A 288358-nucleotide genomic window follows, 5' to 3' on the forward strand; every position below is an offset into this window, starting at 1 on the left:
ACAGTGAGGGTCACAGAGGTGGAGCAAGTGACAAAAACCCTGTCCAGGGACACGGCCACATTGATAAATAAAGTCGGGCATCTGAAGTCGGAAAACAAAATACTGGCGGCGAAGCTGGATGACAAGTAGGGGCGCTCTCGCCGGAAATAATTGTCCGACTCACGGGCATTCTGGAAAGTGAAGGGGACCCGGCCATGGATCTCTACGTCGAAGAACTCATAAGGACCAGACTCCAACCAAGGGGGCTCTCCACCTTTTTCTCAGTGGAAAGAGCGCTCAGAGTACCGGGGGGTAAGCCCAAGCCCGGGGCGCCTCCCAGACCTGCCCTGGCCCGAATTTTTCATTTCCGCGACAGAGATGCGATACTTCAAACTGCAAGAGTGGCCCCACCGATTCGCATTCACAACTTTTTCCCGGACTACATGGCGGTGGTTTCCAAGCGCCGCAGGAGCTTCTTTGAGGTTAAGAAAGAACTACGTTGCAGAGAACTTGCTTACTCCATGCTGATTCCTGCAAAGTTACGAGTAGTGGCGGAAGGAAAAACCTAGTTCTTCGACACGCCCGAGGAGGCCCACGACTGGCTCGAGTGGAGGGGTCCAGACGATCAGAGAGACACCAGCAACCGCGGAAGATGGAGGAGGACCCCATGGACCATAGACAGGAGCAGGAAGATGACAGCACGAAAAAGTCGGAACCTGAAGAATGACGATGGAGACGTGGCACAGAAAGACCTCGCTGTCCTTACAGAGACTGTGCAGGATCTGCCAGCAACAGAACAAGGGACACGCCACCGGAGGGTGACTGAGTAATGTGACAGCCTTCCGTGGATGGGGGCAGGCCCAGGTACGCGGATAAAATGGCTGGCCATGCTACTGCAGGGAGACTCAATTGTACATTCATCTTCAAGAAGGGGGTGGACTACAACATTTCCCGGACTTCTCACCCCCGAAACGCAAGTACTGTTATGGGAAGGGATATTGAGCGCTCTTCACTGTTGCAGTGGTGGGTAGTTCTGAATCCGTCTAGCAGGGAGTCAGGGAGGGGGGGGTGGAGGGTAGGGGTATGTTGCTTTGATTATGTTTTTTCCGGTTAATATGCACCACACAGGCACACGTATATGACACCTTTCTAGACATGAATAGGCGAGGGCAATGCTCATCGGAATCCGCCACACCAGTTACTTACACTCACAATGATGACGCCGCCAAACTCACAGTCATCTGAGCGAGGGCAGTCCCCAAATAGACTGATGGCTTCCCTAACATTGGTTACATGGAATGTACCCAGTCTCAGGGACAAAATTAAAAGAAGTCTGGTCCTACAGTGCCTTAAAAGAAGATCCCCAGCAGTGGTCCTGCTGCAAGAGACGCACCTCAATGGTACCTCCTGTAAGGCATTGGACAGATGGGGGTTTACAATGGTAGCCCACTCAGAGTTCTCCTCATGGTTCTAGAGGGGTGGGAATCCTAGTTTCGGAAACAAACGCCACTCATTATACATACGACAAAGACGGACACAGGTGGCTGCTTTGCGGCACTTATCGGGCAGTGGGAAGGACACCCTATCAATATAGTGACAGTTTATATTCCTCCAGCATTACATGCGATCACCCTCCCAGCCCTCAGTGACTTTCTCCTTGATCTCCCGGAAGGGGAATTGCTGATTGGAGGGGACTTTAATGCAACGATGGATGGGACCTTGGATAGGCACCACGCGAGGGAGCGGGCATTGGGGGCATCACATCTGGGGGCTTTCTGGGTGCGCTTTGGCTTACAGACGAATGGAGGCATCGCCATCCCACGGCGCTCCAATTTACTTTTCATTCGGGGGTACATAACAGTTTATTCCAGAATAGACTACTTTATTGCATCTCCGGATAGTTTGAAGCACGTGGACAAGATTGAGATCAGACCTAGAGGCATTTCCGACCACTCTCCGATACTGTTAACATACACATATTATCATAGGGGGCGGCAGCGTATATTTCCCATATTCTCTGGATACCTGAAGGTTTCCAAGATTAAGAAAGTTATAGTCTCCACAACACAACACTATTTCCAAGAAAAGTTTTGTCGGTCCACTCTCACCACGACTATCTTATGGGAGGCCTATAAGACTGTTCTAAGGGGACAGGCCATCGCATCTATTACAGGTCATAGGTGGGACCAGCAGCAGGAGCTCACTACCATAGAGACATAGTTACAGGTGGCCGATGCCCAACACTCTCGCAATCCAACGCGGGCCACGGCCCAGTGCTTGCGCCTTAAACAACAATTGCATAGGGACTACCTTAGGGAAAGGACCAAACTCAAAATACCAGCTACGCGACATAAGATATATGAGACCGGCGATAAAGCCAGAAAACTACTGGCATGGCTAGATAAAAAGGAACGAGACCACAAGTGGATAGCGCAGCTACGGACGGGTGATGCTTCAGTAGCAACTGACCCGAGCGCGATAGTACATATGTTAGCGCAACACTTCCAACAAGTCTACACATCTCTAACAGAGATGACTGTTGAAGAAGCGCTGACCTATATAAAAGATATCGCAATGCCTAAACTTACACCGGAGGTGGCCCTTGAACTGGAGGCGGACCTCACCACCGACGAGCTGGTGGTGGTGATTGGCTCATTACAATCTGGGATGGAAGTAGGGCCTCACGGCATTCCCGTAGAACTTTATAAAAAGACGGCGGGTATAGTGGCCCCGCATATGCTAAATACGGACCCCAACAGTCTACAGACAGGTGAGCTCCCATTGGATCAGCTTCTGGCCACAGTGGTGGCGATCCCGAAGCCGGGGAAGCCACCAGAGGACTGTACCTCTTATCGCCCCACATCCTTAATAACGCTGAGGCCAAAATTCTAGCGAAACTCCTTGCAATCAGACTGACCCCACACCTCACAATACTGATTCACCCGGACCAGTCCGTGTTCAATCCCAATAGAAATACAGCATTAAACTTGAGACGTTTACATGGAGTGATGACCCGCAAGCCCTATCTCCAGGAGCCGACTGTTCTCCTGTCCTTGGATGCTCGTATGGCGTACGATATGGTGGAATGGCCCTTCTCGCTCCCTGTGCTGCAGCACTTGGGCTTCGGCCCAAAGTTCTGCGCTTGGGTGCGTCTCCTGTACACAAAAACACTGGCACACGTGACAGCTAAGGGTCATATGTCCCACGACTTCCCTTTGACCTGGGGCACGTGTCAGGGCTGCCCGCTGTCACCGCTGCTTTTCGCTCTAGTGTTGGAACCGCTGGCGGCATGGATCAGATGGGAGCCAATGATCCGAGGTATTAAGTGGAAGGAAGAATGGGAAGACCGCATCTCACTATATGCGGATGACGTTTTACTCTACCTGGCCTCCCCTAAGCGGTCCATTCTGGTACTCCTGAATATATGTGGTTCAGGGTACACAATCAACTGGTCAAAATCGTTACTTTTTGTTCTCCATGGTCCACTGCCGCAGCTCCCAAAGAACTGCCCGCTGCAGGTCTCTGGAGAGGCCTTTAAATATCTAAGTATCTATATCACAGCGAACCTGGGCGAGTTTATAAAAAGGAATCTAACGCCCCCCTGGAACATTTAAAAAGGGATGCAGCTCATTGTGGGACGCTTCTGCTGACATTGTTGTGAAAGGTGGCGCTTTTTAAAATGATGGCGCTACCTCATTTCCTCTAAGTGTTAGAAAATACCCCGTACCCAGTGCCAGCGGACTATTTTAAAAAAATAGTAGCTCAGGTTTCCGGGCTGTTATGGGGGAATAGACCTGCACGCAGAGTTCAGCGTAATTGACTAGAGGGTGGTACGATGGCGGCATTGCACTCTCCGACATACAGCTATATTATTGGGCGGCCCAACTGAAGGTATTCAACCAGTTGATACATGCCCCACGGTAGATCCGGATTTTAAGGCAGATAGGAGCGGGCTGGTGATTGAAGGCATGATGACGGCACTTTATAACAGGAAACACACGCCAGCGGTAGTTGGTCCCACAAGGCAGACAGTCCACATATGGCATGAAGCACACGCTAAATTAGGCTGGAAGGCAATAATAACCCAGCTTACCCCTCTATGGGACACACAACCCTTGGGCGTCCTTCGAAATTACAAAGGATTTGATAAATGGGATGCAATCGGTATATCCACTATGGGTGACATGGGTACAAAGGGGAGGTAAAGACATTTGAACGTCTACAAACACAGCATGAGCTAGCGCCTTCTGAAATCTTTAAGTATATGCAGATAAAACATGCTTTACAGGCGGTCTTACCATCCAACTCTGAGGTTCCAGAGGACAACTGGAGGACAGACTGCTGACAGAGTACATGCAGAAGCGGGCGACTTCCCTCACCTACCGTAAATTAGTAAACAATTAGCCTGACCCAAACGTGTCACTTAGAGAAAAGTGGTCTCAATACGTGGGGGACTTCGAAGACTCCGAATGGCAGGAGGCGACGGCCTCCTCGCAGGAGGTGGGCATACCCTCAAGACTCAAACTAGTACAGCTCAAAATTTTACATAGAACTTATTATATGAGACACACCCTACATAAAATAGGGACAGTGTTGCATCCATACTGCCTAAGACAATGTGGGGATGAGGGTACGTTCTTCCACACTGTGTGGGAGTGTCAGAAGATCATGGAGTATTGGGTGAAAGTAATGAGGACCATATCACAGACGGTGGAGGTATCGTTAACGCCGGAGCCCAGAATATGCTTACTAACTGTGTGGGAACCGAACGATCTTACACGCCTGGCGCAGACGTGGGCCACACTGGGAATAATGGTGGCGAAGCGCTATATAGCACAAAAGTGGGGTGCGGGAGAGTCGCCAACACTCAAAGCATGGTGTGGGGATCTAGATACAGCCATGGTGGCCGAGAAAGCAGCATTTATTAATTGAGGCTGTCCTCAGAAGTGGAGCAGGGTATGGGGGCCTGGAACAAATTCAGGGGGTACATTTGTGAGCCACCAAGGACACAGGAGGAAGAGGAGTCTGAGGATGACAATGAGGGGGGGACGTGAAGTTCTTGGAGGGAATACTGTACTCTGCTACACTGTGTGTACCATTACTACGACCACTGCCAAAATGCTGATGTTGTCAGAATCGATTGTATGTGTGTACTATTTGACCAACATGTGACTGGCTTATAATCACAATGAAAAGGTTTTTAAAAAAAATTGCAGTAAAGGAAGAGAAGCATAATCCTCGCCTTCGTGTCCTTAATAGAATTGAAAATTCTTGTTGCAAAAGATAGCAGACTTTTTATTTCTATCAACCTACTCCTGCTCTGCTGTAAGCTCCGACTAACAACATTTTAAAGTGTACGGATCTGCCTCGCGTGCATTATGGCTCTTAAGCTACTTTCAACATGCCTCATGCACACAGATATCTATTACCACCAAACGTGCCAATTAAAATGACCTTTTGTATATGTGGTAATGTACTTGGGGTATATCTTTTATGTTTATGTTGGAATGTTTAATCAGGATGTAGAGTAGAATGTTGGTGCAGGAATTCTAGGAGCAGGTACAGGAGAATGGTAAACGGAGGTAGAGAGACATTTTGTGTAAAGTGTCTGAGGCTGTTAAAAATATCTTGGAAATGGGGGGGGCGTGGCCTGCAGCCAAGGAAGATGGCCGCAAACTAGGAGAGCTACGCTAGCAGTCTGCAGCTACACACCCACAATCTGGCATCATCTGTGTCCGGAGAGACACCCACCGTCTTAAGAAACTGTAGGGAGCCGGCGGAGTGTAATGGAGGCATAACGGAGCCGCAGAGAAGTGTTTTACCACCGGAAATCAGCAGCTCGGGCCGCCCGATCCCCAGCGACAAAATTACGCCCGCCGCTGCCGTGAGCGGCTTCTAAATGAGTGCGGCGGGCAGTGAGGCCTGGGTTCTCTCAGCGGACAAAGGAGACGAGGGATTGAGACGCTGCTGGCCCGATACAGGCAGGAGTTCTGCAGCTTGCTCTGGGTGAGACCCGTGATCCTGGGCTTGGCGGTGCCCTGTTGGTCGTGACTGGTGGCGCGGCCTGGTGCGCTCCTAGCGGTCCTTGGCAGCGGAGGGCATAGCAGTCCCCGGTGCGGCACGGCACAGGTGGGAAAGCTGCAATCCGCCCGTGTTTGGCCTTGTGATCCTGGCGCTTGCGGTGTCCGCTTGGCGCCGCAGAGAGAAGAAGGCCGTCTAACATCGGTGAGGAGCAGTGCGTGGGGGCAGAACTGGTGCAGTGCACATGAGGGGCACAGGACAGAAGGCCGGCTGAGGTGAGGAGCGGCGGGCGGCTCGGGTCTTGTCCTGAGGCCACCGGGACCCTCATGGACAGTGGCCCTCTCTCCCCAGTGTGCACAGTGTGATTTGGCGCTCTGACCTGAGGTGCCTTGCAGGATACAAGCCCGGTTTGAATAGGCGCGACGACTGGCCCCGGGGGTGTGCGTGAGGCCTGGGGAGTATGCGACGGAGCGGGGTGGTTGCGGCATACTGAGAGGTCCCGCATGTAACAGATGATGTATAGCTGGCGTTCACTCCCAGTGTGATCGGGCCCTAAATTGCACGCCAGATCAAGCAAGAGGGACACAGAGTTCTTTAGGCCTACCTAACGTGCATCAGAAGCTGTCCAGCCATTGTCAAAGCACGGGCCTGGCGCTTGGTGGTTGGACTCAGCCTCATGGGGGCCCTGCAGCAAGAGCGGGCGGCGAGATGGCACGCTAATAACCACCAGACCTAATAGTACTGAGCCACAGGTGGCCTTGACACACCAAATACTCTGCCAGCCTACAAAAGGCCCCAATAGGCCTTAACAAAGGATTCCCCATACAAACCAGAACGTCGGCATGAACTTCATGGTCATGGGTCGAAATAGACCGCCAGCACAAGGCCAATCAAATCACATAGACAAATACACAGTGGATTTGGGTAAAGAGGAAGGTCACCAAGGGGGAAGCCAGCAGTACGAAGCAGCGGAAGACGGTCCTAACCCATCATTCAGAGATATCATCTTGGCTATTAAGGAGGTGCGCGGAACCATGGAACCTAAGCTGGATTCAGTAACGGAGGATTCCAATCTGCTCCGTGCAGATTTCAGTAAAATGTCCGACAAGGTAGCGGAGGCAGAGAGTGGTATTGGCAACCTCCAATCCAGAACAAAGAGACTTGAAGAGCAAGTAGCCGCCCTTATGAAAAATCAGTCTGACATATTCACCCGCCTGGACGATAAGGAAGGACGTGCGCGGCGCAATTACATTCGCATTGTTGGGGCCCCGGAGGGCATGGAGGGACCATCCACGGACTGGTTCGTGGTGGACCTGATACTCAAGCACCTCAAACCGAAGCGCCTCTCGGATTTCTTCTCGGTGGAAAGGGCTCATCGCGCGCTGGGGGGCGAAGCCCAAGCCTGGGGCCCCTCCACGCACCATCATAGCCTGGATCCTGAACTACAGGCATCGCGGGTCTTGGGGGAACTATAACTGGAGAACACCACGATTTGTTTCTTTCCGGACTTTACATTACACGTTCAGCGCCAGCGGAGGTCCTTTGAAGGAGTCAAGAGAGCCCTCAGAGAACAGGGAGTGAAGTACCCGGTGCGACTCAAAATTCTGGATGGAGAAAAAGCGTACTTTTTTGACTCACCGGCAGGGACCAACGATTGGCTGGAGGGGTGGCGGACAGTGGGCAGACAGTGTGGCCCGCACAGATCGGCCCACGGCCAGCCTGGTCAAGTCTCATCCAACAAAGACAGATTGTCATGGGAGAGCAAGGATTGTGAGCAGACTATGTTAAAGTGACTACGGAGGTGGTAATTGATAGAGGTGACCTCTGTCCCTAAGAATGGGGGACGGGGCGGTATGGTTCATGGGGCCTTGTGTCTCAATGGGAACTTTGTAAGATGCTACTGGACAGAGGCCTATCTCGATGTTGTAAGTTACGGGGTTAACTGTTAATAGTGGTATTCCTATGATGGCTGTTGCATTGACCAACAGGGTTGAAGGGGAGTGGATCAGGGGAGGGGGGTGAGGTACTTCTGAATGATCCATTTACTGGGTGAGAACTCCGTTTGAATAGTAGGATTCTTTCTGCGGACTGCAGGCGCAAGTTCCCTCTTCCAGTTGATGTGGGGTTTGATGGGGCGACAGGCACTCTGCAAGTTTGGAAGGTGGGAGGTTGGGGACCCACTGACCAGGAAGGCAGGGAGGGGGGTGCAGGTTGGGGGGTGGAGGATTGGTTTTATGGGAAGTTTACGTTTGGCTCATCATGACTCTAACTCACATGCATGGTTATCTGGTACTAATGAAACACAGTGGGACATGACTGATCCGAGGAAGTGTAGGGCCCCTTCCAAGAATGGTTGAACAGGCACAAATTAGGATATGGACGTGGAACATCAATGGATTGGGTAACAAAATTAAGCAGACTCTAGGGCTACAACAGTTGAAGCGGCACTTCCCCGACATAGTTCTCTCCCAGGAGACTAATTTGCGTGGAAATAGATGCAAGGCTCTAGACCGCTTTGGCTATAGGATGGTGACACATTCAGGATTCACATCTGGTTCTAGGGGAGTGGGGATCTTAGTACGGAATACCCTACCTCTGGGGCTCTCGGGCACATGGACAGAGGGCTCTGGGTGTATGACCGCAGTGGCGGCCAGATGGGAGGAGCGAACAATTGTTATGGGTTTGTGCTACATTCCACCCGGCCTGCATGCCACGACCTATGCACAACTGGGATCCTTCCTAGCGGACCATCCCCGGGGTATTCTCTTGTTGGGGGGACACTAATGCGGTCATAGACGCTGACCTGGACCATTCAAGTGAGGGGCAAGGCTACAGGGGGAATGTGCAACAAATAAGCTCTCGCAACTACATGTGTGCATATCAAAACAAGGTTCAATGACCAACAGTAAAAGGAAACGCAGACGCAGGTTCTTTGGTGTGATATTTCTTGTTACAGCAAGATGTTAACTTTACTCCAGACTTAAGAATGATATCAATCGCCGACACGTGTTTCGTCGTGTGCGGGTAAGTCAAACACGACTCTTCAGGGCTGATAATACAAAACAATGTAGGCAAATTTTAGTCTAGACATGTACAGTTTGATACTGCATATGGTGACAAAAGTGCAGCCGACATGCAGTCTGACGTGCGTTTGTGTCGCACATGATAGGTGAAAATTGGTGACGGTACTTGCATACTCAGGCAAGTGATCGGTCTATGGTGCTAATGTGCACGTAGTGAGTGAGAGAAAATTAAAGACCTTGGTGTGGTCATGAATCACTCGTACACAGTGGTCCTAAAAATAAGAGGGTGTCCGTCGTGATGGTGAATAAAAACGTGAGATGTACTACATCTATTACTTCTAATACATAAGTGAAGAGGTGTTTGTGTGACCTCATAGCGTGGTAGTGACAAAGTGCCTATATGGGGTAAAGATCCAGAGAGCACAAATTCATGCAATGTCTGATGGTCTAAGGATAATAGTTATTACCTTATACTCCCAATCCACAGTGTGGTTGGAGTAAGTCTGGGTCTTTACAAGCTCAGTTTCAGGCTATATAGTGTGAGGAAAGGAAAAGGAAGAAAAGAAAAAGGACTCATGAGGAGGCTTCTAAAGGAAGAAATGGTGTAACTATTTAAATAAAGTTTCGGGCAGCACAACAAACTATTCCTTACCAATGGGTATTCTGTGTGTTCATACACAGACGAGGCTGGTTACTAAGGTAATCAATGGTAGTATAGGAATGGAGTTATCAAATCCCATTGGCAATCTTGTAGAGATAATGTAGCGCTATATGTAGAAAAGAAGAGAGATATGGAAATCATGTGTTACTGTTGTATAGCGCTAAAGGTTGTTTGATACAACGTTTGCTGGCTGTAGATATATTGCACAGTGCCTGCCCAGCTGTTCTAGACGGATAATGATTTAAGGATGAAAAAAGGGGGGGGGCGGTTTTGGGGGTTTTTTTTTACCTGTATCCCGCTATGTCGTCAGGCGGTGAGCCGGGAGGGGATTCTTAAATCGTGCCGAAGTGAGGAAATGAGTATGTATCCTCTGAGGCGGTGTGCTGTCAAGTAAAAACAAGATATGGTGAGAAAAGCTGTCCATAGGGACCCGCGTTAGGAGCAAGTGCGCTCGATGCGTATTGAGCAAAAACGGGTTATTGGTGAGTAACACAGCGGTGTTGAATTCGCTCTTACCCGCTTCAGGCAATCCCTCCTCTGTTTGTTCCCGGCGGTCGTCTCTCGTGTACGAACACGTGACCCCGGGAGAGGAGGGATTAAATGGAATTGAGTGGACATAGAAGACGTCTTAACGGCGATGCAACTATCAGCGCCATTGTTAAGAGGTGAACTCTAAGGGAAAAGGAGGGCATCTATGTGTTTGTCCAAAGTCCGCAATGGAGGAGCAATGGCAATACACTAGCGTGTTTAGTTAGTCAAAAAGTCCCGATATTTCCAGAAAAGGTAAATAACTTATTATTCCTGTTCCGGAATAAAATTGTTAAAACGATACTGGCTATTTCCAGAAATAGTCAATAACTTTTTATTCCTGTTTCGGAATAAGATTGTTAGAACGACACTGGCAACGTGTGTCAGTTCCATAAGTCCATTGTCATCTGCTTACAATTAGAGAAAAACGTAGAAAAGAAAAAGTATGGCGTCAAGCATGCAGAATCACCCCAAATGTGGCCGGATCATTCATACATAGGGTGCATGTTCGAGAGAAAGTGTATAGATTCGTGTGAAATGTGACAAAACAAGGGGGACACGTCATACCCCCGTACATTTGAAAGTATACATATATGTTTGTACAAAGTCTTTCAACACAAATGCGTGGAATCTGCAAAAAAGGCGTAACAAATGGTTTGTAAGTCATAGACATATGTCTGTAGTGAAGGACTTCGTCTCAAAAAACATATAGCCCTATGAATTAATACAAAATACAAAGTTGTCTCAATACATTAAAACACAGTAATGGAAAACATATCACTCCTAGAGAGAGGAAACTCTCATATTTTCTTCTGTTACTATCCTCTTGGAATTCAGAATTGTTGTGTAGGAAAATGATGTTTTTACCAAAACTGTATACAGTGTGCACCAAGGATCCCCCCGGTGAGATTCTAATCCCCCAGGAAATATTGCAGCTCAGAATCGTACTTAAGCCCATGTTCTACGCTGCGTAAGCGCATGATCCATGTCGCCTCTCTACGTCTGAGCATCAATTCACGGTTGCCCCCTCTGATATTGAGGGGAATTAGATCGATTCCAAAAACACGTACTTTGATGTCGTCCTCATTAGGTTGACACTCTGCAATATGAAGGGCTACCGGGTATCTAGCGTCCCTCCTTTGTATAGCTCTCATATGTTCAGCTATCCTCTCCTTGAGGGCCCTGATGGTGCTCCCTACATATATCTTGCCACACTTGCATTCAATAATGTACACTACAAACTTACTGAGGCAAGTAATGTTGTGTTTAATCTGGTAGACCATTCCATCATGACTAGCAAAGTTTTTTGTGCCGTGTTTACCCCATATACACATAGAACAGAATCCACATCTGTGGAAGCCAAGGCCTCGTGTAGATAGCCAGTTCTGTGCTGTGGTGTTAGGGGGAACGGTGGGACTCAGTTTATTTCTCAAGGTGAAACCTTTCCTGTAAGTGATGGAGGGTCTGTCCGATATAAATTCCTTCAGTGTGGCGTCCTCTGATAGAAGTTTCCAATGTCTGTTCAGACTCTTTCTAGTGTGTTGGTTCAATGCATTAAATTCAGTTATGAATCTGACGTGTTGGTCAGAGGATTTCACTTCAGTACGTGTTTTTAGACAATCAGGTCTTGTGATGGCTTTTGTTTTCGTCTCAGCTTTTCTGAGGGTAGTTTTAGAATAGCCTCTGTTTAGAAATCTGTTATTCATGTTTGTGATGCAGTTGTCCAATTCACAGGCTTCACTACAGTTTCGTTTGGCCCTGAGAAATTCCCCGTAAGGGATTGATCGTATCTGATGTTCAGGATGAAAACTGGAAGCATGTAGTACAGAATTACATGCTGTGGGTTTTCTGAAAAGTTTCGAGTGCAGATCATTGCCCTTGACATAGAATTCCAGATCTAAAAACTCAATATTGGTTTTGCTGTGATGCATTGTGAAACTGATTTCCCAAGTGTTGGTGTTGAGATGTTCAAGAAAGGAATGAAGAAGTTCCTCAGTTCCGGACCAAAGGAGAAAGCAGTCATCTATGTATCGGCCCCAGAAGACTATGGAGTCAGTGTATTGTCTCCCTTTGGTGCCCCAAATAAGGTCAGCCTCCAATGCTCCCATAAAGAGATTTGCAAAAGAGGGTGAAAATTTGGAGCCCATTGCTACTCCTTTCTTCTGTCTGTACCATTTTCGATCAAACATGAAGAAGTTGTTCTCCAAGATGATCTTCATCATTTGAATCAACATGTTAGTGTGTGCCCATAGTGAAGCCGGTCTATTAGAAAGAACCTTGGTAATGGCTGCAATTCCTAGGTCTAAGTTGATGCTGGCGTAAAGAGACACCACGTCCATGGTGACTAGTATAGTGTCTTTCTGCCAGTCAATATCCGCCATGATGTTAAGTATATGCTTTGAATCCTGTATGTATGAAGGAAGGTTTTTCACTAGTGGTCCCAAAAAGAGATCTACGTATTCTGCGACTCTTTCAGTGGGACCCCCAATCCCCGACACAATTGGTCTGCCAGGTGGGAATGGTTTATCCTTGTGTATTTTGGGCAAAGTGTAGAGCCATGGATGTGTGGGTTTAAGAACCTTGAGATACAGATATTCATTGTCATCTAAAAGACCTGATTGTTTCCATTGTAGCAGTTGTTCATTTATTAGCTTGGTGAGTGGACCTGTGGGGTTGTAGTTGAGTGACTCATAGCAAAGACAATCACTTAACTGGCCAAGGATCTCATTGTTGTAGTCAACAAGATCCATGACCACTACATTACCCCCTTTGTCAGCCTCCCTAATGATGATACTGGGGTTCTTGCTGAGAGTTGAAAGTGCCGATCGTTCACCTCTGGTTAGATTATCCTTGTACTTGAATTTGGTGTTTAGGTTTCTGGTATTTGTTCTGTCCAGGTCATCCAAAACACGTTTGTGAAAGTTATCAATGTTGTTGCCCCCTGATAACGTAGGTATCCACCTGGATTTGCTCTTCAGACCACTCGTTATGCTATAGTCTGTCTCCACATCAAGTTCTTCCAGTAACTGTTCCATTTCTAATGGACTATCTTCCCTGTCAGTTAGAGAAAGAAGCAGGTGTGTTGCTTGTACATCTTTAATAGTTAACGGTACATCATCAAATACATTGGGAACAAGGGTAGGTTGTCTTTGTAACTGTTGTGATCCCACAAAATGTTTCTTTAGTTTCAGATTTCGTGTGAACTTAAAAAGATCAATTTTAGTTTGACACAAGTCACCTGTAGCATATGGATTGAAATTGAGGCCTTTGCTTAGTAAGGAAATCATGTCTGGTGTCAATGATATCGAGGAGAGATTAATGACTTGGACACCATCAGCAGGTGTAGCTAGTTTCTCTGTGTCCCCGATCTTAACTTCCTGCGATATTCTTCGCTTGTTGCCGCGTTTGCCCCTATGGGGTTTGGGTCTACTGCGGCCTTTGGAGGTTGGGTTCTGTTGCCCTTCCTCACTCGCTCCACTTCTAAAAAAAAGGTTGAATTGATCGGTTGTGCATTGGCAAGAATCTCGTTCTCAATGTCACTGAGTCCGGTAGAACTCAGAGAGGTGGTGCTAGAGTGAGCGGAATTGGAAGTGTCAGGTCTACCAGGTTGGGAACTATTTTTTGGTCTGGGGATCAGTGAGTCGTATTTGCGGTCAAAGGTATAAACCCTCACATTTTTGTAGTCCGCCTCATCCCTCTTGATTTGGCGTGCCTTTCTATTTTTTATTTCTGTCTGGTGTTTGAGCAGAATTTCATCCAGTAGGGTGTAATTCTTCACGGTGGCCTCGGGTTTGTTTAGATCTTTAATCTCTTGTTCTATGTTAGAGATTTCTGTCTGTAGCTTAGCGGTTTTCCGGTCAGCACTTTCAATAAGGATGTCCATGAGTGTGGTAGAGTTCTGATTTAGTGAATCCTCCCACTTGACCATGAGATCTCGGTCGAGATCATCATAGGTGGGGAAGATGTGGGACCGTAGACCCCTCGGAACTATCTTGAGTCTCAAATAGTGCTTAAGAGTGGCCCCATCCCACCATCTGGAATTTTCTTGTTTTTTTAGTTTCTCTAGTTTCAGAAATTTGTCTCTAAGACCCTCAACTCGTGCAGGACCCGCTGCGGCCGATGCCTGGTGTGTGGGCATGCCTTTGGCTAGGTTTTCAAAGAGATCTGCTGCTGCTTTATCTCTGTCCATTCTGTACTGGACAAAAAAACTGCTATGTGTGAGTTGCTAAAGTGAGATCGGTAACGTGGAGGCACCCAGTCCTAAAGCCAATCAGAAAAACTGAGCATGGGGTTTTTTAGAATGTGGTTTGCCTTTGTCATGGCTATGGGGCTTAGTGATCTGTGGCACACCCATCATCCCTCTCACAGGCAATACACATTCTATTTGGTTAGACATGGGTCTTTCTCACGGTTTGACCATCTTTTCACACTTGCAGACTAGCTGGGTGGCTTCGCTGAACCCCGCATTATGGCCCGGGGAATTTCCGATCACTCCTCGGTCAGCGTTCTCCTTAAGGGTGCAGTGACCAACAGGGCATCCTTCCCTAGGATGGACCCATGGCGCCTTAAAGATGACTCCATAAGTGATAAGTTAAGGGAGGGTTCCCAACTATATTGTGCCGAAAATCGGGGCTCAGTTGATTCTCAGCAAATTTTGGGGAAAGCCTATAAGACGGTCCTGAGAGGTCAGGCCCAAGCACTGATTGGCACTCAGAAAAAGGAACAGTCCATGCAGATCAAGCAGTTAGAAAAAGAAATTGAGACCGCGGGGCGCTGACGGGACGTTCTTGCTGGACCGCAGCCACGAGTTGGCCCTCAAGCAAAAGGAACTCCGAACACTAGCGGAGGGTGAGGATCGTGCCTACTCCCTTGCCACGCAACATAGGGTTTATGATGCGGGGGACAAATGCATGAAATTATTGGCGTGGCTTGAACGCTGAGATAGGGAGTGATCCTGGGTGGCTGAGGTGTGGGATGGGGCGGGATCGCTGGCGTCCACTGGAACTGATATAGCAGAGGCTTTTGCATCATATTACGAGAAGGTGTACACCCCGGTATGCACCAGGACGGAGCAGAATTTCGTAGAGTTCCTACGGGACTTTGCATTGCCCACATTGTCCCAGGAGCAACATGACCGCCTACAGGCTGAGCTCGAGGGATTGGAACTTGGGGGAGTCCTTAGCTCTCTCCAGGCCAGCAAGGCGCAGGGGCCGAATGGGCTCCCAATAGAAATCTACAAGAGGTAGGCGAACATCATTGTTGACCCTCTCGGGTAGATGATTCTCGACGCGCGAGAGGTGGGGAGGCTTCCGCCTGATCAGCGAGAGGCCACGATTGTGGTAATCCACCAGGCGGGAAAACCGGCTGACCAATGCTCTTCCTATCGCCCCATCTCGCTTCTGAATGTGGAGGCCAAGGTCTTGGAAAAGGCCTTGGCGATGAGGCTGCTCTCCGTGCTGCCAGACCTAATACATGTTGACCAGTCAGGGTTCATGCCGCGCAAGAGCACTCAACACAATTTACGACGGCTCTACGGGGTTCTATACATGACTGAAGATGTGGGCAGCACACAAACAGCAATGATGGCGCTGGACGCCTCAATGGCCTTTGATAGCATAGAATGGCCTTATTTGTTTATGGTTCTTCAGCGCTTGGGCTTTGGGCCGATATTTTGCAGCTGGGTGCGCCTGTTGTATGAGCAGCCGGTAGCGAGGGTGAGAGTTAACAGAGCAATGTCTTGTGTATTTCCCCTGCGCTGGAGTACCAGGCAGGGGTGCCCCCTGTCCCCTCTCCTCTTTGCCCTGGTCCTAGAGCCCCTAGCTCACTGGATCCAAAGAGACAGGTCTTTTTGGGGCCTGGCACTTAATGACGAGTGGGAGGAGCGTATATCTTTATACGTGGACAACATTGTGCTTTTTATGGCCAGTCCCTACCACTCGATAGCGCAGGCACTCCACCTCTTTGAATGTTCAGTAGTTATTCAGGCTATACGATCAACTGGGCCAAGTCATTGTTCTACCCTCTCTCGGCCCCCCCTCCCCCCACGGATCCCGACAAGGTGCCCAGCCTCTGCCGCGGTCAATGGGTTCAAATACTTGGGGATCTTTATAACCAGGGACAGGGCAGAGTTCTTTTCCAGAAATCTAGAGCCCCACTTGGTGCAGCTGGGAGCCGACGTGAGTCACTGGAGATCTTTGCCTCTCTCCCTCATGGGACGTGAGGCATTGTTCAAGATGCTGGCACTGCCTAGACTACTATATATCCTACAGAATACACCTTACCCGGTTCCTAGCAGAGTGTTCAGGCGCATAGCCCAGGCGCTGCGGACGCTGCTCTGGGATGGTGGCACCCCGAGGATATTGTTGCGCAAGCTCACAAGGGGAGTGTATAATGGGGGGCTGGCCCTTTCAGACATACAACTGTACTACTGGGCGTCCCAGCTGCAGGTGGCCAATGACTGGGTGTACGCAGCGGGTTCGGAACCTGCTTACAGACTAGATAGATATGTTATGCCGGGGGTAACTGCGAACCACTTCTATACTCCCGCAAACCGAGCAGGGACCTACCATCACACACAGGGGTCGTAATTCAGTGCTGGAGAGAGGCCAATAGATTCCTAGGGTAGGCGGGCTCCCTGACGGGTAGAACCCTGTTGTGGCTTGGAGATCAGCTAACTGAAGTGACGAGACCGACCGGCTTCAAGGGATGGAAACCTTAAGTGGTATTGAGTACTTGGGGGACGTATGGAAAGGGGATGCCCCTAGATCCTTTGATTATCCTAAAAAAGAATACGAACTCCACGACTCCCAATACTTCCACTACATACACCTTACCCATGCCCTGCGTTCCCACATAAGTACCGGTACCTCAATCCCAGTGTATTCCCCTGTGGAGGATAGGCTCTTCCTGGATCCCAATTTGGAGAAACCCACTTCCACTGTCTACCATTAGCTGATAAACAATATGCCTGGTCCACTGGTGTCCCTGCGAGAGGGATGGGAAGGGGACATAGGTGTCCTGGAAGTCAAGGATTGGCAAGATGCCCTGCAGAGCCCCGGCGAAATCGCGATTCGATCTAGGTTCCGCCTTGTGCAATTAAAAATCTTGCACCGAGTGTATTATCCTCAAACTCACCTATTCGCCTGGGGACGGAGTCTATCCCCCCTCTGTGCGAGGGGTTGCCAGAGGGAAGGTACATTTTACCATATCCTATGGGACTGCCCAGAGATTGTGCCCTTCTGGACCAAGGTAGCAAACACGATGGCAGCAGTAGTGGGTTCACCGGAGATATGGTTAGCACTGGCAGCCGGGGTGGCGAAACGCAATATCGCCAGTGGATGGAGGGCGCAGGCGCCCCCGCAGTGGGACCAGTGGCTGCGTGATCTTGATTGGCGTCAGAGGGTGGAGGAAACCATACACAAGTCCAGGGGCTGCACAAAGAAATGGAAGAATGCATGGGGGCCTTGGCACAAATATCGTGCCACAAGGGGTGGATCTGGGCATGGCATATAAGTGTACCCAGTTCAGTGTATGTATATTGTAGCTTCCTACTGTATGACGAATTACTGTTCCATGTCATATGAACGCTATTGTCAAATGCATGAGATCATGAGAAAAGTTAATAAAAAGATTAAAAAACAAAATATCTTGGAAATGATTTGAAGACTTGTAAAGTGGCGACGAAGAGAAAAGGACAGATTATCAGCCACTGCACCATTATCACATGCACTTTTACTACATGGATCAGCAGTGTGGAAAAGCACAGAGAAAAATTACTAAACTGCACCAGCCACAGCACGCCACGGAAAGGTTTATGCGCAGAAAGCAGTGTGTGCCGTGTTTCTTTTGTTATGTACATTTCTTGTTGAAATGGTACGTTTCTCTGTTTCAGTTAATAAACATAGAGATGGCTACCCTATATGTTGCTCTGTCTGCCTACGCATGTGAATTATTTTGATATGTATATGGACTTCACAAAAGTAAAACCCATTGGCTGTGTACATTGAGACAGTACGTGTGCCAGGGAGGCGCAGCTGAACCGATTAGGGGCCTGCGACAAACCCCTAATGGAGGGAGGAACCAGGAGTGGACAGCTGCTGAGCGTGGAAAAACTCTGGATGCAGATTGGTTAGTTTGGTTTGAAGCAACCGATTGGCGGTGGCCCCTGGGTGCGCCACAGGGTTATAATGGCGTGGAGGCCCACTTAGAGGACTTTGATTCCTTAAATCGCCGTTGCCGTGGATGTACCCGCACTGTTGTGTTTCGTGGCAGTGGGAGAAGAGTCGCTGTGTCATCATTTATAAGGGACTGCAAATTGGAGCATGGGCAGCGGTGTGAGGAGAGCTTGCTACCCGGTACAAGATAACAGTGAATTGGCAGTAAGCCGGGCAGCAGCATGGTGAGGAGGGCACTGCCCTTGAAGATTAGGAGGTTTGGCATGGGGCAGCACCGTGCGGGGAGCGCGCTGCCTTTGCGCCGCAGAAGTGGTGGCCTGTGGTAGATTGCGGACATCGGCGGGAGCGCACTGCCCGGGAATAAAGTCCTAGTAGGCATTGGCTTGCAGGAAGAGCGCTGCTTGGGTCTGGTGAATAGTCGGACAGAGGCGTGGCTAAAGACACGATTCTTGTGGAGAGAAGGATTGCCCAAGTTGGTGTTGCGGCCCATGTGGCACAGAACAGGGTCAGCGGCGTTGTAAGAACACGCTGCCCTGGGAGTGCTGGTGACCGGAGAGGTGAGCAGTGGCATTGGGTTCAGCGCACTGCCCGTGAAGGGCTACCCCCTACGTAAGGCTTACTGGGAGCACAGGAGCCTGCTCTTTCTTTAGAAGCCAGCAGGAGACTGGTTTGGCCACGCCCCTAGCAAAAAAAGTTCAGCCCTCTAAAAGGGCCAGCAATCCAGTGGAGTAGGCAGGACATAAAGCAGCCGATTCATAGCTGCTAGGAGAACTGTGTTCTGGGAGCTGGTCATTGCTGGAGCAAAGTCATTTGAGGGATTTAAGGTGCCCGATACGAGGAGTAGGGGCCACAACAGGAGTACATGTGAGGGGCGGCCCAAAAGCCAAGGAAACTTCCCACCCACCAGAAGGTACCATGCCTGGAACTCACAGTGTTGGTGCCCATGTTTGGGGCTTCGGGAGGGAACGAAAGATGGTCGCATCCACGTAGAGCTCCGCCGGTCGGGCATTTCCAGCAGCCCTTTCCTGGCATGGAACGAGCGAAGCCGCATGGATCACTCTCCCCCTGGCGAACGCTGACCCCGGCCGTGGGTACATGTCCAGCTGAGACGCCGACGGCACCTCTGGAAACGGCGATCAGGCCGCATGGTGTCGGGCCTACACTGCGGAAGCTGCAGACGCTGAACTGAAGCAATCGGAGACCGGGTAAGCCGGCGCCGCCGTTCTGCCCGCCCGCGAACCTCCCACTAGCATCCGTCACTCTGGGGATTGTCCCCACTCGCTGTCTCCCGTTTGGCCCCCCACCCGCTGGGCGCACGCGTCCGGTGCGGCGATTTCAGCCTTAGGGCCTGCGGCGCATTTGTGAGGCCGGGCCTGCGGTGGGTTTGGGGGCCGGCTGGGGGTACTAGTGGTGCCGGTCGACTCCCTGAGGGGGCGGGGTGCCTGCGGGCAGGTGGGGCACTGGTGACTGCGCTTTTTCCCTCATTTGGAGCCGGGGGAGCTCTTGGACCGGGGGGGGTGGGGCTTGTTGCCTCACTATCCCGCCCTCCTCCTATCCTTGGCCCTCCCTTGGTGGACCTTGGGCGCTTGTATCGCCCGGCGGCAACATTTCCACCCTCCCGCTGGCCCACCCACAAACCTGGTCAAGACCCCCGGGGACTCGATTTAAAAAAAAAAAATAATGCGGCACATATTTTCGCCAGACCACGGCCGGCCACAAGAGACATAAATCCGCCATCCCAGTGAAGACTCTCACCAGTACATCGACTCCCTTTGACACTGGGCAGCACCTGACGGCCTCCTTGCCCTGGCAGCCCCCTGGCTGGGCCTGATACACTTAGAGCCCTAGGGTAATAACAGCTCCACACAACCACCTTGAATTCCCGTCTACGACCTCTCTGAGGCACGGGGTTTCACCATAGCCCCCACTACCTGGCTAATCTCCACTCCTGCACGCCACAAACTGTATTGCTCTGTCTGAGGACCTATCGCGACTCACAATGGTCAAGAAAGACCAAGGATATCCTAAAGACAGCCTAAACTACAATTTGAAAAGCCCCCAGATGTCTCGGCGGACCCCTCTGCGGACCCCACCGCTGCAGCAGCTGGGCCTGTGGAGGCGGCTGACTTGAACTCACTGGCTGCCGCCATGATAGCCGAAATGAGATCTGGCTTCAAGGCCCTGGACACCCATTTCAACGACCTGGATGAAAAATTAGCCACCATGAACGCAAAAATCCAGGGCCACGACCGCAGGCTCGACGTGGTGGAGTCCAGGGTTTCTGACCTCGAAGATGGCGCCTCTTCCTCCCTGAAACGACTAGAGAGGGTTGAGAAGATCCTCAAAGACGTGGCAATGAAGAACTTGGATTTGAAGGCAAGGGGATGCCGCAACAACATACACCTACTTGGCGTTCCGGAAACAACACCCACTGGTCCTCTAGGCACATTTGCGGAACAGCTCCTGTCGGATCTTTTCGGCAGGGAAGCCTTCACCCAGGGCTTTGTGGTGGAACGTGCGCATCGGTCCCTGGGCCCTCGTCCTAAGTCGGGCCTACCACCTAGACCGATCATCGCACCGCTGATGAACTTCCGCGACCGTGACTCGGCCCTCCGTGCGGCCCGTGAGAAGGGCGACGTCCAATGGCAGGGCAACAAACTGTCCTTCTTTCCAGACTTTACGTTCATGGTGCAGGAGGCTAGACGGAAATACCAGAGCGTCAAGGTCATATTGAGGAATCTAGGACTCCGTTATGGCATGCTCTACCCGGCCCGACTTAGGGTGGGCATTGATGGCAAGGCGAAAATCTTTGATACACCACAAGCCGCTCAGGATTTCTTCCGCAACTTCAAACATTCCAAAGGTGGTGCGCCCGGTGGCTCTCGGCCACATTCCCCTCCTCAGCAGTCCTCGCAATCCAGTGTGGACCTTTTTTCCCAGACCGGGAATGGCTGAATAACTGTTACTGCTCTATTCCATTGTTCAGGAGATGTCTAGTGGTTGTTGCTCATTCGACTGCATATTACCATTCTAATGTTTTACTTTTCAGAATGCTGGTTGCCCGACTGGCGTGGTGTTGCCATGCCCCATGGTGAATACCTCCATGGTTTATTTTTGTGGGAACTGTACTTGGGTATGCCTCTTTCAAGTTAGGGAGAGGGTGGGTGGTGGGCGGGAGGGCTTTTCCTTTGGGTTTTGTGTTTCCTTTTTTATTGCTTATTGCAGTTTGCAAAATGTATTGATATTATTAGGCAGTACGACTGACCGATACTTTGAATCCGCTTCTAAGACATTGCTAATATGGCTACGCTAGGTAATGTGTCTGGTCCCTCCGGACTTTCACTGATGACCTGGAATGTGCGGGGCCTGAACGATAATAGGAAGCGGAGGCGAGTCCTGGCTTTTGTGGCGCCTCAATGGGTGGACGTCCTGTTTACGCAGGAAACTCATTTAGCTGTCACTGCAGCTGGTGGCCTGGCATCAGGGTGGGGCCCACATAGATACTTCTCCAGTTGGATCACTGACAGAATATCGACATCAGAAATATCGACCTACAAGAATATCGAGTCAACAATATCGAGGGCAAAAATATCGACATCCTATCTACAACATGGAAAGTACAAAAATATCGAGAAAAAAAATATAGATGTAAAAAATATTGATGCTAAAAATATCGATTTTTTTTATATATATAAATGTAAAAGTAAGTATATAACATTAATAAATAAAATATACATATTTAAAAGTATCTAATAATGTTTAAAATTAATAAATAATACATATATATTAATAATACATTAATTAAATATGTACAGTAAATATATAATATATATGTACTGAACAATAAGTATTAATAATTAATTTACTAATTTATAAATTAATGAAATATATTCTAATTTACTAATACATTTACAAACATAAAACAATAACATAAATAAAATGTAAGTAATATAAAAAATAAAATAAACATTTGATATTTTAACAATTAATGATATAAAACGTTGGATACCGTAAGGGTAATAATTACTATTCCTACTCCAGAGAGTGGAACAGTAGGGAAAGCGTTTGATAGCGTAGGGATAAAATTACTATTCCCACTCCAGAGAGTGCAACAGTAGGGAAAACTGACCCTGAACCCAAAAAACACCCCTTTACCCAAGAACTGAAAACTGACCCTGAACCCTAAAAATACCCCTTTACCCAAAAACTAAAAACTGACCCTGAACCCTAAAAATACCCCTTTACCCAAGAACTGAAAACTGACCCTGAACCCTAAAAATACCCCTTTACCCAAAAACTGAAAACTGACCCTGAACCCTAAAAATACCCCTTTACCCAAGAACTGAAAACTGACCCTGAACCCAAAAGATACCCCTTTACCCAAAAACTGAAAACTGACCCTAAACCCTAAAAATACCCCTTTACCCAAAAACTGAAAACTGACCCTGAACCCTAAAAATACCCCTTTACCCAAGAACTGAAAACTGACCCTGAACCCTAAAAATACCCCTTTTTTTTTTTTTTTTTTAGTTCAACAAGATTTTATTAAGAGAAATAAGGATCCAAATAATAGCAGTCAAAATACAAAGAGGTGATACATTCCAATATGAGTAGGACGTGAAAAAACAAACATGGATATCATTTGATCAGCAAATCAATTATATGTAAATAAAATTAGAAAGAAGGGAATCAATGTGGATTTACCAATATAAGTCAATAATGGGTATATCGTGTAGCACATGGAACATATCAGCCACTGAGATGAGGGTAGGGGCAGGGGAAGAAACAAGAGCAAAAGGAGGAAGGAAGGAAAGAAAGGAATAAATAGCAGTAGAAAGAAAGAACGGGACGAGAGGACAGGAAAGAGGGAGAAAGAGAGAAGGAGTCCCACAGGAATAGCCCAATGCAACGTAACTAGCAGACCAAACATTAAGTAGACAAACCAACAGGAAAACGAGGGACTACACCTTGCGAGGAGAGTTCCATGTATTTATCCAGGGATTCCCAAACCCCACTCGAAATGGAGGGCGATAGGTGTGCTAGATCAACTGAGGTGTGAGCACTGCGTAAGAAGGAAACCCATGCCCACCACGTATGGTAAGAGACTGACGAGAAAGATTTCCAATCCATAAGGATAACCTTGACCGCAATAGATAAAAGAAGATCTAACAACTGTAATTGCAACAAATCAAGGGGAAGGGGCGTAGGAGCAGCCCAGGGACCTAATAGAACTAGAGGAAAAGAGAGCTGGAGCTGAATGTCAAAAATAAGAGATAAATGTTGCTGAATAAGGTCCCAGAAAGGTTTAAGTAAGGAACAATGATAGAACATATGAGGGAAATCCCCCGCCTCCATGCCACAACTCCAACAGAGATCATCTTCTTTAAGGTTGAGAGAATGAAGACGTACAGGTGTCCAGTGGAGTAAGTTAATCGAGAAAAACTTGGACTGAATTAGGGAAGGAGCTATTTTGTTACGAAGCGCAAATTTGCTGATGGATTGCCAAGCTTCAGATGATAAATGATCCGTGATATTGTGATCGAAATGACGCATCCATTTTTGTTGTGCAACCGTCTGGTCAGGAAGCGAAGTAGAAGATAGAAACTTATATATGTGGGAGGCAACATGACCAGCTTTGAGCCAAATACAAAATAGCGAAATGGTAGGGGAGGAGGGGTGAAGACGAGTTTTTGAGATGGCAACCTTGATTTTAAGAAAGGTATAGAAGTCTAGATTAGTTAGAGAGTGTTTGAGCGCTAGGGTAGAAAAAGGTAAGGGCTCCCCAGAGTCACTATACAGATGTTGTACAAGAGAGACACCTTTCGTAGCCCAATATGACATGAGGGTGGGAGTGATATTAATTTTAATTTTGGAATTACGCCAAATGGAAGACCATCTAGTTTTGTGCAGAGGAAATGCCAGCTTCCTGTCCACTTTCTTAATTGCGGTAATCGTATCAATAATTATAGAGCGGGAAAACAGAATGTGCAAAGTGGAAGTAGTACAGAGAGAGGCAATTGGTAGTGGTGCAGCTAAGTCCTGTTCTATGAGTAGCCATAAAGGAATATGATGGGATGGGGGAGAAAACCATAAGGCCCCTTGAGAGGCCAAGAAAGCCGTCTGGTATTTTTCCCAGTCCGGGAAATTACAACCCCCCATATCACAGGGTCTACGTAAATATTTATATGCTAATCGGGCACGTTTACCATTCCAAAGAAATTTGGCGGTGATACCATCGATTTCCCGAAAAAAAGAGTCGGATAATTTCATCGGAATCATAGATGAGACAAAATTAATAATCGGCGTGATCATCATTTTTAGGGTTTGTAGGCGACCCCACCACGAAATATGTTTCGGAGACCATGTATCCAGAAGACGACGAACCTTAGTAAGAGTTTGAGATTCATTGTAGGCAACCGTGGTATGTAGCGTGGAACAGAAATAGATGCCTAGATATTTGAGATGGGTAGATTGCCACTTAAAGCCAGCCGAACCCATATGAGCAGGAAAACAGTAGGCATTTAAAGGGAACATTTCTGTCTTATCTCTGTTTAGAGTGTATCCGGATACTTTAGAGAACAAAGAAATGGTGTCAGAGATAGCAGGGATGGCCAACGCTATATCATCAGAGAAAATGAGAACATCGTCAGCGTAGGCAGCGGTTTTAAGACAATGAGGGCCAAAAGAAAATCCTTTGATATCAGGATGTAAATCAATCAGCCGAAGAAGAGGATCAATAGATAACAAAAACAAGAGAGGGGATAAGGGACATCCTTGCCTCGTACCCTGGCAGAGATTAAAAGAAGAGGACGTAGCACCATTAACCCTAATATTAGCTTTAGGTTGGGAGTATAAAGACATTACCATGTTAATAAAAGAGTCTCCGAGGTTATGTGCACATAAGACAGCTCGAAGGAAAGGCCAAGAGACCTTATCGAAGGCCTTTTCCGCATCGAGGGCTAAGGCCGCGGCAGGTAGTTGGGATCGCTTAGCCGCTCCAATAATATGACAGAAAGTGCGGATATTGTCTCTTGCCAATCTACCCTTAACAAATCCAGTTTGGGAGGGATGGACTAGATTAGGAATAAAAGATTCTAGACGTTTAGCCAAGATTTTAGCAAAAATCTTCGCTTCCATATTAAGAAGCGAAATAGGGCGGAAATTCTTAGGATCTGAATGATCCTTACCTTCTTTCGGGATCACAACTATCGTGGCATCAGCAGCGGAACCAGAAACAGAACCATTCCGAACAAAAGTGTCAAAGACAGCTTGTAGCTTAGGAACAAGTAGCGGAAGAAAGGTTTTATAAAATAAGATCGGGTATCCGTCTGGACCAGGAGCTTTCCCCGAGCGGGTGGCCTTGATAGCAGCCGCTATTTCCTCCGGTGAGATAGGAGCATTCAGAGTAGATCGATCTCCTTCTGAGACTGATTGAATCGGAATTGATTTTAAAAAGTCTTGGCACTTGTCAAAAGAAGCCTGGTTAGAGGGGGTGTATAATTTGTTATAGAAATCACGAAAGACTTCGAGAATTTCCTCAGTTTGGAATTTGGTAGAGCCAGTGTGATCTTTAATAGAAGAGATCTGGGAGGACTTATAGGAAGAATCTTGGAATTTTAATGTGGCAGCCAAGAGTTTCCCAGCGCGATTCTTTAAAAGTAACTTCTTGGACTTTTGCGCCTGGAAACCAATATGAGCTCTTTTAGTGACAATAGTATTATATTTGTATTTTAGGAGCTTAATTTGTTGTAGGATAGTCGGATCTTTGGTATGTCTAAAGGAGGTCTCCAGAGTTTTGATGGTAGAAGATAAGTCAGTAAGTTCCCCCTTAATCGCCAAGTTACGTTTGGACATGCACGCTATAACTTGGCCCCGAAAAGTACACTTAAAAGAGTCCCATAAAGTTATTGGAGAAGATACAGAGTCCTCATTTTCACGGAAAAAAGTGTTTATTTCCGTGGAGAATTTATCCACCTGGGCAGAGTCATGTAACACTTCCGTATTAAGTCTCCAGGAACGACCACGCGGTTTCGGCGCAAAGGACGTAAGCGTAAAAGTGACCGCAGCATGATCAGAAATGACAATGGGATGAATCAGCGGAGAGGCAGAAGCTGAGACAAGAGAGGAGTGAACCAGGAGATAATCAATACGAGAGAATGAGGAATGAGGGGAAGAAAAGAAAGAAAAGTCACTGCCAGTGGGATTATGGAGACGCCAAATATCATGCAATTGAGCAGTGGAACACATGTTAATCATCTGTTTATGTGCTTTAGGCGGACGAAACTGGAATGCAGAGTTCCTATCTAATAAAGGATCCATTGGTAAGTTAAAATCTCCACCAACAATGAGATTGCCAGCATGAGGGGTGTCATGCAATTTTTTGGAAATGGATTTCCAAAAGGCTGGATCATCAACATTCGGGGCATATATATTCATAACAAACAAGTCATGTTGACCATCCGACAATTTAGATAGAAGCCAGCGACCCTCAGAATCATGCTCAGAAGAAATGATTGATAATCCTGAATTCCTCGAAACTAACATAAGCACACCATTGCGTTTACCAGAAGCATCAGAACAAGACACATCCGACACCCATTCTTTCTTTAAAAATAAGGCTTCTCTACTGGTAATTTTAGATTCTTGAAAGAGGACTAAGTCTGCCGAGAGCGACTTACAGTAATCCAGGATTTTAGATCGTTTCACTGGATGATTTAATCCCTTAACATTAAGGGATAATACATTTAAACCTGGCATGGAACAAAGGGGGATACAAACGGAGACAGCATTGAAGACAGAGAAAAAACAGAGTACACACAAACAGTGGACCAGCTATTAAGCAAAATCGATGTTACGGGAGCAACCATGTGGGAAAACCAGGAAAAAAGAAAGGGCAGAAGAGAAGAAAGACAAGAAGATAAAAAGAGAAGAGGCAGAGGGGGAGGTCTAAAAGAGACCCATATCATGCAAGGGAGAACGTGGAAAGGGCGAGTAGGGGACCCGTATTAAGAGCAAAAATTGGTAAGGAGAAACAGCCCAATATTAGAAAAGAAAAAATCTCATTAAAATAAATAATACCATATGAGAAATAGCCGAACTCAGTACACATACCATTTGAAAATGAGGAGGTGAGACGCTATAAGAGGAATAATACACTTCAGGGTAGATTAGCAATATCATAACATGAACAAGATCATAAAATGAAGAGCAATTGAATAAAAAATGCAAGAAGAAACTTAATTATGCAATAAAGAACCTAAACAATATGTAACATTTCTAAATATAGTAACGAATATGCAGCGAAATCACATATTAATAATAACAACAATTGCATAACTAGACTATAAAGTGGAATCGTAGAAGGAAAAAAAAGATAAGTGCCAGAGAGGAGCATGTAGAGACAAGGAAGAGACAGAGATGGAAGAGGAAAAGGAGCAGAAACCGTAAGGAGAATTCTACACCGCCATACTAGAACGATAACAAGCATAAGGTAAAGATGAGAAAAAGAAAAGTGCCAGTGAAAAAAGAAATAGTATATTAATTACAACCAAGAAATCTGTACCCAAGAACTATAACAAGGCAAGTACCATGTAAAGGATAGACCAGAAAAAGAGGCTGAGAGGACGGAATTGAGAAGGAAGAAGAGAATCAAGAGTAGTATGAAGAAGAGAAAGAAAAGAAAGAAAATACAACAGCAGAGGAGTAAATTAGCGTGTAAACACTACTAGCAAGAAAGGAGAGGAATTCATCCTGAAAAACAGCACAACCACAAGTAGAGAGATAAACAAATCAGGTCCCTGAGGTCCCAGGAGCCTGTGTCGTCGCTCTTTGAATCTCCATCTCTATCTCCTCCTGGTTGTCTAAGAACGTTGTCAAGTCTGCCGGTTCATCGAAGATCCTGGGACGTCCTTTATAAGTGATGCGAAACTTGGATGGACCTGAAAAGGAAAAAGGAATGCCCAAATCGGTGAGACGTTTCCGAAGGTTCAAGAAGCCTTTCCGTCTTATGACTGTGTCTCTGGCAAAGTCTTGAGAAATGGAAATGCGATGACCCTCCCAGTTGAGTTGTTTAATCTTGCGCATATGAGACAGAATCAGTTCAGTGTGTTGATGTCGTAAGGGCTTAAAAATGATTGCTCTTGGCTGGGTGGCTGCCTTGGAACGAAACGTTGGAACACGGTGTGCTCTTTCAATCTCAAAATCTCTGTGAAAAGATAGCTGGAGTGTATCCGGAATCCAATGAGATAGGAACTCAACCATAGAGGAGGAAGATTTCTCTGAGTCCTCCGGCAGGCCAAAAATACGAAGATTGGATCTCCTATTACGGTCTTCCTGCTCCGTGAGGTCTCTGCGCAACGCCACCATAGAACGCTCCAGTTGAGAGAGGGACCTGGATTGTTTTTGCATCCCATCCTCTGCAGAACTTATTCGTGTTTCTGTCACTGACACACGAAGAGAAAGGGCTTTAAAGTCATTTCGGATAGCAGATACTTCAACTTGCAGTAAGTCAGTGTTAGTTTTTGTTGACTGCGCAATTTCATGAACTTCATTTAGGCGCGCCAAAATGGTGTCCAATGTGGAAGCATTGTCTGCCTGAGGAGATTCAGGCGTAGGAGAGACTGACTTAAGTCTTTTTAAAGATGCGCCCAGGTCCTTAGAGTCTTTGCTGTTCAATGAGCGACTCATACTGACAAGTGACGTAGTAGGAGCCTGAGAGAAAACACTGGAATAGGCTGGAACACCACAGGTGCGCAAAATATGTAGACTCAGTGTCAAACAGTGGCAGTTTACGCTCAAAACACGCAAAGGAAGAGTAGCTGTTGAAGTATGAGCAAAGTTGCGTAGGAAATCTCCTCAATAAAACAAAACGGACACCTCCATGAAGAATACGAGAGAAAAAATAAAAGCGAGCAGCTCAAAAAACCAGCCAAGAAGAAAGAAAGTAACATTGAAGAAAAAGCATAAATGTTACCATTTCAGCCGTCGCGTGTAGAAACCCTCAGCCGAGCGCTGAATACCGCAAGTTTGTATCCGCGGCGGCGCCTCAGAAGTCCGATGACAGGAACGTCATGCGCGACAAAATGGCGGTCGCTCTTCAGGAATGCGAGCGCCTGTGAGGGAGAATTCAGGAAACATATCCTCGGCGGCTGCGAACGCGGCAAAAACAGCGTCGTGAAGGTCACTGCATGTTCCGCCGCTGGTGAGTGAAGTTACAGGTCAAAAGGGCACGAAGAAGCGGAAAGAAATGCTCTACGGGACCAACTCTCCCCGGAGCTCAAGCGCGACACGCCATGCTACAGCGGCGCGCAAGCCACGCCCCCCCCTAAAAATACCCCTTTACCCAAAAACTGAAAACTGACCCTGAACCCTGATGTAAATAATTAATTTACTCTCTTAATTTCTATGCAGGTAAGTACTTAATCAATAATAACTCAATCGAAATGAAGGAAAACAGAGTCCGTGGTGCAAGAGTTTCTAAGGGTTTTATTCCTCATAAAGGAATCAGGATATCATGTTCTGACCACCACACAGGATGTCAGAAGGGATAGATGAGCGCGCTATCGTTTATTGACAATACATAGCTTATATACTTGATTAACATCATAATGTTCAATGTAAGAGGCGTAACAGCTGAGAGAAGACAAGATAACAGTATACACGTGGTGTTAATACATCATCAAGAGGCGTAAACTAGGCGTGAACTAGGGCGTGTGCTAGAAACGTCACTGATAGGTGACGCAAGTGGGTGGCACCAAGGGGTGGTGCTAACAGAATGTTGCAATGTCAGCAGAAATCGGAGGCTTGGATGCGCGCGCAGCTGCATGACGTGTGATAGACGGGGTGCAGGGGACTTGACATTTACACTGACGGAAAGAGACAGAAGTCTGGCATGTCAGATCAACTTGTGCTTCTATCATATCTGATATCTGATGTTTAGGAACTAAGTTATCTGGGCAGAAAGGTCTCTAGAGCAGAAGCTATTCTATACTTGCTGTGAGTGCGTGTATAAGCGCCTGAGTGTCTGTATGAGAAGCGTGGGGGCATGGGGCCTTCCATGGAAGCATGGCAACAGAGGCTATGAATTACTAGCATAAAGACAGGTTGGCCCTTTAGCCCTGTAGCTGAGGAAGGATGTTTACTGAAGCTAGCAGGCTGGAATGTATCTTCGGGGAGGAAAACAGATAACTCGAAGGTTATAGTCAATCTTGGCAGGCAGCAGGCTGAGCTGAGCACGGAGGGCCGCGCTAGAAGTAAGTCAGAGTTCACGGGTACGGGGGCTGCTTGGGCAGAGGCCCTCGCAGTCAGAAGCCAGAGAAGAGGCTCGGTGGCAGAGATTCAGGGCCTACTTTCAGCCAGGCTGAAAAACGTAGGAGTACACTTCAAAAAGACGTTGGCATAGCATACTTAGGAACGGACCATCAAACCCATTCATGGTGGGTCTGAAAGAGGACAAGTTAACGTTGGACGCAAATGTATTTGCGTCTTCATAGCTGGTACAGGAGGGAAGTTACATGCACTTTTAACTCGTACATGGAGTCGGTGGGGTACTCGCTAGGGAACACAACATGACCATAAAATTTATATTACCTCATTCCCTCCTTGTTCCCTACGGACCCTTCATGATATATCGATCCTCATAAATCGATCGGTTTGTTTTTGTAACATTATATGTTCGTCTTTCTTTCTTTGACTGTTTGAGAGGCAACTGGAATGCTCAATGCAGGATGTGGCACACAGTCCACATATCGCTGGCCCACACTGCAGGCATAGGCAACAACTGAATACTATAACAAGACCAATGCCTAGGAAGGATAAGATCTTCCATCCCCAAGCTGTTAACGTAGTCCAGAACCAGCCGGACCAAGTCCAGGTGCCTGGATTCTGATGTATCTGATTTGCAATTTTATGTAAACGGGTAATAGCTTGATAGACAGATGGTGCATTTTGTGGAATGAAAACACAGCAGCTTGACCCGATGACCTTACAGGCTCCACCTCTATCTGCCAAGATGACGTCAATCACAAGACGATTTTGAAGGACAACAGTCCGTATAGCAGACTGCTCCTCTGTTAAGTTACCTAGAGCGGAGGCAGTTTCGTTCACTACTGCTTCAAGTGTTCTCGTTAATCTGCGTATTAATTTACTGTTTTGGACAGGTCCTAGGAAGAAAAAGAATCCTTTATTGAAATCAGTGTACTGTTCCCATGCCGTTTCTGTGTAGTCGACAAGGGGGGTATCTCTTTTGGGTCTATTCGGTGCTAGATTCGTATTTCTATGGTAATCAGGGGGAGCTAGAAAAACAGGTGGCAGAAGGAAAGCAATGTAACAGGTACCATCCCAATCTGGAGGCAAACGTATGTATGCGGTATGACCACAAACAAAATAGGAATGACTGGTAGCTTTAAAAGACGATTTACCATGGTCACTGAACTCGACCACAGTAGTACATTTACTATGACCTACGTGTACTGAACCTTTCTTGCTAACACATAATTCACCTGTGACTGGTAATACTAACATATGGGGCAGAACTGGAGCAGTTTCAGATTCAACAGTGAGGATCATAAGGCTAATTGTGTAATTACCTAATCCATATACTTCATTTTCTAGATCAGTTCCTATTCGAGTGGGAAGTCCCTCTTTATCAGGATAACAGACGTTGAGCAGGACTAAGTTCAAGTTTCCCCAAACCCAGCCCCCTTCGGAGACAGCGATATCAGGATCTAAGGAATTAATTATTTTAAACCATGCTCCACAGGAGCCATTGTGAGTGAATGGATACGGAAAGAGAGGCAGAGCTCCCTTGTAATTCTGGTAGGGAGGGAGTCGGCCACATATCCAGCAGTCTGTAGCATTACTTGTCTGATGGGAATGGTGTAACATACTAATGAATGTATTGTTGCGCAGCGCAAGTCTGTAAGAGAGTTCATGTGCGGGAAGTTCACTAAAAGTGTGTTCAGCAGAGACATTGTAAGCAGATTGTTCACGCCTGAAAATAGGCCAGTACATAGGAAGCAGAATGCTGGCAATAATAATTAGAATACTCAGAATAAACATGATTATTAGTGTCACTATGCAGTGACTACGAAGTGATTTGCAATATGATCTTCTCTTTTCCTCTCTCTCTCTAACTCGATCTAGGGGATACATGTCAGAAACTATTTAACCGATTCACCTAGGGGAGGACTTAAACAATTAAACTGTCTGACTTGCTAGATCGAAGCTTCATACGGAAAAGTTCTTGAGGAGTCTTTTCTCTTTTAGGCACAGTAACGTCTTGTGCTTCGACACAGTCTTTGGTGGGGGTGGACGAGTCAGAGTCCTGTTTCAGTCCGTTTTTTAGTTCATTGCATAGCTTGATGTGACTCGTGTGGACCCACCCCTTTCTCCCCTCGATTTTCACGGCGGTCCTGGTGGTAAGCAGAACGGTCTTTGGAGACTTCCAGCGGGGCTCCAGCGGACTTTTCCGGTCGAAATTCCGGACGACTACCAGGTCCCCTGGACGGACCTCATGAGCCTTTACATCGGTGTTGTCAGGGAAGGCTGCGGCAACCTGTGAACGACATGATTGGAGTGCAGACATCAAGGAGGCAAGGTAATCTGTCAACATGTTACAATCAACATCAGTGATCTTTTTCGGAACGGGCGTCCCCCACATATTCGGTGGTCTGCCAAAGACCACTTCGTACGGGGATAGCCCTGATCTTGAGTGGGCAACCATTCTCATATAGAATAGTGCCACGGGCAGGGCGACTATCCAGTCGACCCCTTTTTCCTGACAGATCTTGGCAAGACGGATTTTTAGTGTCTGATTATGCCTTTCTACAAGGCCAGCTGCTTCGGGATGTCGGACACAGTGGAACCTCCACTGATATCCTAGCAAGAGGGAAACTTGTTTCATCAGCTCGGACGAGAACGGCTGTCCGTTATCTGAATACACGACACGGGGCAAACCGTACCGTGGGAAGAATTCACGAACCAACTGTCTGGCAGTAGTCGGAGCAGTGTAGTCTGGGACTGGGTATGCTTCGGTCCAGCGGGACAGAGCACAAACAATTACAAGGACATACTTAAATCCTCTACAGCTATTCATCTGGATATAATCCATCTGGAGGACTTCAAAAGGGTGATCGGGAGGATGGAATCCACCTTGCTCAACAGGGACACTTTTACCTGGATTGAACTGACAACAGATCATGCAAGTACGCACTTTCTGTTTTGCTGCTGCTCGTAAGTGTTTGTTGTACCAGAGATTCTGTAAACTGTCTAACATGGCTTTCTCTCCAAGATGGGCAGGACTATGTGCTGTATTTATCATGACTTGAACCATTGAGTCGGGGAGAAACCATATAGATTTTCCCTTCGTCACCCAACCTTGATCTGTCTGAATCCCTCCTAGTTCAGTCCATTTCTTTATCTCCTCTGGAGTAGCATGTGTCTGGATATCAATTACATCTAGGGCGGGATCTCTAACTGCCATACACTGGGTCTGTACTATTGTCTTTGTCACATCAGTAGTCTGGGTGTGAGTCAGTGCTGTATGTTTTGCTGTCTGGTCTGCCAGGTCGTTACCCTGGGAAACAGAATCTGTGACTTTAGTATGTGCCTTACACTTCATGACTGATATGCCCGAGGGCAAATGTATTGCTTCTAACAGTGCTTGAATAAGGGGGCCATGTTGTATCTTGGCCCCATGGGAAGTCAGAAAACCTCGTTCTTGCCAGAGGACTCCGAAGTCGTGTACAACTCCGAAGGCATAGCGGGAATCTGTGTATATGTTAACATTTCTGTTCTTGGCTAGAATACAAGCTCGAGTCAGAGCGATGAGCTCTGCTGCTTGAGCAGACAGTGTGTCAATACGATGTGTTTCTTTAATTTCTGTTTCAGTGGTCACGGCGTACGCGGCCACTAATTCTCCTGTACTTGTTCTCATGCATGAACCATCCACATAAAGTGTCAGGTCTGGATTTGTCAATGGGACATCTGTTAAGTCTCGTCTAGGCTTAGTTACTGCATTAATTATTTCTATACAATCATGCGGAGCTGGATCTATCATAACTGTAGGTAACAGTGTTGCTGGGTTCAGGATGCTGCAACGTCTGATTTCTATGTGTGGCTGGAATAGTGTTAATTCATAACCTGTCAGTCGTGCTATAGTTAAGTGTTGAGTCTGGGTTCTGTTTAACAAAACCTCTACAGAATGTGGTACTTGAACTGTTAACTGATGACCTAAAACAATTGAATCACTTTGTCTTATTGCTAACGCTGTTGCTGCTACTGACTTTAAGCACGCAGGGAGTGCTTGAGCTACTGAATCCAATGTACTAGAAAAATAAGCACAAGGCTTATGTGAACCTGCTTGGTCTTGAGTGAGGACAGACAACGCTGTGCCATCACGTTCTGTAACAAAAAGTGTAAACGGTTTGCTGTAACATGGTGTCGCTAAAACTGGTGCTTGGCATAAAACTTTCTTTAATTCTTCAAAAGCTTGTGTGTGTTCCTGAGTCCAAGGGAGGACAGTCGAAGTCGCTGCCTCCTGTGTCGTTAACTGGATGAGTGGTTTGGCTAGAAATGCATACTGGGGAATCCATTGTCTGCAGTACGAGGTGAGGCCTATGAAGGCCCGCACTTCCTTTTGTGTCTTGGGTTGCGGCATGTTCACAATTAACTGAATGCGATCGGGAGTGAGCTGTCTCCCCACTTTGGACAGTAAGTGACCCAAGTACACAACTTGCTGAACACAGAATTGTAGCTTCGAAGGAGACACCTTGTGTCCCTTGTCGGCCAGGAAATGTAAAACTGTCAGTGATGCTTTTTCACATTCGGGCTCACTTCGTGCGGTGATCAGTAGATCATCGACGTATTGTAGTAAAGCGGTGTTAACTGGCATTTGAATACAATCTAGTTGTCTTTTCAGTGCTTGACTATAGATGCTGGGGCTTTCTGTGAATCCTTGAGGTGCGCGCGAAAATTTGAAACTGCGTCCATTTAAACAGAATCCGAAGAGATATTGGCTCTCGGGATCAATAGGCACGCTGAAGAAGGCGTTCTTGAGATCAATTACAGTAAAGAACGTTGCTTCTGAATCAATAGCCGTCAATAGAGATGATATATCGGGGACCACAGGATACTGTGGGATAATGCATTTATTCAATTCTCGGAGATCAATCACCAGCCGATATACTGGCGGTGCATTGGGATCAGTACGTTTAAGAATCGGAATGATGGGTGAATTACAGATATTGGAGTCGGTTTCGACGACCACTCCTTGGGCAATGAGCTCTTCAATGATTTTCAGTAAAGCCGCTACAGCATCGGGTGGTAACTTATATTGTCTGATTCTGGGTAATACAACACCTGCCTTGAGGGTAACACGGTATGGTGTAATGTGCATACATCCTACATCAGTTGGGCCTTTTGCCCACAGGTAATCAGGTACATTTTTCAATCTGACGTCAAACTCACGAAGGACGTAATGACCCTTGAAATCCCGCAGAAAGAGTCTAACCCCCTCCGGGGAGCAGCATATTATAGCTCCTAGAGCCTTCAGTGTTTTAATTCCTAACAGATTTTCCGGACATGATTTCGTTAGTAACAGGTCTGTAACGCGTGATAATGGACCCACAGCCAGGGGAACTGGTTCTGATACTTCATTTACAATAGGCTGTCCTGAAAACCCAAGGGAAACATTTTGTGAGCCTGAGAGGGGTGCCCCTGGAACTTCGTCATGACTTATTGTAGTGCGACTTGCCCCTGTGTCAATTAAAAACTTTCTATCTTTCCCCAATACTTGACTGTGTACATAAGGACCTTCTTGATCTACAGGAATCTCGATAAGAGGCAAGCCACCTTCCCTCTCCAGGCTGTTTCATGTATATCGGGAATATTCGGGGTAAGCAGACTGGGCATATTGGTACATCTGTTGTGAGACTTGCTGAGTTGCAGCAATGGGCTGTGGCTGTGGTACTGCTACGGTCTGTGCTGTCTGTGCAGATGCATGCATGGGCTGTGTATTCTGTATAGACTGATGCTGGTTATGGTCTTGTCTAGGCGGATGCGGTCTCTCTTTAGTTTTACCTGTCGCTATGTTATGTTTCAGAACTGCACATTCGTGTACGTAGTGACCTGGCTGCTTGCAATAATTGCATGTCCCTTTAACAGGAGCTGCAGCGTGACTTGTCTGGGTCGTACCTTTCCTGTGACTGTCGGATGGGACTGTCTGGGCTACTAACATTTTCATTTTCGTGTCTTTCATACGCTTCTGTTCCTGATCTTGTTCTTCCCTAATTCTATTCTGGTGATATTGTAACATTTGTAACATCTGGGATGGCGTATTTGCTTGCCATGTACTCTCGACTTTATACACTCTATTTTTAACTAACGGTAGGGAATTCTCGACTAACTTTGATACAAAAAGATGTGGGTACGACTCGCTACTTGGCTGGAGGCCACTATTGATAATAAAACATTTCTCAAATCTTGAATAAAAGTCGCTAGTATCTTCATCATGTTTCTGTTTACAGGACGAGATTGCATCCCAATCCTCCTTTCTAGTTGTCAATAATCTGGGCAGGACCTGTACTATCAAACCTGGTAATGCTTTAGTTTTGTCCCCAAGGCCTAACCCTGGAACCCGTTTTTTCTCTTCGTCTTCTATTTCTGCCCAGGCAATCTTTGCGTCTCCCACCTCCCAGTCCTTTTCCTTTAATTTCTCGAATATACCCGTAGGCAATAATACTTTCAACATTTTCATGATATCATCATATGTGTAGTCCCCCATCAGTAACATGTCTTTAAGCTCTCTATGGAAACCTGCAGGGTCTTTATCATGGCATGGTACTAATTTCTTCATTTCTAACAGTTCTAATTTAGTCAGAGGCGTGTGTACATACACGCGTTTCAAAGTTTTATCCTCACCCATAACAGGGTGCACTTCTCGCAAGGGGTTCTGACTTTCAATACCACTCCTGCACTGCATATGGTACATTTTCCTTTCTGGGGGTGGGGCGGGAACATATTCAGGACTTACAAAGGTATCATATCTGCGTCGTTGTTCTATAATTATTTGAACTAATTTAGTGCTTAGGCCTCTCCATCTATCCATCAGTAGTGCTTCTAGTGTCTCATGTAAGGGACCAGGATCGGAATAATGTTTTCTGTACTTAATGAGAAGGTGCTGAATCATATATACCCCTGCTAATTTCTGTTCGTCGGGGGAGAGGTTCAGAAATGTCTGTGCTACGGTGTCATCATTATATATGTCTGCATTTTCGGCCCATGATACCGCTGATCGGGCTAATTCTTGTTCATCCATAGAATTGAGTACATGGTACCCAACTCGATCTCGAAGCCGTTTATCAGTTTCCTGGAACTGATGCTCAGCAGAATTCGGATTCGTTAAGGCAGAGAGGAAAACTCTCTTGCTTTCCGGACGGACACCTTTCCTAAGGTAGTTTCCCCTACCTACATATGCTATAGTACTTGTAGTTGGTTCTGGTTCTTCAGATTCTTCTTCCTCCTCGGAGGGAGCCTTTTCTTTTTCTTTCTCGTGTACTGCTATCACTGCTTTCTTAATCTTTTTATACATGGCCTCTATGCAATTTTGTCTGTCATGTTTTCCGTCGGCTATATTTTGACCCCACTTGTTCAATGCATCTAATTCACTCTGCTCTGTTCCGGGCCTGTCTCGTTCTCTTATTAGACAATTTATGAAAAATCGTAGTATCAGTCCTTGCATGTTAACTTTCTGTTTCTCCAGGGCATCCTTAATACTGTCGGGGTCCTTTCCCGTTTGAACGAACTCATATATTCTATCTAGGCGCTCCTTCATTCCTGCATAACACAACAAACTATCAGTAGCAGATCTTAACCGTAAAGATGCTAATACCATTAAGTCGTCCTGTCCAGGTTCTGGATCGTATCTACAAACTGACATATTTTCTTTTAGTGCATCAAGACGGGATGAATTAGAAGAACGGGGGGATCTGTACGTAAGAGGACTCTGCATGCCTCTGAGATTTAATCTGTGAGTCGGTGGCGGGGTCTGGAGACCCGCGGTCGCACCTCCTGAAGCGGAAGCTTGGGCATTATCTCTGTGTGTAGTCAGTATCTGAATTTGTCTTTTAGTAGGATCTGATTGAAGTGGTTTCGGTAACTCAGTTTTAGGTGAGGGAAGTGGCGGAGCTGGCGGAACGGAACTAGTCTTTTTCGGTGTTGGCTGAGAGTGATCTTGGGGGGCAGTACCACCCCCGGCCCTGTCAGTAGGCAGGGCACGAACAGGCAGATTGGTGTAAGCTGGCGCTACATCTTCGAGATATGAATTTAGGAATATGTCTTTAGTAGTCTTATGCATTACTTTAGTTGGAACTAATGGTGACGGCAAATTTTTCGGTATTTCTGAAATGGCGTCAGGGGTACCATCGGCCAAAAGATACATGTTGTTCACTTTGCCATTTTGGATACGATCTATTTGTTCTACTTTTACTCGAATTCCCTCAGTAACTAGTTCGTTTTCTTGGGCTTTTTCTGATTCTTTAAGCCTGTCTTCTCTACGGAGTGCTCTATCAGCACGCTTACGTGATTCCTTACGCCAAAATTCTATGGCGTCTTTCTGAGATTGTCTAGCTTTCTTTTTCCGTAATATTTCTTCTACCTTTATGATGCACTCGGCATCCCATGTTCCGTTAACTGGCCATCGGTATCTTTCCTCTAAGTGCTTGGTGTAATCGGTCCATAACTCTAGATACAGGATGGCGTCTATGCCATGCTTATTATACATGAAATTACCTGGAGTGTCCCTAGGGGGGATTGGAATCTCTTCCTCTAACATCCCTTTCCTAGTTCCTATCTGCTTTAATTTGTTGAAAAACGGCATTGTGCCTACTTGATACTGGAATGCTTGATCCTTGATACTTAATGTCAACTGTAACTATTTATACAATAATACAATAATGCACAAAAAACAATCACATTCATACCACGACATTAATCACATGAAACATTTAAAGACATAGCTAACTTCCCCCTACTCTGAATGTACCGCTCAACGATACAGATACACTGCTGTAACAGTGCAGAAATTCGGAATACTGTATATACTGCTAAACAGTACAGATACACTGCCTAAAAACAGTGCAGACCGGACTTGCGTACCCAAACCCGTCTAGATACGACCCAGCAATGGTACTCACCGGGAAGCACGGAAAACAGAAGGCCTCGGAAACTCGACTGGACTCGACTCGGAACTTCGGAAAACTTCGGAAAACTTCGGAAAACTTCGGAAAACTTCGGAAAACTGGCGGGTCTCTTCACACCTCGGACCTTGCTTCCTTCGGCTGGGCTCTGGTCGGGATCCTCCGCACTCCTCACCGCCTCGTCTGGGCACTGATCGCAGTCTTCGTCACCTCCGTGTGTCAGAGGGGGATGCAGGAAATCCTGCCAGTACACGTGTTGTCCGTCTAACTGATGGCAGGGGACACGGATTGCAACGCACCTTCCGGCGCGTGAGGTGGGGGAGGGGTCCCTATTCGGGCGCCAAAATGATGTAAATAATTAATTTACTCTCTTAATTTCTATGCAGGTAAGTACTTAATCAATAATAACTCAATCGAAATGAAGGAAAACAGAGTCCGTGGTGCAAGAGTTTCTAAGGGTTTTATTCCTCATAAAGGAATCAGGATATCATGTTCTGACCACCACACAGGATGTCAGAAGGGATAGATGAGCGCGCTATCGTTTATTGACAATACATAGCTTATATACTTGATTAACATCATAATGTTCAATGTAAGAGGCGTAACAGCTGAGAGAAGACAAGATAACAGTATACACGTGGTGTTAATACATCATCAAGAGGCGTAAACTAGGCGTGAACTAGGGCGTGTGCTAGAAACGTCACTGATAGGTGACGCAAGTGGGTGGCACCAAGGGGTGGTGCTAACAGAATGTTGCAATGTCAGCAGAAATCGGAGGCTTGGATGCGCGCGCAGCTGCATGACGTGTGATAGACGGGGTGCAGGGGACTTGACATTTACACTGACGGAAAGAGACAGAAGTCTGGCATGTCAGATCAACTTGTGCTTCTATCATATCTGATATCTGATGTTTAGGAACTAAGTTATCTGGGCAGAAAGGTCTCTAGAGCAGAAGCTATTCTATACTTGCTGTGAGTGCGTGTATAAGCGCCTGAGTGTCTGTATGAGAAGCGTGGGGGCATGGGGCCTTCCATGGAAGCATGGCAACAGAGGCTATGAATTACTAGCATAAAGACAGGTTGGCCCTTTAGCCCTGTAGCTGAGGAAGGATGTTTACTGAAGCTAGCAGGCTGGAATGTATCTTCGGGGAGGAAAACAGATAACTCGAAGGTTATAGTCAATCTTGGCAGGCAGCAGGCTGAGCTGAGCACGGAGGGCCGCGCTAGAAGTAAGTCAGAGTTCACGGGTACGGGGGCTGCTTGGGCAGAGGCCCTCGCAGTCAGAAGCCAGAGAAGAGGCTCGGTGGCAGAGATTCAGGGCCTACTTTCAGCCAGGCTGAAAAACGTAGGAGTACACTTCAAAAAGACGTTGGCATAGCATACTTAGGAACGGACCATCAAACCCATTCATGGTGGGTCTGAAAGAGGACAAGTTAACGTTGGACGCAAATGTATTTGCGTCTTCATAGCTGGTACAGGAGGGAAGTTACATGCACTTTTAACTCGTACATGGAGTCGGTGGGGTACTCGCTAGGGAACACAACATGACCATAAAATTTATATTACCTCAACCCTAAAAATACCCCTTTACCCAAGAACTGAAAACTGACCCTGAACCCTAAAAATACCCCTTTACCCAAAAACTGAAAACTGACCCTAAACCCTAAAAATACCTCTTTACCCAAGAACTGAAAACTGACCCTGAACACTAAAAATACCCCTTTACCCAAAAACTGAAAACTGACCCTAAACCCTAAAAATACCCCTTTACCCAAGAACTGAAAACTGACCCTGAACCCTAAAAAAAACCCTTTACCCAAAACCCCAAAACTGACCCTGAACACTAAAAATACCCCTTTACCCAAAAACCCAAAACTGACCCTGAACCCTAAAAATACTCCTTAACCCAAAGTTAATTAATATTAAATTAGCAATTAATAATTAATTAACAATAACAATAAAGTAAATATATTAGCACATTAGCTGTAATTAATATAATTTAATAATTAATATCATTTCCCCCCAATTAATTAATTAACAGTAACTAAAAATGATATATATATAAATAAATTACTCTAATTAATGTAATTAACTAATGAATATTATTTAATTACCAATTAATTACAAATTTAAAATATGTACAAAATTATATTAATTAATTAACTAATTAATATGAATTATTTGCCAATTAATTAGTTATAAATATTTAAAAACATATATTAATTAATTAATTATTATTAAATTACTCCCCACCCTATTCCCCTATAAACCCACATCCCGCTACAGAAAATATATATCAATTAATCAATTAATTTTTTCCCAATTAATCAATATTAATTAGCAAATATTTATAATTAATTAATTAATCCTACTAATTATTAATCAACTTACCATAATTAAATTACTTCCCACCCTATTCCCCTATAAACCCACAACCCGCTCCGGTACTAAAACATAAAATTTCCTTATAAATTTATATATTATTATAGAAAATGTATACACATATAATAGTAATTATTTTAAATACTTAAATTAAACATATAACACATACATAATAAAAAACTATAAAATAATACAAATATCGATATTAGTGTCATCGAAATTAGTAACATCGATATATATGCTATCGATATTACTAACTTCGATATTACTTACATCGATATTAAGTATTTCGATATTACTTACCTTGGGTCGATATTCTGTCCTACGATATTCTTGTCTTCGATATTATGCACCTTCGCTATTTCAGACTCGATATAATGGTAGGTCGATATTTCCAACTCGATATTTTGACTGTGTACCCTCCAGTTATAGTTCGTACTCCAGAAGGGTGGCCATCCTTGTACACAAGCGCGTCCAGTTCGCACACTTTGCCACAATCGGCGACCCTGAAGGCCGTTTTCTGATCGTCACTGGGCAGATGATGGGACATAGGATATCCTTGGTCTGTGTCTTCGGCCCGAATACTGACATTCCCTCTTTTTTCCAATCCCTTTCCACTCACCTCCTTGTGATAGACACCGGGCTGTTGATTCTTGGCGGGGACTTTAACCTACTTCTGGACCATGATAGGGACAGCACAGCCTCCACTCCTGACTCCAAACCCCACTCCCGCCTGGCCCTCCGTGATATATGCACACACTATTACCTTGTGGACGTTGAGGCACACTTACACACTAACAACCCTGCCTTCACTCACTACTCCGGGTTCCATAACACATGGACCAGACTAGATTACTGGCTGGTCTCCCCTATGATCGCTGGTTGGTTGGGAGCGATTCACACTCTCCCTCGCAATCTCTCCGATCATAGTCCAGTCACACTTCAACTGTTCGTCTCAAGGGAAGGGGGTTATGAGAGACGTTGGCGTTTCCCAGGACGGGCACTACTTGACCCCGTCTATACGGAAGAGATACGACAAGCGATCAAAGATTACTTCGATTTTGAACACTGGCTCCGTTGACACATGGGCAGTCCTGTGGGAGGCTTTAAGGCATTTATTAGAGGGGTGTGCATTTCGAAACACGCAGGGATCCTCCGAGACCTGCACATTAGACAAGCTTGAGGAGGAAATTGTAGCCGTGGACCTCAAACTACTGATTGGCCCCTCAGAGGCCCTGTCCACCAGTCGTTTAGCGCTGTACATGAAATTCCGAGGCACGGCGGATAACTTTCCTTTCTTAACAAACACTGTGCTGCACGGCGATACGGAGAGGCAGACCGCCCATGTCGCCTACTGGCAAACACACTCCGGCCGCCTAGGGGCCCTAATTGTATTATTTCCATGACAGGTCCAGATGGCTCCCCAGTACAATCCACACCTGCGGTCTGTGAACTCTTCCTCTCGTATTACAAATCCCTGTACACCTCACGCCTGTCCGAGAGTCTGGTCGACCAAGAAAAGTATTTGTCAGAGGTGGCCCTTGTGTATCTGGAGCGATACATGCAGGATTTCCTGCTGGTGCCCATTACTACAGACAGCATCATAGAGGCCATCGACGCCTTGCGAGGCTCCTCGGCCCCTGGTTTGGACGGTTTCTCCGCCGACTTTTATAAAGCCTATAAAGACATACTAACGTCTCGCCTGGTCGAGGTATATGCGGAGGCCTTGGAAGTGGGCACCCTCCCCCCAACCTTTCGTGAAGCAGTGATAATTCTGCTGCCCAAACCCGGGAAAGACCCCATGCTTTGCATTTCTTATAGGTCGCTGTCACTCCTGAACACGGACTACAACATCCTAGCCAAAGTGATAGCAATCAGACTGTCACTCCTGATGGAATTTATCATCTCTCCCGTGCTATCGGGTTTTGTTCCACATAGATCTACATCCCTTAACCTCCGCACTTTATTTACAGTCTTACACCTCATTGACCCGCTACCCCGGCCGCTGCGATTTTATTAGATGCAGAGAAAGCCTTCGATTCCCTGGAGTGGCCCTTCTTTCTCTCAGTCATGCGCCGCATGGGCATGCCGGAATGCTTTATTGCAATCATAGCCCTCTTGTATACCGGGCCCTCTGCAAGACTGCGATCCAACGGAATGCTATTGGATCCCTTCCCTCTTTCGCGGGGTACGAGACAGGGTTGTCCCCTCTCCCCCCTGCTGTTTATTTTAGCTCTCGATCCCCTGGCGCGACAGTTCCAGGAGAATCACCTCCAGCGCGGGTTACAGCTTCGTACAGGCCCTTTACTATTGTCCATGTACGCAGACGACATGACACTTTACGTCAGGCAACCCCACTGCAATCTATCCCCACTAATACGGGAAATTATTCGCTTCGGAGCGTTCTCAGGCTTAAATATTAATTGGCATAAATCTGTCATCTTCTCGCTCACCACCAGCACCATTCCCTGGTCTTTTGAATTTCCACTCCGTTAAATACTTAGGAATACATATCCATCTAGATACGGCATCCCTGATACGCCTCAATTATGGAGCGGCAGTCTCCATGTTGGAAACACAGATCGACCTCTGGATCAGTTTACCCCTCTCCATGGCCGGGAGAGTTGCGATTATTAAAATGGTGGTGCTTCCACGCTTTTTATATTTTTTCAATAACATACAGGTGCCCCTGACCAACTCCTTCTTTAACCAATTACGCTCACTTCTACTCCGCTTGGTCTGTGGGGACCGCACACCCCATGTCAGCTGGAAAGTCCTGACCCTGCCGCCGGATAGGGGCGGGCTGGGTGTTCCAGACTTCCATCTGTATTATTTACTGGCCCAATGTTCCTATGCCTACGCATGGTTCCATCCGGATGCACGAATTCCATACTTGCGCCCAGAGTCAGACTTGGTTCTCCCTAGGCAGCTTCTTACGCTCCTCCCCATCGGCTTCCCTCGGGACCCGCGTGACATACAGACAGTGTCCAACACATGCTGGGCGTGGGTTAAACTACGTAAAATTTAGGATTCGATACGCTGTATTCTCCGCTACTGTCCCTTCCGAATGCCTCCCTTCTCCCCATTACAGAGGAAAGATTAGTACCTCACACTTTGCAGAACTTTTCCATCGGAACCCTTGGAGATTTTTTTCCCCGAAGGCCACGTATTCTCGGTAACGCAGGACTCCCGTTTCTCTGACCGCTCTTTCATGGACTCATTTATCCTCACCCGGCTGCGCTCAGCGCTAAGGGCACGCTTCCCCTCATTTCCTCTGGCCCCTGATGAAGTCCCCCCTCTGACGTTGCTAATACAAAGTCCATCCAGCGCACATCTAATTTCCAAGTTATATAAACTATGCGCTGCCCTTAAACCTCTCGATGACTCCAAACTCAGAACCATAAGGGAGACAGACCTGGGTGGCCCTATCTCAGATGAGCAATGGACGTACTGCTGTGCGGCCACAACAAATGTCTCCATGAACAGGCGGCACAAATTGTTGCAGTTTAAATTCCTCCGGTGGATATATTTTACCCCAGCGCATGCGCATAGAATAGATGACTCCCGACCCCACAATTGCGCGAATTGCCATTCCCCTTTTGCAGACTTTGCACACTTAACATGGACATGCCCTAAGATACATCAATACTGGTCAGACGTCCAATCTGTAATGGGGGATATACTCTCTATACCATTCCTACCCGCCCCAGAGATTGCGCTGCTGGGATATGTTGCAAACTTCCCCCGAAACGTTAGAAAATTAGCAGCGCTTGGCTTCATGCTGGCCAAAAGGGAAATAGCATTGCTCTGGGGTAGCGGGAAGGCCCCTACTCTCCGATCATGGACACGGGGTAGATATATGTTTTCTGCAGGAAACACACCTGACAAATGCTACAGCGGGGATATTAAGGAATAATCGTTGGGAGGTGGTGGTGGTGAAAACCAGCTATTCCAATTATTCTAGAGGAGTAGCGATCCTTCTGCGCAAGGGCCTGAAGTGGCGAACTCATAACACTACAGTAGATCGGGAGGGACGATACCTGATATTGCAAGAAGAACTATGTCACACGCCGATAGCACTAATCAATGTCTATGGCCCAAACACGGACAGTCCGGAATTATTTCAGGACCTCTGACATAGGGTGCGGACACTAGGACACAGGGCGATCATGTGGGGGGCGACTTTAATGTAGTCCTGACACTAATGATGGACCGGCAAGGTTCCCCTCGAGCACATCCCACGAGAGCAGCTGACGCACTGCACGATATCATTGAGGATCTCCACCTGGTAGATTTCTGGAGAGCCCTGCACCCAGGACAAGAGAAGGCACATTCATCACACACCACCGTAGCGCATGGTCACTCCTAGATTATTGGTTAGTATCAAAAGACCTACACACCTGGTTAACTGATGCCACACACCATTCCCGCACATTATGCGATCACTCCCCAGCTCAGATTAGTTTGCGCCTACCCCTGCATATGCCCAGCCATTTGCCTGGAAATTCCCATCTAAGGCATTGTCGGACTTGGTCTTCCGAGAGGACTTACGCAGCAAAATTACAGAATATTTCACATTGAATGACGGCACAGTTGACTCACCTGGAGTGCTCTTGGAGGCCTTTAAAGTGGTTACAAGGGGGAACTGCATAGCGCTGCACTCCGGTGTACTGGGGGACATCCGCAACACACTTAGCAGACTGGAGAGGGAGTTAGGGGAGCTAGAACGATTTCAAATGCAGGATCCGTCGCCAGTCACGTGGCGACCATTAGGACCAAGTTGACGGAGTTCCAAGAGGAGGCTGAGGGGGAGACGGCATACCTCTATAAACATGCTCAGGCGCGACGGTATGGGGAAAGTGATAGACCAGGCAAAACACTAGCTAGCTTATTGCGCACGCCTAGAAGCTCGGCCTATATCACGGAACTACGCACAGATACCGGAGAGGTGGCTTGCACGCCGCCTGAAGTTCTGAGCGAGATGTCCAAGTACTTTTCAAAACTGTACTGTTCAAAACTGTACTGTTCTCAAACAAACCCGATACAAACAGATATAGCTGATTACTTGGATGATATAGGACTGGCCTGGTTCAATGACGGAGCTCGGAAATATATGGAGCTTCCAATTACTTTAGAGGATGTCACACAAGTCATAAGCAGAATGCCAAATGACAAGGCCCCAGGGGCAGATGGCCTCACGGCAGCATTCTATAAAGAGTATGCGGATATCCTAGCCCCCAGGCTGTTACAAGTGTACCAAGAGGCCATCGAGACCGGAATACTTCCCGCGACGATGCGAGAGGCCACTATCATAACTATTCTAAAACCGGACAAAGACCCGACCTTGCCGGATTCATATTGTCCGCTGTCCCTTATAAATTTAGACGCTAAAATATACGCTAAGCTACTAGCCAAAAGGCTACAGCCTCTGTTGCGGCAAATAGCTCTACCGGATCAGTCTGGTTTCATACCAGGACGTTCCACTGCTCACAACCTACGGACACTCTTTGGGGTGCTTCATTATCTAGACCCCCAGGTAAAGGCCGCAGCTGCGCTGTTGGACGCCACAAAAGCTTTTGATTCTCTCGAATGGAAATTCCTCATTGCTGTACTAGTGAGACTGGGATTTAGTTCATTGTTCATAAAGCAAATTCAGATCCTGTATGCAAGCCCGACAGGCATGTTAAAGGTAAATGGACAGATATCTGAACCCTTTAACTTCACAAGGGGAACACGACAGGGGTGCCCATTGTCGCCACCGTTGTTTGCCATAGCAATGGAATCCCTAGCGGCCAAGCTTCAGCAATTCCACACGCAGAAGAGCATTGGCTTTAAGACCAGAGGTATTTTGATATCAATATATGCAGATGATATGACCGTATATCTAACAAACCCCAGCGCTACCTTTGATGTATTAATGAGGGAGTTCATACAAATGTTGACATTTGACAGTTCATACGAAAAGGCGGGCTGGCGGGAGTACAAATAAACTGGAAAAAATCTGTAATATTACCATTGACTGACACTACTGATCCCTTTATGTCGGAGTTCCCGATTCAGTGGGCGGAGGGGGAGACGAAATAACTGGGTATCCATATAAGAAGGTCTGTGCAGGAGATATGGGCTGCAAACTGTGGTAGGGCGATAGACTGGCTGGAAAGTAAACTGCCAAGTTGGAAGAAGTTACCTCTGTTCTTAACAAGACGCATAGCCATTGCTAAGATGGTGATCCTGCCTAAATTCCTATACCTCTTTGTGAATATCCCTATGCCATTGAATGTCCATTTCTTTAGGAGACTTTGCACTAGTGTGCTGTCGTTAGTGTGGGCGGGAAGGCAACCCCGCAATTCATGAAAAGTTCTCACGCTGCCCTTTACACAAGGTGGGTTGGGAGCCCCGGACTTCGAGCTATATGCCTATAGTGCGCAGGCGCTATTCATATATTTCTGGCATCACCCCACACACTTTCAGCCACATATGGCGATAGAAATAGACAGGATAGCGCCACTCCCCCTCAACACGGCTGTGTTCCACCCTTATAAGCGTCCACAGCAGGAAACTGATACAGTGGAAGCGGTAAGATGGGCCTGGAGTGGTATAGCAAAAAGAGCGAAGCAGGAAGTGCTATATGCGCCGTGTATGCCATTAGATGCCAACCCCTTAATTGGGCCCCTATTAGATAAGGCAACTGGACAGCGGGCAAAAACACACAACCTGGTGAAAGGCAACGACGTATTCCCTGAAGGCGAGTTCTTAACACTATCACATATGTGTAACTCACGAACGCCAACGGCATCTGATACACTGCTGTACTATCAGATTAGGGCGGCGTACGGGTCCAAATATAAAGAATTCCCGAATGAGCCGCCCACTCTACCTGCGCTGGAAAACATTTTATTAAATCCATCGCCTCAAAAACTCATTACGCGCATCTATAGCATTACACAAAGAGAATCCCCACTCACACACACTACGTCCAAGACAGAATGGGAAGAAGAAACAGGGTTGGTTATCAATGATAAGCAGTGGCAGTTCTGCTGTACACAGCTGGAATACCTCTCGCCGAACTATAGACTTAGGCTAATACATTTTAATTTCCTGCATAGGTTATATCGCACGCTGTCACAACTGTCGCGCATGGGCTTGCTTCCAGATGCAAGATGCTGGAGATGTGGGCCCGAAGCGCCACATTTAACCATTTAGCCTGGGATTGTGGACACATAGCACGAGATTGGGCGGAAGTTTTTAGACACATAGAGTGCATAACCAACACTATATTACAGCTCACACCTCTAGTAGCATTATTAGAATATGTTCAGGACGTACATAGCGAACACCGCAAACTTACAGCTATGCTGCTGCTAATGGCGAAAATACAAGTAGCTATTCATTGGAAGTAGCCAAATCCACCCACAGTGGCTGCATGGGTTAGGGCAGTGACGTATTGCAAAGACCAACTGTCTGTTTTTTGGGAACTGATGCAGAGCAGATCTAGACCGTCTGATATTTGGGAACAATTTGCTGCTTGGCTGCGATCTGATGGGGCTGACTACCAGAGGGAATGATTGGCTATGTGATAGCTGGAAATCATATAGTGGGCGCCGTGAGACATCACGATCAAAGCAGAGTATAAGAGAGACATAGCGCGTTGTCTTAGCGGAAAGGATAGAAATATTTATGTGTCAGGATGATGAAATGGTCAAGATGATAGAGACCACACTAAGTACTTAATAAAGTTGGTTTTCTGACGTTAAAGGATGGGTGGATGGGAGGGACTTGTAAGAGTATTCGGGATTATGTTGGGATCTTTGCTTTCTTCCTTGTTTTGTAGACTGTGTGAAAAGTAATTACACACAATGCATACCTCGCTGCCTGCCCCTCGGGATGTTGGCTAATTAAGCTGTGTATTGTTATCCGGATACTACGCCGCCGGCAAAAGGCAGTGTACACTGTAAAATCTGCAATAAAAAAATAAAAATAAAAAACAGAGTGGCACCCTTTGAGTGAGTCGGCATTGAGATAACTGGGTCAGGGAATGGTCTGCTAGGATGGTTTTAAGGGCAAAAAGAAGGAGTCAGGTCCTAATCGGGACTGAGGGGGGCTGGACCATACTATATTGAAGAGAAAATATGAAGTGCCCACACCTCATGAAATGAACGATTATTCAAGGAAACACGTGTAACTAAATGACACATGTGAAGGTACATTTATTTCTACCAACGACTCATGTTATTTTGAATTTTTCAACAAAATATTTTAGAAAGCAGAAAAAAGGGGGGTAAACCCACACAATCAATACATTGATTACATACAAATACATACACTTATTCACAATGATACTCAACAACAAGTAATGAAAAACGTAGAAACACAGAGCAAAAAATATATTGACACATTTGGTAATTCATGGTTACATATGAATGCCTATTTTATAACCACCAAAGCAAAGTGAAAGAGAGGGGGGGGGCAAGAGCTTATACAATGTTCATTAGCACAAATACATTTAATGAATTACTCCGCTCTTGCACAATGCCCAATGCCGACGCGTTTCAGGTTCGAGCAGAGCGTAATCGAACCTCATCAGGGCTTTGTAAATTGTCTGTGTAAAGAAAAAGATGAAAAAAATGAAAAGAGGCCTCTATGTGCACCGTCCGGCGCCGGACGGTGCACATAGAGGTAGGCTTTCATTTGCGACTTTCTCAACCATTTGTGGCATAAATGAGATTGTAATCACACTAAACGTCCCAAAAACTTATGCTCTATTCATTTTTTAGAATTAAAACCTTTGAGGTACCGCCCCCTGTCAATCGATCAATTCTCAGGAGCCTGAATACCACAGGTACCCTTTTATTCATATTCTCATGAATCTAAACGATTCGTGTGAGCTTTGGCTTTCAATACACATTCTTTTCATCTTTTTCTTTACACAGACAATTTACAAAGCCCTGATGAGGGTTCGATTACGCTCTGCTCGAACCTGAAACGCGTCGGCATTGGGCATTGTGCAAGAGCGGAGTAATTCATTAAATGTATTTGTGCTAATGAACATTGTATAAGCTCTTGCCCCCCCCCTCTCTTTCACTTTGCTTTGGTGGTTATAAAATAGGCATTCATATGTAACCATGAATTACCAAATGTGTCAATATATTTTTTGCTCTGTGTTTCTACGTTTTTCATTACTTGTTGTTGAGTATCATTGTGAATAAGTGTATGTATTTGTATGTAATCAATGTATTGATTGTGTGGGTTTACCCCCCTTTTTTCTGCTTTCTAAAATATTTTGTTGAAAAATTCAAAATAACATGAGTCGTTGGTAGAAATAAATGTACCTTCACATGTGTCATTTAGTTACACGTGTTTCCTTGAATAATCGTTCATTTCATGAGGTGTGGGCACTTCATATTTTCTCTTCAGGATGGTTTTAAGGGCATTAACCTACTTGTCCAGGGGGTTATCCCACTGTAGATTGAAATCACCCAGGTATATGTTTTTGGAGTGAGGGGAAAAGTTTGAAGTAATAATTTCCATAAGCTGTTCAGTGAATTCAGCATTCAACCCAGGAGGATGGTAAAGAATGTGTAGTTTGTAAGAGTGGGTACTTGAAGAATTAACAGAAATCCACAGATATTCACAGGAGACAAGGGGTTCCGAATGAAATTTCGAGATGGAGATGTCGGACCGATGTATGCAGGCTAAGCCTCCGCCTGTCTTGTGTGTTCTGTCTAATCTAATGATGTTGTAGTCGGGTGGGACAAGAAGATCTAGGCAAGGGGAGGATGACTCATTAAGCCAAGTTTCTGTGAGGATGATTATATCAATTTTCCTGTTGAGGGCAAGGTCGGCAATGCCCTTTCCTGTCGAGTCTTTGGGGGCGTGGTCATGGAGGATGACAGGCTGCATGAAGTGTGGTGGGCACTTCTTTCAGTGAGCATGAGGGTTTGGCCGGCCAATCCGTCATCCGCACTAAAGCTGTCTCCAGCCCAAATCTGAAAATATGTGGTCACCTTTGTTAAAACCGTGTAGACCAGATCAGTGCAAGGGGGAAAGGGTCCATGCTGGCTAAGGCTAACAACGAATAGGCATTCTGCTTGCTGCCTATGCACCCAGAAAGCTATCGCCTACTTGGTTTCAGACTGGGGGAAGAATACTACCACAATAGGGGCCTGCCGATGGGTTGTGTGATCTCCTCTGCTTACTTCAATGCCTTTAGCAGCTTTCTGGAATGGGCCCTGGGGGAATATCTCCCAGCTAGGGGACGGATTTATTACCTGGATGACTTTTTGTTTATCTGCAAACAGGGCTCTGCTGAGTGTGTGGATCTGTTAGGGCAGTTTGTAGCTTTGGCAGAAGAGATGGAGATGCCCCTGGCTCGGGAAAAGACGGACGGCCCCACAACATGACTGTCCTTCCTGGGCATTAAGCTAGACACCACCTAGGGCCAATGCAGTCTACCAGAAAAAAAGGTGGAGGACCTGTAGAACACGATAAAGTTTGTGCTGGGGAAGAAGAAAGCTACGCTGAATGGTTGTATGATGGAATAACGCATACATTTAGCTTCATGCCTTTACAATGTGGTCACTACCACGTATGATGTGGAGAAGTGTGGCTCAATGGTGGGAGAAGTGTGGCACAATGGTTAGAGCGGCAGACCCTGATGCAGAGGTCTAGCTCGGGACCAGGTTTCAATTCCCCGCCTCGGCGGGTCTTGGGCTCAAAATTCCACGGACCTAATCATTCTCGCCTCGGTGCCTATTCCAATCATGGAGTCCCACTCTGCAACTCTAGGCAATAGCTTGCTTAATCTCCACAACGGCCCCCACAACGCGAAGGATGCCTGGCCTCCACCTTGGGGGTGCCCAGGAGTGGACGCCTCACAGATAAAGCCAGGATGGGTTCCACAGCGGTATTCATACAAGCGCCTCGAGACCCTTGCGGGTGAGTAGTGCGCTATACAAGTATCAATTTATGATGTAAACTAGGAACTGGGAGTGTGGGTACCCATGGCCATTTCTAAAGGGTGGAGAGGCCCGTTCACCTATAGGAAAGGAGACGGGGATAGGTCCTCCCAAACTAACTATACAATACTAACAGGTATCCCACCTAGTGTCACAACACATGACGTGATGAGGGAGTTCTTGCCCCAACTAGACTCTGCATCAATAAGCGCAGGAAAGCACGAGCTCGTCTTACTGAATTCAGGAGGTGAGATTGTACAAACAAGCCTATTATGCATTGTCACCTCTTATGTTTATTTGGGCCCAAGTTAGACTATTGCCATAAACCTCATTCACACTATGTACTGGATATCATACACAAATTGAGGCATCACACAATCATTCTTGAATTTAATATACATGTTGCATGAACTCACCCAATTTCTGGGACTTTTTAACTCCACTGGGGTGGGAGGTCCATTCTCATAAGAGCTTCCTGGCACATGGTTGAGATCACCCTGACCTGTAGGAGTCATGTTGAACCCGATGATGAAGCATGAAACTACTAGAGTGTGTGAGGGTAATTTGAAGAAAAGGAATTTTTTCCTTTCTCGGAGTTTAGTTGGGGTGAGCATTCCCTCATCACGTCACGTGTTGTGACACTAGGTAGGTTACCTGTGAGTATTGTACACTACCACGTATGACCCAGTACCACAAATGTCTTTAGCATGCATGTCAGTACAACACATTTTTACAAGGATACATTGTAAGTGCCTTAAGAACGCATAGTTACCACGCATAGAAATACAACTCAACCCTTTACTACAACTATCTTGTATATATATTCCGTATTATGTTACCCTTGTAGTTAATATTACTGGTAATGCAATGCTGTCTAAAGTAATACGTCAACACAGCGCATTAGTGTATTCTGATTTTAAAATAAACCAAGCAGCCACTACTTAATGACACAAAATTTTAAAATATACACACTAAGTAAATACACATTGCAACGACTGGGTTCCTCATAACCTGGACTTTGGGAAGCTGCAGAGAAGTGGGAACAGACACAATCTTTCTACGATTGGGTGTTTTGTGGATTCACTCTCTCTATGTGTCTCTAATAACTGCGTTGTTCTGTTTCGTGGAGGTTGGTTCCTGGTGTGTACTGTTGGACAACCATTGGTTACTGTTTTGGGCAAATCAGCGATTGTAGTGTATGGTATCCTGTTACCTGGTTTGCCCCTGATATTCTCTGCTGGACGACTATTGGGTACCACATTGTTTTCTTCCATTGGTCTTCACAACGGGTGGTTTCTGTACTGTTGGCACATGGTAACTATGTGTTTTTATCGGTAATATCTTTGTTCTGACAGGATTATTACTAAAGGATGCAAGGTATGACATCTGAGGTAAAGGATTGTGTGGGTATGACATTCGTTGTAAATGTACATTTGTGTCAATATCATGTGTGGTAAAGACTTTTGCATGGTAAAGGATTAGCTGTAAATGTAATGCATGGTTCTGGCTGCGTTGTAATGGATGTTTCCCTGGTGGGTGAAATTAAACAGCTTTTTGGCAAGCTTCACTTCGCCAACCAGGTAGTACCAGCAGGGAGACAGTTCACCAGATGACTGGCGTGGTTAACAAGAGGGCTGACAAAGAAGCAGCACATGGTGAGACTGACACAAGGGATAAAAGAGGATCTGCAGCAATGGCCAGCATTCCTAAACATCTTCAATGGGACCTTGATCTGGCGGGAACCCTGGGTGGCAGAAAAATAGCTGTAACTGTTTACGTATGCAGCTGGGCGAAATGGCTTTGGGGCCATCTTAGGCTCAGCTTGGGTGTCGGCATGCTTGTTGGCAAATTGGTACTAGGAAAGGGATCACCAAGAAGTATGCGGTTCTAGAACTCTTCCAAATCATAGTCACCTTCACTATATGGGTAGAACGCCTTGCCAACAAGCAGATTATATTATAGGTAGACAACCATGCGATGGCCCAAGGTTTGAGTTTGGGGACGGTGTGTTGCCCACTAGTGTTCCGCTTGCTGGGCATTTGGTAGGCTGACAGCTTAGGGCTAATATTACGTTCAGGGCCAGGCATGTTCCTGGCTTTGAAACTGCAGTGGCTGATGCGGTGTCTCATTTTTAGTGACAGAGATTCAGGGAGTTGGTGCTGCATGCAGACCTCGAGGGGACAGCAATACCGCTAGAAATCTGGAACCTGGTAGACCTGACCTGAGCATGCTGGTGAACAGTGCACTAGCCCCAAGTCAGCGACCATGTACCATAAGTGCTGGGAGACATTAAAGGTTAAAACTGGCACCCTGGGAATAGATGAAGTCTCCAGTAGGGACGTAGAGGAATATATATAGTGGGCCTTTTCTAGAAAAAAATAGATCTTGGTCGCAAAACCATATTAGCCCACTTTCTTACTACGCGAAATTAGAGGGCATCAGTGACCCAGGCGGTACTTTTTACTGCAGGGCATCCATGAATGGATGGGGGCGCCTCCAGACGACAGGACAGGAGAGGCCCCCTATGAGTGTTTGAAGTTTCCGCGCTCCGTCCTTCATCTCCTTGTGTTTGCTTTGTTCACCCTGAGTTGGCAGGGTATCCCCAGACGTGGGTCCTTTGCTCCCTTTGTCACTAAATTCAAGCTAGCCTTTCTGATGAGGTTTGTTAGCCCTGAACCGGTTCCAGGATGCTTGTTTCCCGTGCAGGGAAAACATGGCTTGGCAGTTCGGGCTGGACTGTTTCCATGAGGCACAGGGTAAATACTGATTTGCATATAGCTGTGTCTGAACTGGGGCGGCGAAGTGGGCTAAAGAACGATGATGTATGCAACCCAGATCTGTGACTGGGGGTGAGTGTCTGAAAAGTTTCAGCGCTCCGTCCATCATCTTCTTGTGTTTGCTTTGTTCACCATAAGTTGGCAGGATATGCCAAGACGTGGGTCCCTTGCCCACTTTGCCACTGGATTCAAGCTAGCCTGGCTGATGAGGGTTGTTAGCCCAACACCGGTCCCAGGATGCGTGTTTCCGGTCCGGGGAAAACATGGCTTGGCAGTTCGGGCTGGACTGTTCCCCTGAGGCAGAGGGTCAAGAATGATTTGCAGATAGCTGTGTCTGAACTGGGGTGGCGAAGTGAGCAAAAGAACGATGATGGATTCAACCCAGATCTGTGACTGGGGTTGAGTGTAAGAAAAGTTTCAGCGCTCCGTCCATCATCTCCTTGTGTTTGCTTTGTTCGCCCTAAGTTGGTAGGGTATACCAAGATGTGGGCCCCTTGCTCACTTTGCTGCTGGATTGAAGCTAGCCTGGCTGATGGGGGTCATTAGCCCGAAACCGGTCCCTTGCTCACTTTGCCACTGGATTCAAGCTAGCGTGGCTGATAAGGGTCATTACCCCGAAACCGGTCCCAGGATGCTTGTTTCCGGTCAAGGGAAGACATGGCTTGGCAGTTCAGGCTGGACTTTTCCCATGAGGCAGAGGGTTAAGACTGATTTGCATATAGCTGTGTCTGAACTGGGGTGGCGAAGTGAGCTAAAGAACGATGATGGATTCAACCCAGATCTGTGACTGGGGTGAGTCTCTGAAAAGTTTCAGCGCTCCGTCCATCATCTCCTTGTGTTTGCTTTATTCGCCATATGTTTCAGCACATTGCAAATGGTGTTAAAGGAGCTTCAAAACATCTGCACACTGAGGTATGACCTACGGCTTTTTTGAGCAGCTTTATCCATGGCAATCTTTAGAGAATATAGGGTCAGCAAACTGATGGACCCGGGCAGATTCCCGAGCACACACGCTTGCATTGCCTAAAGGACAGCAAATGCTGCCTTTCTTTGCTGCATGCGCAAGTACTTACATCACCTGGACTAGGGTGAGCAGATGTTTTTCTGCCATGAGGACTGCTCAACCTTCGGCGCTTTCAATGTAATGCTGTCCTTGGATTGGCCATTAGCGCAACAGGGTTCCCACTAAAAGAATGTGTGCCACATTCCTTTGACATTGGCGCCACCACAATGGCTGCAGTCAGCAACCTGGAGGCAGAGTGCATCAAATAGGCCGGTGGGCATCGAGGGCCTTTTGGGGCTATATCCAACCTAACTTAAACTATGTTTTCTATCTTAATAGGTCTCCTCGGTCAGGTGAGCAGGGTGTGGAACCTGGGACACTCATTTGTCATCAAGGTACAGCGATAGGTTGCAACGCAAAGGAATAACAAAGTAATGTGGCTGTGCAATACAAAGTTCTCATGAATGAGGGAGCTGTGGATGCAAAGGTATCACCTGCTCCCTACCGTTCAAGTTGCAATAAAGCGCAGAGGGAAACCTGGCGCAGTAGTGGTGAATCTGGGAGGGAATGACTTAGCTTACCTTGGGTGTACGGATTTCATCGCGGCCATGATATCGGGACTGACAGTTGTTGCCAGACTCATCAGAGACAGTCTGGTCTGAGATCATATAATGAGTAGTATGGAGGGGGACTTTGAATGACACGGCAGTAGAAAGGTCAAAAGAAGAAATTGAACATCACCATGTCCAGCGTGTGCAAGGATAACGGGTGGGGTTTCGTGAGGCATGGCCTGATTACCTTAGAATGCAATACCAAGAACCAGACGGTGTACACTTGTCAGAAGTGGGTATGGGCCTGTTCCTCCTCAACATGGGAGGGGGGGACTCTCGAGTTGCTAGGCTTCAGCTAGGGAGCGTCTGGAGGCGAGCAGGTGGGGAGCTGCCTGAGGTCGTTAACCACAGGCAGTGTGGTGGGAATAGCACAAAGGAACAGTAGAAGGAGCGCAATAGCCAAAGTTGCAGCCTCTCAAACGCGGTATTGCACCGTTACGTCGCAACTTTTACTACGGACTTCTATTACAACGCAACTTTTACAACGCTGGATCCATTACATCGCATGCCTTTACAATGCATGACATTACATAGCAGATGCTATTACAACGCATGCCATTACAATGTAAGTATAGGTAAGTATATATTTTTATTTTTTATTTTATTTAATATTATTTAATTAATTTAATTAATATTAATTATAAATAAATATATTTATTTATGTTTTTTTATATTATAAATTAAATATATTAATTTTAGTAATTTAAAAAATAAGTGAGTATAGGGGTATATGTTTTGGGGTACTGAGGTATATGTTTTGGGGTGTTTGGGTATTTTTAGGTTTCAGGGCTGGGTTTGGGTTTTGGGGTACAGTGGTATTTTTAGGTTTTAGGGCTGGGTTTGGGTTTTGGGGTACGGGGGTATTTTTAGGTTTCAGGGTTGGGTTTGGGTTTTGGGGTACAGGGGTATTTTTAGGTTTTAGGGCTTGGTTTGGGTTTTGGGGTACAGGGGTATTTTTAGGTTTTAGGGCTGGGTTTGGGTTTTGGGGTACAGGGGTATGTTTAGGTTTCAGGGCTGGGTTTGGGTTTTGGGGTATTTTTAGGTTTCAGGGCTGGGTTTGGGTTACAGGGGTATTTTTAGGTTTCAGGGCTGGGTTTGGGTTTTGGGGTACAGGGGTATTTTTAGGGTTCAGGGCTAGGTTTGGGGTACAGGGGTATTTAGGTTTCAGGGCTGGGTTTGGGTTTTGGGGTACAGGGGTATTTTTAGGTTTCAGGGCTGGGTTTGGGTTTTGGGGTACAGGGGTATTTTTAGGGTTGAGGGCTAGGTTTGGGTTATGGGGTACAGGGGTATTTTTAGGGTTCAGGGCTAGGTTTGGGTTTTGGGGTACAGGGGTATTTTTAGGTTTCATGGCTGGGTTTGGGTTTTGGGGTACATGGGGTATTTTTAGGTTTTAGGGCTGGGTTTGGGTTTTGGGATACAGGTGTATTTTTAGGTATCAGGGTTGGGTTTGGGTTTTGGGGTACAGGGGTATTTTTAGGTTTTAGGGCTGGGTTTGGGTTTTGGGGTACAGGGGTATTTTTAGGGTTCAGTTTTTTTAAAAAAACGACTTTAAAATAATTAAATTAATTAAATTAAATTATATTATTTACAATGTATAAATTAATTAAAATAAATAATTAAATTAAATTAATTACAATTTTAAAATTAATTAAATTAAATGAATTACAATTTTTAATTAAATTAAATTAATTAAAATAAATTAATTACAATTTTTAAATTAATTAAATTAAATTAATAAAATAAAATTAATTAAATTAAATTAATTACAATTTTAAAATTAATTAAATTAAATTAATTAAATTAACTTAATTACATTTTTTTTTAAAGATATACTTACCTATACTTACGTTGTAATGGCATGCGTTGTAATAGCATCTGCTATGTAATGGCATGCGTTGTAAAGGCATGCATTGTAATGGATCCTGCGTTGTAAAAATTGCGATGTAACGGTCTGCGTTTTAAAATTACGCGTTGTAACGTCATATATCCCTCAAGCACATGCCCTAGGGATGCCTTACAGCAGTGGCACAGGGACTAGGCTATGGGTCAGTATGGGGTCAGCAGAGGGCGGACCCGGCACGTGTAGCCCGAGTCAGGCACGGGAACCATCCACAGCTCTTGGCAGCAAGGTGTAGCCTAGAGGCCACAGGAGATGTGCTAGACTCTAGCTGAGAAGGGGCATTTGCTCAGAACGCTGTTACAGAATACTGTATGTACTAAGAACTAGACTTAAGCTACAGCCACTTAGGGCAATGATGACGTGATGCTTGGTTAAACTTGCACTGTGTGTTTTGTTCATTTAAAATGCGCATAAAGTGAAACTGCAGCTGCTGTGCACCATCAGAGACTTGTTTAATCTTTTATCGCAGGGGAATGTGGACTGCATGATTCGGCAGGGCAGCTCGAGGCCACTCGCCCAACTGGGAGGGGTTAGCGCGTGGGCCGGGCAGGCAGAACTGGACCAATTAGAGGCCTGCGACAAACCCCTACCAGAACCAAGAGCGGGAAGCAGCTGTACCAGGAAAAAACCTGGGTGCAGAATGGTCAGTTTGGTTTGAAGTGACCAATCAGTGGTGGGCCACAGGATTATAAAGGTGTGAGGGGGCCACCTAAGAGGACATGTGCCTTCGCCGATGGTCCACCCACAACTATAATGCAGATGAGCGCAGGCAGGGGAGAACAGCCCATAGACAGTAGAAGGAGCGCAATAGCCACAAGTGCACGAAACCTGGGCGTCATCCTGGACTCCTCCCTCTCCATGACCAGGCAGGTCAACAACGTCTCCTCGGCGTGCTTCAACATCCTACGCATGCTAAGGAAGATCTTCTGGTGGATCCCCACCGAGACCAGAAAGACCGTCACCCAGGCCCTCGTCACCAGCAGACTGGACTACGGCAACGCCCTCTACGCCGGTACCACCGCCAAGCTCCAGAAGAGACTCCAGCGGATCCAGAACGCCTCAGCCAGACTCATCCTCGATATCCCACGAACCAGTCACATCTCCGAACATCTGAGAGACCTTCACTGGCTCCCCGTCAACAAAAGAATCACCTTCCGCCTCCTCACCCACGCACACAAAGCCCTACACGACCAAGGCCCGAGCTACCTCAACAACCGAATCAACTTCTACGCTCCCAAACGCCACCTCCGATCAGCCAACCACGCCCTCGCCGCCGTCCCCCGCATCCGAAGAGCGACTACAGGAGGAAGGTCCTTCTCCTACCTGGCCGCCAAGACCTGGAACTCCCTCCCGACCGACCTGCGCCTGACCCAAGACCACCTCTCCTTCAGGAAGAAGCTGAAGACCTGGCTGTTCGAGCAGTAGCGGCCCCCCCCCCCCCCCCCAGCGCCTTGAGACCCTACGGGTATGTAGCGCGCTTTATAAGTGTCAATGATTGATTGATTGATTGAAGTGGAGCCGTTCCTTGGAATGCTTAATGGCAGGGGCATGGGGAGCAGGCTATGGGTCAGCCTGGGTCAGTAGAGGGTGCACACAGCACATGCAGCCCGGGTCAGTTAGCCCACAACACTTGGCAGCAAAGCCTATAGGCCGCAAGAGAGGTGCTACACCCTAGTTGAGAAGGGGAGCTCGGAGTGCTGTCACAGGGTGCTGTACGGACTAAGGACTGGACTTCAGCAACACATAATTTGGGCAATGAGGACATTGTGTTCGGTTAAATTTGAACTGTGAGTTTCGTTATGTCGAAATGCGAATAAAGTGAAGCTGCGGCCATTTTGCGCCATTAGCAGGTTGTTTAATCTGTGGAAGGTGGGGTACAGGAATGCGCTCACTAACCAGTCTGGATGGAATTCCAAATGTAGTCCGCACCTGTCAACTCATAGCAGTTCCCGACGCACGGCCAACGGGTGAGGAAAGGATAGCACAGGTGTCAGCGAAAACGAGTTGAAAATCAGTGTAAAATAGTGGTTTCCCAGCTTTTCTGAGGCTCTGAACTACAGACATGACATCGGCTCTAACATCAGCAAGCTTTTTTGGGGGTAGGGTAGGGAGGGGTACGAAAGTGCCTCTTAAGTACTTCTAAGAAGGTGAAGAGGTGCGCTCCGATCATGGCTTTCAGACATGCAGCTGTTACTCTTGTTTAAATTAAACAACACAAGTGTGTCTGTTAATGCCAGACTGAACCGCGCAGGCGTTCTGATTTTCTGCTTCGGATAAAATGGCGGCTTTTCCGGTGTCGGAAATAGTCATCCCTTGGTAAATGCCCAAAACAAACAGGGTCAGCTGACACTTCTACTTCTGGGTCATAATCGCATGCCCACAAGAAAGATGGCGTCCTTGGTCAGAGCGATGGGGGTGGGATTATTGGAAGTCACTTCCTGTTACTGGCCCTGCCAAAGTTAAAGATGGCGGCCGTGGGGGTGCTGGAAACGGTAGAGAAGCTGCAGGCAAGACTGACCGGTGACGGCGAGCCTAAGAAGGTAAACACCGGGGCGACAAGAAGGAGAAACATAATCGGGGGAGGGAAGGAGAAGGATCGGCGCCGAGATCAAGGCGGACGGGGCAAACTGAGGAGCGGGTGGTTTACGAACATAAGAAGGAAGGTATTAGGAGTGAAGAGAAGAGCAGTTAAGGTAGTAATGGGAGCAGTAGGAGGAAGAGATTCGATGGAAGGTTGCAGCGGAAAGACTGTAGAAGAGTGCATAATAGTGAAGAGGGCAACGAAAGGAGGTTAGTGGGATCATGAGGGAGATCTCTGGGTTTTTTGTGGGAAGGGGTTTCCTGAGAAACCAGTGAAAGAAGGTTAGGGACATGAATGGACTTAGTAAGGGCTAAGTATGCAGCATAGTTAAAATGGAGAGAGATCGGTGGAGGCAGAGAGTAAGGGCAATGACGCTGGCAAGTGAAACGGAAATTAGTTCGTGCAGTGAGTTGATGTGGGGGCACTGCAGTGAGGATAAAAGCTGGTGGCAGTGATGTGGATCTGTAGGGGTGGGTACTGGGTCGGACGAGCAGTTGGGTGATCATGGCGGATCCCTGGATTAGGCAGAATGTTGATCATCTGCACTCCGATTATCCCTGAGGTGATCAGGGCACTACTTTTGAAACATTCGTGTTTTTGCTACTAGAAACCGCTTCTGTGTTTTGTTTCTCTGCACGGTCAGTTAAATGAATCGTATATCTACGTTTCTTGGAGCGCGTGAAGTGTTAAAAATGCGGAGCTTGGAAAGTTTTCATCCGATGACCTGCAACCATTTTATCACGCTGCTCGTGCCTTCCCACTCATTGATCATTCCATACATGTTCTTGGAGTATTTACCAGTATTTTTATGCTTCAACCGGGTGAGGGTGATCGATTTTAGCGTATAGGCTATATTTCTCGTCAAATTAATAGGTGTTGGATGTTATAAGGAAATGTTGAGGCAAAGTACTATATCACATCAATAAATGTGTTGACCAGTTGGCTTGCTTGTCTTCGTGGTGTTTTCAGAGCAGGTATTCGGGTGGCTGTCTTTGGATCTCGCACACTCACTTGTTTTATGTTCAGTTGCCCTCTGATGGATTGGTAGTGCCAGATCAATAATTGTCACAAGTTCTCTAAGTAAGGTCACACGCTGGATCCTCCTTCTGTGTTTACTTAGCCCTTTTGTGCAAGTGTGTACTGAAGCCTGTTCTTCTTAATCGTACTCCTCTGAAACTTTAAAATAGTAAATGAGAGATGAAACTCTTCATAATTCTAGCAGATCACTCTATGAGAATAGTAGTGTGAAGCAACCATTGGAAGGTAACTAGAAAAGCTTTTTGAATTCACAGGGGGTTATTTAGCCAGCAAATTGTATTTTTCTGTTATAGTATCTTGCAGCAAGGGACACATTTACTGATTGGTTGTGCCTTAGGGAGATAAAGGAGACTCAGCTGCGCTGGTTTTACTCAACCTCAGCGCAGCGTTTGATACCATTTCCCATAGTATTCTGTTAAAATCCCTCTCTGCCATTGGTGTGAGGGGCAAGGCCTTAGATTGGATCACCTCATTTTTAACTCAAAGATCCTTTCAGATCAATTCAAATACTCGGTAATCAAGTATCCATCTGTCCCCGTATGGGGTCCTCCAGGGCACGGTGCTCAGCCCTTTGCTGTTCCATTTGTATGTGGCCCCACTTGCGCTGATCGCTGAAGATGGTCTGACCATGTTCACCTATGCGGACGATTCTCAGAAAATTTTCTCTCTCTCAAACACAGACCAAAACTCCCCATCTCCCTTGCAGGCAGGTCTTTCTAAAATTGCAACTTGGATGAAGATAAATCTGTTGAATCTTAACGGTGACAAAACGGAGGTTTTAATCCTCGGCCCAAATCCGGATTTGTGGAATATTAGGCATTGGCACTCAGAAATGGGTCCTCTTCCCACACCATCTGACCACATGCAAAACTTGGGCTTTATAATTGACAACGGTCTTACCATGCAACCTCAAGTTAGCAAACTCACTGCCACGTGTTTCACCATCCTGAGATGGCTTAGAAAAATTCTATGGATGTTACCTGAAGACACACAAAAGTCTGTAGTCAATGCCCTCATTACCTCGAGGCTTGACTACGGAAACGTTTTCTACTTGGGGTTATCACAAGTTGTTATGAGACGTCTCCAACGAGTGCAAAATGCTGCAGCTCGACTGCTGTGTAAATGTCATAGGAGAGAACGCATGTCTGAGCACCTGAAGACCTTGCACTGGCTCAGAGTCGAAAATAGAGCTAAGTTTAAGACTCTGAGTTTCATGCACAAAATTAAATTTTGCTCTGCCCCAAAATATCTCAAATTGCGGTGCATGATAACCTCCCTGCACGCTGTTTAAGATCCTCATCGCAGGGTCTTTTCAGCGTGCCAAAAATCCGTCTATCTAGGACGAGGGGCAGGCCTGTCTCACTTTTGGGACCTAAATTGTGGAACTCTCTTCCCCTAAATTTGCGCACAGAAACAAATTTTGTCCAATTCCGCAAAGCCATAAAGACCTGGCTGTTCAATCAGTAATTTTGTTCTGCCTAGCCTATGAATACTACATCTTTTCAACAGTTATATATCTGCCAGCGCCGGGAAACCCTTTTTGGGTAGCTGTCGCGCTATACAAACTAAACAAATAAATAAATAAATTAGGAAGATGTAATGCCATGAATGTTTATATTATTTTTTGTCTATCAAGGCTAAATTTACAGGTACTTTCATGCCTATTCCAGCCACACTTCTAGATTCTGTACAGCATAATTGTCTGTTGCAGAGATCTTACCCTGCACAGCTTTGTTGGCTCTTTGCGTCTTACAAGTGGTACCACATCGGGTTATAATTGGATTGGCAAAGGACTTTAATGTCTCTCATTTTCTTAAAATTGAAAGAATGGCTTGCCTCTTCACTCTGGTGTGAGAAGTTCTCATCGTTACTTGTTCCAGAAAGCATCATGATTAGGGCTCCCGGTTTTATGGTATTTATTTTTTTGCCATTTCCGTCTGTATTTATCCATATTTCTTTTTTGGGCATTTTTTCTGAATTTATCCACTTTTATTTTTGCCACAAGCAAAAGACGACTCTACAGCTAGTATTTTCTACATTTATTTAAATTGACAATGCACACGTGCTCGGTTGTTATTGGTCAACACTATGCATTCATCTGTAGACTTTGCCATTTGCATAATGTTATCACAAGCCATTTGTCTCAGAGCCTTGCAGTTTCTGTCATCTGCAGAGTGCTACATCCTCTCCCCCACTGAGCACCATACTGCCCCACTGGGAGAAACTCACACTGCCTTCAGCTGCAACCCAATTGTGCCCCTCTATAAACACCTGGAAGCAATTAAATTCAAATTATGCACTATTCTACAGTAATATGCTGCCTGAAAAAAAGTAGTAACATACTGGAAAAAAGCAAACACACAGGGAATACAACGTAACGCTTTTATACTCATTATTCAGAAATCAATGAGCGTTTTTGCTTGAAAAGCTAACGTGAAAAGAAAAGTAGCGCCTCACTGGCAAACTCTAAGGTGGCGCTAATGTGTTTGAGTGAAAATATAACCAATCTGGCCATTTTGCGACTACTCTGTCTTGCTTTACTTAGTTATGTATTCATTGTTTGTATTTTAAAACCTGTAATAGGCGAGTAAAGCTACTGTTCCTACCCACAGTGGGGAGGGCACAGACCAAGGCACAGGCAGGTGTTATGATAATACTTTTACTCAGACACACTCACTGACGGTCCATAGCCTGTGGCGAGCTGCTGCCCTCCTCCTCCTCAGTTATGCAATCTCCAATGGCACAGTAGGGACCGTTCCCTGCTTGTCTCTGGCACCAGCGACCTTTCCACCCTCATCTGTTGTGCTACTGCTACCTGCACAGCAAACTTGCTCTTCAGATAACAGAGGCTGTAAGTGCCCCCTCAGTGCCAGACCGTGTTTAATGTAATAGGCATTGCCGCCCTACGGGGTGCTGGCATTCAATTCCTGCTTTTGCCGCCCCCAAAACTGCATACGCCAGTGACTCCAGCCCCCCACTCCCTTCCCCGAGGGCACCTATTTTTGTTTTGAAATAGGTGCATATGCTGCAATTAGGCAGGTCTGGGGTCAGACCGTCAGCCTCTTGGGCACTCTGTGCAGCTTCTTTCTAATACTGGAGGGGTGAAAGAACAACAAATCCTCATTAACAAGTAAATGGTCTTTCAAAGACCTGTGAAGTACTCTGGTACTGCTGTGTGTGTGCCCCTGAAGATGTTTTTACCCGGGCTGACACCTGAGAGTATTTTTTACCAGCACCATCAGTATTTTGATGTCCTGCCCTGTACGGAAATATGTAAAATTACTAAAAGTCTGTAGTTTTATCCTTTATCTGTACACACTCCAGGAAATAGAAATTATTTTAAATGTGTTCTACAGCTGTGTTAATGAACCATGACTAATAACGAAAGTAAACAAGCATTTGCAATGCAATAGGTCTCGCATTAGGAAAGTTTGAGCTATTGGTATTGTAAATGACATATTTTTTATTTATGTTTTGTGTTTGAAAATATAGAAATTAATAGCTTTGTCATTTACAATGCCAATAGTTATAACTTTCGCAAATGTGACACCTATAGCATTTGTAATGCAATATGTGTTGTATTTACGTGACTTGCATATATTGATATTACAAATAACAATGGCTTTTAATTTTTTCCCTATGATAATACTTAAATAAAAGTTATTGTAATTTATAATGGCAATAGCTTAAAGTTTTGTAAATAGCTTTTGTGAAGATTATGTTCAGTGTATTTTATTGTGACAAAAATCCAAGAACAGAAGTGAAATATTAACATCTTCTTGTTACATTTGTAATAAAGCTTGAAACATTGAGAGAACATATTTGAACAAGGTGTTGTTGAATGGTTGCACAGATTGATGTTGTGGTGGCTCTGAGTGATGTTGTGGTGGCGCTGAGTGATGTTGTGATGGCGAACAAGTGATGCAGTGGCGTTCAGTGATGCTGTGGTAGTGCATAGTGATGTTGTGGTGCCCCTGAGTGATGCTGTGGTGGTGCAGAGTGATGCTGTATGCTATGCAATGTTTTGTTTTGCTATCCTATGTTTTGTTTTGTTATGCTATGTTTTGCTATACTATGCTTTGAATTGTTATGCTCTGCTGTGTTTTGGTATGCTTTGCTATGTTTTGGTATGCTATTCTATGTTTTGCTATGCTATGTTTTGCTATGCTATGTTTTATGCTATGTTTTGTTCTGTTTTATTATGCTATGCTCTGTTTTGCTATGCCATGTTTTGTTATGCTATGTTTTGTTGTGTTTGGTATGCTCTGTTTTGCTATGCTATGTTTTGTTTTTCTATGCTATGTTTTGTTTTTCTATGCTATGTTTTGTTGTGTTTTGCTATGTTTTGTTATGCTATTTGTTGTTGTGTTTAGTTATGCTATGTTTTGTTACGTTATGCTATTTTATGTTTTGCTATGTTTTGCTATCCTATGCTTTGTTTTGTTATGCTATGCTTCATTGTGTTTTGTTTTGTTATACTATGTTTTGTTATGCTATGCTATGTTTTGCTATGCTTTGTTATACTATGCTATCCTATGCTTTTTTTATGCTATGCTGTGTTTTGTTATGCTATGCTATGTATTGCTATCATATGCTTTTTTTGTTATGTTATGCTATGCTGTGTTTTGTTATGCTCTGCTATGTTTTGTTATACTATGCTTTGTTATACTATGCTATGCTTTATGTTATGCTATGCTTTTTTTGTTATGCTATACTGTTTTGTTGTGTTTTGTTACGCTATGCTTTGTTGTGTGTTGCTATGCTATGTTTTATTTTGTTATGCTATGTTTTATTTTGTTATGCTATGTTTTGTTTTGCTATCCTATGCTTTGTGTTATGCTATGCTGTTTTTTGGTGAGCTATGCTATCCTATGCTTTGTTTGTTATGCTATGCTGGTGAGAGTGTGTACGTGTGAGTGAGGGGGTGTGAGGGCGAGGTTGTAAGGGTGAGGGTGTGAGGATGAGGGGGTGTGAGGGCGAGGTTGTGTGGGTGAGGGGGTATGAGGGTGAGGGGCTGTGAGGGTGAGGTTGTGTGGGTGAGGGGCTGTGAGGGTGAGGGGGTGTGAGGGTGAGGTTGTGAGGATGAGTGAGGGGGTGTGAGGGTGAGGGTGTGTGGGTGAGGGGCGGATTAGGGTGAGGGGGGTGAGAGGGTGAGGGGGTGTTAGACGGGAAACCTGAGGGTCGGCCGAGCAAGGGGGAGAGGCCTCCTGACGAGGGTCCTCTCCTCAGATCGTACGGACGAGCGACCACCCCCACCACAGATGGACACCACACAAAGATAGGTTCGTAACACTTTTATCGGTATTCTTAGGCAGGTTATCGTCACAATACAGAAGGAACAGGATACTGGGATCCCTTCAATTCTAGTCTCTGTGGGAAGGGGGTAGCGGGACAGTCTCAGTACCAGCCGGGTACAAGGATATCTGGCGCACAGCTCTCAATCCTCGAGCTAGTGGTCTCTCTGGTAGGGGCCGCGGCAGCGCCAGCAGGCCTTCGAAGATGGTTCAAGAAGATGAGCCGCGGCAGCGCCAGCAGGACTCCAAGGATGGTTCACAAAGATGGGCCGCAGCAGCAGGACCCCAAGGATGGTTCACGAAGATGAGCCGCGGCAGCGCCAGCAGGACTCCAAAGATGGTTCACGAAGATGAGCCGCGGCAGCGCCAGCAGGACTCCAAAGATTGTTCTAGAAGATGAGCCGCGGCAGTGCCAGCAGGACTCCAAGGTGGTTGCAAGAAGATGAGTTCGTCTCGGTGCCTCTCGACTCCAGGATACAACTGGCTTCCTGCTCTGGAGCTGCCCCAGTTATAGGTCTGGTGCCCTTTGATGTCCGGACCCTCGCACTTGGAGGTCGGGGGGTCCGGGATGAGTGAGTCCAGACACCCATCAGGGGGGTGGAGCCAGCGCCCAGGGAGCCCGGGGGCGATCGAAACCAGGCGGATGGGGGCCATCGAAACTCCTTCTCCCATTGACTCGCCAAGTGGTCTCTTTATCCCCTGGGTGGATGGTGGTGCCTCGATGTCGGGCTTGGCTGGGCCTGGGGCTGAGGTCGACCCGAGGCCACGAGGCCTGGTCGTGGAGTGTCCAAGATGGCGGCCGGGCCGGAGACGGGGGTTCGGGAAAGGCCCCGGGCCTGCCGAGAAGGTGGTGGCTCTGAGGTTGAGTTTCGTCGGGGAAGAGCTGGGGGCGGCCCGGAGGGGCGGAAGGTGCGGCTCTTGGTCGGGGAACAGAGGTAGAGGTAGTCCGGGACCCGCCATGCGGGAGGGGTCGGACCACGCCACGAGGCCGGTTCCAACAGGGTGTGAGGGTGAGGGGGTGTGAGGGTGAGGGTGTGTGAGGGTGAGGGTGTGTGAAGGTGAGGGGGTGAGGGGTGCGAGGGGGTTGGGGGGTGAGGGGGTGTAGGGGTGTGTGCGGTTGTGGGGGTGAGTGTGAGGATTGGGGGATGAGGGTGTGAGGGTGAGGGGGTGGGTGAAGGTGAGGGAGGGTGACCGGGTGAGAGGGTGTGTGAGGGTGGGTGAGGGTGTTTGTGGTGTGAGGGTGAGGGGGTGTGAGAGGAGTGTGTGAGGGTGTGAGAGGGTAAGTGAGTGTGTGAGGGTAAGGGTGTGTGAGGGTGAGGGGGTGTAAGGGGTGTGAGTGTGAAGATGAGGGGTGTGAGGGTGAGGATGAGGGGGTGTGAGAGTGGGGAGATGTGTGAGGGTGAGGGGGGTGTGAGATCCCTGGTAGTGAATGTGCTGAACCAAGACTGGGTAAGAATGGCAGCATTGCTGGTTATATAAAGTCTATTCCCTGCCACCTTCAACGCTCCTGACCTTGTCTTCTCCTTGCTACTGCACCTGATCTTAATATGAATCAAAAAATATATTCTACGTACATAGTGTGATGCAAAGAACGTGTCACTAAGTTTCAATGTGGACTACAGTTTTTGGTTCCTAAAATACCGATTTATTGACCCACAACACATCATTGGTATTCCACGTACCGCGCAGTGAATAGCTGGTGGTTGGTGAATGTTACCCACTATTACAATATAAAGGATGGTTTTTCCATGTTACACAGAACTTTACCTACAAGACCTCTTAACATATTTTTTAGACGTTATGCTGAGGTATTGACCAGGAATGGAGGCTTTTAAAGGTCTTTTGCAGATGTTCGAAATTACCTAACTTGCATTTGCACAAATGTAGCCTCTTTTCCAGGTTTGAGCAGTTATTAACATGTTCCACCGTGTGTATTCTTAAACGTGCTTTTAGTACACCTCTGAATTTCCTCAGCTGTAAAAGTACGCATACTAATGTTTTGTGCTTTGCACATTTATCATGGTCCAGATGAGAAAAAGCCCTATGGGGAACAATATCTTGACTGACTGCACTGAATTGACCACTGTGATGCGTCATATATGCAAAAACCCCAATAAAATCTGTTTGGAAAAAAATGGTGCGTGTCGGCACTGTTCAGACATCTACCCGCAAGCAAGTTGCAAGCACGTATACCTCAGTGTATCAGGCTGCTCCAACTTTTAATAGTGAAGCAATTATGCGTTCCTAGTAAAATAATTTCTAACTTCAAAATACGTTCATCATTTTACAGCCAATCAGCTAATGCGCTGAACTTGCAACTAACATCACACACATGAATCTTGGCTGTGGGTGCATAAACGTGCCATTGTCCCCCTGTCACAGCACTCCTCATACCTCATTTTTAAGCATATCACTCATAACCAGCCCATGCTTAACCCTTAAAAATATTCAGGATACTAACACGAAATTTTCTATACCATCATCTGACATTATTTCCCGTTAAAAATTGTGGTAATACCCCCCCATTGGAATGCGCGGAACACATCTGGCACCCTCATGCCCACTACAACTCCCATTCTCTAACTTTACAATGCTACTAACAACGTTGCACAGTTTCGTGTTGCGCTTTATCATGTTTGGGGAAAAAGGTCATGACGCTGGTAACTTTTCACTGTTACAATGTCATGCAAGCCCCACGTATGTATACAGAGTAGTGGACAAAATGCGAAAGCGCCTTTTTTAGGTTTCGCCTAGCGGAAGCTGCGCTCTGCGCAGCTTTTCCGCGCAGGCGAAATCCTGTTGAGAAGAGTAGTGTGGCTTTTGTTCGGCCCTCGTCCTTGATTGGCTGGCTCCGTAAACGGAGCCTTGCCATTGGACGAGGGGCCTGTCCGTCAATGCCGGACCAGACACGGGGGCGTTCCCGACATTCTTTGGCTTTTGCCGACGTCACGGGACGCCGGGAACGCCCCCGTGTCTGGTCCGGCATTGCCGGCACCTCCCTTGCTGCTCGGGACGGGTGAGTGACCTTCCCTCCCTTTCTCCCCCTCCCTCCCTCCTTCCCACTGTTGCAGCGGTCTATACTGCAACCTATTCCAGTGCTTAGAGCGGGGCACGGTTACCGGTCACCCCCTCGGCAGATAAAGGCGTCCTGGGACTTCCCTTTGAGCGCATCTCTTTCTTTCATGCCAAGCTGGAGTTGCAGACACCTATTAAAGAGATGGAGTGCCCTGAGAGGGCCGAGGCATGGCCGGAGTTCCCCGGGCTGCCCGGAAGACGGATGCTCTGTGTGCTTTAAGGGCCTTCTGTTTGCACGAGGGTTTGGATGATGGGCGAGCGGCAGACTGGGCCTGTCTGGTTTTCTAGGGCCGCTGGTTGAAGATGTATGCCTCAAACAGAGGCCAGGCTGCAGCGGGAGAGTGGTGGGTGTGTGAGTGCCTGTTTGTGCGTGTCTCTGATGACAAGAAACTACAAACACACCACTAAGACTCAGCTCTTCAAGTAGAGACGCTAACAAAGGGCATCATTCTTCGCCCAGGTAATGCCTTCTCTCCGGCTAATAGCGTGGCACTCATCAAGGAAACGGATGGGCACGAAGGCGACGTACGTGCGCGCCAACCTCAGCGCTGTGTGCTGGGGTCTCGGGCTGATTGCATCAGCCGCTGCCTGACAAATGGTCCCTAAACTTTCACGCCGTGCAAAAATGGAGTTACCGGGGCCTCCGCCGACTGATGGCTGATTGTCTCGGACAGATAAAGGGTTCCCTACTACAAAATGGCCGCCGCGGTCACGGGAGGCGCTGTGATTGCGTTTGGCTCCTGAGCTCATTCGGTTACGTGGCCAGTCTCTAATTCTGCCGAGTTTTGTGTCTGATAAACAGTTAGCGCCAAACCCGTGCCCCCGGCGCCGCCCCGTCCGGACTACCGACAGCCGCTCCCGGGGGGCCCCCGCGAGCCCGCCGTCGTCACCCCCGCCCCGCAGCCGGACATCGTCAGCGCCTACAAGCTGCAGAAGGAGCGGGACTTTGAGGACCCTTACAGCAGCGCTCCGGGGGGGCGCGCCGACCCGTCCGCCCCCGGGGGGGCCCCGGACGGCAGGTTCCTGTCCCCCAACCGCCGGCTCATTAAAGTGGAGGCGGAGAAGGCGGCACCCCCGGTGTCCCCTGGGGCCCCATCACCTGGCCCCGCAGCAGCCAACAAGACGACCCCGACGTCGCCCCCTCCGGAGCCGGCCAAGCAGGACAAGGTGAGCCGGGGCAGGTAGAGATCCGAGGGCGGGAGGGGGCAGTGAGTGGTGAGAGATCTACACCGTGTGAGTGACACTTCATAACAACTACACACATACTTCGGAGCGCCAGGTAACCCCTACGGAGGGGGCAGTAATACTACCTGTGGGGCAGGGATGGCGAGGAGGCCACCCCTACAGCGGTCTTCGGGGCAAGCCAGCCATATAGTTTGAAGAGGGGTAACGACTCGGATCCGCACTGAGGGTGGGAACAACAGCCCGATCGAGGGGGACCGGCTTAGGAGCCCCAGACCAAGGGAGCGGCACATTGATGCCAGCTGGAACATGTTGAAGGGATAAACTTCGTGCCCTGGGGCATTACTCCCAGCCATAAGCTAAGGACTGAAATGTTTTCGACTGGTCCTACAGTAGGAGCAGTGCCCCCTGCCTTGTGCCGCCGGTGAGGTACCACCATACTGACGCAGAGCTGGGCATTAGTAATGCCTGGATGGTGGCCGAATGCCATCAGCTTCCGTGTGTGCCTTTAGTGTAGGTGATCGCTGCATAGTGAGTAGTGGCATTGTACCCGACTTTGTGTACTGTGACCCCAGTCCCACAAACCCTTCTTACCGTACTGCCCATGACTCGAGACTGGCTTCCCTTCCTGGAAGGTGGCACGTTCTAAAGGTCAGGGATGCAGTTTAAATTCCCCACTCACAGCTTCATCCGGACATACAGCATTTACCGGCAGCGGCGTGTGAGCACCCCCCTTCCGCGCACGCACACTTCGCTGTTCCTCCAAGAATGTGTCTGTGTACACTGCTTTACCTGCTCGTGTATGTGTGTAGTCCCTGGGTCAAACCGTCAAGAGATGCCTGTCCGTAGCGCAGTGCAAATGGGCACCCATTATGCGGCGACAACTCACGTTTCTAAGTGGCTGTGGTACATGCCTACAATACTAGTGCCTTGATGTGATTTGTTATGTAGCCGAAGCATGAGGCACTACAACCTCGGTAAGTTACGTGAGTCTGATTTCATATGAGACGTAGACCGTATCAGTCCCTCCATACAGTGAGTGCCTAGACATGACTGGGTGTGTAAACCATGCAGGAGACACTACAATATCTGTATGTTATATGTGTAGGATGCACCTTCAAATATTTATCTCTATAGTTGGAGGTTGGGGGGCGGGGGGTTGTATCACCCAACCAGTATTTTGGTTTTTGCTGTGCTTTCTGTTCTTGCATCCAGCTATATAAACCAACAGCTGACATGTGGGCCCCTGTTGCCTGCTTGTGCCTCCGTGTGCCCCTGTTGCCTGCTTGTGCCTCCGTGTGCCCCTGTCGCCTGCTTGTGCCTCAGTTTTCGTGCCCCTGTTGCCTGCTTGTGCGCCCCTGTTGCCTGCTTGTGCCTCCGTGTGCCCCTGTTGCCTGCTTGTGCCTCCGTGTGCCCTTGTTGCCTGCTTGTGCCCCTGTTGCCTGCTGTTGCCTGCTTGTGCCCCTGTTGCCTGCTTGTGCCTCCGTGTGCCCCTGTTGCCTGCTTGTGCCTCCGTGTGCCCCTGTTGCCTGCTTGTGCCTCAGTGTGCCCCTGTTGCCTGCTTGTGCGTCCGTGTGCCCCTGTTGCCTGCTTGTGCCTCAGTGTGCCCCTGTTGCCTGCTTGTGCCATGTGGGTGTGTGTGGAGGGCTCTGTGTGGCTGTGTGTGTGGGGAGCTTTGTGTGGCTGTGTGTGTGGGGAGCTTTGTGTGGCTGTGTGTGTGGGGAGCTTTGTGCGGCTGTGTGTGTGGGGAGCTTTGTGCGGCTGTGTGTGTGGGGAGCTTTGTGTGGCTGTGTGTGTCCTTTGAAGCTAATATTCTGAGCTGTAGGCGAGTTCTGCCCCTTTTCTGCTAGCAGTCTTTTGAGGTAGCTTTCTAGCCTCTGGAAGTTAGTTTTCTCCCTGAGGTTGATTCATTGTCACTATGTGGGTTTCAGTGCCTTCATTGCAGGCCATCTTTAGAGATGACCTCCAGCTGTATGGGTGGAATATCCTCCTCCTACTCTGGCTGCAGTCTCTGGAGGTGAACTAAGCTACGGGTACCACGGCACCACCTTCTTCTAACAGTCTCTAATCATGACTCCTGCGGGCTAGGTGGTTGTGATTCTTCTGCAGCTGGGCTCGAGATTACCTTCTGATTTGTTTGTTTCAATTCCTATGCTGCACGCAGAGTCTGTAGGTGACCTCTAAGCTCTCTGTAGTTCATCTCTATATGCCATCTCCCTGGGTGGCCTGCTAAGCTCGTAGTTCATGTTGTCATTTACCCGCACTTTCTGAAGATGCCCCTTTGCAGTCAGTGTGTTCAGGCTTTCCTGTATCTGCAGCTCAAAGTTTTAAGTGGCATGAAAAAAAAGTTGGAGGTTGGGGGGCGGGGGGTTGTATCACCCAACCAGTATTTTGGTTTTTGCTGTGCTTTCTGTTCTTGCATCCAGCTATATAAACCAACAGCTGACATGTGGGCCCCTGTTGCCTGCTTGTGCCTCCGTGTGCCCCTGTTGCCTGCTTGTGCCTCCGTGTGCCCCTGTCGCCTGCTTGTGCCTCAGTTTTCGTGCCCCTGTTGCCTGCTTGTGCGCCCCTGTTGCCTGCTTGTGCCTCCGTGTGCCCCTGTTGCCTGCTTGTGCCTCCGTGTGCCCTTGTTGCCTGCTTGTGCCCCTGTTGCCTGCTTGTGCCTCCGTGTGCCCCTGTTGCCTGCTTGTGCCTCCGTGTGCCCCTGTTGCCTGCTTGTGCCTCAGTGTGCCCCTGTTGCCTGCTTGTGCGTCCGTGTGCCCCTGTTGCCTGCTTGTGCCTCAGTGTGCCCCTGTTGCCTGCTTGTGCCATGTGGGTGTGTGTGGAGGGCTCTGTGTGGCTGTGTGTGTGGGGAGCTTTGTGTGGCTGTGTGTGTGGGGAGCTTTGTGCGGCTGTGTGTGTGGGGAGCTTTGTGCGGCTGTGTGTGTGGGGAGCTTTGTGTGGCTGTGTGTGTGGGGGGGGCTCTGTGTGTGTCATTTGCGAGAGATAAAGCTAGTGGCATTGTAAATGACAATGCCATTTATTTATGTTAAAAAATACATAAATAAAAATAATGTCAAGAGCAATGCCAATAGCTCTAACTTTAACAAAGGCGAAACCATTGCATTGTAAATGCTTGTTTTCTCTTAGTTTCACGCAATTCCCCTTCAACTTAAAAAAAAATCTTTCCACAGAAATCGATCGACAGAGGCTGCTCTCTTCACTCACTGAAGAAGTTGCTGACTTGCTCCCGGCTCAGAACAGCATCTTCTCCGGCACACCCCCAGGACGACGTCAGCATTGTTAGCACCCACCATGCCAGGCTCGCATCCCGCAGCATTGCACCAGCGTCAGGCGACGAACCAGACGCCCAAAAATGTTAGCTTTATTGAAGCGATGCCTTCGCCACTTTGGAACTATTTTCAGTGTGTGCTCTCAGTCCAAACGAGCCCCTGTGAGCGCTGAGAGGGCGGTGCCAAGAGCATGGAGGGGCGGAGGGGGGACAGGAGAGTCCGCCCAGATTTGTGGATTGAGGGTAGTAGACATCTCGCAGCCTTCCCCAAGGACACAGATACTATTATAAACAAGTACGTAAATGAAATAAATAAAACTGTGGAGCACGCAGTTGAGGTTCTGTTTTTCCTGTATTTGGCGCACGTCGGCCTGGAGCGCAGAAGAGACGCGAGAGGGCAGAAGCGTGACGCCGTGAGCGTGCACATTGGCGTTCCCTGCGGCTCGTGACTGTGGCGGCGCCTGCAGTCTTTGCCCACTGTACTTGAGGAGTGCTGTGAGACGGGGAAGGGTATAGCAGACCCGGTGAGGGGGGCCTCGGGGCACATTGACGGTGCCGCCCCCCCCCCAGTGATGGAAGCCCTGTGTGTGCCCGGTGAGCGGGGTTGGGAGTGTGTGTGCACGTTTGTGTGTGTATGTAAGCGGGGGAAGCGGGCGGCGGCGCCCTGTGTGTGTGCCTGCCTGTGTGTACGTGTGCCTGTGTGCAGGGGTGTGGGGGCTGGCTGTGTGCGCACGGGAATGTAAGGCACGAGAGGGGCACGGCGACGTGCGCGTTCACGAGGTCAAATCTGCGCTCGTGCACCCTCTCGTGTCCACATTCCCAAATACGGGTAACATTAGGTCTGAAGCAGACACCATCAATGCTCACGCATTGAGGGTAGGTCTGCTCGACCTAAAAAGCAGGCAAGTGATTGTTTCAAATGGATACATATGTTTTTTAGTTGTTTTTAGTATCATGTTCCATCCTTTGCAGGCTATTGAAACATTAAATGACATTATGTTCCTAGGTGGAGTCTGACTTTGAGTGCAAAGCTAGGTCTCTCCCCTTCATTTTTGTGTTTTTTCCTGCGAGAATTCACAAACAACGCACATTTTTAAAAAAGCTTCCGACAGAACCCTCGCGCTAGGGGTTAAGTGTTGGAGTGCGGGAAGGTGTTGCCACAGCTATTGGCGGGGTTCACAGGAGGGAATAGGGGCGCCACAGTTTTGGGAGGAGGAAGTTCATGCGAAGTACGGGGGAGTTATCCTGTCTTCCATTGTTGGTGTCTGGGTGCCCCTCCCTTTCTTCACTATTCACTGGTGTTCCAGTGACGGCCTCTTCCTTGGGGGAGGTGAGTGAACTGCGAAGAGGGTCATTTTGAAAGAGGTGTGGAAGGATGGGGGGGGGGCTGGGTTTTGAGCAAAGGCATTCCACTCTCGCTCCATAATGGACCACTCACTGACCCCGAGGACATGCTCTGACCCGGTATCAGGCCGGAATACACAGCTCTGCTGGGGCACCTCAGTCCTCAAACATACATCACCCCCATACCGTTCCATTATTTAGCCTCGCACGTACAGCTCTCCAATGTCTGCAGGCCTAACCTGCAGACTCCGGATATTGCAGTAATGGGGCCAGTGCACTGCATTCCTGACCCACAGAAGCTGGTATTTCTGGACTGTGACAGTTAATAACTATTATAACATGACCTCGATGGCTGTAGGAGGCAGAGGGGACGGGGTTATATAAATGTATTTTATTGGTCAAAGGTTTGTACTAGTATTTTCCTGTTTTTATATATAAATACAGATAAAGGAAAACTTGTTTTCCGTCTGTTTTTATATGTAAAAATCCGTTTAAATGGAAAACCGGGAGCCCTAATCATGATTGAATAGTGAACACTCTTTCAAACTCTTCTTTTGCCTGTGACCGACAACAGCCCCCTTTGGACGAGGATCATTTTGTGAGATCACCTAGTGAAAGCCAGCAAAAGTTTTTAAGACCCTTTTATTGGGAAAGAGAGGAGTGCAGTTGGTGCTCTCTCTCAAGCAAGCAAGCAAACAACTGTCCTTTTCTCAGAGAACTCTGCAGAGTCATAACACCTCACAATACTAGAGCACTTACACTTAAACATTTTATCACTGTTTAACAGATCACAAGTGAGTGCAACTATATCTGCATAAGTTATTGATGGAAGCAGAGGAAGACAAATAAAATTAGCCTCAATCTTGGGTATTATTCAAGATATATCAGGCCATGGTGTAAGGGGCTAACCGTTGCCAATTAAGCAAGCATAACATTGAAGCAGGTTAGAAAACTTGACTTTGGTACCAATTATTTGGCTTGATCAGGGCCGCTGCAGAAGGAGAGGGCCATATTATGTGGCACGGTTGAGTAAATTATGTCCTACCCCGTGGATTGTTGACTTTGTCGATGAGTGATCACAATTGCATTATTATGAGACTGCTTGTTTGGGGGAACAAAACTGTTGAGCAACGCATTGTTATTAATAACATTGCCCCGTGCCGTCCAAATGGCACTTGAATTAGATGGAAGGGCACCAACTTTGGTGAAATAACAAAAAATATTGTACAGGTCTGTGGTAACGAGATTGAAGATAGCTTATTGGTTGACACCGAATCAGATAAGATCTTGACTAATTTTAGTATAATCAACAATTCAATCTCGAAATTATTTACCGCACCACCTTCTAGGAAGCAAATACAGACCAGGGGTTGGTTCAACCATTCATATACCGTAGCCTTGAATCAGCTGAAACAAGCTTTCTCTAATAAACCCAGGGATAATGCATTAGTCTATGATTTAAGATTGGAGTATAACTCTAATCTTAAACATAGAAAGATGGAACTTTAACAGGAGGCGTGGGATTACCATGCCCTAGTGGTAGACACATCTAACAATAAACTGTTCTGGGATACGGTGAACTCTAAATTCCTTAAAAATGAGTCCTTCCCAGAACGTTTGTCACGTCAGCTGTGAGGAATGGGTGGCTTATTTTAAACTCAAGTCATCGATCTATTAAGGACCCAACCAACTTGCAGAAATGGCCCATTATCCCGCTAGACTTTACCATTGATGAGCTCATGATAGGCATAGGAAGCAGCAAAGGGGGGAAAGCACCAGGTTCGGATGGTGTTCATATCGATGTATATAAAACTGTACCACAATTATGGGGCCCCATATTAACAAGAGTTTTTAATGCTGAAGTAACTGAGGTTGCCCGTCTACTTGGGGGGAATCTGTTATTATTCCTATTTACAAAAAGGGAGACAAATCTGAAGCCAAAAAGTATCGGCCCATTTCCCTACTCGACTCCTCAGTGAAAATTATGAGTAGGGTCCTGTTAGACGGGGAACCTGAGGGTCGGCCGAGCAAGGGGGAGAGGCCTCCTGGCGAGGGCCCTCTCCTTAGATCGTACGGACAAGCAACTACCCCCCCACAGAGGGACGCCACACAAAGATAGGTTCTGCACACTTTTATCGGTATTCTTAGACAGGTTATACTTAACGATACAGCAGGAACAGGGTACTGTGATCCCTTCAATTCTAGTCTCTGGGGGAAGGGGGTAGCGGGACAGTCTCGGTACCGGTCTGGTACAGGGGTATTTGGCGTACAGCTCTCAATCCTCGAGCTGTAGGGTTCTCTGGTAGGGGCCGCGGCAGCGCCAGCAGGCCTTCAAGGATGGTTCACGAAGATGAGCCGCGGCAGCGCCAGCAGGCTTTCAAGATGGTTCACGAAGATGAGCCGCGGCAGCGCCAGCAGGCCTTCAAGGATGGTTCACGAAGATGAGCCGTGGCAGCGCCAGCAGGCCTTCAGGATGGTTCACGAAGATGAGCCGCGGCAGCGCCAGCAGGCCTTCAAGATGGTTGACGAAGATGAGCCGCGGCAGCGCCAGCAGGCCTTCAGGATGGTTCACGAAGATGAGCCGCGGCAGCGCCAGCAGGCCTTCAAAGATGATTCACGAAGAGGAGCCGCAGCAGCGCCAGCAGGCCTCCAAGGATGAGTTCGTCTCGGTGTCTCTCGACTCCAGGATACAACTGCCTTCCTGCTCTGGAGCTGCCCCAGTTATAGGTCTGGCGCCCTTTGATGTCCGGACACTCGCACTTGGAGGTCGGGGGGTCCGGGATGAGTGAGTCCAGACACCCAGCAGGGGGTGGAGCCAGCGCCCCGGGAGACCGGGGGCGATCGAAACCAGGCTGATGGGGGACCATCGAAACTCTTTCTCCCATTGACTCGCCAAGTGGTCTCTTCATCCCCTGGGTGGAGGGTGGTGCCTCGATGTCGGGGCTTGGCTGGGCCTGAGGCGGAGGTCGACCCGAGGCCACGAGGCCTGGTCGTGGAGGGTCCAAGATGGCGGCTGGGCCGGGGACGCGGGTTCGGGAAAGGGCCCGGGCCAGCCGAGAAGGTTGCGGATGCGAGTCTGAGTTCCGTCGGGGAAGAGCTGGGGGTGACCTGGAGGGCTGAAGGTGCGACTCTTGTCCGGGGAACAGGGGCAGCGGTAGTCCGGGACCCGCCATGCGGGAGGCGTCGGACCACGCCACGAGGCCGGTCCAACATGCGTACCCCCAGCTGAAGGCAGGGAGAGTCACCCATCCTCTTGGGTAATCTCCTCGCCGAGGCGGAAGAAGCGGGACAGGCCGTCTGCGTTGGCGTGGCCTGGGCGATGCTCCACAGTGAAGTCCATCCCTTGCAGAGAGATGGACCAACGCAACAGCTTCGGATTCTCTCCCCGCATCTGCATCAGCCATTGCAGAGGTCGGTGGTCTGTTTGCACCCGGAAGTGGGTACTGAAGAGATGGGGTCGGAGCTTCTTGAGGGCCCACACCACGGCGAAGGCCTCTCGCTCTATGGTGCTCCAGCGCTGTTCTCGGGCCAGCAGGCGTCGGCTGATGAAGGCTACTGGCTGGTCAACTCCCTCTTCATTGATTTGGTAGAGAACGGCCCCCACGCCGTGATCGGAGGCATCGGTCTGTACTATGAATTCCCGGCTGTAGTCGGGGGCTTGGAGCACTGGGGCGGTGCACATTGCTGTCTTGAGGGTCTCAAAGGCGGCCTGACACTCAGGGGTCCAGTGTACCTTCTGTGGGTGCTTCTTTGACGTGAGTTCTGTGAGGGGCCCCACAATGCTGCCATAGTCCTTCACGAAGCGCCGGTAGTATCCGGTGAGCCCCAGGAAGGCTCGGACCTCTGTTTGGGTGACCAGAGGCTCCCAGGCCCGGATGGCGGCGATCTTGGGTTGGAGAGGGGCCTCCTGGCCACTTCCCACCTGGTGTCCCAGGTAGGTCACGGACCCTTGGCCGATTTGGCACTTGCTGACCTTGATTGTTAGTCCTGCCCGCCGGAGGGCGGTCAAGACCTCCCGGAGGTGTTGGAGGTGTTCCGCCCAGTGAAGACTGTACACGGCAATATCGTCCAGATAGGCGGTGCTGAACTCCTTGAGCCCCGCCAACACCTTGTTCACCGGACGGGGTGCCCATACAAGAGCTCGAAGGGGCTGAATCCCAGGGACTTCTGTGGGACCTCCAGGTTGGCAAACAGGAGGCAGGGTAGCAGCACGTCCCATTGGCGTCGTAGGGGCTCTTCCAGGCCCATGATCATACCCTTATTTCCTTGCGGGTGGTAGGGGGTCGTGAATTTGTAGGTGACCCCACACTGTGGCCATAGGGACTTCATATATCGGGAGATGAAGTTCGTGCCCCGTTCACTGACGACTTCTCGGGGGAAGCCCACCCGCGAGAAGATCCCCATCAGGGCTCGGCCCACCACGGGAGCGGTCACGGTCCGGAGAGGTATGGCTTCGGGATAGCGGGTGGCATGGTCCACCAGGACGAGTATGAACCGGTGACCTTGCGCTGTCCCGGGCTCCAGGGGCCCCACAATGTCGATCCCCACCCGCTCAAAGGGAGTGGTGACGATTGGAAAGGGTTGCAGGGGGACTTTGAGTTTTCGGCCGCTCTTCCCGCTGGCCTGGCAGGTGGGGCAGGCCCGGCAGTGGTTTATCACATCGTTCCTCATTTTGGGCCAGTAGAAATGGGTCACCAGGCGGCTGTAAGTTTTGTCCTGCCCCAGGTGCCCGGCGAGAGGCACATCGTGAGCCAGGTTCAGGAGGAAGTCTCTGAATCGGAGGGGGACTACCAGCACCCGGCTGGCCCCCAGTTCGGCAATCTTCTGCTCACTGTAGAGGAGCTCATTGTCCCAATAGATCCAGTGGGCCCCCGAGGCATCCCCTGCGCTCTGGGCTGCGGCTTGCTGTCGGAGCCCCTCGAGGGAGGGACACGTTTTTTGTTCTTGGCGGAACTGTTCCTGAGTGGGGCCACCTTCTTGGCGCCACTGGGCCAGCTCCGGGAGGTCGCTGAGGGGGTCAGGTTCTTCGTTGTTGGGCCCCGGTGGACCGGGTTCAGGGGTTGTGTCTTCAGTGACGACAGGCGGTGGAGATTCGGGCCACTCGGGTTCTTCAGTAGAGGGGATGGCGCGGGCGGCCATGGATCGAGTCGTCGCACAGACCCATTCAGGAAGGCCAAGCATCCCCAGGTGCTCTCTTCGTTCAACGGCTGCCCAGGGGGAGCTCTCGAGATCGTTCCCCAAGAGGCAGTCCACGGGGGCATCGTCTCGGACGGTCACTTTCAGCATGCCCGACACTAACCCCCCCCCCCCACTCGAAGGGGACGCGGGCCATCTGGCACATGCTTTCGGAGTTCTCCACAGACCGTACTGGACATAGTACGTTGGGCAAGATTTGATCGGGGGTCACCAGATGGCAACGGACGGAGGTCACACTGGCTCCCGTGTCGCGGAGGGCTTCGGCCCGGTGTTCATTAATGATGACCCACTGGCTGTACTTCTGCGTGTTGGCTGGGATGGGGGCCCGCGGGACCATGTCCCTTTCCCCATGGCATACCAGGGACATGGCTGCGGGTTCCCATTCTGTCTGGTATTGTTCGCCCTCTTCGGCTTGAACCATTGCTGGATGTCGTCGTTCCGGTAGTACTCTCGGACGACGTCTTTGGGAATGTGGACCTTGGTGTCCGTAGGGGGAGCGGAGCTCTGGTTCTCGGGGACGCCGAGGTCCTTGTTTTGTTTTCGAATCTCTAGTTCTTTTAAACTGCGCTCGTGTTCGTACGCGAGCTTCTTCTCCTCCAGCTCCCTCTGGCTTTTCTTCTCTTCCCGTTCTCCCTGTAGCCGTAAGTGTTCGAGGGCTATCTTTTTTCCGCTAGTTTCAGTTCCCCATCTAAGCGGAGTCTAGCCAGTTCCAACTCGTGGAGCCGGCTCCTCTCCCGTTCTCGGGCCTCCTCGGGAGAGAGGCCCGCTCTTCTTTCTTCTTCGGGGGTTGCAATTGTTTCTGTGGTCTTGATGTTTTCGTTTTGGGGTGGGGACGCTCCCGTCTCCACCCAAGACTCCAAGGCGTGCTTGAGATCGTCTTTGGTGCTCAGTCCCGTGGTAGCGATACCCAAGTCTATGCAGAATTGCTTCAATTCCTTGTGACTGTATTCTTCCAGCCGTTCCATCTGGAATTTTGCAGTTGTTCCGGTTTCTTTCGTCGACATGGTTGCTGTGTGTAGTGGGGTGAGTTACTTTCCGTACGATTTGCGTCGGCTCGAATCGCGCCGCTGGCCACCAATGTTAGACGGGGAACCTGAGGGTCGGACGAGCAAGGGGGAGAGGCCTCCTGGCGAGGGCTCTCTCAGATCGTACGGACAAGCAACTACCCCCCCACAGAGGGACGCCACACAAAGATAGGTTCTGCGCACTTTTATTGGTATTCTTAGGCAGGTTATACTTAACGATACAGCAGGAACAGGGTACTGTGATCCCTTCAATTCTAGTCTCTGGCGGGAAGGGGGTAGCGGGACAGTCTCGGTACCGGTCTGGTACAGGGGTATTTGGCGTACAGCTCTCAATCCTCGAGCTGGAGGGTTCTCTGGTAGGGGCCGCGGCAGCAGGCCTTCAAGGATGGTTCACGAAGATGAGCCGCGCCAGCAGGCCTTCAAGATGGTTCACGAAGATGAGCCGCGGCAGCTCCAGCAGGCCTTCAAGGATGGTTCACGAAGATGAGCCGCGGCAGCAGGCCTTCAAGATGGTTCACGAAGATGATCCGCGGCAGCGCCAGCAGGCCTTCAGGATGGTTCACGAAGATGAGCCGCGGCAGCGCCAGCAGGCCTTCAAAGATTCACGAAGAGGAGCTGCGGCAGCGCCAGCAGGCCTCCAAGGATGAGTTTGTCTCGGTGTCTCTCGACTCCAGGATACAACTGCCTTCCTGCTCTGGAGCTGCCCCAGTTATAGGTCTGGCGCCCTTTGATGTCCGGACCCTCGCACTTGGAGGTCGGGGGGTCCGGGATGAGTGAGTCCAGACACCTAGCAGGGGGGTTGTGCCAGCGCCCAGGGAGACCGGGGGCGATCGAAACCAGGCTGATGGGGGACCATCGAAACTCTTTCTCCCATTGACTCGCCAAGTGGTCTCTTCATCCCCTGGGTGGAGGGTGGTGCCTCGATGTCGGGGCTTGGCCTGAGGCGGAGGTCGACCCGAGGCCACGAGGCCTGGTCGTGGAGGGTCCAAGATGGTGGCTGGGCCGGGGACGCTGGTTCGGGAAAGGGCCCGGGCCAGCCGAGAAGGTTGCGGATGCGAGTCTGAGTTCCGTCGGGGAAGAGCTGGGGGTGACCTGGAGGGCTGAAGGTGCGGCTCTTGTCCGGGGAACAGGGGCAGCGGTTGTAGGAAGGTACATCCTGACTATGGTTGCCCCCAACTTTTTGCCCTGTGTTTTAGCTGGTTTTGGACATAGTCGACCTGGAACCCTGCCAATCAGGACCCCAGGCCTACTGCTCTCTCTTTAAAATGGATTCCATGTACCCTAGGTACATTTCCAGTTGGTACTGGGCCACCCTATCAGACCCTGTAACTCAGGGCATGGGTGTACCCAGGGCTGCCAGGGGCTGCAGCATGTATTATGCCACCCCTGGCTGGCCTCCTAAATTTGACACAACTGGCTGCATGACAGCTGGGGCAAAGTCGTGTAATCACCCTTTGCTGTAGGTGTAGTATACCTATACCTAACCCTAAAATGGACACACAGATTCCTATCAGTCACTCCTATGGCAGGCCTTGACAATCCTGAAGGCAGAGTGCTTGGAATCGTGTGAGATGGTGCTCTGGCATGAGCTGAGCCCGTCTGCAGCTTGCGGAACCAAGTCCTAATAGCTGTTCCATGATATCGCATACCATATACTCTTAAGACTCTTAAGTGCATTATAATCCTCGCGGTTAAATGCTATCTTTGGTATTGCTTTATCAAAACATGTCGAGTAAGGTGTCATACGAATTGGAATACTAACCCCTCGCCAATTCTGGCGACGGGGTTAGCATTCCACCCTTCTAGAGGGACACGACATGTATGTAACTGTGAACCCCGGTTAAAGTTAAGCAAAGCCTCAGCTCCACAAAATGGATGCTGCCACCACAGACACGAGTCTGACCCCCTGCAGCTGGGAGTCCTCCCAGCAAGGGGAGCCTGGACAAAGGGTTTCCTGTCCGGGGCGGTGCTAGCACCGTCCCAGACATGGTTTTGTGTATCCTGGGTAGGCAGGGCTTTTCAGGAAGGTGACTGCTGAGTGGCACCCCGGTGCTCACTACGCATAGGCCAGTCAGAACCAGTTCCAGGGGCACACCAGCCCCTGGCCTGGGGAAGTCCGGCAGGGGAGAGGGGTGTAACCACCCCCGTCCTGGTCCCACCCATAGGCAGGACCTAGTCACCGGGTCAGCCCCTTTTTTTAGTATAAAGATAGGAGCGGGCCCCCTGTTCAAATTAGATCATCTTTGGAATCAAGATACCACTTTCTTCGAAAGGACTTCACGATTTCTTCTTCAAGATTCTCCCTTGTGGCTAAGGAGTAGTCACCCTGCATCAAGCGGGCACCATCCTAAAGAACACTGCGGTCTGCTGCAAGTCCTTCATCACGAATCCGACGACCCAGCTCGACGAGACCCGGCTTCCCTGGCACCTCTGACCTCTACTCACCTCTACAGCCAAGCTGAGAACCGTGAGTGCGACGAGACCTCGAGGGACCGACGATCGCCAAGACTGCACGACATCTTTACTGCAAGCCCACCGTGTCCTCCACTGGTGAGTGCTTTGGGGTCCGAGAAGCCCCGACCCTGCGCAGCTCCAGCACCCAAGGTCAGCCTCCCTGCATCTCCACGATCTGCGTGGGGCCCTTCTGCTGTTTGCTGTGCACCGCGTTGTTTGACTACTAGCCGGCTGGCTTGTGGCCTTCTGAACGAAGCCCGACGACATCACTGCTGCTGGTCTGGTTGCTCCAGACTGGCCCTTGCTTCCTTCTTGAAGAGAGGCACCCCGGACCCTCCTGGTCCACTCCAGACGCCATTTTGAGTCCACCGCGTGGGCTTGAATTTGCCAAGGCTTTGTTGCCCAATCCTGGGTCCAGCGACGCCGACAGCTTCTATCTTCGTGGGACAGCTCGATCCTCCATCCTGGTCGCCGACAACGCCTCCTGGTCCGTGAGATCTACGAGCTCAAGCGTCACCCACTCACCTTGTCGAGGTGGCTACCATCCGGTGCCCTCCTGGTGCCCACTGACTACTGGCTAGTAGTCTCGAACTTGGTCCCCTCTGCTTTCAGGTGTCATCTATCTTCGAGATCCAGGCTTGGATCCAACTGAACTTTCTTCACTGGTCACCGGCCAGCATCTTTTCTTCCGGCTCCTGGTCCGTCTACGAGGATTCCCGACGTCTTTTCAGACCTATGCAGCTGCAGCCCCTGGGCTAGGTAACTTCGGCATTTCGGTGCCCCAGCATAGCCTCACTATCCAAGGGTCAGAATCTACTTTCGTTTTCTCCCTACCAGGTCGGGTTCGCCCGAGAACACTAACTTTTCAATTCCTAGCTACCATAGACTTTTGTCCGCATCTCGCGTGAGAGTGCACACACTGCACCCGAGTCCCCTAGGCCTCCTAGAAGTAATCTAACGATTCCCTAGTCAAGTCCTAGCGATTCAAAAAGCTATTAGTACTGTACTTACCTGCTAGGAATTTCACATTCCACTTTCAGAGTATATGGTTTTCCGTGCCCCTCGGGCATTTGTATATACTGTGCTAACTTAAGTATTTTTGTAAGAGTTTTGGTTTGTGCTTAGTACCCTGTCCTCATAAAGAGTACAGGGCTGTTGTGATCTTTAATAAATAACTGTTTATTTTCATAACACTTGTGTGGTGTCCTTTCACTTGGTGTTCAAGGGGTATATGTGTGGTAAACAGCTGGCTTAACACGCCCTCTCGAGTTTTTAGCCTTAGACTGCTCGTATCCATGCTACTAGGATAGCTGGTCTATAAGGTTGACTTACAACCAATCATCAATAAGGGTTGCTGGACTGATACATAGTGTTCACTAGAATAGTGAGCACTGCATATCAGGCCACCTTCTCACAGCGGTAGTCCGGGACCCGCCATGCGGGAGGGGTCGGACCACGCCACAAGGCCGGTCCAACAGGTCCTATTGTTAAGATTAGAGGAGTGGATTGTGGACCACAATATTTTAGCTCAGGCACAATATGGTTTTAGAAAGGGGTTAGGCACGTTGGAACAGTGTATCAACTTGGAGCTCTTAGTCGAAAAATACACACATAATAAACAGGGATGGCTTTTTTATGCTTTATTGATTTGAGCAGTGCTTTTGATTCAGTGGATCACATTATTTTATGGCCAGTTTTACTTAATCTTGGTGCCTCGAAACCCATTGTTTACTTTTTAGCCAGGCTGTACGAAAAATTACCGACTAAAGTACGGTACGGCCAAATGGGTGAAAGTACCCCTAATTTTAATGTAAAACGTGGTATCCGCCAAGGCTGTGTCCTAGCCCAGTTGCTTTTTACTTTATTTATTAATGAAGTGGATGCAGCACTTAAAATGATACAGGTGGATTCCTCACTAGTGGAAGGCAAGGAAGTCCCAGTCCTGCTTTATGCGGACGACGCTGTGCTTCTATCTAGAACGCCAGTAGGCCTTCTGAGGTTAATAGATGGGTTTGCTGCTTTTATTGGCAAGAGGAAGCTGATGATTAATAAGGCGAAAACATTCACTATGGTATGCGGTCCGAAATTCAAGAGCCTGAAACCGTTCTTTATTGAAGGCAATAAAGTGCAAAACATGGACATTTTTTGTTATCGAGGTATATGCAATGGGAAACGGAACCACGAATTGTCTGATGTTCGGGCCAAAATGAGCAAAAGCATATATGGTGTTTTTTAAATTTTGCATCCAATTTGGGGAATCATCGCATCAAAGACATGGTCAATATTTATAAAGCAAGATGTACCTCTGTTGCACTTTATGGGGCTGGAGTATGGGGACTCCAACCCTGTTATGATCTACAAACGGAAGAGAATTCTTTAAAAAAAAAAAAAGCTTTTATGCCTCCCGCTTCAGCCTCTTCCGAACTTATTCCTTGTTAAGTTGGTCTTAATTATTTGATGGATTTAATAGCTTTGAGACCCCTTCTGTTATGGAGATCCATATGGTTAAAGGAGGATACTACTTTTATGAAGTCTATTATTAACGACTGCCTGCGATTAGATAATTGCCTCAAGATCCCCTGGCTTAATTATTTAGCTGATTCTCTTGGGGTCATATTCAATCGAACAATCTTGGACAATCAAAATGAAGTATCAGGTTTGTCCAATCAGGAGTTAGAATACTTTCCTGTGCCATAAGAACGAATGCAGGCTGAAAATAGTAGGGACGCAAGCCACGTATCCGCTTTACCATCTGCATATAGGTATGGATGGCTTCAAAACGTACCTTTCACTTGTCACAAGTTCTTCCTATCGCTATGTTCTAACTAGAATGAGGTTAGGACTTGTGCACCATTTAGTAGCGTTCCCTACGATGAAACAGCGCCCTGTTTCCCCATGCCTCTGTGACAGGAGTACTCAATCAATCAATCGGAGTCCTTGTAAAGCGCGCTACTTACCCGTGAGGGTCTCAAGGCGCTGCGGGGAGGGGGTGCCTCTACTGCTCGAAGAGCCAGGTCTTGAGGAGTCTTCTGAAGGCGGGTAGGTCTTTGGTCTGTCTTAGGTGGGGAGGGAGGGTGTTCCAGGTCTTGGCGGTGAGGTAGGAGAAAGATCTGCCGCTGGATGATGCGGGGGACATCGGCGATGCTGGCGGAGCGGAGCTGGCGGGTCGGGGTGTAGAAGTTGAGTCTGCTGTTCAGGTATGCTGGTTTGGCGTTGTGGAGTGCTTTGTGTGCGTGGGTGAGGAGCTTGAAGGTGATCCTCTTGTCGACAGGGAGCCAGTGTAGGTCTCTCCGGTGGTGGGTGATGTGGCTGTGGCGAGGGACGTTGACGATCAGTCGGGCGGAGGCGTTTTGTATGCATTGTAGTCGTCGTAGGTGTTTGGCTGGGATTCCTGCATAGAGTGCGTTACCGTAGTCCAGTCTGCTGCTGACGAGGGCCTGTGTCACTGTTCTTCTTGTTTCGGTCGGGGTCCACTTGTAGATCCTTGCGAGCATGCGGAGGGTGTTGTAGCAGGAGGAGGGGACAGCGTTGACCTGTTTAGACATGGAGAGGGAGGAGTCGAGGATGAATCCTAGGTTGCGTGCATGGTCGTGGGTGTCTGTGCTGTTCTCAGTGTGGTCGGCCACCAGGAGTCGTCCCAGGCTGAGGGGATGGGTCCGAGGATGAGTACCTCTGTCTTGTCCGAGTTCAGCTTCAGATGGCTGTTCTGCATCCAGTCGGCGACGGCCTTCATTCCCTCGTGGAGGTTGGTTTTGGCGATGTGTGGGTCCTTGATGAGGGAGAGGATGAGCTGGGTGGTGTCGGCATAGGAGATGATGTTGAGGTCATGTTGGCAGGTCACTTGTGCGAGGGGGGCCATGTAGATGTTGAACAGCGTCGGGCTGAGGGATGAGCCCTGGGGACGCCGCAGATGATGTCGGTGGCCTCTGATCGGAAGGGCGGGAGGCGGACGCTCTGGGTTCTGCCGGAGAGGAAGGACGTGGTCCAGTCAAGGGCCTTCTCTTGGATTCCGGCTTCTAGGAGGCGTGTCTTTAGAGTGCGATGGCAGACCATGTCGTAGGCGGCTGACAGGTCCAGGAGGATTAGGGCTGATGTTTCGCCGTTGTCTAGTTGGCGCCTGATTTCGTCTGTGGTGGCGATGAGGGCTGTCTCTGTGCTGTGGTTTCGTCTTAACTCGGACTGGGACGGGTTCAAGATGTTGTTGTCTTCCAGGTGGCGGGCCAGTTGCATGTTGACGATTTTCTCGATGACCTTCAACGGGAGCAGGGAGATGGGCCGGAAGTTCTTGAGATCCTTGGGGTCCGCCTTGGGCTTCTTGAGGACGGTGTTGATTTCGGCGTGTTTCCAGCTTTCCGGGAATGCCACTGTTTCAAAGGAGATGTTGATGACCTTCCGTAGTTGGGTGCGGTGGCAGCGTCAGCTTTGTTGAATACGTGGTGTGGGCACGGATCTGACTGAGATCCTGAGTGGATCTCAGTCACTAAGCAGAGTACCTTGTGCTTTTTACTTTTATATGATTTGTATTGGTCTTTTAGAATTGCTTATCTTAAACCATTGTTTAAAAAATATGATGCCAAAACCACTAATACTGCTATGACCCTACTTTTCACGCTACGACAACCTGATATTTGTTTTTATACTGCAACGTGTATCTTAAGTTCAATTAACGCTAGGAAGAGTATGCTGTTCTAATGTAATTAACCAGCCTGGGGATGGTTATACTTATCAAGCAAGCTGCTAGGAGTATACTGTTTACACTATGAGAACTGACAGGTGCTATTTTTACTTTTACTTTCGTTGAGTATTGCATGATGTTTTAATGTATGTAACTAGTTTTTAGGTCTCGCGACCTATCGATGCGCGCATCGAGCGTAGCGAGAATTCATGTCGGCGAAAACATCTTCAAACCAAAGGGCTTTCAGCCCCGCGGTTTTCATGCAGTGCCCGTGTACATGCACGCGCACTCTTCCCACACCAGCAACTCCCCCCTCCCACACCAGCACCTCCCCTCTCTTTCCACGCAATCACAGCCTCCCCCTCCCACACCAGCACCTCCCCCCTCCCACACCAGCACCTCCCCTCTCTCTCCACGCAATCACAGCCTCCCCCTCCCACACCAGCACCTCCCCTCTCTCTCCACGCAATCACAGCCTCCCCCTCCCACACCAGCACCTCCCCTCTCTCTCCACGCAATCACAGCCATGCACTTCAGTTCCGCCTCCCCCTCCCACACCAGCACCTCCCCTCTCTCTCCACGCAATCACAGCCATGCACTTCAGTTCCGCCCTGAGAGCATGGTATGGCAACATTCGTCGTAGCAGAAGGGCAGTGACAGAGCCGGAGACCTCGCAGCTTGGGGCGGTCCGGGGTCCAGCGGGTAGGAGATAGACAGGAAACATCGGACCGGATGTCCATATTTATAGTTCAGGGCTAAAACATCTATGTGCTTTCCTTTCCTTTCCCATCGTCAATATATAGGCATCAACAGATGGTCTATGTACTTTATTTGAATCATCTTAGCCTTGCCGCTGCGCTCATTTTATTTCCTTTCTTCCCTATCAAAATATCTTCCTTTCTCTTTTCCCCTCCATATTTCTCTCCCTGGTTCAATTTTTCCTCAGTCTTCCCCACTTTTTCTTCTCTCGTGATGTCTGTTGTTTTCTTCGTCGTGCTCTCCTCCCTCCTTTTCTCCAATCATGTATTTGTTCTTCCGGTATCTCTCAGCCTCCCCGCGCGCCCTCCCTCCCTACCTCCGAACAGCAGGCTTCAGTCACAGAGGGCAGACCTCACTTTCTCACCCATGCACGTTCACAGAACATTCAATTATGGCTTTTTCCCCACAGCCTCACACCTCTTCCCACATACCTAACCCGGGCATCGCCGTCTCCTTCCCTCCCAGCGACTGCAAGAGGCTGGGCGGCGCCACAGCTTCCGGGCGGGAAACCTCAGCGACAGAGCCGGAGACCTCGCAGCTTGGGGCGGTCCGGGGTCCAGCGGGTAGGAGATAGACAGGAAACATCGGACCGGATGTCCATATTTATAGTTCAGGGCTAAAACATCTATGTGCTTTCCTTTCCTTTCCCATCGTCAATATATAGGCATCAACAGATGGTCTATGTACTTTATTTGAATCATCTTAGCCTTGCCGCTGCGCTCATTTTATTTCCTTTCTTCCCTATCAAAATATCTTCCTTTCTCTTTTCCCCTCCATATTTCTCTCCCTGGTTCAATTTTTCCTCAGTCTTCCCCACTTTTTCTTCTCTCGTGATGTCTGTTGTTTTCTTCGTCGTGCTCTCCTCCCTCCTTTTCTCCAATCATGTATTTGTTCTTCCGGTATCTCTCAGCCTCCCCGCGCGCCCTCCCTCCCTACCTCCGAACAGCAGGCTTCAGTCACAGAGGGCAGACCTCACTTTCTCACCCATGCACGTTCACAGAACATTCAATTATGGCTTTTTCCCCACAGCCTCACACCTCTTCCCACATACCTAACCCGGGCATCTCCGTCTCCTTCCCTCCCAGCGACTGCAAGAGGCTGGGCGGCGCCACAGCTTCCGGGCGGGAAACCTCAGCGGGGGATCTCGAGGGTGCGAGGGTGGAGGACTGGGAGGGGTGGGTGAGAAGGGCTACAGAGGGAGCTAAAATAAACTGTCCGATAAACACCCGACCCACCATCCCAGACACCATCACCACCCCCAAACTACCACCAACCCACTCCATCAACACCCTACCCCAGTCACCATTACCACACTCTCAGTACTACCAACACACTCCATCAAGACCCCTGCTACTACACCCATAGGGCTGCCGACCCACTCCACCAGCCCACCCCTGCTACCACACCCATGGTGCTACCAACCACTCCACCATCACCATACGAACCCAGCCACCATTGCCACACCCACAGTACCCGCACTCCACCATCACCACCTGAACCCAGCCATCAGAACCAGCCCATCTCAGCCACTAACGCCCACATCAATCACCATCATCACCTCCACCTCGCGATCACAGGCACCATCACAACACAAACCGCCAACCCAGTCACCATCAGCCCAACCCAGCCACCATAACCACCCAAATCCCAGCAATTCATCCCATCAGTCACCATCATCACTTCCCCATACCACCACAGCCACCGTTCTCCAGCAAATCCACCAACCGTCACCATCATCAACCCAGCCCAGCCACCATCAACCCAACCACCATAACCACCCAAATCCTAACAATTCATCCCATCAGTCACCATAACCACGTCCACATACCACAACAGCCATAGTTCTCCTGCAAATCCACCAACCGTCACCATCATCAACCCAGCCCAGCCACCATCAACCCAACCCAACCACCATAACCACCCCAATCCTAACAATTCATCCCATCAGTCACCATCATCACTTCCCCATACCACAACAGCCATCGTTCTCCTGCAAATCCACCAACCGTCACCATCATCAACCCAGCCCAGCCCAGCCACCATCAACCCAACCACCCCAATCCTAACAATTCATCCCATCAGTCACCATCATCACTTCCCCATACCTCATGTGGCATATGTTGCAAATCCTTAAATATGCAAACAAGCACTGGCGTTGCCAATAGGTCTCGCAGCAGGAAAGTTGGAGCTATTACAATTGCAAATAACAATGCCTTTTATTTTTGTTTTCATTTTAAAAACATAAAGGGCTTTGTCATTTACAAAACCAATAGCTCCAACTTTCCTACTGCGAGACCTATTGGCAACGCCAGTGCTTGTTTATTTATTGATGTTGATCCTTTTATCAATTATTCTCATGTATTTTGATCATGTATTGTGCTTTTATGGTTGCTTTGTTTTAACCGAATAAAGCTTATTGAATTGAGTAAATTATGCAGCATAATGCGGCACATTTTGTAAACATATTGCTTCATTAATCGTTTGTTAACTTGGTAACACTGCATGGGCATTGGCTGCACCTCATTAGTGCCAGTTTAACACCCAAATGTAGCCGGAAGCAACAGAAAGGGGACCAGTCAAGCTTTGGAAATGGCATTCCACTGCATGGCAACATGTGTCGCTGTATTTTTAATAACTTTTGAACCTTTGAGCTAGAAGCAATGTTGTTAAAATCTGAAGATTATGCGGTAGATGATGGAGTATGTGGCAAATCTATAATTATGGGAAAATCACCAAAGCTGCACAATCGCATAATTCCAGATGCTCTGGTATTGATGCATTCCAGTAAGAGAGTGGGGTATCCAGGTAGTGACCCCTTAAAGCTAGAAGAGTGGAGGCTTGAGTTCTTCACTAAGGGAGCAGGATTTTGAAGTGGTAACCAGGTTGAAGCAGCTCTATAGGACAACAAGAAGCTCAAAGAAGTCACAAGAACCCCTTAGTCTAAGAAATCAGTGCCCAGGCTTTAGAATAAGATGTGAAATATTGATTCATGGAACATTTTCAAGCGTGACAACAATCAATGTGAACGTAATGCAAATAGGTGAACTGTGAATCCACCACTATGTAGCTAAAGAACAGTGCAGAGTTTCCTTCCTCAGAGGATTGTTTTTAGGTCTCGCCTAGTGTATCGCGTAAGCAATCGCTATGCGAGAGATATAGAGAGCTGCTCTAGGAAAGCTTACCAAGGGGCTTTTCAATGCAGATTATGGACAGTGCATGTGCTCTGTGACAAACCACCATTTGTCTGTGCCTCAGAGACTTCAAAGCTGCCGCTCCTCGCCCCCGCATAAGACTTCAAAGGAATGCGCTCCCCGCCCCCGCCCCCCCCCCGCCACAGCAATGCCGAGAGCTTGTTTGTTAAATGCTTTGTCGTGAACTCCAGATGCGGTCTAAAAATGCTTTGTTGCTCCTATTGGGATCAAGTATTCATCTTGTAAATGTTTTGATTGTATGTGCTTTCTTATTTTAAATGCATCACGCTAATCCCCGATGCGGTCAGAAAATGCTTTTCCGTGAAATGCTTCGGCGCTAACCCTGATGCTTTTTGTTTTCCTTCTTCAAACAAACTGCATACAAACTATTAAAAGAAACAGCAGATGTGGTTTAAAAAACAAATGCTAACGTATTATCTTGGAACCTATGTTCCACCCTCCAATTTTTATTATTTCCCCAACTCCTTGTGTACGTGCGCACAAACAGCAATTAATCACCACTTGCTTTTAAAAACATTTTGGCCCGCCAAACCCATCAGACTCGCATCAGACTTCAAAGGATTCCGCTCCCCGCCCCCGCCATCAGACTTCAAAGTAAGGCGCTCTCACGCCCCCCCGCCACAGCAACGCCAACAATGTTTACAGTAGCCTTGCTCCTCAAATGCTATTGCTGTGTTGCCATCTCTAGGGACACTCAGCTTGAAAACTCTCGACTTGCTAGCTGCAATTCTACATCCGCTATGCTTTGCCTCTAGACACTCACTCACCCTCACAGCCTCACCACCCCACCCCCTCACCCTCTCAACACTCTCACCCTCACACACTTTCACCCCCACACACCTTCACCCTCACACACCCTCATCCTCCCTCAACCTCACCCCTTCACCCACCTCCTCACCCTCACAACCCTCTCACCCTCACAACCCTCACACACTCCCTCACCCTCCCCCACCCTGGCACACCCCCTCACCCACCCTCACTCCCCTCACTCTCACCCCCCTCACTCTCACCCCCCTCACTCTCACCCCCCTCACTCTCACCCCCCTCACTCTCACCCCCTCACTCTCACCCCCTCACTCTCACCCCCTCACTCTCACCCGCCCCACTCTCACCCGCCCCACTCTCACCCCCCCCCCACTCTCACCCCCCCCCCACTGTCACCCCCCCACTGTCACCCCCCCACTCTCACTCCCCCACTCTCACTCCCCCACTCTCACACCCCCTTACTCTCACACCCCCTCACTCTCACACCCCCTCACTCTCACACCCCTTCACTCTCACACACCCTCGCTCACCCTCTCTCACCCTCACATACCCTCTCACCCTCACACACTCATCCTCACCCACCCTCACCCCCTCACCCACCCTCTCACCCTCACCCACCCTCTCACCCTCACACACCCTCTCACCCTCACACACCCTCTCACCCTCACACACCCTCTCACTCTCACACCCCCTCACTCTCACACACCCTCACTCTCACACCCCCTCACTCTCACACACCCTCTCTCACCCTCACACACTCCCCCTCACACACCCTCACACCCCCTCACCCTCACACCACCTCACCCTCACACCCCCTCACCCCCACACCCCTCACACCTCTCACCCACACTACCCCTCTCACCCTTAAACCCCCTCTCATCCTCACACCCTCACACCCTCACACCTCCTCACACCCTCACACCTCCTCTCACCCTCACACACCCTCTCACACTCTCACCCCCTCTCACACTCTCACACTCTCACACTCTCACCCCCTCTCACCCCCTCTCACACTCTCACACTCTCACCCCCTCACACCCCCTCACACCCACCCTCACACACCCTCTCACCCTCACACACCCTCTCACCCTCACACACCCTCTCACCCTCACACACCCTCTCACCCTCACACACCCTCTCACCCTCACACACCCTCTCACCCTCACACACCCTCTCACCCTCACACACCCTCTCACACACCCTCTCACACACCCTCTCACACACCCTCACACACCCTCTCACACACCCTCACACACCCTCACACACCCTCACACCCTCACACCCTCTCTCACCCTCACACTCACACCCTCACCCACCCCCTCACACACCCTCTCACCCTCTCACCCACCCTCTCACCCTCACACACCCTCTCACCCTCACACACCCTTACCCTCACCCGCCCTCACACTCCCTCACCCTCACACCCCCTCAACCTCACACCACACACTGCTGCCCGCCGCACACTGCTGCCAGCCGCACACTGCTGCCCGCCTCACACTGCTTCATTACTCATACTACTGCCCGCCTCACACTGCTGCACGCCTCACACTCCTGCACACTGCTGCCCGCCGCACAGTGCTGCATTACTCATACTGTTGCATGCTGCACGCCGCTGCATGCCTCACACTGCTGCATTACTCACACTGCTGCATTACTCACACTGCTTTCTTCACACTGCTGCATGTCTCACACTGCTGCACGTCTCACACTGCTGCACGTCTCACACTGCTGCACGTCTCACACTGCTGCACGTCTCACACTGCTGCGCGCCACACACTGCTGCGCGCCACACACTGCTGCGCGCCACACACTGCTGCACGCCACACAACACCACCACGTCACTCTGGGACACCACCACGTCTCTCTGGGACACCTCCACGTCTCTCTGGGACACCTCCACGTCATTCTGGGACACCACCACGTCATTCTGGGACACCACCACGTCATTCTGGGACACCACCACGTCACTCTGGGACACCACCACGTCAATCTGGGACACCACCACGTCACGCAGTCGAACCACATCATCACTCAGCACCACAACAGCACTGTCCTTGCTTGCTACTAAAAAGCATTGCCATAGCCAATATGACACGCATTAGGAAAGTGTAAGCTATTGGCTTTGTAAATAACAATGCTATTAATTTATATATTTTCAAAGCCAACATATGTTAAAAAAAATTGTCATTTACAATACCAATAGCTCACACTTTCCTAATGTGAGACCTATTGCATTGCAAATGCTTGTTCTGTTCTTATTTGTGAACCCCACATGTTCAGTAACATATGCAGTGGTAGGTGACTTAACAAAGGAGGTAAAGGAAATGCTCGAACTAAGGATAATCCAAAAATACTAAGTTAGTGCAACGGAGTATTGGCTAGCGCTTTAAAAAAAAGTTTTTTCCCTTCCTACACAGGTAGGTGATTGTTAAGTTGCACCTTAAAGTGTAAAATCGTATTTCTTTAAATTCCTAACGGGAGTACTTTAGGTGGGGAAAATATATTTTTAAATCTTGATGTACAAGTCTTTTTGGTGTAACCCCTTGTTTCCTTGTGGCTCAAGTTTGCTTTCTTGTACCACAGCTTTTTTTGCTGTCTCCTGCTTTGGTGTATCAGTAGGAGCAGTAAGCATAGTCCTTAAGCAGTTTATTTTTAGGGCTCGCCTGCAGATGCGCATAGCGCATAGCTGGCGAAGCTCTATAGTGGCTTATCCAGGGTTTAACCAAGCACGATTCCACTGGCGATTGCTTGCAGTGCATGTGCTTTTTAGGTCATTGCGCAAGCGCAAGCCCTAAAAAGCGCGTGCACAATGCCACCAGCCGCCTGCCTCACATTACCACATCAAAGGCAGCCCAGCCTCCCTCCCACAAGCTTCTCAGCGTGCGCTCTGCCTCAGGCCGGCATTGCTCCTCCCCTAATTATTCACAGCCGGCCGTACTTTCAGTTTCACGGACGCCAGGCCGTGTCTCCTTTTATGCTCTTTGATGCTTGTTTTAATTAACTTTCAACTTAAGCGCTACCTAAAATACTCAAAATCAAGGAATAAAACTACTACTGTCATTCATGGGAAGAGACAGCAATATTAATATAGAATAGCTGACGTAGTATCAGATTTTTCACATTTTAAGTAACCAGCTCAATTGCATCCAAAAACGGTTAAAATTTCAACTTCATAATTAAAACATAAAGGTGCCATCTAGTGTTTACAATTATTAACATTTAATGCTGGTTGCGCCACTAAAATATTACTTTGCAATAAAGTAACAAATGAGCCAGGCAGTGTCCTCTTCCCGTTGGTTCCTCTATTCACTTTCCGTTCGAAGCTGCAAACATGGAGTACTGTTTGCTGAGAGTGAGACTGGACTCTTGACTGTGACAGCAGGAGGCCTATTTGGAAAAAAATGCCCTATCGCAGATTGTTAAAGACTTTGCTTCTCAGTGCCACTCAAGCCTGCAGTAAATATTATCATTGCGCTGTTCGGTGAACCCTTCGGAGGTGTTGGTGTGTGTGTGTGCAATCTCCGTGTAAAACTCCTACACAGCTGGAATTTGCTTTAAGTAAACTCATTTCTTCGAGTTAGGGGGTAAACAAAAGATACAGTACATAGTATGTAGCCATGGGCAGCATTCCTATATGCCACAGTTGCATGTCGATCTCTCGACAATGAGCTGAGCTCGTAAAAAACACTTCCGCACTGTTTCTTTGCACACCGGTCATAAAAACAAAGCCCTTTCCACTGCCCTTCCACCACCTACAGGGAACGGAGAGGCACCCAGTCCAACAGAGCAGAAAACAGCACTGGAAGTGCCTTCACTAGGACACCATGGGTACCGGCTGACAGCAGCCTCTCGCAGGCTGTTACTGGCCAGTTCCAAGCAGCTTCCACCTCTCTCTAAAGGCTTGCAGAAATCCCGTACCCTGCCCAGGGAGCTGACAGAGGGCGTAGTATAAAAATGTGCACCAGTTGCAGGGTACAGGAGTAACTGGAGTTACTGTCAGTCCCTTCCTCAGGCACTCAACCTCTGGGGCTCCAACAACATCATGGCCCCTGTGCAACTGGAGACCAGCGGCATCCTCCACTCCTCTGCCACCTCCTCTGGGTTCCGTCATGGCTGCTGGAAGCACCGGCTACAGGATGAGCACCCTAATAGATTTTCTCCTGCAAACAACTTACCAAGATATTACGGTGCTTTCTGATCTGTAAGTATTTCAGAACCCAAGTTCTATATCTTCAGATGCCACTGCACCATTTTATTTTATTTCTTTGTTACACATTTTCCCATTCTGTACCATACTCGTTTTACCTTTCCACTTAACTCTCCTTGCCCCAAAGGGAAGCACGTTTAGCCTAACATTACTTAAATTTGACTGAAGTCTATCAATCTGATGTCAAACAATCATGACAAAGTAAAGAGCAGCAACTGAATAAAAGAGCTTTACACGGTTGCACAAATTCAAACAAAAACATATTTAGTTACTCCCAATTTTGGCAAGTAATGGGGTGTGGTACTAAGAGTTAAAGTTAGTTGCTCACTAGGGTATGCTGGCTTTTAAAATTCTGGTCTTCTGGTTCCGAAGTGGACATGTTAGAGACTTTAGTGAGGCTTTATTCTACAATTAACCCCTGGAGTAATTGGTGGTGTTTGCAGTCGGGTATCACAGAACAGCTTTTTAAACTTTAATTAACCTATGCTCACTATTGGCCGAGTTTTTAAAACGAACAATGGAATAGGCTGATAGCTGCAGAATTTGCTGGTGGGATGGCAATGGGAAACTTTAATACACGCCATGAAACAACGCCACCAAGGGACAGATGGATTTAGTTGAATTCACAGTCTCATAAGTGGCCTTATATGCTCAGTCATACCATGTGTACAACAGCTCTACTCACTTCTCTAAGTGATAAAGCCCCAATACAAAATGTATTTAGGCAATGCGGAGGAAAACAAGACGGATTTGGTTATTGTGCCAATCTAATGCTTCAAGGTAAATGACAGCAGAATTGCATTTAGCTTTCAATTGTGTCTCCCCCGTTCGCCCTTTCCTCTCATCCCCTTTGTCTCTGTGCATCACTCTTCTGTCTCTGTTCCCCTGCAGACGTTTCTTCTGTCCCCTTAGCTCACTCTCTCCTGCTCACCCTCACTTATCCTCTCACCCTCACACACACCCTCACACTCACCCTCTCACCCTCACACACCCTCACACCCACCATCCCACCCCCTCACCCCTATCCCCTCACCCTCACACACCCTCTCACCCTAACACACACCCTCACCCCCCTCACCCTCCCTCATCCTCACACCCCTCATCCTCACACCCCCTCATCCTCACCTACCCTCACACACCCTCACCCTCACCCCCTCTCACCCACCCTCACCCCCTTACCCACCCTCTCACCCTCACACACCCTCTCACCCTCACACACCCTCTCACCCTCACACACCCCCTCACTCTCACACCCCCTCACTCTCACACCCCTCACCCTCACCCTCACACCCCCTCATCCTCACCCTCACACCCCCTCATCCTCACCCTCACACCCCCTCATCCTCACCCTCACACCCCCTCATCCTCACACACCCTCATCCTCACCCACACACACCTTCATCCTCACCCTCACACACAGCATCACTCAGCGCAACCACAGCATCACTGGTTCAAATATGTTCTTTCAATGTTTCAAACTGTTTTCAAGCTTTCACGCTTTATTACGAATCCCAAAAAGATGTTAATATTTCACTTCTGTTCTTGGATTTTCTTCACAATAAAAAACACTGAACATAATCTTCACAAAAGTTATTTACAAAAGTTTCAGCTATTGCCATTATAAATTAAATAAATGATTTAAGTATTAATTATTTAAAAAAATTAAAAGCTATTGTTATTTGTAATATCCATACATCTAAGTCACGTAAATACAAAACATGTTGCATTACAAATGCTATAGGTGTCACATTTGCGAAAGTTATAACTATTGGCATTGTAAATGACAAAGCTATTAATTTAGCTAGTTTAAAAAATAACACATAAATAAAAAAAGACATTTATAAGACCAATAGCTCAAACTCTCCTAATGCGAGCCATATTGCATTTCCAATGCTTGTTCTGTTTGTTAATACAGCTCTTATTGTGGGCTGGCACTGCCGTTTCTTCTTTGATCCTGGTGCTCCTTGTGCTCTTTAATGAAGTGCAGAATTGTCAGAGTAAGCAGGCAGTACGTTTTGCTCCATGTATAATAAGAATCTAGCCCACATATGGTACACATGACTCCTGACTAGCCTCTTAGGTCACTAATAGCATTGTATGTAGCGTATAGACAATAATCTGTGGAAACTGAGTTTCAGCAAAAATACTTTTCATTAGCACATCACCAAGCAAAGTGTTCTGATTTGTCTTCATCCTATTAAAAACATTTTTTGCTTCACAAACTACAAAAATTTTCTTTCTTTTCTGAAGCATATTTCAAAATGTTTGTACAGGTCATTTACAAGCTATTTAAATGTTGTGTTTTAGAAAAACACAGACATCCTACAGCCTTTCATTTCACTTTTTGTACAGCATGATTGTCAGGCCTTTCACTGAAAAAGACAAAGAAAAGTAAACACCAGCCTTCAGAATTAAATAAGTAGCATACTGTAAGACGGCATAAACTTAAATTTTACTTCAGTCTCTGAAAGCAGAGCAAATGTGACCAGATAAAATCAAGGTTTGAAGACATCTTTATTGCTCATTCACTTTCTGAGAGGTCAGAACACATGTTCTTTGTCAACTCCCCAGAACAGGCCAGTAGGCCCTTAAAATTGTTCACCCTGATAACATCTGACTCTCCATGGCGAGTAGATTACTTGAGGCCTGCTATTAGGAATCTCAAATGCAGTTTAATTATTTGTGAAGATTGTGGAATAGTGTCTGAATTTAGTGATAGATTGATCAACTCTCTACCTCCATTAGTCTGAAAAAATGAAAACCCCAATGAGGTTGTCTAATACCCTAGATATGTAATGGAGTCTTTACATAGCCTTCTGGATTGATCCATAGCTAACTCATATTCTGACTTCCTTACATTGTGTAAACGTAGGCATTTAATGGAGGCGTAGAAACAGCTCACAGACACAAGTTCAAGTTGGAAAGCAATTAATGTATTTTAGTGGTAGTAATTTGAGGGAGAAGGTAAATCCTGGACTCTTAAGACTGGTGTGCGTAACTTTATTATATCAAGAATCAGTCCAAAACTGCAGAAATATGCTCCAAATTTCTTTTGGGAGAGGGTTCACACTTCAGTGTTTGAAATCTGTGGCAAAAGGGCAAAAATCTACGGAAACAGTGAAAACGTACATTGTTGTTTTATCACTTTACAGGCAAGAATACTAAAAGTACAATATTATCTTTCTTTTGCTTTAAAAAAATAAATCTATGCACATGCGGTTTCAAATAGTTAGTGCCCCACCCGCCCAAAACATCCTCTCCTAAGCCTTAATGTCTCCAGATCCCATGGTCTTTGCCCTCATTATACAGATCACCTTGGCATCTGTTTGTGTAAGCCTTTGTGCACGCCACATATACTGTCATATTAATATCCGGCACCACAGGGCATTCTCCCACTCTCAAGAGTAGAAAATCGCATGGGCTAGGTAACTGAGCAACTCTGTGTGTTTTATACCTAAAGGTTTACTGCACAAGTGATTGCTATTTAGCTCATTCGACAACTCTACTGTGCTGTTATTATAGTAAATTAGTCGGTGCCATTTGTCGTTGTTTTCCTCAGATTCTGCCGATCCAACCTGGTACTTTATCAAAAGAAAGGAAGCAAATATCATATGCCTATTTAATTAATGCTGCTGGTATGACATCAGAATGATGATCATAACGGGAAGTCTCCTGCACATGCCCCCAATCCTGTTTGTGCCGAAGCGAGGAAACTGTGTACCTCACTTGATAAGACCTTATAGCTAAGGAATGTCTGATCACCTAGGAGGCTTGGAGAGAAACGCAAATGAGCATGCTCGGATATAAAAGACTAGCCAGTCGCAACAAAGCAGCATCAACAGTCTCTGTTTATGGAAAACAGATTACTGATTGATAAGCTTTTATTCGATATGCAAGATATCTTATAAGCGTACACACAAAACAGCCATTTACAAATCTACGAAAACATCATTTAAGAAGGCAATATTAAATGCACATTAAAAAGATAAAAGGACATGAAGTGCCCAGAATAAATTAGCTAAAAAAAGAATTAAACCGCTACTGACAGTCTCTTGCAACGAATCAACCAAAACTATTTTAAAAATTTGGCTATGCCACATACAATAGGAGGAGAAGTATCCGTCATTAGGATACGCAGGGCTACTAGGTAACTACGTGTACCCATACGTGTACCCATATTCCGGCAGAGGGGTTTAAGCCAAAAGCTCCTGGGGTTTACATAGTCCGGGCATTCGAATAGGATGTGCGTGATGGACTCTATCCTATTAGGACAGCATGCACAATAAGGGGACGTGTGAGCACCTGATTTCCATTTTGATACCAGGGCCCCAAGTGGAAGCGAACCCACTCTAAATTTAAAATACAGTGCTCGGTCAAAGGGAAGAGTAATTAGGTCCAGATAAGGCTCAAAAACTACAACGTCTTTTACTAGTAAAAAGTCAGCCGTGGACTTGCAATGTTCCGGGTTTGTAACTAGTTGTTCCGCAACCCAATTCCAGTACAGTCTCTTCACGACCTCTTTTGGTGGAGCTGAACGTGATGACCAACAGTCCCCCAGTCCGATTTTCTCCAGAAGTTTTTTAGTGTCTCTCAACCATCTTATTTTTGCCCAACCGCCCAAGCTCATTATCTCCACCAACCCATCAGCATACGATTTTAACTCTTCACCCCTCCAGATTCGTGTCCATAGAAGGAGAGGGCGAAGCTGGGCTTGATCTTTGATGTTTTTGCAGCCTGTATCCAACAGCACCGGTACTGTTGGGGTGCTCAGAGGGATGGCGATTATGGATTTTAGGAGCTTACTCTCCGCTGTTGCCAGGGCGTCCAGACAGCAATGTCCCCACAGTTCGGCCCCATACAAGGCTGATGTTACTACCTTAGCCTTGTAGATATCAATTACTGGGGTAAGCGACCTCCTAGGTGAAGCCCGGAATTCCCTCAGGAGGGCTCCTCCTGCTCTCTTGTGGTTGAGGACCATCTTTGCAATGTGAGGTGACCAGGTCATGCTATCCGTAATCCGAATTCCGAGATAGTCAAATTCGGAAACTTTCTCCAAGGCAACAGAGTTAAGAATAGGAGGGCGGCCCAGTTTCCTTGGAGGATTTAGGACTAGGTACTTAGTTTTGTCCAAGTTGATTACTAGTCCATTTGCAACACAGAAATCCTGGAAACGGGTTAGCAGTTTCTGGAGGCCTTGCGGAGTCTTGGAGATCAAGAGCGTGTCGTCCGCAAAAAGCAGGGTGGGGATCCGCACTCCTCCGAGACAGGGGGCGTCGGCTGGTTCTTGTTGGAGATATTCCACCACCCCATTCACATATAATGAGAAAAGGGTGGGCGCCAGAACGCATCCCTGCCTCACACCCCTAGACACTGGTATTTTCTCTGTTAGCTCTCCGTTTTTACCCCAGCGGACCTGAGCAAAGGTATGGGTGTGGAGGCTAATTGAGGAGGGACAAGATGTAAGGAGGCAATCCCAGCTCATAAAGCACCCTCCATAACTCCTCCCGGGGAACTAGGTCAAAGGCAGTCCTCAGGTCTATAAAGGCCAGATATAGACTGCCCTTGCCTAGCTCCACCACCTTCCACCCCAGAAGTGCCAACCTGAACACCTGCTCTATTGTCCCCATTCCTGCCCGAAAACCTGCCTGGAAGTCTGATAGTATGTTATTCTCCTCCACCCAGTGAAGAATCCTTCCAAGTATAGCTTTACCTGCTATCATTTGGGTGGAGTCTATCAGGCTCATTGGGCGGTAGTTCCCCGGGGTTTCTCTACATCCTTTTTTATGGAAAGCATGTAAAGGAGTGTAGCACCAGTTGTGACAATGTGCAAGTGGCTGCCTGTTTGAACAGCGGTACAGATTTCCAGCACCTGTTCTCCTGCCAAACATACCCATGGAAGACCATTGAGCCATGCCAGGAGGCCCCTATTCTGCGTTCCTTGACCAATACCTTGGGAGAGACCTGGCCTTGCTCCTGTCAGAAAGCGCAGATCGAGTAGAGTATGTGAATTTGGCCCGGTACTCATCTTGTACTGTCCACTGGTGCTTCAGACAATGCTCCCAGAGAGGACTTTAGAGCAACTCTCCTCCCTTACTTTAGAACATACAATTCACTTCTGTAGTTGACATAGACCTTGAAGAGTCTGTTAGAAAGCAAAGAGTATACATTGTTATTCTGCATTTGCCCAATATAAATATGTATAATGCTGAGGGTATATCACTGTTGTCTTGAAGTTGGTATGTAATGTATGCCTTTGATTATCACAAACCTATAGCAACGTATAATTTCATACTCTTAGTACCACTCATACTTTTGATTGTTCAACCATTTGCATTTCGCTACGTGCTACCAGTGTTATAAATTAATAAACCCAATGTTAAACTTGCTCACGTACCTCATAACGGGTATGCTATCAATCCCAAGAAGGATGTATTATGGTGCGTTTTACGTTTGTACAGGTGCTAGCAAGGAGCTCCGTGGAGTTAAATGTGAAACTAGTGGTCCGTTAGAAATCAGCTGCATTTGTGGCCATTTTCAGGGGACAGGTTGACTTGCTACCATTAGTCACTAAAAGGTCAAAGGTATGCCAAAAATAGCTGTGATTTCAGGCTTTCATTGTAGCTAACCACAAAAATCATTCAGGCTTCATTCCTAGGAGGTTGAGATGTGATCGAAGTAGGCAATTCTGATTTTTTCCCCATATTGATGGACCAGATAGAAAAGATGGGATGCATTGAAGCAGGAGTAGGTTAATTAACCTATCCCAGATCCTATGTTGAATATCCCCTTTCAAGAGCTCTACTCGGTGGATGAGAGAAATCTTCTTGTGAGGTAGTTTTGGTGTACATGGGTGTCTTTTATGAATCCTATGGTATTCATGACCTGAGCTGGAGGGCAGATCAAGCCTGTTGACTTTCACCAGCAGGTAGGCATGAAGAGTGTTGAAGTTGATCTGGTTTTATGAGACACTACTGTTTGATGAGGTTATCATGCAGGTAGGTTACTAGATATACACTCTTGCTCTGGGGATGGATGGCCACTGCTCGGAGCATTTTGATGGAGCACTTGGGGCCAAGGAGAGGCTGCAATTGATACCTCTACTTGGCCCTGCCACGTTTGGCTATTCTATTGAAATTTCTATAATTGACAGTACCACATTGACAAATGAGTGTTCTTGAGGTAGAGCCTGATGATCTAGTCCCCTCGCACCAAAGTATAATGTAGGAAATAGATGCCCTCTTCTTTTTTTTCTTCAATCTTTATTTGTGGAATTAATTCTGATTCTCTACAAAACTGCATTTCATTAGCAAACAATGACTGACGATATTGGCCACGTGCACATGATGCGTACCCAATACCAGTTATACAGTAAACGGGTAATGCTTCTTGTGGGATGTAGTAACCACCAAAGGCAGTTTGTGTGTCCCAGGTATGAACTTTGTTTATTCATATACAGATCCTCTCCCGCCCCCAACTCCATATACCATAGCAGCTGCTCAGAGTTCATCAGGAACCAAACCAGACCCAACTCTGACAGATATGCCCTCTGTAGATGCTAGTTGTGATGGGATATAGACGAAGAAGAGTAAGGACGCATCTACAAATGCATTGTCTCTACAATAGATCAGGTCGATGGACCATAACTGAGAACCGTAAACAAAGGAATGCCCTCATCTTAAGCATAGAATGCCAGCATAGAATGCCCCCTTTAGCTCTGGGCCTGGAGAATTATCAGATGATGACTGTCTTCCTTATAGGGAAGAGAAAATTAATTAGAAAATACATTAAGCAAAGAAGATTGGCTGAGTCAACCTCTCCTATGCCGGCTCATTTATCCGGCTTCATAGTTTACTAATATGCTCCTGTCATGGGGAAACGAAGATCAGATGAGTACTGGTAGCCTGAGAGTGAAACACACGAAAGAAATTGTGATCACATACTGAATGATCCAGATAACTGACCTCTTAGCTTCCCAGTTTGAGAGGATTATCACAGTGCAAGCCATTCCATTAAGAAAATGTGGTCTTTCCTGGATGTAGAACAGGATGTTTGAATGACATTCAAAAAGGATCGCCTGCATGCATTGGGGACTTTTATCCCTAGCTTACCTTACCATCTGATATTGTAATTCCTTTTGTTGCTGAAGAGCAGTGGTCCCTTAAGGGTCCGTGAGGCCTACTAACAAGGACTGCGACTGAGTTACAAAATTATTGAAAATATGAAAACCATTTCTATATTTGATTGTGGTTTAAAGTTAATATTTGACCATTTGTTTGGTCTATACTTGTTTTTGTATCTTTGTGTGTTGTTTTGTAGTTCAAATCATAGGAATTGCTTAGGCTGGAGGTCCCTAGCTTCCAATAGTGACTCAGCTGGGGTCCCTGGATTCCAGTAATGATTCAGTGGGTGTCCTCAGAAGGCAATATGTGAAGAACTGCTGCTGGTGAGGGCCAGTGATTTTAGATCTGTTTATATATTGTGCACACCCTTGTCTTAACTTAAAATCTGAAGTGCAGTGTCGTATTGTCGCTACCGTTGAGAGAGCTTCCTTCTCATTACGACGATGCCAGGCAGATGCACTTTTGAGTGTGATTTCTGAATCGTGAAAATATTTTTCAAGAATCCTTAATAGATTTATTTTTTGTTGTGAGAGGTATTTCCCAACTACATTTTGGGAGGTAGATGTGTGTTTTTGTTTTTTTCCCTGTAGCTGCTAGGCCCTGGTTGGGATGGAGTTGGGAAAGAGCAGAGTCTGGTCTGATTGACTCGACTGTGTTTAGCTTTGCATGCAGACCTAACACCAAGGAGCAGTGCAAGACCTTTACAGCAGACAATTTTTCAGTTTTTTCATTGTAGCTGGATCGTTTAAAAAGCAGGTGGCCTAGGTCTGGGCGAAATCAGATTAGAGAAACAACAGAGATTAATTTATCGGATGCCAGCGAGAATACTGCCTTTCACTGAGTTTTTTTTTCCATATTTACTTTACCTATATTGATAATTTGCGGCACATAGATGAGATCACTTGTCCAGAACTATGCCCTCTTCATCAAGGGTAAAGGTTGGATTAAAATCCAGGTGTCAAAAGTTTAAATATCTGCGCTTTATTAACAATACCTCCTCTCCTTCTCCATGCATTTAAACTGAGAAGGGATAACCTGCATGACAAATATACTCTGCAAAGGAAATATCTTAACCGGGCTCCCACATGACACGTTAAGGGAATAGAGGCCCAATTAACTCTCACAACTTGAACATAAGGTTTTGGTCCATCACTGCTAATATTTGAACCCAGGGTACTGGCCCTAGTGTCTGTGCTCTGGGAAAACTAATAAACCAATAGTTTTAAAACAAGAGAGATAATTCATGCATCTTTGGTAACAGACACCTAATGTCCAAACACTGGTGTTGCTAGAAATTAAAAATCACGCTTATGTTATAAGGTTTATATTGTGCCTTCTAAGGTTTATATTGTCTGTTGTACGTGACACCGGGGAATTTATGGAACAAAGGTGCTGACAAAAGGGCAATCTTTCAAGATTCCAATATATTCTCTTTCTCTCTCTTGCTCTCGCTTTCATGTCCAAAACTGACAGGTGGGTATCTTTGGTAAGATCTCCTAAACTCACCTGTGCAATATTTGGGTTTTGTCTTTGCAATTTGTATTTTTCCTACATTCCATCTATATCAATTTTCAGAGTGATTTGTCTGATATATTTTGCCTTTCAACAATTTTTATTGAGGCATTCATACAAGCTGATGGTTTACAAGAGCACAGAGTCATGACAGATTGTATACCATCTAGTTTTAGATTTTTTTCCATTCATTTCAAAAAGGATAAAAAAATTAAAAAACTATAAAAAAAAGTGCCTTCGAGAACCCCGACCGCCCCCTTCCCCACACACACACACACACACACACACGTAATATCCAGGTTCAAAGTGAGCATACTCCCTTCTTTATTATTGACCCAATTACCCAGTCAACTCCTATCTGGTTGTTTCTATATTAATAGTTCAGATCAAGAGCTGAAAGACTGTGTGGTCTGACTGAACCGATTTTGGTTTTTATCAAATAGTCAATAGTGCCATATTTGTTTGAATTCATCCCATTCATTAACCAGATCATACGTTATCTTGTCAATGGCTAATACATTCTAAAGATTTAAGTACCATCTCTAGATCGTGAGAGCGTCTGACTTTTCCGGTCTTCTACAATTAACTGTTTAGTAGCTGTCAATAAGTGTTGGACTAATGCTTGTGTTCACTTTGTCATGCCTCACATTTTATGGTCTCTGAGTTCCAATAGAATCTGCTCCGGAGTAGCAAAAAGTGACTCTATTAGTAGTCTTATGTGTGATACGACTTCTTTCCAAAAGTGATGACCATATGTGATGGGTAGTTTCTTCCTTATTAGAGATTCTCCAGGACATCCCTTGAGGATTTGGAAACGTCTATTTTAATCTTTACGGGGTAAGATACCAGTGATGCAGCAGTTTGTGTCTTTGTTCTGTGTGTATGATATTTATATGCTCTCTGGTTCGGACCTCTCAAACTATTCCCCACTCTTTATTAGAGAGCCAGGGGTCTCCTCTGTCTGGAAACCTCATTGAGATAGTGCCTCTCCTCTCTTTAATATCTTATGAATGACAGGTGTTAGAAATTACTCCCTTAGATTCTGGGCATGGCTTTGTATATTTTGCAAATATTATGAGTTCTCTTGTTGCAGTCCGGTTTGCGTTGTAGGAAAGATTTTATATTGACTTTCTCACACATGTGACTCAAGATCAGGCAGTCCCCATCCTTCCGTCTTTGGAAGGCCAGTAGTGTGTTAAGTTGAAAGTCTAGATTTTGATGAATGGGTGTAAATCCGGATAGGTATGTCGCAAGTTCTAATTTAATGTCAGTCATGTCCCATGTTTTCATTATAGTGTTCAGTTTCACTATAGTGTTCAAGGTTTCACTGGCAGGCGTTCTTGAGCCTGGTGTCTTTTGATAACCAAAGGACATCTCATAAAGTTTTGCCCCGTACTGCTCTATCCATGAATACTCCTTTTTTGTCCATTTCTTCAATAGTACATGCATGAAGGTGAAGCTCCTTGATGGTATCTCTTCAGATTGGGCATCGCCAGTCTACCTCCATCCCATGGCGCCATTATTACTTTCCTGGAGAGTGGTGCCTTCTTCCCGTTCCATAGAATTTTTTTTTATTTTTGGTGTTTTCTGGAAGGATAAAATTCATCTTTGGGGTATAACAAAAAGGGCATGGCCTGAGATAAATATATTTTTATTTTTTATTTTTGTTTCTACAAGTCCTTTCCAAGAGACTGGGAGCCTACTACATTTACTCACATCCTGCTTAATATTTTATACTAATGCTGACCAATTATCAGGGACCATCTTTGGCAGTGATGGGGTGATGCTGAGTCCTAAATATTTGGTGTAAGAGCTAGGCCATCGAAATAGAAGTTATTTTTAAAAATCACTTCACTTCTGTTTGTGTAAGCATCAGTGCAAGTGTTCAGATTTATTTGTATTTAGACAAAACCATGCTATCCCATAAACAGTCTACTTTTTGCGAGAGTCGTGTGTCAAGTCTTGGACAACCATCACTTTACAGGTTCCACTTTGACTGGTCTTTTGTTTGCTCCTCTCTGCAATAATTACCTTATTCAGATGGTATGTGGATATCTTGGCAAATACAAGGAGATCTTTGCCACAATGTCCTGAGGTGTAGCTTTGTCATAGAGCTCACCCGCCCTCCAGCCCCCCCAATTCTATAGGGCTCTTTCAATGCCTATAGGGAAGACCGTCTTTTACCTAAAGTCTGTCTAAGGAGTTGTTTCAAGCACTCCGCCACATATTCTCCTTCTTCTCCCTTTTCCATATTACAGCCTCTTAGATTGCCGGTCTGGACCTATTTTCTAGGTCTTCACATCTATGCATTAGTTGTTTGATCTGGGTCTCCAGAGTAACTATCGACGTGGTGGCAACCTAGCTCATGTTACTGAGGAATTGCATTAATTGCCCTGTCAACGAAATTCTTGAGTTCATGGTCTGCTGATTTGATGTCTGCTATATCTGATCCCAAGCATGACCTTAGTTTGCCAGGCCCACCTACCAAAGTTTTGTCTCAGTCCTACTTGAAATCTGCAAGATAGCACTGGAGATTCACTTCGCAATTAATATTAGAGAGCCAGAGATCTCAATATTCTAAAGGGCTTAGTGGAAAAATGGAGAAGTACACCCTCTTAATTTATAATACCAAAACACGTTAAAGTACTCCACTACTAGTACAAACATAAAAACTGATAATCTAGAAAAGGAAATGGTATAATGTCCCTAACATAAGCATCCACTTGAATAGTGATAGAGGAAAAACCTTTTTTTTGTTTTATTTTCCCTCCCACTCCCTAGTGGTTTCATGCTTCATTATCGGGACACCACGACCCCTATAAGTCATGGTGGGCTCAACCAATATTTCAGGGAGCAATTAAATAATACATTTGTGCAGGGGGATAAAGATTAAAAGTCCTCTGGCAGACCCCAGTATCCCTTTATTCTTGGGTCTGACGGGGATATTACAATTATTATGTCTGGGGTCGTAAATGGCCTCGTTGGGATACTCTTCCAAGTAAATTGAAAAGGAGTTTTACTGTCTGCACTCCCCCGATTCTCCTTAGGCCAATTAAGGAGTTCCCAGTTCCTCTGTTTGCTGCTGGATCTAAAGGAGATATGTTGAGGGCTGCACGCCCCCGATGTGTCCAACCCCTCTCTCCCCAGGGCATGTTGAATACATCCCAAGATGAATATACTATACTTTCGGGATAAAATTCGGAATATTTATTCAGATTTTAATCTACCAATGGAAAGTGAGTCCCTTCCTGAAATTGCCACTTGTGGACTCAGTTTAATCAGCTTACTGAATTTCCCCTCATCTCTTGGCATCAAACTAAATATTTGTTGTTTGGTATTTAATCTGGATCTCCATTTTATCCTTGTTTACCTCAAATGCTCCAACTGGCCCCGGAACCTATTTCCAACTTTCTGCAGAATGTGTTTACCCTGGTGCTGCAATATGGAGTGTTCACCACTCTCTGGAAATAAGCGATCAATCGTCATTCCACTACTCTCAAAAAATCTAATGCGGATCCTGAGGGTCTGAAAACTTTCGGCTTATTTCCCCTGACCAACACCGGCAAAAAATTGGCAAGTTTAACGGGGAACTGGTTACATTTATAGAGTTGGGATATCCTTAACCCCTTGCAAAATGATTTCAGGAGTGGCCACAGTAAAGAGTCTGATCTTATCGTGACTGCAGTCAGCATTCACCGGCAAGTCGATCCGGGTGAGCCATCCTTTCTGGTGATGCTGGATTTCTGCGTAGCATTCAACATGGCGGCGGCTACATGGCGAAATTGAATGGGGACAGCAATTGCGAGCTGATGAGGCAAACATAGGCGGATGGTGTGAGTGCCGTCGAGTGACCTTCTGAAGTGTGTGTGTGTGTGTGTGTACAGACCACTAGTACATATTTTCACCAATTGTACCTGTAATAACATGTCCGCCAGGCTCACTGTACTTGTTTCTAAATTATAGGAGTACAATTTCACTGTCAAACCTGTTCTGGGCAGTTAGAACCTTTCTGCGTACTATTTATCCCACATGGCTCTTGATGGTGATGTCTTGCCAGATGATGTGGAGTGTGTTGCGTTGGTAGATGCTGTGGCAAAGTATCAATCTATTACGAGTGAGCAAGATTGGACAAGTGCGTACGATGTAGATAGCATCTTGGGGAAGGTTGTTTAGAGGGAGATCTGAAAACCTTCCTACAACCTGAGAAAAGGTTATCAGTTGAATTTTACTCTGGCGATAGTTTTGTCCCACCTACTACATTGTGCAACGTCATTGTGTCTCGGGTGTATTTAGGTCATTTAAGGTCCACCAAGACGTGCATGAAGATCAAGCATCACTACTAGTGGCCTGTTTTGGACAGTCTGGTTAAGCTTATGATTGACAAGTGTCTGGAGTGTCTTATATCCGATTAGCAATGGATGGGTATGCCTACACCCCTGACTCCATTTTTGGAACGTGATTGGGAAAAAGTGTGTCTTGATTTTTCAGGTCCTTATTCCTTATTACCAGGCAACATGAGATATACCATACTTCTCATGGATTGCTTTTCAAAATGGAAGTATCATGCATTTGTGGAGTCACCAGACAATGAAACAGTTGAGAAGGGTGGTTGGTAAATAAGCGAGAATGAAGGAACATTTTGATACAAAAACATGGTCAAATATTAGTAAATCTGGTGGTAGCTGATTGGGTCATGTTTAAAAAAAAAATCTTGTCGTTAATTTGAAAGGGGAATCAAAATTCTCTTTGCCTGTACAAGTGGACATGGTCAGTAAAGGCGCTTTACTTGTCTTGGGAAAGGCTAGTGAAACGTACGCCTGAGCAAGTGATTATTGTGCGCAAGAGGAAATGCCTTGTTGAAAAGTTTGACTGGGAACAATGGTTTCAAGTTTCAGCCCATAAGTGCTCTGTCAACAAGCATTAGAAATGCAATAGGTCTCGCAGCATTAGAGTTAGTGCTTTTAGAATTGTTTATGGGTTTTTTTGTAAATCTTTAGCATTTTTGTTTCCTGTAGCCAATGCTAAAGAATTAAAAAAAAAAAGCCATAAACATTTCTAAAAGCTCTAACTCAAATGCTCCGAGACCTATTGCATTGGAAATGCAATAGGTCTCGCAGTAGGAAAGTTTGAGCTATAGGTGTTATTTATTTTTTTGTTTTTTATTCATGTGTTGTTTTTTCTAAATAGCTAAATTAATAGCTTTCTTCTTTACAAAGCCAATAGTTATAATTTTTGTAAATGTGACACCTCTAGCATTTGTAAAGCAACATGTTTTGTATTAACGGGACTTATCTGTGACTTATATGTATTGATATTAAAAAAATCAATGGCTTTAAAAAACAATCAATAATTAATAAGTAAATAAAATGGATTTTATTTTATATTGCCAATAGCTTAAAGTTTATTACATATATTTAGTGAAGATGCTGTGGTTGCGCTGAGTGAGGGTGAGTGAGGGTGAGTGAGGGTGAGTGAGGGTGAGTGAGGGTGAGTGAGGGTGAGTGAGGGTGAGTGAGGGTGAGTGAGGGTGAGGGAGGGTGAGGGAGGGTGAGTGAGGGTGGGTGAGAGGGTGAGGGGTTGAGGGTGAGTGAGGGTGAGGGGTTGAGGGTGAGGGGTTGAGGGTGAGTGAGGGTGAGGGGTTGAGGGTGAGTGGGGGTGAGTGAGGGTGAGGGTGAGGGGTTGAGGGTGAGTGAGGGTGAGGGGTTGAGGGTGAGTGAGGGTGAGGGGTTGAGGGTGGGTGAGGGTGAGTGAGGGTGAGTGAGGGTGAGTGAAGGTGGGTGAGGGTGAGGGGTTGAGGGTGAGGGGTTGAGGGGGTGAGGGGTTGAGGGTGAGTGAGGGTGAGGGGTTGAGGGTGAGTGAGGGTGAGGGGTTGAGGGTGAGTGATGGTGAGGGTGAGTGAGGGTGAGGTGTTGAGGGTGAGTGAGGGTGAGGTGTTGAGGGTGAGTGAGGGTGAGGTGTTGAGGGTGAGTGAGGGTGAGGTGTTGAGGGTGAGTGAGGGTGAGGCGTTGAGGGTGAGGCGTTGAGGGTGAGGCGTTGAGGGTGAGGCGTTGAGGGTGAGTGAGGGTGAGTGAGTGAGGGTGAGGCGTTGAGGGTGAGTGATGGTGAGGGTGAGTGAGGGTGAGGGGTTGAGGGTGAGTGAGGGTGAGGGGTTGAGGGTGAGTGAGGGTGAGGGGTTGAGGGTGAGTGAGGGTGAGGCTGAGGGGTTGAGGGTGAGTGAGGGTGAGGGATTGAGGGGTTGAGGGTGAGTGAGGGTGAGGGTGGTTGAGGGTGAGTGGGGGTGAGGGATTGAGGGGTTGAGGGTGAGTGAGGGTGAGGGTGGTTGAGGGTGAGTGGGGGTGAGTGAGGGTGAGGGGTTGAGGGTGGGTGAGGGGTTGATGGTGAGGCGTTGAGGGTGAGTGATGGTGAGGGTGAGTGAGGGTGAGGGGTTGAGGGTGAGTGAGGGTGAGGGGTTGAGGGTGAGTGAGGGTGAGGGGTTGAGGGTGAGTGAAGGTGAGGCTGAGGGGTTGAGGGTGAGTGAGGGTGAGGGATTGAGGGGTTGAGGGTGAGTGAGGGTGAGGGTGGGTGAGGGGTTGAGGGTGAGTGGGGGTGAGTGAGGGTGAGGGGTTGAGGGTGGGTGAGGGGTTGAGGGTGGGTGAGGGTGAGTGAGGGTGAGTGAGGGTGAGTGAGGGTGAGTGAGGGTGAGTGAGGGTGAGTGAGGGTGAGTGAGGGTGGGTGAGGGTGGGTGAGGGTGGGTGAGGGTGAGTGAGGGTGGGTGTGGGTGAGGGTGAGGGATTGAGGGTGAGGGATTGAGGGTGAGGGATTGAGGGTGAGGGGTTGAGGGTGAGGGGTTGAGGGTGAGGGTGAGGGGTTGAGGGTGAGGGTGAGGGGTTGGGGGTGAGTGAGGGTGAGGGTGAGGGGTTGAGGGTGAGTGAGGGTGAGGGGTTGAGGGTGAGTGAGGATGAGGGGTTGAGGGTGGGTGAGGGTGAGTGTGGGTGAGTGTGAGGGTGAGGGATTGAGGGATTGAGGGTGAGGGGTTGAGGGTGAGGGGTTGAGGGTGAGTGAGGGTGAGGGTGAGGGGTTGAGGGTGAGTGGGGGTGAGTGAGGGTGAGGGTGAGGGGTTGAGGGTGAGTGAGGGTGAGGGGTTGAGGGTGAGTGAGGATGAGGGGTTGAGGGTGGGTGAGGGTGAGGGTGAGTGAGGGTGAGTGAAGGTGGGTGAGGGTGAGGGATTGAGGGTGAGGCGTTGAGGGTGAGTGAGGGTGAGGGGTTGAGGGTGAGTGAGGGTGAGTGTGGGTGAGGTGTTGAGGGTGGATGAGGGTGAGTGAGGGTGAGGGTGAGTGAGGGTGAGGGGTTGAGGGTGAGTGAGGATGAGTGAGAGTGAGGATGAGTGAGAGTGAGGGTGAGTGAGAGGTTGAGGGTGAGGGGTTGAGGGTGAGGGGTTGAGGGTGAGGGGTTGAGTGAGGGTGAGTGAGGGTGTGGGATGAGTGAGGGTGAGTGAGTGAGTTTACTACCTTAAAAATGTATGATTTTACTACAAATGTACGTAAGTGAGCTTTTGGGTGTCAGGGTTGCCCCTGTGTTTGTGCATATGGTCTGTGCTCGAGAGGATGAAACACAGCTGTCCGGCCTCGTTGAGCGCTAGATTGCAGTATTCCCGAGACGCTAGTGCACAAAGCTTTTGGCGCCAACATGTCTAAATGAACTGAGTGCCGTATTTATGACGTCACACCTATTAACCCGCAGTCGCTCCAATGAATAGAACGTAGGGATCGTTTCCTCTAAGGGCACTATACAGATGTTTTCATTTATCTACTATGCTTAGTGCCTGGAAACTTCCCTGGCAATGTGAGATATATATTGACGAGCAGATCCCGTCACTGCGAGTGGAATGGTTCACTACGAGTGTGGGGATGGAGACAAGTGCTGGGGGACTGTGGTCACTGCGAGTCGTGATGCAGGTTGGGGAAGGAAGAAAGTGATGAATTGGAAGCGGTGTGCAGCTTCCCACAAGAGAGAGGTTAGTAAAGCAATCTAATGCTAGGGGAGCAGATACACGGGAGGTTTCAGATAAAAACCTACCTTGAACCATCAAAGAGACCCCTTGAAGTGCGCGAGCCTCCCTGCAAGTTGCCTGTGGTGCTGCAAACGTCCATTGCTCTTGTCTGCTGAGAAGCGAAATCTGCCATGTCGCTAAGCAACAGCCACATGGAGACAGCAGCACGAGAACACTGTGGTCCGTCCAAGGAATCCAGCTTACGTCATGGGCCAGAGAGGGGATGTGTTCATGGCGCTCTAGTCACACGGTAACATCCAAGTGCGTTCACCGGGAGAGAGGCGGCCACAGCTTCGAAACACGGCCTTGAAGGGGCGACTGTGGGCTGGAAGAAGACGGCATGGGCTGGGAAGGCGGGCGGGGGATTGGGGTGGGGGGTGAGGTGGGGAGAGGCAGAATGAAGCAGGCGGACAACAGATCGCGGAGGAGAAACGATCAAGGTAGAAAGAAGAAGGATTCAGAAAGTTAGAACACTACAAAGTAAGTGACGACAACATGGGGGAGCGGAGGGGATGCGCATGTAGGCACTTTGAGGACCACAGCCATTAATTAGTACATCAGCATACACGAACAAAACATGAAAGTCCCTAGATGCAAAACTGAACAACAAAACGAGAGACGCTATGAACAATGCTTATGGAAGAAAGCCACGTGTCCAGGCAGTTCGACTAAACAGCAAATAGTTATGCTGAAGGCAGGCTGCCACACAACAGCTAAGTTGAACCAAAGAAAGCCCTTCGATCACATTTCCACTACTACTGCAATACATTTCCCCATTTGAAAGCTCCACACGTGAGAAAAACACAAGAAAACATCTCAGAACAAAAAAAATACCACATTTCTCATGGATGTGCAAAGCGGCATGTAGATCAATGCAGGACTCCTAGGGGGCTAACGGACACATTACAGCTCCCACTGACTCTAGTGATGTGCTATATATTTCACTTCGTCTCCGGAATGGATGCAGCTCTGGAGCCAACAAGAGGAAATCAGGGGACGATCGGGGGTGCAAGGGAAATCGGAACCCCGGCAGGAGAAGATCAGGAGCTAGGAAAAGATCGGGAGGCGGAGAGTTGAGGCAGGCAGGCAGGCATGGGAGGGGAGGAGGAGGGGGGAGGAGAGCGAAAGGATCGGAGACACGGCGGGTAAAATAAACAAAACAAAAAAAAAGCCGGAGGGAAGAGAGGGGAGGGGGGAGGAGAAATGCGACACGGCGGGAAGGGGAGGGGGCGGAACGGGGGCGGAGAGGGGAGAGGAAGATCAGGAGCTAGGAAAAGATCGGGAGGCGGAGAGTTGAGGCAGGCAGGCAGGCATGGGAGGGGAGGAGGAGGGGGGAGGAGAGCGAAAGGATCGGAGACACGGCGGGTAAAATAAACAAAACAAAAAAAAAGCCGGAGGGAAGAGAGGGGAGGGGGGAGGAGAAATGCGACACGGCGGGAAGGGGAGGGGGCGGAACGGGGGCGGAGAGGGGAGAGAGAGAGTAGGCAAGGGTAAACAAACACGGACGTGCACGCGCCCGTGACTTTTAAGGTCAATGCGCATGCGCATAAGCTTAATGCGCATGCGCATTGACCTTAAAAGTCACGGGCACTGCAAGGAATCGCCACGATTCCTTGCAGTTAGATAAAGAGTGGATGAGCCCCTATAGTCTCGCTTGCTCGATGCGCATGCGCATCGACAGGCGAGACCTAAAAACTGGCGTCAGCGCAGTAGGAAGTCACGTGTGCTGATGAGAGTTCAGTCTACGGAGTGTGTTGTTTGCCTAGAGACCCTTTGGGGATGAGTTCTGTGGGTTCTCGTACCAGAAAGGTTCTCAAGAGGTTTGATGATTATGTACTTTCATACTTCTTGTTTTAATTTACTTTCGCATATTTCTTTATGGGTTATTTCGTGATGCTGTTTGTATTCTTATGAATTGTTACTTTGTTCGTTTTGTTTCATTTGTATTTTGTTTTTATGTTTATAAGGGGGAAGAAGATGTGGTAAATGCATTGTGATATGTTTTTCCGTGCGCGCATGTGTACGTATGCATTATTATTGGAGTTGCCATACATGCTTCACGAACGGTCAGTGGGGATTCCAGCCACATTCCTTGAGATGTTGGAATCCATACTGGCTGGTTGCCTCACGTCGTGGGTCTTTACATGTATAGAATTACTTGCAAACATGCTTCGCTCTGTGGACAATCCTCTTCGTTACGCACATCTATATATTTCTAGGTCTAAAGAAAGTGACATGGTTCATGCTTAACATCTGATTATCTGGCATGGAAGCTCATTTGCACTGTCTCTTTAAGCAGTCGTGCAAGTGCTTCAAAGTAGACCCAATGTACCACTTTTAATATTGGCTAACTAATGGAAGTTATTGGCTTTTAAGAGAGGATTTGTGACATTATTTATCCTCAAGGTGTAGCTTTCGAGAGACCTTTTCTTCTCCCATCTAGCTGGTTTAAATATTTGTCTAAATCACCCCGTCCCATAAACATCCCCTTGTAATAAACTAAATAAAGATGCGAGCCTTCCATGTGTACACAGCAATTCAAACTCTGCTGTGGTGAATGTGGATAGTGTTCCGAAGTCACTACAATTACCTGACATTGGTGGAATCATTGAGTCCGCTGCATCAGACGTGTTCCCCGAGTACTCCTTCGACCTGATGTTGCTTGACAAATCTTTATGGTTTTCTTTCTTTTTCTTGGCAGCTGTACAAGAGCTTGAAGAGACTCGCCGAACTGCCCATAACAGTTGACATTCTAGTGGTAAGGCGTGTGAATTGGTTACTTAATTTACCTTTTGCTTTTGTCCTCTAGCCGTGGGGTTAGCAATAGGCTGAAGTTATACCCACTCTTCTTTCAAAGGTGGAGATGCTGATAATATTAACGTTCAGGGGCAACCCCTTCACATGATCAGTAAACACTGTGTGTTTGCTTTGTTGCTGCTGTCCCTTTATCACAGTTCCTCAACATTCACATACGTCTTGGTGAAAGAGGTCTTCATTATTCCTCCTCAATGCATTCATTTTATTAAGCATGGCCAGCTGAAGTGTGCGTTTTTTTCTTGGGATAACGCAGGCACCTTTTTGTGGGTGGATGGGGGATACACACATATATATATATATATATATATATATATGTGTGTGTGTGTGTGTGTGTGTGTGTGTGTGTGTGTGTGTGTGTGTGTGTGTGTGTGTGTGTGTGTGTGTATATATGTGTGTATATATATATATATATATATATATAAATTATTTTTTGGGGGGAGTGTGGTGGAACAAAGGCATTCGTTGGAAGGTAGTGTATCGGACCCTCTGCGCACCTACAGTTAATAAAATGTCCTACAGTGTGGCTTTGGGCCATATTTTATGCTTGGCTTTAAAGAGTGACACTGGAGCCCTACATTTGTTTGAGTGGTATGTTCTTCACCCTCTAGGTATCGTGCTGTATGAGTGCTTGTGTCTGAGTCATAGACTCTAGTTTGCATTCCAATTTGTTATGCAAGGCCTTAGATGATTAACCTGGGTATTTTACCAATTGTTGATCCAGAGTGTGTGATAGTTTTTCATCTTGAACTTGTCTTCGGCCAAACTTCCTTGAAGATTCTCCAAAGTTTGACTTGTGAATGTTCAGAGCTTTAATATTTTCTTCACTTACAGGAAACTGGTGTTGGAAAGACAGTGAACAGCTTGCGGAAACATGAGCTGGTGGGAGAGTTTGCAAAGTCCCTGGTGGCGCGGTGGAAAAAGCTGGTACCACAGGAATCTGATAGGTATGTTTAACCCTTTGTTTGTTCTGTTAATTGTGTGAGCTCTGGGGAGGTTGCTGAATGTCAAGTATGTGTGTTTTTTAATGCAGTGCCACACCAATAGTTTACTGGTTCCACTTGATACTGACAATTTGCTCGGTTAGGAGTGTTGTCAGCTCTCGAGTTTACCAATGATGAGAGCCTAGGTGGAGTATGGAGGTCCTGCTCAAATATGCAACACCAATGTCTGCCTGAATAGAGAGGCATTTGTTAGTAGTTATGAGTATACCCACTGTACAGCCTCTTATTCTCAACACAAGTAGCTGTGTGTTTAGTAGTTGTAGGGGCTTTCCGATAGACCCAATGGGGGCTTGTGGTGTATTGGGGACAGTGTGTATGTGTGTTTATGTGCACTTACAACAACAGTGAAATCTCTTCAGTCTGGTTGCCACCCTGTTTCTCACTGTCTTACTGTATGTGAGCATGTATCTCTGCCATAACACCCATGTCCTTGCCAATCTTGTCTCCGTTTATATATCCCTAATCTGATGTGTATCACTGCCCACTGTGTCTATAGCTCCATCCTCCAGTGTCTGTGCCTTCTTGACTGCCAGTTTGCGTTTGATGGTGTTTTTCAGTGTCGTCAGAGTGTCACATATGTGTTGATACAAGTGGTAGTCCAGGTGTTTTTGTAGTTGCCAGGGTGTGGTTCAAAGTTCTGGTGCCTGTGCTTGTGTGGGTGCTAGCTACATTTTTCGCTGAGGGTGCATGGGTGGATTCTTTCAAACCCCAATATGCTGAGACTACTGAGTTTAAGGATGTGGAAGCAATTTCAGCTGTATTCCCTATTGGGAATTTATTTACCCCTAAAGAAACCGAGGTCGCAATATGCACTGCCCCCGGGGGAAGGGCCCCGGGTTTAGATGGGATACCCTCTGATGTTTTTATAAACGACAAGGCGAGGTGGGCCAGGTACGTATTCCTTCTGGGAAATGCTATCGCTAAGGGAACTGCTGTCCCTGAATTATGGAAGGGAGCAACCATCATACCCATATACAAAAAAGGGGATCGGTCCCTCCCGGCCAATTACAGGCCGATAAGCTTGATCGCCACCGTCCAAAAAGTGATAGGCAGAATGGTGGATAATCAACTAACGGATTGGGTTGATGAGAACAATGCCCTGTCCCCTTATCAGGCTGGTTTTCGGCGGGCTACAAGTACAGTCGACCAGGTGTTTCGCTTTTCTCTGCTGCAGTGGGGGACGGTGTTGCTTGGCGAGGGCAGCCTGTATGTTGCCTTTGTCGACCTGCGGGCTGCCTTCGACCTGGCCCCATGGAGAAAGCTCTGGGCAGTTCTGAGCGAAATTGGTCTTCCGGCTGAGTTACTTACCCTGATAATGAGGTTGCACGAAAGCAACTTCGCTAAAGTCCAATGGGGTAAAGAATGGCGAATCATCTGCCGACTTCCCGATCGAATGTGGAGTACGACAGGGGTGTGCAATGGCCCCCTTGCTCTTTTACCTATTTGTTAATGGGATAGTGGCTCGGATGCTGGAAGCCAGTGTCCACGCATCTTCGTTGGCGGGCCTCAGGGTTCCGATCCTGATGTTCGCCGACGATACGTTGATTCTATCCAAAACGCCGGCTGGCCTGCAGCGAGCTCTAAACATTTTCGACCTCTTCTGCGGGGAGCATGGCCTGGAAGTCAACGTGGCCAAGACCAAGCTGATGGCTTTTACATCAAAACGTAGACCCCGGTTAAAAATACTCTTGAATAACTGTCAGCTTGAGGTGGTTACTGTATTTACCTACCTTGGGATACAGATAGCAAATAATTCAAGATGGTCCCAGCATATAGAAAAGGCGGTTTTGAGGCACCAACAGATCTCGGGGGCGCTTAGGGTGGAACACAAAAAGTCGAAATCCAAGCCTATAAAACCCGTCTTGGCTGTATATGATGCCAAGGCTCTTGGGTCTGCCCTGTATGGGGCTGAGCTGTGGGGATTTGGGAATCTCCTCCCCTTGCAGATATCTGAGAATAGGTTCCTCAGTGGAATCACAGGACTCCCGCAGAGTACACCATTAATCCCACTTCGTCTTGATCTAGGGAGAAGATCAGTTAGCAGCCAAGCGAGGTTGCGCCCGATTCTCTATTGGAGACGCCTTTGGACTACCCCGGAGATCCAGCATTATGCAGAGGGGTTCCAGGCCATAATCAAAGCTGACACCTTTCACAAGATAGTCTGGTTAAAAAATCTCAGGACTGCATTAGGAGATCTTGGCCTTTCTAATCTATGGGACAATCCGTCTGGGGAACCCTTCCCAAGTAAAAATATGATCAAAGGCTTATACTGGGATTGGGTAGATGGAAGACACTGGAGTAAAACGAGATCTGACACAATGACGGGGCATTTCTTTGACGTCAAATTGTATCCTGCATTGGAACCATATTGGGACAGCATTACCAACCCGGGGGATAGGAAGCTTTTCTTCCAGCTAAGATCAGGTGCCCTCCCTCTAAGATCATTGACAGCAGGTGGAGGAGTTTGACCACCTCTTGCTGCCCAGCCTGTGGTGCGGCAGATGAAACTATAGGCCACTTTCTATTCTTATGCAAAGCTTACGCCACCCCGAGAAGAGTATGGTTAGCTCCTGTCTGTAGAAATCTAGGGACATCTAGGGGTGTTGAAGCACTACGAATACTCTGTACCACCACTGATATGCCTATTGTCCTAGGAACAGCAAAGTATTTGGGGTGGGCATGGTCCATTAGACGGAGGGCAATCTCTACTAATGTAAATTGACTGGAGTACTTTCTGTGGTTTTTGTGTAATCATACATCAAAGATTTTTAATGTTTATGTATGTACAATTGTTTTATAATGTCGTATAATTAGGAAAAATCTTTTTTAAACAATGTATTTTAAATGTATGTTTGTGCTTTTATGAGTATAATTCTCGAATAAAGCTTTGATGATGAAAAATGTATTATCAAGTCCTCCCCTTTACCAAATAATAAAGTTCTTTCTGGTTAGTTGGTTGCAGGCCGAGGTTATGAGAAGCATCTGAGAACAATACTGAACATCAGCACCCAAAATCAATCTAGGGTAATGGCCTGGTTTTGTCAAAATTGGAGCTTAAATCAAACCAAGCCATTGATAAGCAATGACAGGATATTTTTGGTTCTGCCTTAGTAGAACACACAGAGTGAAGAGATGCTAGATGCCCAGCATTTTATATTGGCACAGTTTAGCTGTATTAGAAGCGTATTTTTGCTTTAAAATAATGCACAGGCACATTTCGTAGGATCTCAATTGCTGACTAATGTTAGCTGCCAGATGTAACTCCTTTAAGCACATCTGCTTTTTGGAAAGTGACAAAAAGCTTGTCTTCTTCCTCCCCTTGTTTAGTTCATCCTATGATCTAGTTAGTCCTCCTTGGGTTCTTCATCTTACTACTTCCTCACACGCCTCCAAAATGTTTTCTTTCATCTTTCTTGGTATGGCTCTTAACATTCGATCACTTCCACCTCTTTAATATTTTTCCCCACCTCGCCTTACTTCAAAATCCTTCTCATCCACATTACAAATTAAATGGATCCTTTACCTGTCTTTGTTTCCTTCTCTCTGCAGAAATAATGTCCATTCTGTGGAGCGGGAACTTGACCGAAGCAGTTCTCAAAAGCGTGCACGAGATTCTTCTCCCCAGGATTATGAAGATGAAGGCGAAAGGCAGTACAGAGCTGCAGTCCAGCCCCCTCGCAGCAAGCCTATGGAGCAGGACATTCTGGGCAAAAAGAACAGGAAAGATGCAGAGCGTGTTCACAGAATGCAAGAGGACAGGTGGCAGTCGCCACCGCATGCCCAGTACTCTGACAGGGAAGATTCAGACAATGAACATAGCCATGTGGAGGAAGCTCCTGACAGCCCACCACTTATTTACATAGACCAACATGGGCCTGAACTGAACAGCTCTCACCGCAAAACTAATAAGAGCTATTCCTCCTGGGATCCTCTGTCTGGAGGGCCAGATAAGGGTCAACGGGAGTCTGTAGACAAGACAGCACAGCGCCACAACAAGGAACACAGACCTTCACACCGCGAGAAACATCGCACAGAGGACAGTCCGAGCCATGAGAGACTATCCAAGCCCTCTTTGAAGGAGCCACACAGGGAGCAGTGTTCAGCGGGTAGCAGCCGAGATAATCTTCAGAACTGGCAGAGTGGGGGTCTTGATGCTAAGAGGGTTCGAGGACAAGAGCACATAACGCCACCCAGCATCTCAAAGAAAGAACAGTCTTTTCCACACTCTGAAGATAGGCGCGAGCATCCTGTTGCACCCAGCACATTTAAAAAAGAGCGGTCACAGGTGCATCCTGATGAGAGTCATGAGCTTGTCCGAAAACCGAAGCACCGTGATGCAGAAAAAAGTAAAAGTGATCGTACTTATCTTGAAACGGATAGTCTGAGTGCAGATCATGAGAAGGCTCGGCCTGAGCGGGAGGGGAAAAGTAAGAGCCATTCCACAGACACTAGCCCACCAGAAAAGAAATCTGTTAAATTTTCTTCTGTTGTAGACGCTGAAAAGGACGATACATTTGAACAGCCAACTATGTCCTTTGAGTCTTACCTGAGTTATGATGTTCCCAAAAAGAAGAAAAAACCTGTGAAACAGCCTGTCCCACCGCCACCCCCTGCTCCAGCAAAGGCGAGCAGTAGTAGTAGTAGCAGCAGCAACAAACAGAATGGGACAAAGGAGAGTAACAAATCTTCACAGACTAACAAAAAGAGTTCCCATGTGAAGCGTGAAAGGACTCCTTCACCCCCTCCCAAACCCAAAAAGGTAAAAGTTTCTGGAATGACGGCTCTTCAGGTTCCCAGATTATATGTTTCATTATTACCCTGTCATATAGCCACCTGGGTTGGGTTGCTGTGCCACAGGAAGCCCTTAAATGGCATTACTTTTCTCTTTTGACATGGAGGGATAAAGCTACCTACCCTGATGTTATTTTTTTGTTCCTGGAAAGCTTAAGGTTTCTGCTTGTAGGCTGCTGAGTGCCTTTGATATTTTTTCTTTCCAGCAAAATAAGCCTGCTAACCTGCAATGTGATTGTAAGTTTAATGCGCAAATTAAGTTATCCATTGTTTAATACTCCTTGTCTTGCACCCAAGGGAACTTGAAATGGAATTGGTCACTGCTGGTTATAAATGGTCATTTTAAGCCACATAACAATTTGACTTCTGTGAGCAAGAATACTTTATTTCTGTGGCAAAGTAATCCAACAGTGAAATTTGTATAGTCCAAATACACTTGAAAATAGTTGAAGCCGTTTCAGGAAACACAACTGCCTTTGAAAGACCGAGAGAAACCTGCCTGGTTAGATCGGGATGAGAAAGTGTTTGGAAAGCACAATAGAGGCATTACAAATATGGAGTAATTTATTTTTATTTGATTTGTATTTTTTGATTTTGGGTTGTAGAAACAAGGCTATTTATAGAGTTGTAGCTGTTTACAAATTGCAGATAGTCAAACTATGTAATACAGAGCTAGAATAAATTGTTAAAATAAGACACCCCTTCTATAAGGATATAGTACTATAGTACATTATTGCACAAGGGTGACAGCTACTTCCCAATTCACCATGGATAGCTCTTGTAATAGGAACTATGGATGGAAAGATGATGTTTTAAGCTCTAAGGTTATATTTAGCCTGTGGTACATTTGTGTTTTTAAACGTCACTATTGAAAATAAAGCATTGAATTGGGAATCTCCTAGCTTGATTGCAGGTCTTTGTTAGAACAGTTGGGGTGGTCTGTGTTGCTTGTTAATCCCATAATTTGTCTAGTTCTCTGTTGAAACAAGTATATTAATTCTTAGCAAAAGTCACTTTTGTTTTAATTTTAGTTATGTTGGAGGCATGGTCCTGTTGTCCTGAGTTGATTGTTATCATTGAGGGCTAAGAGGAAACCCAGATTTGCCCTTAAACCATGCCCTTTACAAGTAGAATCACTATATGTAATTTTAACAAATAATCTGCAGTGGTAACTGATTCGATTGTAGTGCTCCTGCATCCTTGCAGACAGAGAGGCAAATGGGGGAAGGGACAGGGAGCCAGATGTACGACCTTTTTTTACGGTTGCAAAAGGGAAATCGGCCTGTTTGCGACTGGAGAATTGGTATGCCCCATGTACAAACCATATTTTGTGACTGTAACCTATTACAGACTCACAAAATAGGGTTTGCGACTCCTATGAATGGGCTTGCCAAGGGCGTCCCTTCCTAATAGCGACTCGTACTTCAATGTACAATTGTTTTGCGACTCCCAATTGCGGTCGCAAAATACTCGCAGTTTACTACCTACTTCAAGTAGTTGGTAGGCCACTATCAAACGGGAAGGGGTACCCAGGGGACACCTTCTCCATTGTGAATGGATTTGAAAATATCCCGGACCACTGCCTACTCTTAAAAAATGAAACCAGCGTTTCACTTTTCTTTTCTTTTTTAAATGCATCCCGTATTTCTTTAAGGAAAACAGGCTGCATTTGAAAGAAAAAGGAAACTGCTTTATTTAAAAAGCAGTCACAGACATGGTGGTCTGCTGACCCCAGCAGCACACCATTCCTTGGAGTGCTAGCCATTCCCAATCGGGTCGCTAATTGCACCTTCCTCATGAATATAAATGACGCATGCAGCGTGCGACCCCATTAGGAATCGCAAACCGCGTCTGAGACACTGTTGTAAATTATAATTCCTGAGTCACAAAAGAACGCAATTTGCGGCTCACAAATTGTAAGGGTTGTCTCTATTTTAACTGATATTGTGGTAGGCAGAGTCCTTAGCAGGGTGAGTGACTACGCCCTGTGCATTACTTGCTGCTTGGTCCTCGAACCTTTTTTGCAGGAAACCTGTTGAATTCCTTCTTCCAAGGAGTACTTTGTTAATTCTTCTCTTTCTACTCATTTTCGACCAACATGAGAAAAAACTGCTTGCAAGCAAGTTTTGATCAGCCTGGTTGCCCAAGGAATGAAAAGAATTTAGCCATTTGCAGTGCCGGCTAGTGCAAAACTCCAGTGGGATAGGTGGTGGGTGGGAACGGGGTTGACCCTTACTTGGTCTGGTGGAGTCTTAGGTCTATTACTGCTTGCACAGTCTTTTCGCGATATGTTGGATTCAGAATATGAGCATTGTCTGGTGCTATACTCACGATATATTTTTTTGCAGTGTTTTGTGCATTTTTTTGAGATGGAGTCTGTTATGGCTCCTTATGAGTCACACTGTGTTAAGGTTTTTTTTATTGTGCCCTATGCATCAATTCTGATTGTCAATTGTGTGCGTAGTGCTAATGTTTGATCTGTTGTGCATTGCGTGTGGCTTCAACCGATACCCTGCTTGGTATATTTCTGTGAACCAAATCCATTTCATCGTCTTTCTTTCTGTGTGGTTCATTGCTGCATTTCATATTTTGTTAGAGGTTGAATCCATTACTCTGCTGAGTGATGCAGCAGATGTGTGTTACTTCATCTGCAGCATCACTTGGGCTGAGGTCTGTTACAAGGGCCTTGGTGAATTGCTCTTGGTTAAATCAATTATTGTGCCCACAGCATTGCTCATGATCTTGTATATTAGGATGCCCAATTCATTCTTTATGGTTCAGCCCCTTATTGCTGCTTGTGCATCACTCAAATCTGTCACTGTCTTTTGAAATGCTTGGATTGATTACTTGGGCTTGTGTTTTTCTCAGGGCGGAAGCCATTACTGTGTACCTGATGTCTGTTTTTTCCTTGCAGATTAAGATTGATGCTGTGCCAGTGTTACCAGATATTCCCTTGCCCCCTATACAGCCAAATTATCGCCCTTTGCCTACTCTAGAGACAGTTCCCTTCTCACCACAGAAGAAAAAAAGTAAGTTGTGTACATACTATGAATAATGAGGGAATAGGAAAGGAGATTAGCTATTTTGGGGCCCTTTAGGTCTCTTGTCCCTCTATCCTTTCTCTCTGCACCTGTAGTAAAGGTTTCTATCCACAGCCCATGATGCCTTTTTAGGTCTAGACTATTCTATCCCGCAGGGATAAATAGACAAGAGTATAGTAGGCAAAACAAGCTCTTAAACCATTGCGGATTTAGTACAGTTCATGTGAACACAATCACGCGCATTCTCCCCACGGGCATTTTTTTTTCAAGAGCTTTCATTGGCTTTTCACTTTGTGCACGCTGCATTCACCTGCCCAGTCCTCCCACCCCCTCCCTCTCCAGCGTGCGCCTCTCGCTCATCACACCCCCTCCCTCTCCAGCACGCCAACATGCAGCCCACAGCCTCTCTCCCATTGCACATTCTCCCCACGGGCATATTTTTCAAGAGCTTTTGTTGGCTCTTCACTTTGTGCACGCTGCATTCAGCTGCCCAGTCATCCCACCCCCTGCCTCTCCAGCGCGCGCGTCTCGCTCATCACACCCTCGCCCACCCACCCCCCACACAGCAGCGCCGAGAAGCTTGTTTCCTCTAGTAACATATCGTTTGCTACCTCTTGTATTTTGTTTGCTCTTGATACTTGCACAATTGTCACTATTGCCTCATGTAACGGAACGTTTGCTTTTGTAACATGCTCACTTGTAATTTTTGCTTCATGTATCACTACTGTTTCTATTGTGAAGCACCCTGACACCTTCGGGTTAAGTTCGCGCTATATAAAAACGCCTCCCGTGCTTTCTTCCGCCGCCATTGCCTTGAGCTCTCGCGCTCCTTTCTCCCTCTCTCCCGCGCGCTCGCCACCGCTCTGAGCCAACTAAAGAGCGGGTACAGCAGCTCGTGCACCAACTGAGAACAACGCACAAGCTCAAAAGCCAAACTGGATAACTACGCATGTGCGTGACCTCCCAAACGCAACTCGTACCTGCGCATATGTCACTACCTTAATTTGTGCGCACGCGCTGTCATCGGAGTCGCGCGTACAGTCTCGCGACTTTCTTTTCTCCGATTGCAGGCTCTTTGTGTGGTCTGCGCATGTGTGCTGGTGAAGTGTTTTCCCGTTTCTCATCCTACACGCCCTTCCAGCGCCTCTACTTACCGAACTACAGACGCCAGATTTTTCGTCACAAGTAGAAGTGTTAAGGGGCCTCTAAAGTTATATTTATTTAATATTTTGCACATAGTAGTGGCATTATGGTGTATATCAGCTACAGAAGTATAGCATTACATGCCAATCTACGTTGGTTTCATTGTTTTCGAAGGAAAATACCGATCTTTTAGGGAAGTCATGTTGACAACATTTAGCTGAGTGCTAGGCTTTTGTGATAAAACCATCACAAAGCATACAGGCATAGTTAAATGTACTGCCTTTATGGGCCTTGGGTGAACCTTCAAAAACCATAGGTCGATTCCAGTATCATTAACATTTTCTTCCGCCCTACGCTACGTCCAACATGGAGCGCAAGGCGGCCCACTTAAGCCATGTGCTCTCTTGCTGAGTCAGTGTTTTGCCTAAACACATGTAAACAACTGCGTGAAACTGTGTTCCTTTCACCGCCAGGGCTGCTGGTTGAGTCCTTTTATTTTACATTTTCTTAAAGGTTTCCTTTAATTTGCTTATTTCTCCTTATAGTTATTTATTTTTGTCTCATTCGTCAGCATCTACTACTAGGTGCACATCCCCTCCACCCCTTATATGTATTTATTGACATTTGGGTATAAACAACGATACTGCTGCATGCTGCAGACTACCACACAACTCACACTCCTGCATGCCACACACTCCTGACACCACACACTGCTACACGCCACACACTGTGGAGAAGTGTGGCTCAATGGTTAGAGCGGCAGACCCTGATGCAGAGGTCTGGCCTGGGACCAGGGTTCAATACCTGCCTCGGCGGGTATTGAATCCTCGGACCTGATAATTCCTGCCTCGGTGCCTATTCTAATCATGGGTCCCACTCTGCAACTCTGAGCAGTAGCTTGCTTAATCTCCACAACGGCCCCAACAGCGCTGGGATGCCTGGCTTCACCTTGGGGGTGCCCAGGAGTGGACATTTCACAGGGAAAAGCCAGGAAGGGTTCCACAGCGGTATGAGTACAGCGCCAGGATGCCCCGGAATTGGGCGGCAGTGCGCTTTACAAGTACAAATACATACATACATACTGCTGCACGCCACACACTGCTGCACGCCACACACTGCTGCGCGCCAACTCCACCCTCCAACTCCACCTCCACCATACAAATTCAACCCCCTACTCCACCCCCTACTCCACCCCCAACTCCACCCCCAACTCCACCCTCCAACTCCACCCTCCAACTCCACCCTCCAACTCCACTCTCCACCCCCACCCTCCACACTCCACACTCCACACTCCAACTCTGCCCTCCAACTACAACTCCGCCCTCCAACTACAAATCCGCACTACAACTGCGCCCTCACTCGTATCTATTGGCCTCACTCTATCTATCTATCGGCCTCACTCTATCTATCTATCTATGTAACGCCCTCACTCTATCTATCTATCTATCTATCTATCTATCTATCTATCTATCTATCTATCTATCTATCTATCTATGTAACGCCCTCACTCTATCTATCTATCTATGTAACGCCCTCACTCTATCTATCTATCTATCTATCTATCTAACGCCCTCACTCTATCTATCTATCTATGTAACGCCCTCACTCTATCTATGTATCTATCTATGTAACGCCCTCACTCTATCTATGTATCTATCTATGTAACGCCCTCACTCTATCTATGTATCTATCTATGTAACGCCCTCACTCTATCTATCTATCTATCTATCTATCTATGTAACGCCCTCACTCTATCTATCTATGTAACGCCCTCACTCTATCTATCTATGTAACGCCCTCACTCTATCTATCTATGTAACGCCCTCACTCTATCTATCTATGTAATGCCCTCACTCTATCTATCGATCTATGTAATGCCCTCACTCTATCTATCGATCTATGTAATGCCCTCACTCTATCTATCGATCTATGTAATGCCCTCACTCTATCTATCGATCTATGTAATGCCCTCACTCTATCTATGTAACGCCCTCACTCTATCTATCTATGTAACGCCCTCACTCTATCTATCTATGTAACGCCCTCAGTCTTATCTATCTATCTATGTAACACCCTCAGTCTTATCGATCTATCTATGTAACGCCCTCACTCCTATCTATGTAACGCCCTCACTCCTATCTATGTAACGCCCTCACTCCTATCTATGTAACGCCCTCACTCCTATCTATGTAACGCCCTCACTCCTATCTATGTAACGCCCTCACTCCTATCTATGTAACGCCCTCACTCCTATCTATGTAACGCCCTCACTCTATCTATGTAACGCCCTCACTCTATCTATCTGTCTATGTAAAGCGCCCTCACTCTATCAATCTATGTATCGCCCTCACTCGTATCTATGTAACGCCCTCACTCTATCTATCTGTCTATGTAACGCCCTCACTCTATCTATCTGTCTATGTAACGCCCTCACTCCTATCTATGTAACGCCCTCACTCTATCTATCTGTCTATGTAACGCCCTCACTCTATCTATCTATGTTTTGCCCTCACTCTATCTATCTATCTATCTATCTATCTATCTATCTATCTATCGCATCACCACAGCATCACTCAGCACCACCACAACATCACTCAGCGCCACCACAGCATCAATCTGTGCAATCATTCAACAACAACTGGTTCAAATATGTTCGCTCAATGTTTCAAGCTTTATTACAAATGTCACAAAAAGATGTTAATATTTCACTTCTGTTCTTGGATTTTCTTCATAATAAAATACAATGAACACAATCTTCACTAAAGTTTAAGCTATTGCCATTATAAATTACAATAATTTTTTTTAAAGTATTAATACAAATAAAAATGGCTTGTAATTTTTGTAATAATTATCAATACATCTAAGTCATGTATATACAACACATATTGCGTTACAAATGCTATAGGTGTCACATTTGCGAAAGTTAAAACTATTGGCATTGTAAATGACAAAGCTATTAATTTCGCTATTTTCAAAACCAACACATAAATAAAAAATGTGTTATTTACAATACCAATAGCTCAAACTTTCCTAATGCGAGACCTATTGCATTGCAAATGCTTGTTGCCAGAGTTAATAATTGGAGTTTGTGACAGCTGTAATGTGGTGACCTTGCTCTCTTCTTTTCCTATTAGTAGCCCCATCAGTATTGGAAGAGGATGAGGCTGGCTTTACTGGACGCAGATTCAATTCCAAGATGCAAGTCTATTCTGGCACGAAGACTGCCTACCTACCTAAGATGATGTCGCTCTACGAGCAGTGTATCCGTGTGCTTGCAAATAACATAGACTGTGAGTATGGAAGCTTGTTATCCTCTGTCCATCCCACTTGCTTGTCTTTAATTCTGTGGAAGCACGACCATCCTAAGCCAACTCCCTCCTGCCCTACAGCAGTTCATGCTCAGTTCATTGTACCTGTAGGGAAACATGCTTGATGTACTGTATCTGAGCGTAACCCTCTATCAGTTAGATTTGGTTCATGTGCTGTTTACATGTTTGTGTGTCAATGGCATAAGGGCTCTGTCTCAGCGTCTCGGATTAGGATTTGCTCTTCAATGCATGCGAGACCCGGAGCTATAGTAGGCCCCATTTTTAATGTGGTAGCAATTACAGGTCGTTTTTAGGTGTAGCCTACCAGGCAGCACAAGCTGTCTGGTATTGAAATACCTACTGTGGACATACATTCAGCTTACAGTTTGTTGACTTTATTGCCACTGTCATTTGCTTGTTTCTTATTCAATGACTTGTCTTACTCTCTTATGTTTGTCCCTCCCCTAGAGCAAAGTCTCTTCATGATACCTTTTATTTTCTGACTTCTATTCTTCACTGCTCACGTTTTTAGGGATATCCTTTTTAGGGCTCGCTCCTCGTGATGCACTTGGCAGCAGTGCTCGCGCAGGCGAGCTGTTTTGTAGGGGGGTTTGGAAACGGACCCTGGAATCGCACACGCACGTGTGTGTGCTTTTCTTTTGGGGTTCCGCTATTGGGCTTTGTGTGTGTGTTTTTTTTTAACAGAGCACGCAATAGGCCAAAGGCGGGAGCATTGCTCCGCTCATGGCCTATTGGTGTCTGTTATGCGCACCAAAGCCCATATGTCTTCAATTATCGTGCCCAGACACTGCACGATAATTGAAGACCTATGGCTCGCAGTGGCGCGTGCACCACTCGCGGGCGCTTTGAATTTTTTTTTTTTTTTTACATTAGCTATTGCTTTCGCGATCGCTTTTTTATTTAAATGTATTCTATGGAAGAAATGCACTCAAAAGGCACTTATCTAATGACGACCTGAAGTATTCAATTAACTCAGTAAGTAGTTTCTGCCATAAAGTATGTGTGATGTTCATCCTGACTTTGCAACAGCATCAAACAGTAAACGGTGAAAACGGTTTTCTGTGCAGGGGGCAATACAATCATCAAAATCCAGGGCACAATTCGGACGCTCGTATAAATAGTGAAACTTAGAGGATTAGCTTCCCATTACCAGGCGGCTGAGAAATGTTACCTGGTGCCACAGCGCTGTTGCTTACATTTCGAAAACGCTAGTTTTAGGTGTGCCCGGGCCGATTTTTGGATCTCAATCCAACCCAGGGTATCGGATACGAGTGGCGAGGGGAGCTACGGGAGGGTTGGGGCTATTGGGGGAGGAGTTGGGTGTGATTTGTATTAGTTGGATCGAAGTTGGGTGACCCAGAGGTATTTGGGAGTTTTGCTGTGTATGCTTAAGGTTCAGTGGCGGCTCTCAACGGTAACGCTGTGGTGTGGGGAGGCGGGCTGGGTGTTGGTCAGTGGAGCACGGCATACGACTTCAGATGTTTATTTATTTATGTTCACCTGTATGTCGGACAACAGTACCCCAGCCCTGCCCCTCCCCCTTCCTTACTGTGTTACATTTGCAAGACGCCACTGTTAAGGTTCCGTTTTAGGTTTCAGCAGTGCCGACACTCTAGACTGCATACATATCTTGTTGAATTTTTGCTTTAGTCTCTAAATACCTGTAAAAATTTCACAAAATGCACGGATTGTATCGGTTTCTTTGTGAAAACCTTAATAAAAACTTTGAGAGAAGATAAAAGTCCAGAAGGAAACGCACTCTTCCACTGGAGGATGCAACATTCTTTGAGCAGGCAGAGCTGAACAGCCCGTTTTAGATAACATTACTTGCCCTGTTACTGATTGCACTGACCCCTGGTCCACTCAGCAGATCCTCCATCATTAATCCACTTTAGCTTGCTAGTGAGAGTCGCCATCAAACTAATAAAATATGTCCAGGATAGCAGGACCTCCATAACTGGACCATGAATCTACTACGAAGGATCTCAACCCATATACCTTTAGCATATTACTTACAAATATCAATCTTACCTGATTAGCTTGTTTGAATATCCATCACCAGAGGCAACTAAAACAGAAAGCTGCAGGAGGCTGACTTCCTTTTATGTAATTCGGTAGGAAGAGGAAGCCATTTTGAGAGGATGAGAAACTAGACTTTAAACATACATTTACATAGACTGCAGGATTTTTTAGCTTTGAAGGTTCTGTCTCCAGGGGTTGTTGCTCACATAGTGAAGACTGTGGCGGGTGAGACAGATGAAGTCGTAATGCACCATCTGCTGGAGTCTGAACTAAAGTGTTAGGTCTCATGATCTTTGCAACAATTCACTTGTCCGTGACATAAAATTTGGACCATTTGTGGCATTTGTTTAAGCTTGCTCGATTTATAGGTGTCTTCTGTACTCATGCTGTGTGTTACACCTTCAGCCTTAGGTGTTTGGCTTCAGCATTGGCAAATTCAATAGGTTTGGCTTGAATTTTGATTCCAGGAAAAAAAATGTTTTTAAAGCCTATAGCAGTGGAAAATGCAAAACAATAAGTATTGTTTTCTTTAAAGAGTGCATCAATGGGCTACGTAATTTATAGTGCGGTGTTTCAGTGTACTTTCAAAGATGTAAAATAGTCCTTTATGCATGGCGGTGCAATCACTTACCAGGAGAGGGAACGACACACAAAACAGCCAATAAATAGCATTTGATGTGAAACTGTTATTCCTGGGTGGAGCCAAGCTCATTAGTGATGTTGTAATGTTAGATCACGCAGACGGCTGATCCGTCAAGCCAACCCGTGGAGAAGTGTAGCTCAATGGTTAGAGCGGCAGACCCTGATGCAGAGGTCTAGCCCGGGACCAGGGTTCAATTCCCCGCCTCCGCGGGTCTTGGGCTCAAAATTCCACGGACCTGATAATTCTCACCTCGGTGCCTATTCCAATCATAGAGTCCCACTCGGCAACTCTGGGCAATAGCTTGCTTAATCTCCACAACGGCCCCCACAACGCTAAGGATGCCTGGCATTCACCCTGGGGTTGCCCAGGAGTGGTCGCCTCACAGGGAAAGTCAGGACGGGTTCCACAGCGGTATTCGTACAAGTGCCTTGAGACCCTTGCGGGTGAGTAGTGCGCTATACAAGTATCAATTTACAATTTTTACAATTTACATGAAATCCCAATATGTAAACTGCTGAAGACTAAAAAGCCAAGAGGACGCCTCTCGTTTATGCCTAAACGATTCGGCGGATGAAAGAGGGGGCAGCCTACATGTCAGCGGGGCTTTAAGTGGGATGAAAAAACTGTGTGGGGGCAGGGTCTCGTAAAGGGGCGTTCCCGATGTAATTAAGGTGATTGCTTAAAAAACTGAACTTAAATCTGTGCTCAGCATAGTGTGGCTCGCGGCTGTGTTTTTCTGCATCTGTCATTGCCTCCGGATCTAAAACACAAGTAACATCACACCTACAACAAGCCAGGACTAATGGCTTTGTCAATGGTTGTTAGTGCATAAGATAAATAAGCAACAACTACGGCTTTGTCGTATATAATATTGAAAATGCTTCAGTTCTGAAATGATGAAACTGTGAAAGCACTAAAACAAGTCTTTTTTACATCAAAGGCTTGGAGCAGTAGTACTGCTGCAGAATTGAAATTTTTTTTTCACCCTGAGGATGAGGGAAAAACTGGAAAGCCCGATAGGGACCCGTCTCGGCACCTGCTTTTAAGGACCTGGCCCACTTAAAGCCCTGCGTGTGAGTAGGCATGCCTGTATTCTTGTAAACATGAAAGCGCTGCATATTTTGCCCCATGAGAAGAGGCACACCTTGAGTGAATGAAGAAAAGTACTATATTCAGTCTGAAATCAAAAGATGTTCCCAGTGCAGTAAGTTTGCAGTAACCTCCCCCCTCCTGCTGCCTTGCGTCTGTGAGGTCGAGCACAGAGTGACCGTGTTCGATGAGCAGAACTGTAAAGTTGACCTAGGCTATACCATGTAACCTCTGATGCACGGTGCGCCCTTGGGCATCTTTTGTCAGTGACAAGTTGACTCTTAGCTAGTATCTTCCCCAAATTCCCATCCCTGCTCTTCTGTAGAGCACCCCCTTTTGTACCGATTCGTTCGCCATAAGTTGGCAGGGTATGCTCCGACATGAGTCCCTTGCTCACTTTGCCACTGGATTCAAGCAAGCCTGGCTGAAGATGGCTGAAATGCCAGAAACCGGTCCTAGGAAGCTTGAATCCGGTCCAGGGAAGGAATGGCTTGGCAGTTCGGGCTGGACTGTTCCCATGAGGCACAGGGTCAGACTGATTTGCATATGGCCATGTCTGAACTGGGGTGGCAGAGTGGGCTAAAGAACGGTGATGGATTTAACCCTGATCTGTTTCCTGGGTGTGAGTGTTTGATTGGTTCCGATGCTCCGTCCAGCACCACCCCCTTTTGTACCGCTTCTGTAGAAAAGGCTCCTGTTTGCCCTCTTTCTCGGCTGGGAAATGATCCCCTCTTTCCACCAACTGCCGAGCAGTCACCTACGGTCCCTGCTGTCCCCTCCCCCGTCCCGTCCCCACTACAGGATAATTCAGAAAGCTCACCGAGTTTCCCCGGCAACCACGCCTTGTCTCCTCCGAGCTGGGGGTTAAGCCGGAGAGGCTTATTGTATTACTGGGGTGTGCGACTTGGGTCCGCTGTCCTCCCGCCGTGTGGGAGTTTGGACACGGGGCAAGCGAGGAAGTGGCATGAAAGGCCCGAGGCGTCCCAGGGCAGAGGGGTACCACGGACCTGCATCCTGCACCGGTCTCCAGGGCAACCAGGACTGCTTCCGGGAGCGATTAACTTGGTGCCTTTGAAGCGCACTGCACGGGGGTGGCAGAGAACACCCCCAAAACTGGTGCGGGTTTCAAAGCTCACCCCAGGCTCTCTTTCGGTTCACAACTCCATTTCTACCCAGCGTGTGCCCGAGACCCCCAATGGATATGAGCCAAGAAGAACAAACAGGACCTTGCCTTTTCCAGGGACACCCCACCTGCGTCGAAGTAGAAAATCCGATTTGTGACAGGCCAGCACCTTCCAAGTGCAGCGGAAGGTTAACTTTTCACTCCCGTCATTAGAATGTCATTGAAGTAATGTTTTTGTCACCACAACTAATGAAGAAACCCTAAGTCTGCTTTAAGCTTTAAATGTCCACAAATTCAATGAGAATATTGCTACCATATTTTGCAGATATTGTAGACTTGGGATCTCACCCTATGCTAATCCTCACAACATGCACACTATATTCTAGTATAGAATTCATAAGAGAACCAGCAATGCTTCCGTAGTGCTTTTTAGGTGGAGCCTGGGCAGCACATGCACTGCTCTGTGAGGCAAGCTGTATTTGAGTATGGAGTTGAAGCTCCGCTCACTCTCCCCCATATTTTTCATTGGCTTGTTTCATTGTCCTTTGTAAATGCTGGCTTTTGAGTTGTTAATAGGCTTGTTAGTCCCTCCTTAGTACTGTCTTGTCTTCATTTGTAACCTCCCATGTCGACTGGTCCTTTTATTTCTGTTGTTACACAGTATGTCTTATTTAGTCTGTAAGTACTATTTTCTTTAATGAGTTTCTCCTGCTGTAGGTACAACATACTTTCCTGCAACATTCAACGTGCCATGCGCGCTTTCACTTCTCAAGACGTCCGGGACCATGGCGGCCACTACTTTAAAATGAAATAGGTCTTGCATTTACAAAAACCTGAGCTATTGGCACTGTAAAGAACAATGCCTTTAATTTATATGTTAATTATCGAAATAGATAAATAAAAGGCATTGCCATTTACAATACCAATAGCTTAAACAATCGCAAATGCGAGACCTATTGCATTGCAATGCAATAGTTCTCGCATTAATAAAGTTTGAGCTATTGGTGTTGTATTATTTATCAATGCCAATAGCTCAAACTTTAATAATGCGAGACCTATTGCATTGCAAATGCTTGTTTTCTTTTTCATTCGGCACTCCATTAAAGTACGTGTTGTATAAATCTCTCCCATATGTGCTTCACCCCCCTCAAATACCTGTAACTCATTGTTTCTCCCCAGTCCATCCAGCTTTTCTGTAAAAGCCAGCAGCAGGCATTTTTTGCAGAAATAGGGCTCAACATCAGGCTTTCAAAAGAGTTGTTTTTGTTTCTTTGCCTGCGTGTCACATTTTACAAAAAAATGGCACACAAATGCTTTATTGTCTCTGGGGGAAGGGCCACTGCCACTGGTGTCTGAGGCAGAAGGTGTACTTGGCATGACCCTTCTGGAGGCCCAAAAATCTGCTCTTGGGACTCCTATTGAAGACCAAATGACTGGATCCTGTGGTAGTAAATTAGGCCTTGGCAAACAGTTCCCTTTTCAATCTGACACTTCCTTATTCTTTTTAATGTCTGGTCTGTTTCTTGAGTGGAAAATATTTAAAAAAGAAACCATGGCACTTATAAAAATTTAACATTTTAATTCGGTGTAAGGTATTGTGCTACCACAAAATCTTTGCTTTTCCTTCCAATATATTGAAATGCTTTTTTCTTTTTGTAAACAATACTTTACTTACAAACACTGGCAAAGCCAACAGCTCAGCCTTCCCATTATAAAGGTGAAATCGATTTGATATGTAATTGCTTTTCTTTAGATGACATACTACTATTGAAAAACCACAGGCAATGAATTACATTGCATTGGGCAGAGAGAGGAGCCCTGCCTCTGAAAGACACAGACTAATTTAAGCATAGCTCGAAAAAAGTTCAGAACTACTCAATTGGCCTTTTAACATAGCGTCCCATGTTAAAACTTGACACATTCACTTTTCCACTCTTGGGATCTGCTTAGGGATCATGCTTTTTGTAGGCCTATTATGACCTTCTGCTCAGTATATCTGCATGGGTACATGACTGGACGGCTGGTCTTGAGACTGGAAAGTCTCCTGCGTGGATTACAGCAGTGTGTCTGCACTACCAGTATATGTTATCCTGATTTTTCGATTTTGATCCCAGCCTCACGTTGATGCAGTGTGTGCGTGGAGGCTTAGGCCTGCATTTAGCTTGCGATCGGTACCTGAACAAAGCTTGACAATTGGGCTTTGCCCCCATTTTAGCTACTAGATGCTGATTTTCGACTCGGAAAGTGCACTGAAGCGTGCTAACCAGACCTCTGTGCCAGTGCCCCTTCCCTACAACAAGGTAATGTCTAATTGTCCTACAATTGGGCAAGGACTGTAGAACCCCTGTACATCCCTAGTAAATGATACTCGGGTACCTACGGCAGGGGTTCTAAAGAGGGTCCCTAAGGGCTGCAGCAAATCTTATGCCACAATAAGAGACCCGCATGCAAATTCCACACAGACTGCCAGTGCAGGCTCCGTGACCTGGTGCACACCATGAGTGAAAACACAACATGACGCACTTCTGTGTGTCATGCCAAAGTCACTGCATCTAATATATGTAAACGCTAATGGACAGTGGTATTGTTTTTTAGGAAAAGGGCGCCACTAAGGAGAATAACACAAATATTGTTATGAAAAATGTCTATCTTTATCTTGGTGCTGAAAGGTGAGGAGAACCACCAAAATCCCCAAAACTGGTAGCCTTAGCCAAATAAACATAAGAAAGAAAATCGTCAGCACACAAAAGTAATGTCACAGTGATTATCAAAGTTGCAGAATGTGAGCACAAAATCAAAAGCGTGAAAATAAATTCTTTTTCTTTTTCTTTATTCCTTGAATCTTCAAAACAGCCACACCAGGCAACACGTGTTTCGTCGATTACAAGGGAAATCGTCTCACAACTTTATCAAGGCTATGTTCTCTGTATGTATTTCCTTATATTGTGGTGATAATTCCAACCCACAAGGGGTTCTGTTACTTGCGACGTCCACTAAATTTGTGTGAATATCCAAAGGGTCCAAGTGTGTCACACAGTTTTTGATTCGTAATGTGTGGGAATAGGTCTAGGGACGTCGCTCCTCGTGTACCTCAGAGTATGGAGTTCCTTGTAAGTGACAAAACACTTTTGTGTGCTGAGGATTTTCATTGTAGTATATGTAAGTCACCCCTACAGTAGGCCTTTGAACCCTAGGGCATGGTACATTCTATTTCATGTGAGGACATATTTCCTTGCAGGCGGGTGCAGTGATAACATTGCCGATCCAGAAAAAGCACTAAGTGTCCATTTCTGAGAACTAAAAATTCATAACTCAAAAAGCACTTCCCTAATTTCTTTTTGTGTGTGTGTGTGTGTGTGTGTGTGTGTGGGTGTGTGTGTGTGTGTGTAATAAATGCTTAGCACCACCCTCTGATATGCCTAAGTGCTCGATCACACTACTATAGAAGAGCATTTTGGTTGTCATTTGTTCCTTTGTTCTTTTGGGGGGTGCCTGGCCTCTGCAAGACATACCTCTTTAAGGTATACCATATAGAGAGCCAGCTTCCTACAGCTACTTTCCCTGACATTGATTTCACACATGCAGCACAGTGGTGACAGTATACTGTGTTTAGTGGTGATTTTATAGTCTGTCCAGGCCTTTTTAGGTCTCGCCTGGAAATCGCATCCGAAGGATGCGTCCAGGCTGGAGACTTAAAGCTGTCTGACACGGGGGAATGAAGGACAAGAAACTGTGACGAGCTTATCCTTGGCTGGATTCAGCTGCGTGCACGCGCATCAACATTCACGCATGCGCACATCACAGCCACACGCATACACAGCACTCACGCATGCCCACATACACACGCATACACAGGCACACCCCCGATGCCGCCGCCGCACCTACACGCATACACAGAGACCCCTCCACACACACCAGCCCCTCTCCTCCCGGCTCCACTCACCGGTGTCTGGCGGGCGCTCCCCGGGTCTCCAGGCTCCTTCCCTTCCTCCGCAGCTGCAGGCTCTCCCCACATCACGGGGGCCCGCTGCTGGACAGAAGGCTTCTCTGTGGCCGGGCGGTGGTAGCGCTCGGCGGGGCTCTCTCTCCACATGGGAGCCCCGCCTCCTCAGTGCGCCCGCTTCGCCCCGCAGGTCTTCACCCGGTCCCCCATCTCGGGACCGGGACTTTAAGGGAAACATTATCCAGGGCTCCTTCCTGGTCACGGGAGCCCCGGGCCCGCAATGCTCACGCCACTTCCTGCTGCCGGCTCCTCTTCCTGGTTGCACGTCAGGTCCCGGGCCAGCAGCCAATCAGAGCGCGGCCCGGGAATGACGTCCCGGCCTGCCTGACTTCCTTTTAAGATTCCATGACAAACGTGATGCCGAGGATGCGATGGACGCCATGGACGGAGCCGTACTGGATGGGCGCGAACTTCGGGTGCAGATGGCTCGTTATGGAAGGCCACCAGACTCGCACCATAGCCGCAGAATCAGCAAGGGAAGTAGCATTTAGACCACATGCATTTCTGATGGCTGTTAAGTACATTGTGAGGGAAATCAACACACAAAGAGTAAGAGAGGCACATATACAAAGACTTCTGAAACACAGTCCTTGGGTTAATTCAAAGGTCAATACAAAATCACGATGGCAGAGGCAAGTTTTCCTTAACTTTCTCGTGAACCCTTTTATTCATCATTTGAAAAAAATGGAATGTGCAACACAGCCAATGCATTTCACCTGGACAACTGCGCGGAAGGTTGTAGACCTCATCCCGTCGTTGCATCGAAGAGTCACACTAATGCCCATTGCTCGCCCTAAGCAGGTCAGCTGTGTTCATGCCAGAATGTACAAGTAACTTCACCGCACTGCAACAATCTTGAATAGCCTGGATGAGAGACGCCTAAAGGTCGTTTGGAACAGCCGGTAAAACATGTGCCACTGTGTCCTAAAGAGCATGAGAGCAGTAACCTAGAAGGCAATTGGAATTCAATGGCCTCGGGGCAAGACACAGAGGTGAAAATTTGTTTGTGAATGATGGATCTGAGGTCAGCATTGAGTTGGCTCTGGACCTGTTCCAGGTTTAAGGGGCACAGATGATGCTGAAGGTGCCAGCAAAAGTCCGACTTGAGGCACCTGCAGACAGTGAGTGCAGAGTGCGTGCAGAAACAGTGAGTGCAGAGTGCGTGCAGAGTGACAGTGAGTGCAGGGTGAGTGCAGAGTGACAGTGAGTGCAGAGTGACAGTGAGTGCAGAGTGACAGTGAGTGCAGAGTGACAGTGCGTGCAGAGTGACAGTGCGTGCAGAGTGACAGTGCGTGCAGAGTGACAGTGCGTGCAGAGTGACAGTGCGTGCAGAGTGACAGTGCGTGCAGAGTGACAGTGAGTGCAGAGTGACAGTGAGTGCAGAGTGACAGTGAGTGCAGAGTGACAGTGAGTGCAGAGTGACAGTGAGTGCAGAGTGCGTGCAGAGTGACAGTGCGTGCAGAGTGACAGTGCGTGCAGAGTGACAGTGCGTGCAGAGTGACAGTGAGTGCAGAGTGCGTGCAGAGTGACAGTGAGTGCAGAGTGACAGTGAGTGCAGAGTGACAGTGAGTGCAGAGTGAGTGCAGAGTGACAGTGAGTGCAGAGTGAGTGCAGAGTGACAGTGAGTGCAGAGTGACAGTGAGTGCAGAGTGACAGTGAGTGCAGAGTGACAGTGAGTGCAGAGTGACAGTGAGTGCAGAGTGACAGTGAGTGCAGAGTGACAGTGAGTGCAGAGTGACAGTGAGTGCAGAGTGACAGTGAGTGCAGAGTGACAGTGAGTGCAGAGTGACAGTGAGTGCAGAGTGAGTGCGGAGTGACAGTGAGTGCAGAGTGCGGAGTGACAGTGAGTGCGGAGTGACAGTGAGTGCAGAGTGAGTGCAGAGTGACAGTGAGTGCGGAGTGACAGTGAGTGCAGAGTGACAGTGAGTGCAGAGTGACAGTGCGTGCAGAGTGACAGTGAGTGCAGAGTGACAGTGAGTGCAGAGTGACAGTGAGTGCAGAGTGACAGTGAGTGCAGAGTGACAGTGAGTGCAGAGTGACAGTGAGTGCAGAGTGAGTGCAGAGTGACAGTGAGTGCAGAGTGAGTGCAGAGTGACAGTGAGTGCAGAGTGACAGTGAGTGCAGAGTGACAGTGAGTGCAGAGTGACAGTGAGTGCAGAGTGCGGAGTGACAGTGAGTGCGGAGTGACAGTGAGTGCAGAGTGACAGTGAGTGCAGAGTGACAGTGAGTGCAGAGTGACAGTGAGTGCAGAGTGACAGTGAGTGCAGAGTGACAGTGAGTGCAGAGTGACAGTGAGTGCAGAGTGACAGTGAGTGCAGAGTGACAGCAGAGTGACAGTGAGTGCAGAGTGACAGTGAGTGCAGAGTGACAGTGAGTGCAGAGTGACAGTGAGTGCAGAGTGACAGTGAGTGCAGAGTGCGGAGTGACAGTGAGTGCGGAGTGACAGTGAGTGCAGAGTGACAGTGAGTGCAGAGTGACAGTGAGTGCAGAGTGACAGTGAGTGCAGAGTGACAGTGAGTGCAGAGTGACAGTGAGTGCAGAGTGAGTGCAGAGTGACAGTGAGTGCAGAGTGACAGTGAGTGCAGAGTGACAGTGAGTGCAGAGTGACAGTGAGTGCAGAGTGACAGTGAGTGCAGAGTGACAGTGAGTGCGGAGTGACAGTGAGTGCAGAGTGACAGTGAGTGCAGAGTGACAGTGAGTGCAGAGTGACAGTGAGTGCAGAGTGACAGTGAGTGCGGAGTGACAGTGAGTGCGGAGTGACAGTGAGTGCAGAGTGACAGTGAGTGCAGAGTGACAGTGAGTGCAGAGTGACAGTGAGTGCAGAGTGACAGTGAGTGCAGAGTGACAGTGAGTGCAGAGTGACAGTGAGTGCAGAGTGACAGTGAGTGCAGAGTGACAGTGAGTGCAGAGTGACAGTGAGTGCAGAGTGACAGTGAGTGCGGAGTGACAGTGAGTGCGGAGTGACAGTGAGTGCGGAGTGACAGTGAGTGCAGAGTGACAGTGAGTGCAGAGTGACAGTGAGTGCAGAGTGACAGTGAGTGCAGAGTGACAGTGAGTGCAGAGTGCGGAGTGACAGTGAGTGCGGAGTGACAGTGAGTGCGGAGTGACAGTGAGTGCAGAGTGACAGTGAGTGCAGAGTGACAGTGAGTGCAGAGTGACAGTGAGTGCAGAGTGACAGTGAGTGCAGAGTGACAGTGAGTGCAGAGTGACAGTGAGTGCAGAGTGACAGTGAGTGCAGAGTGACAGTGAGTGCAGAGTGACAGTGAGTGCAGAGTGCGGAGTGACAGTGAGTGCGGAGTGACAGTGAGTGCAGAGTGAGTGCAGAGTGACAGTGAGTGCAGAGTGACAGTGAGTGCAGAGTGACAGTGAGTGCAGAGTGACAGTGAGTGCAGAGTGACAGTGAGTGCAGAGTGACAGTGAGTGCAGAGTGACAGTGAGTGCAGAGTGACAGTGAGTGCAGAGTGCGTGCAGAGTGACAGTGAGTGCAGAGTGACAGTGAGTGCAGAGTGACAGTGAGTACAGTCACTCAGCACCACCATATTATCACTCAGAACCACCACAGCATCACTCAGAACCACCACAGCACCACTCAGCACCACCACAGCATCATTCAGCACCACCACAGCACCACCACAGCACCACCACAGCACCACCACAGCACCACCATAGCACCACTCAGCACCACCACAGCATCACTCAGCATCACCACAGCCCCATTCAGCACCACCACAGCCCCATTCAGCACCACCACAGCCCCATTCAGCACCACCACATCATCACTCAGCACCACCACAGCACAAATATGTTCTCTCAATGTTTCAAGCTTTATTACAAATGTCACAAAAAGATGTTAATATTTCACTTCTGTTCTTGGATTTCGTTACAATAAAATACACTGAACATAATCTTCACAAAAGTTATTTACAAAAGTTTAAGCTATTGCCATTATAAATTACAATCACTTTTATTAAGTATTAAAAAAAATTAAAAGCCATTGTTATTTGTAATATCAATACATCTAAGTCACGTAAATACAAATGTTGCATTACAAATGCTATAGGTGTCACATTTGCGACAGTTATAACTATTGGCATTGTAAATGACAAAGCTATTAATTTAGCTATTTTCAAAACCAACACATAAATGAACATTTGGTGAATTACCATTAAAATATTTGACTTTTTTACTAAGATATTATTGTACTCTTTTATGCAAACAAAATTTAGATACTGCATAAATAACTTTAATAAAACATATTTTATATGTAGCTTTTTATGTAAAAAAAAAACTATAGCACAAAGCAAAAAACAATTGCCATTTACAATGCTAATAGCTCAAATTTAAATAATGCGAGACATATTGCATTGCAAATGCTTGTTACATGTTGTGTTGGTGGGAGTCCTCTGACCCACTCATCTAAAGTTCAACTGCTCCTGATGCCAAGATTTTGCAGCGTGAATCTTTTTGGTGGGTATCAACGTAGTACCATTTGGTGCCCTTCTGTGACGTCGGAAACTCCCACCTTTGGTAGCCATCTTCAGATTCATTTTTTCCGCCGTTGGGTCTGGATCGATACGGAAGGAGCTCCCAAGATTAAAGAGAAGAATCGAGAACAGGCAAAAGAAGCTACCAAAGGTGGGAGCTTCCGGAGGAAGCCAGTCGACGTCACGGAAGGGCACCAAATGGTACTACGATGACGCCCACCAGCAACAACAACAAAACAAGCATTTGCAATCCAATAGGTCTCGCTTTAGGAAAGTGTGAGCTATTGGTATTGTAAATGACACATTTTTTTTATTGTGTGTTGGCTTTGAAAATATATAAATTAATAGCATTGTTATTCACAAAGCCAATAGCTTACACTTTCCTAATGCGAGTCCTATTGGCTATGGTAATGCTTGTTGGTAGCAAGCAAGGACAGTGCTGTTATGGTGCCGAGTGATGATTTGGTTGGGCTGAGTGATGTGGTGGTGTCCCAGAGTGATGTGGTGGTGTCCCTGAGTGAATTGGGGTTTTCCCCGAGTGATGTGGTGGTGAGGGTGAGTGAGGGTGTGTGAGGGTGAGGGTGACGGGGATGAGGGTGAGGGGGTGTGAGGGTGAGGAGGTGTGAGGGTGAGGGTCCGAAATAAATGGTGGCAGGGCAGACATCATAAGTAGGGCTCCCAGTTTTATGGTATTTCTTTTTTTGCCATTTCCGTCTGTATTTATCCATATTTATTTTTTGGGCATTTTATCTGTGTTTATCCACATTTATTTTTCCCACAAGTAAAAGACGACGCTGCATCTAGTATTTTTCCACATTTATTTAAATCCTGGCCACTACACTGACCACTTGAAATACGGACCCCTTGAATTACGGTGCTCTTTCACACAGACTCCTTTCTCAGACCTAAAATACATATTTGCCATCACTGCAAGTCAGTGGATTTATTATGAAAGTCTTCAATAGACATACATGAAATAACCACCTTTTCAGACACACCGGTTGCAGCTGAAAAGCGACAGTCTTGTTATAAATGTAAATTTGCTGCAGAAGAAAGATCTTGCAGGCTTTGTGTTCGAGGATGAGATCAGTGGAATCAGACCAGCAGGAAGAGCAATAAGGTGTAGCTTATAAGTAAATGTACTCCAGCGCTAAGAAACAGCCTTCAGTGAGCAATACACAGGTTATTGGCTTGCGAGTGAAGCATTCTTAGGAAGTACCTCCTATTCATCAAAAATATCCCTTCGGGGCTGACATGCATAGCTCAACTAATGCAGGCACCCTCACTTACCACCTGGTGTCTCTGGTAACAGAGATGTGGTCTCACGGATAGACTGTCGACTTTGGAGCTGGGAAACTACTCCACATCCTGTGATTCCGGGCAAATCACTTAGGGGCAGATGTAGGAGCCCTAATACCGGTCGGAAACGGCCTATTTCGGCCGTTTCCGACCGGTATTAGGGTTTTCAGATGTAGGGGCATGTTATTTTAAGAATCAGTAATTTTACCGATTCGGTAAATATACCGATTCGGTAAAATACCGAATCGGTATTTTTACCGATTCGGTTTTAATCATTTCTCCATCACCTCGTTTAGCCTCTGTGCCCCCATACCCAGGTCAAAGTTAGGGGTCTTGTTAACATTGTATTCTGCCACAGTAGCACCCCCCCTTCATTTAGGGGGCTACAATGCACCCCAGGCAGTGACGTTTATATACTTTTTCTTGGGGGTCCCAATTTATAGACCCATTCGTGCAGCCCCGTTTCAAGCAGCACCTTCGGTTTCCTGAAAGCGCAGGAGACCTTGAAAACACCTCCCTATCGGGAAAAGATGGGCGGTTCTGACGAAAAATATGGATTCGGCGCCGACCACAATCGGGAGTTTGTGTGTGAGGGAAGGAGGCACAGGCCTTCGACCTTGGCCGGAAGCCCTGGGTGGGACTGGACTCTGTTTGCACTCTAGAGACTGCCACTCCTTTAGACTCGAGCATGGGGGGCAGGGTGCTCAATTTCAAGTGACTCAATTCTAAAAGTTAAACTTTTTGGAAATCGAGCTACACTTTTCAGCTAATCCAGTCATTGTGCTCAAGTTTGCAGCTTTAATATAGGGCTTTATGCTGCCTCTGAGCGCTTCAGTTTTTCGTAGCTAAAGGAAGTAGGGGCGGATATGGAATTTGCCGAGGAGCACAACTGAGCTGGTTCTCCGTCAAACTTTTTTTTTTTTTAAACACAAGCATTGCCCTTACATTCTTTGCTGAACCATGCCGAAAATAAAAAAAACTAAGGGGCAGTTTCATGGTCACTGCAGAAGACACCGCCCCGCTCTTACTGCCCTCACATGTCCAAGAATTGTACTTGCCCTTTATTTCACCCAGATTTAATATCTGGAGGGGTTGCGCTTATGGCCTCTGTTTAATTACCTACATTAGTCACAGACAGTGAAAAATGCAGATACGATGAATTGTGCTTCATGGTAAAGGGTGCAGCTGGAAACAAACTGGGTGCTCTCATCACGGAGCTGGCAAAACCCGTGAAAATAACAGGGTTTCAACCCCCCTCTCTCAAGTCAACGTCATCCCACGTGTGCCGCCTGTTGTCTAAATCTCCCATAGTTACAAATGGCAAGGAGGTGCTACTAAGCTGCCAGTGGGACGGGCTGGGTACTGGGGACACACAGACAGATTTTGAGCTGCCAGCCGCACAGAGTACTTCACAGGTCTTTAAAAGACCAATCACTTGTTAACGAGGCTTTGTTGTAAATGCTGATAACACCAGAGGCGATTGCTCTGTGGGCAATCACCATTACTTGCAACTCTCTAATGGAGCACAGGCAGCGCTGCAAAATGTACTAGTGTTTTCCCGTTTTTACCTATAAATACAGACAAAGGAAAACTTGTTTTCCGTCTGTATTTATGTGTAAAAATCCGTTTAAACGGAAAACCGGGAGCCCTAATCATAAGACAGAGAGAAGGGACTGCGTGGTGACTGCGTTGGTCAGTTTCAGAATCAGGAGGGGCAGAGTAAGCACAGTCTGCGAGGGATCAACGTGTCTAGAGGCAAAGCTTAGCGGATGTAGCATTGCAGCTAGCAAGTCGAGTGTTTTCAAGCTGAGTGTCCCTAGAGAGATGGCAACACAGCAACAGCATTTGAGGAGCAAGGCTACTGTAAACAAGCACGGTAGGTTTCACTTTCGTCCAGAAACAAGCTCTCAGCATTGCTGTGGGGGGCGGGGAGCGACAGCCTTTGAAGTCTGATGCCAAGGCTCAGACAAATGGTGGTGTGTGGTATGCACGCGGGGAAGCGGCAGCCTTTGAAGTCTGATGCCGAGGCACAGACAAATGGTGGTGTGTTATGTGGCTGGCTCTTTGCACGCGCATAGCTCACATGAACTGTATGCGATCCGCAGCCGTTTTGGTAGACATTTCTTTTCCGCTTACTATAATCTCCCCGGAGCAATGCGCAAGCTCATTGGCTCATGCGAGCCCTAAGGAGAAGAAATACTACAAATCCGGACCAAACCACTAGATGGCGGAATAATGCACAGCATAATAAATACAGAAAATTCTTCAAGCTGCAAAACTACACCGGCCGGTAAGAAACTATTCGATCTGTGCATTAGAGCATGTGTCAGAATATTGGTGAAATTGTGTGCATTACATACTGTTCACCTGCTTACGAGCAGGCCACAAAACAAGGTTGTGGGAGCAAAGCTTCTGTACTTAAGCTCAGGGCAAATGGGGATTCAAGTCAGCACAAAAGGTGCACCCTCAGCTGCACTGGAGCGGCCGGGTGCATAGTGCTGCTTTGGAGTCGGGCGCCCTGTAGCTTTCAATGGGGAGTCTCCGGTTTGCAAACACACTGCAGGCTCAGTGACGAAGATCTTCTGTGTGCGACCACCACTTGGAGAGGTATGTTGGGGGTTGGTTAGGCACCGTCTGTTGGGCCTCCCAAGGCCGTGGGGCGTATGGTGCTAGTGTGCCTTTTAGGGTCAGATCTTTTTATCATCTCCTGGTCGCATTTTGTAGAGCTTCCAGTTTGAGGCTGCAGGTGTCTGCTTGAGGCAGGTCATGGGTCACCAGATCGCAGGTCAGGATCGCCCGGGAAACCACCTTGTGGTGTTGGGCCACTCAAACTCAGGCAGTAGGCGTTGGGTACAGAGTGGTGCGGATTCACAGACTTTGCCTTATCTGGAGTCTGTTGGTGAACAAATCCGGTGATCGCAGAAGACAGAGTCTTTCCTTTTGAAGGCTGGGCAGGTCCTCGGGGTTCTTGAGACTGCAGGACACACCGGAGTTTCGCTTCTGCAGGTTCGAGGTGGGGACAGGCCGGTAGGGCTGGGGCCAAGCCAGTGTGTGCCCTCCTCTTCTTAACTTCAGCATGGCTGTTTAGTACTTCTTCTTGTCTTCTTGTAGGTTCTTGTCTGAGGAAGCAAGGTTCAGGGGTGCCACTAAATACTAGATTTAGGGGCGTTACAGGTATATAAAAGGTTGGGACCAATGGGTCCCTTCCATGGGGTGGGTACACCCCCTATTATGCCATCCTCCAGTGGGAGGGGGGTATATGCCTCACCCTGATTGGCTGGATCCCCATCTGCAAGATGGTGGGGATGGAGAGTTGTGCTTCACTTCACCTCCCCACCTGAGGGGTGGAGTTGGCAGAGGTGGGCACACCTCCCTTCCTCACTTGGTTTCCCCGCCGGTTCTCCCACCCAAAGTGCGGGTCAGAACTGGTGGGGACCAGTTGCTTAAGGGAGCAAAAGGCCTCGGGTAGCTCACAAAGGCGGTAAGCCTTTGAAGCCCCCGCTTCGTGGACCCAGATACATATCTGGTGGTGGCAGCTGAAAGCAGACACTCAGCCTGGACCCTAGTGGTAGGTCATTTTTCAGGGGCCGTCTCTGTGTGTATTTTTCATTAAATCCCACACTGGCATCAGTGTGTGTTTTTTAATGTGCTGACAAGTTTGATAACAAACTTCCCAGTTTTCAGTGCAGCCATTATGGTACTGTTGAGTTTGTAATGACAAACTCCCAGCACCATATACTCTTAATGGCAACACTGCACTTACAATGTCTAAGAATGGACTTGGACGCTGTAGGGGTATAGGGCTTATGCACCTGTACCCTCACCACTGGTATAGGCACCCAGCTTGAGGGGTGGCTGACCTATGCCAGGGCAGTAGGTTGTAGGCACGGCACAAAGCAAAGTGTGCCATGTCGACTTCACTTTGTTCTGCACCAAAACACGCAACCTGCAAAGGCAGTGTGTGAGTGTAAATGTACAGGACCTCTAAGGGTGGCACAATAAGTGCTGCAGCCCTTAGAGGCCTTCCTTGGTCACAGTGCCCTGGGTACCTGTGGTACCATTTACCAGGGACCGACCTGTGGCCAGAAAGTGCCGATTGGGTTTGGGTTTCAATGCAGTTTTAGGGAAAGAACATAGACCCTGAGTACCTGTTTAGTAGGAGCCCAGGGCACACTCAGTCACAGAACATCAGCAGTTCAATTCAGCAAAAAGTGGGGGCAACCATGCAGAAAGAGGGCACTTTCTCAAAAGGGTCTCTTGTGGCTGATACTATTTTGGAATGGATATCAGACAAGTTATCCAGGGCCTGGGGACACTGTGCATAGGCATTCCGTTTAATGTTTGTTTAATCAAGGTATCCAGCTATTGCTACAAGCCCGCTGAATTCCTAAGTACCTACTGCTTATACATTGACTTTTAGGGGATTTCGAGCTCGAGCCGTCATGGCTTGCTATTTTGTTGTGTGGGGTAGATATTAGTTCAGGTAACACATTTAGCACTTGCATGTATTTTACAGGGGGTTCTTATTTGTGAAATAAATGAAAGTTTGCTCATTTGAAACCATAAATTCTTAGCATCTTCAGGAAGTCTTATGGCACAGATAATTACTAAATGTCAGGGGTTAACAATTCCATATGCCCATTTGAGGCAAGGATACAGGTTCAAGTGTAAGTTAAGTTCATCAGCCAGTGTGCAGGGTATGTCTTTGCTAGGCACAATGACAATGTTTATCTTACTCCATTTTTGGGTGAAGAGATGGCACACACCTCTTCTGCAGACCATATCTTAGGATCCCATTACACCATCTGTGCCTGGCAGCGACCTCTCTTTTTCTCTGCCTTGTGGGGCAAGAACCAGTTGCAGATGTGTAAAAGGGAAAGCCAGTTCCTAAATCACAGGGGTAAAAATGCAAAACATATTGGGCATAAATGAATTAGGAAATGACAAACATAATAATTACATGAGAAAAGACATGCAACCTAGGAGAAAGAGAGCACCTTGGAAAAGCAAAATTAGGACCTAAAACTCCAGCCTAGGCAGACAAGCCCTGGGAAGCAGCCATCTCGGCCAATCAGCCCTGAACGGCGTCCAAAATCCGACTCAGCCTTTTCCTCCGATGGCCATTCTAGATTAGCACCATCTCTAGCCTACTCACATATAAGAATTCCCACCAACAGATTAAAGGATCGAGTGGCTACCGGTGAGCCAGAATCATGCCAAAACTAGCCTAGCTAATATAATGGAGAAGAAATATGCTCTTGATAGACCGGGAGGAATAGCCAGCGAATGCCCCTGCATAATTAGCTTCGAATATGCAGAAGCCACCATATTGGATAATCACCCAATTTACCAAAGACAAATTGCCAATACAGTCGTAGCGCAAGGCAAGTTGCGAAAACATGACCTTCATTAACTCCCATCGGCCCACAGTGGAAGCACTGGTCATCAGGCCATAGCTTCATGATAAAAAGACGATACGGGGTATAATGCCAATTATGAACACATTTAAGGTGGTGCACCTTGATCTGAGATATTTTCAAAACTAAGGGGGACTTCGCATCCCTACGCCGGAGATCGCCCCCAGTGACATCAGTACTTGTTAAGAAATCCACTTGCAAGCCCTCTGCTGGAACAAGTCATCGACTTGATTATGTGAAGCCATATAGATTATTGTATTGTATTGTAATTGCATTTATATAGCGCTTACAACCCTGACGAAGCGTCAAAGTGCTTTTTCGGCGAGTAGCACGCTACTCCGGGACCCATAGAGGATTAGTGTTGAATTACTATAGTGAAACATGCAAGTACATTTTAAGTGGTGGATAAGTTGGTCAGTTATTTGGATTTGGAATGATAGAAGGATAGAGGAGGACAAAGGTTTGTATTTATATAGCGCTTGTTGACGCACGCTATTCAGGAAGCCTACAAAGGATAAGTGGTGAATTAATATGGTGAAATATGAAGTAATTTCAGTGGTGGATATTAGTCAGTTACTTTGAGTGAGAAGGATAGTGGAGGGATAAAAGGAGAAGAAAGATTTGCATTCATATAGCACTTGTTACCCCTGGTGAGTATTGAAGCGCTTTTCTGGCGAGTAGCACGCCACTCCGGAACCCATAAAGGATTACTGTTGAAAATTAGTATAGTAAAAAAAATATGAAGTAATTTGAGTAGTGGATATGTTATTCAGTTATTTGGGTAGTATATTAGTATAGTTTAATATGGATTTTTTTTAGGTCTTATCAGTAGGCGGAGGCTTTTGGGTGAGTAAAAAGGAGTTTTGGAGGGGAGGACTGAGAAGGAACAGTTTAGAAAGGTTTGTTTTAGGGGATCGGTATAGTGAAATAGGTGTCAGATGATGCAAGGAGGGGTAGAGTAGGAGAGAGTCTAGAAAGAGTTATTTTGGCAATCATAGTAGTGGTATGAGGTTTGGGATAAATGAGAGAGTGGATGTAGAGGATATATTGATAGATGTATAGGATGAGCAATAGGGTAGTGCTTTGGAAGGAGTCGTAGAAGAAGTTTGAGATGACTCAGAAGGTTGAGCTAGAAGATATATTGGGCGAAGTATAGGCTGAGAAGTAGGGTATGGCATTGGAAATGCTAAATTAGAAGAAAGTGATAAATATATAGATCCATAATTACATTCAAAGTATATAGATACATAAAGGAGGTAAGTATATGTAGATTAAAGATATTGATAGAGGCACAGGTTGAGAAATAGGGTAGTGCATTGGCTATGCTTTTTCAGGCGAAAAGTAACAGACACACAGATCCATGTACATGGAAGATACATAGATGCACAATGGAAGTATGTACATGTAGACCAAAGATGATTTTTATTTATTATTTTTTCTCTCAACAACATAATTATTTTACATGTTTATTCATAGTAAAACTCAAAGATGGGTACATATCTATAGTGAAAACAAATGCTTGTATTCAGAGGGATATGCTGTAAATTGTTGTTTGTGTATGGTGCTTATTTGGGGGAAGAGCCAAATCTTGAGTAGTTTTCTGAAGATAAGGTGGTTGTTGGTGGACCTTATGTTGGGGGGTAAAGACTTCCATAGTTTGGCTGCTTGAACAGATTTTTTTCTTGTATGGTGGGATTTTGAGGCAAGTTGCTTCTTTAGAGCGGAGGTTCCTTTGTTGAATGTGTTTGGCAATTTTATTCCTGATGAAGAGTGGTCCCAGTCCATGTATTGCTTTGTAGGTGATACAAAGCAGCTTGAACGTGGATCTTCTGGCAACCGGTAACCAATGCCGGGCTTTCAAGGCAGGGGAGATGTGGTCCCGCTGTATGATATGCAAGAGTAGTCTGGCAGCCGAGTTCTGAAACCGTTGTAGTCTTTTCATGGTCATTAAAGGTGACCCATGGTAGAGGCTATTGGCGTAATTGAGTTTGAACAGAACAAGGGAGATGGTAGCTTTGACCTTGTGTGGAAATCCCAAATGAGGGAAAATGTGTCGCTGCGTTTTTATAGTAGCAAAGCTTGACATTGCTAGTTTATCCACTTGGGCATTCATCGACAGCTTGGAGTCAATGGTCATTCTGAGGTTTCTTACTTCCTTCGATACTTTAGGCAGTGATCCCAGTTCATCAGGCCATGTGGCAAGCGGGTTGTAATGTTTCCAATCGCCACACGTGAGTATTTCAGTTTTTGAAGCATTCAATTTGAGATGACTCCAGGTCATCCACTGATCCACGGCTCTGAGACAGCTGAAAAATGGTGATTTTCCAATGTCTTTGGGGCATTCCAGTCGAAGGAGTATTTGCGTGTCATCTGCATAATTATAGCACGTGAGGTGAAATGTATTGATCAGTATTGGTAATGACTTCATGTAGATGTTGAAAAGCATGGGCGAGATGATAGAAACCTGAGGGACCCCTGCTTTTGTGGAGTACGGTTTGGACGAGAAAGGTGGGGTATGGATGACATTAGTTCTGTTTCGAAGGTAGAACGCGATCCAGTCTAGAGCAGTTCCCTCTATGCCGGCTTCATAGAGTCTTTGTTTCAGAGTGTCATGGTCAACCAAGTCAATGGCAGCTGAGAGGTCCAAGAGGAGTAGCGCAGCAACCCCGTTGCGGTCAACTGTATTCTTTAGGTTATCCCAGATGGCAAGGAGAGCAGATTCAGTGCCTCTTCCCGGACGGAATCCTGTTTGGAAGTCTGAAAGTATGTCATTCTCTTCAATGAATTGTGACATCTGGGCGAACACTGCTCTTTCTATCAGTTTGCCCAGGAATGGTCCATTTGTAATGGGTCTGTAGTTGTCAGGGTTCAGCGGGTCCAAGTTTGTTTTCTTCAGTAAAGGGCGTATGTATGACTTTTTGAGTTCTTCTGGAAATATTCCAGTAGTTAAGGAATCGTTGATGATTCTTCTTACTGGAGTGGCAGCAGAGGTTGTTAAAAGAATTGTCTTGAAAATTTGTGGCGGACAGGGGTCAGAAGGGCTGCCGGCAGGCCTGCTTGCTTTGACCAGGTCCATAAATTCATCGTGTGAGATGTGTTGGAAGGAACAGAGAGACTTGATTAGAGCATTCTTGGATTGTTGTTTTGTACAAGGGTTAATGCTGGTGCTTTGTTTCTGTTTTAAGTACGATTCCAACGTGTCTGCTTTGTCCGTGTAATGATTTGCCAGTTTGTCTGTGAAATCTTGAGTAACAGGATGAGTTCCTTCTAGGCACTTTGGTTTGCGAAATTCATTTTATAGAATTCTTTATTTGCACATTTAGCGTTTTGAATTCTGTCTGAATAGTATGATTTCTTAGCTTTTTTGATAGCCGGCTTGTATAATCTGTTAATTTTCTGTAGGTGAAGTTTGTCTTGTTTAGCGTTTGTTTCGAGCCAGGTACGTTGCAGCTTTCTAATTTGTTGTTTTATGTCTTTTATTTCTATGTTTCTCCAAGGCGCTTTTTTTCTTTTGTTCTGTTGTGTGGTTTTGAGTGGCATCAGGATGTCAAAAGCTTCCTGTAGCCACTCATAGATTTTTAACAGAATTTATGGATTCCAGATTTGTACTGGATGTTAGTTGTGTTTCCAATTGTTCCAAATTAAGTTTGTTCCACGGCCGATAGGTGGATTGATGTAAGGTAGTTTTAGATGAGTCGCTTAACGTTGTTTTATGTTGAAAGGCAAGCAAGTGGTGGTCTGACCATGTGACTGGAGTTATAGTTTAAAAGGTAACTAGGTCAGTATTAGCATAAATGACATCTAGGATATGTCCAGATGTGTGTGTTGGATTGTGTTGGATTGTGGACAATCTGATTCAGGTTCAATGCGTCTAGGCCTGTGATTATTGTATTTGGATGGGTCATATTGGGTTTATCAAACCAAATGTTCAGGTCACCCAGAACGCATAGGTTGGAGTGTATTGTTATCAGGTTTGAAACTGTGTCTAGAAGTGCGTCTGAGAATGTTGCCTGCTATGTGGAGGACTGTAAAGGAGCAGGAAGTTACAGGAGGAAGATGGTGTAGGTGTAGGATTGCATCTTGTTAGAGGAGCCTCACAATTCTTTATGGAGATGTTGTCAATTGTAGTTATATGTATTGTTTGTCTGAATACAACCGCTAGACCAACTCTTTTTTCGGCTGTACGATTTTGGGTGGTTTGATAGCCTGATAGCCTAGAGGAATGGCTTTATGCAGGACTGGAGCCATATCTTCTCCCAAGCATGATTCGGTTATGAATAGTATGTCTGGTTTTGCATCGGTAAGAAGGTCGTAGATGTGATGCTTGTTTTTAGAGAGGGATCGAGCATTTATTAGTAAACAGTTTAGTGAGTGGCCTTTGGTGATAGTGGGACTTTGTTTGGTAGAAGAGTGGTCAGTATTGTGTGGGTTTGTAGCAGGTGTGTTTTTAGTGCTGGTATTAGCTGTATTAGGATAGCAATTGTGTAGCTGTTCTGTATCGTGTTCCTCATCCAGCATGCTAAGAAGGCATTTTGATGGGTCTGCGTGTGTATGTGTTGGAGATGGTGTTTGAGAGTGAGTTGGAGTGCTGTGTTGTTTTTGTGGTGTAACATTATTGTGAAGTAGACATGGGGAAGCAAAGTTGTGAGGTGTGGCATGTTGCTTATATTTTTTGCGTGTGTTTAATGCGGAAGGTGTATGAGTCAGGGTAGGTGGTGCAGCATGTGGGTCATGTAGTAATGTTTTAAATTGTCCAATGGATGAGAGGTGGTTAGAAGAGAGGTGCTGTATTGCTGTATCTGTGTTAGGTGTGGTGGAAGAGTGAAAGCTTGGCATTGGAGTTTGTTCCTTTCTGTGTTTTGAAAGGTGGGTATATGTTTGTATTTTGTGATGGTAAGTATTATGAGGTGTTGCACTTTGAAGATCTTGTTGTGCTGGTGTGTGTGATATGTTTTGCTTTTGAGGAGTAGTGAAAACGGGTGCTGATGTATATGTTTCATGCAATGGATTTGGTTGTGTAGTATTGTTTGTGAGTGGAAGGTGGGCTTGAAAAATCATAAAAATGTTACTAGACCAGCAGGCCAAGTAACTTTGAAAATCTACTCGACCTAACTGTAATATACTTGACTTGTGAACTGTTCTCAAATTTTGTGATCCTAGGCAAATGTTTTGTCTTATGGAGACGCCAATTTCTTTATTACAACATTAGAGCACATCTTCAAATATGCAAGTTCACTATTAATGCTGTACAAAAAAATCCTTTTATTGTCTACACAAAATGTTTGCTCCATATATAACCAGAATCAAGCCCATATATAGTGTACACATGATTCCTGGCTTGCTTCTTAGTTCACTAATGGCATTATCATCTGGGCAGGAGCAGCAATAATTCCCATGTTCAAAAACTCACTTTTGATAAATGTATTACCAAAGCATGATGTGGTAGTGCATTATCATTAGCATATTTTCCATCGAAAGGGCCACAAATCTTTCCCACTAACATGTAGTTTTCCTGGTGATAGCGCATAAACAATTTTTGGAAATTGTGTTTCAGCAAAAGTATTTAAAATTTGAACATCACCAAGTAAAGTGTTCTAATTTGTTTTGGTGCTATAAAAATATTTTTTTCATCACAAAATTACAAAAAAGGGTCTTCAGAACTACTGAAATATATTTGAAATGTTTGAACAGTCCACTTAGCTATTTAATGGTTGTGTTAGAAAAAAGCCTGACATCTTACAGCCTTTCATTTAACTTGCTTTGCACAGTTCAATTGTCATACATTTCACTTGACAAAATCCTCTAACTTAAATCACAGAAAGAAAAATAAATGTTATAAGATAAGCTTACTTTTGACCTCAGTCTCTGAAAACCAGCAAATGTCACAAGATAACAAGATTTAATGGCATTTTTATTGCTCTATCACTTTGTGAGCAATAAAGAAGCCTTTAAATCTTGTTTTCTTGTCACATTTGCTCTGCTTTCATAGATAGAGGTCAAAAGTAAATTTGTCTTCCCTGAAGTTAGAGGGTTTTTAACTTCCAGCTAAAAATAGCTTGTGCTGAATAAATCTTGCTCAACAATGTGAGTGGGTGGTGAGTGGATTTTTTGAGCCCTGATTGTAAGAAGACCCGATATTCCTCTTCCATGGCTTTTTCGTAATAAGATCCTAACAGAAATTATCGGTACAATTCAAATCCTCTTCTGTAGGGCTGAAGATAAAGTGCTGCAACTGTAAAAGAACACCAAACATAATGGAAAGCTTGTAATGTCTTGAAGTGAGTATGCTTAAAGTACATTGTGTCGACAATACCCGAACCGGGGGCAATCGATTCACCCAGCGGAAGAAATTCTGAGAACATGCCACCAGTGGCCACAGTGTCCGCCCAAACATCAACCAGAATTGTGTGAAAAATTATGCCAGAAAGTAAACCTTAGGTTTCCCAACCCATCTTCCCTAGACCTCTGTAAAAACTGAAACTTACGTTGAATTTTACGGTAGGCCCAGATAATATTCTACCATAGTGCCTCCACTCTGGCAAAAACAGACGCTGGAAGAAGAAGTGGGATACATCGGAAGGAGTAAAATAACCAAGGGAGATTACAACGACCTATAAGCCCCAGAGGCAGACAATTCCACTTAAGAAAGACTTCTTTTGAATGCTGATACAACTTCCCAAAGTTGTTCTCCAGAATATCAGCAGTGTTAATTGTTAAGATGATCCTTATATAGACCAAGGACTGCACCCACCTCCGATCCTGGGCAGGCGCAGCCACATTGGATAAAATCTGGGTCTTGTTCTAATGTAGCTTGTAGCCAGCAACCTTTCCGAATGATTTGACTGCTTCTACAACTGCCTTAAGTACACAAATCAGGGCAGGTGTCAAAACAGCGATGTCATCTGCATATGCAAGAATTTTAACTTCATATTGGTGTAGCTTCAAAGGTTGTATCTCATCATTCCGTGTAAGACATTGAGTAAACAGTTCAATATAGCGTGTGAAACTGCAGGCAGAGAGGGCACCCCTGCTGGCTCCAACAAACAATGGCAATAGGGTCTGATAATAGACCAGAGGTCTTCAAACTTTTTGATGCTGAGACCCCTTGTCAAAATATTTTTAGGCATGAGGACCCCCTCCTGCCCAAAATGTCTAGAACTTGGTACTCACCATCATCGACAACCAAAAGCGCCTCCAATTCCCACGGCAAATCATTTTGCAGTGGGGAAATGAAATTAAACAGTGTTTAGCAAAACCAAAGGTTTGTGGATGACTATGGTTCGTGGTCTTTTGGGTTTTGTTATTTGTTTCGGTTTTTGGTAACCATCTTGGCCAAGTGAACAATAAATGCTGAAGGCCACGAGAAAATGCTAAGAGGTTGGCTGCCTGGGTGTCCAGTCACCTAGGCTATAATAATGTTCACGTGGTACTAGTATGGCCATTGGGTATGCCCTTGTAATTTGTGTGCTTGGGCTATACTCAAAGGTCATCTTGAAGCAGACTACCTATGCTCACGGTGCATCTCTTGTCCCTATGACCTCTTTCACATCAGTGCCCCTAGAAGTGCCCTTCTTTGCAGGCCATACGTTCAGTACAGTGGGAGGCTTAGTATCTGGAAGGAGAATGACATCCATTGTGAACATGTGTTCCCATGCACTTGGTGCAAGTGCCAGACAACATGTTGCACGGTCAGACTGGCTAAACTGAGACTTGGGAAGGCCTTTGCAGGGTGACTGTCAGAAGAGAGGCTGTGAAAGGTAGCAAAATACACTTGTCTAGAGATGGAAGTAAAAAGACACCCATTTGATTTTGGTGGGTGACGTTCATTGTACCCAGAGGCAGCTACCAACCACAGGTAATCTTACAGAGAGGTAGACTAGATTATTGAAGAACACACAGGCTGTCGGCGAGGAGCTGGGTAGCCTCCAAATCAGCACACACAGTGATTATGTGAGAGCCTGGCCTTGACATGAGGCAGAAAGCTGTTTACTGCACACCATTGTCTCCTCCTTCTCCCCTCCCCGGTACGTGGTTGATTAATGGTAGCATGTGTTCTATAGGAGCTGACAACTCACAAAGCATTTACTGCTGCAGTGGCAACAATATCTTGTTGAAAACTATCTTACAGCCACACAGAATGGAAGGTGTACACAGTCTTCACCCTTTATTCTTTCCAGCACGACTGCTCATCCCGGTCTCCTAAAGCTGATATGAACTGGTTCACAATTCCATGCATTAATTCACCTCAAGGCATCATATTAAACTCCTGCTACAAGAATGAAAACGGAAAGCACACTGAAAATGAAACATTTGAAAGTCATAAAAATGAACTGAAGCCTTTGCCCCAACCCTGGAGTTTATACTGAAGTATATTTCAGCTTCCAGGCCAAATGTGAGACCTAGATGTTTGATCTGCACAAATCATTTAAAAAAAAGTTATAAATGCGAGTGCTTGTTAAAATTTGCTGTGAGGAGGCCAGTAGGGACATTCAGTAAGTAAATGTGGTTTATCCTAATCTGCTCCAAATTAAGACAATTTAGTGGGCAACATAATAGTACCATCATAACCCTCACCCCTCCATTGTGATGCTGCTTATATGAGAAAAGACTGCAGAACCAAATGTGTTTAATATTGGAATTGTGTAAGCTTTACCATGTAATATTTTGATTCTGTAAAAATATTTGGTTTCGTCAATAATTGAAAAAATCTATTCTCCGTTCAGACAAATAACATGAGCATCGACACTTTCATTTAACCATGCTGTCTGAATCTTTCTCTGCAGTAATATTTAAACAAACGTAAAAGTAATGATGTTTCAGACATCCACTTTGTCATCTTCAGTAGTCTATTCACTGCACTTATCTTGCAAACAAGTTAGTCTCTAAAAGCTTAGTTTGAAAAGTAAAAATATATGTATATCTTCATTTTGCTTACTTAACATCTTTCTAAGCATTTCACTATGCATGTCCATTGTCAGCAGCATCAAGCCCCACACGGACGCACCGTGTTTAAAGAGAAACATTCTATCTTGCATTGTGTTTGGAGCAATCAATGAAATTGAGCACTGAGTTCAGGCAGCATAAATAAATAGACACATGCAGAAAAGAATAAAAATGGAAAGAACACAGAAAATAAAGATCAACCGGAGCCATTGCCCAAATCCCCTCATGGCTCAATCGGGAAACAAATAAGAATCTGTTTGTGTGCGCTAGATAGTTTCAGTGTATGTCTGCAGCGGGGAAGAGGCAGGTTACATAATTAAACTGGGAAGCTTTGGGTTGCCTTGGAAATCAACCGTAAGTAACACGGAGATCCTAATGAAGAGGCAGCAACGAGCCACAAAGCAGGACCCGAGGTGAAAGCAGGGATGGCCAAGGAAGGCAGCAGTGACGGCGTGACTATTGCAGAACTCCCTCGAAGTACAGGCTGCATTGCAAAGGTTCTTGGACAAAGTTTGCGGGCATTTCCTGGTATGCATGCTGCAGTCTCTCTGATTGGAGGACATGTTTTGATGACGTGGCCACATTATAGAGGTCCTGGTAAAACCGGTGACAGACCTCACACACTGAAACGGGATCAGCAACTAGAAGCCCATTCTCCCCGTTTTGCTGAATATTATTCGCGCTGTGTAAGAAGCTGGCTCTGTACATACTATACCAAAGCAAGGTATAGTGTGCGCAGAGTCCAGTACATTCCTAGAGGCTTTACGAAGGGTAAAGTAGATAATACCTTTTTCTCTTTTGTGGTAGTGTGATTGAGCAGTCAGGCGTATTAGGAGGCTCCGTTAAGCCTTTTTTTTGTATAAAAATATTACTTTGTTACTTTTATGTTTATTTTATTTATTTATTTGGGTTCTTGTAAAGCGCAGGAATTCGATCTCCGAAGAGATATCTCCGCGCTGTGTTGTACTGAGGATCAGTGGAAGCAAGAGGAATGAGTGACTTAACTAGGGTTGCTGGGTGGGAAACAGATACGTTTTTAGATATTTTCTGAAGGTGGTAAGATTGGAGTTCAGTCTTATGAATGGGGGTAATGAGTTCCATAGAGTAGGACCTAGAAAAACTCAGTTACAGGTAAGTACCAGTTTTAAAATAGCAGTACCTTTCATGTACAGTAAAATATGTTTGCAAAAGCAAGGAAAATACTTCACAGTGATACTGGAAATACTTTGTGGTGTTAATCAACAATAGCAGCAACTTAGCAATGTACAAGATAGACACAGTGCAAAGAAGAAGAAATGCAATGGAATCCTATGTAAGCAATACAGTTATGCACATTTACAGGTAAGTACTCCACTGGCACATCCAGTCTTCGGGGGTTTAGACCAACACTGGGCAACGGTCAGATGAAGGTAGATGCTGCACCACCAGCGGCACTGGGGCGGCCAAGTGCTGAGGTCACTGAGACCAATGTTAGTCAATGGAGACTGGGGACACCCACAAAAGGTGCTGGTTGCAGGTAGTTACCCACAGTTTCTGGGCACAGGCCCGGGGTTAAAGCAGGCATGAGGGGTGGGGGGGGGGGGCAACAAGCGTACCAACCATATACACCCAGCGGCAACCGGGTGCATAGTGCAAATTAGCTGCATGTGCCAAATGCAAGCAAATGGGAATCTCGGTCTCACAAGGAGGCTGCAGGTTTGGACCAGGAGGCTGGACGAAGGTGACCAACAGCTGGGTAGGTAAGTAAAGATGTCGGTAGATGCCTAGGCACTGACTTCTGGTCTCCCCAAAGTCGGGGGCTGAAGATGCAGGTGACTTTAGGTGTCTGATTTTCTTTACCAGAGCTGGTCGTGGTCAGTGGGGTCCTTCGTAATGAAGCTGCAGGTGTCTTTGTAGGGTCCAGGGCAGTTCAGCCACCGATGGTATCAATGTCAGGATTACTGGGGAGACTTCACTGGACAGGTGAGTCCCTCAGACTCTGACCGTGGGCGTCGGGTGCAGAGTGGACAAGAGTTGCCGTTCCAGCTGGATCCGGAGTTCTTGCAGTTGGATTCTTCTGGACAGAGACGCTGTCCTTGGGAGATCTGGTCTTTGTTGAAGAGCAGGCAGTCTTTCTCTGGTTTCTGGAAATCACTCTCCACAGGACAGTCATCATCTTCTTTGCAGAGTCTGTAAAGCTGGATACAGGCTGGTTAGCTGGTTGGCTGGGACAAGTCCGTAGTAGTCTACAGGCTTTGCTGCACAGCGTCTTCTTCGTAGGTCGCAGGAATCTGAGGATCAAGGTTCAGGGGTGCCTCTAAATACTGAGTGTAGGAGCTTTGCAGGTACTTTCAGATGGTAGCCAATGGGCTACTTTGCTTTAGGGTGATTATACCCTTTGTGTGTCTCCTACCTTTGGAGACGAGACATCTCCTGACCTGAATGGTTAGAATCCTTCCATTCAAGATGGTGGATTTCCTAAAGAGGGAGTCCTCTCGGTCCAGGGCACCATGGGAGGACAAACCTCTCCTGGCTACTAACTTTCCCTTCAACCTTGCTGCCAAAAGTGGGGCTTAGTCAAGGGGGCGGGCATCACCATTAGCTGGAGAGGCCCTGGTCAGCATATCAAAGGGCTGGAAACCTGTGAGGCTCACTGCCCTGAATGCTGTTCCTGCTTGGGGGTAGGTGAGAAGCACCCCCCATCCCCAGCAGGCTTTGTTCCTGACCCACAAGAACACAAGGGCCCCCACAACAGGAGGTCAGAAACATGTCTGTGTGTGGCAGGCTGGTGCAGACCAGTGAGCTGTAGACTAGGGAGTTGGTTGTTTTTCATTGCCATCTTTAAGATGCCCTCTGAGTGCATTTTACAATAAATCAAACTATTCAGCAAAGCCATCGTGGAGTTCATAATGACAAACACCCAGCCCATGTACTCAATATGGCTTCCTCACTTACAATGTCTAAGAATGGTACAAACCCCATAGAGGCATATTGCTCGAACTTCTATGCCCTCACCTGTGGTGTAGTGCACCCTGCCTTAGGGCTGTGAGGCCTGCTAGAGGGGTGACTTATCTATGCCACAGGCAGTATTTGTAGGCATGGCACAAAGGAATATTTGCTCTGACGCCTTTTTAGGTTTTGTCTGCAGCAAAACACAGTCTGCAATGACAGTCTATATGTGTTAGGCGAGGTGTCTCTGAAGGAGCCACAATGGATGTTGCAGCCCTTGGAAACCCTCTGTGTTTACAAGGCGCTTGATACCAGGGGTACCTTTTACAAGGGACCTATATGTGGGCAGAGGTTTGCCAACTGTGGAAACAAATGTACAGTTTTGGGGAAGAACACTGAACACTAGGGCTCTGCTAATCGGGTTCCCAGTGCCTTTCAGTCAAACTGCTTTAGATATCTGGGGAATAAGTGGGGGGTAACCATGTATAAAGGGGCACTTTCCTACACAATAGATCTGTCTTTTACCCAGAATGATAAATTCCACTCCATTTCCTCACTATTCTCGAAATATGTAATCTGTCGAGCCCTACCAGGTCCCACATACTAATACAGTTTTGTAGATCGGATTCCACAGACCCGAGAGTCTGTTGGATCATTGTTTCCTCTGCCAATGCCATCCTTCGTTAATAAAAAGCAAATGGAAGCGTCTGACCGGCAAAAAGCCCAGACCACAGAGAGGGATTCTGTCCCTGTAAATGAAAATAGAGAAACTCCCTTATATGCACATCCATTAAGCTAACCTAGCCGTCTTCTGAGGGTAACCTCATTCAAATCTCCAGCTCCAGGGGCAAAATTCCCGAGTAGAGTCGCCAAGTTGTATAAACAAGGACAAGGCGTTCTGTGCAAAAGGACCCTTGGATTGCATGGGATCTTGGAAAAAGAAACCAAACTATTGCTGACCAGAAAAATGTCTAATCGACATGGCCTTATGAGGAGTGGAATAAAACGTGAATTCTGGATCTCTATGATGCTTAATATGCCAAAGATCAGCTAAAGCATATGAGGATATTAACTGTTGTACGACCCCCACCCCGAAGTCTGTACTTACCCTGGCACGCCAAGTAATTTAAAAGCTGATCTGAGAACACAAGCTGGGATGTAACGTTAAAACCACCACTCACAATATAAGGTGGGGCCCTGAGATGCAACTTCGATAAAGAACATTAAAAACCTTCGGGTCATCCGTGTTAGGGCTGTAGAGAACGCAAATAGTAAAGCGATTCCTATCCTTTTGAATAGTCACCAGCAACCCCCCTCCACCCCAGCTTATTTTAATTGCTGCTGTAAGGTTTTTTTGTTTGGAAAGCATGTTCTGTTTGGATGCCTTATCCTGTCTTAAAGACATAGTGCAATTCACTAATCACACTTGTTTGGTCATTTGTTTCACTTTGATGCTGTGATAGCCTGTTTGATTTACATATGTTTTCTTTAAAAAGGGAAAGACTCCCATACATAGGGTTTCTTTTGTATCTGCTATGCAATATTTTGCTGTGTATGCCTTTTAAGTTCACCACATACAAAGCAAAATTCATATTCGGACTCATTTCATAATTATTATTTGAGAGGTCCGCTTTACCTCTCTGTCAAGACCTTACATCACCAAAACAAACCTACACATACAATGTTCCGAGTGGGGCTTTGGGGGTCAAGCCTCTGTAGCTGTTGGCTTGTTTGCATTACCTAACTTGCCATTTCTCGCTTACCAAACTTAGCTCACCTATCAAACATAAATATCTAACCTACCACACCTAACCTATTTAACATCTCCAATACATAACCTACCATCCTTCTCCAGTCATGAATACCCTAACTCCTCTTGTGAATTGGTTATTTCTCACACTGACCTTTGAAGTGGTAATTTTGTGAAAAAGGGAACTATTCTGATTGTTGCATTTTATACATTGAAAACATGATCTAATGCTCCTCTGTTAAATGTAAAATAGTCTTTTGCAGTTGAGGTATCCTAGAAATTATGAACCCTATAATAAAGCTAATATGACACATACATAATAATCGTATACTTCTCACATCCTAAGCTTTTGCACTGTAACACAAGCAAACACACCAACAGACTCCAAGCATAACATTTTAATAACACTAAAAAATTACCTTTACAGTAACATGTAACACAAAACTAAGAGCATACTAACTCTCACAGTAACCTCTCTCTACCTCAAAACATTAACACAGAATAAATGACATTTCTGCCTCCGTGTTTACCACTCGCTCGATGCTAGAAAAAAAAACCTCAAATAGTTATCACCTTTCTGCTAACACTCATTATTACCTTTTTACTTTGCTAAATGTATGCTAATGTACACTTGCATAATTTCTAATATTTAAAAAGTTGACCCCCAAAAAAATATTTAATTTAAAACCCAATCCCCTTTAAAAGATTATCAATTCTATTGTATTAGTTAGGTTGTCATTTTGGAAGTAATTGTGTCTAGTCAATTTAGATCTATTGTACCACAGCAAAACATAACTATTGCGTTCAACATAAATAGCACACCAGACCTATTGGCATCGTCAGCAAATATTCTATATTATTCTTGCAACTGGAGATTTTCTTGATCGACAAATATTAGATTTGTAATCTGTCTTTAAAGGCTCACAATGATTAACACAACAAAGCTTTAACACCTAGAACCCAAAACCTTTCTAATTTAAAAGCCAGTTCATTGGGCCTGAAGCGTCGTAGCTTCAGCTGTTAAATTGATCTTTGAATCCTTTGCGGAAGCTTCCGACTTTCTTGGAAGAATGAGCCAATAGGCCTGACCCTGATGACCTCGAGGAACACTCGCTCAGTGGGGCTTCTACACTGCTAGAAACACTTGTTTTTCTATTGTTTGGGAATCCTGGTGAAAATCATGGTTCACCCAAGCTGCCAAGAAAAGAAGTTTGCGGAGAGCATTCTTTATCTTAGCAGCAGCATCTCAAACTTAAGGTGACCTATGGCCCTCTGCAAGGGATTCTATCAATTGGTGGCTGTGGTGGGATGCTTAGCATAATTTCCAATGCTCACCAGCAGCCCAATAAGTCCAGCTTATTTACACAAACCGTCTTCTCAGTAAATAATGGATAACACAGGGTTGGGATTAGTCCTTAGCACCATGTCTGAGAGCTGGAAGAAGAAAAGGTTAGCACCTCAGAGGGGGAAGCTCAGGATGGCAACAGAAACAGCTACACTTGTGAAACACCGATCCTCCTGCAGGTCAGGCCAAGTGGTGGCCGAAGTTCCCAGAGCACTTTTACATATATATGTGGAAGGACAGGATATCTTTGAATGGTGTTTGAGCTTTGAGTTTGCTTGTATAGCAAATGAGGTTACTAAGGCAGCCGCTTTATTGATTTGCTTACCTTTGGATGGGACAGCTGTCATTGGAAGGATGCCTGTGGCAGATCACATGGTCTATGAGCAAATGAAGGAGTCCCTGATCAGAAGGTTTGGGCTGGTCCCATGTCAGTACTTTCAGAGGTTCAAGGAATGTAAAAGGGGGAATTGTATACAGTTGGAGACTTGGATTTGTGGTGTATTGCAAGACTGTATGGATTGGGTGAGAGGAATGGAGCTCACAATATCACAAAAACCTTGTCCCCAAGTGCGTTCAATAACAAAAACTCCTAACAATGCAGTGGAGAGACAAACGGTCAAATTCCAGTGCTAAACCACCAACTTATAAAAATATTTTTCGGTTGATGTTTTGAATGTATCTCGCCCAAAATTCTCAATATAAAAATAAGGGAAATTCCTAGTAAACTTCAATGAGACAGTCACAACAGAGCAGTGAACGATGTCTGCATCAATCATGTACACACAGCGTTCTCACACTTGCAACGATTGAAAAAAATGTGTGAAGAAAAGAATGACACCTCACGGGCGCACCACCCTCGGGGCAACTAGCAAGTATTCACCACTTTATGCCCCCTTTCTCATCTTAGGTAGTCATTCAATTCAAATAATAAAGAAGTGTCCAAAAACCAAACCGAAAAAATGTGTAACGTGCAAAGGAGCAATAAACATTCACTCCCTTATGTGACAAAAAATGTTTAAAATCAACAGGCACACATTCCACACCACTTTATTCTGAAATAGATGTGTTTTGTTGAAATTAAAAGGCTGGTAGCTAACTCTGCATACCATTACCTACAGCCAACATGTTTCACTCCCACTGAAACTTCCGGCAGATTCATCAGGGCCTGAACATTTGTCACCGCACCAATGTTGGACACCTTATACTCTGGGACTGTCAAATTGAAAGAATACATAAATTAAAAACCAATGGGAACACCCATCCGGACGCTCTTAGTCTATCCAACAACTTAAAAAATATATTAAAAACAAGGCATTACCCTCTTCCAGCCAATTTTTCTCATACCAGCTGAAGAGGTATATGCTGGCTCCTAATGTGAGCCTCAACACGAAGTAAATGGCCCCTGCGACTGTTGCAGCAATCTAGGAATAATAAAACACAAAACACCACACAGTTTGTCATTGGTAAAATGTGAATGTTTTTATGTGAGCCTCAGACTATCTGGACCCTACAGGTGTTGCATCAGTCTACAACAACAACATGCATAACATAACGCACAACGCAATCCTGCATGTCATCTGTCATGTTAAATTATCCGAGGGCATAAACGTTCCCATTAAAATGTCCAAACAGAGTAACTCAAGATGTGAGGTAACTTTAACTACTTAACATGTACTGCGACCTAGATATGCACAGTCGCTTTCATTCCCCTATGGCGGCCCACGTTTCATTCAGGAATTATCAAAGCCCGCCACGTTTTGTGATCTAATCCTACTCTTCCTGTCATATTTCTAATGCCCCACACCCACACACCTCACTGTATGGAGCTAAACGGAGCTCTGTTCCTCGTCCAGATGACGCTGCGACTCCCGCGTACTCTCTTTAAATTCACCGCGGAGACAGCGGAGAGACACCTGCATCGCTATGGGAGGCACGTGACCCGGGTAAGTCACATGACTCCCTTCATGGCTTCAATCGGCGGAGTTTGTGCTGAAGTGAAGTCATAGGCTCAATATCATCACGTGCTCAGAGTCACCCGTAGTTGTGCAGAGAACAAACTGTTTTGTTGCAATAAAGATTTTTTACACAGTTAAAAAACCCAAATCAAAAAGAGACTGCAATTCGAAACTGCAAAGTGAAAATACATAAATCAGGGGCTGTTATTGGACCCGTAAAAATGATATAGAAGAAGGATTAGCACAGCCCTTTTTCTTACAACCCCTCACAAAGTTCTTATTTATTTAAACAGATCCCCGTTTTTTCATGACAGACTGTTTAATGCACATATTTTCAGGCAGAGGTCCCTAGTGATGAAAAGGCATGCAAAGTCCTTATTCTTAGTTGTTATGTTAGAAACCATTCCAAAAATGGTTACCCATTCCAAGAATGATTGGAGGGTGTGTGAACCTACCCCATAGGTGGATCATTTTCATACCTTATAAACACTCCCAAAATATCAAATGATCCAAAATGTTCTAAGATCTTGACGCGCCACTATCATCATCTTAAAATCTGGCGCATTTTTCTTGGCACCGGTAAACTAATTCCAAAACCTTCATCATCCCAACAGAAAGGCGACCTCTGCTGACCCAATGGCTATTGTAAATGTCACCATATGGGGAGGTTAAGGCCCGGATGGATACAAAAGGACATTACTTGACCCTATTCCATTCCATAATCTCATTAAGCCCCGGTTGGTCACTCTTTTCACTGTAAATCCAACGGGCTTCTTTGGATAGTAGTACGCTCTCCATGTTATTCGAATTGCAAATAACCCTTTCAAGGACTGTCCAAGTGAAATTGTGCTTTTCTTTGAAACTGTGTTGAACCAATTTGGTTGTGAGTTTGCCTGCCCTAATAGTTCTAAGATGTTCTTGTACTCTCACCTTTATTCTCCTTGATCTTAACCTGATGTATTGCAGGCCAAATTCACAAAATAGTAGATATACCACATTGGTGGTATTACAATTACTAAAGTGGTTAAGAAACCACTCTCTTCCCGAAGCCAAAATCACACAGTTACATTTTTTAGTTAGAGGGCACACGGAGCAACACCCACATGGATAATGCCCATTCGGAACTGTAGTAGAGCTTCTATTACCCCGAGTGGCTCGCGAGTGTGGGCAAGCCTGTCCTTGAGATTACTAGATCTCTTAAATGCGAACCTCGGCGGGGGCATCAGGAAATCTTTGTTTGAAAGAAGTTGCCAGTGTTTTCGTATAGATTGTCTGATTTTAGTGGCCATGGGATCGAAGGTCATGACCACCGGAACAGTCTTCCTTCTCCTTAATGTTCTTCTCCAAAAGGACACCACATGGTGTATTTAAGACTCGTTTCTTAGCATTTCTAATGATTTTGGATGGATAGTTTCGGTGTCGTAACTTACTGGTCAAATCCTGAGATTGTTCTAAAAAGGATTCAGTCAAGGAACAGTTCCTTCTATACCGGAGGAACTGTCCGACCGGAAGGTTGTCCCTAAGGGCTCTCGGATGAAATGAGTCGTATGATAGAAACTCTTTACTATCAGTCAATTTCCTGGTGGACATGGGTACTCAAGCCATCACCATCATTGGATTCGATGACCAGATCCAAATACACAGCGGTGTTGTGGCTGTCTGACCAAGTGAAATTCAAACTGGAATCCTGAATGTTAAGCCACCTAAGGAACTCTAACAGTAGTTCCTCCATACCAGACCAAATGCAGAGCACGTCGTCAATATACCTCCTCCAGAGGCGCAAATTCCTCTGGAAGGGATTGGTCGAAGGGTAGACGACGTGCTCCTCAAATTGGCCTACGTACATACATGCCAAACTGGGGGCCATGGTGGCCCCCATTGAGGTCCCAGAGGTCTGTAGATAGAGTTGGTCTTTGTAACTAAAATAGTTCCTAGTTAGTGCTAGTTTGACGCATTCCATCAAAAAAGATTGTGACGTGTCATAGAGCCATTCTTGTTCACCCAGGGCGCGCGCTGCTGCCACCAGCGTCGCGTCCTGGGGAATGCACAGATGTCCAACATTGGTGCGGTGACAAATTTTCAGGCCCTGATGAATCTGCTGGAAGTTTCAGTGGGAGTGAAACATGTTGGCTGTAGGTAATGGTATGCAGAGTTAGCTACCAGCCTTTTAATTTCAACAGAACACATCTATTTCAGAATAAAGTTGTGTGGAAGGTGTGCCTGTTGATTTTAAAAAAATGTTGTCACATAAGGGAGTGAATGTTTATTGCTCCTTTGCACGTTACACATTTTTTCGGTTTGGTTTTTGGACTCTTCTTTATTATTTGAATTGAATGACTACCTATGATGAGAAAGGGGACATAAACTGGTGAATACTTGCTAGTTGCCCCGAGGGTGGTGCGCCCGTGAGGTGTCATTCTTTTCTTCACACATTTTTTTCAATTGATAAACGTGTGAGAACGCTCTGTGTACATGATTGATGCAGACACTGTTCACTGCTCTGTTGTGACTGTCTCATTGAAGTTTACTAGGAATTTACCTTATTTTTATATTGAGAATTTTGGGTGAGATACATTCAAAACAGCAACCAAAAAATATTTTTATAAGTTGGTGGTTTAGCACTGGATTTTGACCGTTTGTCTCTCCACTGCATTGATAGGAGTTTTTGTTATTGAACGCACTTGGAGACAAGGTTTTTGTGATATTGTGAGTTTGAGTGGGGGGCATCCTTGATTCCTTCTGTTATTCCCCCTTGGCTCCTGTTTGGAATAGAGAATGAGAGGAATGGGGACCAGGAATTTTCTTTCCCTGAATCAGTTGATGGCTGCTGAGTGACTCTATCCAACTATCTGTCTAACTTGACACAAGGTGATCCAGAGGAACTTGCATTATTAGCTGATGTGTGTTTGCGAACATAGTTCACAAGGGGGCTAGAACAGCATGGTTCTAGGCCAGACGTGGAGAGGAACTCTACACAGACTTGTTTAAAACCAGAGGGTAAGGGCAAGGCTAATTCCCAAGGAACCTGGGAGAGGACAAAGCAGAATGAGAATGGTAATGGTGTATCCAGGAAAGAGCGTCGTGAGAAGGGTGGACATGTGGGTTCTTCCAAAGACCAGGTGGAGACTGTTTATAAGTGCCATTAGATTAGATATTATGAAAGAGTGTCAGGTTAAAGACCCTGTATCAGCAGGACCTGTGATCACTAGTATGTTACACGTGGGTGAAGGGTTCCATGGGATCCTGTAGCGTTCAACATAGTAGTTATGGGCATCTGGGAGAAGGTTGTAGATGCTCTCAGGCACATATGGTATATACTTGCATATAAAACAGTTATGGCAGACAATAATACTAAGTCCAGAAGACGCAGGAGTCAGCAGCAAATGTTGACTTATACCTCTTACTTTCACATGCGTCATATCTGCTATGAGGATTGTCCATAACCACCAATTTACATCCCAAAACTAGACCACTAAATAAACCGGTATGGAATACCTGTCACACTGCTGGACTATTTTGAGGACTTTAATGTAGTCCACCACTGCTGGTTCCAAATATTTATACACTGACTGCTTATTTACAATCTCACAATGACACTCCAGTATGGGATGATAATAGCAATACCCATCCCAACAGATCTCTCCCCATCTCTCTCCTTTGCCAGCTCAGGACCACTATTATAGCCTGTGCAGTAACCAGCTAAGCAAACTAAAGCAATACCACAAACGAACCAGCTGAGGTGTTCAAAGCTACAGCACACTTGAAAACCATAAAACTGCACTTCTGTCTCACACTCCATCCTCCACCACATTGCTATGCCCTGTATCCCATAACCCGATAACCACATCTTTAAAGTCATCTCGCATGACGTGCTAACATGTCCCACAGAGAATCAAAACAGACAACATCCGTCCAACCACGCACCCCACACTTTGTATCATGCTGCCCATGTAGACAAGGGCTTCAGCGCTCCGCCCCATAAGGGTAGTTAGCACTATATAAATGCTGCAATACAGTACACAGAACTGAATGTTGTGTGATCCAGCTGAGACAGAAAATAAGAAAATTTAGATTTATTTTGAATGTTGCTGGAAATGTACATTTTACTAAGTAGTTACACATTTCATTTTTAATTTCAACTTCACATTTCAATGTAATATTACTTTACATGCTGTTGGGCACCTCATATAAGCAATTTGCATAGCATCACAGATGTTCTTTTGAATATATGTGTTTGGATTAAACCCTCTTTTTCTGTTTCCAAAAGTCAGATATTGGTCACTAAACTACATCTCACTGACCTGGCTACTTAATGGCCTACTTACTGAATCGTCCACCCACAAACTGCTTTATGTACTAACTTCTGACTTCTTACACAGGCCTACAAAGTAAACAAGCACTGTTCCACTAAGTAACTCGCATGTAATGATATATTTATTACTTTATTCCTTAGTAATAGAGGAAGTAGGTGGAGTCCCCTATTCCTTGCTGGAGCCTGTTTTGGAGAAGTGCACCCCTGAACAGCTCTATCGCATTGAGGAGTGTAATCATGTGAGTGCCCGAGAGAACTCTGCCTTATTCTGTACTCCCCGCCTCCTGTTCATCTTGCATGTACATACGTCCCTCACGGTTTCATGTCTTGTTTGTACCTTTCTCTATTGCTTTAACATTTCTTTCCTTTTGCCTACATACCTAATTCCCTTCTAGTTCCATGTCGGGATTTTAAGATGTCGAATTAAATACCATATATTTACAGTAAGGTAGGTTAAATTGGAGCCTTTTACATAGGCATAGGTACGCTAGAACCCTAGGCTAAAGCCCGGCCAGTTCTGAAATTATATTATTGCATCATCATCAAAAATAGTTATTTTCTGCCATAGGTGCTTGACTACTCTGTAAGTGATTACCTTATGTTGTAACCAAGCCCTTCCCTATGTAGGTATACCAGCATGGGTGATATAGTCCTAATGGGATGTATATAGATATGTAGTTACATTTAAAGAGCTTGGAACTTATTCATAATGGTACATTTACACATGAGTAAATCTTCATGGGTAAATTTACTGTTCTACTTGGTAGTAAATCTAGTGCTCTCAATTGTTCACCATTTCCGAGTTAAAGTTACATCAAAGTGCAGACCTACCCCGGAATTCTGGCGGTGGAGCATTACTGTTAACCTAATTTAGAATTAAAAATGTAATTGAATTTTTTTTTTTTTTTTTAGTATTATTTCAAAATTACCCATCTAAAGTAAAATGGTAATATGCATTTATTATGTATTGGACGTTGCTAAAATTATATGTATTTGCCACATATTGATGAAAAATATGAAATCCTTCCTCACAATATTTACCATGAATGGGCTAACATATATTCACCAGGGTGCCATTCTTAATTGGAGATCGGGCGCGCTCTCAGTTCTGCATTTGTTACAACCATACGTGTCTCTTCACAAGCATGTATTAAAATCATCAAGTTGCCCCTCGCTTGGCGCTCCTGATGTGTTGTGGAAATCTATGGCTTACCGCCACAGGAATTTGGCTCAATGGCCATCATTCCTCAGGTTCAATAACCTCCAACCGTCATATTTCTCCAAAAGCATCGGTTTTGGCAGCAGTCATTACAATTTTTTACCAATTTCCACCAAAGCTGCTGAACACTTCAGAGATTGGTGCACCGTGTATGAGGGTGAACTGGCGTATAAATACAAAACTTTCCAAAAAAGCAGGTCGGGAACCCGTAGGGTCAATCAGACTTAATTTCTCCAGAAGGTAGACTTGTTTTTGCAAACATGCCTGTTCGTGGCATGTGGGCTTCTGAATTCATATCTTAGCATAGATCGCCGCCTAGTGTTGGGTCCGGATGTTTGCACCTTGTTGTCTTGGAAGAGTCTTCGAAGTATCACGAGATAGGTGACTCCTCCCCTGGACTACAGTACGCATGGGCATCTTCTCCATCTTCAGATTGCTTTTCTCCGCCATTGGGTTCGGATGCACTTCGACAACTCCAACTTCGGGACTGAATTTTTTCCTAATTTCTAAGGCCAAAAACCTCATAAGTTCGACGGTATTGTTTCCGCTCGGTATCCCTCGACTCGACAACTCTTTCCATCCATCTCTGGTAGTCGTCGCAGGCCGTTGGGCCTTTTTGATGCCACGTGGGCCTCCCGCCGATGGAGAGGACCCCGTTCAAAAGATGCCCACAATGTCGATCAAAGTTTCCACATAGCGATAAGCATACAGTATGCAACAAGTGCCTGTCTCCGGAGCACAACGAGGAAGACTGTCCAGCTTGTGCTCAGTTCCGGTCGAAGAAAACTATCCGAAACCGAAGAGCTACTCAAGAAGAGATGCAGAGAGAGGCACCTGAACCGGAAAACATTTTAGACGACGAACATGAACTTCCAGAGGCAGCGGACTCCGACCTAGAGCTCGTCACAGTCGAAGACCAGTCGGACTCCGATGACGACATCCCACCGGGGCAAACCGTGAGCACTAAAGCCCCTACCCTGCCTCCAACTCCAGACAAGGCTCCGGTCAAAGAATCGCCAAGAGGCCTTAGCCGCGACCGAAACACTGCTTCAGAAGCCCTGCCTTCCGGCTTGGCTCCGAGGACCATTACCAAGCCTTCCGGTAGCCTGGGACCGAGCAAGACTCTTCCTAAAAAGGGCGTAGACCCAAAGACGGCCGCACAGACGAAAACGGGCCAGACACTAAAAACGTCATCGATCTGAAAAACACCGACCAGCCAAAAAAGGTCGTCGATCCGAAAAAGACTGTCGACCTGAAAAAGGGCGTTGATCCGAAAAAGCCCGTCGACCCCCAAAAAAGGTCATCGACCTGAAAAAAGGAATCAACCGAATAGTCGTCGATCCGAACACTGCCTCTGACCCGACAAAAGGCTGTCGAACCGAAAAGGGCAGTTGAACCGAAGAAAGCAGTCGACCCGAAAAAACATATCGAGCTGAAAAGGGCTGTCGACCCGAAAAAGACCGTCGAACATAAGAAGGTCGTCAAGTCGAACTAGGGCGTCGAGCCGAAAAAAGCTCAAGACAAACATAAACACAAGCAAGCAAGCAAGCGACAGATCCAAAAACATTGGTGCCGAAGCCAAGGACAGTGGAAAAAGAACTCTCCATCCTGATCCAGTGAGCCCAGACCAAAGTAGACTGTATATAGAACCTGATACAGGACATATAACAGTTTATAATAAGAACAAAAGAAGACTGGACACTGAGGCTCCTTCTCTTATTCCGCCTCTGAAAAAGGACTTTGGGACATTCCCTTCTAGACCTTTTACACCTCCTCCTTTCACTCCTGAAATGACTTATGTTCCATATTCTCCTACACCTCCACATTATGATGAGGGAGAGGACATGGGTGAAGACCCTCATCAGGATTTTATAGACCCTGATGATCCGGGAAACCAAGATCACACATGGGACGATCAGAACGACCCTAACGACCCATATGTTACACAACCCATCAAGATCCCTCCACATATCCCACAAAACCATCCCCTACTGATGACCCGGTCGCTTTTAACCAGCTAGTTGACAGAGCAGCTCAGTATCCTGGTGTAAGCATGCACACTGACCCTGTAGAGGAGGATTTCCTATCTAATACTTTCGCAACATCTGACAAGAGTATACGTACACTCCCTATGCTAAAGGGAGTACTTAAGCACGCACCAAACATCTTTAAAGACCCAGCCTGAGTGCGTGTCCTCAATCTAAGGATATCAAGGCTCAGTTACCACTAGACTCTAGTTGTTTCTAATGCCAGAAAGAGGGCAAATTCTCAAACAGGTGATGCCCCCCCCCCCTCCTGGCAAGGAGTCAAAAATCTTAGAAGCCTCAGTAAAGAGAGTGGCCTCTCGGGCAGCAAATACCTAGAGAATTGCCAATACACAAGCTCTACTAGCACGCTATGACAGAGCACACTATGATGAACTGGAAGGATTATTACAACACCTACCAGAACCCTATAAGGCAAAAACTAATGACCTAATTCAAGAAGGGAAATTCATCACTAACGCATCTATAAAATGCGCCCTTGATGCAGCCGATACAGCCGCTAGGTCTGTCAACACTAGTGTGTTGCTAAGCCGGCATGCCTGGCTACGCATCTCAGGTTTTAAAAATGAAGTACAGTCTACCATACTTAATCAACCCATTAACCAATATTTCTTGTTTGGCCCAGCAGTTGATACCATCTTAGAAAAGATGAAAAAACATACTGACACCGCAAACTCCATGGCTGCACTTCAATTTCAACAGTCTAGGGGATCCTTTCGCCGTTCCTCCTTTCGAGGCTCAGGCAGAGGCAACACATCTCAAACCTCAGCATCATTTAAAACTAATACCCAAGGCACCTTTAATAAAGGCTCCAACAGAGGAGGTTATAGAGGAAATAATAACAAAGGCAGAGGACATGGTGGTAATAACACCAGAGCCTCCACCGCCACCAAACAGTGACTTGTTCACACTCCTTCCAGACCACTTAACACCAGTCGGAGGCAGAAGAACACAATTCCTACCAGTCTGGAATGCCATTACCACAGACAGGTGGGTGAGACAAATTATCCAGTATAGTTACTGCCTGGAACTCACTTCTACTCCACCCAACATACTACCCAAACACTGTCCAATGTCCCAAGAACACATCACGATGTTACAACAAGAGGTGCTATCCATGCTAGAAAAGGGAGCCATAGAGCCCGTCCCTTTTCAACTTCAGGGCACAGGAGTATACTCTCTATACTTCCTTATTCCCAAAAAAGACAGGTCCCTCAGACCAATATTGGACCTCAAACCTCTGAACCAATATATACTTTCAGAGCATTTCCATATGATCACTCTACAACAAGTACTCCCGCTACTCCAGCAAGGTGACTTCCTCGCTACATTAGACCTCAAGGATGCATACTTAAACATACCTATACATACAGCTCACAGGAAATACCTCAGGTTCACAATAGAGCGTCGCCACTATCAATTCAAAGTTCTTCCCTTCGGGGTAACTACAGCACCAAGGGTTTTTACAAAATGCCTAGCAGTAGTAGCAGCACACCTCAGAAGGCAACACATCCATGTGTTCCCCTACCTGGACGATTGGCTCATAAAAGCCAACTCATGTGTACAGTGTGCAAACCATACGTCTCAGACAATCCAGCTACTGCACAGTCTGTGTTTTTCCATAAATTACCCCAAATCACATCTGCAGCCCTCCCACATACAGCAATATCTGGGAGCAACTATAGACACCTCCGTAGCAAAGGCATATCCAAAATCCAGCCAGGATAGCCAACATACAGTCTCTCATTCAAAGATTTCAGCCACAACACTCCCTGCCAGATAGTGTTCATGCAGCTTATAGGCATGATGGCCTCCTGCATATTCATTGTCCCTCATTCCCGGCTTCAAATGCGAACATTGTAGGAATGCCTAGCACGACAGTGGAACCAAGCTCAAGGACAACTAAAAGACCTAGTGTTGGTAGACAGTCACACTTACATCTCTCTGCAGTGGTGGAACCCACAAAACCTTTCCAAGGGGCGACTGTTCCAAGAGCCGGTTTCACAAGTAGTATTAACAGCGGACGCATCACTGACAGGTTGGGGAGCCCACCTCCTTCAATACACAGTCCAAGGTCTCTGGACAGTCAAACAAAAGACACTGCATATAAACTACTTAGAGTTACTAGCAGTATTTCTAGCAATGAAAGCCTTCCTGAAATACTTGTACAACAAGGCTGTCTTAATCCGGACGGACAACATGACAGCCATGTACTACATACAAAAACAGGGAAGGACACAATCCCCGCAGCTCTCTCACAGAGCATATGGAGGTGGGCAATTCCAAAAAACATCTTTCTCCTGGCAGAACACCTCCCAGGAATAGACGATCAGATTGCAGATCTACTAAGCCGACACAGCCAACAAATACACAAATGGGAGATTCACCCTCAAGTTCTCCAACCATTCTTCAAAAAATGGGGACATCCAGAGATAGATTTGTTTGCCACAAAAGAAAACTCAAAATGCCAGTCCTTTGTCGCCAGGTCCCCACACCCGTTGTCACAAGGCAATGCGATATGGATGAACTGGTCAGGCAGATTTGCGTACGCTTTTCCGCCAACCCCACTGATCCCATTAGTGGCACGCAAACTAAGGCAACAGTCACTCACAATGATCCTGGTTGCTCCCGCATGGGCAAGTCAGCCATGGTACACGACGTTCCTAGAACTCTCAGTAGTTCCGCACCAAAGCCTACACCTGTCGCCACAATTGCTAACACAGAACCATGGCGAAATCAGGCACCCAGATCCCAATCAGATTAACCTAGCGATCTAGCTCCTGAGGTCTTAGAGTTCGGATACCTTAACTTGCCTCCAGACTGCATGAACATTATCAAGGAAGCAAGGCGCCCCATTACTGGAGCAAGCTTCGCAGCTAAATGGAAGAAATTTGACATCTATTGTAATAATAACCAAATCAATCCATTAGATGCCTCCATCCAGAACATAATCCGTTACTTGCTACATCTTCAAAGATGTAATCTGGCATACTGATCCATAAGGCTACACCTTGCTGCTATAGCAGCATATCTTCAAAACGGGCAACACGTGTCCATGTTCAGAATACCACCTATCAAAGCTTTTATGGAAGGACTTGAAAGAATTATCCCTCCAAAGCATTCACCTTCACCAGTCTGGAACTTAAACGTAGTAATAACCAGACTTATGGGGCCACCTTTCGAACCACTCCACTCATGTGAACTACAATTCTTAACATGGAAGGTGCCATTTCTAATTGCCATTACCTCCCTCAGGCGAGTGAGTTAGCTACGAGCACTAACCATTCAGGAACCCTTCATGCAAATACACCACAATAAAGTAGTGCTTCGTACTAATCCTAAATTTATGCCAAAAGTGATATCCACTTTCCACATCAATCATTCCATAGAATTGCCAGTTTTCTTTCAAAACCCACAGTCGGTGGCTGAAAGAGCCCTACACACACTAGATGTCAAAAGAGCTCTGCTATACTACGTTGACAGAACTAAATCATTCAGAAAAACAAAGCAACTTTGTGTTGCCTTTTCTCCACAACATAAGGGTAATCCCATGTCAAAGACCCGAAAAGCCAGATGGATAGTTAAATGCATACAAATATGCTATCAAAAAGTAAAGCGCACTTAAGGGGCATCCATGGCTTTCCTAGGAAATATTCCCCTAGAAGACATATGTAGGGCGGCTACATGGTCTACCATACACACTTTCACTAAACACTACTGTGTAGACGTGCAAGCTAAGCAACAAGCTGCTGTAGGGCAGGCTGTCCTTGAAACTCTTTTTCAAACCACTGCAGCTGGTACAGGTGACCACCGCTAGAGGAGAAACTGCTATTCAGTCTATGCTAAGATATGAATTCAGCAGCCCACATGCCTCGAACGGAAAATGCTACTTACCAGTATATATCTGCTGACATTCATATTGCCCACCCTCCTCCCTGGTGCCTGTCACAGCTGCAGAGTTATCCTTTACATACATTTACATGGTCATCTCTTACTTTCCTAAACTCCATCTTTGCCACAATGATGAAAAACAATCTGAAGATGGAGAAGATGCCCATGCGCATTGTAGTTCAGGGGAGGAGTCCCCTATCTCGTGATACTTTGAAGACTCTTCCAAGACAACAAGGTGCAAACATCCGGACCCAACACTAGGCGGCGATCTATGCTAAGATATGAATGTCAGCAGCCCTACATGCCAAGAACAGATGCATACTGGTAAGTAGCATTTTCCTTCTCAGTACTTGCTGCAGTGAAGATGCTACTTTCACAGTTTCACTTAGATTTATAAAGCTGTTCTCGCATTGGAGAACTATATGTCAACATAGAGGAAGGGCTAGCTATTTAAGTTTGCAGCTGTCATACCAGCATGTACAATGTTCAGTTGGCTCCAAATGGAGGCATTCATGTATAATGGCTGGTGTTCAAAGTTGCATAAATACAATAGTAGACATTATTCTAAGAAACACAGAAATACCTGATCGTATTTGCCACATGCTGATGAAAAACATCCTTCCTCACAATATATGCCTTGAATGGGCTGCCACACATTCACCAGGGTGCCGTCCCGAATTGCAGATAGGGCCCGCTCTCAGTTCTGCTCTCGTTACAACCATGCGTGCCTCTTCACTAAGATGTAGTTAAAATCATCAAGTTACCCCTCACCTGCCGCCCATGATGTTTTGCTGAAATCTCTGCCTCCTATATCCAGATCATTATTAATAGGCATCAATGCTTTTGAAAGATTTTCCTTATTTGTTGGTTCTCTTCACTGTAAGCTAGGATGAGTCTTATCTCCTCATCCTTCAATTCATTTTCATTGGTCTCCTTTTTAGTAATTAGTTTCTCCGCTCTTTCAATTTCACCCTGTCTATCCTTTCCGAATATCTTTGTGGTGGTAACCCGTCCATTTGAAACGTCCCCAAGTCTACTGGCAGTTTTTCCCCAAAGTCTTGGTTAGTGGAAAAATTCATTTTTAGTCTTGGCTATTCCACCTAGGGGCACTTCGCAGTAGAGGTTGTGGGTGAAAGCTGGAGCCATGTAATACTGAGTTGGTGGATGTCCCTTTTCTGTGTAATGTGGCCTCAAACTTGCAGTTTTCTACATAGAAATATTTAAGAAGTTGATTAATGCATGATCGGTATATAGGAACTCCATTAAAACCAACCGTTTCAATTGCACACAGAAAGCCACCTTAGTTGAGGGACAAACTAATACAAAGTCACGTTGAAGAGAAACAAATGAAGATGTGGCTAGTTAATTCCAGGGTTGGCTTCAATAAGTACTTTGCATGTAAAGTATGTAAGATAGGCAAAAATATTAAAGAAATTAAAAATCAAAATGGACAAAGTATCCGAATCCAGCAAACGATAACACGTGAGACAACTCATGTTATATACAATCCTTGAATGCAAATGTGGTCTCAAATATCTAGTAAGTACCATTAGCCCATTCAAGAAACCAATGCTAAAGCGTATGAGAGCTATTGAAAATAGAGATCTATCTTATGCTGGAGCAAAATATCTAATGGAATACCATGAAGGTGATACTTGGAATATAATGGCATGCTATGGGATCGAACACATTGTCAAATCTGAAAGAGGGGGTGACATGATCCGATTGCTAAGACAAAGGAAGTCTCGGTACATCATAAGACTACAAACCAAACAATGATGAATAATTGCATATTCATTTGGAATAGGACTTTAAACATCAAAATAAGAAATGCTTTGTGAAGGAAAAATAAACTTTTCTCCATCTAATCTATGTAGACCCAGATTGGCCAAAAAGGAGGTCACAAGTTGATATGAACAACTAATACCTCTCATTGATGAGAAGCAGGGAAAGCTTGAGGACTAACTCAATGTGTGGTGGCCAATAATTGTGAGACCCAGGCCATATCACAATCTAGAAATGGAGTAAATCGATAAACAAGTCTGGTCATAAAAACTACCACACAACCTCACTGAGAGTGAGGCACCTTCATGAGAACTCACTTATGTGATACTACACTGTGGTTGATGGTATTTGTTTTGCTTTGGAATTTTTAACATCAGTAATGTCATGACTGCTACAGTTCCAAAAATGCTTCATTATGAGAAGGACGGGTATCAATGTTGAAATTAAGAAAGGATTACCGAGATGTGATGCTGAATAAATAAGAAATTGAAAGTCTTTCGGGTGCCGCTGACTTTTGGGAGAGTAATATGGCAAAGGAGGTCTGGCCCTTTTAACAGCTAGCACCAGCAGCATGAGCGCGCAGCACTGCAGACTGTTTGTGAAGTATAGAAGACCTTTCAAAGTCTCTTACCGACAACTGCTGCTTGTGCCGCCCTTTCAATCCTTTCAACCAAGGGCTGAAGGTTTTGATCCTTGAAGTATAAATATATATAGTTTTTAATTAAAAATAAATTTGGTTAATTTAACATTTCCAATGGAGTTCTATTTTAAGTCCCTGCCTCTATTATTTTCTGTGGGAGCATGTTGTTGTACCAGTGGCTGGCCATGTGTGGTGCTGGACTTACTCCCGGTCTAAGCTGGAGTACGTTTCTGACTATGTGGGTCCTTTTGGCTATATTATATTTAGAAGTGCTGCTTGTGAATAGTACTCTTTTTGAGGGTGGGTGCTTGTCCCTTTCTAAACCGCTTTTTAACCCTCCTTATTTCTTCCTAAGCCCCTTCCATTTATTTGAAGTATTCCACCTTTTCAAGCCACCGATCCCCCTCGTTTACTACGAAAGCTTAAGCGAAAATGTGTGGAGATCCCGCATAGAAAGGCGAAGGTAGAGACCTGTACACGTAGGTTAGCGAATAGTACAATTATATTTGTACTTTATACTAAACTTATTACGGAATGCAGTTTGTCTTTAGGCCCACTTGTGGGATTTTTGGTCAGGCTATTGAAGGGAAATAAACAGCAAACTCTACTTCCCTCTTTGCTCCCTTTCCTGCCCTCAATTGCCTATGTTTCCTTTGTCCCCACCCTCGACCTGTTCTTTCTTCAATCAACATTTTGGTTCATCTGGTGTTTTCTCCTATACCCCACACCTAACTCCTTTCGAGACCTCCTTCTCTCCCCTCACTGTACTGAATCCGTCCCTTTAGTCCAAAACGGAAGTTCTCTTCTGCCTTAGGTGCTGATAGAAGACACGGACAGGCTGTGGATGGGTCACTGTCAGCGAGACTTCAAGAAGGAGCAGGCTGAAGAGTTTGAGTCCTGGCGGGAGATGTACCTCCGCCTTCATGATGCGCGAGAGCAGAAGCTGGCCATGCTCACACAAAATATCCGTTCTGCTCATGCAAACCGGCCAAAAGGTGAGGAAGCGATGATGAGGACCCTTTCTTGAATCTGCCTGGATTCCTAAGGAAAGGGGTGGAGGTGTTGGGGGGTGCACACATGTTCTCAAAGGAGTACAAGCCATTCAGAGGCTGATTTCTCTCCCACCACCTGTTACAAGAAGCTTTTCTGGAATCGTGTGATTCCATTTCTCCTTTGGGTCCATGGCACAGCTTCAGCTTGAGGCCTTTGTCACATCTTTGTCTTTGAGGAGCCTGGCACAGGTCTGTCTATAGGGGAGGTGAGGCTAACACAGCTCTCTTTTGGGGGACTGGGATGGCACCGTTTCATCAGTGAGACTGTGCCATTACTTCCATTTTGGGACCTTTCTCCAACCTTCCTCTTTTGGAAGGTCCCTCGCAAATCTCCTTCTTTGGGAGACTTGGCATGATTCCAATAGTGAGTTGAAAGTGAGATTGAATGGCATGGGTTCTTGTATAGGAAACATCCCTGTCACTCCCCCCACTCTCTTCCCCCTCCATATTAGCCTCTCTTGAGCTAGATAAGCAATCAAGACAATGTGCAGCTCCAGAGTTATTACTGTTGCATTAAGGTGACTTTCTGCCTCACGGTTTTCAGTCTGGTGGGATGTTATGAGCCATCTGTAGCATGTTAGAAGAAGTCACAGGTTCATAAATGCTGTTATTTGTTCACGCAGGACGCCAGGCCAAAATGGCATTTGTCAATGTGGAAGCAAAGCCCCCAAGAGACGTACGGAGAAGACAAGAAAAGTTTGGAACTGGAGGGGCTGTTGTGAAGGATAAGATCAGGTGTGAGATGAGATGCTGCATTCTGTCTCAATCTTAAGCTTTTGTATTTTGGCAGCTCTGGTTATGGTGCATGTCTTGAGCCCCCTTCTTATCCACCTGTACCAGCCGCTACCCTCTTTCTGTAGCACCTCACCTTTGTATCCCCTCCAATTAATGGTATCTCATTTTTAGCTTTTTCTCCAACACTTTTTTTTCTCAATTTTTTTTTTCTCACCATCTTTTTCCCACCATAGCATAAAGCCAGCACCCTTCACCCTTGTGCGCAGCACCATTGCTCCCCCTGAAGAAAGCTATACAGAAGAACCAAGATCTTATGATGGTCCCAGCACCAGTAGTGCCTACTCCAGCAGCTCAATGGGCACTGCATCCCCTCCAATGAGTGACCCCCGAAGGCCACTTGTAAAAAGTAAGTTGTTCCAGAGCACAGTGTTTATTTTACATCTGGCAATTCACTTATTAGCAGTTTTGTTGTGTGGACCTGTTGAAGATTCACCGTCGTGCATAATTTCCTCTCTTTGGGTTTGGAAATCAAGTTACTCTATTGCCAACAGGCACGTGTATGTATGTATATGATATTTTTATAGCGCAAGCCCAGATAGAAGGCAGCTGAGTGATGTACATCTCCAAAAACAAGCATAAAGTGTACGAGTAATAAGAAAGGAAGCTGGGTTGTTGACAGTTAATTCACGGTGATGAGGTGTTCTGTAAGGAGTGGAGACTTCAACTCTACTAATTGGAGCAGTGGTGTGGCGATTAGGGATGTTGTTGATCCACATCATGAGTGCATGATGGAAAAGACCAACTTGTTTTTTGTTCGTTTTTTCAATTTTTTGAACTACAGGAGTGCCAAGAATCACCAGCGAGGGGGGAGCTTGTCTGCATGATAAGTAGAGATGCTGGTTGTGATGGAATACCTTCAGGCCAGTGGGTTCTACAGACCGTGGAATAGTTATACTGAATGGAATTTGCAAGGAAACTGTCCAGAGATAAATCCAAACAGTTAAATGTGAAACAAAACTATTAGCAGCTTCTTTTCTCTTATTTGCTACCCTTAAATAAAGAACTTTGGGATCATAAAGTCAGTACTAGACTTTCACTCTCTCTAGCACCGTATCAGAACTAACATTTCAAGATCTCCTACTGTAGGTAGGAGTGGAATTCCCTACAGTCACCACCCATTAAAATAAATGTAGGGATATTTGTGTGTACCTTGATACAAAGTTTAGACGGGGTAATTTTTCATAGAAGAGAAATTACAGGTTGCTAAAGCAATGGTCTGTCATTCTCAAAACTTAATTTAGGAATTACAATAGTGCCCAAAACACAGAATTGCACACATAATTAACATTAGGCGATGGATTGCAGGGGGCAATTATAGAGACCTTGATGTTTTCCTTTATTTTCTGTATATCACAAGTGAGCAGGGGAGGCAGTCTCGGAGGAAAGGGGGATTGTTTCAAAGATTTGGTTGTAGAAGTTCTGTCTTCACTTTCGTCTCCAAGTGAATCTTTTTTTTTTTTTTTTGATTTAAAAGATTTTCTTGAAAAATAAAAGTTGCATATACATAGGCAGTTGTTTCACAGTATATTTGTTGTCTCTTTCCCTTGGCCTGTTGCTGAAGAGAAAGGAAAAAAAAAAAAAAAAAAAAAGAGGAAAGAGAGAAGAAAAGAAAAAAGGAGGGGGGGGGGTGTCGTCAGTGTGTCTTCTTCAAGTGTTCATCAAGACGTTCCCACATGAGCTCTTTGGGGGTGTGTTCTTTCGAGAAGTTGCCTGTGATGTTGTCTGCTCCTCTTAGGAAGGTGACCCAGTTGATCCATGTCTTGAAGTTTGCTTTCGCCGTGCTCTTCCAGTTCGTTAAGATTATCTTTAGGGCAGCTGTGAGTAGCAGGTCTAGTAGATCTCTTTCTTCCCTGTTGTTTAGGTTCGTCGTTACATGCCCTGTCGCCAAGGTCACATAGTTGATAGTTAAGTCTGTTTTGAGCATGTCGTTTATGAATGCGTTTATCTGGCCCCAGAACTTCTTGACTTTGATGCATCCAAAGATGAGGTGTTCGAGTGTGCCCTCCTCTTTCTGGCAGTTCCAGCAGTCGCTTGATTCTGCTATGCCACTTTTGTGGAGTCTGGATGGGGTCCAGTATGCTCTGTGGAGTAGCCAGTATTTTGTTTGTGCCAGTTGCGGGGTGATTTTGTTTTTTGTGGCTGAACACCACATTTGCGCCTGTTCCTTTTCGTTTAGCTGTCTGCCTAGGAGTGTTGCCCATGAGTTTGTTGTCTTCTTGTTTAGAGACATGGTGGCTGGGGCAATTAGTTTGTAGATCTTCGCTGTCTGGTGGCCTGCCGAGTTTAGCATTTGCACGTACTTGACGATGCTTGGCTCCTCTCGGGTTAGGTTTGCTCTGGTTATGGCAGTTCTTATCTTTAGAAATGTGTATAGCTCTTTGTTGGGGAGGTTGTATAGTTGTTGTAAGTTTGCGAAGGTCAGCTGCCTCCCCTTAGTTTCCATTTGTTTGGGGAGGCTGATTCCCTTTTTGATCCATGTGTCGTAGTTCATCGTTGCTCCTTGATATGAAATTTTTGCGTTGAGCCAGATGGATTCCCATGTTGTGCCTCTCAGCTTCTGTGCCATTCGCCTGTCCACTCTCATCAGTGCTTCTCTGGTGTGCTTCAGTATCCTGTTTGACCATAGGGGGTGTTTGTTTGCAGTCAGTATTGCTGTTGGGTGTAGGCCTTCCAGGAGCTCTCCCTCCAGTTCTAGCCATACTGGCTTGTACTGTTGCGTTTCGTCAATCCACGCGAATCCTTGCTTGGCCAGGCAGGCTGTCTGGTAGGTTTTGAAGTTTGTCAGGTTTAGGCCTCCTAGTTCTTTCGCTAGCCTCAGTTTGGGTAGGCCTATTCGTGTTTTTTTGTTTTTCCATAGGAAGATGTTTATCATGCTGTCCAGTTTTTTGTGGAAGCTATCTGTCATTGGGAGCGGCAGCATGCTTAGCGTGTAGTTTATTGCGGGTGTTATCATCATTTTAATCGTCTCGATCCTTCCCCACCAGCTGATATATTTGGGCGACCACAGCTCTAGTCTGTCTTTAACTTTCTTTAGCAGTGAGTCCTCGTTATGCTGTACTGTGGCCGTTAGGTCTCTCCCAAACTGCAGGCCTAGGTACTTGAGTGGGCTTGTTTGCCAGGCTAGGCCGGAGCCTCCTAGTACCGATTTTGTGGTGTGGACGTTCATTGGTTTGCATTCCGATTTGTCCTTGTTGAGTTTGTACCCGGATGCCTCTGCGTATTCTCCTATTGTCTCCATTAGCGCTGTGATTGACTTTGATGGGTTGGTGGTGGTAATGAGGATGTCATCAGCGTAGGCTGCGAGTTTCACTGTTTTACCTCCGATCTTAACACCCGTTATCTCCTCATTGTCTCTTATTTTTGCAAGTAGTGGTTCTAGTGCCAGTAGGAAGAGGCCTGGTGACAGTGGGCATCCTTGCCTAGTTCCTCTCCCTAGTAGGAGTGATTCAGATGTGCTTCTGTTCACCACTATTTTAGCTCTTGGTTTGTTGTATAGGGCCATTGTCATTGCTATGTATTTTTCTCCTAATCCGAATTTTGTCATGCAGTTCCTTAGGAAGGGCCACGAGACTCTGTCAAAGGCCTTCTCCGCATCCAGTGCTATCATGACCGCCTGTTCATTGCTCTGTGTTGTGTGATTGATTAGGTGACATAGCAGCCTTGTGTTGTCTTGTGACAGCTTGTGTCTGATGTATCCCACTTGAGAGCTGTGTATGATGCTCGGTAGGATTGTATTTAGTCTGTTCGCAAGCACCTTTGCATAGATTTTGCAGTCCACGTTTATGAGCGATATGGGTCTGTAGTTTTTCGGGAATTGGGGGTCTTTACCTTCCTTGGGTATTATTGTGATGTTGGCCTCCCGCATGGTGTTTGTCATCTCACCTTTCTGTATGCAGGCGGTATAGGTATCCGATAATATTTTCTTGATTTGGGGGGCGAAGGTCTTGTAGAACCCAGTGGAGTACCCGTCTGGTCCTGGTGCTTTGTTCATTTTTAGCTGGTTGATTGCAGTTTCGATTTCTTCTTCCGTTATGTCCGCCTCTAAGGGTGCTTTCTCTTCCTCCTTGAGTTTCGGTAGATTGACTTCTTTGAGGAATGAGCGGCCGCCGTCTTTGCTCAGGTTTTTATCCTCAGAGTATAGCTCTTGATAGAACTCTCTGAAGACCTCCAGTATGCCTTTGTTTGTTGTTTGCGATTTGTTGTTTTTGTCTGTTATTGCTGCTATCGTGTGTTGTCTTTGCTTCCCTTTGAGGTAGGACGCTAGCTGTTTCCCTGCTTTGTTTGCCCTGCATAGATTTACCGACTTGAATTTTGTTAGCCACGAACCTGCTCGTTCGCTTAGGATTTTGTTCAGTTCGTACTTTTTTTTTGTGAGCGTGGTGAGTGTGTTCTTGTCTGCTATGTTTGCGCGGTGGCCTCTCTCCAGTGCTGCTGTTTCCTCTTCTATCTCTGAGATCTTTTTGTTCCTGCTTCTGTTCATCCTTGATTTGATGTTTATCAGCTTGCCCCTTAGTGTTGCTTTGAGTGCTTCCCAGATGGTGTCTTTCCCCACTTCGCCGTTGTCATTGTCTTCCAGGTAGTTCTTAAGTGCCTCCTCTACTTCTTTAACATTGTCTTTGTTCTGTAGGATGTCGTCATTTAGTCTCCACCTTCTCGTCACGCTCTCATTGTGTTTGCCGTTCAGGGTGAGGGATATGTGTGCGTGATCGGAGACGGTTATCGGGGCTATCTCCGTGTTCTCAATTAGGTGCGTGTGGTTGTTGGACATCAATATATAGTCGATCCTGCTGTAGGAGTTGTGCGGGTGTGAGTAAAAGGTGTACTCACGCGCTGTGGGATGTTGTAGCCTCCATGGGTCCGCTAGATGATGCTTGACGCATAGTTCTTTAAGGGTGTTGCTGCCTGGAGAGTTGTGGCTTGGCCTGCTTGGGTGTCTGTCCGTTGCTTGGTCCATTGTCTTGTTCAGGTCGCCAGCTACAATCAGCAGGTCCTCCTGTGGTAAATCGCAGAGTTTGCCGTCTACCATTTGCCAGAAGTCTTTGTCTTCAGAGTTTGGTCCATAGATGTTCGCCACATGTATTCGGTCAGTTCCTCTTTGGACACTTGCTATTAGCAGGCGGCCGTCCTCGTCTGTTTTTGTCTTTTGGATGGTGAGGTTGGCTTTTTTGCTTAGGATAGTTATCACGCCTCTCTTCTTTCCATTGGCAGGTGAGCATAGGATGTCGCCTATCCATCTAGCCTTGAGCAGTTTAGCCTCCTCCTCTGAGAGTTTGGTCTCCTGTAGCGTGTAGATGTCCCCCTTGAGTTTTGCCAGGTGTTCTAGTATTTTCCTGCGTTTGATTGGGTGGTTTAGGCCCTTGACGTTCATGGAGATGACCTTTAGGTTCGTGGATAGGTTCACCGGTGTTTGGTTTGTCATGGGGGTTTGTTGTTGCCGCTGGTAGTTCTGTTGTCTTCTCTTTTGGATTTAGAGATGCCTGCCTTCGTTCTCACCAGGTGACTGGGTCCCCCCCCCTGGGGGAAGAGTGAGCTGGGTTGGAGTAGGGGTAGGAAGAAGGTGTGGGAATGGGTGTAGAAAAAGGTAAGGAAAAGAAACCAAAAGTAGTTATGCATTGCGCAAATGTCCGTTATCTCGCTCGTCTTCATGCCTGCCTGTCCCCCCCGCCCCGTCTGCCCCCCCCCCTCCCCTCCCTCCCCCCTCCCTCCGCCTGTAGAAAAATGGGTGTGTGACAGCAAGGATCCTCACACTTCCCTCCCCCCCAAGTAAGTCAATGTCTCTGCAGGATATGGCAAAGGATATGGTCGCTGTTGGTCGTCATTGTCTCTCTTATCATTAACAGCGATGAGGTAGAAACGTTGGTTGGATTGTGCGTTATCGAGGTAGATTTTTGATTAAAGTTCGAGGTCAGTGGTTGTTGGGGGTGTGCTTGGGCTCTTGTCTTGTGCGTTTAGAGCTGATAAGCTGGTTTCGGACCTTGTCTCTTCCTATGTGCGTGCCCTTGGCATTGGTTTGCGTTTAGTCACGCACTTCACCCTTGTCATATGACCTCTTCTTCGGCCTCGTCTGTCGAGGCTCTCCTCTTTGCTCCTGGGCTTTGGTGTTTCATCTCTTCTGGGGTTGGTCCTTGTAGGTACCTGTGTAGGTCGTTGGGGTCGTCAAAGGTTCTGCTCCCGAGTCTGTCTGTGATCCTCAGTCTTGACGGGCCTGCGAAGGAGAAGGTGATATTTTTTTTCCGCAGGGCCTCCCGCTGGGCTAGGAAACCCTTCCTCACTTCCACCGTCAGCTTGGATAGGTCCTGCGTGATTGTTACTTTCTTCCCGTTGATCACCATTGGTTTGCCTTTCCTGGCTACCGCGAAAATTGCCTCTGTGTGGTTCTCACGTAGTGGTTTACATATGATTGGTCTTGGGGTGTTGCTGTTCGATTGTTTCTTTGCTGGGATGCGGTATGCTTTGACGAGCTCGAGCGGTCTCTCGAAAGTGAGGCCTGTTAGTTGGGGGATCATGTCCTCCAGCATCCTGGCGCACGCCCCCGGGGCGTCATTTTCCTCCTCCGGTACGCCCAGCAGTCTTATGATCCCCTTGCTACTTCTGTCATCCTGCTCGGCCATCGATCTTTGTAGGGTTGTTGTTCTTTTTATGACCAGACCTAGGTCCTTGTGTGTTATATTTGCGCGGTCTTCTAGGTTGCTAATTCTTTTTTCCGCCTCGTCTATTCTGCCATTGGCTTTACTTTGCTCAGCTCTTATTGCGATTAGTTCCATTTGTATACTGTCCACTATTTTTTTTGTTGCCTTCGCTAGGTCGTTGCCTTCTGTTATTTTCCTTAGTAGTGTGTCCAGAGTCGTTGTTTCGCTGCCCAGGTCTTCGCGCTCTTTCGCGGGTGATGCTGTCGGGTCATTTTTGTTCTTCTTTTGGGCATTTGTGACCATGCCGCCTTCCTTCCCTGCCATTACGTCAAAGCCCCTCCTGACTTGGTGTGTTTGAGGTCTTACTTCCGTTGGTTGCCGCTTTGTGGGTGTCTTTTTTTGTCCTTCGTCCTCTTTCTTCCTTTGGATCGGCCCAGTTGACAAATTGCAGTCCCTGAAGCGGGGTGGCCACTTGACCACTCTAGTCTTTGTCCTGGCCTCCGCCAGCCTCCTGGGGGTTTGCCCTATTTATTCCTTGTTGTATCGGCCTCCTAGGGTTGTTCTGCGTTACGTGTGTGTCTTCTTCTGGCAGTGGTGGTCCTGTCTCGTGGGCTGTTAGCACTGCTCCGCGCCTCGCTCATCCGCATTCGGCTGTGTCTCCTTAGACCCACTGAACCGCTGTTCCCCTTGGTTAACACTGGCACTTGGCTTGTTTTCACTTCCTCTCTCCCTTGGCCATTAGCGAGTGGCTGTTCCTGTTGCCCCTTTCGCTCGGCGCCGCTCGGTGTATAGCCCCTCCCTGTCTGGACTTCCAATATGTCCGCCTCAGGTTGTTGGCCGCGCCTTCCCCCCTGACTTGCAGCACCGGCACTGATGTCTCCTTAGGGGTAGGCTCGGTGGACGGATGGGGTGTTGGCTTCTGTACGCCTTCGTCTATATTGGATATAGGCAGTGTTGCGTGGTTAGACTTTTCGCTTTGCAGCCCCCACTAAGATGGCCGCCGCCCGAGCGGCCGGGCGCTTTCGTCGCTGGCGCCGAGTCACTTCTTGCACCTGCGCCGGTGGTCAGCGGTGGCGTTGGCGTTCAGTCGGCACCTCGGGGGCTCGCTACTTGTCGTTTTGAAGTCGCGCTGCCCTATGGTGTTGATCGGCTCCGAGGTCTGGCTTCGCCGACCTTACCAATATGGCGCCTGTCCTCCGCGCTCTGTGCCTTCGCCTTCCTCTCTGCACTCGGTCGCCTTCAGCGCTTGCCGGGTTAGGCGCTTCGTTTGGTGTCAGGGGGTTGATGTCTCCCCTCACGCTCCCTCTGTCTGGTATGTTATGCGCTGTGGGGTTGATCGGCTCAGAGGTCTGGCTCCGCCGACCTAACCAATATGGCGCCTGTCCTCCGCGCTCTGTGCCTTCGCCTTCCTCTCTGCACTCGGTCGCTTTCAGCGCTCGCCGGGTTCGCCGGGCTAGCGCTTCGTCTGGTGTCGGGGGGTTCCCTCTGTCTGGTTGTTCAGCGCTTTTGTTTGATCGTACCCCCTTACTCCACCAAGATGGCCGCCCTCCGCGCCACCGTCCTGGCGCCCCCCTCCTACTGTGTTGATGATCCTCTTTGGTTTGGAGTTTGGGTCGGGGGGGGGGCGCTCGCATGAGGGTGGGGGAGTCGCGCGTTGTTCAATTGCCGGTTTGCAGGGGCGCTCTTACTTGGGGATTTGCGGTGGTGTGCTGTTCCTCTTAGGGGCTTGCCGCCATCTTGTGCTTAAAAGTTTCCGTCCCCTCGGCAGCTTTTTCAGCTTCGTGCCTTCCTCCAGCGTGTTCTGCAGGTTCGAAAAGGGTCGTCTCCGGTGCCCCCTCAGTTCATGCACGTCCACCTATGTTTCTTTAGTGTCTCCTCGCGTTTCCGTCCTTTTGCTCGCCGTTATTTGTCTCGGGGGGTCGGGAGCTCCGGACTCAGGTCTGCTGCCTCCTTGCCATCCAAGCAACGCCCCCCGTCTCCAAGTGAATCTTAAATCTCTTGTTGGAGCTCTGTCTGACATGGGTGTGGTCAAGTTTTTCAGTAGGGAAGTCTGGTTTATTGGTGTGAGTAGTTTAGTCTATGATCTAGATGGGCAGGAACATGATGCTAGGTGGAAGTAGTTACCATTGGATTGTAGGAGGTGACGTCATTTGATTTGCATGGTCCAGTAGTTAGGAGCGTGGACTAGAGTTGGATGAGGGTAGATTTCAGGAGCCTAGTGAGCAGGCAGTAACACCTTTCAGTGTGAAAAGATGAGCGTTTGTGATCTGAACCTTGAGATGCAAGTAAATTGAGGTTCAATTGATTCCAAGTCCCTATTGGCTTATTCTTAACATTCTAATTAATAAAAAGGAGGCAGGGATCAAAGTAGTAACCTAGGGTCAGATGCTCTAGGAATCGATTTTTAAAAGGTGGTCGCAAATAAGGTATTTTAGTTCTACAACACACCACCCTAATGAATATTCATCAGTTAGGTTACAATTAGCAGCTCGTTATGATTGTTCCCATTCACAAAGATAATGACCTGCAACGGTCAGCAGACCACCAAGTCTGTAATTTCTTTTAAGTAAAATAAAATATATATATACTTATTTTTAAAGCAGCCCAATTGCCTTAAAGGAAATAGTGCCAAATTATTTATTTATTTTATGATTTCCTTGAGAGTTGGAGGTTGTTCCTGGGAATACCTTCTACACCTCCAAATTTTTCCCCAAAGTTTTCCAAATAATTAAGAGCCCAAAAGGGTCTGCTTCCCGTTTGCGAATTAGTTATTGCTCCAACTTGGGAATCAGTAACTTTTGAATGGTTTGCAACCGGAAATCTGTTTGCATAATCTTTTGATACATATGTGAACAAATCTCGATTTGGAAGGGATGCCTACATCATGCCCTTTCAAATTTGAATCCTGTAACCCGTAATAGTTTACTGCTTCCTAAAACAGAATTTTTCCATTAGGAAAACAAAAAAACTTTGCGGTCGCAACAACTGCGATTTTGGGAATTGACATGTTGTGACTGCAATATATGTTAGTAGGTGTAGCCCTTCGAGACTTGGTGTTGATAGGGAAAAGTTTGGGGAGAATTCTTTATGATGTGTGTTAATGAAGCAGTCTCCGTCTGGGACTGGCGCTTGCTGGCATAGATTAGAACTTAGTAGGGTTACGCTTAAGATATATCGCACATTCACGATTGAATCGAGCAGGGTCTGGTGCTTAGTGGATTAGTGTGTCCACTGTAGGAGTCCTGTGTTCGATCTCATCGTCACTGGTTTAAATCCCAGCAGGTCGACTCAACCTTTCATCCTTCTGAGGGTGATAAAATGAGCATCATTGAGTTGGGTGGCAATAAAGCTCTGTTATTCAGTGTCAAGGTAACCTTTGGTGAATATGCACTTTACAAATGCAAGTTATGTTATGATGTCGTAGATGGGCAAGCATTAGCTGCCCACCACACCTTGTAGCATAAGTGTCTTTGGTCTGCTGATGGATCATGTCTTGCTTGGCTAGTAAAATCTCCATGAGTTCCTTGTACATTGAAGATCATTAGTTTAAGACTATGACCTGGGGTGGGTATTCAACAGATTGAAGAAACAATTTTGAGAAGTCCGGCTGGATGTACTTGTGCATTTTGGTATGAAAAAAGGACCAGTCGAGGAAAGCTTAATGCAGGGCTAAGAGTAACCCTGGGCGAAGTACTACGCTAGACTCTTGTAGTTTGCGCTACTTCACACTACGCGAATTGCACGTAGCACAGTGCAAACACACGTAGTGGTCATGCTCGCAGTGCTCAACGTCAAGTTGGCGACCGCGAGCGAGCAAAATGACATCCCGGCTAGACTTTTTCTTCATTCGCGATCAGCAACATCAAGTTGCCGATTGCAAGCGTGGAAAATAAACCTCCCGGCGAGATTCTCAACGCTGGGATGTCAGGTTTCTCATTGAAAATGTGGTCGCGTATGCTTGCGACCGCTCCCAATGAGAAACTACCAGTCCGTGTTGAGAAAGCTGCAGCTCGAGTAGAAATCTACTTGAGCGGCAGAAAACGGCCGCTTGTAATGTGCAAGATGTGGTTTGCACTGATTGCACAGTGTGGACAAGCATCCAGCACCGTGCAATCTCTGTGAATAGCATTTTGCGCAGTTCACGTAGCTTCACGTAGTGCGAAGTGCACTATGCGTAGCGCTACTACGCGAACTACGCCCAGGGGTAGCTAAGAAGCTGATGAAAAGGATGGGATGATCAATGCTGTTTAAGGCAGCTCAAATATCAAGAGGGACCAGGAGGCTGATGTTGTTGTTATCTTTGAGCCTTCAAATCACTGGCATATTTATTTTTAGTGTTCCCTTGATGCCCTGTTTTGACAGACTGGGAAAACTGCAGCACAGGAGGAGATGATGAAGTGTTGTCTTAAATCACTTCAATAGAAGCCTACTTTTGATAGCTTCAACGGAGCTGTGTCTCCACAGTCCCAAGAGCTACTTTCAAGATGTATGTCTTGACTAGGCTGTAGGTCTAGGCATTTGTACTTTGAGAACAACACATCCCCCCTACTCTCAAACTGAAGTGCTCACTCACCCATTTATGCCCATCCATTGTCCCATAAAGCTGACCTGGATATACAACCTAGCCATTCAGGATCTACCAGTGAGAGAATCCCCTCCCAGTGTGTATCCCTTGATTCTCACTGTGACTGATAGGCACTTTGGTCTGGCATTTCTGCATGCGTTCGTTTTCAGACATTTTATTGTTTTTCATTAAACAAAGCCATGATAAAGAATCCACATTACACTTCTGTTACAATACATAAAATGGATGGAAAACTTAAGAAGACCACAATTATATGCAGCCTTGGGACATCATACAGTCCAATCACAACTCAACTGTATATAACTGATTTAAGCAAGTACTCTGGTAAAGGGCCAGAGTACATACCTAAAAGGCAGACGAGATACAGATCTCTGTGGCACCGAGGTGCCTATTACTATATTAAGCAAACACAACGCGTCCAAGGGTCAGAAAAACCATACTTTGTGCTAAATTATGACGAAAACCAGAAACAGAGGCTTCTATGGAAGAGAATGCTACCTATCGATCTCTATAGGTATTAAAGGATGCCCATCAGTAGCTGTCCTGTACCGCCCTTATCATCATTTGGGCTTCCTCATATCGTCTCCCACGAATGTTCACCCATAGGGACCTGATGTATATATCCCGTAAGTTGGCGTGAACACGATGGAATGAGACCAGGATCTAAATATTAAAGCTACTGAATTGCAGTGCAAAGAAAATAGTGAGAAAAAAGTATATCTAATGTGTAATTAAAATTGGAGAAAATGGGAGAAAAAAGTTTTAATAGTGTCTCATTTGTCCAAACGTTAAAAACAGTGCAAAAATAGCAGTGCGAACAAATATTTGCTATATCTAATATGTGGTCAACATGTTTCAGCAGACTGGTGGACACTAGTGTCCTCAGCCTTCATCAGGACCTATAGAAAGGTGTTGATGCAACTGCAAAATTAAGTGAATGAATCAAAATAAATCAAAAACCAGGTCACCTGAACTCCTAGGTGTGGTTCATTCCACCGAAGGTGCGCCAAAGGTGGGGGGGCGCTAGAGGGCGCACTGCGGAATGGCTGACTGCTAAGTCAGCTCCGCCGGACGGGCGCGAATCTTCATACCCCTTGGCCCTGAATCCGCCCCAATTCCTGTGCAAAACGGCGGAATGGACGTCTGAGGGACCCAGCTCCAAGGTGTGATAACGAAAGCCAGAAGCCATGCAGCGTGCCGAAGCAATCGGCGAAAACGTCCCGGCGCTAACAGGCTGACCAAAATGGCGGCGCGCAGCTGTGGCGACCGCAACGGACATCGAGCGATGTCGCCCTCAGACGACCACAGGACCGGCCTCCTCCCAACACGCAAACAGTAAGGAGCGGCAGCCGGCGAAAAACCGGGAGTGATGTGCCTGCCCAGAGAGCGGACCTTGAGGCATACATTGTGCGTTCCACGGCGGCCAAAATGGCGGCGGCGGTGAAACGCACGACCGGCGATCCTGCCCTGGGCGCTGCCGACTCTCCGATCTAAATTGCCAGCGAGTGACCAGGCACGGAGACGCTCCACAGCGCAGCTGCAGAGGCGGGAAGAGGTACGAGGCGGCTGGGGGCTCACCGGGTGCAGTGCGGCAGTGCCAGGCTGCCCAGCGAACCGGACCCGCCGTAATCCACGGCGCAATCCACGGGACTGCCTCACACGGACAAGACCGTACAGGGGTAAACAACATTTCTGCTGTCTCCGGGCGATCCAGTATTACATCGTGCGCTGCCCTGGGCCACTATGGGACTGCGTGACCATTCTGATGACTAGACCACCAACACAGAGGGCAGTTGGAGCACACTTGCGACACACACGGTCTACGATCACACCGGCAGCCCCGCTGAGCCCGACGGTCGCTAGCCCAGCTGCACTCACGGGCACCATGGGGAAGCCCGATAAACAACAATCAAAACTGCCCTTCGAGACCAGAAAGCAGACGGCGAAAACGGGAGCTACTCAAGACGTCGACGGAGACCAGGTCCTGGGGGACGGCGCAGGTATGGAGGCAGTGCTGAGGGCTATCCAGCAGAGCTTGCATGATATGAATAGTAAAATGGACAGTGTCGTGGCAAGGGTGGACTCTTTGTCGAACAAACTGGAAAAACATGAGGAGAGACTGGTGGAGGCGGAACAGAGGATCTCATCGGTGGAAGACCACTCGAGAGACATCGCTAAAACACACAGCGCCATTGCAAAGACCCTGGAGACCCTGAAGGCGAAGGTGGAGGACCAGGAAGCGAGGTCCCGCCGCAACAACGTACGCATCTCGGGCCTGCCGGAATCCACCAACACAGGCAAGATGGAGACGTACGTGGAGAACATGCTGAAAGACATCTTCGGCCCTGGGAGCTTCTCTGACGTCTTCCTGATTGAGCGGGCGCATCGCTCCCTGGCCCCCACCCCGCAACCGGGGGCTACGCCTCGGATAATCATCGCCCGAGTGCTCAATTACAGGGACCGGGACACGATCCTTCGAATGGCAAGGGAAAAGGGCGCCATTACCCACCAGGGCAACTCACTGGAGTTCTACCCAGACCACACCATGGCGGTACAGCAGGCAAGGAAGGAGTTCGCTCCAGTAAAGAAGAAACTTCGAGAGCTGGACATTGGATATGCAATGCTGTATCCGGCTAAACTTAAAATCCTAACGGATGGCAAACCGGTGGTCCTCACGACGGTCCAAGCTGCGCAGGACTACGTCAAGAACCTCACCAAACGTCGGAAAAATCAGGATACTGCAGCCAGAATGAGCGACAACGACTGACGACGCAACGGATGCCATGTGCCATGTGCGCGCCACTGGATTGCTTCATCGACATTGCAAGCGAGCGAAGGACACTTCTAATTAAGTGCATCTCCACGATGAGCTCCACAAGACTATGGACGTCGCTGCACACGGACTATGTAAGGGAAGCGCTACAAGGGGTATCGCAGTGAGTACACTTGGGGAATGGTATGGCAGGACCCGCACACGTGCTCTGGGCCTCAACTGACTAAATACATGTGGCTGGTAAGATGTATTGACTACGTTCTCACAGTGGAACCCTCAGGCAATCACTACGAAGGTGTGCGACATTACCTACATGGGTTCTGCATCCTCGAGGGGGGGTGGAGGAGATAGCTATGCCCATGTTATCATTCCAGGGAGTCGGAGGCGGGAGGAGGGGACTAGGGGGTAACTATTGACATTGACATCATCTAGGACTCGCGCTCGTCCACATCCACTATGTGGATGGAGATGTGTGCTTCGGGCGGCACCCCCAGGAGGGTGTTCCCCAGAACGATTTCGAACACAGTTCTGAAGTTCGGGGGGGGATGGCTTTGGCAAAGTTTGGGCGCTAAAGTGGGAGGCGGGGGGTTGGGGGAGCTGAATAGAGTTTATATGTTTGCACTGTGTCTAAGAAGCATTGCGACCTCTTTTGTTGCCTGTAGTACACATGTTGAAAATGCGATATCTCACAGATGGCCGCATAACTCACGCGACGCACCATTTCACCTGATCACGCTCTAATGGCACGCACTGACACACTTAATTTCATCACATGGAACGTCAGGGGACTGGGGAACCCAAAAAAGAAACGGCAAATGTTTGCATACTTTGACAGGCTTAAGGTGGATGTGGCGTTTCTACAAGAAACACATATGGCACCCACTTCCACATCCAAGCTGGGCTCCAAATGGGCAGAATCCGCCACAGGCGCGTACTACTCGACGTACTCCCGAGGCGTCAGTATTCTGATCAAGAAAGGTACACACTTCAAAATTAATGAAAAGTACGCTGACTCTGGGGGGAGGTATGTTGTGGTGGTGGGTGAGACGAGACACCAAAAACTAGCCCTTGTAAATGTGTATGGCCCGAATGTGGACGATGCGGGCTTTTTTGAAAGGTTATGGCACATCATAGCAGATATACATGCGGACAATGTCATCTGGGGGGGAGATTTTAACGTAACACTCAGAGACGGGCTCGACAGAGCGGCACACACACTTGAGCACCACACCAAGGCGAGGGACATGCTACTTGACGCAATGTCTAATCTACACATGAATGACCTGTGGAGGCTGCAGCACCCGGGGGAACAAGTCGCCACGCACATTAATGCTGCAAACAAGAGCTGGTCCAGGCTAGACTTTTGGCTGGCCACGCAGGACGTCCTTACATGGGTAGAGCAGATAACACATCTCCCTAGAACACTATCAGATCACGGTCCCGTACTCCTGAAGCTGCGGATACCGAACTATGTCCCTCCGCCCTACACTTGGCGATTCAATGCACAGGCCCTACGTGATCCACTGTATGTTGACACGGTCCGTAAGGCGATCACCGACTACTTTGATTTGAATGCCCCCACCACGGAGGACCCGTGCCTCCTGTGGGAAGCGTTCAAAGCAACGATACGGGGCGTGTGCATTGCAACGTCCGCTGGCATTCTGAAAGATATTCGCCACCAAATACAGAGAAGGGAGGAGATGCTCCGAGACCTCGAACAGAGATACACGGATACAGGGGACACAGCACTACTAAGCGACATTCAGACGCTATTGATAGAATACAATACATTTGCTGAGGACGAACTTAAGTACATTTACAAAAGAACAACGGCCAGGAGATACGGGGAGGGGGGCAGACCGGGCAGGTCACTTGCGGAAAAGATTTGCTCGGGTAGGGCGCCACAACACATAGCGGCTGTACGCACCTCACAGGGTACTCGTGCGCACGACCTGCCGACCATCATGGGGGAATTTAGAAACACCTATGGGGCACTCTATGAGGCCAGGGCTCAAATATCGCGGGAGGAGATTTTGGAATACATGGCCGACGTTGAGATCGCCTGGCTGGCTGATGGACACAGGGAGTACTTAGCGAGACCCCTCACGACACAGGAAGTCATAGACACAATCAAAAGACTCCCCAATGGCAAAGCGCCGGGCCCGGACGGCTTCGTCATAGAATTTTACAAAACATACGCAGACACGCTAGCACCTCATCTGGTAAATCTGTACGAGGCTGCACACGAAGCCCAAACACTGCCACCTTCCATGAGAGAGGCGTTGATAGTTGCTCTACTGAAACCGGGCAAAGACGAAGAACAATGGGATTCATACCGCCCACTTTCCTTGATAAACATAGACACCAAAATATTAGCCAGCATCCTAGCAGACCGACTGAAGCCACTAATGCCGCTGCTCATAAGGCCGGACCAGGCAGGTTTCATTCCAGACCGGTCGACCACGCACAACACTCGCACCCTATTTGCACTGGCACACTACTTGGCCCCTGATATTAAAGCGGTTGCTGTATTATTAGATGCAGCAAAGGCATTTGATACGATTGACTGGCCTTTTCTTCACGCAGTCCTAATCCGGATGGGGTTCCCCCCATTATTCATCGGCTGGATCTCAATGCTATACTCGGGGCTATCTGCCCGCATACGGGTAAACAAGCATCTATCGTCCCCTATACCTATCGAGCGAGGCACTAGACAAGGATGTCCTCTATCGCCGATGCTGTTCGCCCTTATACTCGAACCCTTGGCGTGTAAAATAAGACAGCATCACCACTATTCGGCTATTCAATTACCTACGCGACCGATACACATAGCATTGTATGCAGACGACATGGTCCTGTACGTGAAAAACCCGGAGACAAATCTCAACCCACTGCTCAGGGAATATATTAAATTCGGCCAATACTCGGGTCTACATATCAATTGGAGCAAATCACTGGTTCTCCCGCTGACAGACAGTACCCGGCCCACAGCGCTGGATTACCCCCTGGAATGGCAGGATGAACCGACGAAATATTTAGGCGTCTGGTTCCACAGAGGCCCGGAATTGGTCATCCGCACCAATTATGGGAGAGCCGTCTCAACGCTAGAAGACAAGGTCAACAGATGGATAGGCTTGCCACTCTCACTGGCAGACAGACTTGCCATTGTGAAGATGGTGCTCCTGCCCAAATTCTTATATCTCTTCAATAATATTCCTATTAAGCCGCCGGCTGAGGTGTTTCGCAACATTAAGTCCCTTATGCTCTCCTTAATATGGGCAGGGAAACAGGCTAGGTTAGATCTGCAGACTCTGACTCTCCCGTACGCTAAAGGGGGCTTCAAGGTGCCAGATATTTACCTGTACTACCAGTGCGCCCAGGCGCAATTTGCGCACTACTGGTTTCATGAAATTCCTTTTCTGACGCACGTAGCAGTAGAACATGGCGATGCTGATCCCATTCCACTCACAAGCATATTAACGCACAAACGCCCCAGACTGCACGATCATGACATCAACCCGGTCAACGCCACGATAGACGCATGGAGGACACTGAGTAAGATGGCGCACTGTACACCACTCTACGCACCAGCACTCCCCTTGGCACACCATCCGGCGTTATCGGTCACTCAAGAACAGGTGGGAATGGACCTTCTTAAACGAGCTGGCATAGACACCCTTGGGGACTTATATAGAGATGGGCAATTCGTAACACTGAACCAGCTGACATACATTCAGAATCCAACTCTGCTGTTTAGTTTCAACTACTACAGGCTACAGAGGGCAGTGAGGGAGCACTTCGTGACCTTTCCGGCAGAACCACAGGCACTTGCACCACTGACACTTGTGCTCAACACCCCCTCAGCGTCACACTTAGTGTCCCGACTATACCGCAGCGCGCAAGCTAGCAATGGGGGTAACACTACCAGAGCAAGGGAAAAATGGAACACAGCACTGGGGGAAGACCTCACGGAAGAGGAATGGGAGGCCTCCTGCATACTCACGGGGATGCTGACGCCGAATGGGAATCTTAGATTGATTCATTACAAATACCTGCACCACATGTACCACACGCCTGCACGACTGCACAGGTATGGTCTGAGGGACAACTCTAACTGCACTAGGTGCGGGCAGGAACATGCAGACTTTATACATTTGGCGTGGCGCTGCGATGCGGTGGCACAATACTGGGATCAGGTGGTGCGGACGCTCAACACTATATTGGAGGCGCAATTGCCATGTACAGCTAAAGTTTGTCTCCTGGGGTTAGTGCCACAATTGAGAGCGAGGCGCCGTAAACTATGCGTGATCGCACTACTGGTGGCGAAAAGGAGAATCTCTTTACACTGGAACAGTAAGCGGAAACCTACAGTAAAAAATTGGCTAGAGGACTTGACCTACTGTAGAGACACTTTAATTACATACGAGGAAGAGTTGCCTATGGGTTCCCGCCCCAGAGACTTCTGGGAACCGTTTCAACATTATCTGGTGTCATTGGCCGCTGCCACCGGCGCGTGCTGAGCGCTCAACTGTTACAGGATGTTTGCCACTCTGTGATACTATTGACGGGGCGGTGAGGGAGGGAGAATGTTGTGACACAGTGCTCTGAGGTTTTTTTTTATTTTCTTTAGGGGGTTATCGAGTTGTTGTTTACATTGTCCTCCCTAGGTTTTGGGAGCTTTGGTTGAAAATTCTGAAAATGTAAGACCGACCGAACGTGTATACCATACGACTGCATTGTCAAAACAAAACACCGAGACTGCACTGACGCCACATAAGCGCCGCCGGACCTATGGTTGTCGGCTGATGGGCTGTGTATGGATAAGCCTTTGATGTAAATTTGCGTGCAATGCACAGCCGGCCTTCTCAGGTTGTAGGCGATATTGTTTGTACTATTTCTGTGACAATGTGCAATAAATGTCTTACCCAAAAAAAAAAAAAAAAAAAAAGTGCGCCAAAGGTAAGCCCGTCTACGCCCGTCCGCGCCTGGACCGCGCCCAGCGCCAGACCCCCTGCCCCTCGCGCTGCCCAGCCCTCTCGCATTACCTACGATGCCGCCACCCTCCTAGCCCTTAACCCCGGTCGCGCCCCCAACTGCGTCCAAGCCGCTCCTGGACACACCCATGGACCTTTCTCTTGCTACTCCTGCAAATTCATCGGCACCGACAACCTCTCCGCTACGACCACACCACAGATTCCCGACCCCAATCACCTACAATGCATCCTTCTCAACACCCGATCGGTCCACAGACACGCCATTGACCTATGGAATCTACTAGACACCATCTCTCCAGACGTCGCCTTCCTAACAGAAACATGGATGAACGCTTCCTCCGCCCCAGACATCACCATTGCCATCCCTGAAGATTATAAGATCACACGCAAGGACCGTACCGGCCACACAGGAGGAGGAATCGCTATCGTCCATAAAAAATCAATCCACATCTCTACCAGCTCTGACGTCAACCTCGCCAACTCTGAACACCTCCACTTCCAGATCCACATCGACCCCAAGACCACACTCAGAGGCACCCTCCTCTACAGACCACCAGGACCCCGCGCAAAATTCAGTGAAGACATCACGGACTTCATCACTCCACACGCGCTCCCCTCCAAAGATTACATCCTTCTGGGAGACCTCAACTTTCACCTTGAAAAGAACAACGACCACAACACCACCACCCTCTTGGACAACCTCGCCAACCTCGGACTTAAACAACTGGTCACTTCCCCCACCCACATCGCAGGTCACACACTCGACCCCATCTTCACCTCCAGCAATCATGTCTCCTTCAGCCATACTACGGATCTCCTCTGGACTGACCACAGCTGCGTTCACTTCACCTACAACAAGCCGAAACCCATCAACCACCTCCAACCAACTCTGCAAAGAAACTGGAACAAAATCACCATCGACCAGATCTCCTCATCGCTCCTCCTAAACACCCCAGCCCACTCTTCTAACCCAGACCAAGCCGCCACCAACTTCACCCTATGGTTATCCAACACCGCCGACACCTTAGCACCACTGAAAAAACGTCAAAGCAAACCTGGCAGCAAGAAGGCCTCATGGTTCAACGATGATCTTAAGAAGTCCAAGAAACTCTGCCGCTCCCTTGAAAAGGCCTGGAAAAAAGACCCAACCACTAGCACCAAGAACGCCTTCAAAAACGCCACCCGCTCACACCACCAACTAATCCGAAAGGCCAAGAAAACAGCATTCAAGGATCGACTAGACAACAACGCCCACAACAGCAAGGAACTTTTCAACATCGTCAAGGAATTTACCAATCCCTCGGCCAACTCCAACGACATCACCCCCTCTCAAGCCCTCTGCGACTCCCTAGCCTCATTCTACCACAACAAAATTGCAGACATCCACAACAGCTTCGACAACCAACCCGGAGACCAACCCACCCAACCATATGATGCACATTCTCCCCCCTTGATCACCCTTAACGACTGGAACCCAATCTCCACTGAGGACACCATCCGCCTGATGAACTCCATCCACTCAGGATCCCCCACAGACCCATGTCCTCACCACATCTTCAACAAAGCAGACTCCGTCATAGCACCGCACCTCCGAGACGTCATCAACTACTCCTTCAACTCCGCCACCTTCCCGGAAAGCTGGAAACACGCTGAACTCACCGCCCTTCTGAAAAAACCCACAGCGGACCCCACCGAACTCAAAAATTACCGCCCAATATCACTCCTTCCTTTCCCGGCCAAAGTCATCGAGAAAGCTGTCAACAACCAGCTCGCCGCTTTCCTCGAAGCCAACAAATCCCTCGACTCCTCACAATCTGGCTTCCGAGCAAAACACAGCACTGAGACCGCCCTCATCGCAGCCACAGACGACATTCGAACACTACTGGACAATGGAGACACAGTCGCCCTCATCCTCCTCGACCTCTCTGCAGCCTTCGACACAGTCTGCCACAGCACCCTTTTACAACGCCTCAGAAACATCGGAATACAAGGAAAAGCACTTGAATGGATCACCTCGTTCCTCACCGGAAGAACCCAGAGAGTCCGCCTTCCACCATTCAAGTCCGAGGCCACTGAAGTCATCTGTGGCGTACCACAAGGATCCTCACTCAGTCCCACCCTCTTCAACGTATACATGAGCCCCCTCGCGGCCATCGCACGCCAACACAACCTCAACATCATCTCTTACGCGGATGACACTCAACTGATCCTATCTCTCACCAATGACCCCAGCACCGCCAAAACTAACCTACACGAAGGAATGAAAGAAGTTGCCGAATGGATGAAACACAGCCGTCTGAAACTGAACTCAGATAAAACAGAAGTCCTCATCTTAGGTACATCCCCCTCTGCATGGGACGACTCTTGGTGGCCGGAAGCCCTTGGAAAAGCACCCATCCCGACAGACCACGCACGGAACCTAGGCGTTATCCTGGATTCTTCACTTTCAATGAATAGACAAGTCAGCACCGTATCCTCATCCTGCTTCAACATTCTTCGCATGCTCAAAAAAACATTTCGCTGGATCCCCACCGAAACCAGAAAAACAGTCACCCATGCTCTGGTCACGAGCCGACTGGACTACGGAAACACCCTCTACGCAGGTACTACCGCTAAACTCCAGAAGAAACTCCAACGAATCCAAAACGCCTCAGCCAGGATCATATTAGACATCCCGCGTAACGAACACATCTCTGGTCACCTGAAAGACCTCCACTGGCTACCCGTCAATAAGAGGATCACTTTTTGACTGCTAACCCACGCACACAAATCACTCTACGACATCGGACCAGAATGCCTCAACTCACGACTGTCCTTCTACACCCCCTCCCGCCAACTACGTTCTTCCAGCCAAGCCCTCGCCACTGTACCTCGCATCAACAAGACAACCATAGGAGGCAGATCCTTCTCATTCCTGGCTGCTAAAACATGGAACTCACTCCCCACTTACCTTCGCCTTACCCAGAACCACCTAGCATTCAGAAAGCAACTTAAAACGTGGATATTTGACAAGTAATCCTCTTCCCCTCCCTAAGCGCCTTGAGACCCTCTGGGTATGTAGTGCGCTATATAAATTCTTTGACTTGACTTGACTTGACCTCCTGGCGTTGAAACTTTTCTACTATGCAGGAGGGATTTGCCTCACCTCACCTGCCTGCGACTCAGGCGAATGGAGCACCGCTCTCTCCGTTGGTACTCCCAGCTTGCATGCAAGCTGGGAGTACCGACGGAGAGAGCACCGCCATCTTGTTGACGGATATGACTCTATGTATCCGAGTGTAGGGATATATGCTTTGTACGAGTCCGGAGCCTGTTCGTGCATTTGTGCCACAATGTCTGCGTGTGCGTGTACAGGCCTATATGGGTGTGCACATGTGTCGGTGTGTGTATATCTATGTAAGCGTATATGGCCGGACTGGGATGTAAGTGGGTATGTGTGTGCACATGTATATGGCAGGACTGGGACATTACATTATAAGCTGCACATTTGATAAAGATGTATCTTAAAATATTTTTTCTCATGTAGCCTTTTTATGTATATTACAAGAATATGTGCACCGCATGCTGTAAAATACAATTTTTGTACTTGATAATGTTGGACTTCACACTGTTGGCTAATAATGAAACACTTATGTGCCAGGATAACAGCCTAGTAGGCCGCTCAAAGGATCACAATTCCTGTGCACGGTGGCTCAAGGGGATCCATCATGCACAGGAATTGTGATCCTTCGAGCGGCCACAGCACGGCATCGACCGTCCTACTTTGCCGACTCTTCACCACGCGGCACCGACCGCTTGCTTCCAGGGACCCCCCGCCATCGGCCTCCCGCCAGGCCCCGGCACAAGCTCAACGAGTTTTAAAGCAGAACCTTGCATAAATCAGCAGTAGGAGCTGGATCCCTTCCCTCTTCGGACCATTGAGTCCCGTTGCCTTGCACCAATAGTGTTATCTCAGGCTTACAGTATCACTGCCCTGATGATGATCCCAGTTACCCCATGAAAGGGATTGAAACGTTGTCGGCCTCATAAAACAGCATGCACACAAATTACTGTACCCCAATGTGTCTGCTGCTACATATCATGCTTGTCACATCATGTATAATTATGAACAAGCAATTTTTCTGTTTCGCCTGACTGTTTTGAATTTGTTTTGTTTTCTTTATGATTTGTGTGTTTAAATTGTCATCCTGTCACCTTGTCACACCTGTTTGTGTATTGCTTTGGATACAGGACTGAATCCTACTGGATATTGCAACTGTCATTTGACAGAAAATTCATTTATTTGTATTGAATTTCCTAGTTCTCATGTGGGCCTTCTTGCCCGAAGATCATCACTACGCCGCCCACGCCCTCTCAAAATGCAATACCTCGGTCACTCTGATGCGCTATTGTTAACCTAATTTCTCATATGGCTCCTTTTTTATGTATTTCCTCTTTGCTACTTAATCGGATCTATGTGCGTTATAAACTGCCTGTACTGATCTTAAGCTCTATTCAATTTTGCTGTTTTTCTTTATCTTTTTACTTAATCTATTTTCTCACTGCCGTTTAATTCCTCATTGCCATTCATCTCCTCATTACTATTTAATCCAAGTTATATGCATTATAAACTGCCTGTATTGATCTTGCGCTCATTCAATCTTGTTGCTTTCTTTTGCTTTCACTAATTTCAAATTCAACTCAATTGTTCCTCTTTTCTATTGCCACTCTGCTAAATTGTATAAACGCTATACATCTCTTGCCACCTGTAGGAACGCTAATCCCTATTTGTACACTTACTCGTACTTCCTCTAGGCTCCTCTAAACACTGCCCCCACTCCCTCCGGCATCCAGCTCCATTCAGGTCTTTAACCTCTGCCGATTACTCTCATTTAAGCATCCCAATTTGTCTATCCCCCCTCCTGAATCTATTGTTTGAGGCATATGGGCTGCAGACCACACACTAGGGCACAGATAGTCATCTGGTGGTGGGCCGGGATGATTACACTTTGTTGTTGTCTTGGAAGAGAGTTGTCTTTGTTTGGTAGATGACTCCTCCTGTAGAGCGTAGTGCGCATGGGCATCGACTCCATCTTCAAATTGTTTTTTTCCGCCATCGGGCTCGGATGTGTTTATCCTTCGGTCCCGTACCGATCTCCTTTCGACTTCCAGTCCTACATCATACCATTGGTATCGTCTTCGATTGTGATTCCAGTTACCCGCGTCGAAGAAAGGCCTGCGCTTCTTGATTCCAACGTTCGTCGGGGCCTACTGGCCCAACTGCGCCATTGGGCCTTTGGCTCATGGAAAGAACACCCTTAAAGAATTGCCCTCCGTGTGAACACAAATTCCCCCACACTGACCTACGTGAGGTTTGCAAGGACAACTCATTCTGCACACAAATCATAATATACCTCACGCCCGGAGACTAACCTAAACAGCACTACTTAAGAACTACCCCTAAATCAAGAAAATCTCTCCCCGGTGTGTTCTACGTATTTACATAAATTTAACAGTATGTTTCTCGGGCTGACTGAAAGCCAGGATTTCCCATGATGGGTGTTTAATCGGCTTCCTTGGGCTGGACCACCCTACTTTGGGTCCTCAACTGACTGCTGGTGGGAAGGAGATTGTACCAGTTCCTCCCATGCTCTCGCCGAATCCAGCGCTTTCTCGTTATCCAAGCGCCGCGCTTGTTGGAACCGAACAACACCCTCGCTGCTAGCACATTTAAGCAGCTCGGCCCTCCACCTCTTGCTGCTGGAATCCTCCTTTGATTTCCAGTGCATTGTTATTTCTCTTCTTGCCAATACTAGCCCCAGATCTATGAATTTACTAGTCACCTTTGTCTTGGAGGTATGATGGAACCAATGTAATATGCATGTGGCCATGTCAAAATCTAACTGGCGCTCTGTAACTAAGTTCAATAAACCTCCCACTTCACCCCAGTAACTCCCCAGGTTCGGCACTCCCACAGCATATGCTCTTGCTCCACCCCTTCACTTTTGCACCTAGGGCATACAGCATTGTCAACCTTAAAATACTTCTTGATCTTACCAGGTGTCAAATATGCTCTGTGTAGTATAAAAAAGTGCACCAGCTGGAATCGTGCTTTCCTGGTGCTTTTCCACGCCCTGAGTAGAATATGTCCCCATGCAGTCTCCGGTATGGGCTTTCCAATGCCTGTCTCCCATTTCAGTCGTAATGTATCTAGTGGAGCTATTCCCTCGTTCAACATTCTCGAATAAAGGGATGTAACTGCTTTAAATGTCCCTGCTGTCATCACTGCATACTGACATGCCATCATTGTTTTGGGCTCTACCAATCCCTCCTTCCAATGTTTCTGAGGGGCGTGCACCAGGAATCCCCCCCCCTAGGGAGGTCGTATCGTTCCTACAACGCCATATAGGTCATTAATGCACCACCCTCGTATAAATCCCCGAGTAACTGGACCCCTGCTTGTTCCCACTCCAGCAAGGACGTCCAGTCTCCACAATGGTGCAATGCTGTAACCATCCCCAGTGGGATTTCAGGAGCATATGGGTGCGGCACACCTGCTCTTCGCTTTCTCCGATTCCAGCATAATCTCAGTGTTTTCTCTTCCAGAGAGCGATCTCTGAGGTCAAGCTTTTGTTGTAATATTTTAAAGGATAGGATGTGTCTCGGTATTCCTCTACCTCTCAGGTTCTCAGGGACCCTAAATGCTATTGCGACTGCCTGCGTAAGGACCTGTAGTTGAGCTGCTATATAGTAAAGCTCCAGATCAGTAACCGTTAACCCGCCCTCTGCTTTCAGCCTCAACAGTGTTTTTAGGCCACTCTGTGCCTCCCAGACCCCCCGAGGAATCCCACTATCATAGACGTCAATAATTGGAGCTCTGTATCCGTATGGGCAATGTTCTAAAAAAAATACAGCAGCCTAGGAAGTGCCACCACCTTTAACAAGGCAACCCTTTCCATCACTGACAACGGAAGTGTACTCCAAAATGCCATGCTGCCCTTCAGTGCTCGTACACATCTCCCAATTGTCCCTTCTAGTATAGCATTGGCCTCATGGTAGATATGCACACCAAGGTATGCTAAACAGGTCGACTCCCAGCGCATATTCCATGGTATCGTAGGTGCCGTCCTCCTGGGTTTCACTGGAAACAAACATGTCTTGGTCCAATTTACCTTTAATCCTGAAATGTCGCCAAATTCCGAGAGCAATCCTGCCACCCCCTCCAGTGCTCTTTTTGCATCCGCCAGAAACATCAATAAATCATCTGCATATAGTGAGATGTATTGCTGTTCCCCACTGAACGCCAAACCCTCATACCACTGTCCCAACCGAGCTCGTGCTGCTAGATGTTCTATTTCCAAAGCAAATAATAGTGGAGAGAGTGGGCAGCCCTGTCTTGTCCCGCGGGTAGCGGGAGGAAATATTCGCCCCCACCTTTACTCTAGCCACTGCAGAGGTATACAACACTTTTGTCCATCCCACGAATGCTTCTCCCAACCCAAAACACCCCATTGTTTTATACAGGTATGGCCATTCTAAACTGTCAAAGGCCTTCTCTATGTCCACTGAAAGTATTGTGGCCATAGGCGAGTCAAGGCGGTCCTCCCCCAAAACCCTCAACAATCTACGAATATTTGTGTGTGTATTTCTAGTTGGGATAAACCCAGCCTGATCCCCATGAACCAAACTGGTCACATGCTGTAGTAGGCGCTATGCCAAGATCCGACTTAAGATCTTATAATCTGTTGACATCATGGATAATGGGCGATAGGCTGCCATGTCTGTACTCTCTCTCCCTGGCGTTAGCAATGGGATAATGAGTGCCTCTCGCATCGTCATAGGGAGTTGGCCCAGTTCTTGCGCTTCTCTATAGACCTCTAGCAGCCCCGGGGCCAACAATTCTATATACTGCGAGTAAAATTCTAACACCAATCCATCTACTCCCGGAGTCTTATTGCTAGCCATATGTTTGATTGCGCTCCTAATTTCTTCGATTGTTTTATCTGGGCCCAAATGCTTTGCTTGTTCCTCCTCCAGTTGCGGGAGGGGGGCGCTCTCTAAAAAGGACTTGATGTCTGTCTCTCCTGCCACCAGTGTGCTCTTATACAACGTTTCATAATACTCCAGGAACCGAGTCATAATCTCTCTCTGAGTATATATTGTACTACCTTCTTGCACCCTCAGTGCCATGATCGGGGAGCCTCGTGGAGAGGGACTGGCCAACCACGCCAACAGCGTCCCTGCCTTGTCCCCCTTCGCGTGGGCCTTCACAACATATTTCTTGTAATCGAAGCACCGTAATTTCTCTATTTCTGTAGCTACTGCTTCCTTAGCTTCCACCACCTCTTTTTGTACTTCCGGATGTTCAGGCCTTGCTAGTTCTGCCGATCGTAACCTGTGTTCTGCTCTTTCCACATCCTGCAGCAATACTTTCCGCACTCCTGCATACTTATAGCCCCCTTACCACCAACTTAAAGGCGTTCCACTCCATTGCCCTAGTGGAAGCTGTTCCTGCATTTTCATTAAAATAATGCACTATCCCCTCTCTAACTTCTCTTTGGAAAACTGGGTCGTCCAACGTTTCAGGACACAATCTCCAGGTAGGGATTTCGGACTTTTCCATCGTCCAGTGTATAGTAATCAACAACGGGTTGTGGTCGGATAATGTACTAGCAAGATACTCAGAGTGGGTTATGGAAGGCACTATCGACTTTGAGCATAATATTGTATCTAGTCGAACATAGAGTTCATGCATTGCCGAGAAATAGGAATAATCCCAGTCTCGCGGGTGATGGATTCTCCACACATCCACCAAATTCCATCTGGTTTGCCATTCTAGTCTATATTTGGACAATCAGTGAACTGGGGAATCTGGCAAGGGGGGTGCGACCTGTCTTGAGAGACATCCGTTATTTAAATAAAATCCCCTCCTACCACTACCGGGTCTGCAAAGTAATGTGCCAATGTACCAGACATGCTGTCCAGGAATCGCGCCTGGTCTACATTTGGTGCATAGATACTACACAACGCTACTTCCCTGCCATGTAAACACCCTTCAACCGCTACAAATCTCCCTTCGGGGTCTATGGTTTGTTTAGTTACCTGAAAGGGGACCCCGCCCTGATCCAAATCAATGCCCCCCTTGCAAAAGCCGAGTATGACGTACTAAAAACCTGCCCCCTCCATCTGCGCTGCAATGCTAGACCCTCTGATTTAGTGAGGTGCGTTTCTTGGAGCAATGCTATATGTACTCCTCTCCTGACCAGATACGCATGGACCTTGTGGCGCCTTACATTCCAAGTGATACAACATAAATCAGGTATTGCCCCCATCGTAGTAAATTAACCGTCTCTCCGCTCCCTGTACAAAGATGAACACACCGGTGATCCCCTTACCCCAACCATTCCCCCAATCCCCCGTCCCTCCCCCGTCTGCTGTTGCCGGAGTGACCTGCGGCATCCATAGACTATTTGCTTCTGAGGCCTCAGTGTCTGATTGTGCTTTGTCCTTCTCCGAGTCCGTGCTCCCCGGTGACTGCAATATCTGTTCACCCGACAACGCCGTCATCGCTTCCAGCACTCCCTGCCTTTCTATCTCGGTCTGTGACTGCGATGGTTTCTGCATACACTGCCGCCGACGTCAAAGCCGCTGTGATTTGCGCTTATGAAGTTCCCTCGAGGACTCCCGGAGGTGACGCTCCATTCGGTCTGTTCTAGCCCTGTAAGTTTCCAACCACGTCCATGCGTCCTCTGGTGTATCGTGGAAATGATTGCCACCATCCATTATTATTTGAAATTTGGCTGGGAATAACGATGTGTATTGAAGGCCTTCCGATCTCAGCTCTCTTAACTGATCTCAGCTCTCTTAACTGCCAGGAAGGACGCGCGGCGGTGCTGGATCTCCAATGTATAATCCGGAAAGATAGTCACTTTGCCATTCTCGACTTGATATGGTCCATCTATTCGCGCTTTTTGGAGTAATAAGTCTCTGTCCTTATAATGCAGAAGTCTAGCTACCACCGGGCGGGGAGGACACCCCGGCTCCGGTTGTTTTGCAGGTACCCTGTGTGCACGCTCCAAGGTGTAGAAGGGTGAAAATCCCTCAACAGCCACCACAGTCCTCAGCCAGTTCTCCAGGTATTGCACCATGTCTGACGCCTCCACTTTTTCAGGCAGGCCCACCACGCGAATGTTATTTCACCGATTTCGACTTTCTGCACCCTCTGCTAGTTTCTCCAATGCCTGTATGCGCTCCAGAGCGTCCGTCATTTTGTTCTCCAATACAGTTTAGGCCGGCGCCACTTCTTGCAGTGTTACCGCCACCTGTTTCACCCTATCTGCAAGCTTAGAGTGGTCCGCTCTCAGGAGGCCAAGCCCCGTTGCCACCTGTGCAATGTCTTGTTGCAGGGCCGTGCGTGAGTCAGCAATCGCCACCACCATACAATCAAACTGCTGCTGCATTTTGGAGTCTTGGGGTGTTTCCAGTTCATCCAGCTCGGCCTGGGCCGGCGTTTCGCTGTTCGGTTGATGCGCCCCACCCTGCTTCCCTTTCGTTGTTCCCATGTTCTGGCCCTCCGGAGTGTGTTCAGGTGCAAATAGACTCGCCACGGTGCCCCGATCTCCTAAGGACTGCCAGTGTCTGAGTCCGCCTCAAACGAGCTCAAGAGCCCTGTTCACTAGAAGGGTCCCTGCTCAGTGGCGCAGGTGCCCCAGCGCACGGATCGCCACTCTCCCTCAACAGCGCAGATTCAGGAGCACTCGATTAGATTTCGTCCCGCCGCCGTCAGCCCCCGTCAGCCCCCATTCAACAATGTTTGCTCTTGCTCTTATGTTCAGTGGCAATAGTAGAGGAACAATCACTCGGACCCCATAGGAGGTTTATGTACAGCTTCTCCACCGGCTACTTTCAGGGTGTACTCTCTTTGCTGCTCCAGACAGCGGCCTATGCCTCATGCCCCCTGGCACTACCACGAATCCAGATTCCGATGATGTATCCCCCTCATCCAGGGCTAACTCCCCCAGGCCTGCATCAGTTTCCACTGTCCCAGAGGCCAGAGCACTTGCCGACTGCCCTCCTCCATTCCCGAGTTACACCCCTACCGGCTAACTCCCAGCTGCAGGAGCTGCATCTCCACGGCGTGAGTCTCCTTCAATTTGCCTCCGCTCCCAGACTGACGTGTGGGCCCGCAGCAGTCCCCTCTCAATGGGCCACTTCCTTCAGACTGCGCACTCTCCCGACCCCGCCCCAGCTTGCAGGCTGCAGCCGCTCCCATGGACCCGCCTCCGCAGCCAGGGGCCCCGGGTCAGGCCGCATCCCACTCACCGAGGCAGGATTGTAAGCGCTGCTGCTCCTCCACGCACCGGCAGGCGTCCTCGCTCCGCCGCACGTTCTCCAGCTCCTATGGTGCAGCTCCAGGGGATCGGGGCCTCAGGGTCCTCTCTTCCAGCCTCCGCTCCCTCCTTTCTACAGTCAGCACTAGCACTGAGTGCCACAGCCGTCTTGTGCGCATCGTCGTTCTGGCCCTCAGCGGGTCCCTTGTTGTCACCTCCCCGGCCCCAGCAGCGTCCTGCTCCCTCAGCGGGTGGCTCCGTACAGCTCCCGATCTAGGCTCGATCGTTCTCCGTCGTCTCTGCCGCCATTTTGGGACACGCTGCTGCCAATAACCTCGGGTAGAAAAACTGCTCAAACTACCGCTCCGCGTCTGATTTGCCGTCGGGCGAGTGCCAGGGCAGGTCCGCACCCCTCCGATTGTGCTCGGTGCCACCGGGTGGGCCAAAGAACCGCATTAAATCCGGTTTTCTGTGGGGAGGTCGGTGCTCATGCAGCCTGCTCCATCGGCCTCCAAGCCACGCCCCTCTCGAAACCAAAGACCATCTCGGCACCGAAACACACTTCGGCTCCAAATTTCGACGATGCCAAACATGCTTCGGGACCAATAATTCCGGATCTGGAAAGCTCCAATACGAAAAAGAAACACAACACCAAGTCTTCGGATCCGAAACCAAGATCTGTTCCAAAGACTGCAATAGACACTGTAAAACCTTCTAATCAATTCGGTCCCAAGTAAGACAAGTCGGCGCCGAAAAAGGATAGTTACACAGAAGAGCTTTTCTGCCCAGATCCAAAACAAAAGACTCTTCAAATTCATCCAAAGACTGGACATATAATTACAGTGCCTGAAAAGAGGAAATGGACTCTCCCAAGCCACCTCCAGTTCCTCTCAAAAAACACGCTCAAACTTCCCCCATAAGAATTCCTTCACCATTGCCAGAGATACCACTTGACATTACCCCTGCACACTCACCATCCACCATGCATAGCCCTATACCAGAGGATGATGATGATGAAGAGAATTATTCATGGGGCGGGGGGTAGAAAGTGAGCAACGCAAAGATGACATAGATGACCCAGACAATATTCCTGGGCCATCAGTTGATCCCTGGGAAGATTATAACGCGCCAGATGCACCAGATCTGCCACAAGATGATGCATACCCTTCTAGGCCATCTCCTCCAGATGACACTATTGGTTTTACGCAGCTTATTCATAGGGCAGCCACTTTTCATGGGGTGGATTTACATTCAGATCCAGTGGAAGAAGACTTCTTTATGGATACATTACTGTCATCACACAAAACCACAATACCAACACTTAATGGAGTTGTAAAACATGCACCAGAGGTATTCAAAGACCCCGTCAGAGCCTGGGTAATTAACCCCAGACTAGAAAAAAAGTATAAAGCGGCTCCAACTGACCCAGCATACATCAAGGGTTAGCTGCCATTAGATTCATCAGTAGTCTCAAATGCGAGGAAAAGAGCTAACTCGCAGACAACAGGGGATGCTCCACCACCTGATAAGGAGTCCAACCTTTTAGATGCCTCAGGGATACGCACCATCTCACAAGCAGCCAATGTCTGCCGAATTACTCAAGCTTTGTTAGCAAGATATGGTCAAGCTCATAATGATGAGCTAGAGACACTTATGCAACATTTGCCAGAACAATATAAAGCCAGGGCTTCTGACTTAATACAAGCAGGCAAGGTCATTATCAATATGTCAATCCGATGTGCTTTAGATGCTGCCTACACAGCCTCTAGAGCAATAAATACAGGAGTACTGTTACGTAGACATGCCTGGTTGCGCATCTCTGGGTTCAAGCCAGAAGTACAGGCCAGAATCCTAAATCAACCTTTTGACCAGCAACATCTTTTTGGTCCTACAGTTGATAATGCACTAGAGAAAATGTAAAAAGATACGGACACTGGAAAATCCATGGAAGCCTTACAAACTCATACCAACCGAGCGTCCTTTTGTCGCTCCTCTTACAGGGGCACCTCTAAAGGTTTTCAAACAGACAACACCTCCTCTTCCTATAATGCGTCCACCCAAACCTCGCCCAGTAGAGGTTATTACAGAGGAAGATATAGAGGTAACAACAATAAAGGTAGAGGCAGAGGCAGAGGCAACAACAACCGCAATGCCTCCACTCCCAAACAGTGACTTCCCTCCCATCCCCCAGACCATTCCACTCCTGTTGGGATAGATTACAACAGTTCCTACCTGTCTGGAACTCTATCACCACAGACAGGTGGGTAAGACAAATAGTTCAGTCAGGTTATTGCCTGGAGCTCACTTCCACTCCTCCAACAATACCACCCAGACAGCATCCCATGTCACAGGAGCATCTCACTCTCCTAAAACAAGTGGTTGCATCTCTACTGCAAAAGAATGCAATAGAACCAGTCTCAAAACACAGGAGTTTACACCCTATACTTTCTCATCTCCAAAAAGGACGAATCCCTCATGGGCTGAGGCCCCTGAGGCCCCTAAACCTTTACATACAGTCCGATCACTTCCATATGGTCACTTTACAGCAGGTTCTGCCTCTGTTAAAACAAGGTGACTTCCTTGCCTCATTAGATCTCAAGGACTCCTACTTCCACATTCATCAAGCTCACAGAAAGTACCTTGGGTTCGTACTAGACGGTCAACATTACCAATTCAAAGTACTCCCTTTCGGAGTAACTACAGCAGCTCGAGTTTTCTCAAAGTGTCTATCAGTAGTAGCAGCACACTAAGAAGGGACAACATTCATGTCTTCCCATACCTAGACGACTGGCTAATAAAATCCAAGTCATACCACCAGTGTGTGCAGCACACGCATCAGACCATCTGCCTGCTAAACAAGCTAGGATTCACAATAAATCAAAAAAGTCACATCTCCAACCATCCCTGTCTAAACAGTATCTGGGTGCCACAATAGATACCTCCAAAGCAATTGCATTCCCCAATCCAACAAGGATACAAAGTATGCAAGCTCTAATCAAAAAATTCCATACGCAACACTCCCTACCAGCTCAAGTGTCCATGCAATTAATTGGAATGATGGCATCTTTCATCTTCATAATGCCACACGCAAGACTCCAAATGCACCCCCTGCAAGAGTGCTTAGTAAGTCAATGGAATCAGGCTCAACAACAAATAACAGATCTGGTGGTGGTGGACGACCGGACACATCGCTCTCTGCAGTGATAGAACCCCAAAAACCTTTCCAAGGGCCGGCCGTTCATAGAGCCTGTTCCACAAGTGGTGCAAACCACAGACGCATCTCTCACAGGATGGGGAGCACATTTGGAAGAACACAGAGTGCAGGGCACATGGACACTGCAACAGAAGCTACTCAACATAAATCATCTAGAGTTGCTAGCAATTTTTCTAGCTCTAAAATCGTTTCAGCATTACCTATCAAGCAAGGCTGTATTAGTCCATACAGACAATATGACCGCAATGTATTACATCCAAAAACAGGGAGGAACACACTCCTTACAGCTCTCCCGGCTAGCACAGAGCATATGGACGTGGGCTATTCCTCAAAAAAGCTTTCTCTTAGCAGAACATCTAACAGGAGTTCACAATCAAGTTGCAGATCTGTTAAGACAACAGATACACGTGTGGGAACTTCATCCTCAACTTCTTCAACTTTTCTTCCACTAGTGGGGCCAGCCAAAGAGAGATTTGTTCGCCACACACGCAACTCCAAATGCCCAAGCTCCGCCGCCAGATATCCACACCCATTGTCCAAAGGCAATGCGATCTGGATGAGTTGGTCAACCAAATTTGCATACGCTTTTCCACCATTCCATTAGTGGTGCACAAGCTACAGCAACATTCCCTCACATTGATTCTCATAGCACCAACATGGGCAAGACAACCGTGGTACACCACACTACTAGAACTCTCGGTAGTACCACATCAAAAATTAAAACTCTCTCCACATCTACTGACACAGAACCATGGAGAGATCATGCATCCAGACCCAATGCAGCTCAACCTAGCGATTTGGCTCCTGAGGTCTTAGAATTTGGATACCTCAATCTTCCGCCTGACTGCATGAATGTTATAAAAGAAGCTAGACACCCCACCACTAGAGCATGCTATGCAGCCAAGTGGAAAAGATTTGTTGTGTATTGCACAAATAACAACATTAACCCACTAGATGTTTATATACAAAACATCCTATGTTACCTGCTCCATCTACAAAGATGTAGTTTAGCGTACTCCTCAATCGGATTACATCTTGCTGCCTTAGCAGCTTACATTTAAAACAGACAATATCTGTCATTATTTAGAGTACCTGCCATCAAAGCATTTATGGAAGGACTCCAAAGAATAATTCCTCACAGGATGCCACCCGTCCCTGTATGGAATCTAAATATTGTTCTCACTAGACATATGGTTCCTCCATTTGAACCCTTGCATAAGTGTGAATTACAGTTCCTTACATGGAAAGTTGCTTTTTTAGTTGTTATTACCTCACTCAGAAGAGTAAGTGAGATCCAGGAATTAACAATTCAAGAACCATTCATACAACTCCTTCACAACAAAGTGGTTCTTAAAACAAACCCAAAATTCCTTCCAAAAGTCATTTCACCGTTCCACCTCAATCCATCTATTGAGTTGCCAGTATTCTTTTCTCAACCACAAACAGTTGCGGAAAGAGCTCTACATACATTAGACGTAAAAAGAGCGCTCCTCTACTACATTGATGGGACAAAACCATTTAGTAAAACAAAACAATTGTTTGTGTCCTTTTCTCCTCCACATAAAGGTAATCCCATTTCAAAAGCTGGGATTGCACAGTGGATTGTTAAATGCATTCAAAAGTGTTACCAAAAAGCAAAACACACACTATCCATTCCCCCTAGGGCTCATTCCACCCGTAAATTAGGGGCATCTATGGCATTTTGTAGGAAATATACCCCTAGATGATATCTGCAAAGCAGCTACATGGTCGACACCACACAGATTTACAAAACACTACTGTGTAGATGTGCAAGCAAAACAACAAGCTAGTGTGGGCCAGGCTGTACTCAAAACATTATTTCAAACTACTGCAATAGGTACTGGTGGTCGCCGCTAAGAGAGAAAACTGCTATGCAATCTATGCACTAGTGTGTGATCTGCAGCCCATATGCCTCGAACGGAAAATTCTCCTTACCAGTATGCATCTGTTCTTGGCATGTAGGACTGCAGAGCCACACACGCCCACCCTCATCCCCGGCTACCTATATCTGTTCCAGTAATATCTTAATTAGATACACAAGACATGGACATCTTTTTCTGTACTCGTACAACTCCATTTCCCCAATGGCGAAAAACAATCTGAAGATGGAGTCGATGCCCATGAGCACTACGCTCTACACGAGGAGTCATCTACCAAACCAAGACTCTTCCAAGACAACAACGAAGTGTAATCATCCAGGCCCACCACCAGATGGCGATCTATGCACTAGTGTGTGGTTCTGCAGCCCTATATGCCAAGAACAGATGCATACTGAAAAGTAGCATTTTCCTCTCTCTCACTGTCTATCTCTCAATCGCCCTTACATTCACCGTCATTAAACCTTCCCTATCTTCTGCCTTGAGCACTCACCTCACCCTCTTGCGTCTATCCCCTTACCCCTTCCTGTCGCCTAAATCTTTTTATCACTCCACCCTCCCTTCTTTTCTCCTCCATCTCCACCAACCAACTGTCCAATTATGTCCCACCTCAATCCCGTTCTTACATCCCACCTCATTCCCGCCCTCACCAGCAAATATCCCTCCCGTCACCAAACATGGCCCCAACTCTTGGACCATTCCGTGCCCTCCCAATCGTTCTAAAAATGCCAAGAAAAATTTGAAACATAATTTACTAATTCAGCATCCCGAAACCCAAATTGTTGACAACTACCACAGCTCATGTCCCACATAAAATCCCTACTACATTTTCTCATTTTCTACACCAAACTTCCCTCCAAATGGAAGAGCACCTTTTTGCGCCACCTCCTAGTATCTAAATCAAGCAAAATCCCTTACGGTTTCAAACTATCCACCACACCATCCCGACTTTTCCTTGGTGAAATTGACATTTCCATTTTCAAAACTGGCAATATACTGTTTTAAGCCACCGAACACCACCTCACCATTTTCAAGCACCATATCAGCACCCTATCCCACCAGTTGTCCACACCTACTCCTCTCCCCGCACCTTCGCAACCCTAAGACCCACCCCACCCCCGGCTCTCCCATGCCTCCCCGACATTAACCCCCTGTCCCTTCTGACATACCAAACCCCAATTACACTCCCCTTTCTCCGACCTCTATTCTATCACCCTCTCTTGAACCCTCCCTTGAGTCAATTCCTACTCCTCTCCCCACATTTTCTCACCCCCAAGACCCCTTCTGGCTCTCCCCCGCCTCCCCGAGGCTAACCCCTCTCCCTCTAGACATACCAAACCTTTATGATATAACCCTTTCTGTGGCCTCTATTCTATCTCTCTCTCGAATCCACCCCCCCACAACTCCTCGAATTCACACACTATCACCAAACTACCATGCCCCCTAATGACAGTCTCCCTCCAACACCCAATCCTATCTCAAACCCCCCCCTCCTTCCCTCCTAGATCGCTAAAGTTGAGATCTTAGAGATTGTTTGTCAGTTGTTTAGGTCTGAGGGATCTGCTAGGGTGTTTTCAAAGTAGTGGTAACCTCCTTATCTTTAAGACAAACCGCGATCTATCTTTGCAGAAGTGAGGCATTAACTATTTTAGTCCAGCGGGGTACTAAGGACATTTTAATCTCACGGAGCAAATTCGCTGGTAGAGGGTCGCTAAAGTGGTTAGAGGGTTTTAGTGCTATTAGGATTTTGAGAATAGGAGGAGGTATGTGCCTAATGCTCAATAATAGTGTTTCAGAAAATAATTCCCAAGATCCTCTTGGGACTGCAAAGATGAAACATCAGACAAAGACTGCTCAAATCTTAGGACCGCACAAGATTTTCTGCCTTGAAAAAGCCCTTGGCCAGATGGCCATCGGGCGAAACACGTGTTGTCTGCTCTTCTTTTGAAGCATATTTCTGGATTAAGACACATGATGATAGGAAAGTAGCTTAGATCTAGGGAATTATTTTCCGAAACACTATTATTGGTCATCGGGCACAGACCTCCTCCCAAGCCTAATCTTTACTTCTAAACCAGTGGCTCTTGGGTGTAGCCACTTGGGAGGTGTGTGCCAACTACAATATTTGGATCCTTTTGGCATTTGGATTTTTGGCATGAACCCTAGCACCATCCACCCATTGCCTATACAATATGAGGATTTTGAGAATGGCACTTTCATCAAATGTTTCAAATGAATTATTGCTCCTAGAAGCTTTTTTTTAGGGGATGTGAGCTGTAAGACATGGTGTCTCGGCCATCAGGGGTGTGGCGGGGATGCTAATATGAGGTGAGAGGAATGTGCTCCCTCGGTGTTCACATGTTACTTTCGATCTTTCTGGTCTTTTCCATGAAGAAGGTAGCAAAATCCTCACCACTTTGCTATGGATTAGAACTTGTAATGGAAGGGCTGGGTTTCTTATTGGATTGTTGTTTAACAAGTTCAAACAGTTTTTGGAGCGATTCCTAGCTTTATGTAATTGAACGCTAAAGAAATTTGCTTTTGCTTTTGAGCTTCTGATAGATGTGTTGTAAATGCTCCCCAGAGATTTCATGTTTTCTAGGGATGGTGCAAATTTCCACCATTGTTTGGCTAATCTAATCTTACATTTTTCTGCATTTAGGCTGTCCTTGAACCAAGGTTTTGAATCTTTAGTTGCAATATTTTTACCTGTTAGAGATCTAACCAGTCTAGAATGTTCCACATGTTGTAGGGGTCTGTTAGGTCATGGACATCAGCCATCGCCAAGGGAAGTGTCAAGATGTTCTTGCTGAAGGATGTCAGATCAGTCAAGTTAATACGCTGCCTGCTCCTTTTTCATTGTTTGGGTTTCTTTGGTTGAGTCTTTGTCTTCACCGATTCTGTGATGAGGAAAGTGATGTGGTGGTGATCTGCCCAGTCACATAGTATCATAGATTCTAGTTGGATGATATTACTGTTGGCAATGATAAGGTCTAAAGTTGCACCCAAGTTATGGGTGGAACTGTCACAGAATTGAGTCCGATTGAGGTCCGCTAGGAAGGATTTATGGCTGTTGACTGCTGGGTATTCCAATGGAGGTTGAAATCTTCGAGGAAGATTTAGGCGTTTAGGATCGTTTTTGATAACTTGTTCTATAAAAGTGATATTATCTCCTGGTGGGTAATGGATTGTGTGAAATTTGCTCAATGGATTGTTGTTGCTCAGAATGTCAATGCATAAGTATTTGCATGAGGATTGGGTAATGTCATGTGACTGTTTCACTGAGAGATTATTTTGGTGTATGAAAGCCATACCTCCGCCATGCCCATTGGTCTATCTAATCTAATGATATCTTGATTAAGTGGTACTAGTAAGTCAATTGTAAGTGTGGAGGCCTGGTTTAGCAATGTTTCAGTCAGCATTAGTATATCCAGCTTTTGTGAAAGTATGAGGTCGATCGCATGTTTCACTGCTGATCTGCAATTGAGTAGCATGCATTTAAGGTGTTGTTTGTTGTCGACAGCGGTTGACTGAGTGATGGGTACATACTTTATATGTTAGACTTGTTTACAGCTCTGTGCTTGGGCCTTTGTTCTCTGTGTGGGTTAGTAAGAACCGATTGGATTTGGTCCAAATTTACTATATTTGCAGAGCAGGTAGGATTACAAGAGCTGAGGCGGTTTTAAACTTCATTATCTAAAAGAGCATCATTCAGTCAAATGGGCCTTGAATAGGCGTTTGGGTAAGGTATTGTATGCGATCTACTATGTGGAGAAGCCAAGGCAGTTGAAATCCTGTATTCTGTGGGGAGTGATGTTGGCCTACTGCCATAATTAATATCTAGGGTGTGGTTGTATCTATTCCTCATAGGAGTTATATTGTTCCATCTGTTGTTAGTCAACTCTGAGGTTATGTGTAGTAGGATTTTCAGATCTGCTTTAAGTAGTTGTAGGCCATGCTTAGCAGCACAGCTCCAATGGCTGACGCTTAGGGTGGCTGATAGGCTGGGCCCTGATGTCCCGGGTATCAGCAAATTAGCTTCAGTGCTGTTGCGCCTAAGCGCCTGGTTCTGAAATCTCTTGATTTTCAAGTTCTATGCCACTGCAGGGCCCAGAGCCTTCAGAGGGCGAGGTTGTGGCTGCCTTACTCCTCGGAGATCCCCTTTGAGTTTCGGGGGGGGAGGGGATTGGCGAGAATTAGCGGTTTGGATGGCTGCATGTGCAACAAAGACTGGGGCCCTATTCTAGTTTGAACTGCAGCTTCCATTTGAGGACTTTAGGGAGCAATATGACCTCCCTAGCGGTTGCTTCTTATTACATGGTGCGGTCTCGGCAGCGGTCTGCAGACACTGCCTATCTGAGCTGTGGTTACTGCATCAGGGACCTACAAGCTGTCACCTGCCTTCACAGGCGACTGCGTGGTGATATGATGATGCCTCTAGACCTACTACGACCCAGCTGGGAGGAGGACCTGTGGATTCCAATCACAGAGCACAAGTAGCTCGCATGTCTAAAGTATCAAGGAATGTGCGATTCAAGCTCATCAATTTTTTTGTGCTCCACACAGCACTCCTCATCCCAGGGAGGATTAATAGCTATTTTGCTGTCGGGGACGCAAAATGCACCCAGTGTGCAGAGATTGGAGCAGAGTTTCTCCACATGTTCTGAGATGCCCGAAATTGTTGGCTTATTGGGAGAGCATTATGGGGTTCCTGGCTGAGTTTTCCAAGCAGGAGGTTAAGTACACTCCTAGTTACTGCCTGTCATATTGGTTCCCACACACTGCAAAAACTAAGGTCTCAAGCAAGTTTCAGGATCTAGCCCTAGTTTTAGCGAAAAGGGAAATGGCCAGGTACTTGAAGAATCCAGGGGGCCAAGAGAGACAGTCTGGAAAAAAGAACTGACAAGATGGGCAGCTTATGAAAGGGCAGTGAGATTCCGTGAGACCTGGCGAGGGCAGAGATCGATGGAGGTGACCAGAGCATGGTAGGCCCTACTAGAAGCATTACAGTACCCCAGAACCGTTGTCACAGATGCAGAGCGCACCCCGAAAAAGTGCTGGGGTATGAATGAGAGCGGGGCAGACTCCTATACAGAGGGGATGCATGCAGAGTTGGCGATTGGTAACAATTAAAACTCAAGGCCAAAGATAGAGCACAAACTGCTTTTAACATATTGGAACAGGAATGATGTAGCATACCAGACTGTAAGGATGAACGAGACACAGACAAGAGAGGGGGTGAAAGATAGCTGCCGGGGGGAATATTTGAGTTGATGAATGCTAGTGATCACCAGCTGTTGAAGACACTGGCACTTTGTTGTCAAAGATGTATAAAGCCTGTCTCTTCATCAGTAGGTATAAATGATGTATATGGCTATGTGTTACTAATATGCATATGCGATGAATATGAACATGAGAGCCTGAGCATACCAAGCATTACGATATACTAATGACTGTATTACAAGACTTGATTTAAAAATGCAATAAAATCTATTTACAAAAAAGTAGTTGTAGGTCATATGTCATCTCGCGAAGTCTTGACTGATGATGTGTGATCACTGGTGCACAGAAATGGTGGATTAATGCTACAGAGGAATCTTGTGAAGTCCAAATGAGTATGAAGTAGTGGTCAGGGCCCAGCCAGCTTTCCCACTCAGGTTTGCCAGGTTCTTCAAAATTCAACTTCCTAGCACATCAGCGCAAGAAGCCGCTCTGGAAATCTCTTCCCAAGCTATCTACACTAAAGGATGCAGGAGCTGCAAATGGTCTGTGTGCCTTAGTGTATGGGTAGGATGTTGTAAGGCAGAATGAAGCTTACTCGGCATAAAGCATCATATAGAGGGTTGAGCCAATTGCTGTTGCTTGACATATTTCTGATTTTAGGGCTGTAATATAATAGGCTAGAGGGTGGTAAACACACAGCATAGTCTTGAAGGTGCCGACCTTTGGCTGGCTGCCCCTACCACCAAGTGGCTATGACACTAATGCTGAGATCAGCTATATTATGTTACATTCAATGTGTAGAAAACAACATTCACATAGCACGCAAACGCGGTACATACATTGAGTAAGCACAGAGTAACTCTAGAGAAATTGAGGGATCCCAGTTGGGAGAAAAATATCAGATTTTCAGGAGGGCTGTGGAAGTAGAACTGGTTGAGTGACTGCATTTTATTTCTTTTGGATGATTAAGAAGGGGGGGGTCGTTTGTAGATTATTGGGTTCTGGATTTCTGCAGGAGATTGTGAATGCTCCCTCTTACATCTCAGAAATGTTGGGGTGGTGTGGACTTGCAGATCTCTAAGGGTTTGTAACTGCAATTGTTCCTGAACGTCCTGTTTTTAACTGTCAAGCAACTAAGGAATTCTCTTCTGGCACAGGTGTTTGTAACTGCCTCTCTTTCCTTTCTGCAGAGATTGCTCCGATGATGGCAAAAACTATCAAAGCGTTTAAGAATCGCTTCTCACGCCGGTAGTTGCTGTGGAACCAAACTGTGAATGTATCTGTCGAAGCGGAGTGGACGCCAACCTCAGTGGTCAAAGCTGTAAGCATGGTGGGCTGCCAGGTCGATGTTTCTCCCTCTCCTGAACGCAGCTCTCCATGCTCCTCACCCCTAATTTAAGCATTTTATGCATCTCAGATGATTTTAATTGACCATCTTTCTTTTCTAGTTTTAACAGGGGTATTTCTTCAGTGTCTTGACAAAGCAGGTACTGGGTTTTGAGATGGACTGAAGTGTATTCTAACCCTCATCTCCGACTGGCCTCCATATTGGACAACGCCTGCTCTTGTACTGTGTACCACATGTGCTGTACCTGATCTTAAACTGTCCCTTTATGACTTGCACCTCTGTCACAAAATGTTGCTCAGCTGCACTGTGCCTGCTCTCAACCACTCTGATTTAACTTACTTCTCAATAAATGCATATCTTCTGCTGTTTAGCAACTGCTCATATCACTTGCCCCTCCTGGAGTCTGTCCTCTTACCTCTCACACACACAATCCTTCTTACACCACAGTAGCTACAGCCCTCAGGCTCTACCTGCTTGCCCTCCACACCTTTCTGTATTGTAGCAGCTCTTACACTAAGCTTTTTCTCTGACCTAGTCACGCCCCTCTTTCACTGTACCTGCTGTAAAACCAGGCTCGCCCTGCACTAAACCGGGTCTAAAATACTGCCATTGTTTTGTCTTACCCACTTTGTGCCCACTCGCGTACTTTGTATGTTTTCTCATGATGTCTCATGTTTTACTGTATGTTCAGTTGTCTGTGCTTCCTTTGGTGCTCCACCTGCTCTCGCACATTCTCCTTTATTGGAATCTGGTGTGTTTGGGATGCGGCTGTGTGAGAATGCGGGCTGGGGGCAACAAAGGGGCAATCTTGTGTGTCATTTGCAAAACATCTGATGTAGGGTTCATTAGGGTTGTGTAGCTCTTCACTGCTCTGGAGACATTGAAGAAACATCTGTTTTAAGTGTGTTTTTAAGCCACTTTAAATATTTTCAATTCTTAATTTCTTTTAAAATTGGATTATGTTTTAAATCCTAGGGTCTTAATAGATCCAGGAAAATGAAGTGAGTATCTTGGTAATGTAATCTGGCACTCACAAAGGAAGGTTGCGGGTGAGAGGCTTAACCAGTATGATTCTTAACAATGTGGGGGAGGTGAGCCACACAGTGCACTGGTGGCTTTGAGTCCACCCTCTGTGGTGAAGTGTTTTGTGCCTGCAGGAAGTCCTTTTATCGCCTCCCAATGTAGTTCAGAATCATGGATGTCTGTTATCAGGGTAGTCTGGTCTCCTTCCCACAGAGCTCTGAAGATCCAATCTGGCTGACTTATTTTTGTATGTGAGGTAAATCCGATTTCACCTGTCTTTCGAGTCCTGGTAGCTTTACATGTGCATTTGCCAGCAAGAAGCTATGCTGTAAATTGACATCTCTTCTATCTTGCTGGCATGATCTTGAATCTTGTGATGCTCTGTCTTTTAACTGTATGTGATAACTCAATTCTTGTTATTATTTGTGCGACAAAGTGAAATTCGACTCTCCAGCTCCATCTTAAACTGCTTCCTGTGCTTTATGGCCAGTATGCATCAGGATGCTGAGGTGTATGAACGGGGGTTCTGACTTGGCATTTTAAACAAGAGACTGACGGGCCATCCAAGAACATATGCCTTATATCGACACTTGAGGAGGATTAACTTTTGTCTTTCATTTACCCATGGAAGTGTTTCTTGCAAACTCAAAGAAAGTCTCTTATTTGTAGCTAAGTAAGAAGTGAAATCCGGAAACTGGATTCCTCTTCTCTCGAATATCAAGTGTAATGTTTAGGCTAAATGGTCAACATCGATCAATATATCAGCCTCCTTCTGCCCTAGACTGTGTAAGCTAGGCATATTCCAACATGAACTGCTGCTGGAATACTGGAGGAATATAAGGAGTGAAAGAGTCAATTGGTAGTCAAACCATTACAAAGCCTGATCGGGGGAAAGCTCAAGAGTGTTTTTCACATATAGTAGCTACTCATGAGACAACTCTTGATTGTGTGTTGTTGAAAATTATTAGAAAAAAGTAATAGCACCTGTATTTAAAATCCTGTGGGCTGTTTCACTAAGGGATGTTTGAAGATGTAACCTAGACTAAGACTTCAAATGTCTACATCCAGAATGTTTTATTGCCTACTCAGCTACTTCCTATTTGAGGGCTCCCAGTTGTACATCTCAAGATTTGCTTCATACCATAGACAATAGGGTCAAATGATTTTACAATGCTTTAGAAGTATAAATTATAAATGTATTTATTATATGTTTACATTTTGGCAACTGTTCTATGTGGTTTGGTTTCAGTGGTTTCCCCTGCTGTAAGTTATCTGTTGATCATATCTGGAACAAGTTGATGTTCAGCGTACTCTCCATGAAGGGGCATACATTTGCAATTGCCAGGCTTGGTGGGGTGCCCTCTTGCTTGCCAGAGGATTGTGATGCATTCCTGTGAGTGTCCACATCTCTTGGAGCCCATATTGCATGATTAAAGTCAATCGGGGAACAATCATCTGGCTTATCCATCAGTTACCAAAATTAGGGTTAGAAAGGCACATAATGTTTTAGCCCCTCTGTTATCTTGTTGGAGAGACTGGGTAACTTTTAAAGAATATTGAACTTCGCTGATCTGATTGAGTGTAGGGTAACAGGAGAAGTGACCTCTCCTCCTCCAGGGTTCCCAAAATTATTGTCCCTGAAAGATCTCGAGCTGTGATGACATATAACATGGGCTTGTATTAGCCAAGAAACATTGTTTAAAGTTTTTGCTTAGTAGAATTAACCAATACTGTTGACAAGCATAAAGTAACATCAAATGTGCCCAGTCAGGTGAATTCCTAAATTAAATCATGTTCACAATTCCTTGGTTCAAAGGACCCAGTTTGGGCAAAAGGCCCTGCCTTTGGATTGTGTTTGAACGTGTAATGAGGAAACTGCCACAAAGGTTATAGCTGCCAAAGCTGCACATAGTACATCTCCAAGCAACACGTCAGCGGACAGATTGTGGGGGCCTAAAAGAATTTTCCCTCTCTTTTAGAATGAGTGGTTCCAAGAATTCCAAGAGGTGTGAAACCAAGGAAGGTAGTGCAGAGTGCAGCTGCTGTCAGCTGTAGACCCAGCATGACTATAGTGGGGTTCTGAGCATCCCTTGAGCCCTTGGTTTCATAAAGCCAGTGCCATTGCAGCAACTATGAAAGTTCTCAACTTTGAAATTGTAAACCTAGTTTGATAACAGCAATAGTCTGATGTTCCCCTTCGGTTCTGATCCAGGCCAGCGTGAGTGAACTTGTTTAAGGAATGTACTCTGTGCAGCTCAAACAATGTCCCTAATCTCATTGTTTTCTGCATGCCATCATAACTAGCCCATGTACTCCGAAACATAACCCAGGAAAGTCGCAGTGGACATGGTTTCTTGATAATCTACCTGGGATGGAGGAGCAAGGATGGTACTGGGTTACATTAGTCATTTGGGGTCTCGACCTATGTAAATACATTTTCCTTCAAACTTTTTGTGGTAACTCCTTAAAAGAATATTTTAATTAGATAAGTTATATGAAAAGGAAGAAATCCTTCCATATCTTAATAAAAATCCAACTCTGTTACTGTGTCAGTATCTCCTTTTTGCCTGACTTATTGAATGTCTTTGTGCACCTTGAAGATGCTTTGTAGTGCTGGTGAATGGATGTGTAAATGAGTTAACAGTTAACTCCTCAGAGAGCGCTCTGCACGCTGGAGTGAGTTCTGCTCCATTTTACAATATGTTTTTAGTGTTTACTCAGTCAATCACTTTTATTCGATTTATTTAAAATCAAAAAAAGACACAATTACAAATAATCACAGCAAGCACAACATCAGTCCATCGATTACAGTATCTCCTTTTTGCCTGACTTATTGAATGTCTTTGTGCACCTTGAAGATGCTTTGTAGTGCTGGTGAATGGATGTGTAAACGGGTTAACAGTTAACTCCTCGGAGAGCGCTCTGCACGCTGGAGAGCGCTCTGCACGCTGGAGTGAGTTCTGCTCCATTTTACAATATGTTTTTAGTGTTTACTCAGTCAGTCAGTCAATCACTTTTATTCGATTTATTAAAAATCAAAAAAAGACACAATTACAAATAATCACAGCAAGCACAACATCAGTCCATCGATTACAAAAATACACATACATTTTTAGTGTTTACTGTTTTATCTACTTTATTCTGCCGTCTACAAATGACAAAGGCATATTTTCAAGGATTTTAGTCTTTCGGGGGTCTCCTAATTCCCAGTGCCAGCCCTTTTGAGGTTCCTCTTTCACCATCTATATCCGAGTTGACAGTCCCAGCCAATTATCTGTAGTCCCTTCTAGTTTGTCCTCATTCAGCTTTATTTCCTCTTTAAAAGTTGAACCCTCTATTTAGGACATCTTTATCACTGTGTCCCAAGCTGACTTTATTGTTTGTTTCTGATCCACCAAAAATACATATCCTGACTCCACTCTATTCACATTCCTGAGACTTTAAAATGTACCAGTTCTTGTCTAATGAAGACACAAATGGAGAAGGCTGTTGATGTACTTGCATGGCAGTACAAGGCTTTTCTCTAGGGAGTTATCTGAAGGTGTCTCTCCATTCGCCATGATGAAGTAATCTCAAACCACCATGTTAAACCTCTGGCTTATAAAAGTGTTTAAATGTGCTGACCTTATGTGGCCATCTTCCTTAAAAAGAATCCAATTCTTTGTCACAGCCTCCATTCTGCCATTCGACTACCCTGTTGCGTAATAAGGCAGCAAAGGAGCTTCATTGATGTAAATTGTGCCATCACCGGATTGCCACGGCATCATAGAGCAAAGCCACCCTAAGCTGACTGTTTAAGAGCCTGCTTAACCTGTTCTGTGGTTGCAAATTGTATCTGTAAAGTGTATTTAGCATTCATTTTTGCCTATGAAAAACAAGGTTTTTAAGTGTGTGAAAGCATTATTCAGTAGTTTAACATCTGGGCCTTACCTTGTGGGTTGAACAGGACCTGCAGAGCATATGTTGGACCGGTCTGTATCCAAGGAGACTCCGAGCTCAGGAACAACAGCCACCCTCCTCTGTACCAGTTTCTGCATTACTGATTGGCCTCCAGGGCACCTGGCCAGGCCTCTGCCCTCCATTAACACTATGTACAGTGCTTTAAGTTTAAGATCACATGCCCTCAAAATAGTTTTCTTAATAGTTGTTGCATCCGTGTTCTAATTGGTTTCCAGGGCTAGGGTTTCTATAGGACCTAGGGCTTTGGCTTTGGGTTTTGATTGGTTGCTAGGGCTAAGCTGTGATTGGATAATAGGGCCAGGGCTCCCATTGACTCTAGCCGTTAGGGCTAGAATTCTGGTTAATTAGTAGGATTTCCCATTGGGGCAAGTTCACCTGACAACTAGGGCTATTTAACCTCATGGCGTCTCAGCCCTGCATCTAGGCTAGAGGCATGGAGGACAAGGGCACTTGCCGGGTTGAGCCAAGGGCCAGAAATGCTGCCCTTTTTCCAGCGCCCACCATAACCCATCCACATCATTAAACATATCAACACATTCTCAGCAAAGGCACACTACTCATTCACAACAGTCACACTCAATCCATAATTCAGTCTCTCTACAAACACCACAAAACACATCTATATACCATTTCACACCACTTTACTATTGCACACACCACCACTCTGCCCTAAAGCACTATTAAACACACACATCACCAACACAAAACAAAGCCACATTACCCATAACCCTAATCCCCTCAAGCACATCCTCATTTTCATACAAAAAAACAGCTACACCCTCTTACTTGTAACAGATCCCAGCACCAGCAACCATTTGCTCAAACTTCTCTCATCATTCTCTAACAACACACCCCGCTTTTTACCAGAACACTCCGTTCGAGGCATGAGGGCTGCTGAATTCATATCTGTGCATAGATCGCCGCCTAGTGTTGGGTCCGGATGATTGCACATTGTTGTCCTGGAAGAGTCTTCGAAGTATCACGAGATAGGTGGCTCCTCCCCTGGACTACAGTGCGCATGGGCATCCTCTCCATCCCCAGATTGTTTTTTTCCGCCATTGGGTTCGGATGTCTAATCTCTTACTCCAATTACTTAACTTGTACTCTTCTGTTCCTAAGGCCAAAAGGCCTTCTTAGCGTCGGTATTGTATCGTTCGGTGCCTGGCCCTTTCGGTTCTTCGATCGGCGTCGAAAAAAGATTCTCTCGACGACTCAGGCCCAGACTACATCGACGATGGAACGGACCCCGTTTAAGCGGTGTCCAGTGTGTAATTCAAAATATTCGAACTTAGATGTGCACCCAGTGTTCAACACCTGTTTGTCCCCCGACCACGACGAATCAATATGTTTCGCCTGGTCGAGGTTCCGATCAAAGAAAACTATTAAACTTCGACGCGCGGCGAGGCAGTCGGCCCAACAGTCGGCTCCGGCACCTGCGAACATCTTCGATGCCGGGGACGAGGAACTCTTCCAAGATGAGGATGAGGCGGAAGATGACGTTCCCGAAGAAATGTCGGAACCGGTGTCGGAGCAAGACTCCAATTTCGAAGTGGACGAGCCAGATGAGTAGATCGGCCACGACCAGGATGTCTTCGAGGTAGGGGACGACTATCAGGCCCTTGCGGCCGTTGATGACTCCGGTGGTGAACCGAGTCCGCCCGTAGTTCCAGGGCCTATCATTAACGCTCAGCCCGCTCCGGCTCCGGTCGAGGCATCGCCGAAAGGCCTTAGCCAAGATCCATCCTTTCGGTCTACAGCCCCGCGACATAGCCAGGCTAAGACCCTTTCAAAGGAGCCATCGGTTGATTCCGTGAAACCGAAACAGACGGAGACGGAATCGAAACCGAAACTACTCAAAATGGTGGTCGGTTCGACGTCGATGCACGCCTCGAAGGTTGTCATCGATCCTTCGGCGCCGAAGCTGCCCGTCGGCGCCAAGACTGGGACTCCAAAGCAAGGCTCTGCCACCAAGACCGTCGCCTCGAAGGCCTCGGCGCCGGTGCCTGCGTCCTCATCCAAACATAGCGAGAAAGGCAAGGGCCAGCCGCCCCTCTCGGGGCTCAAGGCTGGGCTGGCGAAGAGGGTCGAAGCCACGGACGCCCCAAAATTATCGTCGACGCCCAAAGACGGAGGCGCACAGTGCAGGGAGGTCGATTCGACGCGCTCAAGCGAGTGGCCTACACAGGCGTCGAAGAAACACGAAGCCGGCGCTTCCAGTTCGAGGCAGGCTGAACCAACGCCACTTAAGTTTGGCCTTCCACCCACTGCACGTCCAAAGACTCAAGAGGCTTCCAGGGTGGCGAAGGTGTCCTCACATACATAGGTCGTCTATCATGAGCCTTCTTACGACAACCAAACGAAACTGTTTATTGACTCGGAGTCGGGCAGGCTTACCATCCACAAGCTGAAGATCGCGCCTGAACATCCTTTGGAGGGTTACAAAATACCCCTCAAAAAGAAGATGGCCTCCAGCACCTCTCCGGTTCTTGTTGAACCTCTTCAGGACTACTCGCACCATACTGTTCATTCTCCTACACAAAGTGAGGAAGACTTAACTGCGGACTATAGCCAAATGGGCTTCTCTTACAATACTGACACTGATCAGGATGTCTCAAATCAGTGGTCAGGGGCAGCGGATCAAGGCGATGACCCTGATGACCCCCATACCGCCCCAGACTCTCAGTCCTACAATGTCAAACAATCTCCAACTGCTGACACTGCAGCGTTCAATGCATTGATAGAGCGCGCAGCCCTCAATCATGACGTCGAAATGCATGCTGAGCCAGTGGATGAAGATTTCTTGTTCAACACCTTCTCCACATCTGAACGCTCCACCAAGACTCTGCCCATGCTTAAGGGGGTCCTCAAACATGCCACAGCCATTTTCAAGGAGCCAACAAAAGCCAGGGTGATCAATCCACAGATCGACAAAAAATACAGGCCTGCTCCAGTGGACCCCACCTACATCAAAGGCCAACTCCCCTTGGACTCCCTTGTGGTGGCTAACGCACGCAAAAGGGCTAACTCTCAATCAACGGGAGACGCTCCCCCTCCGGACAAAGAGTCCAAAACCTTTGAGGCCTCTGGGAAACGGGTGGCAGCGCAGGCCGCTAACACTTGGAGAATAGCCAATACACAGGCCCTGTTGGCTAGGTACGACAGGGCGCACTACGACACCCTAGAACAGTTAATGCAGCACATGCCTGATGTGTACAGAGAGGCTGCGGAAATGGTTATACAAGAGGGTAAACTGATCTCCAATGCGTCCATCAAGTGCGCACTGGACGCGGCGGACACTGCAGCAAGGGCAATCAATACTAGCGTGATGCTGCGTCGCCACGCATGGCTGCGCATCTCTGGGTTTAAACCCGAGATCCAAACTACCCTTCTCAATCAGCCGGTTAATCCGGACTTTCTGTTTGGACCCGATGTTGACACAACACTCGAAAAAATGAAAAAAGACACTGAGACGGCAAAGTCCATGGGGGCTCTCCAGTCACAGCAGTTTCGGAGCGGTTCCTTTCGTCGCTCCTTTCGTCGGTAACAGGGGAGCTACAAAAGGACAGGCTCTACAGCACTCCCAGTACGCCAAGGGCAACACGCAGTCTGCATACACTAAAAACGCCAGAGGTGGATACCGTGGGAACAGCGCCAAAGGGAGAGGCCGCGGCAATAACAACGCCAGGTCCTCCACTCCCAACATCTAACACCTGTCGGGGGGAGACTTCAGCAGTTCCTGCCACTCTGGGAAAACATCACAACAGACAGGTGGGTGAGACAACTTATCCGTCACGGCTATTGTCTAGAACTGACCTCCACCCCCCCCCCCACCCCCCCCCACATACCCCCAAGAAACCGTCCTATGTCCGCAGAGCACTCGCACTTATTGCAGCAAGAAGTTCTCTCCATGCTGCAAAAAGGAGCAATAGAACTGGTGCCTGCCGAAGAAAGGGGTGCAGGGGTGTACTCCCTGTACTTCTTAATTCCAAAAAAGGACGGGTCCCTAAGGCCCATTCTAGACCTCAGTCCCCTCAGCCAATACATCCTCTCGGAGCACTTTCACATGCTAACTTTACAACAAGTCCTGCCGCTGCTCCGTCAGGGCGACTTCCTAGCCACCCTGGACCTCAAAGATGCGTATTTCCACATTCCCATTCACCCAAGTCACAAAAAATATCCCAGGTTCACTGTCAACGGTTAGCATTACCAGTTCAAAGTCCTGCCATTTGGGGTCACTACCGCTCCCAGGGTTTTCACCAAGTGCTTGGCAACTGTGGCAGCGCACTTGCGCAGGGAAGGTATTCACGTGTGTTCGAGGCATGTGGGCTGCTGAATTCATATCTGTGCATAGATCGCCACCTAGTGTTGGGTCTGGATGATTGCACATTGTTGTCCTGGAAGAGTCTTCGAAGTATCACGAGATAGGTGGCTCCTCCCCTGGACTACAGTGCGCATGGGCATCGCCTCCATCCCCAGATTGTTTTTTTCCGCCATTGGGTTCGGATGTATTTCGGTTCCCTCTGTCGGAACCGATAGTTGTTCAACTTCTACTCGAGACCAAAAGGTCTTTAGGCTGGGCGTCGGTATAGTTGCGTACGGGTTTCTTTCTGACTCTTAGCCCCGAACTCTTGCTGCCCTTCCACGTGCTTTCGGCGCGGACGGGCCTACACTACACTCTTGCTATGGAGCGGACTCCGTTTAAGAAGTGCCCGGTGTGTCACTCTAAATACTCACACCTCGATGTGCACCCTGTGTGCAACACCTGCTTGTCACCGGATCACCGCGAAGACACCTGCATGGCGTGTTCGAAGTTCCGGAGCAAGAAGACTTTGAAGATTCGTCGAGCCCATAGGCTCCAGGCTAAGTTATCGGCTACGGCGCCCCCACCAGATGACATCTTCCAAGAATCTGTCGAGGAAGAAGATAACGTGCAAGGTTCGGACTCTAATCCCGCATCCGAGGGGGAGACCTACGACGCGGGTGAGGAGAACTTTGACGAAGTCACCGACGAGGTAGGGGACGACGATCAGGCTTTTGCCACGATGGGAGATAGCTCGGAGGAGGAGCATCCCCAACCAGACTCAGGGGCTAGTCCCCTTCGTACGGCCCAGGTCGAGGGATCGCCTTCGGGCCTTACCCAAGATCTAACTATGAGTCCTACGTCCCCGCCTCCGGGCCCGGTCACGGACATTTGCGAACCATCACTTACGTTGAAGAAAACGAAAGTGAAGCCAACTGGTCACGCACCCTCGGATGCGAAACCGAAAGCGAAAGTTGAGCTGGTCAAGAAGGTTCTGGAGGCGTCAACTTCCAAGAAAGTCAAAATGGCCGACTCGAAGAGCCACGCCAAAATGGCCGACCCGAAGCCCTCGGGGTCGGTGCCGAAGGCGAAATCGCCCGACGCGGCTGCATCGGTTCCGAAAGGGGTCGTGGACCCGAAGAAGGCTCCAAAGAAGCGTCAGGGCGACGACGCTCATAGGCATGGGGCGTCGGCCCCGAAGAAAGTGGCTGCAGGCGACCAGGCTCTCGACGACGAGGGGTCGCTCGGACCGGTCAAGCCCTCTCCGGCCTTGACGGTAAAGGTAGCGGAATCCCTGCAGCGGATACGAAAGGACAGTGTGGTTCCTGCTCAGGACGCTGTAACGCCTAAGCTCACGCCGAAGCCTGCGAAGGAGCAAACGCCTATCCGTTTCACCCTACCACCCAAGTCGGCGCCGAAGGCCTTCGCCTCGAAACAGGGCGGACCCTCGAAGGAGGTATTGACGCCGAAAGCTGCCTTGGTGGTGTCGAAGCTTCGGCTCCAGCCGCTTGCTGAAGAGGAACGTCGTGAGGCAATCATCGACGCCAACACCGGGAAACTGTCTCTCCTCAAGAGGAAGATCACGGCGGAGCCGGCGTTGGAACATTTCAAGATCCCTCTCAAAAACAAGAGGGACTCTGCGGACTCTTCGGCTCTGGTGGAACCGGTGTCCCCACAAGCCCTGGGACACTCGCCGACGCATTCCCCCGCAGGCGAGGCGGACGAAGAAGATGCCGAGTACACCTATCCGGCGTACTCGGATCCGGAGGAGGAGCGGGAGCCTTGGTCCGCCGGCGGCGACACGGAGGACCCGCAATCGGGTCAGGACACGCAACTTTTTGCGGCCAAGACGTCCCCGACGGAGGACTCGGCGGCCTTTAATGCTCTGATCGAGCGAGCTGCGGCTAACCACGACGTCGAGCTGCACTCGGACCCCGTGGATGTGGACTTCTTATTCGACACCTTCTCTGTAGCTGAAAAGTCAGTCAAAACGCTGCCGATGCTCAAAGGGGTGCTTAAACATGCAACGGAGGTCTTCAAGGAGCCCACACGGGCGCGTGTGGTCAACCCTCGCATCGACAGGAAATATAAGGCAGCGCCCACGGATCCTACATATATCAGGGGACATTTGCCATTGGACTCCTTGGTTGTTTCCAACGCTCGGAAGTGGGCGAACTCTCAGACTACTGGTGACGCTCCTCCCCCAGACAAAGAGTCCAAGATCTTCGAGGCCTCAGGCAAGTGGATTGCTGCACAGGCAGCTAATATCTGGAGAATTTCTAACACCCAGGCCCTGCTTGCACGTTATGATAGGGCCCATTATGACACCTTAGAAGCCATACTGCAACACTTGCCTGACCAATACAAAGAGGCAGGAGAGATGCTAATTCAGGAAGGAAAGCTCATTACGAATGCATCCATCAAATGTGCCCTGGATGTGGCAGAAACAGCCTCCAGGGCTATCAATACCAGTGTGTTGCTTAGACGCCATGCCTGGCTTCGAATTTCAGGGTTCAAACCCGACATCCAAACTACAATACTGAATCAAACAGTGAATCCTGACCGCCTGTTTGGACCTGAGGTGGATGCCACCCTGGAGAAAATGAAAAAAGATACGGAAACTGCCAAATCCATGGGGGCTTTACAAAGTCAGCAGTTTCGGAGTGGTTCCTTTCGCCGCTCAAACTCCAGAGGCACCTCAAGGGGGCAGGCATCCCAGTCCACACAATATTACAAGAGTAACACCCAGGCCTCGTACAACAACAAGGGTAGAGGTGGTTACAGAGGCAATAATGTCAAGGGCAGGGGACGTGGAAACAATAGCTCCAGGTCCACCGCCACCAACAAACAGTGACGTCTTGTCACTGCCCCCCGACCATACAACACCGGTCGGGGGGAGACTCCAGCAGTTCCTGCCAGCGTGGAAGAACATCACCACGGACAGGTGGGTGAGGTCTCTTATCCAGTACGGGTACTGTCTAGAGCTTACTTCCATTCCACCGGACATACCCCCAAGAAGCCGTCCTATGTCAGGCGAGCATTTGACCTTGTTGCAGCAAGAAGTTCTAGTCATGCTGCAAAAAGGGGCAATAGAGCTCGTTCCATTGCAAGAGCGGGGAACAGGGGTTTACTCCCTGTATTTTCTGATTCCCAAGAAGGACGGATCCCTCAGGCCAATCCTGGACCTCAGGCCCCTAAACTGGTACATACTCTCGGAGCACTTCCATATGCTCACGTTGCAGCAGGTGCTTCCCCTGTTTCAGCAGGGGAATTTCCTGGCTACACTGGATCTGAAAGATGCCTATTTTCATATCCCCCTGCATCCTTCCCACAGGAAGTATCTCAGATTCACGATCTTAGACCAGCATTACCAGTTCAAGGTCCTGCCGTTCGGGGTCACCACGGCACCAAGGGTATTTACAAAGTGCCTAGCGACTGTGGCGGCGCATCTCCGTCGCCAGCACGTCCACGTCTTTCCTTACCTGGACGACTGGCTCATTCAGGCAAGGACGGAACGACAGTGCATCGACCATGTGTCACGCACCATTCATCTCCTGCACGATCTGGGATTCTCTCTGAACTACCCCAAGTCCCATCTCCAGCCCGCCCACGTGCGACAGTATCTGGGCGCGACAATCAACACTCTGGCAGCCACTGCGCAGCCAACTTCAGTGAGAATCGCCAGTATCCAGGCGCTGATCCAACGATTCAGACCCCAACACTCGCTTCCAGCGAAGGTGTTCATGCAGTTGATAGGCATGATGGCCTCCTGCATCTCCATTGTCCCGCACGCGAGACTACATATGCGTCCGCTTCAGGAGTGCCTAGCACGTCAGGGGACTCAGGCTCATGGGCAACTGTCAGACCTAGTGTTGGTGAGCGGTCGGGCATACAACTCTCTGCATTGGTGGAATCCACAAAACCTTTGCAGGGGCCGACCATTCCAAGAGCCTTTGCCACAGATTATCCTGACAACGGACGCCTCTCTCCAAGGCTGGGGAGCGCATGTACTCCATTACACAGTGCAGGGACTATGGACACTACAGCAAAGGAAGATGCACATCAATGTGTTGGAACTGATGGCAATCTTCATGGCCTTAAAGGCGTTCAAAGTACATCTGTGCAACAAAGTCGTGTTGATCCGGACGGACAACATGACGGCCATGTACTACATTCAGAAGCAGGGAGGCACACACTCTCCACAGCTGTCTCATCTGGCTCAGAGCATGTGGAAGTGGGCCATTCAGAGGAACATCTTCCTCATGGCAGAGCATCTCCCGGGCAAGGACAATCAAATGGCGGATCTGCTCAGCAGACACAGCCATCAGATGCACGAGTGGGAGATACATCCATCAGTACTCCAACCGTACTTCCAAAGGTGGGGTCATCCAGAGATAGACCTATTTGCCACAAAGGAGAACGCAAAATGCCAAAGCTTCGCCGCCAGGTTCCCACACCCGCAATCACAGGGCAATGCGATGTGGATGAACTGGTCAGGCAGATTTGCGTACGCTTTTCCCCCAGCACCTCTGATACCGCTGGTGGCACGCAAGCTCAGGCAGCACTCGATGACGCTCATCCTGGTTGCTCCAACGTGGGCTCGCCAACCATGGTACACCACGTTTCTGGAACTCTCCGTGGTACCGCATCAAAGGCTTCATCTCACTCCCAGCCTTCTGACGCAGAGCCATGGCGACATTCAGCACCCAGATCCGTAACAGCTCAACCTGGCGATCTGGCTCCTGAAGTCCTAGAGTTTGGCTACCTCAATCTTCCTCCCGATTGCATGGACATCATTCGGGAGGCAAGGAAGCCCACTACTAGAGCTTGTTATGCGGCTAAATGGAAGAGGTTTGTCATCTACTGTGCTAACCACAATATTGACCCGCTAGATGCTTCCATTCAGAATACCATCTGTTACCTTTTCCACCTGTATCAATGCAATCTAGCGTACTCTTCCATCCGCATTCACCTGTCTGCTATGGCAGCATACCTCCAGAATAGGCAGCACCTGTCACTCTTTAAGGTCCCTGCTATCAAGGCCTTTCTGGAAGGACTCAAAAGGGTCATTCCACCAAGGACCCCACCAGCTCCGGAATGGAACCTCAATGTGGTTCTTACGAGGCTGATGGGTCCTCCCTTTGAGCCACTGCACTCTTGTGAGCTTCAGTTTCTGACTTGGAAGGTTGCGTTCTTAGTAGCGATCACATCGCTTAGGAGGGTTAGCGAGCTGCAGGCGCTCACCATCCAAGAACCTTTCTTCCAGGTACATGCAAACAGGGTGGTGCTCCGCACTAACCCTAAATTCCTACCCAAGGTGGTATCACAATTCCACATAAACCAGACAATCGAATTGCCGGTGTTTTTTCAAAACCCAGAGACGCTGGCGGAGCGCATGCTCCACACCCTTGATGTTAAGAGGGCCTTGATGTATTATGTAGACAGGACAAAAGATTTCCGCAAAACCAAACAACTTTTTGTTGCTTTTGCCACTCACCACAAGGGAAACGCTATCTCCAAAGCGGGGATTGCTAGGTGGATAGTAAAGTGCATTCAGATCTGTTACGCTAAAGCTAAGCGCACTCTCACTATCCCACCGGGGGCCCACTCCACCAGGAAGTTGGGGGCCTCTATGGCTTTCCTAGGTAACATTCCCTTAGAAGATATCTGTAGAGCAGCCACATGGTCTACCACACATACTTTCACTAAACACTACTGTGTAGACGTACATTCCAAACAGCAGGCAGCTGTTGGTCAGGCTGTTCTAAAAACGCTTTTTCAGACTGCTGCAGCTGGCACGGGCGGCCGCCGTTAATGGAGGGACTGCTATGTATTCTATGCACAGATATGAATTCAGCAGCCCACATGCCTCGAACTGCAAATGCTACTTACCAGTATGCATCTGTTCTTGGCATGTAGGGCTGCTGACATTCATATCGCCCACCATCCTCCCCGGCGCCTGTAGCAGCTGCAGAATTCATTCATATACATACATATGCTCATAGCATGGTCATCACTCACATTCTTCACTCCATCTCTGCCAATGGCTAAAAACAATCTGGGGATGGAGGCGATGCCCATGCGCACTGTAGTCCAGGGGAGGAGCCACCTATCTTGTGATACTTCGAAGACTCTTCCAGGACAACAATGTGCAATCATCCGGACCCAACACTAGGTGGCGATCTATGCACAGATATGAATGTCAGCAGCCCTACATGCCAAGAACAGATGCATACTGGTAAGTAGCATTTGCAATCCCTACCTGGACAACTGGCTAGTCCAGGCAAGGTCTGCCACACAGTGCGGCCACGACATGTCGCGGACCATTCACCTCCTTCACAGTCTAGGGTTCTCTCTCAACTACGCAAAGTCTCACCTGCAGCCAGCCCATGTGTAACAGTACCTGGGGGCGTCAATAAACACCCAGTCGGCCACGGCGCAGCCGGCCGCAGCCAGGGTCAACAGCATGCAAGCGCTCATCCGGAGGTTCCGCCCTCAGCAATCCCTCCCAGCACAGGTTTTCATGCAACTGATCGGCATGATGGCATCCTGCATATTCATAGTCCCGCACGCGAGGCTGCACATGCGACCCCTTCAAGAATGCTTAGCCCGTCAGTGGAACCAGGCTCATGGACATCTAAAAGACCTAGTGTTGGTGACCGGTCGTGCTTACAACTCTCTGCATTAGTGGAACCCACAAAACCTTTGCAGGGGACGACCGTTCCAGGAGCCTGTCCCACAAATAGTGCTAACGACGGACGCATCTCTCCAGGGTTGGGGGGCGCATGTCCTCCACTACACAGTGCAGGGACTATGGACAGCACAACAGCAGCGGATGCATATCAATGTGTTGGAACTCATGGCGATCTTCCGGACGGACAACATGACCGCCATGTATTACATCCAGAAGCAGGGAGGCACGCACTCCCCGCAGCTGTCTCACCTAGCCCAGAGCATGTGGAAGTGGGCCATTCAGAGGAACGTCTTCCTCATGGCGGAGCATCTCCCGGGTGTCGACAACCAGATGGCGGACCTGCTCAGCAGGCACAGTCATCAGATGCACGAGTGGGAGATCCACCCGTCGGTTCTCCATCCGTACTTCCAACAGTGGGGTCATCCAGACATCGACCTGTTCGCCACAAGCGAGAACGCAAAATGCCCAAACTTCGCCGCCAGGTTCCCACACCCGCAGTCTCAGGGCAATGCGATATGGATGAACTGGTCAGGCAGATTTGCGTACGCTTTTCCGCCAGCCCCCCTCATTCCTCTGGTGGCGCGCAAATTGCGACAGCACCCCATGACACTCATCCTGGTTGCTCCAACATGGGCACGGCAAGCTTGGTACACCACGTTCCTGGAACTTTCAGTGGTGCCTCACCAGCGGCTGCACCTCACCCCCAGCCTCCTCACGCCGAGCCATGCCGACATTCAGCACCCAGATCCACAACAGCTGAACCTTTCGATTTGGCTCCTGAGGTCATAGAGTTTGGATACCTGAACTTGCCTCCTGAGTGTATGGACATCATCAAGGAGGCAAGGCGACCAACTACCAGGGCCTGCTATGCGGCCAAATGGAAGCGGTTTGTTATTTACTGCTCCAACAATAACATTAACCTGTTGGACGCATCTACGCAAAACATCATATGTTACTTGTTGCATCTGTACCGATGCAACCTGGCGTACAGTTCCATCAGGATCCATCTGGCGGCCATAGCCGCTTACCTTCAAAACAGGCAACAACTTTCTGTTTTTAGGGTACCCGCCATTAAAACCTTTTTGGAAGGCCTTAAAAGATAGATCCCTCCCAGACACCCCCCTTCACCAGTCTGGAACTTAAATATCGTTCTCACCAGACTCATGGGGCCACCCTTTGAGCCACTCCATTCCTGTGACATACAGTTCCTCACCTGGAAGGTGGCCTTCCTGATAGCTATTACATCCCTGCGGAGGGTCAGTGAGCTGCAAGCCCTCACAATTCAGGAACCCTACCTGCAGATCCATGTGAATAGAGTGGTGCTTCACACCAACCCTAAATTCATGCCAAAAGTGGTTTCACAGTTCCACATCAATCAAAACATAGAACTGCCCGTTTTCTTTCCTAACCCAGAATCGGTGGCAAACAGAGCACTGCACACCTTAGATGTCAAAAGAGCTCTCCTGTATTACATCGACAGGACAAAAGACTTTCGAAAGACTAAACAGCTATTCGTTGCATTCTCTCCACAACATAAAGGCAACCCTATCTCCAAATCAGCTATAGCCAGGTGGATTGTTAAATGTATCCAGATCTGTTATCAGAAAGCTAAACGCACACTAACAGTTCCCCCTAGGGCGCATTCCACACGCAAATTGGGGGCCTCCATGGCTTTCCTGGGTAATATTCCTCTAGAGGACATATGTAGAGCAGCCACATGGAACACTACACATACATTTACCAAACACTACTGCGTAGATGTACACTCCAAACAGCATGCTGCTGTAGGTCAGGCTGTTCTCAGGACTCTTTCAGACTGCTGCAGCTGGCACGGGCACCCGCAAGTAAGGAGGAAACTGCTATTTATTCTATGCACAGATATGAATTCAGCAGCCCTCATGCCTCGAACGGAATATGCTACTTACCAGTATGCATCTGTTCTTGGCATGAAGGGCTGCTGACATTCATATCGCCCGCCCTCCTCCCCGGTGCCTGTCGCAGCTGCAGCTCTCAGAAGCATTTTCAGGCATGGTCATCACTTTCAGTATTACACTCCATCTCTGCCACAATGGCGAAAAACAATCTGGGGATGGAGAGGATGCCCATGCGCACTGTAGTCCAGGGGAGGAGCCACCTATCTCGTGATACTTCTAAGACTCTTCCAGGACAACAATGTGCAATCACCCGGACCCAACACTAGGCGGCGATCTATGCACAGATATGAATGTCAGCAGCCCTTCATGCCAAGAACAGATGCATACTGGTAAGTAGCATATTCCTTTTGCAGCGTGAATCTTTCTGGATTCACTATGCTGTGCATTATTCCACAGTCTAGTGGTTGGGTCCGTAATCATAGTCTTTTGTTTGTTTAATTTTTCTTTTTTTTTTCGTAGCCCAGGTGGTCGTCGACGTCCCACCTTTTGGTGTCCTTCCTGTGACGTCGGCATGCTTCATGCGGAAGCTCCCACCCTTGGGCGCCATCTTCAGATTCTTTTTTCCGCCGTTGGGTCTGGATCGTTCCCGAGAGGGCTCCAGAGATTAGGAGAGAAGAAGAAGCAAGACTCGAGTTTTTGGAGTAAAAACATTGGAGAAGACGAAGGAAGACTACACCATCGAAAGGACGACTAAAAGAAAGAAAATTTTCAACAAAATTCGACGTCCAGAGGAGAAAGCGCAATCAGGGGGCCTCCTGAACGCAAGACATGGACATGGACAACACACCATTCAAATTCTGCCGCAACTGCCATCATAAGTACGCGCAGAAGGACCAACACCCAGTCTGTAACCTCTGCCTGCCGATCTAACACGTAAGCAAGGACTGCAACGCCTGCTCCGCATTAACGCTGAAGACCCTTCGAGTGATAAGAGAGGCAAAGAATAGCAAACTACACCATGCAGGGCAAGGGCCAACCACCGTCCCTTCGAGACCTGGGACTCTCGACCGACGAGGAGGATTACGTCGCCGAAGAAGACATCGGCTACACGGTCGCAAAGACCGATAATAAGAAAACTACAGAAAAGGTAGGAGACTCGACGACCCAAAAAGGCCCGAAAGACTCTCGACAGTCTACCCAAGAGACTCGAAAAAACGAGGGCAAAACCCTGAAAGCGCCGACGCTGAGAACTTCGGCGTCTGCAGCAATCCAGGCCAAGCGGATCCTCACAGAAGGACTCCCTGGCGCCGAGGGACGGCGACCAACCAAAGTCGTCGAAAAGCGTCCAAGAAAAGGACCGCTCGACTCCGAAAACTTCTTCGAAGTCGTCGACGAAAGACGCAAGACCAGTCTCGACGCCGAAAACAGCCTCGCCGCCGCAAACCATCTCAACGCCATCTAGCGCGCCAAAGAGAAGGGGACAACCACTCGACGCCGACCAGGCAGCGGAGATGGAAAGAAAGAAGAGGAGACTCGAAGCAGAGATGGAAAACATCCTGCAGCGATAGAAAGATTTCGAAGAAAAAATGAAATCTTACACAATCCCTTCGAGGCCCAAGTCACCAGTAGTACATTTGGTCGAGGAAGAAGAGGAAGAGTTCGAGGAACCAGCGTCGGAAAGCTTGGAAGATCTGGCAGGTCAGGAATATGATGCCCCCTATTACGAAGAAGAGGGAGATGACGACCAGAGGGTTTAACAAGAATCGACATACTCGGATACACAGGAGGTCGAGTGGCAGGACTTCGAAGCCGAGAGTCCAGAAGAGGGAGTGGACACATATCCAGCGAGGCCCTCACCGCCAGACGACATTGGACTTTACAATGAGTGCATCAAGAACGCAGCAACAGCGTTCAGGGTCAAGCTCGAGGAAGAAGTGCCGAAAGGGGATTTCCTAGTAGAAACACTTCTCCCTATGCACACTAGGAGCCAGTACCTGCCAATGCTTGAAAGCATCAAAGGGCAAGGAAGAGAGGCATTCAAGGAGCCTGCTACTTGTAAACCAGTCACGCCAAGGACGGAGAAAAAATACAAGCACTCCTCAAAGGACCCACCCTACATACAGGGGACGGTCGCTGCTGATTCCATCATCACAGCAACAGCAAGAAGAAGGGCCAATGTGCCAACTACTTCAGGCCCACCCCCTGACAAATAGAGCAGAAGGATGGACCTAACGGGAATAAAAATCGAGAGGAATGCCGCTATGCCCTGGCGCATGGCTAATTCAAACGCACTGCTCAACAGACACCATTACCAAATCATGGAGGAACTGGGGCAGTTGGTGAAACACCTCCCTCAAGAATACCAACAAAGGGCTTCACACCTGGTAGAGGAGGGGAAGAACTTGGCAATCTCTTGCCTAAAAACAGCACTGGACGGGGCAGACACTGCCAGCAGGCTTATGATGCTGGGCATCACGGAAAGAAGACAAGCCTGGCTCAGAAAATCAGGCTTTAAACCGGAGGTGCAGCACAACATCCTGAACACTCCGTTCAACGGTGAAACTCTGTTCGGAGCACCAGTGGAAGACAAGCTCTCACAGCTCAAAAAGGATAATGACACCGCAAGATCCATGGGGGCCTTGCAATTCAGAGGAGCGAAGAGAGGGACCCCGTCACGGAGACTACAGGGGAGAGGGGGAAACCAACCGGGAACGTCGCATCAGACCTTCCAACATTCCCACCAAAGCGTCACCCATACGCAACAGGGCCAGCAAAAACAGCAGTAGCAATACCAACATAGGGGCCAGTCCTTTCGCGGGAGGGCGAATGGACGTGGAAACAGCAGGAGGGGTGGACAGCAAACCACCTCCAAGTGACTCAGCCACATTGATAGTGCACACCCTACTAAAAACTCCAAGGGTGGAGCACAAAAGCAAAAAACAGGTGTGTCCCGCACCGAAGGACCACAAGCACGTAACACCAGTGGGAGGAAGATTAAAACTTTTTCTACAGGAGTGGAGAAAAATTACAACAGACAAATGGATCATCAACACAATACAGTACGGGTACTGCATAGAGTTAGAAAATACACCACCAATCAGAAAACCAATGAAAAGAGCGCTAGCAAAGAAGGAACTAGAGCTTCTTCAGAGAGAGGCAGAGGAGCTCCTACTAAAGGAGGCTATCGAGCCTGTACCTCCCATGGAAAGGAACAAGGGGGTGTACTCTACGTACTTCCTAGTACCCAAGGTAGACGAAACAATGAGACCCATCCTGGACCTAAGGTTCCTCAACAAATTTATAAAGACACAAAAATTCAAAATGACATCCCTGCAAGAAGTACTTCCACAGATACAAACAGGGGATTTCATGGTCACCATAGACCTAAAGGATGCCTACCTACACATCCCAATGAACAGACATCAAAAACATCTGCTACGTTTTGCAATCCACTCAGATCACTATCAATTCACAGCAATGGCCTTCGGACTAAAATCAGCACTGAGGGTATTCACAAAGTGTCTTGCAGCAGTCGCAGCGCACTTAAGGAGGGAAGGGATACACGTATACCCTTACCTAGACGACTGGCTGATAAAGGCAAAATCATACAACACGTGCAAACAACTCGCTCAAATAGTGACAGACACACTAATGTCCCTGGGTTTCTCCATCCACTGGAAGAAATCCTCGTTAAACCCAGAACAGGTCAAGATATTTCTGGGGGAAAAAATCAACACCGTGCAGGGGAAGGTGTTCCCCAGCGAGAAGAGAACAATGGCACTGTTGAAGGAGGCGTGCCTCTACCAGAAGGGGCAAGCTCTGACAATGAGGACAGTGAGCAAAATGATGGGCATGATTGCCTCATGCATCCACATAGTACCAAATGTACGATTACACATGAGACCACTCCAGGAGTGGCTGCAGGACCAATGGTCACAAGCGACAGGGTGTTGGGAGGACCTAGTGGTTGTGACGCACGCAGTGCACAAGGAGATATCATGGTGGAACAAGGGAAACATAACAATGGGGAAGCTTCTAACACCACCACCAACACAAACAGTGACCATCACCACGGACGCATCCCAAAAGGGATGGGGAGCACACGTGGAAAAACTCCGAGTGAGGGGCCTGTGGACACAAGCGGATGCGGTCAAGCACATCAATTTCCTAGAACTAAAGACCGTTCTCCTAGCTATGAAAGCCTTCTAGACGGAGTTGTACAATCAAACAGTGCTGATCCAAATGGACAACACAACAGCGATGTTCTACTTAAACAAACTGGGAGGAACACAATCAGCCCCGCTGTCAGACCTAGCGCAGGAAATATGGAAATGGGCAATACCACTGAAGATAGATCTACTGGCGATACATCTGCCAGGAAAAGACCACGTGGAAGCGGACTGGCTCAGCAGACAGACATCAGCCTCACACGAATGGGAGCTGAATGCACAAGAAACAAAGAAGCTGTTCGACAGGTGGGGAACACCGTCAATAGACCTGTTTGCAACACAACAGAATGCAAAATGCCAACACTTAGCATCGAGACAACCAGGGGAGGGGTCCCTGGGGAATGCCCTATGGATAAGCTGGTCAAAGACATTTGCCTACGCTTTTCCACCGATTCACCTGATACACAAGGTACTCAGCAAGTGCAGGGCAAGCAACATGACCCTGATACTGGTCGCACCCCAGTGGGCCAGGGTGACATGGTATTCACAGATTATGGAAATGACAGAGTGCACCACTCAAATTTGGGAGAAGGAAAGACCTACTCTCCATGCAAAACGGAGAGGTGTTGCATCCAGAGCCAGAAACTCTCAGCCTAGTAGCCTGGCTCCTGAAGACATAGAGTTCGCACACCTAAAGCTACCTGAGAACACCCTGAGGGTACTGCGAGAGGCAAGAAGACCAAGCACACGTAAGGGCTACGTGGCCAAATGGAAGAGGTTTACATTATGGTGCAGAAAGGGGGGGACTGCACAACAAGATGACAAGAGACTCTACAGTGCTTAAGTATCTCACGCACCTGCTAGAGACCAACCTGAGCTCATCATCACTAAGGGTACACCTAGCAGCTACACTAGAGGAGAAACCGGCAAAAGCTTCTTTACTTCTATAACTTTAAAAAGATTCTTGGAAGGTGCAAAAAGGATCGCACCACCTAAAAGGTTACCAGCACTTGCATGGAACCTCAATATTGGCTGACAGAACTCATGAAGGCACCTTTTGAACCAATGCATAAAGCCTCACTACAGATGCGAACGTTAAAAACAGCATTCCTAGTGGCAATTACTTCGCTGCGCAGAGTAAGCGAGCTGCAGGCGTTAACGCTACAGGAACCCTACATACAAATTCACAACAATAGGGTGGTAATGAGAACGGACCCACACTTTATGCCAAAGGTTGTGTCCAAGTTCCACATCAACCAGACAATTCAGATACCAAGTTTCTTCCAGAAACCAACAACAAAAGCAGAAAGAGCACTGCACACTCTGGACGCAAGACGGGTAGTCATGCATTATATAGAGAGAACTAAAGATCACAGGAAAACAAAACAGTTTTTTGTATCTTTTGCTGAAAGTTTCATGGGCAAAGCTGTTACTAAAGGGACAATTGCACGATGGATCGCGCAAGCTATACAATTCTGCCACAAACAAGCTGGACAAGAACTAACAGAGGGGCCACAGGCCCATTCAACTAGGAAAAAGGGAGCTACAATAGCCTTCCTGGCAAACACTCCCATTCAAGACATATGCCTGGCGGCAACATGGGCTTCTGTGCACTTGTTTACAAAACACCTCTGTGTGGACATACAAAGGAACAAGGAAGCACAAGTGGGACAGCACATATTCAAGAACTCAAGCTCATCTTCCACCCAGCCGCCACAATAACAACAAACCGCTACGAAGTCTATGCACAGCATAGTGAATCCAGAAAGATTCACGCTGCAAAACGAATAGTTTCTTACCTGTCGGTGTAGTTTTGCAGCTTGAAGATCTTTCTGGATTCACTAGCGAACCCACCCACCTCCGCCAGAAAGATGAGGCTGTAGAAAGTAGGTGGTAGATAAAATTTTTTTTAAAAAATAGACTTTAAGGGAACTTCAAGAGGAAAAGCGGAGTATGTGTGTATGGGAGTATGGTGTCAAGGGGCAGGTTTTAAGGTGGTTCATCAGTTATTTGTCCAATCGAACTACCACACTACAAACTGATGAAACCTTGGCCAGTACACGGCCAGTTACCAGGGGTGTGCCTCAAGGCTCAATCCTCAGTCCCTCGCTTTTTAATGTTTATATGGCCCCTCTGGCCAAACTCATTAGGGCACATGGATTTGACGTGTTATCATATGCAGATGACACGCAAATACTTGTTACCCTTGACCATGATATCAATGATACAAAAAAACGTTTTAAAGAGTGTCTGATCAATGTTAAAAACTGGATGAGTCTGAACCATTTACAACTAAATGGTGCAAAATCTGAAATAATGACTTTTGGTCAAGCGAGTGCACATTGGACTCAGGACTGGTGGCCCCCGGATCTGGGGGAATGTCCGGTCCCAAAAGAATCAGTCCGCAACCTCGGAATCCACATGGATAATAAATTATCCATGAAGGATCATGTGAACCATACTGTCGGGACCTGTTTTGGAATCATGCGAAGCCTCCGCAGAGCCTTCAAATGGATACAAAAAGAAGCTCGCAAAGTCCTAGTGCAGGGCCTCAAAATAAATAGGTTAGACTATTGCAATTCCATCCTGCTTGCCATAAATGAGTGCCATATAAAGAGGCTACAAGTTGTTCAAAACACTGCTGCTCGTCTGATTCTTGGACTCCCAAAACGATCTCCTTCCTCTCCAAGCCTGAGGAATCTACACTGGCTCCCAATAAAAAAAAGTCATTTTTAAAATCATGTGTCTAGTTCATAAACATATGCATGGCACTGGACCCAAATACTGGAACCAAAAATTGACCTGGTACCAGCCCGGACGAGAACTGAGATCCAGCTCCAAGTTCCTACTCACCCCATCTAGAGTACAAACAGTCAGAAATGGGGGACGTGCTTTTTCCCATATGGCACCCCTCCTATGGAACAAACTTCCTCTGAACATCCGTGCAACGATCGAGCACATGAGGTTCCGAAAATTGCTGAAAACATGGCTTTTCAGCTAAGTCTTGCCATTTATAGGATCTCTCCTCTTTTTTCTCTGGGACTGTCCGCATGCGCCATGAGAATCCCTCACGGGATGTGATATGTTCTGCGCAATACAAATTTCCAGACTAGACTAGACTAGACTAGTTTTGCAGCTTGAAGATCTTTCTGGATTCACTAGCGAACCCACCCACCTCCGCCAGAAAGATGAGGCTGGAGAAAGTAGGTGGTAGATAAAAAAATAGACTTTAAGGGAACTTCAAGAGGAAAAGCGGTAAAAGAAAAAGATAGACATTGCCATACAATTCGGAAACAGAACACAAACGGGAAAAGAAAAAAGAATCCGAAGATGGCGCCCAAGGGTGGGAGCTTCCGCAGGAAGCATACCGACGTCACAGGAAGGCCACCAAAAGGTGGGACATCGACGCCCACCTGGGCTACGTAAAAAAAAAAGACTACGATTCCGGACCCAACCTCTAGACCGTGGAATAATGCACAGCATAGTGGATCCAGAAAGATCTTCAAGCTGCAAAACTACACCGACAGGTAAGAAACTATTTGTTATACTGCATTCCACCCCAAATACTACCTCTCCATGCTACCAAAACAACTACTTATAACCCCTGTTCACCTCCCCAAATACACAACAAACTCTCCTCCAAAAACCATCACCACCACCTTTGTCCTCAAACACACTCTCCAGCACTACTATAGAACTAAATCCTACGCACACGCACACTCACTACACCAATATCGCATATGCCTACCCTACAAAAATCAAACATAACACGCACACAGTTTCTTACTTCATTGCATCACAGAATACAAACACCCACTCCCTCACTCATGCCCACACAAATAATGCACACCATAAACCAACTTTGCACCCACATTTTTAAACGTTTACAACACCAATCACAAAATCCCCCAATACAATGTGCTCTCCTTTCACTCATTGAACAATTTGGAGCCTGAAAACATGACCCACATACCTCTCACAAATGCACCTTCCACTCACAACATACACAAATGACATAAACCCAACCCTTTTCACAACTTTTCATCTCCTTTTCTATTACTCAAACAAGATTACACCACAGAAACAACTGCACAGCCCACCATCTCTCAACCACTATCCCAATCACCTGCACATTCTGATGCAACAAAATGCCTTCTAAGCCTGTTGGACGAGAATAACAATATAAACTTACACTATTGCTATTTCAATGCAGTTAACAACATCACCAATACTCCCAGTACTACAAGCCCAAAGCACACTACTCGCTCTTGTAGCAATTACATTCACTCAACCATCAAAACACAATTTCTAAACTGTCTACTTATAAATGCACAATCCCTTTAAAAAAACAAGCACCACATCTATGACCTACTCTCAGGGACTCAACCTAAATTGCTCTTCATAACCGGATCATGATAGGGAAATTACATGGCTCCAGTACTGCAGAAAGCTGTTCCTCCAGGCTATCAAACTTCCACACATAATTACATAGGCAAAAGAGGAGGCGGACAAGCTGTTCTACTCAAGGAAACAATAAATCTCACCAAAGCTGGGGACGTTTCCATACAAGAATGTGAGGCCCTCCTCACCAGATGCAACCCTACACCAACTTTCCCTTGCAACTTCCTCCTCCTTTACAGACCACCACTTGGCAATGGAAGATTCCTAGACAAATTTCTAAACTGTTTCAAACCATCTGACATTACATTCCAACCTATGCATCTTTGGTGACCGAAAGATATGGTTTGATAAACCTAGTATGCCCCTTCTGAGAACTATTATCACTAACGTAGACACACTGAACCAGATAATTCCCAAACTCGCACACATCGCTTAACACATCCAAGATATAATTTTTGTCAATCCAGAACTAGTCACTTTCCAAAGGATTACTCAAGTCACGTGCTCACACCACACTCTGGTAGCTTTCCAAATCAAGACACCAAAACTCTACACGCTTAAGGCCAGCTTGCCAGCAAGCACATGTCATTGGAACAAACTGAATTTTTAGGACCTACACCAAGGGTCTCCAATCAGTAGCTTGTTAGCTACTGTAGCTCTCCATCTATCTCTGAGTAGCGTACCTGTGGCAGCCCAGCGTATTAAATTAGAAAGATTTTGCTCGGTTGAATTAATATACATATTAAAAATGGAGATTATACAACGCTGAGAATATTAGCTGTCAATGCATTTCTTTGAGCATAAGTAGCCCTCAGCACAGAAAAGATTAGAAACCCTAGAGTCTAGACACACAACTAACATAGACCTTGACACAATACATTAATTTCAAAAACTGACTAGCTCCTGGAAGCTTTTGATATCCCAGTTCCACTAAAAGCCACAAAATATTCCAAAAAATAACAAGCACCTTGAATGAATGCAGAACAAAAAAAAGAGAAAACCACAAATTACAGAGGTGCAATGCACCTATCTCAAAACAAACACTTAAGTCCAACTTTGCCTACCCAACACACAAAATATACAAGTCTTATAACAAAAAAGCTTTTTTTTAAAAACCTACTACTCAAACAAAATTCAGAATGTAAAATGTGCACATATAGAATTTGATAAAATCCTCACAAACTTTCGTAAACCTAAATGCGCAGAAGGAAACCATCCTATGTCCCAAGAATTTACTGACAAACTAGTAAATCATTACACAACCAAAGCCTGCATGTTGCATTGTTATTTACACCAAAAGAAAAGTCCAATCCTTTAACAACAGTTTCACCACACCCCCCCCCCCGCCCCCCACTTCTTCCCCACTCCCCCAACCCTTCCCCAAGGCTGGTTAACTCAGCCTCTTCGTTCCTTCAAACGACTATAAGAAACTGATTTTAAAGGTTTTGTGTAAACAAGCAGGTCAGCCAATTAGCCCTCTGACCTTTGTCCACCAGAAATCTTCTAGAATTTCCTTTTAACAACCTCTGCTGTCACCTCCGTCAAAACAATCATTCCTTGACAACAGGAACTTTTCACCAAAGACTTAAAAAGACATGCATTTTGCCCCTTATTAAATAATAAAAGATACTGGACTCTCTAGACCCAAACTACAGACCCATTGCAAATGGACCACTTCTCAGCAAACTAATAGAAAGAGCAGCATTCACCCCGATGTCTCAATTTACTGGAGATAACGCCATGCTTTCTGACTTCCAAATGGGATTCCCTCCTAGAAGTGGCACAAAATCTGCCCTAATTATAATCTCAATCCGGGATGACCTTAAAAACATAGTAGGCAGAAGGGGGTCACTGCACTAGTTTTTCGTGGAGCTTTCAGCTGCCTTCGCCACAGTGGGTCATGACACTTTTTTATCCAAAGACTCCACGAAGGAGACTGCTCTCGACTGGTTCACATTCTACTTCAAAACAGAACAAAATACTGTTCTTTTCTCTTCCAAACCCTGTCGCAGGGATTCCGTGCTCAGACAGAACTGTGCATAGAGGCTTGGAACCTCAGTGAATTAGGGTGTGCCAAAACTCACCTTGGAACCCTAAAATCCTCTACCAGACTAGCTACAGTGTCTCATTGGTTATCACAAACTCCCAATGCTTAGACAAACCAGAACATGGACTTCGTATACCTCAGGTAACGTGGAACACATGAACACTCTTTAGTTATACAATCATTTCAATCCAGAACAAGGAGTAGAAGAAGACACGTGCATATTTGAAATGTTTATTCACTAATGCAGTGTTCTCAAACACAGTATCTTAGCTAATACAAGCAAACATATTATAAGAAACAAAGTAATCCTCATAGTCACTAGTCCATAGAACACAAACAGCGAAAGCATGGTATTATGCTAAAATGAATAGGGTTTAACAAAACCTTATTCTCACCCTCCCTAGCTAGTATATTATATTATATCTAAGAAGGTCTCTTTGGGTTTTAGCAGGGCCGGCCCATACCTCAAGATCCTAGTGGTAAGGGATCACATCATCTTCCACCAGCTCTCTGCATGCGAAGCACCATCAAGTGTGTTTGTATGCTCTTGTGCAAAGCAATATAAAACACGCCTAAAGCCAGAACTTGGCTGCAGCTGCATGTATGTTATGTCTAGGAACGTGCGAAGATCAGTGCTCACAACAACCACTGTGTTGAGATATCCTTGAAGGTTTCTGCACTCACTGTACAGACACAGCTCGCCAAGCAAGGTCGATATCAGAGTAACAACATATTATTCTCGCATGAATCAAAAACATTCTACTAGGCTCAAAGCTAAAGCAACAGCTATGTGTCGTGTGCAAAAGCACCAGAAAGGTAAAATGGTGTTTAAGCTCCTAAAAAGCTTATGCTAACTTAACACAGCATAAAGGCTATATATCTGTATGACACCCTCCCTTGATCCGAGCGCGTATCAGACAAGACAAGATAAGGGACTCAATGTTGAAAGCAGAGTTCAAGAAAATATTCAGTTCGAAATCGAGTAGGTGAGGAAAAATAATTTAGTCCGTCCAAAAATCCAAAATTTCCCCAGCATGACAATGTAATGTCCACTGTTATTAAAGCCAATAGGTCTGATATAAAAAATTGTCCATCATAATTCTGAAAAGAAAAAAATTTGAGAGTGAAAAAATTGACGTCAAAGGCCTCAATAGGAAATAGTCTAAAACTGAGTATGCGAAATAAGCAGCAACCGCTTCCAAAAGGAAGTCACTGTTATCATCCGAAAATAACTCGACCATCCAATTCAATAGTGAGAGAGAACCTACATGCTCTTCGAGTACCGGAGCCTCTAGTACCATCAGAGGACAACTCAGTGGGTTTTCAATGAAGCTGTGTGCCAAGAAGTCTTGCGCCGCTGCGAATATATTCCAACGACCCAGAACTCCATGCATCGCTACAAAGGCCATAATCCCTCCGTCAGAACAAAGCAATTCATGAGTAACTAAGGGAGTCATGAGATGATTAAAATCCACTTCAGGAGATACCAAATTGCAGAGACAAATCCAGGGCCCAGTCGAAATCTCAGCTCGGGCAATGAAAGACATGCTGGACACAGGTGAAATAGGAAAATCGAAACGATAATCCATATGCTGCACTTAAGGTGGCAAGGGGCAGCGCACCATAGTATTCAAGCATCCTGTTGCGAAACAGTGCTAACTGCGCCAGCTCGTCTGCGAACACAAGACAGGCATCCATTTTGAATAAAACAAAATAGCAACAAAAAGCCAGCAGCCAGCGTCAGTAAACGGGAAATCCACCAAATAGGCTGGTAAAGATCGAATGGAAGAAAGCAGAAATGACTCCAAATATCTTTTGGAAAGAAGTCACTAGACCACTGCTCACTACTTTAAAAAAAATGAGCCAGCCCCGAATTGTAAAGGAAGGTCAGTATTTAATAAAGCATGCACTTCTGGGCGGGTGTTAGCTACTTGAAGGACAAATGTTTCTCGAGCAGATGTCAGGGCAACTTCTTTTTGTGACAATAAGGCTCTTATTCTGCTCATCTTATTGAACTCTGACTTCAATGACGGAATTCTCGGCCAGATGGAAATATCCAGGTTCCCATGCGTGGGTGGATACAACACATTTTTACAGCAAACCACACGCTCATGGACTGGTACAACATAAGCTATGCCTTTCAATAACCCACAGCAATCTTCATTATTTAAAAGTAAATAACTTCCATTTGCTAATAAAGTAAAAGTCAGGACAATAGCGGGCACAGGTGTACCTTTTAAAACACATGCTAAATTAGGGCGCTCCTGATTATAGAGCCATGCAATTGTATGTGTCCACACATTAATGAGTGATCTGGTGTTTCCGGACACTCCTCCCCTTTCAGATAAACCTCCTTTCCGTCCCTAAGGCATCTGTAAGTGAAAGGGAGTGACCAGGCTTCATGTAAATAGGAGCTACTAAGTGGCTCTTATCTACCAATGGCAAAATATTTCATGCAATTTGTAAACTGGAAAAGTGCAAAAGTTATTAACCCGTGGAGAAGCCACGTAGCAGCAGTGGCCTCTGCCACTGAAATGGGTAAAGACTCCAAGCGTTCAATGTGTAACATGGAAAAAGAAGCGTCTCTCATTGAAAGCAAACGTTGTTTTTCAGTCAAATTAAAAGGGGCAAACAGAGATGAGACATTAATATAATTCCAAGGCACTTTTCCATTTTTCAGTGTCTGCAGGATCCATGCAAACTGCATAATAGAACGCAATTGATTTTGACCATGGTACAAAACAGACACTTCATCCTGAACAATTTCAACAACAGATGACACAATATTATCCAACGTGTAAATGCGGGAGGAAAGTGTGTTAATGCTGTTATCCAATACTGCAAGCACTTTTTCCAAATTAGCTTGATCAATAGCCCTAAGGCGGGTAGCCGCTTCAATCTGTGATGTTTTCCAAAGCTCATTATAAACGGAATAGATCCATCTTTTAGATCGACCTCTAGCTGGGCCTTTAATGAAGTCATTCAAGTCAACCTCGTCAGTCAGTTTAGACCAATGCAGTTTTACTGACGCCAGTGTAGAATGTTTGAGCCAACTCTGACACAATTTGCCTACTGAATAAGTGGTTACAGAATGGTCACTCTCAAAACGGGGATCTACTCTGACCCGTGTAAAACCCTCAGCCAGGCCCAAAAAACGATGTTGGCACGAATCTGCACTTCTGTGCCACATCAACCAACCCTTGGGATCCAAACTGGATATGTTAACGGATGAATTTAGCAAAAGGGTCTGCACCTCTAATTTTGTTGAATTTTCCCAACCCGAATATTCTTCCAAATCTGGGAAGGAAGGAGCATTTAATTTTTTAGCAGTAGCCAATCCAAAGCATGTTGTCTGTGAGATAGTAGAATTCAAAAACAATATATGATTTGGCATGAGACATGCACGGTGCAAAGCCTCAGTGCCTCGTACCTGCCAACTTTTAGAACCCCAAACCGATTTAAGGTCAATTGTTTCCTTCCACAACTCGTAGCCACCAACAGCTAGCTGGTCTAGAAAGGACTTCGAATACAATAACTTAGTATCAGTAAGTCTAACTTTCGACATGGATTTATCTGTCATTTTAAAATAAAAGGAAGCAGGATTGGACTGATTAAAGTCAGTATAATAAGTGTACTTTTTCAAAAATGTATTCGAGCTGCCTCTTAAAGGAGCCGGGCAATGTCCCACTGGGTATAATTCACAGTACTTCTCCTAGAATTAGTTTTATGTAAGAAGTGATTGCCAAAATGTTGGAAACAAAACAAATCACCATAATTAGCAGGTTCTAAATATAAATCCTCAGCATCAAAGGCAGCACAATATTTCACATAAGCAAACAAAACCTCTACGGCCTGAACATCCCAATCATCAGAATGTATGTTTTGTTGAACCACATCCCCAATGTTAACTCTAAGCACATTAGGAACAATAATAACTTCAGTCGGGCCATGGATTTGAAATGTAACTGCATCCCAGACTATTCCATCCAGGACAGGCCATGCGGTGATGTTAACAAAGGCCAAGTCTCTTTTCAATCTGTGGGCTGAATGTGATGAGGAGTGGGGAGCCAATGTTCCATTCAGATGTCTGAATGCATGTTCTCTCCTCGACATAATGTCCATTGATGAATCGGAAAAAATAAAACACAAAACCAATTGACATAAAAAGATAGAGAGCAAAAAGCCCCAGCCAAATATAAGTTCAAGGGGGAATCAAAAAATGTTTTTTAAACAAAGACGCGTAGGCCCTTAGCCTTGTGGGCTTCCCTGAAGTATGTGAAATAGTGTCAAATGAAAATCGGGATTCTGTGGCTAAACAAGTTTGTAAATCAGACATTGATAAGTCAGTTGGGTAGGTGTAGTCTGTATCATCAAGGCGAGTACCAGGCAAAGCACTCAATAAAGGACTTGAAACTGCAGGCATCTCAAGGGCCACCTCCGGTGCACTATCCGAAGCAGAGGCCAATACAGAATTTCTCACCATCGAAGGACATGAGACCGCCGGTGTCATGCTAAGAAGAATCGGCCACTCTGTGTATTTTGACATTGTCAATGGAGATATACCTGTTCTCTTTACGACCTGGAAGTGGTGGTAAAATGACTGTTCTTGTGCCCTTCAATCCAAGCACGGGAACCGGAGCACGGTATGAAGGACCAAATTCTTTCTTGTTATCGATCTTCTCTCGAACCAGTTCTCCAACTTGGGGTAGCCAGCCAACTACCGGGATCTGCAACGCATCATCTGACGTGGAGGGCAAATGTTCCTTTGCAAGACTGTCTCTCGTCTCTTGTAGAGTCTGTAAAACATTGCAATGTTCATCTACGTCAAAGGAGGCAGCCGAACCAACCGTGTCTAGACGGTCAAGGTCCTGGACATGCATCTTGATACCAAAGAGCATTTCGTATGGGGTCCGCCCACCCAGAGACCTTCTAGGGAGATTATTAAGAGCATGCTGCATGCCATTAAGATGGGCCAGCCAGTTTCTGCCAGTGCCTATAACTCGAGCTGTCAGTCATTGCTTTAAGTCACGGTTCATTCGTTCCACAACACTATTACCCTCAGGTCGGTATGGAGACGAAAACTTGACTTGGCCCCCCATCGAAGCCATGGCATCCCTATACGCCTTAGAGGCGAAAGCAGGACCCTGATCCGAATGGAAGTTACCACAGGCAAAAATCCCTACAAAGACACGCAAATCCCTGATGACAGTTCGTGAATCAGCGCTGCGATGAGGCCAGACCCATACAAAGCGTGTGCATGAATCAACTGGTACTAAGATGTACTTATACGCAGTATCTGAAGAAAAAGGACCGCAGTGATCTAAATAAACCCAACCTAAAGGCTTATTAGAAATGAACAACTGTGTTTGGGGCGGACGCGTAGCAGTTGAAGGCTTAATCTGCTGGCAAATGTCGCATTGAAGGACATAGTCAAGCGTCTGTTTGTAAGTCCCCGCCACCAAAAACGTTGTAACTGAAACACAGTGGCTGAAACGCCCGCATGCGCAGGCGCAACACCTTCATGGGCCTCTGTGATCAGTGTATTTCTGCGATCCGAGTTGGGAATCAACCTCTCCCCAACTTCAGGAATTTTCACATAAGGAACCTTATCGGGACTTAAGTGGTATGTGTACTTCGAAGGGAACCCCGTAGGATATTTACCTCCCTTCTCAGTGGCAGCAACAGCCGCCAAGATATCAGCACTGGGCGGGGCAGACACTGCCAGCAGGCTTATGCCAAAAACGCAAAAGGGCCTTGACTCTTAACTCAGCAGGCTGAGTCCAACCAAAACTATATACCAAAACAAATACCAATGCTGAGAGGTTCAGTTTACCAATCAATACTTTACGGGAATCGTTGTTTTGAATAGAGCAAAAACAACCTGCTAGAAATATAGCAATATCCGAGATTTATTCTCTTTTCGTTTTTTGAATTTTTTCACTTATTATAACACTTTTTAGTGCATGGAAATACAAACAGATTTATATACAATATGTACATGAAAAAAACATGAATCATAATGTAACATTAACACACTTAATACATGTTTTGCCATTCAGTCATACAACACACATTCACACAAAAAAACCTAAATGGAACAAAATGAAACAAAACAAACACAATGGGTCCACGTATTGGTTGTAAATCAATGGAAATAATCCTTTCGTAATTTCCAATTTTTAAAGTCTCAATAGATCAAAAGTTCAAAGAGAGTATCCACATCTCTTGTATATAGTTGGAAAGTCTATGTGGAACATCAGTTGTGAACCAGATACGGGACTGGGACTGGGTTGGTCGACGCGTTTCGAACCCCTATTAAATGGGTTCTCAGGACCAAAGGGTTCTTAAACCACCTGGCTGCTCAGAAAAACGTGTATACAAGATAGCAAACGCGAAGTCATCAAGTATTTCCAAAGATTGGAGTGCTCACGGGGGCCGCTAAACTGTTAGCAAGTGGTACGCAGACATTCTCGGTTCTCTCCTTGTTGAATGCGAGGGGCTGTTCCGCCGCGGCAAAGGGAAGGCATCCGTCCTTCTCTCTGGTGTGGAATGATTCGCCCTGGCCAGCAGGCTTATGATGCTGGGCATCACGGAAAGAAGACAAGCCTGGCTCAGAAAATCAGGCTTTAAACCAGAGGTGCAGCACAACATCCTGAACACTCCGTTCAACGGTGAAACTCTGTTCGGAGCACCAGTGGAAGACAAGCTCTCACAGCTCAAAAAGGATAATGACACCGCAAGATCCATGGGGGCCTTGCAATTCAGAGGAGCGAAGAGAGGGACCCCGTCACGAGACCACACGGGAGAGGGGGAAACCAACCGGGAACGTCGCATCAGACCTTCCAACATTCCCACCAAAGCGTCACCCATACGCAACAAGGCCAGCAAAAACAGCAGTGGCAATACCAACATAGGGGCCAGTCCTTTCGCGGGAGGGCGAATGGACGTGGAAACAGCAGGAGGGGTGGACAGCAAACCACCTCCAAGTGACTCAGCCACATTGATAGTGCACACCCTACTAAAAACTCCAAGGGTGGAGCACAAAAGCAAAAAACAGGTGTGTCCCGCACCGAAAGACCACAAGCATGTAACACCAGTGGGAGGAAGATAAAAACTTTTTCTACAGGAGTGGAGAAAAATTACAACAGACAAATGGATCATCAACACAATACAGTACGGGTACTGCATAGAGTTAGAAAATACACCACCAATCAGAAAACCAATGAAAAGAGCGCTAGCAAAGAAGGAACTAGAGCTTCTTCAGAGAGAGGCAGAGGAGCTCCTACTAAAGGAGGCTATCGAGCCTGTACCTCCCATGGAAAGGAACAAGGGGGTGTACTCTACGTACTTCCTAGTACCCAAGGTAGACGAAACAATGAGACCCATCCTGGACCTAAGGTTCCTCAACAAATTTATACAGACACAAAAATTCAAAATGACATCCCTGCAAGAAGTACTTCCACAGATACAAACAGGGGATTTCATGGTCACCATAGACCTAAAGGATGCCTACCTACACATCCTGTCACGACGTTCTGGTGCTCCAACTCTTCGCAGGGGCAGTACTGACGAATGTCCCAATCACCCCTCCACCGGTACCCTCGCTTCAAAGAGCAAGACCACCAGCAGAAGGGAAAAGGGAAGTGGACAGAGAAGAGAATAACTTTTCTTCGACTGGCACCTCTATCTTCTAGTGACTGCTATATTTCTTGCCGTCTACTCTGAAGGTGCCTAATACACAGAAACGAGAGAAGCAGAGAATATACCACAACCTTTTTTCACTACGCAGACTGTTCTTAAAGGTAAACAAAACTTGTCCTACCAGTTTTAGCCCAGGTATTTGCCTCTCTTCTATAATGTGAATTGTTATCTGGCTGAGCTTCCTGCTGTGAAGACATATGCAAACATTAATTTCTCTACCCCAGGTAGTTCTTCCCACTCGCTCTCACTCTCTCTGACTGAACTAGTACCTGTGAAGCCTTATGCCAGACTTGGTCTCGGGGGTTCTGTGAAGGTTGTAATTCTTGACAGCTGTACAAGCAATAGTTCAAACAGTCTTATCCGTAGCACGCAAAAAGGAAACAGGTAGGTAGAAAAGGGGAGGGAAAAGATAAGGAAAAACGCAGGGGGAATGTCCGGGGGGAAAATACGAATGCAGGACAATTAAGTTCTTGTATTTGAAGGCTTGGCGTGGAGATATAACACCTTACTTGTCGAATTCTGCAACCTCTTCTGCTGAATACTCTAATTCGTCGAGTCTTCTTGGAAGCAAGGATTTCTCGGGAAACTGCTGTGACGTCTCGCTGACTTCTTACTACCGCTCTAAGGATAGCGGTCGGAACTTAGAACCTCTGAATTCTGTCAGGAATGCAGGTGCCTCTCTGAGCTGTGAGAGCGCACTGCTAGAATTTATTATTCAATTAGTCTCTGCAATACTCTACTTCTATTATCTCTCAGACTTCTTGCTATTCCTTTCTACAATTCTCCCGTCATGAATTACTGACGCGGAGCAGCGGCAAGGAAAAGCTTCTCGAACGGAATCTTCATTGAAGTGCGCAGTTTGAAGCACGCGACTTCCAGAAGCCCACTAGAGGGCGCACCTCTCAAATACTCTAAACGGAACATTGTGCGGCCATCTTAGGGAGGTAAACTATGTACAATCTTAGCAGCTTTCTGTTTAATAACCCTGATTACCTTCGGAGTTTCTTAGCTTACCAGAAAAGCAAGGGAACCAAACATTAGCCCGTGTAGAACGGGGCAGAAGCAGGGAGTTAGTTAACTGTCTTGAGGAACCTACAGTAGCTAATCGGTGAATCCTGACACATCCCAATGAACAGACGTCAAAAACATCTGCTACGTTTTGCAATCCACTCAGATCACAGGAAGGACGCCAAAAGGTGGGACATCGACGCCCACCTGGGCTACGGAAAAATAAAAAGACTACGATTTCGGACCCAACCACTAGACCGTGGAATAATGCACAGCATAGTGGATCCAGAAAGATCTTCAAGCTGCAAAACTACACCGACAGGTAAGAAACTATTTGTTATACTGCATTCCACCCCAAATACTACCTCTCCATGCTACCAAAACAACTACTTATAACCCCTGTTCATCTCCCCTAATACACCACAGGCTCTCCTCCAAAAACCATCACCACCACCTTTGTCCTCAAACACACTCTCCAGCACTACTATAGAACTAAATCCTACGCACACGCACACTCACTACACCAATATCACATATGCCTACTCTACAAAAATCAAACATAACACGCACACAGTTTCTTACTTCATTGCATCACAGAATACAAACACCCACTCCCTCACTCATGCACACCATAAACCAACTTTGCACCCACATTTTTAAACGTTTACAACACCAATCACAAAATCCCCCAATACAATGTGCTCTCCTTTCACTCATTGAACAATTTGGAGCCTGAAAACATGACCCACATGCTCCACCACCACCTCTCACAAATGCACCTTCCACTCACAACATACACAAATGACATAAACCCAACCCTTTTCACAACTTTTGATCTCCTTGTCTATTACTCAAACAAGATTACACCACAGAAACAACTGCACAGCCCACCATCTCTCAACCACTATCCCAATCACCTGCACATTCTGATGCAACAAAATGCCTTCTAAGCCTGTTGGACGAGAATAACAATATAAACTTACACTATTGCTATTTCAATGCAGTTAACAACATCACCAATACTCCCAGTACTACAAGCCCAAAGCACACTACTCGCTCTTGTAGCAATTACATTCACTCAACCATCAAAACACAATTTCTAAACTGTCTACTTATAAATGCACAATCCCTTTAAAAAAACAAGCACCACATCTATGACCTACTCTCAGGGACTCAACCTAAATTGCTCTTCATGACCGGATCATGATAGGGAAATGACATGGCTCCAGTACTGCAGAAAGCTGTTCCTCCAGGCTATCAAACTTCCACACATAATTACACAGGCAAAAGAGGAGGCGGACAAGCTGTTCTATTCAAGGAAACAATCAATCTCACCAAAGCTGGGGACGTTTCCATACAAGAATGTGAGGCCCTCCTCACCAGATGCAACCCTACACCAACTTTCCCTTGCAACATTACATTCCAACCTATGCATCTTTGGTGACCGAAAGATATGGTTTGATAAACCTAGTATGCCCCTTCTGAGAACTATTATCACTAACCTAGACACACTGAACCAGATAATTCCCAAACTCGCACACATCGCTTAACACATCCAAGATATAATTTTTGTCAATCCAGAACTAGTCACTTTCCAAAGGATTACTCAAGTCACGTGCTCACACCACACTCTGGTAGCTTTCCAACACAAGACACCAAAACTCTACACGCTTAAGGCCAGCTTGCCAGCAAGCACATGTCATTGGAACAAACTGAATTTTTAGGACCTACACCAAGGGTCTCCAATCAGTAGCTTGTTAGCTACTGTAGCTCTCCATCTATCTCTGAGTAGCGTACCTGTGTGCAGCCCAGCGTATTAAATTAGAAAGATTTTGCTCGGTTGAATTAATATACATATTAAAAATGGAGATTATACAACGCTGAGAATATTAGCTGTCAATGCATTTCTTTGAGCATAAGTAGCCCTCAGCACAGAAAAGATTGGAAACCCTAGAGTCTAGACACACAACTAACATAGACCTCGACACAATACATTAATTTCAAAAACTGACTAGCTCCTGGAAGCTTTTGATATCCCAGTTCCACTAAAAGCCACAAAATATTCCAAAAAATAACAAGCACCTTGAATGAATGCAGAACAAAAAAAGAGAAAACCACAAATTACAGAGCTGCAATGCACCTATCTCAAAACAAACACTTAAGTCCAACTTTGCCTACCCAACACACAAAATATACAAGTCTTATAACAAAAATGCTTTTTTTTAAAAACCTACTACTCAAACAAAATTCAGAATGTAAAATGTGCACATATAGAATTTGATAAAATCCTCACAAACTTTCGTAAACCTAAATGCGCAGAAGGAAACCATCCTATGTTCCAAGAATTTACTGACAAACTAGTAAATCATTACACAACCAAAGCCTGCATGTTGCATTGTTATTTACACCAAAAGAAAAGCTCCAGTCCTTTAACAACAGTTTCACCCCCCCCACACCCCCCCCCCCACTTCTTCCCCACTCCCCCAACCCTTCCCCAAGGCTGGTTAACTCAGCCTCTTCGTTCCTTCAAACGACTATAAGAAACTGATTTTAAAGGTTTTGTGTAAACAAGCAGGTCAGCCAATTAGCCCTCTGACCTTTGTCCACCAGAAATCTTCTAGAATTTCCTTTTAACAACCTCTGCTGTCACTTCCGTCAAAACAATCATTCCTTGACAACAGGAACTTTTCACCAAAGACTTAAAAAGACATGCGTTTTGCCCCTTATTAAATAAAAAAAGATACTGGACTCTCTAGACCCAAACTACAGACCCATTGCAAATGGACAACTTCTCAGCAAACTAATAGAAAGAGCAGCATTCACCCAGATGTCTCAATTTACTGGAGATAACGCCATGCTTTCTGACTTCCAAATGGGATTCCCTCCTAGAAGTGGCAGAAAATCTGCCCTAATTATAATCTCAATCCGGGATGACCTTAAAAACATAGTAGGCAGAAGGGGGTCACTGCACTACTTTTCGTGGAGCTTTCAGCTGCCTTCGCCACAGTGGATCATGACACTTTTTTATCCAAAGACTCCACGAAGGAGACTGCTCTCGACTGGTTCACATTCTACTTCAAAACAGAACAAAATACTGTTCTTTTCTCTTCCAAACCCTGTCGCAGGGATTCCGTGCTCAGACAGAACTGTGCATAGAGGCTTGGAACCTCAGTGAAATAGGGTGTGCCAAAACTCACCTTGGAACCCTAAAATCCCCTACCAGACTAGCTACAGTGTCTCATTGGTTATCACAAACTCCCAATGCTTAGACAAACCAGAACATGGACTTAGTATACCTCAGGTAACGTGGAACACATGAACACTCTTTAGTTATACAATCATTTCAATCCAGAACAAGGAGTAGAAGATGACACGTGCATATTTGAAATGTTTATTCACTGATGCAGTGTTCTAAAACACAGTATCTTAGCTAATACAAGCAAACATATTATAAGAAACAAAGTAATCCGCATAGTCACTAGTCCATAGAACACAAACAGCGAAAGCATGGTATTATGCTAAAATGAATAGGGTTTAACAAAACCTTATTCTCACCCTCCCTAGCTAGTATATTATATTATATCTAAGAAGGTCTCTTTGGGTTTTAGCAGGGCCGGCCCATACCTCAAGATCCTAGTGGTAAGGGATCACATCATCTTCCACCAGCTCTCTGCATGCGAAGCACCATCAAGTGTGTTTGTATGCTCTTGTGCAAAGCAATATAAAACGCGCCTAAAGCCAGAACTTGGCTGCAGCTGCATGTATGTTATGTCTAGGAACGTGCGAAGATCAGTGCTCACAACAACCACTGTGTTGAGATATCCTTGAAGGTTTCTGCACTCACTGTACAGACACAGCTCGCCAAGCAAGGTCGATATCAGAGTAACGACATATTATTCTCGCATGAATCAAAAACATTCTACTAGGCTCAAAGCTAAAGCAACAGCTATGTGTCGTGTGCAAAAGCAGCAGAAAATATAAAATGGTATTTAAACTCCTAAAAAGCTTATGCTAACTTAACACGGCATAAAGGCTATATATCTGTATGACACCCTCCCTTGGTCCGATCGTCTATCAGACAAGACAAGACAAGACAAGATAAGGGACTCAATGTTGAAAGCAGAGTTCAATAAAATATTCAGTTCGAAATCGAGTAGGTGAGGAAAAATAATTTAGACCGTCCAAAAATCCAAAATCTCCCCAGCATGACAATGTAATGTCCACTGTTATTAAAGCCAATAGGTCTGATATAAAAAATTGTCCATCATAATTCTGAAAAGAAAATTTTTTGAGAGAGTGAGAAAATTGACATCAAAGGCCTCAATAGGAAATAGTCTAAAACTGAGTGTGCGAAATAAGCAGCAACCGCTTCCAAAAGGAAGTCACTGTTATCATCTGAAAATAACTCGGCCATCCAATTCAATAGTGAGAAAGAACATACATGCTCTTCAAGTACCGGAGCCTCTAGTACCATCAGAGGACAACTCAGTGGGTTTTCAATGAAGCTGTGTGCCAAGAAATCTTGCGCCGCTGCGAATATATTCCAACGACCCAGAACTCCATGCATCGCTACAAAGGCCATAATCCCTCCGTCAGAACAAAGCAATTCATTAGTAACTAAGGGAGTCATGAGATGATTAAAATCCACTTCAGGAGATACCAAATTGCAGAGACACAAATCCAGGGCCCAGTCGAAATCGCAGCTCGGGCAATGAAAGACAGGCTGGACACAGGTGAAATAGGAAAATCGAAACGATAATCCATATGCTGCACTTAAGGTGGCAAGGGGCAACGCACCATAGTATTCAAGCATCCTGTTGCGAAACAGTGCTAACTGCGCCAGCTCTTCTGCGAACACAGGACAGGCATCCATTTTGAATAAAACAAAATAGCAACAAAAAGCCAGCAGCCAGCGTCAGTAAAACGGGAAATCCATCAAGGCTGGTAAAGATCGAATGGAAGAAAGCAGAAATGACTCCAAATATCTTTTGGAAAGAAGTCACTAGACCACTGCTCACTACTTTAAAAAAAATGAGCCAGCCCCGAATTGTAAAGGAAGGTCAGTATTTAATAAAGCATGCACTTCTGGCCGGGTGTTAGCTACGTGAAGGACAAATGTTTCTCGAGCAGATGTCAGGGCAACTTCTTTTTGTGACAATAAGGCTCTTATTCTGCTCATCTTATTGAACTCTGACTTCAATGTCGGAATTCTCGGCCAGATGGAAATATCCAGGTTCCCATGCGTGGGTGGATACAACACATTTTTACAGCAAACCACACGCTCATGGACTGTTACAACATAAGCTATGCCTTTCAATAACCCACAGCAATCTTCATTATTTAAAAGTAAATAACTTCCATTTGCTAATAAAGTAAAAGTCAGGACAATAGCGGGCACAGGTGTACCTTTTAAAACACATGCTAAATTAGGGCGCTCCTGATTATAGAGCCATGGAATTGTATGTGTATACACATTAATGAGTTATATGGTGTTTCCGGACACTCCTCCCCTTTCAGATAAACCTCCTTTCCGTCCCTAAGGCATCTGTAAGTGAAAGGGAGTGACCAGGCTTCATGTAAATAGGAGCTACTAAGTGGCTCTTATCTACCAATGCCAAAATATTTCATGCAATTTGTAAACTGGAAAAGTGCAAAAGTTATTAACCCGTGGATAAGCCACGTAGCAGCAGTGGCCTCTGCCACTGAAATGGGTAAAGACTCCAAGCGTTCAATGTGTAACATGGAAAAAGAAGCGTCTCTCATTGAAAGCAAACGTTGTTTTTCAGTCAAATTAAAAGGGGCAAACAGAGATGAGACATTAATATAATTCCAAGGCACTTTTCCATTTTTCAGTGTCTGCAGGGTCCATGCAAACTGCATAATAGAACGCAATTGATTTTGACCATGGTACAAAACAGACACTTCATCCTGAACAATTTCAACAACAGATGACACAATATTATCCAACGTGTAAATGCGGGAGGAAAGTGTGTTAATGCTGTTATCCAATACTGCAAGCACTTTTTCCAAATTAGCTTGAGCAATAGCCCTAAGGCGGGTAGCCGCTTCAATCTGTGATGTTTTCCAAAGCTCATTATAAACGGAATAGATCCATCTTTTAGATCGACCTCTAGCTGGGCCTTTAATGAAGTCATTCAAGTCAACCTCGTCAGTCAGTTTAGACCAATGCAGTTTTACTGACGCCAGTGTAGAATGTTTGAGCCAACTCTGACACAATTTGCCTACTGAATAAGTGGTTACAGAATGGTCACTCTCAAAACGTGGATCTACTCTGACCTGTGTAAAACCCTCAGCCAGGCCCAAAAAACGATGTTGGCACGAATCTGCACTTCTGTGCCACATCAACCAACCCTTGGGATCCAAACTGGATATGTTAACGGATTAATTTAGCAAAAGGGTCTGCAACTCCCTAATTTTGTTGAATTTTCCCAACCCGAATATTGTTCCAAATCTGGGAAGAAAGGAGCATTTAAGTTTTTTTAGCAGTAGCCAATCCAAAGCATGTTGTCTGTGAGATAGTAGAATTCAAAAACATTATATGATTTGGCATGAGACATGCACGGTGCAAAGCCTCAGTGCCTCGTACCTGCCAACTTTTAGAACCCCAAACCGATTTAAGGTCAATTGTTTCCTTCCACAACTCGTAGCCACCAACAGCTAGCTGGTCTAGAAAGGACTTCGAATACAATAACTTAGTATCAGTAAGTCTAACTTTGGACATGGATTTATCTGTCATTTTAAAATAAAAGGAAGCAGGATTGGACTGATTAAAGTCAGTATAATAAGTGTACTTTTTCAAAAATGTATTCGAGCTGCCTCTTAAAGGAGCCGGGCAATGTTCCCACTGGGTATAATTCACAGTACTTCTCCTAGAATTAGTTTTATGTAAGAAGTGATTGCCAAAATGTTTGAAACAAAACAAATCACCATAATTAGCAGATTCTAAATATAAATCCTCAGCATCAAAGGCAGCATAATATTTCACATAAGCAAACAAAACCTCTACGGCCTGAACATCCCAATCATCAGAATGTATGTTTTGTTGAACCACATCCCCAATGTTAACTCTAAGCACATTAGGAACAATAATAACTTCAGTTGTAAATCAGACATTGATAAGTCAGTTGGGTAGGTGTAGTCTGTATCATCAAGGCGAGTACCAGGCAAAGCACTCAATAAAGGGCTTGAAACTGCAGGCATCTCAAGGGCCACCTCCGGTGCACTATCCGAAGCAGAGGCCAATACAGAATTTCTCACCATCGAAGGACATGAGACAGCCGGTGTCATGCTAAGAAGAATCGGCCACTCTGTGTATTTTGACATTGTCAATGGAGATATACCTGTTCTCTTTACGACCTGGAAGTGGTGGTAAAATGACTGTTCTTGTGCCCTTCACTCCAAGCACGGGAACCGGAGCACGGTATGAAGGACCAAATTCTTTCTTATTATCGATCTTCTCTCGAACCAGTTCTCCAACTTGGGGTAGCCAGCCAACTACCGGGATCTGCAACGCATCATCTGACGTGGAGGGCAAATGTTCCTTTGCAAGACTGTCTCTCGTCTCTTGTAGAGTCTGTAAAACATTGCAATGTTCATCTACGTCAAAGGAGGCAGCCGAACCAACCGTGTCTAGACGGTCAAGGTCCGGGACATGCATCTTGATACCAAAGAGCATTTCGTATGGGGTCCGCCCACCCAGAGACCTTCTAGGGAGATTATTAAGAGCATGCTGCATGCCATTAAGATGGGCCAGCCAGTTTCTGCCAGTGCCTATAACTCGAGCTGTCAGTCATTGCTTTAAGTCACGGTTCATTCGTTCCACAACACTATTACCCTCAGGTCGGTATGGAGACGAAAACTCGACTTGGCCCCCCATCGAAGCCATGGCATCCCTATACGCCTTAGAGGCGAAAGCAGGACCCTGATCCGAATGGAAGTTACCACAGGCAAAAATCCCTACAAAGACACGCAAATCCCCGATGACAGTCCGTGAATCAGCGCTGCGATGAGGCCAGACCCATACAAAGCGTGTGCATGAATCAACTGGTACTAAGATGTACTTATACGCAGTATCTGAAGAAAAAGGACCGCAGTGATCTAAATAAACCCAACCTAAAGGCTTATTAGAAATGAACAACTGTGTTTGGGGCAGACGCGTAGCAGTTGAAGGCTTAATCTGCTGGCAAATGTCGCATTGAAGGACATAGTCAAGCGTCTGTTTGTAAGTCCCCGCCACCAAAAACGTTGTTGTAACTGAAACACAGTGGCTGAAACGCCCGCATGCGCAGGCGCAACACCTTCATGGGCCTCTGTGATCAGTGTATTTCTGCGATCCGAGTTGGGAATCAACCTCTCCCCAACTTCAGGAATTTTCACATAAGGAACCTTATCGGGACTTAAGTGGTATGTGTACTTCGAAGGGAACCCCGTAGGATATTTACCTCCCTTCTCAGTGGCAGCAACAGCCGCCAAGATATCATCATCAATCTTACTTTTGGACCGTGTGACTGCTGCAACTAAATATGTCGATACCACGGATTTCTCTGCTTCATCAGCAAGCGAGTTGGCGACAGCGTTGACTCCAACGCGCTGGTGACCGAGAGTATGAATTACAAACACGAGTGGCAACTGCTCTTTAAGCTCAGTCACTCGGACCCAGATTATTTTATGTTTCATTGTGCTACCCTTGGAATCACAAAAATCATTCTGAATCCAAAAGAACAAGTTCTCATTGTAATATTGGACACAGTAGTAAGAATCACTTACGATGAATGTTGTCACAGTAGGATCTACGTTCTCCAATGCAAGCATCAGAGCACGAAGCTCTGCCAATTGTGCGGTGCAGTCCCCTAGAGTCTGCGTGTGCACGACTCTGGACTTGAACTCCTCGTTCACCATGGCACCTACCACAATGGGGCATGCTGAAACGTAGGCGTGTTTAGAACCATGCGCAACCTGCGCCGAACCATCACTGAATATGATGCAATGGAAATCCTCCAAAGGTGCAGGATGAACAAACTCATATTGCAAAAACTCCTGCGACCGTATGGAGACATCAAAAATGAACGTGACATCCGGAGACGTCAATGATGCTGCCCATTGTATTCACTGAGGGTGCAAAGCTTTAGAATTAGGTACACTGGCTTTCGTAACTGCCTCCAAAGCAGGACACTGGGTAACCACCAACATGCGTTTTCCCTGTGACAGAGCGCGTTCCTTCAGAATCGCATCTCTACAGCCGTCAAAAGTTTCTCCACAGTGGAAAATCGCATTTCAGCCGAAGTGTACAAGTGTGACTTGTAAGCAATAGGTACTGTATCTCCTTCGTTAAAAGTAAGGTATGTGAAACCCACCGTCCCAGGGATGATTCTTATCACCAGGTTGGTGTGATTATCACAAGTCAATAAGTATTTAGAAGCGAGCAGATCACCCCGCAAAGATTGCAGTATAGCCGAGTGCTCAGGCAGCCAGTTTGATTTTGTAAGATTTGGTTGTATCAAAGCATGCAAGGGCTTGATACGCTGGGCATATTCAGGTATGTATGTCCTCCCGAAATTTAAAAATCCCAGCAAAGACTGTAATTTTTTCAGAGTTGTCGGAGCACGCAATTGTGCGCATTTCTCCAAGAAGTAAGGAGCTAATCCTCGTCCTTCATTGTTGAGCTCGTAGCCCAGGAACAACACTGTGTACTCTGCAACGTGCGATTTTGCAAACGTTGAATTTGTAACCGAAGTCCGCAAAGCTACAAATTAAGTGGTCAACGCGACACAGATGCTCCCACAGTTCATCATCCGTGAGATAAATGTCATCCACATATGAACAAGCATCTGGGTCAACTCTCTCTAAGAGAGAGACTATGCAGGCAGCAAACACTCCAGGACTATTTTGTAGCCCATCGGTAAACGCTTGAAATGTTATGGACACCGCCGCAAGTAAACGAGGTCCATTGGGAACTCAGACCATCCAAATGGTGGGCATAAAAACCGTTGGAAATGTCAAGTGTGGTTTTAAACCGCTTACGCACAAGACTATCCAGAAGTGGAGAAGTGTGGCTCACTGGTTAGAGCAGGCAGACCCTGAAGCAGAGGTCAGACCCGGGACCAGGGTTCAATTCCCGACGCGGCAGGGTCTTGAGCTCAAATGTCCATGGACTTGATAATTCTCGCTTCGGTGCCTGACCTAATCATGGGTTCACACTCTGCAACTCTGGGCATTAAGCTTGCTTAATCTCCACAACAGCCCCCCCCGCGGCGGGATGCCTGGCTTTCACCTTGGGGATGCCCTATAGGGGCTATCTCACAGGGAAAAGCCAGGACGGGTTCCCATGGCAAGCGCGGAGATACCCCTTCGGGGGTTGATTCAGGCGCTATATAAGAAACATAATAATAATAATAATAATAAAGCAGAGTCGTGAGTCTTCTGTACTGCACAGGTACGGCAATGCAAGTTTAAATGCCGGTAATCCAATACCAAACGATATGAACCGTCAGGCTTGGTTACAGTAAAAGAGTTATTCATTGGTGACACACAAGTTTCAATAACACCCTGATATTCTAATTGTTCAAGGATCTCCGCAACAGAGGCCTTCGCTTTGCGCTTTATGGCATATTGATGTTGAGGCTGAGGCATAGACCGCAAAGGAATCTCGTGGTGCGGGAAAAATTTATCCCATCCACAGTGCGTACGGTACAGAGCCGGCACAAGAGCCTTAGCCCACTCTTCTGCAAAATTCAGCGCATGCTCCTTCGAGACTGTGTGCGCAAAACTAGGGAGCATTACCTCCTCCCCTCTCGGAGCTACGAGCACAAAAGGTGGGGGCCAGTCAGCCTCCACTAACAAAAATGTCATAGGTAGTCTTAAGATTCTCCCAAAATACCCCTTCTATGGTACGTTGAAGGTCACCTTCAATGAATAAGACTATTTCATAGTCTGTCAGGGGGAGCTACTCTAGTGTCAGCTGTCTCCAAAACAACATAACGGTCAGTCGCTGTCACCTTCAGTAGTGGATGCAGGCCCTTTCGCACTATGGTAATCTCCGCTGCGCTGTCCAGCAAGGTCAGAGCCCATGTCAGATTCCGAAGCTGGGTTCTCACTAGCTCTGGCATATCTGTGTGCTGTTAACGCAGCGACTTTCTTTTTCTGAAACTGGGGTCTCTTCGGTGTAGAATCGTCCTGCTTGCCTTTACCGTCTTTTGGGCGGGGCTGGTCACGTCCTTGTTGACCACCCCGCCCCCTGCTGCCTCCTCCACCACCGGACGAAAAAGCTGATGACTCCTGAAAAGAACGAGGAGAGCGTTGGTCAGAAACCTGAAAACGATCAGGTGATTTCTATCATCGTGCAATCGCGCAAGTCATAAACACGTTCTGTTGGCGCAGGCAATGGACACGCAGGACAAGTCTCCTGTTTCTGTTGTTGCTGTTCCTTTCCCTGTTTCTGTTTTTTAGGCCAATTTTGTTTTTTGGACTTCGGCTGGTCGTCTGTCTCCGACTTCTGCCCTTGGGGTTGTTTTTTCTCTTTAGTAGAAAAAGGCTTGAGACCCCTACTATTGCGACCCATGGTTTTCTGAGCTGCCACAATAACCCTCGCCAACTGCCATGGATTTTCGGCATCGGGAATCGGCTGCAAAGCATTGGCAACCTGAAAGTTCACCGCATCCCCCTTGACATTAGCAAGAACGAGATCGGAAACCACATCAAAGGCGCCACAGAGACGCATACCCAATTCAACCACAGCCTCTGTTCCGTGTTCATCTTGAACACGTTTAAGGACCGTCGTCATAGACGGAGTGCCGTAACACCTCGTGTAGACCGCCGCTAATGTCTTTCCCAGGTCTCACAGTCACCGACTTCGGGGGTCAAGTCCTTTGGTAAACTAATTGTCAGAATCCTGTGTTTCTCACCAGGAGACGTGTTAGGAAATACTGCCTCCAGTTGGTCAAAATTCTCGGCAAGCCAGAAAGGAAAATGATCCTTTTCTTGGGGGCGCTTGCCCATCACAGAGTTGACCATAACGGGACTGAGCTTCATTCCGCCCGGTCCGGCAGCAACGCCGCACCACCCGGAGCCCCGCCCAGAAGATTGCGGGTAATGTATTGCACTAACGACCTCATCACGCTAATTGCGACCACATGTAGTCGTCTTAACTCAGCCACGTTACATGCTCCGTGCTGAGGATGAGGCGTAAATCCAGCCAAAACAGGCCAAGTTGCGCCTGGAATGGACAATGGACCTAACCTCGGAGCTGATAATGAATGGGGTAGGGCGCCATTAAACCAAACACGATCCTGCCAAGTATCAATAGGAATCTCCTGTGCCCTATATGGTGCATATTCTGCTGGCACAGCCGTGGGAGTGTACGTGTCGCACACACGAGTATCTGCATTCAGAGCTGGGAAGGTCACCCATGAGTAGAACATCTCATACGGGTAAGCCACCTCTACACTCACTACCAAGATCACGGCCATACCATCTTCGGGGACATTATAATTCTGCAAATGATTACGCACCGCAATGCGGCTATGTTGCGCAATGTCCACCGCAGCCATAGTGACAGAGGAAGAAAAAAGGTACAAAGGAAACTTTGTAGCACAACTGGGTAGTAACTCAATGAAACCGTTTTAGAAAGATTCAAGCTTGAAAAGACCTACACGGATACAGGTAGGTTTGTCCGACACCGCCGTTAACCGGAAACAACAGTGAAGGTGTTAAAGACTGAACGATGTACTACTCAAGTATCATGCAATAAGACCACCAACGATTGGGCGCCATGTAGCAGGGATTCCGTGCTCAGACAGAACTGTGCATAGAGGCATGGAACCTCAGTGAATTAGGGTGTGCCAAAACTCACCTTCGTACCCAAAAATCCCCTAAAAGACTAGCTACAGTGTCTCATTGATTATCACAAACTCCCAATGCTTAGACAAACCAGAAAATGGACTTAGTATACCTCAGGTAACGTGGAACACATGAACACTCTTTCGTTATACAATCATTTCAATCCAGAACAAGAAGTAAAAGAGGAAACGTGCATATTTGAAATGTTTATTCACTAATGCAGTGTTCTCAAATGCAGTATCTTAGCTAATACAAGCAAACATATTATAAGAAACAAAGTAATCAGCATAGTCACTAGTCCATAGAACACAAACGGTGAAAGCATGGTATTATGCTAAAATGAATAGGGTTTAACAAAACCTAACTCTCACCCTCCCTAGCTACTATATTATATTATGTCTAAGAAGGTCTCTTTGGGTTTTAGCAGTGCGGGCCCATACCTCAAGATCCTAGTGGTAAGGGATCACATCATCTTCCACCAGTTCTCTGCATGTGAAGCACCATCAAGTGTGTTTGTATGCTCTTGTGCAAAGCAATATAAAACACGCCTAAAGCCAGAACTTGGCTGCAGCTGCATGTATGTTATGTCTAGGAACGTGCGAAGATCAGTGCTCACAACAACCACTGTGTTGAGATATCCTTGAAGGTTTCTGCACTCACTGTACAGACACAGCTCGCCAAGCAAGGCCGGTATCAGAGTAACAACATATTATTCTCGCATGAATCAAAAACATTCTACTATGTTCAAAGCTAAAGCAACAGCTATGTGTCGTGTGCAAAAGCAGCAGAAAGGTAAAATGGCTTTTAAACTCCTAAAAAGCTCATGCTAACTTAACACAGCATACAGGCTATTGATATCTATATGACAACCCTACATCATATAAGCAGGGGTCCCGCAAGGCTCGATCATCTCACCCATGCTGTTCAGCATATACAAGAAGTCATTACCGACATTGATTAATACATATCAGCGCACCTGCTATATCTAAACAGATGACACACACTTCTTAAACTGAAAGACCTCAAAGACATTGGAAACTCCAAAATCTTCAGTTGCCTCTGAATCGTTAATCAGTGTTTGACATGGATCCATATGAAACTGAATGCGGTCAAACTAAAATACTCACCTGTAGTGATTCTAAAAATTATGACCCACTCTCCGTCATTATTAAGTAGTCAGTCAATTGCCAATTCAGTCTATTGAATTTGCTCCTAATCCTGCTTCATCCGATCTTATTCACCAGGTGATAATCAGAATTGAAAAAAACATAAAACCGGAGCATTACCACCGGAACGCCCGAGGGGGCACCGGTAGGACTACGCCTATTTTCATACGTTGCGGCTCCACATTGAATTCTTGCCTGACCCTAAGTCCTTCATATTCTTTGACCACCATCATCGACCAGGTGTTTCACTCACCCTGAAGTATAGACGGAGGTCTATAACTCTGCTACAGCATCGGTTTCTTATCCAGACGAACCTGTTGGATAACGGCCCAGCCACCCCACGGCTGAAACCACAACCCCCCCCCCTCTCTTCCCAGTGTCCTGAAGAAGACCCGCAGCCGAGGTCCCCAATTTCCCATGAGCATCAGGGTCGAAACGTCGACGCCCACCTATTGACCTGCCTGTATCCCTCCCTGTGTCCGTTCCCCATATCCCCTAACCAACTACTATAGGGGACAGGCATACAAAATAGCGGAGGTTATCTCGCTTTGCTTTGTGTAAATAATATAATTGTATATTCACTCAGGTTCTTTCCCTTTTAATTCCTCTTCTCTATTCACTCGAGCACCCCTTTTCTCTTTCCTTCTGACTATACACTTGATAGTCGATTGCGCCGTACAGATAACTGTTTCATTTTATATAACTGTAAATAAAATTTTGAATTTTTGATATAACGAATATACATTGTGTGGGTACACTTTGATTGCAATAACAATTGTTTTGGGTTTTTCATTAACATTGTGCATTAACATCTGCTTTGGTTTATGATTGAATATATCTCTCCCACCGTTTTTTGATATGATCAATATATGCGAATTAAATTGCATTAATGAGAAACAAATGAAACTCATTTAAATGTTTGTTTAAACTGTAGTCAAGGACCAGTTTTCTTTATACAATTTATACCCAGGTCCTTTGATTTTGTGGGTGAACCCCATTGATCTCATGGTCCACTCTCCGTCTGGCCTGATGATCTGGGACTACCTCCTAAAGTATCCAAGGAAGTAAGAAACCTCAGTTTTACCATGAACTCTAAGCTATCAATGAATGCCAAAGTGGATAAGTTAGCAAGATGAAGCTTCATTTTTAAGGTACAAGCTATCTCGTGTACTGTCTAAACTTGATTACGCCATTGGTCTCTCCCATGGATTACATCTAGCAACTATGAAAAAAATATAAGGAAATTCAAAACTGCTGCCAGACTACTACTGCATATGAAGCCGATGGCCCCCGCCTAAAGGCTGCCTCAGAATGCCAGCATATAAGAAAAAAACATAGTTGGAACATCTTTCTCTGTTTAAGCAGCCAACCTGTGGAATTCATTTCCCTCAAACGTAGGAGCCACAGAAAAGCATCTTATCTTCAGAAGATTTCTCAAGGGCTGGCTCTTCCCTAAATGACCACCATATTCATAATACAAATGTACAGCAATAGTATGCACAAGACACCAATGGTGCATATGTTTGTGACATGTATACTTCGATTATATGTTTGTATTCAGATGTGTGGATTTTTTTGCACAAAAGCACATTATATAGGAGTGAAAATATGTACTTTTTATATTTATGCTTAACAAATGTATATATCAATTATGGTTAAAATATATGAAATTCTGTGTATTTATGCTTAAAATGTATATAGATCATTACATAAAAAGCATAAGTATTTCACTACATGCTTATGGGTTCCTATTATTACCATTCCTGTCACAAAATATAAACATGGTTTGGTTATACAGAAAGTATGTGTAAAATGGTAACTATTCAACAAAAACAAATACAAAAATCCAAAGCAATAGAAAAACATTATACTAATTAATGGGTAAAAATAAAGATGAGTTTGTGTGTGTACATATATATTATATTTACTAGAGGAGTGGAAAATAAATGAAGACCTATATTTCACCAAAACAACAATTAACAAATACAAAATATCTTATAGATACATATATGCATAACTTTATCATATCCAAAAATGTATTAGATCAGTACATCAATAACATAATGTGATGAGTGTATGCTTATGGGTTTATTTTCCTATAATAGCACATCTGTTAGCTACAATTGCTGTAAACATATTTGCACACTAAGTGCTTCACTACTAAAATATAGGGGCACAAATATAAATTAAAAACATAAATGAAATAAAAAAACTTTAATTTACAATGAATTGGAAAGCCTGAATTTGTGAATATTTATCCATGCATGTACATATGGGACTTTATTTAGTATACTTTTATATCTCCTGATTATTTTCCATATATGGATTATGTTAAAATCTCTATGTATGTATACCTCTCATATGTGGTTATTTATCTACATATTAATATATTCACCTCCTACTGCAGATGTTAACTAATCTCCCCAAACCTTACACTCTATTACTCATGATATTCCTCTTCCAAAATAGTCCCCCATCTCCACTCTCTCGCTCATTCCAAACCTCTTTAGTACCATTAACTACCAAATATAGTACCATTAACTCCAAAATAACCCTTTCTAAACTCCCCCTGTCCCTCTATTCATCCTTTATCCTGGCCATCTAACTAACAGACGCGCATGTCTGTTGGTCCCAGGACTCCCAAAAACAATGTACATTTCTCTGTACTAATCCACTTTTGGGTTCTGTAGTAGCGTGCTACTCACCAATTAGCAGTTCAACCCCTCGCCCAGGGTAGAAAGTGTTATATAGATCGAATGACAATATAAGAGCCTCTCCTGCGCTGCGGTCTTCCTTTCTTTGTGCTCCGCATTCGAGATGGGATGTTTCTTCCGCAATATCAGGATTGCCTCTCAATACTATTCAGGAGAAAGACTTCAAAGATCGCTGTGGGCATGTAGACACTTTGAACCTCCTCAGCTTATTTAAATGTTCCTATCTACATTTTTTATTTTGGAAGAGGGCCAACGAAAGGACGCTTCCTTTTTGGACATGTTGAGTTGAATCTGCAATGTACTACGGCTGGAGTACCTTGTGCTCCCTGCCTCTGATATCCCAGTGCCGAATAATCTATTGATATACCAACACAACCGTATCTAATTTGGAAACTGGCTACCTGATTGTTCTGTTATTTTAGAAGTAGGGGACCCCTATATATTAAATATACTAGATATACATATGGAAAAACAATCAATTTGAAAAAGGTCTATAGCTAAGTAAACAAAAACAATGAATTTACTAGACTAATAACTTACTAAAAGAAGTAAAAAGCCCATATGAGAAAAGACTAATCACCAAATTGATAGAGAAATTATTTCATATATTTTATTTTATTGTTTTGTAATTCTGTGTTAGATTTCATAGTGGTGTATGTTGTGAGAGTAATCAATTATATATACAATAACAGCATAAAAGTACATTAAAAACATTACACACAATAACATCGCATTAGACAAGAGAGACGATGGAGGCAAGGCGGTAGATGGAAAACACTACGCGCGTTTCGGCTTGTGAGCCTTCATCAGTTGACCGTCTATTGCACAAAAAATTAAAAATGGGTGATAATCATTAATATACAGTGGGCATGACAAAAGAAATTATAAATTAACCTGAAAATATAAACTCACTCAAAAAACATATATAATTACATATTTACACAAGAAATTCAGTAGAATTGGACAGGGTCATACAGAATATATCCAACAAATATGTACATTATACATAAAGACATGTATTTGATGAAAAGATGGAGAAACATTCATCTACTATAATCAGAGCCATAAACGTTATATACATGTGAGCAAATTGATGCATTAAAACCAAAACACATATATTAGAAACCAATGTCCAGGTTAATCGCAAATGGATAGAAGCATATAAACATACATATAATAATAAAAGAGTTAACCGTATGTAATAATGGATGAGTTAACCATATGATGAAGGAAAGGGGAGATGCTTACAAACAGGGGACACGTGTGAAAAGCAGCAGTTCCAAGACAAAAGAGACAAGCAGCTAGACATGAATGATTATGGCTTTCATATGTAAAGAAAAGGAGGAAAAGAAGAGAAACAAGAATCAATGATGAAAAAAACACACTACTGTGGTGTGTTAAGATAATGACCATATGCCAAGAGAAGCAAGGACTGCAAATATCATACCATCACCTATCCCAGAGAGTGAGAAGAGGAAAGAAAAACCCCAAAAGTAGAATAAGGAAGCAAGTGAAAAGAAAATAAGACAATAAACAGCACTTACCAAATGGTAGATAAAGTAGAGAGGTCAATGTTGACTTGATATAAAAAAACAAAAGGTGAATTCTGATGAAGAATCAAAGACAAACAGATGTATACATTCATATGATAAGCTACAAATGTTTTCCACCATAAAATAATGACCTGAGGCTAACAAAAGCCAGAGGTGAGTACAGACCAGAAATGATGTAAAGCATACGTACCTGAAATAGAGGTAAAATTACATTAATGGCCTCTCAAGGATATATAGTTCTTGCAAAGGAAGGCAGTAAAGCACATGGATGAAGACTCGAAGTCCGTCTAAAGAATGGATGGCAGTACTCTAAAAGGAAGACAACACTTACATAAATCACGTAACTACTAACACAAGAACAAGCAAAAATGAAAAACAGCGATAGATGTTACCTGAACGCCATGACTAGGCACCAATCAAAAAGCCGGTGAAGAATAGAAGGACAAGCTAATGAGGATATCTGAAATAAAAACCGAGCGTCTGAAATGACAGCGGAGATAATAACAATACTATGAAAGATAATCAGCTATAAAGGAAACTATGTGGAGGTGAAAACTATGATGAAGGTATTGAAGCAAAAGGGCAAGATATAGCGGACCGACTGATTATAATTCAGCATGAACAAAACTGCTTCTAGAAGAACATAGAGGCCCGGCATTTGTGTGTAACGATGCTACAATACATGCAGGAATGAATAACTAAGTCGGAGAAAAGTGATAATAAAACACAAGAAAAGTAATAAGGAATACCCTTACAGAGGACTCGTGTTAATATACACTGATGGCGTGTACACCTGAAGAACGGAACCAGCAGCGCACCGAATTAAACAGCTGCACACTGATGTGAGGCCCATGAACGTTGTATATGGTAATAAAATGGAAAAGAGAAAAAAACATAAGGGGAACAGACCATGCAATAAACGAAAAAAACGAAAATGACCTGCACGTAGCAGTAAGGAACGAATAAGGGTCCTCACCGAACGACAGACGCCGTGAAGGGGAGCGTCCGGAACCCTTTTTTTTTTAAGAAATCCGGGTAAACAAAGGCAAGGAAAAGGGGCCTTGTTTTTATATCCGGGAACAGCGGAAACATGTGGGAGAAAACTCGATGATGCCATAAAAATAGAAGCCGGACTGGAACAAAACAATACGTAAAAATAAAAGACAGACTACCTAAAGGGCAGGCCCAAAATACCAATATAAAAATAGGACAGCATATACAATAAATAACAGAGGTGGCATCAAGGTACAGAGTTACCAAGGTAGAGGTTGGGCCATAGAACTGGAAAACGGATCAGATTGTGAGTACCCGGAAAACATGGAAGCATATATTACAAGATATAGCTGACGAAGTAAAAAAAACAAACAGAATTAAAAATTTGCTAACATTCGTGCCAAGAATTTTCAATTCTATTAAGAACAGGAGGCGAGGATTATGCTTTCTCTATTTCTTTACTGAAGAGACAGCAGCCAATCAGTACACAGTAAAGAAGAAAACTACAATACCCATGAATACACCAACAGTATAAATAGGGTCACAGAGGTCATAACTTCCTTTTCTTTGTATGTCACAGTTAATAATTAAAGTCAAAATCGAAGAAGAAAAAACCAAGGATCCAAGAAGAACATCTGTCCGCAGGTCATCCACAGGTCAAGTAGACAGGCAAATCCGAGGACCAGAGGAACGAACCAAAGCAGCAACCGGAGACGCCGGATCCAATGTTCATTTGAGGTCGGAACCTGAAATAGCAAAACATAGACGTAATACCTACACTCACAACTCAATGAATGAAATAATCATGAGAGGGCGGGAAACATTGCAGAAAAATATTGCATAATAAAGGCAGAACAACAAGTAATATCATAACTGTACAGAATAATGCAATATCAATCAGAATAACAAGGGTGGGATAATCCTCGCCTCCTGTCCTTAATAGAATAAAAAATTCTTGGCATGAATGTTAGCAAATTTTTAATGCTATGGCAGGACGGAGGCTCTGATTATGCTTGTTTAAAGCTTAGCCACCACGACAGATGCAACATCAACAATTGGTTTAAAGTAAAACGTCTTGAACACAGATTCAGAAGACCAATCTGCAGTCCTCATGATGTCATGAAGACTGGCACCCATAGAAAAAGCCTTCAAAGCCAAAGCTCCTCTTGCGGAATGAGCACCAAACAAGGAAGTATCAATGCCTGCTTCCTGCATGAGCCAACGTAACCAACGCGCTAGCGTAGCTGAAGTAACTGGCTTGAAAGGCTTTTGCAAAGCAATAAGAAGCTGGCCCTGCAAATCATGTCGAAAAGATGCAGTGCTTACCTCGTAATCCTTGAGACACTGGACCACACACAATTGAGGATTGTGAGGAAAAGAAGGATAAGAAATGGAGGAGGTATTACATTTCGTCCGTTTAGAAATAACAAAAGTGACACCCTCAGGGGAAAACGTGCGGCCAGCGAGGTCCAAAGCCCGCACATCAGAAACCCGTTTGCAGGATATCAAACACAAAAGCATAGTCAGCTTGGCCGAAAGCTGTTTACGGGTCAATAAAGAATTGGAAGGCCAAGAAGAAAGAAAACGCAGTACAACAGATACATCCCACAAAGCAACGTACTTGGGACAAGGAGGTTTAACCATCCTAATGCCTTTCAGCAATTTGGAAATAAAGGGATGTTCTCCCGCAGGTTTGCCATCAATAGGAAGATGACCAGCCGAAATGGCAGAACCAAAGTTATTCACAGTCCGGAAAGCCAGACCAGAAGATGCCATAGCAGCCAAGAAATTGCTATTCAAAGTGAGATCTGCTGCTACGGGATCCACCGACCGTTGTGAGCACCAAGCACACCAGCGTTTCCGACTAGACACATAACGTTTGCGTGTGTTGGGGGCCCAAGCTTCATTGATAAATCGGGTAGCGTCTCCCGATAATCCAGGGACTTGCCAGCATCCCCCGAAATCCTCCAAGCCACCAGCAGGAGCTTGCCCAACAACACCAGGACTGCAAAGAGGATCCAAAAGCAGGTTCCACTTGTGCGGAAGGAGGAGCAGTGTCGACAGCTCATCTCCAGAAGAACAGGAAACCACGCCTGGGTCCTCCAGAGAGGGGTGATCAGAACAAGTTCCGAAGAGAACTGATGCGCCTGGGCCAGAACCCGGGGAATCATAATGAATGGAGGAAACGCATAGCACAGGAGAGGAGGCCAAGGCTGGAGAAACTCATCCGTCGCCAGGGCCTCCGGATCCGGACGCCAGCTAAAAAATTGGTGAAGCTGGGCGTTGAGACGGGAGGCAAACAGGTCCAGCTGACAGGACCCCCAAATGTGAGTCAGACTCGAGGATGAAGCCTCCAATCGCTGAAGTCGAGTAGATGGCGAGAGTTCCAATCCGCAGTCTTATTGCATGAACCCGGCAGATATTCTGCAATAACTGTGATCCTGCGTTGCAGACACAGGTGCCAAAAGTTCTTTGCAATCTCTGACAGAAGATGGGAATTGGTGCCCCCCCGGTTTGTTCACATAACGAACTGCCGAGACATTGTCCATCCTGAGAAGAATGCAGCAATTCGCCTGATGAGGGGACAGACAACGAATTGCGAAAGAACCCGCCAGAAGTTCCAGGCAACTGATGTGCAAGGACAGTTCCTCCGGTGACCAGCGACCCCCCGTCGTCACCGAACTGCACCGGGCCCCCAACCCCAGAGGCTGGCATCGGACTCGATCACAACATCGGGAGTTTTCCCGAACAGCGCCCGGCCGTTCCACGCCTCCATGTGGTCCAGCCACCACAACATCTCCGCTCGGGCATCCTCCGAAAGGGGAACATTATCGGAATAACGCAGACCCTTCTGAAGATGTCTGATCTTGAGACGCTGAAGCGCTCAATAATGCAGTGGCCCCGGAAAGATTGCTTGGATCGACGAGGACAGAAGGCCAACAATGCGAGCCACGGAGCGCAAGGAAACAGTCTGTTTGGCCGGAAGCAGTCGCAAGTCCCTCTTGATGGACCTGATCTTCTGACTGGACAGAAGGAGTTGGCAGGAGACTGATTCTATCCGAAAGCCCAGGAAATCCATCGATTGAGATGGAGAAAAATCTGATTTCAGAGGGTTGACCAGGAAACCCAAGGACTGTAAAAGATCGATGGACCATTGTAAATGAGTCCGAAGAAGAAGAGGACACTGCGCCAAAAGGAGGACATCGTCTAAGTAGACAATCAGCCAGACTCCGCGCGACCTCAGAGACTCCATCACAGGATGAAGCAGCTTCATGAAAAACCACGGAGCTGACGAAAGGCCGAATGGAAGGACCTTGTACTCGTACCAATTCCCGAGCCATTGAAAGTGAAGATAACGGCGATGAGGGGCATAAATTGGCACAGAGAGATAGGCATCCATGAGATCCAGACGAACCATCCAGTCGCCCTCCTGGAGCAGGTCTCGTAGAAGATGGATGCCCTCCATCTTGAAATGGCGGTATACCACACCGCCATTGAAATCCTTTAAATTGAGGACCAAACGAGACCCACCCCCTTTTTTCTCGATGAGAAAAACATTGCTGACGAAGCCGCAGGGATGTGGGGTCGTGGGCATGATGGCTCCCTTGGCCAGAAGGGAAGCAATCTCTGCGGAGATAACCCTATGATCTTGTTGGTAAAAAACAAGAGGCTGAGGCCGAAGATGCTGGTGAGGGCGAGAGTAAAACTCTATCCTGTACCCCTGAACCGTCTCCAGCACCCAGGCATCGTTTGAGAGCAAACGCCAATTGTGGAGAAAAGATTGCACTCTGCCCCCCAACACCACATTGGAAGCGAGAATCAAGCTCACCTGAGGCGGAATCCTGTCGTCCTCCTTGGTTACCGTTGTAACCACCCTTTCCGTAGGTACCTCTGCCCTTCTTGGAGGGGTAGAAACTTGACTTGTTGCCAGAGTAGGTTTGATTTCCTCTCTGGGACTTATTTCCTCGCTGCAAGGCTTGATCCGTGCCACGGCCGGACGAACGTCCCCTTCGTCCGGCCCTGCCAAAAAGTGGGTGAAAGGCTCTAGGAGATTGGCCTGGGCTTTATCCAAGCCACTGAAGGTGGACACAAACTTAGTCAACTCCTTAAGAAAAGGAG

The 288358-nt window shown here is 46.5% G+C and overlaps 1 protein-coding gene across 1 annotated transcript; it reads left to right on the forward strand.

Moving 5' to 3' along the window:
• Window positions 1–61624: 61624 nt before the first annotated feature.
• ELOA (elongin A) lies at window positions 61625–231345 on the forward strand. Its single transcript, XM_086955794.1, has 11 exons — window positions 61625–61747; window positions 119648–119704; window positions 120595–120707; window positions 124314–125523; window positions 128470–128584; window positions 132874–133029; window positions 174523–174620; window positions 184776–184956; window positions 185637–185748; window positions 185982–186154; window positions 227624–231345. The coding sequence occupies exons 1-11, from the start codon at window positions 61673–61675 to the stop codon at window positions 227683–227685; spliced, it is 2352 nt and encodes a 783-aa protein (XP_086811920.1). The 5' UTR covers window positions 61625–61672; the 3' UTR covers window positions 227686–231345.
• Window positions 231346–288358: the final 57013 nt, after the last annotated feature.

This window comes from Lissotriton vulgaris, chromosome 2_1 (genome assembly GCF_964263255.1).
Source record: "Lissotriton vulgaris chromosome 2_1, aLisVul1.2, whole genome shotgun sequence".
NCBI classification, from domain to species: Eukaryota; Metazoa; Chordata; class Amphibia; order Caudata; family Salamandridae; genus Lissotriton; species Lissotriton vulgaris.

Coding starts and splice junctions, on each gene's coding strand:
- ELOA (XM_086955794.1), top strand. CDS start 61,673: ATGGCGGCCGTGGGGGTGCTGGAAACGGTAGAGAAGCTGCAGGCAAGA. Junction 184,957..185,636: donor TCATGCAAACCGGCCAAAAG/GTGAGGAAGCGA, acceptor TTGTTCACGCAG/GACGCCAGGCCAAAATGGCA. Junction 186,155..227,623: donor CCGAAGGCCACTTGTAAAAA/GTAAGTTGTTCC, acceptor TCCTTTCTGCAG/AGATTGCTCCGATGATGGCA.